The 280,900-nt window shown below is 40.5% G+C and overlaps 16 protein-coding genes and 4 long non-coding RNA genes across 28 annotated transcripts; 10 read left to right on the forward strand and 10 right to left on the reverse strand.

The window, feature by feature from the left end:
• The first annotated feature begins 2,386 nt into the window (after nucleotides 1-2,386).
• Nucleotides 2,387-24,363, forward strand: LOC119719727 (guanine nucleotide-binding protein alpha-2 subunit-like). Its single transcript, XM_038189225.1, has 9 exons — nucleotides 2,387-2,544; nucleotides 10,664-10,964; nucleotides 11,429-11,539; nucleotides 13,621-13,745; nucleotides 16,190-16,351; nucleotides 19,709-19,880; nucleotides 21,583-21,693; nucleotides 22,353-22,477; nucleotides 23,278-24,363. The coding sequence occupies exons 2-9, from the start codon at nucleotides 10,820-10,822 to the stop codon at nucleotides 23,440-23,442; spliced, it is 1,116 nt and encodes a 371-aa protein (XP_038045153.1). The 5' UTR covers nucleotides 2,387-2,544; nucleotides 10,664-10,819; the 3' UTR covers nucleotides 23,443-24,363.
• Nucleotides 24,364-30,179: 5,816 nt separating this feature from the next.
• Nucleotides 30,180-31,196, forward strand: LOC119719728 (adenosine receptor A2b-like). The gene has a single exon (XM_038189226.1). It carries the CDS (start codon nucleotides 30,180-30,182, stop codon nucleotides 31,194-31,196), a length of 1,017 nt encoding a protein of 338 aa, XP_038045154.1.
• A 2,958-nt stretch (nucleotides 31,197-34,154) lies between these two features.
• On the reverse strand, nucleotides 34,155-46,086 carry LOC119719729. The gene is made up of 8 exons (XM_038189227.1): nucleotides 45,634-46,086; nucleotides 44,696-44,836; nucleotides 43,396-44,250; nucleotides 42,847-42,972; nucleotides 37,144-37,299; nucleotides 36,030-36,170; nucleotides 34,723-35,580; nucleotides 34,155-34,314 (listed from the first exon to the last, which is right to left on the reverse strand). Exons 1-8 carry the CDS (start codon nucleotides 45,836-45,838, stop codon nucleotides 34,187-34,189), a joined length of 2,610 nt encoding a protein of 869 aa, XP_038045155.1. The 5' UTR covers nucleotides 45,839-46,086; the 3' UTR covers nucleotides 34,155-34,186.
• A 6,015-nt stretch (nucleotides 46,087-52,101) lies between these two features.
• LOC119719327 lies at nucleotides 52,102-53,571 on the reverse strand. Its single transcript, XR_005269898.1, has 2 exons — nucleotides 53,414-53,571; nucleotides 52,102-52,997 (listed from the first exon to the last, which is right to left on the reverse strand). It is a non-coding gene; the product is annotated as an uncharacterized LOC119719327 (long non-coding RNA).
• Nucleotides 53,572-53,573: 2 nt separating this feature from the next.
• On the reverse strand, nucleotides 53,574-61,613 carry LOC119719730 (monocarboxylate transporter 13-like; the record flags this gene model as incomplete). Its single annotated transcript, XM_038189228.1, has 3 exons — nucleotides 61,164-61,613; nucleotides 60,230-60,370; nucleotides 53,574-54,268 (listed from the first exon to the last, which is right to left on the reverse strand). Coding segments are annotated over exons 1-3 (1,041 nt in total), but the record flags the coding sequence as incomplete, so codon positions are not given.
• On the reverse strand, nucleotides 54,962-58,832 carry LOC119719320. Of its 2 annotated transcripts, none has more exons than XM_038188734.1 (2): nucleotides 58,351-58,832; nucleotides 54,962-56,634 (listed from the first exon to the last, which is right to left on the reverse strand). In XM_038188734.1, exon 2 carries the CDS (start codon nucleotides 56,578-56,580, stop codon nucleotides 55,438-55,440), a length of 1,143 nt encoding a protein of 380 aa, XP_038044662.1. In that variant the 5' UTR covers nucleotides 56,581-56,634; nucleotides 58,351-58,832; the 3' UTR covers nucleotides 54,962-55,437. The 2 variants fall into 2 exon arrangements, with proteins under 2 accessions (XP_038044662.1, XP_038044663.1); XM_038188735.1 differs by having other exon boundaries at nucleotides 58,347-58,832.
• Nucleotides 61,614-65,700: 4,087 nt separating the features above from the next.
• Nucleotides 65,701-114,276, reverse strand: LOC119719319 (serine-enriched protein-like). Of its 3 annotated transcripts, none has more exons than XM_038188733.1 (5): nucleotides 114,218-114,276; nucleotides 89,949-90,174; nucleotides 89,067-89,332; nucleotides 68,182-68,339; nucleotides 65,701-67,881 (listed from the first exon to the last, which is right to left on the reverse strand). In XM_038188733.1, exons 1-5 carry the CDS (start codon nucleotides 114,243-114,245, stop codon nucleotides 66,991-66,993), a joined length of 1,569 nt encoding a protein of 522 aa, XP_038044661.1. In that variant the 5' UTR covers nucleotides 114,246-114,276; the 3' UTR covers nucleotides 65,701-66,990. The 3 variants fall into 3 exon arrangements, with proteins under 3 accessions (XP_038044661.1, XP_038044659.1, XP_038044660.1); XM_038188731.1 differs by lacking the exon at nucleotides 114,218-114,276 and adding an exon at nucleotides 103,750-105,163; XM_038188732.1 differs by lacking the exon at nucleotides 114,218-114,276 and adding an exon at nucleotides 99,426-100,323.
• Nucleotides 71,485-72,660, forward strand: LOC119719323 (melanopsin-like). Its single transcript, XM_038188738.1, has one exon. The coding sequence runs from the start codon at nucleotides 71,495-71,497 to the stop codon at nucleotides 72,506-72,508; it is 1,014 nt and encodes a 337-aa protein (XP_038044666.1). The 5' UTR covers nucleotides 71,485-71,494; the 3' UTR covers nucleotides 72,509-72,660.
• On the forward strand, nucleotides 77,379-79,232 carry LOC119719321 (rhodopsin, GQ-coupled-like). The gene has a single exon (XM_038188736.1). The coding sequence runs from the start codon at nucleotides 78,061-78,063 to the stop codon at nucleotides 79,180-79,182; it is 1,122 nt and encodes a 373-aa protein (XP_038044664.1). The 5' UTR covers nucleotides 77,379-78,060; the 3' UTR covers nucleotides 79,183-79,232.
• On the forward strand, nucleotides 80,876-82,336 carry LOC119719322 (octopamine receptor Oamb-like). The gene has a single exon (XM_038188737.1). The coding sequence runs from the start codon at nucleotides 80,928-80,930 to the stop codon at nucleotides 81,966-81,968; it is 1,041 nt and encodes a 346-aa protein (XP_038044665.1). The 5' UTR covers nucleotides 80,876-80,927; the 3' UTR covers nucleotides 81,969-82,336.
• On the forward strand, nucleotides 89,224-121,709 carry LOC119719326. Its single transcript, XR_005269897.1, has 4 exons — nucleotides 89,224-89,351; nucleotides 95,342-95,438; nucleotides 114,255-114,395; nucleotides 121,616-121,709. It is a non-coding gene; the product is annotated as an uncharacterized LOC119719326 (long non-coding RNA).
• On the reverse strand, nucleotides 115,807-142,038 carry LOC119719318 (integrin alpha-9-like). Of its 2 annotated transcripts, none has more exons than XM_038188729.1 (26): nucleotides 141,543-142,038; nucleotides 139,865-140,339; nucleotides 130,998-131,125; nucleotides 130,379-130,485; nucleotides 129,964-130,123; nucleotides 129,359-129,481; nucleotides 128,684-128,785; nucleotides 128,179-128,321; nucleotides 127,423-127,560; nucleotides 127,154-127,262; nucleotides 126,914-127,008; nucleotides 126,443-126,579; nucleotides 126,180-126,340; nucleotides 125,732-125,895; nucleotides 125,232-125,402; nucleotides 124,731-124,810; nucleotides 124,431-124,575; nucleotides 124,168-124,305; nucleotides 123,783-123,952; nucleotides 123,172-123,349; nucleotides 122,246-122,353; nucleotides 121,716-121,865; nucleotides 121,016-121,132; nucleotides 118,827-118,931; nucleotides 118,392-118,511; nucleotides 115,807-118,130 (listed from the first exon to the last, which is right to left on the reverse strand). In XM_038188729.1, the coding sequence occupies exons 2-26, from the start codon at nucleotides 140,041-140,043 to the stop codon at nucleotides 118,068-118,070; spliced, it is 3,291 nt and encodes a 1,096-aa protein (XP_038044657.1). In that variant the 5' UTR covers nucleotides 140,044-140,339; nucleotides 141,543-142,038; the 3' UTR covers nucleotides 115,807-118,067. The 2 variants fall into 2 exon arrangements, with proteins under 2 accessions (XP_038044657.1, XP_038044656.1); XM_038188728.1 differs by lacking the exon at nucleotides 141,543-142,038 and adding an exon at nucleotides 141,041-141,337.
• On the forward strand, nucleotides 136,728-137,813 carry LOC119719325. The gene is made up of 2 exons (XR_005269896.1): nucleotides 136,728-136,916; nucleotides 137,443-137,813. It is a non-coding gene; the product is annotated as an uncharacterized LOC119719325 (long non-coding RNA).
• A 4,536-nt stretch (nucleotides 142,039-146,574) lies between the features above and the next one.
• LOC119719328 (ceramide kinase-like protein) lies at nucleotides 146,575-167,256 on the reverse strand. Of its 2 annotated transcripts, none has more exons than XM_038188740.1 (12): nucleotides 166,036-167,256; nucleotides 162,896-163,132; nucleotides 153,129-153,260; nucleotides 151,400-151,463; nucleotides 150,950-151,095; nucleotides 150,575-150,649; nucleotides 150,243-150,426; nucleotides 149,895-149,972; nucleotides 149,520-149,716; nucleotides 149,045-149,259; nucleotides 148,408-148,646; nucleotides 146,575-147,905 (listed from the first exon to the last, which is right to left on the reverse strand). In XM_038188740.1, the coding sequence occupies exons 1-12, from the start codon at nucleotides 166,259-166,261 to the stop codon at nucleotides 147,824-147,826; spliced, it is 1,875 nt and encodes a 624-aa protein (XP_038044668.1). In that variant the 5' UTR covers nucleotides 166,262-167,256; the 3' UTR covers nucleotides 146,575-147,823. The 2 variants fall into 2 exon arrangements, with proteins under 2 accessions (XP_038044668.1, XP_038044667.1); XM_038188739.1 differs by having other exon boundaries at nucleotides 162,896-163,135.
• LOC119719329 (sugar transporter SWEET1-like) lies at nucleotides 163,136-182,362 on the forward strand. 2 transcript variants are annotated; one of them, XM_038188742.1, is made up of 7 exons: nucleotides 163,136-163,155; nucleotides 176,472-176,720; nucleotides 177,041-177,118; nucleotides 177,532-177,655; nucleotides 178,768-178,929; nucleotides 181,301-181,420; nucleotides 181,880-182,362. In XM_038188742.1, the coding sequence occupies exons 2-7, from the start codon at nucleotides 176,647-176,649 to the stop codon at nucleotides 181,991-181,993; spliced, it is 672 nt and encodes a 223-aa protein (XP_038044670.1). In that variant the 5' UTR covers nucleotides 163,136-163,155; nucleotides 176,472-176,646; the 3' UTR covers nucleotides 181,994-182,362. The 2 variants fall into 2 exon arrangements, with proteins under 2 accessions (XP_038044670.1, XP_038044669.1); XM_038188741.1 differs by lacking the exon at nucleotides 163,136-163,155 and adding an exon at nucleotides 173,873-174,001.
• Nucleotides 182,363-187,029: 4,667 nt separating this feature from the next.
• On the forward strand, nucleotides 187,030-192,521 carry LOC119719815. Of its 2 annotated transcripts, XR_005270002.1 has the most exons (5): nucleotides 187,030-187,107; nucleotides 188,104-188,311; nucleotides 188,807-189,078; nucleotides 191,192-191,290; nucleotides 191,791-192,521. It is a non-coding gene; the product is annotated as an uncharacterized LOC119719815 (long non-coding RNA). The 2 variants fall into 2 exon arrangements; XR_005270001.1 differs by lacking the exons at nucleotides 187,030-187,107; nucleotides 188,104-188,311; nucleotides 188,807-189,078 and having other exon boundaries at nucleotides 190,659-191,290.
• A 4,053-nt stretch (nucleotides 192,522-196,574) lies between these two features.
• Nucleotides 196,575-252,558, reverse strand: LOC119719618 (integrin alpha-8-like). Of its 2 annotated transcripts, XM_038189116.1 has the most exons (29): nucleotides 251,947-252,558; nucleotides 237,516-237,646; nucleotides 236,030-236,127; nucleotides 235,007-235,142; nucleotides 221,082-221,146; nucleotides 217,554-217,602; nucleotides 214,878-214,964; nucleotides 212,810-212,898; nucleotides 211,881-211,987; nucleotides 210,410-210,512; nucleotides 210,135-210,237; nucleotides 209,635-209,732; nucleotides 209,245-209,338; nucleotides 208,855-208,900; nucleotides 207,374-207,478; nucleotides 206,703-206,758; nucleotides 205,923-206,077; nucleotides 204,939-205,073; nucleotides 204,655-204,719; nucleotides 204,390-204,537; nucleotides 203,895-203,978; nucleotides 203,198-203,277; nucleotides 202,623-202,715; nucleotides 202,209-202,311; nucleotides 201,333-201,494; nucleotides 200,775-200,999; nucleotides 198,692-198,793; nucleotides 198,328-198,447; nucleotides 196,575-197,763 (listed from the first exon to the last, which is right to left on the reverse strand). In XM_038189116.1, exons 1-29 carry the CDS (start codon nucleotides 252,102-252,104, stop codon nucleotides 197,698-197,700), a joined length of 3,063 nt encoding a protein of 1,020 aa, XP_038045044.1. In that variant the 5' UTR covers nucleotides 252,105-252,558; the 3' UTR covers nucleotides 196,575-197,697. The 2 variants fall into 2 exon arrangements, with proteins under 2 accessions (XP_038045044.1, XP_038045045.1); XM_038189117.1 differs by lacking the exons at nucleotides 236,030-236,127; nucleotides 251,947-252,558 and having other exon boundaries at nucleotides 237,516-237,647.
• Nucleotides 252,559-253,268: 710 nt separating this feature from the next.
• Nucleotides 253,269-262,139, forward strand: LOC119719619 (ankyrin repeat and zinc finger domain-containing protein 1-like). Its single transcript, XM_038189118.1, has 15 exons — nucleotides 253,269-253,436; nucleotides 254,545-254,776; nucleotides 254,861-254,937; nucleotides 255,099-255,195; nucleotides 255,458-255,693; nucleotides 255,799-255,914; nucleotides 256,105-256,209; nucleotides 256,822-257,093; nucleotides 258,615-258,746; nucleotides 258,935-259,087; nucleotides 259,319-259,925; nucleotides 260,251-260,362; nucleotides 260,588-260,686; nucleotides 261,281-261,471; nucleotides 261,990-262,139. Exons 2-15 carry the CDS (start codon nucleotides 254,548-254,550, stop codon nucleotides 262,111-262,113), a joined length of 2,550 nt encoding a protein of 849 aa, XP_038045046.1. The 5' UTR covers nucleotides 253,269-253,436; nucleotides 254,545-254,547; the 3' UTR covers nucleotides 262,114-262,139.
• Nucleotides 262,140-262,181: 42 nt separating this feature from the next.
• Nucleotides 262,182-267,261, reverse strand: LOC119719621 (isopentenyl-diphosphate Delta-isomerase 1-like). The gene is made up of 6 exons (XM_038189120.1): nucleotides 266,938-267,261; nucleotides 266,349-266,488; nucleotides 265,584-265,676; nucleotides 264,762-264,892; nucleotides 263,298-263,432; nucleotides 262,182-263,028 (listed from the first exon to the last, which is right to left on the reverse strand). The coding sequence occupies exons 1-6, from the start codon at nucleotides 267,150-267,152 to the stop codon at nucleotides 262,846-262,848; spliced, it is 897 nt and encodes a 298-aa protein (XP_038045048.1). The 5' UTR covers nucleotides 267,153-267,261; the 3' UTR covers nucleotides 262,182-262,845.
• A 324-nt stretch (nucleotides 267,262-267,585) lies between these two features.
• LOC119719620 (vesicle-trafficking protein SEC22a-like) lies at nucleotides 267,586-272,324 on the reverse strand. Its single transcript, XM_038189119.1, has 5 exons — nucleotides 272,024-272,324; nucleotides 271,612-271,775; nucleotides 270,737-270,937; nucleotides 270,106-270,233; nucleotides 267,586-268,941 (listed from the first exon to the last, which is right to left on the reverse strand). The coding sequence occupies exons 1-5, from the start codon at nucleotides 272,197-272,199 to the stop codon at nucleotides 268,666-268,668; spliced, it is 945 nt and encodes a 314-aa protein (XP_038045047.1). The 5' UTR covers nucleotides 272,200-272,324; the 3' UTR covers nucleotides 267,586-268,665.
• Nucleotides 272,325-280,900: the final 8,576 nt, after the last annotated feature.

The raw sequence follows: 280,900 nt of genomic DNA on the forward strand, positions 1-280,900 counted from the left end.
TGTGACCATTTTGGGGTTTTCGCTGTCCAATAAAAGTAATGAATGAACAATTTTAATGTCTGTGTTTACTTTGCATGTCACCAACTTTATTGAAACAAGGCTTTCTTAAAATGGAGCCATGTCAATGGTGTTGGCAGACTGTTGTTGATATCTAACCTTGATTTCATTCCGATTATAAACTCAGAAAAATTGTTCTTTTCTAGGTTGCAGTTTTGTTGAACTTTGGAGAAAAAGTAGTGGCTTTGATGAAAAAGCAGCGTAGTAAATAGTTTCCTTGCTTGAAAAGAAAACATCAGTCAATGATTTGAACTTTTTCGTTCAAGGCTGATAGTTTCAGGACAAAGGGGTGTCCATGTTTTCTTTAAAAATTTGCATAGTGATAAGTAAACATGTCTGTATTAATTTGCATGTGAGAGATACTGTTAATTGTATGATACTATTACATGGTCCGATAACTTTACCAAGAACAACCGTATGTTAATCTTTGTGATATTTACCAATAAAACAAATGCGATAAGGCCACAAAAGAGTGCTTGGGAAACCAGTTGTCCTACATTGAATGTATTTTGTGTGAACTCATTATAGAAATTCTTTCTTTGTTTTCACAACATTGGTATTTGCAGTATGTGTATGTTGACGTATTGATGTGGACATGGTCTGTTTACATGTATTAACAAACCATACACGTGCCTACAGTTATGTAAAGCTGTTCCACTCGCTGTAACCAAACCAGAATATGTGTAGCGTAAGAAGAATAGTGTGATTATGAATCTAACGTATTAGTATTTTGTGAGTTGAATTTGAAGAATGTCTAGCACCCTGTTCAACGTCACTTTAAGAGTTCAAATTGGAGCCTCGCCCCTGACTACAATGCACTGTTGGTATGCACGGGTCACATTTGAACATGAGTCTATGAGTGTGAAAGCACCATAGAGCTATATTAAATTACTAGAGCGCTAACTCCTCATTCTGCGCGCGGAGACGCTTTGAAGCCGTCCTGGGCGCAGACATTTTGAATTCATGTGCGTGTTTGTAGAACATAATGAAATCAGATGGATTGAATTTTGAAAGTGTACTCTACATGCAACGCGCAAGTAGAACATACGCAAACAACTTAAGCGCGTCATTGACGGTTCCAAAAAACGTTATGGCAAAAAGCATCTGCAGCGAATACGCGCACGCGTTGCGCTGTTTGCGTAGAGCAAAATGACACGCTCATTTGCTGATCATACGTTTCGGTTTTGGGCGTATCGGCTTCGATGACGCACCGGTTTGGAATACAAAGGCAGATATGCAAATAGCCGTACAAAAGCCGTACAAAATTTCTAGGTCTCCATAGGTTTGTGCACAAACATGGATGCGCCCAGCAGGCATTACTTTGTACACGAAGTTAGCGCTCTAGTAATTTAAATATAGCTCTGTGGAAAGCACCAATCTTAAAATTCTCCCGATGTGAGCTGTTTTTCAATTTAACTCGTAAAGGATTGTAATGGACTATTAAGCAATTAAGCCAATTTCTGCAAGGTTTTAGGCAGAATTTATCTTTTTGGGTTTTTTGTATGGGTTATAAAAGTGGGGATATGCTAAATTGGAGGAAATAACATTAGTGGCAATTGTACATGCCACTACCAAGAGCATTGTGTAAGAATTGTCTCCATTTGTGTAAATGCAAACAGATTTTCATGACAGTTTCTGTGCTGGGTAAAGTTGGCATTATATGGAGCATTTTTTTCCACAACTCCATGATTTCAGTTATGTCATCAATTTCTCCTTTCCACCGATAAAATGATGAAATTTAGCAGGTCGCAACTGGTGGAATTGTAGATAAAATTTTGGGAGGGGCACAGTTTTACAAAATAATTTCTGTGGTTCAAGGTTTTGATTTCTGTTGTATGGATTTACTACCAAAGTTGGAAGCAAACCATTTTTGGAAGTAAGGAAATAAATGTAGTATTGAATTAATACACAGAAGACCAAATGTTGCTCCCTTTTCTTTCTTTAAAGTCTACAGTAGTTAGTTTACTGTCCAAGGTTTGAAAAGAAAACGAACACTGAGAAGGTTGATTTTAAAAGTTTCATAAAGAACCACATGTCCAGCCCCTTTTTTCTGCTTTTGATTTTGTTCCGTTTGTCTGGGAATGTGGACCCAATAATTTGTTGGAATGAATTGCATCTGAAGAAAAACCTTTAAAAATATTTAGTTTTAGTTTTAAAGAGGGAGAGAGAGATTTTAGGGTAAAATTATCTAGAAAACAAGAAAGGCCCTCAGATTTCCAAAGGAAGTTTTTCATGCAACGATTTCTTTTTATTTGCATATTATGGTCATGCATATGCATAATTTACCGGCACGCGATGCGGATTGGCTAGAAATCGTGATGTCACGCAGTGACGTGTCTCTGAACAATTTTCTTCCTCCACGTTGAAGATTCGATGTTGGCACGGACGGGTGATATTCACACTTTAAAAATTGTGGTTTGTTGGGGTTTTGAATCGGTTTTCTGAGTTTTCATGAAAATTGGAATTGGAGATTAATCTATAGTACAGGTAAGTTTGAATTTTAGGTATTGTAGTGCTTGAAATGATATGTTTTCCTCGCAGAATCCTGGACGGCTTAAACGTCATGAACGTTGTGTGTCAACTCGCCCCAACCTCGTTCATAACGTTTGGCACGTTTGCATTACACAATAACCACAGTGTTCGCCCCCAATTCCCAGTCACTATGGCCCATGGAAGGGAAGCCATGTTTATTGCTTGGCCTTGGGCATGTTGGGGGGGCGGGGGGGGGGGGGGGGGGGGGGGGCGGGCGGGGGCGTGGAGTAATTGCAGAATACCCCGCCACTCGGAAATAAGCCTACACAGTAGGCCTACCCTAGTCCGAGTAACTTGGACCCAACTTATCGCCTTTTTTAACATTTTGGACATGGATGGTCTGGCGATAGTGTAGCCCCACTAGTGTGGCCGTCGGTATGCTGCGCTGAACCTTTGGCCACACACCGTGGTACCGCGCGCTACTGAGGACGAAGTTTTTCATAAAATTCAGGGCAGTTTCTTACATTTTCAGTTTCTTACTTTCTTATGGTTGTATTCTATGATGTCTCCTATCACTTCTGGGATGCTTAGCATGTGCTTAGATCTAATGATGTTCCATTTTCCGAGATATTCTTCAATCTTTCTGGAGCCCATAATGCACTCGTGAAACGTCTGGTGGTGGCAGCCATTTTGAATGTGACAAGAGATGACCTCAAGCTGTGACGTCGCGTTTATGCAAATTGCTTGTCGAGCGCGCGAGGGCGCGAGTTGCAAATGCGACGGCTGTTTCCTGTGCCGTAGATCCTGAATAGAGATCGGTGCACGTGGCCCCCTGACGATAAATGCATGGTACAGGAAACAGCCGTCGCATTTGCAACTCGCGCCCTCGCGCGCTCGACAAGCAATTTGCATACACGCGACGTCACAGCTTGAGGTCATCTCTTGTCCCATTCAAAATGGCTGCCATCACCAGACGTTTCACGAGTGCATATGGACTCCAGAAAGATTGAAGAATATCTCGGAAAATGGAACATCATTAGACCTAAGCACATGCTAAGCATCCCAGAAGTGATAGGAGACATTACAACCATAAGAAAGTAAGAAACTGAAATTGTAAGAAACTGCCCTGAATTTTATGAAAAACTTCGTCCTCAGTAGCGCGCGGTACCACGGTGTGTGGCCAAAGGTTCAGCGCAGCATACCGACGGCCACACTAGTGGGGCTAGCGATAGTGGGGTCCTAGACCCGTGAACGTGGCTTGTAAACTACGCCACGCTGTTGTCTATTTTCGAACCTGGCGAACGTGTCCCTCTGACTCCCTCCGTTACACACACACACTGGACGTTATTTTGCCCATGTAATAAGTAGGCTTACTCACATATGAAGCTGTCTTGAATTCTATTTGTACGTCAAAACTTGCATTTGACGAAAATTGAGGAAAATTCTGGCCCCGGTTCATGAAGTCCGTCCGCTACTGCTAGCTGCCATTTTCTCCCAACTGACGCATGCGCATTGCGTTTTATTTTCGTATGATTCGACGGCTGTTTACTGTCGCAGCTAAAACAGACATCGTTTTAGACAAGTTTCAAGTCCTTTCCTCTCTCACCGCACCGCACGCGGTCGCACGTGCGCCCGCGTGTGTGTGCACTAGGCTTGGGACGGTATTGCATTTACTATACCGCGGTATAGAGTGACAAAAAAACCGCGGTATTCACTAAAACCGCAGTATTATGTCAAGCGGGGTATTAGTTACGTCATTATCAGAAGAAAAAAATAACTAACCACCACACCACGTGCCGAGTTGATAAGCCGCCGGCGCAGCATAAATCACGCAAATGCTTCACGCCGCAAATCTCCTAGTCCTACACTAAAAGTGTCTTGGTTTCAAACTTTCATTATCAGTCCATTTCTTTGTAAAAACAACATATCATTGTAACAGATTATTAAACAGGGGAAGCTTACTTTTTGTGGTTTTGCATTTTTCGAATTTGTAAGTCATTGACTTGACAAGGTCCACTAAAAAATAATGCAGATCGTCGACCGATGCCAGAGGCCGACCACGCGACGATCCCCAGATCCTAGCTAACGTATGCTTTTCAGTTGGTATCCATTGTGAGTGACTTAAAAGGCTCACGCAATTAATGCCGGCCACCAGCGACTCCTTACGTGCTTCGCCGGTGTCATGTGAAAATCGGACTCCTACAAAAAATATCGTACTCCTTCTCACGTGATCGGTCCGTGATTGATAATAGTAAACATCACAATATTACGCATGCGCAATTGTGGACGCTGTAATATGAAGTTGTCGGTGCCGCGACCTTCATAACGAACGGACCAATCATTCCAAAACATGAATGGAAAATGTTTCGAGCGCCGTTTTAGATGGCCAATCAGCTTGATCTACACAGTGCGTGGGAAAAAGCACGTGCAATTGTGCTTGTGGGCCCAGCAGGACGGGCGTAGCTTTACGTGTGATCGTGCGGGCATTACGGGGGGTTTTCCCACGGTGAGAAATCATGGTTCTTGTATTACGCTTTCTTTTGGAGTATTTTCTTTTCCGGATTTTTATCTAGACGACTCGGCATACTCAGGCGAGTCCCTTCCCTTTGAACGTTGGTACCGATGAATAACTAACGGACCAATCGAACCGAAACATGAATGAAAAAAAATGTTCCGAGCGTAGATTTAGGTGGTCAATCAGATTCTTTTAAAAGGGTGTTTGACCATTTTTCATCTCACCATCGTCTCGGTAAAACCTTCCAAAAAAAGGCGAGTGCGGACACAGCTTTAGATCGATAAATGCAATGGGTGGGGAAAAGCACGTGTTCCGACTCTCTCTGTGCGGAACCAGTGTGGGACCACGTGTATGACGTATCATGCACTGGCATATGTACGGCCACGCACCACGCACATGACGCACATAAACACTAAAGTGACCGCTTCCAGATCGTTCAAGAGTTTTTACCCACGTTGAGAAATCATCCGTTGAAGTATTTTTTTCCCTTAATTTTCCCGGATGGTTCACACTCGCTGCCTCGTATATTCAGGCGAGTCCAGATTTGTTTTCCTTTTGCGCGTCGGTGCCGACACTGCCTGATTGTACATTTATTCCCAAGGCCCATGATGAGACATCATGATGGCTTTGATATTGCGCTTTCCTTGAAATATTTGTTTCTCATTTTCCCCGGATCGGACGGCTCAGCATCGCATGTGAATCCAGGCGTCCCTTCCCTTTGCACGTGCATCTCGCACGCATATAGCACTAGACTGAAGCCTGCAAGTTTCGGCGGTCATATAACCAAGATTGACAAGGTTTTTGTTCTTGTTGCTGATATTCTTGGGAACTATGTTGTGGCAAAAATTACGCATGATGATGTAAGATTTCTCTGGAACAACCACGGAGAAACAATTAAGACGACCAGTTTTTGTCACGACCGTCAAAAACTCCATGTGTAAAACATTGTTTGAACTTTCAGCGGAGACACTTTACACACAAAGAAAACCGCAAACACGGCGGCGTTAGCAGAACTTCAAAGGCCTTTGTGGTATTGCAGCTGCCGAAGTATCAGGTTTTCTCGTCGAGCTTGACAATTGTGTTCAATCTGTCAACGGTAGTTGACAATGTAGACATGAAACTGGATGCCTGAAACCACAAAGAATGGAATCAAACATGTCAAAGAGGTTGCTTGTCTTTCTGTTTGAAAGGCTTTTGCGAAGATTCTGAACACAAAGGAAGAATACCACGGTATTGAAATTCTATACCGACTTCACCGGTGTTTCGGTATTCATGAATCATTAGTCGGTGTTAGTCGGTTATTAAAAAAAACCTTGACTATCCGGTAATACCGAAATACCGTCCAAGCCTAGTGTGCACACACGTACTGTACACGAGATGAGCCGAGCAGCCAATCATCTGCGGGTTTTTTTTTTTCGGGGTTGCGACATGAAACAGCCGTCAATCTGTCCAAGCGACTCAGACGCGTCCGGGGTTATTTGTCAGGGTCAGGTTAAAATCTAATTTCTACACGTTCGTATGGGTCTTCACTGATGGGCAAATTTCGTCGAAATTACACAGCCGAAACAATCGGACGGGCAAATTTAGATTTCTAGGTGAGTACTCAACACCCATACGGAATTATGTATGTCGGATCGATTTCGCCAGGTTCGAAATGAAACAAGAACGTGGCGTTGTATACAACGCAACGCCACGTTCACGGGTCTAGTGGGGTCCAAGCTAGTAGTACCGCCGGTCATACTAAAAAGCGTCAACACAGCGTCAACACACTCCAAAGCGTCAACACGGCGTCAACACAGCGTCAACACATCCAAAATGCATTAAAATTGACACAAGCAGTATGTAACCCATACGGTATGGACAGAAACAAGATTTTGGCTTAAAATCAATAGGTTAAACGTCTGAAAATTGCGATTTTCAGTTCAAGAAAATTGGCTCTCCGTGCCGCTCCGAGATCGGCTGCCATGTTGCCTCAGTGGAAGCGCGGACCATACCATTATGCTAAAGGGTGATAGCGTTGTACAATAAACCTCAGTCCCTCACAGATCAGAGTGCACTGGTGTCCCTCTCTGCAGCAAGGCGCCCTCTGTTGTTTATGACAAGATTACCTACACACCCCTACTTTAAATGGTGTAGTCCAAGCTTTGTGCGAAGTCAAAATGGCGGACAACGGCCGTGCAAGTGAAGGGTCATTTTTTCGCGTGAAAATACTATATTTTTAACAACAAAATGTAAACTCAATCCATTGAAAATTCTCTTTTATTCTATGCTTTACAATTATATACCTTTTCTGTCAATTCAGAATGTGTTTTGGATGTGTTGACGGTGTGTTGACGTTTCTGTCATGTGTTGACGCTGTGTTGACGCTTTTTAGTGCGACCAAGTACTGCGACCTGGACAACATCAACCTGTCACTGTCCCAAACCAACATTTTCCAACAAAAAACATCAGATTTCACCTTCAAAACGGCCTCCAAATTACTAGATATGCCACCTGAAGTACAAGTAGACATCGATGATTAAGATGGTTGTACTGAAGTTTACTTACGATCCGGAAAAAAAAGTGAAACTTTCCGTTCATTTCGGAGAGCTCCCCTCGCGATCTTGAACACGTTAAATTTCCGATCGTGTTTAATGTTTGAACGACGCGATTTCTTCTACATGCCCAGCGTACATTCGATGGTCCCCGTATCCCGAGTGCGAATCCGTTACCGAGTGCGCGCGATGCATCGATTATGATAATGAGTCACGTTTGTAAACACATACATTGTGCAAGCCAGTTCAAGCTGGTTCCCGATTCCCTTTTACAGTTCGAAATGCACATGTATGTGTTTACAAACGTGACTCATTATCATAATCGATGCATCGCGCGCGCTCGGTAACGGAATCGCACTCATTAAACACGATCGGAAATTTAACGTGTTCAAGATCGCGAGGGGAGCTCTCCGAAATGAACGGAAAGTTTCACTTTTTTTCCGGATCGTAAGTAAACTTCAGTACAACCATCTTAATCATCGATGTCTACTTGTACCTCAGGTGGCATATCTAGTAATTTGGAGGCCGTTTTGAAGGTGAAATCTGATGTTTTTTGTTGGAAAATGTTGGTTTTTGGGACGGTGTTGTCCAGCTCGCGGTATTAGCTTGGACCTTACTATCGCCAGACCATGTCCAAATGTTAAAAAAAGGCTATAAGTTGGGTCCAAGTTACTCGGACTAGGCCTACCCCTAAAAAAATCTCTGGCTAGTACGACTACGAGCATGATGAGGTTGGAAAAGAGTCACTGGAATTGGAAAAGAAACAATCATGTCTCATCATCCCTCATGACAATTCAAGTCCATTGCCACTGCCACTAGTGCCAGCTATGCGGATAGTGTGGTCCCCTTGAGAACGAAGCAACACTGAATGAATGGGAGTTGCTGAAAAAATGTTTAAGTCCAAACTAGTCCCATAAATCATGTAAATGTGACGTAATAATACTGGACTAGGCCTATCTCCGTATTAATTAAACGTCACAGATCCAGATATGGTATTTGGACGGAGGGTCGGTTGCTAAGGGAGCCGAAAATCCATTCGAAATCACAATTATTTTGTCACTTTATACTCACCCAATGCCGTCTACAACTGCTTAATATCAACAAAACGTTAAATTCGGCACCTCTTCAGAGGTCTAGTTATCTTGTAATTTCGAGTTGAATTCGGACGACTTTTACAGCCATTGTTCACGAAAGCGTCGTGTTGCATTATTCATGGTGTGATAAATCGCGCCCTCCCTAGCTTGCATCAATTTTTGACAATGTGCATTTGTACGGCTGTTGCCTGTCATTCAGTTTTGGTCAAAAGTGCATGTATGCGGGCGCACTTTTGACCAAAACTGAATGACCGAAGCTACAGTTTGAGTTGTAACGTGCACGCGAAGCCTTGTTGGCATGACCTCAGAATAGTCAAAGAGTTTTTTGGTCTGGGAACCGACCACAGACACCGTCTATTTAGTGCATATCAAGGGTGCCGTCAGACGGGCCAATCATGAGGCGCCTGGCCCATCTGATGCACTATAGACGAAGGGAAAGTATTGAAGCCCGGCTTCCCTATGCCAGCAATTGTCTGCAAAAGATACAATTGGCACGATTGCCGTTCGACGTATGAATTTTGTCACTACGAGGCTGCAGTTCGCATGACTTCTGCTGGATCTTCTGTGTCTGATTTTTGTCTACCTGGGATTTAATGTTCTTTTCAAATGAAAACCAAACGTCCATTGGAAAGAAACCCAAGGCAGACACACCAGAGCCAAAAGAAGACACACTCACTGCAGACACAAGGTCAATTGAATCCTATTAAAACCGACTGTTGTTCGTTGAGTATGTTTTAAAGGTTGCATGAAGTTGGTGCATGGTGCTCAACTCGCCTTCAAAAACAGTTATGCTCTACATATTTCCACCAGGACAGACTAGGGCACAGCGTCTGAAGCTTGTTTATTGTATATTGTCACCTGTATGTTGGGCCTGTGCTGTATATTGTACACGTAGCATGGCTTTGGTGTGTAGAAAATAAATCCTCCAATACCACAGAGCTTCATGTATATGTAGATTACTGGGGCGCTAACTCCTCATTCTTGCCCACGAAGATACATTGAAGCGTTCCAGTGCGCAGACATTTTAAATCAGATGGAGTGAATTTTGAAAATGTACTCTAAATGCAACACTCAAGTACAACATACGCAAACAACATAAGTGCTTCATGACGATTAAAAAATGTCATGGCAAAAATCATCTGCAGCAGACACGCGCACGCGTTGCACTGTTTACGCAGAGCAGAATGAAACGCTCATTTACTGATTGTGAGTTTCGGTTTTAGGCGTATCAGCTTCATTAACGCACCTGTATAGAATACAAACGCAGATGTGCAAATAGCAGTACAAAAGCCATCCAGGTTTGTGCACGAACGTGGATGCGCCCAGCAGCCTCCAACTGCCCAATATGGAGGTATCCTGAATCCATCAAAATCCTGCAGTATTGCTAGGCTTACTGTCCTGAATCCATCAAAATCCACCAACTTTTGCAATATGGAGGTATCCTCAATCCACCGAAATCCTCCAACACAGGGGTGTTGATTTTGGGTTAAAGTGTACATGATGATGTGCATTGTATGTCTGACGGTTTGTACGTACAGTACGTGCATGTTTTTGTACGTTTTCCTTCATTGCAACGGACATATTCAACTTTGAATTATGTTTGTTCCCAAGAATGCTAGAATTGTTTTGAACCTAAAAAAAAATGTGTCTGTGTTTTGAAGGGTGAACTGGTGATGTGCCATCAGGGTTGGACAGTGTATTCCGCTGTCTTAATTAATATTCATGAAGTGCCAACTAGAAAGTGCAGAGAAGTGATAAAATTATCCATGTAGAGTCGGACAAGTTTTCTCACCAAAATGTTGCCATGACTGTGTTCAAACACCGCTCAAAACAAAGTGGACATTTTATCCAAGCACTGTACATTTCAAGCTCTCTTGACTCAAACTGAAGTTTTTCACAGTCAACGTAATACCTTTTTCTGATCATCAGTGACGATTGTTTCATAAAAAATGATTGATTTTTTGCATTGCCTTTTTTTTTTCCTTTCAAAGGAAGTCCAAGTGATTGTGAAAGTTGACCAATCAGTCTGGTTCACAGACCTAGTCACCCAACCTACTGTACCTGTGTCGTCCTTGCATGTAAAACTGCTGTGCCAATTGTCACCCACCCGTCCACCTGTCTGTGTTATAAAGACAAGCGCCGTTGCCATGGGAGCATTTGCGAGTTTATTTAAGGGCCTTTTCGGCAAAAAGGAGATGAGGATTCTCATGGTGGGGCTGGACGCCGCCGGAAAGACGACAATTTTGTACAAACTCAAGCTTGGAGAGATTGTCACAACCATTCCAACCATTGGTGAGTAGACGGAGCAATTCCTGAAATCCTTTCAGAATCCTATTTGCATTTGTCCATTCACAGTCGCCTTCGCAGACCTTACAAAAATCCACCAGGCATATTTGAAGGATTTTGCAGGATTGGGGACAGTAGAGCCCAGCCACTGTTATTTTACATGGGACTTGATTGCTGCCTTTGAACTTTAAAGTTCCAAAAATGTGTCAGGATTTATTTGGGGGGGGGTTTGGATTTTGGAGGGTTTAAGAAGGAGCTTACCTAAACAAGAACACTTAGTTGTTTTAAACTTCACTGAAGAGTGATAAGATTTTTTAATTATTGTCATATCCCACATTATCATGTAGCATTGTTCATAACTTCCAGATTGGTTGGATATTGCACAAATAGTTTTTGTAAAAACACTTTTTCAGTTTCTTTTTCATTTTAAGTAAGATTAATGGACAATTTTGTTTGCTTCTCTTTGGCAGGTTTCAACGTAGAGACAGTCGAATACAAGAACATCAGTTTCACAGTATGGGACGTCGGTGGCCAAGACAAAATCAGACCTCTCTGGCGTCACTACTTCCAGAACACACAAGGTGGGTGCGACTGTAGTGTTTAAGAATCATTAAGCCGCTGTACTGATGACGTGACGCTTTGTTTATGTGTGCTCTCTAATGGGAGCCTAGTGGGGACCACGATTTCCTAGCCCCATTGTAAAGTGCACAAGTAAACAAAGCGTGACGTCATCAGTACTGAGGCTCATTCCGCGCCATATTGCTTTAACCCTAACCCCCTAGGCTCTTGCACTAGAAAGGATACCAAACCTAACAAATTTCAACAGCTGCATACAGGTCTGTAAGCACTGGTACCAAAACTGCCAAACTCCAACAGGCCTTGTACGGGGAACAGTACTAAACCTGCCAAACTCCAACTGTTGGAGTTTGATTGACTTGGTATGGATGGGCCTATGCATTGTCGAGTGATTGGATAGGGATGGTACCAAACCTAACAAAATAAAGCAATATATTTGACCAGGAACTGTACTGGGGACCGTGGGTGAGCGTACCCACGAAGAAATGCCTGTGAACTCCCATGTACATGCACATTTGACCACAAACTGTGCTGAGGACCGTGGGTGAGCATACCCACGAAGAAATGCCAGTGAACTCCCTCAAACTCCAACGTGTTCACAAATCTCATGCCCTTCTGCCCCGAACCTCACAAAATTCAACAGGGTCTCCCTGGGCCTTTGGTACCCAGTCAATCAAAGTCCAACACCAGCTGGCCAGTGTTCGGTACCAACCCTGCCAAAATCAAGCAAAACCCGCTGTTGGAGCTTGATGGGCTCAGGGTTGTTAGGGTTAAGCACCCAAAATCTGTCAAAATGCAACAGCTAGACTGCTGTTTCCTAGTTGTTGTTCCTTTAAAATAAATAAGCCCGTAGTTCAGGACTTTGGCAAGGTGACCACGTTGGCTTGATAAGACTTGGTCCAAGCACCGTGACAAATGTACACAAACCAAAAGTGGGCGTAGTCTGAGTATCACCCGTTGTCCAACGGAGCCTTCTCTGTCTCCGGTCCAGTGTCTGATATATCCATGCATGCAAACTTATGCGACCCCATGCACCAGCCAATCGGAGTCGACATGACGTCATTTCATTCCAAAATCTGGACTTAGCTGTTGATTGGTCAATTTGAATGCCATGTTTTTGTAATACAATAACGGGCATAGATATCTAATAAAACCTAGACACGACATTGGCTCTCCAAAACTGTTAGCAAAATACTACGCGTATAGAATGCACAAGCTCTCATCGTGGGCGTGACGTGAACGGGCCCAAAGGGCGTTCGCATTACACGCGTTATTAAAAAAAATGTCATGATCATTCAAAGCCACATGTCGTTGACACATCGCGCAACATATCGTTACAGGCTGTGTGACGCAGCCAAGGTTTGCTAACACAATTCACAACGAAAACACGATAGATGTGTGTCTAGGTCTATGACAACAGGTTATCAAAGACCCGATATAGAAGGCGCCCGCTGAATGGTCAGAATCTGGAGGTCAAGACGCAGTCTTGTTTTGCGTAATTAATTGCCGAATCTGCTGGCATATCATAGACCCTTGCTGTGCAAGGGGATGTTCCATAGATTAACCCTAACCCCCTAGGCCCTTGTTGCTTACAACCATCCTCAATCCTCCAAAATCCTCCAAAATTTTTCAACTCCGCCTAAATTTTTCAAAATTGTCAGACAGTCCTGCCTCAAAATGCATTCATCCTCAATCCTCCAAAATCCTCCTCATCCCAAAACTTTGCACTCGTGTTTAAATGAAGGATAACCAACGCCAAATCCTTCAAAATCATCAGACAGTCCTGCCTCAAAATGCATTCATCCTCAATCCTCCAAAATCCTCTTGTGCTTCATTCACCATTCATCCTCAATCCTCCAAAATCCTCATGTGCTTCAATCACCATTCATCCTCAATCCTCCAGAATCCTCATTTGATTCAATCACCATTCATCCTCAATCCTCTAGAATCCTCCAATACCGCCAGGAGGATTTTGGAGGAGTGAGGTGGGTTAGGGTTAATGTGGGCAGGGTTATGGCCAGATCTGGAACGTTCCATTACTCTAGGAGTTTGGCTTTAATGGTATACATTTTCTTTTCTTTTCCAGGACTGATCTTTGTGGTTGACAGCAACGACAGAGAAAGAGTCGGCGAGGCTAGAGAGGAACTGGCGAGAATGCTGAACGAGGACGAGTTGAAAGACGCACACCTTCTAGTGTTCGCTAACAAACAGGTACAGCACCCATTCCTTAAAGGGAATATACAACATTTGCAAACATCGAAAAATAAAACTACCAAGTTTTTAAGAAATACCTTACTAGGATGTTGGTAAATGAGAGTCTAAAGCATCCTGTAAAATTATGGCACCTGGTGTGAAGTCATTTTCAAGAAAATGGTATTTTTGTATACATTTCCAACGGTGGTCGGCCGACCACCGTTGGAAAAACCTAACTATATTTCAACTACTGCTCCAAATTTACCTTTTTTCAGTCCAAATTTGTTTGGTATTGGTTACATGTTCATGAACGGGTGCAGGCCAGCTAGACTGGTTCCTTTACCTTACAATTTTCTTGCAACTATAAATGGATCCATTTCATCTTTAGTGGAGTCAGGGAACCAGACTACTTGAACAATTTTGTTTTTCTTGGTTTTTCCAGCATTTTCAAACATAAAACTTCAAACATGTCAGTGTAACAATATTTGATATATTATACTTATCCCTCAAATACTCCATTTCTGAAAATTACAGCAAAAGCCAATGATGTACATTCCCTTTAAGCTGTTGCTTCTTTGGACCCAGTTCAATACTGATAAAGAAAAAGTAGGGATATCCTGGTCAAGAGTTTCTGATTCTGTCTTAAAAAGCAGAAGTGTCAGGCAGCAACTAAAAAGCCAATTGACATGTCGCATGAGATGAGAACCAAGGCCATAGTGGTGGAAGGAAAAGGAAAGTGCCACTGCACATCACAAATCCAGCAGTCTTTAAGATTTTCAATAAGGATGGGGTATTAAAATGGATTGCTTTAGACAAAGTTACTGGTGGGGGAGTGCTGCTGTAAAGATGGTGAAATTTAAATTTAGTATTTTCCATGCAGCACATAATTTCCGAGAGAGGTGCACAACTTGTGTAGCGTGGGGCCACATTTCAATTTCTCCGGTCAACATTGGGGCAGCGGCACCCTTAAGTATGTCTTGTGAAACCACTGAAATTACACAGGTGTACTGTATGCACATCCATGCTTAAAGGGAATGTACAACATTTGCTTTTGCTGCAATTTTCAGAAATAAAATGGATTTGGAGGATTAGTATGTTATAGCCAATTTTGTTAAAAAATGACATGTTTCACGTTTTGGGCTTGTAGATAGTGGAAAAACCAAGAAAACCATTCATGTTCTTGTAGTCTGGTTCCCTTGTCACGGTCTCACTTCTCCAGCGTGCCAGCTTCTTTGGTTGGATTTGGCGGATAATGGAGCACGTTACAGTGCACGTTACATGAGCACTATTCATGCTCATGTGTCCGCTGTGCTAACTTTTCCTCGGGCTGTATTGTTGTTGTTGTAGAGTCTACTCGGTCCATACAGACAGTGAGGGACACCCAAGAATGCGTTATGTAACACTTCCTGTGGGTCAAGTCATATTGCAAGCATTCTGAAGTTGTGTTCCCATCGTCATTGCGTGTGCGTTGAGGAAAAAATAAAAAGCGTGTTCCTTGCTCGGTCGTGGTCCATCACATGCATATCCAATTTGCAACCCATTCAACCACAGTTGAAAATAAATGTGCATCCGTCAAGTCTTTTTGGTTATTAGGATGTTTGGAGTTAATTGCGCGCCCCACCATGCCTAGGTCTGGATTCGATGGTACCCTGTGACGTATACATACAAACATCCTAACTTTTTACGTGCACCAGTACAACCCCAAAGAACTCAGCACACACATCAAGTTGGCGAAAGTGAACACTTCTGCGCAATTTTGTGCATGCGTGTTGAAACGAAATTTCCAACTTGGAGAAGCTAGCACGCCAGAGAAGTGAGACCGTGACCATGGGCGTCGCGAGGGGGGGGGCAAGGGGGGCACTTGGCCCCCCCCCCCCCTGGAAAAGAAAAAAAAAAAAAAAAGGAAGAAAAAGAAAAGAAGAAGAAAAAAATAAAAGAGGCACGAAGACAAAGTGGTGTAAATTTAATGAGTTGGGGGGGGGGGCAAAATGTCCCTGCCCCCCTCTAAAACTGATAAATCGAGAATGTGTTGAGAAATACAAGCATTTTTTGGCAAAAACAAAATCTTGCCCCCCTCTAGAAAAAATCCTGGTGACACCCATGACCGTGACACCCTGACCCCACTTAAGATGAAACAGAGAATTTATAGACTTTGGGGAATTGTAAGGTCAGAGGATCAGTCTAGCAGGCTTGTACCCCTAGTTGAGTAATCAATTGAAAAGAAAACGTGGAATAACTAATCATGAAAAATTCGGAGCAGTTTTTGAAAAAGCCAGTCGGCCGACCAGCGTTGGAAAAATACCATTTTTCTTGAAAATGTCAGCACAAGGAGCCACGATTTTACATGATGTTTTAGACTGTCATGTAAGGTATTTCGTGATAATTTGATCATTTCGTTGTGTGATGTTTGCAAATGTTGTATCTTCCCTTTAAACTTTTGCTCATTTTCTCTTCCCGTCCAGGATCTTCCCAATGCAATGAATGCAGCAGAGGTCACAGACAAACTAGGTCTGCACAAGACGCGCAATCGCACTTGGTACATCCAGGCCACGTGCGCCACTAGCGGAGACGGTTTGTACGAAGGTCTAGACTGGTTGTCCAATATACTCAAGAAGAACACCAAATAAAGAACCTCTAACGAGAACCTGGGTGGTTTTACTTGTTTGTACATGTAGATGAATCATTTGGGAGTGCTCAGTTGGGCAGAGGCTCATTGGTGTGTGTTTTTTTTTTTTGAGGGGGGGGGTGGGAGGTGGGCGTCAGGAGGGATATTGGAGGTTCAGGACATTTTTGTAGTTGAGTACATCACAAATCCATCACGAGGCTAGTTTACAGTAAATCACAAGTCCAGTCATGAGTAACAGGATGAACAACGACAAAGGAATACTTTTGTCACAGATCATTTGAGTAGCTTATGACTTGACATGAGACTGGAAGCCTTATGATGGACTTGTGATGGACTTGTGATGGACTTGTGACGATTTGTGATGCAGTTGACTACTACAGGCCTTATTCGCGAGTCGGCCATATTGAATTCAAGTGAGGGAAATCTTAATTTTTGGAGCTTGTGAAGAGAAGTGAAAGCAAGTTAGTGCTTAACTAATTCCAGTCTGCTTCAGTGAATAATATTAAATTTGTAAATAAACATTCTCTTATGTTTAAAGCCAGATTAACCCTCCTATGGAAACATGCATTGTCAGCCTGGTTATTACTTGGGTCAATATTGGTCAAGACCCCCATTGGTTTGTACACAGTAGGCCAGGAGGTGAGATACAAACATTTTGACCATTGGTGACCTCTTAAATAGTAGGAGGGTTAAACAAAAAAACCAGACAGTAAAATAAGGCTGCATTGTGCCTGCATAAATAGTCTGGCGCCATCCCGTTGAACAGTTAACACTTAATGAAATACGTTCAGGGAACTCGACAAAAATGGCCAACTCGTGAATAAGGCCCACACTGGTTTAGGAATTACTGCAGTCGTGTCCGACATGCAAGTTGTTTGGTGTTATCGATCCTTGGATCTATTTTTTTTTTTTCTTAAGATTGAGAGTAAATCATGATGGAATCTCATTCATGGTAAAAGTGCCGAAGCAGCACCCGACTTCCAGCAAATGTCCAAATAAGGAAGAACCAATTTATCATTTAATAAGATCTGCAGGGAAGTGTACCGTCCCTTTTTGTGTGTTCATGTTTGCTCACATCGGCAAAAATACCGGCCCTTTCAATGTTTAAAGGACAAAGTTTCGTCTATTAACCTTCAGGATTTTCATGTAAAAAAAAAATAGTAAATGAAAACAGTACATATTTAATGGTTGTGGGTATTTTTAACAAGTGATTTAGTTGTCCATGTAACTATTTAGAAAGTATAATACTGTTTAGCAGAACCAACCATAGGACACGCTGTTGATACTAAAACGATCATAAATTTACAGCTTTTGGGGTTAATATGATTCAGGAACTTGCTTCATTAGAAATACACATGTAAAAATTATTTTTAAAAACTTTTGTGGAAATTGAAGCCCGACTGCAAACATTTCTAGGAGGGTTGGTGTTTCTCTTTAAAAATTGCAGTTTGCAATTGTGACAAAGTCGTTCAAAGCTTTGAGGTCATGAAACGCGGACTGGTGGTACAGAGTACATGTAGTTTAACATTCCCTAAATTTATTATTTGTTCAAGTATTTGGCAATGAATGCGGACTTTGTACATGGCTTGTTTACCTATTTTGCACTTGTCTTATATTTACCGTACACGTGCCTAAGTATGAAAATGTAGCAGTTTCGTTTTAACCGGAAATCATATAGCCAGTAGTATCTTTTGTGGTAGTTGTTAATTCATTCGAATAACTTATTCTACTGTTAGTCAGTCTTTGCAAAATTGGCAGATATAATTCCCGATCCCACTGAAATTTATGTTTTCCAGACCCGTCACTGGTAAGTTCCTCCTCTTCTTTCCATTTCTTTGTTCTTGCACAGTTTTTAGTAGACTTTTTTGCGTTCATGGTGTTTTTTTTAACTAAAACAACCAAAACCTTTTGCAAAAAGGCCATTACGTTAAAATTCTTTGGACTTGGTAAGCAAGTTCCCCTTCAGTTGAATACAACGAGAGAGTTCGGAGGAACTTTTGAATACATTCCTGCCGTAAGCATGGCACTCCCCCAAGATAGACAAAACGGACGTGGTATTGATATTAAACATGGTGCTTGTACAAGTACATGTATGATGTACCTTAGAACTCCATTGCATCTGTAAATTGCTTTTAAGTTTTTCCAGTGAAAAGCAAAACCAGTTAAAACAAAAACGTCCCAGTGTGTATTTATTATTAGATCGCCTTGTAATGGCATTTTCAGTGAGGATATTAATATATTTTTCTGTGTGTTTTGGGAGGGGGTTACATACATGTACATGTAGATCCCGAATTACCGATTTATTAATGTGTCCTCATAAAATTATTCGGATTGGTAGTTGCGCTTTTTCCTTAGTATTTACAATGTATATTACATAATATTGTGGACGTTATTTCACATCTGATTAGGAACCAAATCATTGTTGAATTTGAAGAGGTTTACTGCAATATTAAGCTAAGCAAAAATTTAGAGTAAAACTGACTACCAGCCAGAAGGCAGTGTGTATTATGTGTGATTTTGGTTGGTAATCAGTAGCGGTAACCAAATACCAGGCTAGTGATCACTTCCGCTTACCACGATAACATGCAGATTAACAAATTGTACAGTTACGGATGAAACATGTGAAATAACGTCCACATAATTTATCTTCTGAAGATTATTATTGGCATTCTGTATTTTGAGTTGTATACATGTATGTTTAGAATAGTAAGGCAAAATCTGTTTTGAGTGAATAAACCTTTAAATTTGTAGACTAAAAAAAAGAGTATTATCTCCAGCTTGTGCTTATTTTCAAATTGAGTTGTCCTGGTTTTGCGCTATGAACTCTATAACCTTTGAAAATTATTTTTCCCCACTCCCAAAAATGTCAGATATGTTTGCAAATTTATCCTTTTTTAAGTGTTGTTATCAAAAGTCCTTTTGTGTTTTCTCTTCCCAACCTGCCTGCTTTAACCAATTCCAGTTTTAAAAAAAATCCAAACTTAGTCTTGTCAACTCCTGCAAAGCTTACTTGATTGAGAGTCAAGATATTTCTTCAACATGAAGGGTGTTTTTTATCACGCACCACACATGTATACCTTTCTCATATTTACAGGGAGTCTGTAAAAAATCCAACTGCTCTCACAATTTCTAATTCAGGTAAAACAAGGTTTTGATATATTGTTGTCTTACCTATAGCTCAATCTAAAAGTTCAGTCTTCCTCGGAAGTTGCAATACTATTTATTTGCTTTTCCTGCCAATAATTTTACAAAATCATGTCCAGTACTTTTGATTTTTCATCTTTGCAGAAGTCACCGTAGGCGTTCAGGATTTGTCTTGTTAACTCCAAAGAGTTTGCATCCCTCTAAATTTTAACAACTCGGCGAGTCAACTCAAGACAAGATGGGAGCGTTCACAAGTTTATTCAAGAACCTGTTCAGCAAGAAGGAGATGCGTATCCTCATGGTCGGGCTGGATGCTGCAGGCAAGACCACCATCTTGTACAAGCTCAAGCTGGGAGAGATCGTCACCACCATACCCACCATCGGTGAGTACCTTACGGTCCAGGCAACATCTTCTCTTGGCTAGGAATACTGCTGAGGCTTTTTGTTTTTGGAAAAACGAAGATGTGGTTCAACTTTGGGGAGTCAGGTTGGCGTAGCGGTACTTTCCTCGCCTTCCACCGCTGTGACCCGGGTTTGAATCCCGCCTGGGCCAATATGTGGATTGGGTTTTCAGTCCCTACCTGATTCCGTGGGTTTTCCTCAGAATATTCTTCTGGGCTTTTCCTCCCACCTCTAAAACTGTAATTTCTTCTCATTGTCTTCTCTCCACAGGTTTCTTCAGGCTTGCGAGCTACAGTGCCTAGGGCGCTTTTGAGGAATCCTTGGTTTCATTACCAAAAATGATTAATAATAATAATAATAAATTGCAGTGTCAATGTTGCCCAACTGACTTGATGTTAAAGGGAATGTACATCATTAGCTTTCACTGTAATTTTCCGGTTAGTATAATAGAACAAAATATTGATACACTGACATGTTTGAAGTTTTGTGTTCGAAAATGTTGAAAAAAACCAAGAAAAACAAAAATGTTCAAGTAGTCTGGTTCCCGACTCCACTAAAGATGGAATGGATCAATTTATAGATGCTGGAAAATTGTACGGTAAGGGAACCAGTCTACCTGGCCTGCACCCATTCATGAACATGTAACCAATAGCAAACACAATGTGGACTGAAACAAATGGTAAATATGGAGCAGAAGTTGAAAAATAGTTAGGTTTTTCCAACGGTGGTCGGCCGACCACCGTTGGAAATGTATACAAAAATACCAATTTCTTGAAAATGACTTCACACCAGGTGCCATAATTTTACAGAATGCTTTAGACTGTCATTTATCAACATCCTAGTAAGGTATTTCGTAAAAACTTGGTATTTTTATTTTTCGATGTTTGCAAATGTTGTATTTTCCCTTTAACTGGTCGTAGTGTTAGGCAATGTAAGATTAAAAAGAAAATGTTCTATCAAGGGATGGAGTCGAGTCCATCACAAATCCACCACAAGTCCAGTCACAAGTAAATCACAATTCCATTCACAAGTCAAGTCACAAGTAACAGTGGATGAACAATAACATAGGAATGCCTATGTCAAAGCTCATTTAAATAGCCTGTGATGGACTGGAGGACTTGCAGGGACTAGACCTCTCCCCTGGTTCTATCTCTTAAAAATTAGGGCAATTCCACGTTACTCACGTTACAAAAGACGCACAAAATCGGTTACTCACGTTACATTTTCGTAACGTGAGTAACCGATTTTGTGCGTCTTGTTTATCATACATAACACATTTTTCTGGATGTCATCTTTGGTGCTTAGGTAAGTCTAGGTCTACTCTATCTACCATGGAGATAACAGTTATTAAACCTTTTCAGTAAGGTACATGTAATTACAGCCCAAGGAAACTCAAAAGTACATCAAAAATGTAACGTGAGTAACCGTGGAATTGCCCATTAGCTTTCTTGTGGACATGTCATAGACTGGAAGTTTCTGATGAAGTTGTGACATGTAGGCTTGCCATGACTTACATAAACTGTGTAATATCATAAAAAAAAATTAAGAAGTCATGTATGAAAAAGCACCTTAACCAGCTGCCAGTGTGCCTTTCAAGACCCCACAACACTTGTGTTCTCCTCAGCATGATGATCCTATAGACGTTCTGACTTTTACAGTCCTCATTTGTTCTTAATCCAACAGGTTTCAACGTAGAGACAGTGGAATACAAGAACATCAGTTTCACAGTATGGGACGTCGGTGGCCAAGACAAAATCAGACCTCTCTGGCGACACTACTTCCAGAACACACAAGGTGGGATACTTGTTGGTCCCTCATGTCAAACTAGTCAGGAAGACCACTTTCCCCTCAATTCAGAGCCTTCTCCCACCCTAACTACATTTTCATGGATTGTGCCAACTAGTTTCATCATGGTCATCGGCCCGCTAACTGGAAAAGACCTCTGCTTAAGACCCTTGCTTACCTGGCTAAAGCAGGTAGCTGATACTGTTCAGTTGCTCCCAAGTGATTGTTGGTCCCTTACTTCTGTTCGGGGAGGTTGGAGGTCACTACAACCCTCTGATAGACTTGTGCAGTACAGGTAGTAGTAGTAGTACCCTTACAAAGAAAGAAGTCCTCCGATGATGGTTTAAAAAAAAAACACATTTTAAATTTCCCCGTCAGGAAAGAAAATCCTGGTAAGACTGCTTTCCCCGCTGATCTTTGTATCCTTTGCACAGAGCCATAGACCCATCCAGGCATGCTATCGATTCCATCACGAAGGCCCCCTTCAATGGCGAAATCATTGCGTTAGCTTTGCACAATAGCTTGCACAATGCTTTCGCCATTGAAGGGGGCCTTGCGGGTGTGCAGTGATCAAATGGCTGGATTCGGCTGTATCAGTACCCTACCTCACTTTGCCCATCAGCTTTTTCTTGACCGTTGATAGCAAGACATTTTGGTTGTCTACACAGGTCTTATCTTTGTCGTGGACAGCAACGACAGGGAGAGAATCGGAGAGGCCCGCGACGAGCTGGCCAGGATGCTGAATGAGGATGAACTGAGAGACGCACATGTTCTGGTCTTTGCTAACAAACAGGTACATTCACTTGCCTGGCGATGCACAAATGGATATTCAGTGCTTAAAAAAATGTCTGCAAGAGGAGAATAACTATCGGGGGAGTTAGGATGGGGAGGATGTATCTTTTACTTCCTTTAGTTTCTTAAAGCTATAGTCCATCATTTGCTGCTATCCAAAAAGTGACTGACGTAATTAGTGTTGAAAAACATACTTGGTTGATAGATAGTAAGGGGACTAAACTCCCTGTGAAATTATTCTTTCTGGCATGCTGTCATTTTGAAGAAATCAAGAAAAGAAGGCCTTTCCAACGGTGCTTCTTAAGACGCACCGTAGGAAATTCAAATGAGTAGTTTGTTTTGTTATTCAGCGAAGCGCGCGCAAGCATTGGCAGGGCGCACACGCGCGCGCGGTTGCTTTAATTTGTCGGATCAGTGCGCGACATCGCGTAGCTGCATTCGGCTCAGTGAGAACGTGTCTCGAACACTGAATTCAGGCCCAATTCAAAACATGATTCAGCAACTTTTGATTTGAAATCGAGATCCTAGAATGCTGTTTTTCTCGGAATATACAGTTGAAGCTGAGCTAAAACGTCATCAGGTTAGTTGTTCAGCACCCTTCTTCAGATTTTGAGTAGTTTGTTGCTTCAAACGAACAAAATGCACAAATTACAAATGATGGACTATACCTTTAAATAGTTATTGTAGTTTGGTATTTGAGCAGGGCAAGACTTTCTTGAACTAGAACGTCTATAACTGTTACTCTCTATCCTCAAAAGATGATTCAATATTCTCTTTTGATTGTCTCTCCTCAAATCTTAGGATCTTCCAAATGCCATGAACGGCCAAGAGATCACTGAAAAGCTAAATCTTCACGGCCTGCGCAGCCGCCATTGGTACATCCAGGCAACGTGTGCTACAAGCGGTGATGGATTGTACGAGGGGCTGGATTGGCTGTCACAATCATTGACAAAGGAAAAAAAATAACTTGTCTTCCAATCGTTACGCTTGTCTCAAATGAGTTTTCCCCAGATAGGTAATTTGATGGCCCTAGTCCTCAAATATAATTATATGCCTATTTTCTTCTCAGATTGTAGCTAGCAAAATAAGACACTTGGTGTACAAATTTTGAATTGAGGTTTTGTTGTGAATTGACTCTGTAAAGACTTAGATTAATTAAGTATGATTGAATTGCAAGGAAATTAGATGAAATTTGATGAAGGTGTGATTATTCTGCTAAATCATGAAACTTGTTTTAGTTTGTGTGCATTGTGCACTAAGGTTAAGACTGTTCTGCAACAGAAAGTTGCGAGGATTTTTTTTGCTGGTGAAGGAAATTCAGGTGAAATCAAATGCAATAAATACAGATGCATGTCCGTTTTTAGCTGTTATATACCTATATCCTTCAAACTTGCATGTTTAGCAGTTAAGTGAGGCTAAGACATTTGTGATAGTGTTGTGAAAAACTGTTTTTATTGAAAACTGTGACAGTAATAGATATGCATTGCCCACTGATTGGACAGTGAAAAGTTGGCTTTCCGACAATTTCTAATTACAAATTGTTGTAATTACAATTGCCAGATGTATCTTGCCTGTTGTATGTTTTAATAATTTGTATTAATTAATGTGGGTTTTTTTCCAAAACTGTGACATCTTTTGTTAACAGGCAGTACTGGTATGGAAAATTGAATTTAGAAAATCATTGTAAAAGTATCTTGCCTGTTGTATGTTTTAATAATTTGTATTAATGTGTTTTTTCTCCAAAACTGTGACGTCTTTTGTTAACAGGCAGTGCTGGTATGGAAATTTGAATTTAGAAAATTGTTGTAGAAGTACATCATTAGCAATGTCGTCAGTGAATATTTAAATGAGTAATGATTTTTTTTTTCATGTAAGTGGCACCAAATGCATGTATGTACATAGAAAATGTGTTTTTCTCCTGGTTTTTTTTTGGGGGGGGGAGGGGTGGGGTGGGGGGGGGGGGGGGAGAGATACATAGTTCAGGGAAATTCGGATGTGTTTCGATCATAGCTAGCTTCATGCACACACATGTTTATGTAATCATAGGTTTGTACAATCACAGTTAAATATACAAGTAGTGGGTCTACTATTTGTACATGTAGCTCATCAGCAAGTTGGAAATATCTGTTGTATATTATACAACAGATATTTTCCCTTAGTTTGCTGAAGTCAGGAAAGTATGGTAGGTATATTCCCATTCACATTTGTGTTTTTGTCTCTGGACCAATAAAACAAAAATAAGATGCAAAGAAATCATTGTACTTTTGACTCCATTTGTTGAAGTTGCTACAGATTTGTCTATCTTTTCTAAGCTAGCCCCATAATGTGGCCAATTTACTGGACTACCTTCATAAATAAAGGCCACACTTCCACCATGTACAAAAACATGTCGAACTTTGTCAAATTTTGATTTTCACATTTAGGCTTAGTTTGTAGTTTATTTTTGCTTTAGAAGCATACTCGCCCTCTTTATAGGCTAATCAGAAAGTGCTGCCTTTTTCAGATGTTTATTTTTCGTGAAATTTCCAGATTCGTTTGCACACGTTTACGTATCCAAATTTGAAATCTCACGGAAATTAGACTTCTGAAAAAGGCAGCACTTTTTGATGAGCCTATAAAGAGGGCGAGTATGCTTCTAAATAAACTACAAACCAAGCCTAAATGTGAAAATCAAAATTTGACAAAGTTCGACATTTTTGTACATGGTGGAAGTGTGGCCTTTATTTACGGAGGTAGTCCAGTAAATTGGCCACATTTTTTTCTAAGCATGCCACCGGAAAAATTGGTGTTTACAGCAAGTCACAGCAGCTACAAATGTATTAAAAAAAAATAATAATAATAATATTTCAATTTTTCAATTTGATATATTCCTGTAATGTAATGGATACCTTTTTTCGTTATTAGTTATACCTTAGGGAGACACCGGACATTAGGGAGACATTTCCTGACGTCACAACTCCCATTTTGAGTCAAATGTTTCTTTCTTTTTTAGTGAACTTGGCCCAGATCTATTAGAACCTATAGCTAGCTACGCGCCCAATAATTTTTCCAGGATGGAATGGACTGGGCGAGTTTATTTCACCTTCTCACATGGGGGCGCTGTTCATGGCAACGGCGCGAAGTCAAAATGAGCCCAAAACATGCTGTGCATGCAAAAGAAACAAGTTTAGTCCTGCATCTAGCTGGAAACACCGGAGACTGAGTTTTGACTTAAGTGATGCAAAAGAAGATGGAATAAAGCCAAGCATGGACTCAGATGCAAGCCAGGCACACAGGGAAAAAGGTAGGCTTTTTGAATGAAATTCGTGGGCAACTTTGAACCTTGCTTTTGTCATGTTTCTCCGGGTCACAAAAAAGTTCAAAGCTTGTAAGTTGTAACGATGTTTGCCGTACACTTTCATTTTTCACCTCTGTTTCACCTCAAATCACACAGTACCTGAAATTTCATCACGTTCTAAATATTCCCGTTCATAAACACTTGAGTTTTCCTCGGCTAGACCTTCCGGTTACAAAGTTAAAAAGAGAGAAGTTTTACTTTGTCTTCGCTTTAGTTTTGCGCGATTTTCAGATTATATTTTGAAGTTCGAAGTGAACCCTTTAAAAATCCCCCCCCCCCCCAAAAAAAAAATAGAAAATAATTTTCGGACTCACACATTGTTGGATATGTGAGTGGAGAAACTAATGGCTTATCAGATTTTTTTTCAAGGATTTCTTAAATGATTTTTTGGTAATTTCTGAGATTTGTTTGATGTGCGCCACGTTTAAGGAACACTCGGCCGATTTCGTGCCCAATTTCCGGACGCCACCATTTTTTTGTTAATTTCGGACTCGATTTCACGACAATAGAATTGTTGACAAGGGTTCAACAGCAAGCATTATTAAGTTTATATACATGTAGTAGGCCTAGTATTTAACAAAATGAATTTTAAGATTGTCAACAACTTGAGTGCGCCAAGCTGCCAAGGGGATTCCACATATAGGCCTATCCGTACTTTGCATATATAGGCTTAATATTAATAATAATAATTTATTGGCACGGGAGTAAGGGACGATTCATCATGCCTTAAAGTTATGATTAATATAGGTTTTCCTAGCTATTTTAAAAGATTTTTCACTCAAATTCACCAACTCTATCATTTCATTGAGTCCACAACAAAATCACACGCTTTTAACAAAACAAATTTAGTCATTAACCTTTCAATTTCAAAGTTTGGTCATCCTCTTTAGTCACCGAGTCGAGAATATTCGTCATTACGGATTAAATTCGTCTAAGCTGTTGACGAATGGCAGCATTCAGAGATCAAATTCGTTTTATAAAAAAAGGTTATATAAATCAATCAGACAAATTTGATTTCTGAATAACACAAGTCGGCGTAGACGAGACAAAATCGATACGCCGGGTCGAAAACGTGTGCTCATTGTTTGACTTCAAGTTTGTTTGGACTAAATTTGAAGTTGTCTGACAAAAAAGGCGAAATTAAACATAATTACGAAGTGCACTAATCGATGTTGCTGAATATTAGAGATCGGTGAATTCGAACGAAAATGTTTTAAAATAGCCCAGAAAACCTATATTACTGACTCCAAACTGTTGTTTCATGTCAAAAGTTTAGCAAGTTGGGCCTGCGTTGTGTTGTGTTGATAAAAATGCCTGTCCTAGCTATAACACTACATGTATGCTATGCCCTAGCCCTATAGGCCCTAACGTTAAGCGTGTACTCATTCAGTAGTGTACGCGGAGTCCATGCGAGCTAGGCTTATATATAGATGTACATGTAAATGTATATGAGTTTGTATATGCTCCACATTTAAAACGCCACAAACATTTATTATGACTATTATACGTGCATGCAGATAATATTTCTCCCAGAAAGCAGTTTGTGGACATCTGCCAATTTGTTAACCTATACTGCAACAGTATAGTGGGCATAGGCTACTATTTCCCGAGGGCTTTATAACTAGCGTATAATATACAACGTTGAACTTGCTCCACAAGGGCGACCTGCACTTAAGCACTGCGCTTAAGAGACAGCTAGTCGGCCACAGATATGTCATTTAGTGAAATCCAAAACAAATGTACCTAATTGCTGTGCTATATTTATGTACAAGGAACTTAACGTTCATTGAGATCTTGTACTTTTTGTACCTCCCGTTGTGGAGGGTATATGGTCAATTTATTAGCCCCTTTTTTATGACACCAGCTTTTAATCTATAACACTCGACTCTTGTCAGTCTGTGGTCAAACATTCGTTGCTCAAGAGATGACGAAGACGTATTTCAATAACATGCCACAGCCGTTGCCTTAATGTGCCAGCGTCCAAGCCGGCAGCCGCAAGCTCGAAACTGCTATTGAAGGATGTATAGGCACAAAGCCAAAGCCTATATTGATAATTGTGGCTCCCATATTAAGCAGGAAAACGACGTCAATAATTATACGGTCGGTTCCGGTTATACATTTTAGTATAGGCCTACAAGGCTACATCTTAACAAATTTAACCGATTCTATATTTGAAATTCCTCCAGCAGATGTACTTTTAGTTTATAATTTTTATTGTCGTCTTTGAGCGTATCATGAATTTGTCAAGAAGTATTCGATTTCGGCTCGTCTGCACCGAACCATATAATTAAAAAAACAAAAAGAATCCTCACGCAAAAAAACGTTGTTTTTTTTGTGTTGATTTCGTCATGCGTACTGCCAACATGTCACCTTCAAAGGTAACATAAACATCTAGGCAAATATGGGAATAACTTTTCATGTTCCGATATTATACGAACGAATTTGTCGATTAGTAGGGCCCGAGGAAAATGCCTATCCTCATAATTATAGACTATAACTAATAACTTAGTAGTATTAAATGTATCGATATAAGACGAATTCTTTTTCTAAATGCTGCATTCAATTCTGTATCATCAGAGGCAAATTCAAACGATTTTGACAGATATGGCTAGTACTTAAAACTGTCGACAAAACTATACAATTTTAACGATTAAAGATGACATCGATTTCAAATGCGTGCCGGTTTTATTTATTCTTCTAATAAGACGAATTTGTTGAATACGAGCTAACCCCTTTGAGACTCTTTATTTATTTATTTATTTATTTATTTATTTATTTATTTATTTATTTATTTATTTATTTATTTATTCGATAACCAACAGCAGAGACCTGCAATTTACAGGTGCCATAAAAAAAATATAGATATACATATATCACGCAGACTGCACTGGAAAGAATTTAAAAACAAAATGTTTTATTGACGCAAAATTCACAATTTTATCTTGCCTATTTCCAGTATTAAGGATGACTGTACATGTATTTCAGCCTTATGAGAAGAGAAAAATTCCTTAATTCCATTTATTTGCTTAGGTTTTTCAGCAACGTTATTTCGGTCGTTTTACTTCATATGATCAGCAAATTTACCAAGAACTTTTTCTTGGTTATCGGCTGATGTTTTTTTGGTTTCCACAATAAATTATTAACTGTCGCACCACTAAGTGGTTCCGGATCCGCGCCAAAGCCCCATACCGCCTCGCACGTAGTAAGAGACTCTTTTCCACAGCTCAAACCTCATTTTGCTATATAAATAAACTGCCATTATAGTGCACATGGAGTCCACCATAATTGAAATAAATTGTTCAAAAGCAAGGTCTAAGGAAAACACAGATCATCCCAAGATGCAGCTCTTTAGATGCGAGGGGAGAAAAGCAGATTGAAAACTCAAATATTTGCTTCCCAAATGGTGTCGTTTAGCCATAACATGTATTGCTACCCACGTAATATGGGCCAGCATCAATCAACAGATCTCACCATCATTGCTTTCAGAAAGTGACTGGATGTGACGTTTTTGTTTCATGAGCAAATCATTTTTCTTGGGAGATTGTTTCAAAGGTGCACGGTTTCCCGGACAATTATTATCTGAGCCCGAGCACTGCTCGTGCCTCTCCGTCATCGGTACGTGCCGGGCAACACTTGACCATCCATTAGCATGAACTTAAGCGGGCGGTCGAAAGGCGGCATCCGCAGGCGAGTGCCTCCTCCACCAAGCGTCTTCTAAGCGACCATTGAATGCTCGCAAATATCGCGTCCGTTAATTAAATACCAGTGATGTGATGCGGCCATATATAGCCTGATATCTGTTGAGCAATAGGCCAATGGGAGTGCGTAGCCTTTAATGTACTCACTTTTTTGACCCGCTAAAATGGATATAAAACGACGACACACCACAAGTTCCCAAACTGATCCGGAGAAATGCTAGAGATTGCGAGTGACTGAAAAGAAAGACTCACGACAGAAATAGTCCTTCTTTTAGTGTCAAAAGCTATAAACTCGTCGCACTTCTCGCTCAGTGAAGTCTGCTTCAGTGTATTCCAGTAACCCACTTGTGCCACGCAGTGATATTCAGTCAGGTGACATTGATACCCTACTGGAAACAGATTTGTGCCAAACGCCCGAGAGAGAACCCACAGTAACCAATGGTGTCACAACGTATGCATTTGGCAGAGGACTAGTAGAATTTGGATTGAGTAGTTTGCAGTCAGACGGACTCTGTCGTGTATTCACAACGGTTCAAGTGACGTAGGCGTACACAATTTGACTTGTAAATGCTGGCATGCCCGTAAACGACACCACACCCTTGCCTTAAAGTATTATCAAGCAATAAAATGGTAGACGTTTTCGATACATTACTGTGAGGTTTGTGACAATGTCATCCCGCAATTGCTCGTTACCAAACCTGTACGACATAGTTGACGAGAATGGCCAGCCAGATACTGTGGCTCAGCAGACAATCCTTGCCGTCACCTTCACCATGGGCATCCTGTCCGTTCTCGGCAACTCTCTCGTTATCGCCACCTGCCTCTTCAACAGCTTCAAGCGCAGGATTCGCCGACGGATAAACATCTTCGTCTGCAACCTGTCCCTGGCCGACCTGTGCATCGGCGTGTGTTTCCCCATCACGCTCCGCCTTGGCTCGTCACGCGTGGACGTGGTCAGCAGCGTCTTCCTGCTCGTGTCGACCGTGTGCGTGACGTCCGTGGCCCTGGAGCGTTTCGTGGCGGTGGTCTTGTCTCCGTTCCGTTACAAAGAGATGTTTACGTACAGACGCTGCATCGTGATAAGTCTTTTCTGCTGGATCATCCCCGTGGTAGTCACCATCCCTCTGTCGTTAAACCTCGAGATATTCTACCGTGTCTTTTTCGTCGTTGCCCCGTGTGTTGTCCTGTTTGAACTTTGCCTCACAGGGGCTCTTTACTCAGCTATTTACTACACCGTCCGTAAACAGCGACGACAGATTACGGTTAACCTTCCCTTAGCACCTGAACTTCATCAGACCCGTCGTCTGTCAACCCTCTTTGCCCTTATTGTTGGCCTGTTTCCGCTGTGTTGGCTTCCTATGGTAGTCATCGTTATGGTACAATCCCTAAGTTTCGGCAAGAAGAACGTTTGTTTCGTTGCTAATGTGCCGTTTTACGCCGGTCTGTGTGTCGGCCTTATCACCTCCGTGGTAAACCCATTCATCTACTGGTGGCGGATGCCAGACTACAAGGATGGAACTAAGGCTCTGTGCGCCTTCCTATTCTGCAAGAAATCGAATGTTGTCGATCCCATTGTCACCGTCTCTTCTGTATCTATGGTCACCGGCTGCCATGCTGATCAACTCCAGGAGCTTTACCGAAGCAGGCAGTTCACCACATCTCAGATGCCTTTAGTCGTCGGGTGATCTATAATAATTTATTTCACCCCATATATAAGTACTAATATGACATTTCAGCACCTGCAAAAAGGGTTCATTAGGTTTCTGGCAACTTAATATGGGGCATTATTATTGTATCACCTATTGACGGCCTTCTAATATAATTAACACAAAACATTTGAAGAAAAAAATTCTCAGTTCGATTTAGGTTGATCTTGATTTTATTGCATGCTTTGTCTACTGTAAAGAGCAAAGTCTATATCGAGTATTTTGGATGTTTGCATTCCAGGGTGCCGTAGCACATGGTCAAGCACAATGTCTTTTTGTCAAAACCACGTCTGTGACGTTGCAAACGAAGATCAATTAGTGCGGATCATCATAACGCCATAAAGGAAGATATCATGATCATAAAAGGCGTCATACGTTTCACAAATGTAGTAGTAGTAACATTTATTTCAATGATGCCATTCATTACAATTAAGAACAATTATGTACAGGGTGGTTCGAAAAAAAGGACACCCACTTTTGACAGCAATTTTTACCTACTTAATGAACTTATTTTAAATATTTTTTTCACATAGTAGTAAAGTAAAGGCCTTTAACTATGCATGGTGAAAAAAAGCTTAGTAAAAGTCGCAAAAATAGTGATATTATGCTAATTTGAATACAAGTCACCAAAATCAGTCTTGTCCATGGGTTATTCTGTGCAAATTTGACGTTTTCGTAGTTCATAAAAATTTAAAAAAACTTTCCCACCAAAATACATTTTGCCATGGTAGCTTTTTTTGAAGCTGTCCAATTCTTCATGTCAGTGTTAAGATCATCTACTCAATGAGCTGTCGGCTTAAGTTCATTGTTGCATAACATTACATAACATAACAATCAAATGCCATGCCCTTTCAAATAAAGCTCCGATAGCTGAGCTCAGTCAAGTGAAGGGAATGTATACCTCCATGGACAAACAGGTTTCGCACATGAAATGTTCAAATTAGCATAGCTCAACGACAAAATGTGCAAATGCAACGATTTTTTTCGTCACATTTGCTTAAAGGCCAGTACTTTAATAGCTACTAATCCACAGTTAAAAATAATTTTTAAAAATAGGTGAAAATTGCTGTCAAATGTGGGTGTCCTTTTTTTTAACCACCCTGTACAATCATGTATAAATTAGAAAAAGTCAGTAGTATAATATTTGTTAGTTATGTACACAGTGATTAATAATAAAGTGGGAAATTAAATGACAACATTAAGCAGATCTGGTTAAGCACAACGCTTTTGTGCCCTTACCTATGGACAAACATACAACCAAAGTACTGTAATAAGGGACAAACAAAACACTACGAGAGACAGACAGGGCAAGTGTGAGACTAAAGGCCTAAATATTAATGCACAAAATAATGACATTTCAATTTATGAATATGATTGGAGAAAGTGAGTTTTTAAATATTTGACAAAGACAGATAGTGAGGGTAACGATTTAAGAGAATCATCTAACTATTCCAGTACAAGATGCCTCCGATGACTAGCTTTGACGTGCTGTTAAATTGGACGAACAAATTTCCCCTAAGCACTACTTCGAGTGTTATACATGTATACATAAACGTTAGATGCCAAGGTAAAACAAGAATTAAAACAGGACGGAAGAAATTATGCATAAATGTATACATTGATTTTCCTATAAAATAAAGGTAATATAAGTCATTACATTGTAATATATTTAATTTAGCAAATAATGGAGCAGAATGATCACAATAGCCAGCATTTGAAATTACACGAACTGCTCGTTTCTGTAAAGTAAGTAATCTGTTACGCGTATATGGCAAACTACCCCAGGTCAAGATTAAGTAATTTAACTATGGTTAAACAAATGAATTATACAATGTCAATAAAATCTAACTCGGAAGGTAATATTTCAAACGATTCATTATTCCAGTGTTCATTATTTTGGTCGCTGCTTCATCAATATGATGTTTCCAAGTGAGATTTTCATCAAAAGTTACACCCAGGAATTTAGTCATCTTAACCTGACTAAGCCTTGAGTTATTCAAAATCAGAGGAATAGTTTGTGTGTATTTGTACTGATTGGCACAAAAAATCATATAATTTCACTTGACGACATTAATACCTAATTTATTTGTGAGAAGCCATGTACTGATCTTTTCAAGTTCCATATTTAGGTTACTAATTGCTTCATCTACGTTATCGTGAGTACAATGTATACAACAAACTTGTATCATCTGCAAATAAACAAAATGTTATAGTGTCTGAGGTGTTACATATATCATTAATATAAAGAAGCAATAGAAAAGGACCCAACACAAAACCCTGAGGTACCCCACACGTAATGAATCGGCTAGTTGAAGTTACAGAGTGAAATGACACATACTGCTTTCTGTTACATAAATAACTTTTCAGTAGATGCAAAGCTGTTCCCCGCACTTCGTAAGTTTCTAATTTACCGATTAGAATATCGTGATTTACAGTATCAAATGCTTTTGATAAGTCCAAGTTAATGCCTATGGAGAAGATAGTTTGATCAATTGCATTACATAATGTATTAATTACATACGATATAGCTAATTCAGTTGAACGATTTTGTCTAAATCCAAATTGAGACTTAGAGAGAATATTGTTTTTAGTGATAAAAGATACCAATCGTTTATAAATAAGCTTTTCAAATAGTTTTGAAAACGTAGATAGGACTGATATGGGTCTATATTTGGTAATGTCATGCTTACAACCTTTTTTTATATACATGTATCGGTGTTACTTGGGCTATTTTTAGATCATCGGGGAAAACTCCAGCTGTCAAACACTTGTTAAAGATGTCTGCCAAAGGCTAAAGAATACCGTTCTTGTTTGATGACAGAAGAACTTAAACCATCAAATCCAGGGGCCTGTGAGTGCAGTATCGGTCTTATTTATCAAATTTAAAAACCATTAAAAACTCAAATGAAATAGTTTGGAGAAGTGGAACTGTGCTTTGTCACAGCAGGATGGACAAGTAAAGACCGACCTTATTCATCCTGTTTACGAACAGATGAAAACCATCGCATCAATCCTATTATGGTTGCCATCAAAACTGCTGTTGCTCCTGTCGCCATGAAGACTATCTCATACGCCTTGCTTATATCATGGACCCAACCTATTAGTAAAATACAAGAGAGATGTAAATAATACTCGGTCAAATTATATAATCTTATTCTACTCTCATAGACAAAGATTGTTCCTCCAAAGTCACTTCGTAATGTAGTATGATTCAGTGATTGCTGATATGGCGTTCTTTTTTTAAATTTAGAGATCCTTAAAATGCTCTGTGTACTATTGTAAGTTGCTAATCAGTATGTCAGGCCTTCCTATGTGAATGTCTTTTTGATTGATGACACTGACCAAATAATTTTGCAAGTCTTCAGCGTAAAGCTTCAAATGTATTAACAGTTTTCAATCAGCAGCGGTGTGACAAATTTGGGATCAGTCATCATTTCCATAGTTCATGTCTCATCTTCCTCGTATAGTCAGGAGAATAGTCAAGAGAATAGTCAAGAGAACTCACCAGCGAAAACTCCGCCTACGAGTGTCCCGGTACCGTGGGACACGAAGAGCCAGCCGTACGCAGACGTCTGCCGGTCGCCTACTAGTACCTCTCTCATCAGCACGTACGTCAAAGGGTAAATGACGCCAATTGCTATACCCGTAATGCTAGCTAGGATTGCCAGAGCCGTGTACGAGGAAACTGCCAGGGGATCTAGAAGATTGGGTACGGCAAAGACTAGGCCAGCCAGGATAAAGAGTGTTGAGGCTTTGATGAGACCGAGATCAACCAAGAGTCCGTGGCTCAGGCGTCCGATCAGGGATCCTATTCCGCCGTAGGTTGCAAGGAAGGCAGAAGGGGAGTCCCCGAAACCAAGCTCAATACCTTGTGGAATGAGAAATAAATGCCACATACTGAAAATCACCCCCTCTAACAAAGTTGCCACTTGGAACATAATGAAAGTCGGCTGGGTCAGTGCCTGGATATCAAGACGCTCGCGTAGAGTCTCAGATACTCTCCTCAGAACGGACATCATTCCTCCAGGATCCGCCTTCGAATCAGAGGAGCCGTTATTAATAGGGTAACCAGGCATTGGGAGTTCAGTTTCCTCATCGGCGTGACTGGGCACCAGACTGTATCGCATGTCGAGTGGTCTGAGTAGTGCTCCACACGCGACGTAATTGAAACAGAGAGCTCCCGTCAGTACCAGAGCATTTCGCCAACCGTACAGGAACACCAGGTAATCCACAAGCGGGGGAAGGACCATCATGCCGATCGTGCCTCCTGCGAGGGTGACACCGTTAGCAAATGCAAAGTCGTCTGGAAAGTAGTCCATGAGAGTCTGTGTCAAGGCAACTTGTATAAAGGTCAGGCCTACACCTGCACATACCAAAAAAGGAGGACAAGAAAGGTCATCAGTAATAAAGACATCGTAATGAATCACTTTTTGTACTCGTATCGAGAGAGAGAAGAACCCTTACACAACTCATCGATTGGATATGTCTTACCCATCTTTATAAGCATTGCTGAGATAGTTTAATAATCCTAACGACGCCTAACGCGTTGATATATAGTACCGGTAACAGTGGCACAAAAATGTGCACAGAAGGCATTATAGCGATGTTCAATTCAACAACGAGAGCTTCTTTAATTACTCCAGTCATTCAAGTGAAGTAGAACATCCCCTCTAAGTGGATTAGGACTTTTCCGAGGTGTAACTTCAGTTGTCGAGTTCTTTGAATTGTTTTCAATGTATTATGCAATTGCAAGCAACGGACGTGGTTATTTTATTTAAAAGGAAACTGACTACAATGTTAAAACTTTCTTACTTGATACTGAGAAGAGCACTCCGAGTTGCACAGTAGATGTTGCAAGTGACCCTGCTATGGTGGCGGTTCCAACCACTGCTCCTCCCACCATTGTTATTGTCCGTGGGGACCAAACCTTCAGCGCAGCACCAGCTAAGGGACCTATGAGAAGCATTGGAATCACAAGATTCCGGCGACATATTATTGTTTTAATGAAATGAAAGCTTTCAACTCTTGAGGTTGTAATCCCCTCGTTTTTATTTTTTCTTTGGAACATGAGGGCCACTTTCTCAGAAAAAAATACCAATTTTGACCCACCCGGACCCGTTTGATTTAGGGGGGTGGTGTGAATAATTGTATTTATTTTTATTTTGGGTGTTGTACTATTTTACTGTAATGATTACTTCTTATATTATTTCTCTTACATAAGGTTGTTTTCATTGTGTCTGTAACTCGGCTTGTGACCGCGAGGGACCATTAATAAACCAATCCCCAATCCCCATCCCCATCCCCATCCCAACACTCCATTACGTGTAACGAAAATGGCCTAAAGGGTGCACCCAAGTAAATAGGCAAAAATCAGTCATCCGAGCTCATGAATAAAAGTTATACACTCCAATTCTTCTATAATTATTAGAGAGTTCAGAGAGCCATATACCATGGTAATACCATGGTATGCATGACCATGGTAACACCATGTAAAAGATGACATGGATCTACTGTAGGCAATTTCCAATGGACTGTTCCATCATGATTTGTCCATGTTTTTTTTTTGTGGTACTTTTTCATAAAGTTTATAAATACTTTAATAAAATTAATATAAAATTCTCGCAACTCGCTCCGATCGAGCTGTTACGCTTAGTGCCACACCATGGAAACCATCATTTAACAATAAAAACCACAGTGAACCCTTGGTAAATCCATAGTTACTTCCGTTTCACCATCATTTTACGGTCAATGACATGGTACAACCATGGTAAAACCAAGGTATTTCTTGGATAACCTTGATTTACATGGTAATATCTTTTCCTTTTTTTCATAAGGGTCGGCCTTTATCGCTTTTGTTTATGGGAATTTATTTGACTGGGTGCACCCTTGATTGGTTGATATAATGTCCACGAATAGAAAAACTCACCGCACACTGTAGACCCAATGCCTGCAGTAGCGCTTGTCACGAACCCTGCGACGGCTGTGCTGGTGGAAAAGCTGACCACGATGTGGGGAAGAAAAAACTCCCATGGCTTTAAATTTACCGAGGGCGATAAACGACCACAAAAAGCGAGAGAATAATATCATCCAACGCCAGGAATTTCGGCGGCTCTTATCCGAGCCGTTAATCATGCTGAGTCCTCCTCAAGTTCAACCGGTGGTCTGATTCGCCTGACGGTCGGTACGTGGCTGTGCTGGTCCGGTGTCACGGTCTCGCTTCTCCGGCGTGCTATACCTCCCTCGGGTGGATTCAATGGAACATTGAGCACGTAATAGCACAGAGCAACCGGGTTATCACATGCTCATGTGTTCGCTGTGCTTACTTTTCACCAGGCTGGGTTCTGAGGAATACAGCTGGTGACACTAACGATTGTGCTCTCCCTGTATCATGTGCAATGACTTAACTGAGTTGACTGGGAGAATTACATAACAGTCTTTTGAGATGCGCAAGAGGCAAACGGGTCTTTATTATGATGGTTTTACAGTCCACTGCGTCTGTTAAAGAGAATGGACGAGGAACTGTAGATTCGTGCTGCACGAATCTACAGTTCCGAGTCTATTCTCTGACCTAACCTATTTCTTGAAACAACAATAGTTTATGCAAATAAGATCTCTGGTTTACCACATTTGTGAATAAGTGAAGATTCGTACAATCTAGTCAACTTTGCCTGGCCCTGTGCTTGCATAATAACAAGATGCTATTGTTAGCCCGTCGGATGGGTGCACATCTTCTGTTCTTCTAATCATATGAACAGAACATGTCCTTATGGAAAGTCACACGCACATGCACCCACCCATGTTTAGTGCGAACACACTGTCTTGCCTTACTCCCAAAGCCAAATGGAGTTCGCGCTTGTAAAGTTGTATTTAGTTACAGTCAGGGGATTATACTGGAAACTAATTTGATGCTGCTTTTACGGGATTGATCTGAGGAGTTTTTACAAACCACAAGAGCAAAAGTTGGCAAGTGTGCATTGTGGAACCACATTGTTCACCTTGATATTGTAACGGATTTACCAAATTACCCCGGACGATTTGTTCCCCCGGTGGTCACCCAGCAGGTGTGGTACCTCCTTCAAGAGACCCAAGACCGGTCGAGTAGGCCCGTTGGGCGGAAATGTACCGCCTAATGCACAGGGCTAACGACTGGACCCTCAGTAAACCTCCTCGGGGACAGACATGACACAGGACAAGAGTTAATGGGACAAGGAAATAATGATGATGTGACCTCCTTTATTTATCACTCAATTACTGCTGCTTGAACCTCCCAGTAATCACCGATTAAATTGTACCCTAAATAATTAACTGGTTGCTGTAATTACAAGTAAATAAATAATTGAATGAGTGCCTCTGATCCGCCTAGCGCTAGCCGTGCCACCTCCCAGCGATTGGCGCGCCTCCTAGTTTGGATCCTCCCGTTGTAGCCTCTCGAGGCTACGAGTGCCTCCCCCTAGGGTTTCCAAAGGTAACTTAACTCCCTTCCCCTAGTACACGGACCAGAAACTAATCCCTAGTTTCCTTATCGGCATCCCACCGCAGTCCCACTCAAGTATTCCTAACAGTGGCCCACGCTCGAATTGAGGTAGCTATGGTGGCTTTAAAGGGACATCGCACATATATATTGACGCAAATATTGACGCCAATATTCACGACATGGCCCCCATGTCGCAAATATTGACGCCAATATTGACGCCAATATTCACGACATGGAGCCAAGTCGCAAATATTGACGCCAATATTGACGCCAATATTCACGACATGGACACAAGTCGCAAATATTGACGCCAATATTCACGACATGGACCCATCAAGTCGCAAATATGGACGCCAATATTGACGCCAATATTCACGACATGGTCTCCAAGTCGCAAATATTGACGCCAATATTCACGCCAATATTCACGACATGAACCCAAGTCGCAAATATTGACGCCAATATTCACGACATGGCCCAAGTCGCAAACCCACTCAGGCGTGAATTTTTTTCACAGCAACTCGGGGTGTCCGTTACCCCCACAGTCTGGCACCAGATAAACCTATCTCTGGCTGAACGTTCGTCGTGAGGCGCAGCGCGAGCCATGGATGTACATGTACATTGGACGCAAGGTGACCGTTTTAGCCGATTTTCGCCTAACTTTGACAGAATTTTTGTAAAAAACGAGAGTTTGACAGAAAATTTGACAGAATGGATTTTTGGGGGGCAGATTTCTGGCACAATTCTGCAAAAATGGTTGTCAATTTGATTTGATGAGAACAGCAAATTTGAACAAAAAATTAACAGCAAATTTGAACGGCAAATTTGAACAAAAAATGGTACATATTTTTGAAAAAGCGTCAATCCTTTCATACAAACCCTGGCGTAATGGGACAGGTTGGCTGGTCTAGGCAAATACTTTTCGCAAAGTTGCGCTTTTTATTTTTGGGACTCGATCAAGTCTTAATTATTAGCCTTCGCTCGAGTCGAGTCGAGTCTTCTGATAAGGGACTCGAGTCGAGTCGAGTCATTTGCTCGCAGTGACTCGAGTCGAGTCGAGTCATTTGCTCGCAGTGACTCGAGTTGAGTCGAGTCATTTACCTTTAGGGACTTGAGTCGAGTAACCAAAAATTGTGACTCGAGTCGGACTCGAGTCGAGTGACCAAAAATTGTGACTCGAGTCGGACTCGAGTCGAGTCATTGACTCGAGTCATTACAACGTTGTAATGACTCGAGTCAATGACTCGACTCGAGTCCGACTCGAGTCACAATTTTTGGTGATTCGACTTGATTCGAGTCCCTAAGGGTAAATGACTCGACTTGACCCGAGTCACTGTGAGCAAATGACTCAAGTCGACTCGAGTCCCTCATCAGAAGACTCGACTCGACTCAAGCGATGACTAATAAGACTCGATCGAGTCCCAAAAATAAAAAGCGCAACTTTGCGAAAAGTATTTGTAATGACGGTGCAGAATTTATGCTCACTTTACTTTGCGAATAGCAGTCATGTACAAATATACGAGTGTCACAGACTCCCACCTAATTTGGTTCTAGAATGCACAAAATACTATCCGGGAACCAGATTTTTAAACACATTTTCTAATTCGCTGTTTCATCGTTGGTTCTGGGCGATTTCTTATAAAGCTTTTGGATTTGAACGCTCGCTAAAGTTAATGGCCTCCTTTTATAAATTTTGGTATACATAGTGTTCAAATACTCGTGACTCGGGCTGACTCGAGCTAAATATTTGACTCGACTCGACTTGACTCGACCTATTGACCTAATGACTCAACTCGATTCGAGTCACTTCTTTAAAATGACTCGACTCGACTCGAGTCACTTCTTTAAAATGACTCGACTCGACTCGAGTCACAAAAATCAGTGACTCGTTACAACTCTGGGTCTAGGTGCTGAAGTTCACTGGAAACGTCGTCGTGGCCGGATCCACGTTTTGCCCGAAATTTACGGGATAATTTTATAACATCTTTATGTGACTATAGATTGTTTATAATGTGAGTTGAACCTTAATTAAGGTAATACTACCAATCTACATGTGATTTTAAGTGTTTATAGTGTATTTCGAGTAATTCTGGGGAATTTGGCAGATTTTTGATAAATCTGACAGATTTTTTGTGTGCATTTAGCACAATTTGGCTCCGACCTTACGGTCACACTGATTGGACGTCCGTGTCCTTACAGCGAAGGAAGTTCGCGCTAACACAAACACAATGTTAAAACGTGTGTGCTGTAGAGTAGGGTGCGCCAGACAAGTTGCTTGAATCGCTACCTAGGTTGCTAAAAAAAAAGAAGAGAATATTCACGCCTGAGTGGGTTTGCGACTTAGGCCATGTCGTGAATATTGGCGTCAATATTGGCGTCAATATTTGCGACATGGAGACCATGACGTGAATATTGGCGTCAATATTGGCGTAAATATTTGCGACATGGAGGCTATGTCGTGAATATTGGCGTCAATATTGGCGTCAATATTTGCGACTTGGGTTCATGTCGAGAATATTGGCGTCAATATTGGCGCAAATATTTGCGACTTGGAGACCATGTCGTGAATATTGGCGTCAATATTGGCGTCAATATTTGCGACTTGGAGACCATGTCGTAAATATTGGCGTCAATATTGGCGTCAATATTTGCGACTTGGGTCCATGTCGTGAATATTGGCGTCAATATTGGCGTCAATATTTGCGACTTGGCTCCATGTCGTGAATATTGGCGTCAATATTGGCGTCAATATTTGCGACATGGGGCCATGTCGTGAATATTGGCGTCAATATTTATGTGCCATATCCCTTTAAAGCCACCATAGGTAGCGCACACTGTAGCCTCCAATACCTGAGCTCAGCACTCCGCAGGTCCGTTCCCGACGATGTCTGTATTATTTAACACGCTTTGCCGCTCGCGCGCCGATTGTGTGCAACTAGCGCAGTAGCGCTCTAGCGCCCTCTGTAGTTAGACTCTGATTTCGCGCTCGCGCTTGCTCGCGCTCGCATCGCATAGCAGATCTCGCTCATTTGCGTTACAATATATTTATGGACTAGGCTACACATCGAAATATGACCATCTCACTCACCACAGGAAATAATTTTGTTAGGAAAATACATTATTTTGGAATACATTCTCAGGCGTATATGATTCGGTAGGTTTCATCCGTTTGTTATTCGTCCAATCTATTTATGATTGTCATTTTGATATTGTATTTTTTGCACAGGCCAGTAATTCAATAACAGACGAAATAATGATAAAACTAAGATAAAGAGGAATATTTTTCACTGCACTTTAGCTTAAAATTTATAATCGCCACCGTATATTAAATTAAAAATATCAGCACGGCAAATTAAAAATCAAACGAGAACATTTTGTGTAAAAAATTAAAGAACTAAAATAGTAGGTTATTTATTAACATCAGGTACACGTCAATTTTTTTCGGGAAAAAACAACAAAATTCGTACATTTTTGAGTACCATTAACATTTTTTTTCTTATCATTATAATGGACTGAAACTTTTACTGAAACCGTATATAAATGGAGTTGTTTGCAGAGGCTATTCACAACAAAAACTATAGATTCCTAAAATTATCTACAGTTAGGTGTAGATTCTTAAAATAATCTACAGTAAAGTGTAGATTCGTGAAAATTATCTACACTTTTAACAATAGTTTGACGTCAAAGAAATAGGTTAAATAACAATAAACGTTTGAGCTCAAGAGGCGGGTGAAACATGTGCTTCACTTTCGTCTTGACTGCCCTACTGAGAAGACGAGCACGGCACAAATATCAAGCGGGGTTTTCTCCTCCGCGCTCCCCACCTGCCAGACGGTTATTCTTTATACAAAGCACGAAAGTCGATTCATAAATATTCCATTGAATTTAAGGCGGAGTAGACCCCTAAAAAAAATACACGAGTAATGACATACTGATAAATCGTTTAACTGGTCTAGAATGAATAAACATTCAATTCTAAGAGAAAGATGGAATGAAGTATTTCAGTCTCGGTCTTATTTATCAAATTTAAAACCATTAAAAACTAAAATGAAATCGTTTTCATGTAAAATATGGGTACATGCCTGCAATTCTTAGTAAACCGAGAAGTGGAACTGTGCTTGGTCACAGCAGGATGGACAAGTAAAGACCGACGTTATTCATCCGGTTTACGAACAGATGAAAACCATCGCATTATTCCTATCATGGTTGCCATCAAAACTGCTGTTGCTCCTGTCACCATGAAGACTATCTCATACGCCTTGCTTATATCATGGACCCAACCTAAGAGTAAAGTACAAGAAAGATATAAATAATACTCAGTAAAATAATGTACATGTATTCTTATTCTGTTCTCATAGACAAAGATTGTTCCTCCAAAGTCACTTCGTAATGTGGTATGATTCAGTGATTGCTGATATGGCGTTCTTTTAAAAAAAAATTTAATTTCCTTAAAATGATCCTTAAAATCCTTAAAATGCTCTGTGTAATTGTCAGTTGCTACTCAGGATGTCAGGCCTTCCTCTGTGAATGTCTTTTTGATTGATGACACTGATCAAATAATTTGGCAACTCTTCAGTGTAAAGCTTTAATTGTATTTACAGTTTTCAATCAGCAGCGGTGTGACAAATTTGGGATCAGTCATTATTTCCATAGTTCATGTCTCATCTTCCTCGTATAGTCAGGAGAATAGTCAAGAGAACTCACCAGCGAAAACTCCGCCTACGAGTGTCCCGGTACCGTGGGACACGAAGAGCCAGCCGTACGCAGACATCTGCCGGTCGCCTACCACCTCTTTCATCAGCACAAACGTCAAAGGGTAAATGACGCCAATTGCTATACCCGTAATGCTAGCTAGGATTGCCAGAGCCGTGTACGAGGAAACTGCCAGAGGATCTAGAAGATTGGGTACGGCAAAGACTAGGCCAGCCAGGATAAAGAGTGTTGAGGCTTTGATGAGACCGAGATCAACCGAGAGTCCATGGCTCAGGCGTCCGATCAGGGATCCTATTCCGCCGTAGGTTGCAAGGAAGGCAGAAGGGGAGTCCCCGAAACCAAGCTCAATACCTTGTGGAATGAGAAATAAATGCCACATACTGTAAACCATCCCCTCTAACAAAATTGCCACTTGGAACATAACGAAAGTCGGCTGGGTCAGTGCCTGGATATCAAGACGCTCGCGTAGAGTCTCAGATACTCTCCTCAGAACGGACGTCATTCCTCCAGGATCCGCCTTCGAATCAGAGGAGCCGTTATTAATGGGGTTACCAGGCATTGGGAGTTCAGTTTCCTCATCGGCGTGACTGGGCACCAGACTGTATCGCATGTCGAGTGGTCTGAGTAGTGCTCCACACGCGACGTAATTGAAACAGAGAGCTCCCGTCAGTACCAGAGCATTTCGCCAACCGTACAGGAACACCAGGTAATCCACAAGCGGGGGAAGGACCATCATGCCGATCGTGCCTCCTGCGAGGGTGACACCGTTAGCAAATGCAAAGTCGTCTGGAAAGTAGTCCATGATAGTTTGTGTCATGGCTACTTGTATAAAGGCCAGGCCAATACCTGCAGATACCACCAAAACATAAGAGAACAAAAAGTCATCAGTAATAAAGAAGTCGTAATGAATCACTTTTTATGTACTCGTATCAAGAGAGAGAGAGAAGAACCCCTAACACAACTCATCGATTGGATTTTCTTACCCGTCTTTATAAGCATTGCTGAGAAAGTTTAATAAACCTATACAGCGACGCTCAACTCGTTAATGGTACCGGTAATACTGGCCCCAAAATCTAGATAACTTTGCACAGATGACATTATAGCGATGTTCAACACAGCGAGAGGAGCTTACTCCAGTCATTTAAGTGAAGTAGCTCCCCGCAAGTGGATTCGGTCTTGTCCGAAGTGTAACTTCAGTTGGTCAAATTCTTTGAATTGTTTTCTAATGTGTTATGCAATCAACAGACGTGGTTATTATTTCACATGAAACTGACCACATGTTAAAACTTACTTGAGACTGAGAAGAGCACTCCGAGTTGTACAGTAGATGTTGCAAGTGACCCTGCTATGGTGGCGGTTCCAACCACTGCTCCTCCCACCATTGTTATTGTCCGTGGGGACCAAACCTTCAGCGCAGCACCAGCTAAGGGACCTATGAGAAGCATTGGAATCACAAGAAACAGGAATAAGGACGTGTAATTTACAACTATGGACCGTTCCTGCTTGGGCTATACTCGCCCTTTGGTCTCAGCAAGCCTCACCGTTGCCGTCTACAGCGAAAGGCGGAGGAAGGCCCCCCTCCCCCCCCCCCCCCCCCCCCCCCTGCGACATATTATTATTTGTTTAAAATGACATGAAAGCTTTCAACAGTTCAGGTTGTAATAATCCCCGCGCTCTTATTTATTCTGTGGAACATTGGAGCCACTTTCTCAGAAGAAAAATATACCAATTTTTCCCCGCCCGGCCCGCACTCTAAACCAGGATTTGCTACTGTCTCTCACCATGGAGCTATAACACAGCACTTGTGACCGAGTTTGACCGAGATCATGGTGATAGCTTATACACCGTACGGCTAGTCATTAGGCCAACAATGCTAATAGCACTCCATACGTGTAACGAAAATGGCCTAATGAAAAGTATCAAGGCCAAAAATTCGTCCGCAGAGCTCATGAATAAAAGTTACACACTCAAATTCAGAGTTCTTAGAGCCATGGAATTGGGGAATTGAAGAGATATGGCAATGCCTCTGGCCTGGACTTGGGGCTTCCAATTCAGAGCATTTTGGATGCAATCGGGCCCGAAAATGGCGCTAGCCATGCTGTGGAGGGATCCTTTTTCAAGATAGCTACGGTGCTTTTCCACTTTGAAAAACATCAATCGTTCAGTTACGAGTGACTTTGATTTTGATTGGGTGCCCATGCATGACAGTGATATGGTAGAATAACTCACCGCACACTGTAGTCCCAATGCCTACACTAGCGCTTGTCACGAACCCTGCGACGGCTGTGCTGGTGGAAAAGCTGACCACGATGTGGGGAAGCAAAACTCCCATGGCTTTAAATTTACCGAGGGCGATAAACGACCACAAAAAGCGAGAGAATAATATCATCCAACGCCAGGAATTTTGGCGGCTCTTATCCGAGCCGTTGATCATGCTGAGGCCTTCTCTGGTTGTGGAATGGACCCTCTGCTAACGGAAATCTTACAATGTCGCCGGTTTGATGCACCTGACGGTACGGTATACGTGCCATAAAGACGAGGCATTGACCCGTTCAGCCATATGGTATTATGCACCCCAAAAACATGGCATTTTTATTATATCAGCCGTGCGAAGCACGCTGGTATACTGTGATCGTCCGATTTCTTTCTTTCTTTCTTTCTTTCTTTCTTTCTTTCTTTCTTTCTTTCTTTCTTTCTCTCTTTCTTTCTTTCTTCGGGCAAACGGTCACGTGACCAATGAAAAAATGGCCATAACTCCTCAAATATTCAGCCGATTTCAAACAAACTTGGTCAAATTAAACCTTGACACATGCCCTAACTAGCCATGTTCGTAAAATCCGGCCAATGGTCATCAATGGTCAGTAGTGGTCATTTAAATAATATTTACAAAATGCTTCTTCTCCCACAGTCTTGACCCAATTAATGTAAAACTTGCTCAGTTGTATCATTGGACCAAGCCTCACAAAAATTGTTCACAGAATTTGGCCAGTGGTCACTTACTGGTCATTAGGGGTCATTTTATGAAAAAAATCAAAAAGCTGTTTTACATTTTAAATCTTTGCAGTCCTGTTGTATTTTTTTATGTTCATAGTAGTTCTCTTACATGCCTTTGCCGATCTCAGCCACATTTAGCAATGGTCACCTTGTGGTCGGTGCGAGTCAGTATTCAGACAAACCGTTAAAACGGCAATTTAGGCTGATATCCGTGCTTCGGGAAGCACACTAGCTCTAGTTAACGTTGTGTTTCTCAGAAAATATGCTTGGTGTGATTGAAATATTGCATTCTAACTGAAAAAGAAATTCTAAACTTCATGTCAGTGAAAAAATCTGCGTGACATGGCGTGGGTCTCAGTATCGACCAATGGAAGACGGCAAAAAGGGTAATATTTGTTAATTAACAACTCGTGAAGGAGGCTTTTATCCCATTGTTTACTGCACATCGTAATGGATAGGAACCTCATTAATATTCGTGAGGCTTCAAAAGATTGATAGATAGTGCGCACGCCAGTGTTACAATTTTCAAAATTGCACGTAGCGAGGCCTATTTTTCCGATTTCAACGAAAAGTAATGAACATATCACAACGACTTTTAGCACATACTTGGATCATTATAGGGGAAATATAAATCCTGCAAGTTGCATGAAGATACGGTCTTCCAACCTGGAGAAATTAATTTTCAAAGATTTCACCCGCCAACGTGACCATGCCTATGTACATGTAATTTCATTCAAAATAAAGTGTTACGTAACCTTTAGAAATCGCCCTTCGCAACCATATGGCTGCGTAAACAAAACAATAAATTTCTTTGTTCGTGTCGCCTTGTCAGTCCTGGTTCACAGCCAACCTAATTAGTCCAGTGGGAAGAAGGGGTTATCGAGCACCCTCGGAAATCAATTTCTAATTGACGGCTTTAGGTCAGACAAAGTTAACTGCGTAGAAAACGATTTGCTATGTTAAAAAAATTCAAAAAAAAATGTCCCACGTATTGTTTTCTGCAAATTAGTGCCGCCATTACTGAAAAATCTATTGTTTGCTATATCTCAGCCAATATTGCAGATAACTGAACGAATAAGGTATCTAAAGCCATGTTTTCAGGGTCAAAGATGACAAAAAACTTTTCTGAAAGTGGCAACATGTGTCCTTCATACTGCAATTGCCTTAAATTATTATTACATATTCATTCTTCAGCGGTTCCTGTCAATTTTCTAGAGTTTCGTGTCAAATACCATGGCAAAAATTACATGAAATGTCATTGCAATACAATGTGTTTTTATCTTGAGTTCCCGTTTTCACAATAACTGTGTTTACATCTCGAATGGCCAGATGTCGAAGCGCGGTGAGCAGTGTTTGTGTAGCGCGCCCTCTTTTGTAAGAAATTGTTGCATGACGATAAAATACGGATTGTCCTTCATACTGCAATTTCCTTCAATTATATTACATTTATTCTTCGGCGGTTCCTGTCAATTTTCTAGACTTTCGTGTCAAATACCATGGCAAAATATTACAGGAAATTTCATTGCAATACAATGTGTTTATCTTGAGTTCCCGTTTTCACAATAACTGTGTTTACATCTCGAACGACCAGACGTCGGAGCGTGGTGAGCAGTGTTTGTGTAGCGCGCCCGCTTTTTGAAAAAAAAATGTTCCATGACGAGAAAATACGGAGAGTCCCTTACAGTGTATTAAAATTCCCATAGACACTAGTGCTAAATACCCATACTTCTGTACTCGGAACTCTCACATGTTTTTAAGCTGCGCAGAGAAATGGCGATCAATATGTCATCTTTTATTTATTTTTTTCAATTGTTGGTGGGTTGACCATTGACCAAAAAAGACGACCCCTATTTTTCCCAAAGCGGAAAAGTAGCCAGCTTGAAAAATGATCCCTCCACAACATGAAAAAATAGCGCCACTTTCGAGCTCAATCGCATCAAAAATGCTCAAAATTGGAATTCCCAAGTCTGGGCCAGAGGTTCATTGCCATATTTTTTTCAATTCCCCAATTTTGTGGCTCTCAGAACTCTCTAATATAGAATATTTTGAGGGTACAACTTTTATTCATGAGCTCGGCGGATGGGCTTAGGCCTATTCACAGGTGTGCACCCCTACACGTCAATTTCCTTCAATATATTACATTCATTCTTTGGCGGTTACTATCAATTTTCAATAACTGTGTTTACATCTCGAATGGCCAGACGTCGGAGCGCGGTGAGCAGTGTTTGTGTAGCGCGCCCTCTTGGCGATTTTAACCGAGGAGGAAGTGGGTGAAATTTTACAAAATAAAAATAAATGCAGTGTTTTGCGTGAATGTTAAAGTTATTAAATGACAAAAATTAACTTTCTATTCTGTCTGTCTCCTTAAATTAAAATAGTGTTTCACTTTATCCAAATACTGCACGCTCAAAAACATGGTGGAATGGACGAATGAAATACCGCAGCTGCCTGATGAATATACATGAGGGATAGTAAAACAAATACAACATGTTTTGCGGGGAAATAGTGAAAACAAATGACCCCTCGGTGTTGGATGATTGGGACTTCGCTTCGCCTCGGGAGATAGTCCCAATCATCCAACACCTCGGGGTCATTAGTTTTATCAGCTTCTGGAGGTCAGTTCTGCCCTCGGAGTATGTATGGCATAACAATTATGAACAGTTATGAGTGCAGTGGTATTTCCATGAGGTCATAGATGGAATGGAACATTCCATTTGTCACCGATAAAAGTGATTCTTTCCATTGCAAGAATGTGAACCATTAATTATTTGTTTGAAAACAACGCCTAATCCTCGTCATCTGATTACTAAAAGTGATTAGTAGTAATATAGTGCGACCTTGCAATTGTTCGTTACCCTGGAATGGACCCTTTTGCGGTGCGACCGGGCCGCGAATTTTTTTCTCCCAAACGACATCCGCATACATGGTTGTTTAGCGCCCTCTACGATACTTTTATGATACGCGCGCAGGTTATTATTTGTTTCCCCAAATGTTGGCGTGTAGTGCGACAGCTCAGTCGATAGAGGATAGGATTCGACCGCGAGGTTGCGGGTTCGCATCTTGGTTTGGCACCCGAATTTTTTCCCTTTTCTAACCTGAGACTTTGGAGGATTTTTTTTAAAAGGGAAATAAAGTCCGAATTTCATAACGTTCAAATTCCTTTTTTTTCTCATTTTTATATGTTCTTCTCATGTTTTTATAAAAGTTAAGTCCAAAACGCCATAGCGTACACCAATATGTGGATGTCGTTTGGGAGAAAAAAATCGCGATCGGGCCGTGGGTTAAGATGAATAATTTTATGGACACGTGTCTCGACCAACCAATCAGATGACGGGGATTTATTCAAGCGTTGTATGATATTTAACAAAGGACAACGAAGGAACATAGCAAAGGCAGTAAATTTCGTCCGGGAAATTATTCTCAGCGTTAAATCGTATAAGAAAGATATAGTCAACACACGACACGTTAGGCTATGCTTTGCATGCAGATTTCCGCCATCGTATTTGTTATAGCGAGCTAAATATCTTCTGCAAATTTAAAGAGTTAAGAAATTTTCACCAAAAACTACAATTAACAATTGCTGTAACAGTTTTGCTTCAATTGTCCGAAAGGTTTGCTAGTTAGATTTGATTTTACTTCGCCATGACCGTTATAAAATCTTACCATGGTCATAAACTCTCCCATTATTGTTTAGGAACAATGACTCTGTTGTGATTTGAACCAAAGAAAAGGCAACAACCGCTTGCGCAATCAAAGACAAAAAATAAGTAGACTATTATTGTTGTTATACAGGGAGAGTTGTTATTTATCTTGGTAGTCTTGTTTACGAGTATTACATGTAATATTTTAATGAATGTATATTAGTTGACATTTAAACGTCTCCTGATAAACCAGCAAGCGATATTTGATACAGCTTTTATCCCCGTTCCAAACATTTATTTGCAAGCGTTGCCTGTGCACTTTGCAACTCACAGTCGACACTGAAATCCATTATTCGCCCTTACCAATATGCACATGATGTAAACATCCAATTCAACAGAAACGAAGCTTTGTGAAAAAAAACATTTTTTACTCACAGTGACGACACCAACTTCTTTCGTGACTTTATGTCATGACCTGTGTGGTTTCGTCGTTCTTTTTTGGTAGTCTCGATGCAAGATGTACTTGTATATATCGTTTATTATCGAAGCATCAGCTATGCATTTAGTGACTGTCAACATGCCCTGAGTTTTTGTAAGCTAGCAAAAGTTGAACCGAGATGAAAGTAGCTTTTTGGTATGTACGTTAATTTTGTGATATTGGAAGTATAATAATATCTTCCTGACGGCATATACCCCAGAATGGCAAACGCGTACACCACTTTCTATAAAATACAAACAACGTTACCGGAAAATACTTCACATTAACAAATTACATTAGTAAATTATGCGTCATGATTGGGTACTGTTCGCAGCCGACATAAATTCCAAAACCATGCTTTAAAGACATACCTGAAGGAAAAAAGTGGCACGTATACACAACTATTAAAGTGACATGTAGACAAACGCTGGGTCGACACCAAAATAGTTCGACACTGGAGAATATCATACCGACAACATCTGAACTGTTATGTCCACCATTTTGATGAAAAATATGAACCATTTCGTTGAGTGAGCCAAGCTTACAAACTTTGTATAGTGCACATGTTGTATGTACAGTTTTAGCCGGAGAGCTTTTGATACCTTAAACACGGCAAAGAGCACTTACGATCATCATGATATTCCTCTAAAACAAGCGGTGCTTTGTCGAGAGATTCGACTAATAATTGAAGGAAACCTTATACTGCATCCGTACATTTTGAAACTAATATAAATGCGGCCATTGTTTGTATGTACACCGCCATGCTAGTTGTTTGTCAAATACTGATATACAAATTGCAAAATATTGTAGCCCAATGTCAGTTCATGCATACAGGACAGTAAATGACACAGCTAGTTCAAGTGCTAACCAATTCCACAGTTAATTTTCCGTTGATCTTACCATAAGTAGTATCAACACAGAATAGAGACATTGTCGCAAGGATGCGATGCACATTAAATTCTGTACACAATATAATAAACGAGAGTAAAACAAAAGTTAGTTTGGAGTGTGGAGACTCCTTCGTGCATCAACGTCTCCATTTTGTTGGCCATAGAGTGACGCGGCAACAGTAATAAGCTTCACGTCGGTTGTTATTCGGTAACTCAGCTTTCCTATAATTATATTATAATGAACGGTCCATGCCCTCAGAAAGGTATACCGGGAATTGGCGATTTGGCTCCTATTGATTGAACCGACATCTTCTGGTCGGCCCTACCAAAGCTCCCGCCCGCACTGCTGCTATCGGTGACGTCAGAACTCGTCGACATAGACATGGAATCGAAATTGCTGAGCGAATTCGCGGTAGAGAGTTCATTGGCCGAGCGAGGGCGCTCCAGATGTGACTTCAAGTGGTAGCTGTGATTGTCTGGGACATATTCAAAGGTGGCGCTTGGTTCATTGTCACAGTGACGGGAGGTAACTGTCCCCGCGTCCCCAAACCCCGACTCTATCATCTGATCGGTTTGATTCCCTCCCTGGCCGTCGTCCGAGTCAACTCGCCACCGTATAATCGCCACCGTATATTAAATTAAAAATATCAGCACGGCAAATTAAAAATCAAACGAGAACATTTTGTGTAAAAAATTAAAGAACTAAAATAGTAGGGTATTTATTAAAATCAGGTACACGTCAATTGTTTTTCGGGAAAAAACAACAAAATTCGTACATTTTTGAGTACCATTAACATTTTTTTTCTTATCATTATAATGGACTGAAACTTTTACTGAAACCGTGTATAAATGGAGTTGTTTGCAGAGGCTATTCACAACAAAAACTATAGATTCCTAAAATTATCTACAGTTAGGTGTAGATTCTTAAAATAATCTACAGTAAAGTGTAGATTCGTGAAAATTATCTACACTTTTAACAATAGTTTGACGTCAAAGAAATAGGTTAAATAACAATAAACGTTTGAGCTCAAGGGGCGGGTGAAACATGTGCTTCACTTTCGTCTTGACTGCCCTACTGAGAAGACGAGCACGGCACAAATATCAAGCGGGGTTTTCTCCTCCGCGCTCCCCACCTGCCAGACGGTTATTCTTTATACAAAGCACGAAAGTCGATTCATAAATATTCCATTGAATTTAAGGCGGAGTAGACCCCTAAAAAAAATACACGAGTAATGACATACTGATAAATCGTTTAACTGGTCTAGAATGAATAAACATTCAATTCTAAGAGAAAGATGGAATGAAGTATTTCAGTCTCGGTCTTATTTATCAAATTTAAAACCATTAAAAACTAAAATGAAATCGTTTTCATGTAAAATATGGGTACATGCCTGCAATTCTTAGTAAACCGAGAAGTGGAACTGTGCTTGGTCACAGCAGGATGGACAAGTAAAGACCGACGTTATTCATCCGGTTTACGAACAGATGAAAACCATCGCATTATTCCTATCATGGTTGCCATCAAAACTGCTGTTGCTCCTGTCGCCATGAAGACTATCTCATACGCCTTGCTTATATCATGGACACAACCTAAGAATAAAGTACAAGAAAGATATAAATAATACTCAGTAAAATAATGTATTCTTATTCTGTTCTCATAGACAAAGATTGTTCCTCCAAAGTCACTTCGTAATGTGGCAGATTCAGTGATTGCTGATATGGCGTTCTTTTTTTTAATTTCTTTATTTCCTTAAAATGATCCTTAAAATCCTTAAAATGCTCTGTGTAATTGTCAGTTGCTACTCAGGATGTCAGGCCTTCCTCTGTGAATGTCTTTTTGATTGATGACACTGATTAAATAATTTGGCAACTCTTCAGTGTAAAGCTTTAATTGTATTTACAGTTTTCAATCAGCAGCGGTGTGACAAATTTGGGATCAGTCATCATTTCCATAGTTCATGTCTCATCTTCCTCGTATAGTCAGGAGAATAGTCAAGAGAACTCACCAGCGAAAACTCCGCCTACGAGTGTCCCGGTACCGTGGGACACGAAGAGCCAGCCGTACGCAGACATCTGCCGGTCGCCTACCACCTCTTTCATCAGCACAAACGTCAAAGGGTAAATGACGCCAATTGCTATACCCGTAATGCTAGCTAGGATTGCCATAGCCGTGTACGAGGAAACTGCCAGAGGATCTAGAAGATTGGGTACGGCAAAGACTAGGCCAGCCAGGATAAAGAGTGTTGAGGCTTTGATGAGACCGAGATCAACCAAGAGTCCGTGGCTCAGGCGTCCGATCAGGGATCCTATTCCAGCGTAGGTTGCAAGGAAGGCAGAAGGGGAGTCCCCGAAACCAAGCTCAATACCTTGTGGAATGAGAAATAAATGCCACATACTGAAAATCATCCCCTCTAACAAAGTTGCCACTTGGAACATAACGAAAGTCGGCTGGGTCAGTGCCTGGATATCAAGACGCTCGCGTAGAGTCTCAGATACTCTCCTCAGAACGGACGTCATTCCTCCAGGATCCGCCTTCGAATCAGAGGAGCCGTTATTAATGGGGTTACCAGGCATTGGGAGTTCAGTTTCCTCATCGGCGTGACTGGGCACCAGACTGTATCGCATGCCGAGTGGTCTGAGTAGTGCTCCACACGCGACGTAATTGAAACAGAGAGCTCCCGTCAGTACCAGAGCATTTCGCCAACCGTACAGGAACACCAGGTAATCCACAAGCGGGGGAAGGACCATCATGCCGATCGTGCCTCCTGCGAGGGTGACACCGTTAGCAAATGCAAAGTCGTCTGGAAAGTAGTCCATGATAGTTTGTGTCATGGCTACTTGTATAAAGGCCAGGCCAATACCTGCAGATACCACCAAAACAAAAGAGAACAAAAAGTCATCAGTAATAAAGAAGTCGTAATGAATCACTTTTTATGTACTCGTATCAAGAGAGAGAGAGAGAGAGAGAAGAATCCCTAACACAACTCATCGATTGAATTTTTCTTACCCGTCTTTATAAGCATTGCTGAGAAAGTTTAATAAACCTATATAACGACGCTCAACTCGTTAATGGTACCGGTAATACTGGCCCCAAAATCTCCCAATTAAACGAGTAAAGTGATGTTTAATTAGGATTCTACCGATACATTACCGTAATGAGGAGTCACGTGAGATTGTATTGTTTAGTAGCTAAAGGTATGCCACAATTGAAAGAAAAGAATGCAATTCCTGCCTGCGTGCCCCTATAAAAGGCCCAACCACAGGCATGCTCACCAGTGATTTAAAGTAATTATAACAAATTACACTGGTCCCGTATACTAGGGCGGGTTGAGCAAAGAGACGGAGTCAAAACTTGTGCTTGGGCACATTGGGTGGGAGTCACGTGACTCCTCATTACGGTAATGTATCGGTAGAATCCTAATTAAACATCACTTTACTCGTTTAATTGGGAGATTCTACCTCACCATTACCTCCATTCCGACTCACGTGAGACTTTAAAGCGGGACAGTGTAATGTTAATCAAGTCCCTTAAAACAAGAAACTGCACAGAGAAATTTTGCAGTACTCCTTATCGGATATATTAGATTTTATTTTTGCATTCTACTTCTAGAGCTTATTCTAGCTCATCATTATTAATAACTTCGAAACAATTTGTCTCTTGACAAAAGTACATGACTTTGCATACAGTATAAATCTCATTATACACACTTTTACGCCAAGACTAAATTGTCTCTTGGCAATACACGGTATAATAAACAAAGTTAAATTCTAGTTTGTCCTCTGACAACCGAACACAGTATAATTCTCATTTTAAACAAAATCAAGACTAATTTGTCTTTTGACTAAAGTAGTATTCACTTCATTATAAACAAATCAAGACTATCTTTGTCTCTTGACGATGTTCAGTATAAATCCATATTTAAACTGGCACTTGTTTCATGAGTCGAATCAGCACTTTACCGTGCTATTTAATGGAATAAAACTTTCCTTGACCCATTTCATTTTTATTACACAACATATGCTCGGCTAATCATTTTTGACTTAAGATTGCCTGAGAAAACTGACTTTGTGCTCCTTCTGAGCATAAAATACTGTCACTTCTGTTATAAAACTTGGCGAAGGTTGTTGAACTTGCCCAACCTGCCGTCTGCAAAATTAAGTTAATTGGTACACCTTTATTGGCGGCTGCCGAGGTTGAGGCAGTTCTAAAACTATGTGCTTTGAACTCGGACACATCTACGCCCGCCTCAGTTAATGACTGTTTTAACCAACGGGAAACAGTGGCAGTGCCTATCTCCTTATGCGGCACTGTATAACTTAAAAATAATTTTGACTTGGAGCCCCTAAAACTTCTTGTCCTTTTCAGATACTCTAAGAGGGTTCGCATAACACATACACTTTTATCATGCGGGTATGCTGACAATATAACTTGTGGTTGAGGTTTGCCCGGTTTAAATGTTTTAATCAAATCAGTTATTTTAATACAAACTTGTTTGTTTCTAACCTTCATGTTAGATATGTCGAATAGGCTCAATGTCTGAGCCCGCTGTGCAGTGGTAAGTGCACATAAGCAAATCAGTTTGTAAGTCAATTGTTTCAATGCAATAGACTGTAATGGTTCCATCTTACTAACATATCGAAGTAAAATACCAACATCCCATGTATGTGAATAACGAGGGTACTGAGGTTTTAAATTAAATAGTCCTCGCATAAAACGAATAACCAAAGGATGGCTACCAAACTGTGTTTTATTGTCAGACGTTGACCAAAGCAGTGACGACAATGCACACCGTGCTGTATTAACAGTGCTGTATTTTGCCCCAGAGTGAACTAACTTGGTGAGAAACTCCATTGCCACGGTTACAGTCGCATGAACTGGATCGACAGCCCGTTTAGTGCAGAAACGTAGCCATTTTTCGATGGATGATGCATATTGCTTCTTGGTACTCGGTCTCCATGATTGGAGGATAATGTCAATAGTTTCCTTCGAAAATCCTCTTGATCGGAGCGACTGCTGGATAAGAGTGAAGCACACATTGTCATTCGGCCCTCTAGTGGATGGCGACTGTGTGGATCGTGTGGTAGTCTCAACAACCCGTATGTCTTTGGTAGTGTTACTGGCGTAGCTATCAACAGGCGCAGCATTCTGGGAAACCAATGTTGGGTTTGCCATAATGGGAATATAAGTATTCCCATGGCTCCGTCTACCTCGATTTTCTGCAATACCCTGTCAATGACAGCAAAAGGAGGAAATGCGTAAAATATTTCGTTCGCCCAAGACATTGTAAACGCATCACATGCAACTGCCTCTGGGTCAGGCAGCCATGACACAAATGGCTTAAATTGATAATTGGCTTTGGACGCAAATAAATCAATACTTGGTGTGACACCCAATGTTGATATGATTTTGTTAAAAATATTGGCATCTAGTTTCCATTCCAGATTATCCTTAAAGGATCGTGACAAGGTGTCTGCACAAGTGTTTTGTACACCAGGTATATGGCGTGCAATCAACCAAATGTCATGTTGGATGCACCAAAACCAAATTTGTCTGGCCAAGTCATTCAGTTCAGCTGAATGACAACCTCCCATGTGGTTTATATATGAAACTCCTGTGACATTGTCCATTGCAATGGACACAGTTCTGTTCTGAATGTCAGTTTGAAATGACTTTAGAGCATAAAAAACCGCAAGGAGTTCTAGATAGTTAATATGAAACCTTACTTCATGCAAATTCCAACGGCCATTAGTTTGAATGTTAGCCTTTGGACAAGAGGCTCCCCAACCCATGAGGGAAGCATCAGTAAACACTTCGATGTCTGTTACACGGGGTAATATTGGTCGAAAATTATATGGTAAATTTTGTATCCACCATTGCAAATCGGACTTACTGCTTGCAGTGAGAGGCATTTTGGCCTTGTAATTTCCATGACATTTTTTCAGAGCGATGTTTTTGCTCACTTCCATGACATTTTTTCAGAGCGATGTTTTTGCTCACTTCCAAACTTCGGTAATATAAAGGCCCAAGTGGGACCGCTGGAAAACATGACACAAGTTTTCCTATGACCTGTGACACCCGATGAATCGTCGGGTTCGACTGTCCTATGAGTTCATGGCATGCCTCAACCGCGGTTGATAATTTGCGAGGCGGTAAACGCACTGTCATTTCTACTGAATTAATGGTGAATCCCAAAAACTCCAATTCTTGGACTGGGGTAAAGTGTGACTTTGATTGATTAATCACAAACCCAAGTTCATTTGTCAGTGCACAACGAGCTGCAATGTTACTGGTGCATTCCTGTAATGTGTCACCAATAAGTAATGAATCATCAATATAATTTGCCGAAATTTGGCCAGCATTACGTAATGTTGATGTGAGTGGTTTCATGACCTTTGTAAAGATACGAGGTGCACTAGCAAGCCCAAAGCATAAGCATTTAAATTGCCACAGTTTATCTCGCCATTGAAACCGTAAGAACTTCTGATGTTCCTGGGCCATGGGTATCGTAAAATATGCATCCTTCAAATCTATTGATGCTAAATAGCAATTTGTCCGAATCAATGTCAGTGCAAATTCAAAGGTCTCCATTTTAAAATGGTGATATTTGACAAATTTGTTTAGAGCTTTTAGATTGATAATGAGTCTCATTGAGCCGTCTTTCTTTGGTCGAAGAAAAATGTTGGACAAAAATTGTCCGTGACAGGGGTTGACCCTGATAATCGCTCCTTTTTCTTGTAATTTTTGAATTTCTTCGTCAATCAGTTGCGCCTCCGGGTCAGAGTATTGAATAAGCTTAGGTTCATGTGCCTGGACCGGAGTGCGATTAAATTCGATATGGCAATGTGCAACTGTATCTAGCACCCATTCATCAGAGGTTATGTTTTCCCAAGCAGGGATAAACTGTTGCAATCTTCCAGCAATAGGTGATGTATACTCACTTACCAACTGTAATGGTGCCGCTAGGTCACCGTTTTCTTGGCTGTCGAGGCCCCGGTGCTGGTGGATTGGCTTGGGGTTTGGTGGTAATTGCCACTGCCATGACCGCTGCTGCCGCCGGAACGGTAATAACCCTGGCCCTGACTCTGTGCTCGACGATAGTAGCCTCGGCCTCTCGGGTAATAAGGTGCCCTCTGGTGGCTGCCGTAATGCTGTTTCGGGAAACCCCGTGAGCGAAAGTCCCCCGCACGGTGGGATGATCCACGGCCTGAAAACTGTCTAGTATTACGACGTTTGGGGTCATTTACAAACATCTGTGAACTTATTTTGTTTGTCTCCACTATAGTTTTGCATGACTGAACTAAGTCATCCCCGAAAAGGAGACTAGTGCACGGGACTTGCGATGAGCACAAGGCCGCATATTTTTGGTTGAGATCAGGTCGGATACTGTCTCTTCTGCGCAAGTTGAGTTGGGCGTTGCCCGAGCCAAGTATAGCAATTGCGTCAACCAGCATTCTAATAAGCTGAGCTGTATCAATAGTCTCATTGTTATTTCTGGCTTTTAGCATTTGATCAGTGGCCATTGCGATGGCTATTGATGCCCGTACAAAAGAGCTTTGCACCTTTTGGAATTTAACATCCCTTGCACGTGTTGTGGGTTTTAGGATTGACCATATCTCAGGGTTCACTCTAGTTAGGCAAAGATTACCGCAGTTGCTTGGTTTGTTGTATTTGCCCAATTTTTCTTCTAGTTTTTCTGGCTTTATCTTGCCTTGAGCAAGTGCATTTACTGTTTTAGCCAATTGGTCATTTAGGGCTGAACTTTCTTTTTCGTCACCCTCAATTAAGGCCGCCATTTCGGTCAGCAAGTCATCCTGGTTGCCAGTATCGCACAACAGGTTATCTAAATCACCTTCAGTGAAAGTGTCTATGCCCTTTTCAGGTACATGTACATAACTATTGCCCAACAATTGCGTTGTCATTGCCCGTTTCCGGTGCAAGGTTTAATGCCACCAAATTATCATCAGGAATTTCACCCTCGCTTAATATTTCCTCAGTTGGAAAGCGGTTAGCGTAATGGCTAGAACCGGAATCGCTGCGGTGCAAAAACGCATTTGTCAAAGTAGCAACTGTTTGCTGCAAGCTAGAAACTGCTTTGTGCAAGTCCGAATCGTCGCTGCTAGTTTTCTTCGCGGCACTAGGCGGCTCGTTCAGCGTACATGAATTTGCTTGATCTATATTCTTACGCTTAGCAGTTCGCTTCTTGGCTTTAGCTGCTGGCGCCGGTGGCGTTGGTTTGCTTAAAGATGAGCATGCAGTCTCCGCTATTGGTAGCTGCGTGAGAAATGACAACTCGTCTTCCAGTTGACCCATGAGGCCCTCGTCTTCCGAGGGGTTAATATGCAATATGGCTTCATCTGCCATTGCTACACTACTGGCCACGCTCGTGGTCCAACTTTCAATGTGACTGGCTAGAGCGCTGCGTGAAAACGCACCGATGTACACGCGATAGCCACTAAAAATACACTGGTGAGCATGCCTGTGGTTGGGCCTTTTATAGGGGCACGCAGGCAGGAATTGCATTCTTTTCTTTCAATTGTGGCATACCTTTAGCTACTAAACAATACAATCTCACGTGAGTCGGAATGGAGGTAATGGTGAGGTAGAATCTAGATAACTTTGCACAGATGACATTATAGCGATGTTCAACGCAGCGAGAGGAGCTTACTCCAGTTTAAGTGAAGTAGCTCCTCGCAAGTGGATTCGGTCTTGTCCGAAGTGTAACTTCAGTTGGTCAAATTCTTTGAATTGTTTTCTAATGTGTTATGCAATCAACAGACGTGGTTATTATTTCACATGAAACTGACTACATGTTAAAACTTACTTGAGACTGAGAAGAGCACTCCGAGTTGTACAGTAGATGTTGCAAGTGACCCTGCTATGGTGGCGGTTCCAACCACTGCTCCTCCCACCATTGTTATTGTCCGTGGGGACCAAACCTTCAGCGCAGCACCAGCTAAGGGACCTATGAGAAGCATTGGAATCACAAGAAACAGGAATAAGGACGTGTAATTTACAACTATGGACCGTTCCTGCTTGGGCTATACTCGCCCTTTGGTCTCAGCAAGCCTCACCGTTGCCGTCTACAGCGAAAGGCGGAGGAAGGCCCCCCTCCCCCCCCCCCCCCCCCCGGCGACATATTATTATTTGTTTAAAATGACATGAAAGCTTTCAACAGTTCAGGTTGTATATAATCCCCGCGCTCTTATTTATTCTGTGGAACATTGGAGCCACTTTCTCAGAAGAAAAATATACCAATTTTTCCCCGCCCGGCCCGCACTCTAAACCAGGATTTGCTACTGTCTCTCACCATGGAGCTATAACACAGCACTTGTGACCGAGTTTGACCGAGATCATGGTGATAGCTTATACACCGTACGGCTAGTCATTAGGCCAACAATGCTAATAGCACTCCATACGTGTAACGAAAATGGCCTAATGAAAAGTATCAAGGCCAAAAATTCGTCCGCAGAGCTCATGAATAAAAGTTACACACTCAAATTCAGAGTTCTTAGAGCCATGGAATTGGGGAATTGAAGAGATATGGCAATGCCTCTGGCCTGGACTTGGGGCTTCCAATTCAGAGCATTTTGGATGCAATCGGGCCCGAAAATGGCGCTAGCCATGCTGTGGAGGGATCCTTTTTCAAGATAGCTACGGTGCTTTTCCACTTTGAAAAACATCAATCGTTCAGTTACGAGTGACTTTGATTTTGATTGGGTGCCCATGCATGACAGTGATATGGTAGAATAACTCACCGCACACTGTAGTCCCAATGCCTACACTAGCGCTTGTCACGAACCCTGCGACGGCTGTGCTGGTGGAAAAGCTGACCACGATGTGGGGAAGCAAAACTCCCATGGCTTTAAATTTACCGAGGGCGATAAACGACCACAAAAAGCGAGAGAATAATATCATCCAACGCCAGGAATTTTGGCGGCTCTTATCCGAGCCGTTGATCATGCTGAGGCCTTCTCTGGTTGTGGAATGGACCCTCTGCTAACGGAAATCTTACAATGTCGCCGGTTTGATGCGCCTGACGGTACGGTATACGTGCCCTAAAGACGAGGCATTGACCCGTTCAGCCATATGGTATTATGCACCCCAAAAACATGGCATTTTTATTATATCAGCCGTGCGAAGCACGCTGGTATACTGTGATCGTCCGATTTCTTTCTTTCTTTCTTTCTTTCTTTCTTTCTTTCTTTCTTTCTTTCTTTCTTTCTTTCTTTCTTTCTTTCTTTCTTTCTTTCTTTCTTTCTTTCTCTCTTTCTTTCTTTCTTCGGGCAAACGGTCACGTGACCAATGAAAAAATGGCCATAACTCCTCAAATATTCAGCCGATTTCAAACAAACTTGGTCAAATTAAACCTTGACACATGCCCTAACTAGCCATGTTCGTAAAATCCGGCCAATGGTCATCCAATGGTCAGTAGTGGTCATTTAAATAATATTTACAAAATGCTTCTTCTCCCACAGTCTTGACCCAATTAATGTAAAACTTGCTCAGTTGTATCATTGGACCAAGCCTCACAAAAATTGTTCACAGAATTTGGCCAGTGGTCACTTACTGGTCATTAGGGGTCATTTTATGAAAAAAATCAAAAAGCTGTTTTACATTTTAAATCTTTGCCGTCCTGTTGTATTTTTTTATGTTCATAGTAGTTCTCTTACATGCCTTTGCCGATCTCAGCCACATTTAGCAATGGTCACCTTGTGGTCGGTGCGAGTCAGTATTCAGACAAACCGTTGAAATGGCAATTTAGGCTGATATCCGTGCTTCGGGAAGCACACTAGCTCTAGTTAACGTTGTGTTTCTCAGAAAATATGCTTGGTGTGATTGAAATGTTGCATTCTAACTGAAAAAGAAATTCTAAACTTCATGTCAGTGAAAAAAATCTGCGTGACATGGCGTGGGTCTCAGTATCGACCAATGGAAGACGGCAAAAAGGGTAATATTTGTTAATTAACAACTCGTGAAGGAGGCTTTTATCCCATTGTTTACTGCACATCGTAATGGATAGGAACCTCATTAATATTCGTGAGGCTTCAAAAGATTGATAGATATTGCGCACGCCAGTGTTACAATTTTCAAAATTGCACGTAGCGAGGCCTATTTTTCCGATTTCAACGAAAAGTAATGAACATATCACAACGACTTTTAGCACATACTTGGATCATTATAGGGGAAATATAAATCCTGCAAGTTGCATGAAGATACGGTCTTCCAACCTGGAGCAATTAATTTTCAAAGATTTCACCCGCCAACGTGACCATGCCTATGTACATGTAATTTCATTCAAAATAAAGTGTTACGTAACCTTTAGAAATCGCCCTTCGCAACCATATGGCTGCGTAAACAAAACAATAAATTTCTTTGTTCGTGTCGCCTTGTCAGTCCTGGTTCACAGCCAACCTAATTAGTCCAGTGGGAAGAAGGGGTAATCGAGCACCCTCGGAAATCAATTTCTAATTGACGGCTTTAGGTCAGACAAAGTTAACTGCGTAGAAAACGATTTGCTATGTTAAAAAAATTCAAAAAAAAATGTCCCACGTATTGTTTTCTGCAAATTAGTGCCGCCATTACTGAAAAATCTATTGTTTGCTATATCTCAGCCAATATTGCAGATAACTGAACGAATAAGGTATCTAAAGCCATGTTTTCAGGGTCAAAGATGACAAAAAACTTTTCTGAAAGTGGCAACATGTGTCCTTCATACTGCAATTGCCTTAAATTATTATTACATATTCATTCTTCAGCGGTTCCTGTCAATTTTCTAGAGTTTCGTGTCAAATACCATGGCAAAAATTACATGAAATGTCATTGCAATACAATGTGTTTTTATCTTGAGTTCCCGTTTTCACAATAACTGTGTTTACATCTCGAACGACCAGACGTCGGAGCGTGGTGAGCAGTGTTTGTGTAGCGCGCCCGCTTTTTGAAAAAAAAATGTTCCATGACGAGAAAATACGGAGAGTCCCTTACAGTGTATTAAAATTCCCATAGACACTAGTGCTAAATACCCATACTTCTGTACTCGGAACTCTCACATGTTTTTAAGCTGCGCAGAGAAATGGCGATCAATATGTCATCTTTTATTTATTTTTTTCAATTGTTGGTGGGTTGACCATTGACCAAAAAAGACGACCCCTATTTTTCCCAAAGCGGAAAAGTAGCCAGCTTGAAAAATGATCCCTCCACAACATGAAAAAATAGCGCCACTTTCGAGCTCAATCGCATCAAAAATGCTCAAAATTGGAATTCCCAAGTCTGGGCCAGAGGTTCATTGCCATATTTTTTTTCAATTCCCCAATTTTGTGGCTCTCAGAACTCTCTAATATAGAATATTTTGAGGGTACGACTTTTATTCATGAGCTCGGCGGATGGGCTTAGGCCTATTCACAGGTGTGCACCCCTACACGTCAATTTCCTTCAATATATTACATTCATTCTTTGGCGGTTACTATCAATTTTCAATAACTGTGTTTACATCTCGAATGGCCAGACGTCGGAGCGCGGTGAGCAGTGTTTGTGTAGCGCGCCCTCTTGGCGATTTTAACCGAGGAGGAAGTGGGTGAAATTTTACAAAATAAAAATAAATGCAGTGTTTTGCGTGAATGTTAAAGTTATTAAATGACACAAAATTAACTTTCTATTCTGTCTGTCTCCTTAAATTAAAATAGTGTTTCACTTTATCCAAATACTGCACGCTCAAAAACATGGTGGAATGGACGAATGAAATACCGCAGCTGCCTGATGAATATACATGAGGGATAGTAAAACAAATACAACATGTTTTGCGGGGAAATAGTGAAAACAAATGACCCCTCGGTGTTGGATGATTGGGACTTCACTTCGCCTCGGGAGATGGTCCCAATCATCCAACACCTCGGGGTCATTAGTTTTATCAGCTTCTGGAGGTCAGTTCTGCCCTCGGAGTATGTATGGCAGTGACGATTATGAACAGTTAAGAGTGCGGTGGTATTTTCATGAGGTCATAGATGGAATGGAACATTCCATTTGTCACCGATAAAAGTGATTCTTTCCATTGCAAGAATGTGAACCATTAATTATTTGTTTGAAAACAACGCCTAATCCTCGTCATCTGATTACTAAAAGTGATTAGTAGTAATATAGTGCGACCTTGCGTTGCAATTGTTCGTTACCCTGGAATGGACCCTTTTGCGGTGCGACCGGGCCGAGAATTTTTTTCTCCTAAACGACATCCGCATACATAGTTGTTTAGCGCCCTCTACGATACTTTTATGATACGCGCGCAGGTTATTATTTGTTTCCCCAAATGTTGGCGTGTAGTGCGACAGCTCAGTCGATAGAGGATAGGATTTGCACCGCGAGGTTGCGGGTTCGCATCTTGGTTTGGCACCCGAATTTTTTCCCTTTTCTAACCTGAGACTTTGGAGGATTTTTTTTAAAAGGGAAATAAAGTCCGAATTTCATTACGTTCCAATTCTTTTTTTCCTCATTTTTATATGTTCTTCTCATGTTTTCATAAAAGTTAAGTCCAAAACGCCATAGCGTACACCCATATGTGGATGTCGTTTGGGAGAAAAAAAAATCGCGATCGGGCCGTGGGTTAAGATGAATAATTTAATGGACACGTGTCTCGACCAACCAATCAGATGACGGGGATTTATTCAAGCGTTGTATGATATTTAACAAAGGACAACGAAGGAACATAGCAAAGGCAGTAAATTTCGTCCGGGAAATTATTCTCAGTGTTAAATCGTATAAGAAAGATATAGTCAACACACGAAACGTTAGGCTATGCTTTGCATGCAGATTTCCGCCATCGTATTTGTAATAGCGAGCTAAATATCTTCTGCAAATTTAAAGAGTTAAGAAATTTTCACCAAAAACAAACAATTAACAATTGCTGTAACATTTTTGCTTCAATTGTCCGAAAGGTTTGCTAGTTAGATTTGATTTTACTTCGCCATGACCGTTATAAAGTCTCACCATGGTCATAAGGTCTCCCATTATTGTTTAGGAACAATGACTCTGTTGTGATTTGAACCAAAGAAAAGGCAACAACCGCTTGAGCAATCAAAGACAAAAAATAAGTAGACTATTATTGTTGTTATACTGGGAGAGTTGTTATTTATCTTGGTAGTCTTGTTTACGAGTATTACATGTAATATTTTAATGAATGTATATTAGTTGACATTTAAACGTCTCCTGATAAACCAGCAAGCGATATTTGATACAGCTTTTATCCCCGTTCCAAACATTTATTTGCAAGCGTTGCCTGTGCACTTTGCAACTCACAGTCGACACTGAAATCCATTCTTCGCCCTTACCAATATGCACATGATGTAAACATCCAATTCAACAGAAACGAAGCTTTGTGAAAAAAAAAACATTTTTTACTCACAGTGACGACACCAACTTCTTTCGTGACTTTATGTCATGACCTGTGTGGTTTCGTCGTTCTTTTTTGGTAGTCTCGATGCAAGATGTACTTGTATATATCGTTTATTATCGAAGCATCAGCTATGCATTTAGTGACTGTCAACATGCCCTGAGTTTTTGTAAGCTAGCAAAAGTTGAACCGAGATGAAAGTAGCTTTTTGGTATGTACGTTAATTTTGTGATATTGGAAGTATAATAATATCTTCCTGACGGCATATACCCCAGAATGGCAAACGCGTACACCACTTTCTATAAAATACAAACAACGTTACCGGAAAATACTTCACATTAACAAATTACATTAGTAAATTATGCGTCATGATTGGGTACTGTTCGCAGCCGACATAAATTCCAAAACCATGCTTTAAAGACATACCTGATTGAAAGGAAAAAAGTGGCACGTATACACAACTATTAAAGTGACATGTAGACAAACGCTGAGTCGACACCAAAATAGTTCGACACTGGAGAATATCATACCGACAACATCTGAACTGTTATGTCCACCATTTGGATGAAAAATATGAACCATTTCGTTGAGTGAGCCAAGCTTACAAACTTTGTATAGTGCACATGTTATATGTACAGTTTTAGCCGGAGAGCTTTTGATACCTTAAACACGGCAAAGAGCTCTTACGATCATCATGATATTCCTCTAAAACAAGCAGTGCTTTGTCGAGAGATTCGACTAATAATTGAAGGAAACTTTATACTGCATCGTACATTTTGAAACTAATATGAATGCGGCCATTGTTTGTATGTACACCTCCATGCTAGTTGTTTGTCAAATTACTGATACACAAATTGCAAAATATTGTAGCCCAATGTCAGTTCATGCATACAGGACAGTAAATGACACAGCTAGTTCAAGTGCTAACCAATCCCACAGTTAATTTACCGCTGATCTTACCATAAGTAGTATCAACACAGAATAAAGACATTGTCGCAAGGATGCGATGCACATTAAATTCTGTACACAATATAATAAACGAGAGCAAAACAAAAGTTAGTTAGGAGTGTGGAGACTCCTTCGTGCATCAACGTCTCCATTTTGTTGGTCAGAGAGAGACGCGGCAACAGTAAAAAGCTTCACGTCGGTTCTTATTCGGTAACTCAGTTTTCCTATAATTATATTATAATGAACGGTCCATGCCCTCAGAAAGGTATGCCGGGAATTGGCGATTTGGCTCCTATTGATTGAACCGACATCTTCTGGTCGGCCCTACCAAAGCTCCCGCCCGCACTGCTGCTATCGGTGACGTCAGAACTCGTCGACATAGACATGGAATCGAAATTGCTGAGCGAATTCGCGGTAGAGAGTTCATCGGCCGAGCGAGGGCGCTCCAGATGTGACTTCAAGTGGTAGCTGTGATTGTCTGGGACATATTCAAAGATGGCGCTTGGTTCATTGTCACAGTGACGGGAGGTAACTGTCCCCGCGTCCCCAAACCCCGACTCTGTCATCTGATCGGTTCGATTCCCTCCCTGACCATCGTCCGAGTCAACTGTGCTGAGTCGCCGGAACTCTGAAGATTTGGTCGGTGAGCCACGGTTGTTGAGATTGTAATCGGAAGCTTCGTCATCCGATAGGTCCGTCCGTTCTGTTTCAGCAGCACTTTGTGTGTCTCCGGCCATTGATGACCGGTCGTCCAGAGTGAGACTCAGCATGGACAGTCGCACCCGGTTCGGGGTAGCTGAGAGGGACCGGGCATCCACGCTGCCCGGGTCGGCCTGGAAGGCCAGGGCAGTCATGATCTTGTGATCGGGCACCACTCCAGAGTCCCGCACCTCCTGCATCAGGTCCGAGGCCGGAATGAGATGGAACGCTATGGTGTCTACGAACGGCGACATGGCACCTTTGATGGAGGTGCCGGGAGTGTTGCGGAAGTGGAGAGTGCTCCAGGCCAGGGCGGCGCGGAATTTCGTCAGCTCATCAGCCTGTAGCTCGTCTCGGGATAGGATGAGACGGACCACGTGCTGTGGGAGTTTCAGGAAGGCTGGGAAACCAAGGACATCTTCACCGTGTTCATCCACGAATTCCAAAGCCTAAACAGAAAAAAAGACAAACACCAAAGCTTTGGTTTAACATCAAAACTGTCTACTGTGGTATTTCAGTTTTACTGACCATCAATTAATCTTGTCAGCCTATGGATAACACCTTTCCGCCATCCAGGAATATCAGGAGTGTCGGTCAAAGCTATACTATATGTATTGACTCTGAGTGCCTCCCTGTAGAGGTGGAACATAGACTTACCCAATAATCTTACGAGGCAACCAATTATGTCACCCTGGCATCATCTTTTGACATGACATAATACTTGTACAGGATCAGGCTGATATACTAACCCTTTGGACAAGTGTCTTGGTGGCCTTGTACTGGATGTATTTCTCAGCGGAGGCAAGCAGCAGGCACACGGTGCTCAGGTCCAGACAGCTGTGCATGTACTCAATGCATGCTCGGCGTAGCTCGTCCAAGCCATAGTAGTCCGCAGCATTCATCAGACCTGCAGAGAAATACGGAGAAAATAAAGATCTCAAGAATATTATATTGTAAAAAAATACAAAGATTAAGTAATAAAAATGGGTATTTATAAAGCGCACGTATCAAACAGGACTGGTGCTCAAGGCGCTACATCATTATTACCCCTGCTCATTGGGCCCATGAAACATTCCAGATACCGTCTCAGCTCCCTGGGAAGTATACAGCTCGATGCAGCCTGTTAGGTGCAAGGAAGCTAATTCAATCACAATGACCATCTCTGCCCTCACATGTACCCATTTACTCCTGGGTGGAGAGAAGCAATCGAGTGACAAAGGGCCTTGCCCAAGGGCACACGCACCATGACCCAAGGCTGGACTCGAACCCACATCCTGCAGCTTTACCCGCAGACCACGAATCCTATGCCCCTAACCACGAGGCCACAACACTTCACTGTGACGATTAATATCTTACCAATATTCAGACTTAGTATCTGTTTTGATTATAGTTTTTATTACAAAGTGACTGTGAGCAGGTGAACTAGTATCTCTTTATATCAAAGCAGTCATACGCCTGCCCAGAATTACGTTAGTACTGCTTGCATCCACCAGTGCCGTTCTTCTGCAACAATGTGTCGACCAGTCAAATATCGTTCATATCAGTCCCCAACTAACGACCTGGCGTTTCCAGTCAGTGCACTTAATGGAAAATGCTGAAAACGCGTTATATCTGTAATCGCCTGCCTGCTGGTATTCTCTTATATTCTGCCTGTCCGATGCACCATACTCCCAACAGCGATTGGCTTCGGCGAATTCGGATACGATTCTTTCTTCGGCACTTGCTTCTGGGTCAATTACAGACAATCCTTGCGCACACATCAGAGCACTTTGGGCGTGGTCTTCTGTTTTTCCGTCCAGTTGATAATCATCTCGATGTGCTACATCTCGATTTGCCGGTACGTTCTCAAGACGTCCCGCCGCAAGGCCCGTCATGACACTCCAACTCTCTCCGGTGTGGTGATTGGAGCTGATGCATCTGGGCGTAAGAGGCTTTGGAAGAGGCATATTGCCTCTCAGCCCACGTTTTCTGCCTCCTTCCATTTTTATTTGCTCTGGCCAGCGGCCCAGAACAATTAAGCCTCGATCTATCGAATCGCGCCCTACGCGCGCTGCATGGACTAACCGTCAACACCAGAATCAAACCCATCTTGTATACCACACACCCCGACTGCCGATTTCAAGGAGTCTTAATTTCTCCTACATGATACGTGGCAACTGCAAATACATTCCACAGACAAGCTGTTAACGTTAGGCCAAATGTTAGCCCTAAGGATAATAAAATACCGATATGATGAAACAATTTAACAATTACATCATTACATAACCTGATTGGGATATCGCCTGAGAACCGTGAAGTCCATTGAATCAGGTGCTGTTATCGGTGTGGGAAATGATGAACGAAAACAGCTGATGTGGAAAAGAAAATACAGTAACAAAGAACCTGACTAGCATACGTAATCTTTCGATCGCCGTCAGTGGTAGCTCAATACCCTTCGATCGGAGCACCCGAATGACAGTTCTCGGCCAAATTCATGTTCTTTGGCTGTTGCATTAACCCAATGATGTGTCACATCTCGTCCGGACTTCAAGGAAGCATTTGCAGTTATTTGTCAACAGATAGCACCAATAGAAACACGTTCTTGAAGTGTTTCAATTCAAGATGTCTCGTGCAATTCCATATTGTGAAGTAGCCGAAAGTACTACTCCTTCGACGTAAATTGCACCGTTACGACGCACCAAGGACAAGAAACTTAATATTCTTTCTCACGTAAATTAATCGAATCAATCAAGAAAATGGAGTGGAAGTCGACATCAGCCAACAAATTACGAGGTACTGAATGAGAAAAAGGCACGTCTTGGACGTAACGTGTAGGCATTTGTTTGCTATCATTTCCACAGTCGTGCCTCCTTCTATGGTGCTGCTCATTTAAATATTGCTCCCGAATTTATCTTTAATGTGTTGAAAGACGGAATAATTTAATTTGATAAAGACAACTCCGCAGGCCAGGGCGGCCCGCCCACGTTTGTAGAAATGTCGTCATAACTTTGTGTAAACGTAACTCTTCTTGAAGACTGATAAATTCTGACGAAGTCTAGCCGTGCTTACTCAAAGACAGTCTTCAGTGGACCATGTGCATAGAGTCAATGCAACCGAAGCTTTTGCTTGTCAACGCCGAGTAAAGGAATTATGTGTTCGACCTGTCTAGTCTGCAAACATGTGTCAAAACTAATAGATGTCCGCTAAATATGAGCCAATTCGGAAGGTCTGTGTTTGTCCGCGCTAATGCGTGGCAGTGTTCGATTTTCCCCAATGAACAGTATGACGGTACGACAAGCGCATAATCGATATATGTATGTGATGGCTGCCTTGAAATCACTAAATGTTCAGCTGTTGCATCTGAAATGCGCACCATGAACTGCAGTTTACTTCTCCGTGTTTTGGGATTCATAACTTGGTCTCCGACTTTAAAGGTCGCAGACGCAGCAGCAATAAGGAACACATTTTCCAATTGTGTCAGGCCAGCTGCATGTACGCATCTTTAAGGCCTCAATTTGTAGGCCTGCCGGGAATATCTTGATGGTGACGTATTATTCTGGCCCATTTACCCAGAGATGCCCGATAGAAAGTTTAATCTGACAAATGGGAACTTAATTGAAGCATCGGCAAAACAGTTTACTGTCAGATATAGATGATGTCACTTATGGAACAGTTTGCTGTTCCTAGGAGACTTCTGCACATCCATCAAAAAAGGTAAGTACTTTCGTTCTTACAGAAATTGTCCATTAAGAAGTGATCTGTCACTGCCACAAAGATCAATGATTGACAGGAATAATGTGCTTGCAGTCAGTCATGCATGATGCGCTTGAACTGTTTGGCAATATCACGTCCAAGTTCTGCAGGTATCGCAGCATCATGCATTTTTAGTCGCTTCGACCGCACGAAGATCACACATGCATACATGCTGCGAATATGTTTGCAGTCTTAGTTCATTTTGAAGCCGCAACATGTCTGCCAATTCAGTGGTGTGTTAGCCTGTATGAGGCGATACTATAATCTGGCTCTTCAATTGCTTGACATAATTAGGATTTCTGTCTTCCATCCCCAGGGTTTGGTCAGTTGATGTCTAGTCCATCTCGAAGTATGGATACGTGGAGGGTTAACACTACGAATGTTGTCTGGACTTCTGAGGAACCGTTCAAAACGTACAGGAATTACTATGAAAGGCAGATTATAGCATCTATGACCATCTTAATATCCATTCTGGGGATTATTGGTAACACCCTGGTCATCACAGCCGTGCCATTGTCCAAGAAACTTCGCACGGTAACCAACGTGTTTGTGCTGAACCTAAGCGTCAGTGACTTGCTCAGTTGCCTCTTTCTACCCTGGGACGCTGTGGCGGTGTTAAGCGAGGATGGCTGGCCACTCCAACAAGCTAATTGGCTTTGCTCTATGACAGCATTCGTCTTGATTACTGGCAACAATTGTACCGTCAACACTCTAGCACTCATAGCTATTAACAGGTGGATTGGTATCACTAAAACTCATGCCACAACACGCCGCATCTATACCCGTCGTAACATCGCCTGTATGCTCGTTGTGGCCTGGTTTTTCCCGCTGTGCTCCGCTTTGGTCCCTGTTTTTACTGACTTTGGTGAGTTCGGTTACGAACCCCGCTACAGCTCCTGCCTGTGGGTAAGGGACAACCCATACACGCATCTCTACGGCCTTATTCTTGGCGTCTGTTTTTTCCCTATTCAGCTCATCATTATCACACTTTGCTACGCTGCAATTTACCGTTACGTGATCAAGACTTCACGTCGCACAGTCGGCCGTGATGTCACTACTGTATCTGGCACTGTCAACGGTATTGGAAGTGGTATACGAAAACAGCTCTGGCAGAGAAAAGTTGCAGTTACCAAGAACTTGGCCTACGTGGTTTTAGCCTACATCATTCTACGTACGCCTTCAGTTGTGGCCCTTATCCCCTTGGGGTTTGATTGGAGCATCCGCATGACGCCATACGCGGCCAAAATCACGTTCTTTGGCTGCTGCATCAACCCAATGATATATGCGACGTCTCACCCGGACTTCAAGGAAGCATTGTCTTTCATGTGTCGTGGATGCAGATAGACAATGTTCTTGTTGACCAAACTAAGAGTTCTCACCATCAAAATGACTCAGAAACTTGAGATCACGGCCCGAAAATCTAGCCCGTCGATCGGAAATTATTCATCTGGTACAAGCACTTGAAGGTACTATTTGTACCATGATTGATTAAGACGTCCATAGTTGTTATTAGAATTGTTTCAGCTAATGATAGTCATTAACTTTGCAAAGTGACATCAAAACGTCAAGTGGAGTTGACCGATTGAGCCATAAAACCGCCGGCGTAAGCGAAGTCGAGTTATGAGATTTACAAAACTTGAATCTAATTGGTTTTGTAAGGATGGTGGTGGGCCACGGGCCAACTGGAATAGAAAAAAGCGTGACTGGGAATGCGTCTTACTTATACTGAAACCTCAATATGTTATACAATAAGTTTAAGGAGTAATCCAACCTCATTTTCAACTGAGGTAATCCATTTGTGCTCGTTATTCCCACCAGCGGATTGTTCCTGTTCACGTTTGTTTTTATAATCCAAAAGTTCACTCCCAAAAAAGTGAAAATGCCCGGCGGAGAATTACCGCAAGATACGAGAAATAACCTGAATTGTTAAGAATGCCTACAACGAAGGAAGTTTTGAAATGAATTGAAAAGATGATTGTTTATTTCTGTGCCTAAGATGTATGAGTTGTAATTTAAAAAAAAAGCGAGATTTCCAATTTGAGATACAGGTAGATTATGTACTATAGAGCAGTAATGGGAAATGCGCATTTTAATATTTAATTAATGAGATTTGCCACAGCGACGCGCAGTGACACAGTCATGTAGGCCACTCTCAATAAAAGTGTATTTGCATTTCATATCGCCAGTATTGCTATACATTAACTCTGTCGATAGCTCCACCAAGCAAAACGGTTGCTGTCGTGAGTGAAGTTGGCTCGCCCGTCCGACAAGCCTACTGGCTCTGCGTGGCCACCAGTGCGGCCATGCTCATCGGTAACGGCTGCAGTATCAATACCCTAGCTCTGATATATAGGATTGAAAAGGTGGATCTGTATCACTAAGTCTAAGGCCCTGACACGCTGTATCTATAATCGCCTGCCTGCTGGTATTCTCTTATATTCTGCCTGTCCGATGCACCATACTCCCAACAGCGATTGGCTTCCGTGAGTTCGGATACGATTCTTTCTTCAGCACTTGCTCCTGGGTCATAGCCAATCCTTACGCAATTCCATATTGTGAAGTAGCCGATCGAAAGTACTGCTCCTTCGACGTAAATTGTACCGTAACGACGGACCAAGGACAAGAAACTTCTTTCTCACGTAAATAAATCGAATAAATCAAGAAGATGGAATGGAAGTCGACATCAACAAACAAATTACGAGGTACTGAATGAGGAGAGGGCACGCCTTGGACGTAACGTGACATTTGTTGCCTATCCTTTCGACAGATATGTACATGACTCTTTCTTTGGTGCTGCCAATTTAAATATTACTTTATCTTTAATGTGTTGGAAGACGGAAGAAGTTAATTTGATTAAGACAACCCCGCGGGGCGGCCATGCCTACATTCGTAGAAATTTCGTCGTAACTTTGTGTAAACGTAACTCTTCTTGAAGACTGATAAATTCTGGCGAAGTCTAGCCGTATTCGTTCAAAGATAGTCTTCAGTGGACCATGTGCTTAAAAGATAGTTTTCAGTTGACCATGTGCTTAGAGTAAATGCAACAGAAGCTTTTGCCTGTCAACGCCGACTAAATGAATTATGTGTTCGACCTGTCTGCAAAACGTGACAAAACTAATAGATGTCCGCTAAATAGAAGCTAATTCGGAGGGTTTGTGTTTGTTTTCCGCGCTAATACGTGGCAGTGTTCGATTTTCCCCGATGTACAGGGTGTCCCCAAAAAAATGCTCCACTCTCCTTTTTTTTACAAATGCAAGCAAACCTGAATGCATAAATTTTCTTATTATGCATGTCAAGCAAACAAGAGAAAACCAACCAACCATGGCATTGTCCATTTATTGGACTTTGACTAAAAATACCTATTTGTAAATCAACCACACGTAACAATTGTGAACAATCAGCCATAGGTGAACAATTGTTACGTGTGGTTGATTTACAAATAGGTATTTTTAGTCAAAGTCCTATAAATGGACAATGCCATGGTTGGTTGGTTTTCTCTTGTATGCTTGATAACGACTGATGACTGGTCTTTCATAATAGATACCAAGTAGAATTTTTGAAAAGCACACTTGACAAAAATCGACATTTTAAAATTGGTGATTTGAGTCCCCAGAGCAGTTGGCAAATGGAGGCGAGTTCATATTTAAGCATTTCTGTCCCTAGTGGATTGATAGTATGATCCGATTTTTTGGGTAGATAACAACCAAGACACATAGCATTCTTACCTTGCATAATAAGAAAATTTATGCATTCAGGTTTGCTTGAATTTGTAAAAAGAGGAGAGTGGAGCATTTTTTGGGACACCCTGTACAGTATGACGGTACGACAAGCGCAAATACGAAGACATCAGGTGATTTATAAACACCCATCGGGCATAATCGATATTAATGTCTTTCTTGGTCATTTCATTCCAAATAAGTAATTTTGAATTACAGCATGACTTTGGGGTTAAGGAGTCCTTTTCATTATAGTGTAATTCTTAAAAATAAACTTTTACTATATTCATCAATTAAAGTTATCACATCTTCTGCTTTAGCTTTTTAATACACAGAATAAATACATCATTTAATCTGATTATTGACCTTCGTTGCTTGTTCAAGTGTCTTTTGTTTACTGCAATCTCGATAGTAAGAACATATCAGATGACCATTTTAATTGGTTAAAGACCTGTTGGCGCTATGCTTTGTCAACTGTCAGCTACTGGATTAATTAACTTTAATCTTTCTAATCTTTCATCTCTAGATCTACTTTGCTGCTTGTTATAAATCTACAACTTCATAACTGCTTTACTCCTACCCCTAGGTGATGCTGATTGTAATAACTTTTTTGTGAGTGGACGGTGGGGTGCCAGTGTAGCGTGAATATCCGACTCCATGAAATGTGGACTCATTGGTAGTACTGCGCACGCGTGAGTACAATACTGTGCTATTTTTAGGATCATTTCGGGAGAGTGACCTGTCACGTGCGAGGGATCAACCAATAATAGGGAAATAGGGGTCCGATTGTCATAGGAGTCGAATTTTCATGTGACACCGGCGGTAAAAATTAGATTCTGTCAAGCACAAAATGGCTTCATATACTGTCTTGTTGCAGGCAAACTACCAATGAAGCTGTGCATGGCTGGATGTACAGGTTTCAGTGCTTTTTCCATTGTACTTATGATTTGCATTTCCATACCTTGTACTGATTGGCATTTGGCTTTCTGTTTTGTTCCCTGTAATTCTTTACGGTGCCAAAACAGTTCACAACTCCTGGGGGTTGTGACGCGCTTAATAGAATGACCAGTCAACCATACATTTAATTAATTGTTTCTTAGGTGCCTTGAAATCACTGCATGTTCCGTTATTGCAACCTGGGGGTTGTGATGTGCGAAATAGAATGACCAGTCAACCATACATTTAATTAAGTGTTTCTTAAGTATGTTGTATGTGATAGGTGCCTTGAAATCACTGCATGTTCCGTTATTGCAACCGAAATACGTACCATTACTTCAGGCATCAAACCTTTCCACGGACTGACCCGCTCATTTCCTCGTGTTTTACTTGAATGCCCTTACAAATTGGAAAAAAAACACTGTACAAAGTCTTGTGTGGTTTGGAATGTCTCCGTTATTTCTCGATTACCAGTTGCATGCCTGATTAACTGCAGATTGCTTCCCCGTGTTTCGGATTCATGAGTTGGTCTCCGACTTTTAACAGTGCACTGGAGTCCACTCGAGGCCAGACGTCTCCAGAGCCGGCTAGGGATGCTTTATAGGATCCGCTTCAACTTGGAAGACATACACTTCAGCTCCTTCCTCTCTGAAGCCACATCGGGCCGTTCACGGTTCCTCGTGCCCCATTGCAGAACACAGGTCTACTCCTCATCATTCGTCACCCACAAAGTTGCAAAGATTGGAACTCCCTGACCTTTGACCCAGCCAGTCTACCCTCCCTCGATGCGTTCAAATCAGCATTGAGGAATGTTACCCACTAGCTTTGAGTTTATTTCTTTTTAACCTGGACTCCAGTACTATACATGAACATAGTTTTTAACACAGTGAGTCAAGCGCATTCATTGTTCTTGGAACACGCCCCCAACCTGCAGTGCGTTGTTCTTCTCATAAAAAGGAAGGAAGGTCGCAGACGCAGCAGCTTCAGAGAACATATTTTTAAAACGTTTCAAAACATATTCTGCTGAATTTAAGTTACTGCACGGCACATTACAGACCGCGTAGGCGTTTAGATAATTGAATTACTTCTGAGACGCCCCGGGAATTCAAACTGTATTAAGGACCTACTTACCATTTAACTAGAAAAGTAGCAAATTGTCTCCCTAAGCATAGGCTGGCGCTATGATGTGTGATAGCACGTGGAAATTGAAGCTGATTTTCAGCACCTTCTTCGCCCCCGTTTAGTTAATTGACCGTGTTGTTAGTTAATTGATTAATCGAAAGACCTCGACGTACACATTAACCAGGTCGCACTCACATTATTTGTCGGTCCCTTACAAATAAAAAAAAAAAAAACTGTACAAAGTCTTGTGTGGTTTGGAATGTCTCCGTATTTATTATATTAGACTGTCGCACGGGTAACCCATGCGACATTCTACTACGCATGCGTATTTACAATGTGCGCGCGTTTGGTAAACAGCAAGAATAACATCTGGCACGTGATGGTGAATTGACCAGTGAGAGTTCGGCTCTCGATCATGAATATGTATGAGGTATAGTAATTCTTTTTAACCTGGACTCCAGTACTACATGAACATAGTTTTTAACACAGTGAGTCAAGCGCATTCATTGTTTTTGGAACACGCCCCCAACCTGCAGTGCGTTGTTCTTCTCATAAAAAGGAGGGAAGGTCGCAGACGCAGCAGCTTCAGAGAACATATTTTACAATTGTGTCAGGCCAGCTGCATGAACGTAGCTTTGTGGCCTCAATTCCCAGGCCTACCGGGATTATCTTGAGGGTGACGTATTATTCTGGCCCATTTACCCAGAGATGTCCGACAGAAAGTTTAATCTGACAAATGGGAACTTAATTGAAGCATCAACTAAGCAGTTTGCCTTCAACGATGATGTCACTTATGGAAACGTTTGCTGTTCTTAGGAGACTTCTGCACAGCCATCAATAAAAGGTACGTACTTTCGCTCTTACGGAACTTATCCATAAGAAAGTGATCTGTCACTGCCACAAAGATCAATGATTGACAGGAATTGTGCTTACAGTGAATGTGTTCACGTCAGTCATGCATGATGCGCTTGAACTGTTTAGCAATATCACGTCCAAGTTCTGCAGGTATCGCAGCATCATTTATCGCAGCCTTTTTAGTCGCTTCGACCTCACGAAGATCACACATGCATACATGCTGCGAATATGTTTGCAGTCTTACTCAGTTCATTTTAAAGCCGCAACATGTCTGCCAATTCAGTGGTGTGTATAGCCTGTATGAGGCGATACTATAATCTGGCTCTTCAATTGCTTGACATAATATTAGGATTTCTGTCTTCCATCCCCAGGGTTTTGATGTCTCCATCCCGAAGTATGGATACGTGGAGGGTTAACACTACGAATGTTGTCTGGACTTCTGATGAACCGTTCAAAACGTACAGGAATTACTATGAAAGGCAGATTATAGCATCTATGACCATCTTGATATCCATTCTGGGGATTATTGGTAACACCCTGGTCATCACAGCCGTGCCATTGTCCAAGAAACTTCGCACGGTAACCAACGTGTTTGTGCTGAACCTAAGCGTCAGTGACTTGCTCAGTTGCCTCTTTCTACCCTGGGACGCTGTGGCGCTGTTAAGCGAGGATGGCTGGCCACTCCAACAAGCTAATTGGCTTTGCTCTATGACAGCATTCGTCTTGATAACTGGCCACAATTGTACCGTCAACACTCTAGCACTCATAGCTATTAACAGGTGGATTGGTCTCACCAAAACTCATGCCACAACACGCCGCATCTATACCCGTCGTAACATCGCCTGTATGCTCGTTGTGGCCTGGTTTGTCCCGCTGTGCTCCGCTTTGGTCCCTGTTTTTACTGACTTTGGTGAGTTCGGTTACGAACCTCGCTACAGCTCCTGCCTGTGGGTAAGGAACAACCCATACACGAATCTCTACGGCCTTATTCTTGGCATCTGCTTTTTCCCTATTCATCTCATCATTATCACACTTTGCTACGCTGCAATTTACCGTTACGTGATCAAGACTTCACGTCGCACAGTCAGCCATGATGTCACTACTGTATCTGGTACTGTTAATGGTATTGCAAGTGGTATACAAAAACGGCTCTGGCAGAGGAAGGTTGCAGTTACCAAGAACTTGGCCTACGTGGTTTTAGCCTACGTCATTCTACGTACGCCTTCAATTGTGGCTCTTATCCCCTTGGGGTTTGATTGGAGCATCCGCATGACGCCATACGCGGCCAAAATCACGTTCTTTGGCTGCTGCATCAACCCAATGATATATGCGACGTCTCACCCGGACTTCAAGGAAGCATTGTCTTTCATGTTTCGTGGATGCAGATAACCAATGTTCTTGTTGCACATAGACAATGTTCTTGAAAACCAAACTAAGAGTTCTCACCCCCAGAATGACTCAGAAAGTTGCGATAATGGCCCGAGAATGAACTACCCCGTTTGTGTTTTATTTCATGCGAGAACGAATTTCGGGGTCCACTTTTGCGACCCCAAAAATTCGGTTTGTTCGTGCTAGTTGTGATTTGTGCCGTGTGTAAATTTATGTGACATACACAACGTGTAGGCCTATCTTACATTGAATGACAAAGACACGAAAAGCATATGCGTACTCCGTCGTGTCCGATGTAAACAACCGGAGTATTTTTCGTCTTTTCTCGGGAACGGTAAGACATGAGGCCTAGGTTGGTTTCCTTTCAATCAGAACTGATGTTTGAATTACGATAAGTAAACAATCCAAAGCATGACATTTTTGGGGATTTCAGGTGGCCGTGCCCCTTTTAATAACTTCCCAAGTTTGTGATATGATTAAATAGCTTTTCGCAGAATTAACGGGCGCTTGCCTTTCAAAACATATTCTGCTGAATTGAAGTTACTGCCCGGCACATTACAGACATCGTAGGCGTTTAGATAATTGAATTACTTCTGAGACGCCCCGGGAATTCAAATTGTATTAAGGACCTACTTACCATTTAACTAGAAAAGTAGCAGATTTTCTCCCTAAGCATAGGCTGGCGCAATGATGTGTGATAGCACGTGGAAATTGAAGTTGATTTTCAGTACCTTCTTCGCCCCCGTTTAGTTAATTGACCGTGTTGTTAGTTACTTAATTAATCGGAAGACCTCGACATACACATTAACCTGGTCGCGCTCACATTATTTGTCGCTCCCCTCAAAGTTTGCATACGTTCAAAATTAGGGCGGAGATTTGTGTGTGTGTTTCTCTTTCTGGCTGCGGCGATGGCGCAGTCACATCAACTACAAACCAACACATTTTATTTTCTGGGGGAAAATGTCCACGTAAATGAATTGTCCCCCGTCCATGTACCGTGCACATAATGTTGGAATACACGACAGCTAGCAGTTCATTTGCATTCCGCTGTGGATGCACGTGGCGACGTGCCGGTGATCCATTGCGTGACGACCATTATACTCACTCAGTTGCTTTCCATTTCTGGAGGACATGTTAGCATTCTGCGCTTACGATTACTCTTAGTGAGACTTTTAACGGTAATGGGACTTTTAACACTTTAATACTCGACCAGCATTTAAAACTGGAACAGACCACAGGTATGTTGATTTTACCTTTTGTTTTTGCAAAAATAAACATATTGGCAGTTGCAACAAAATATTGTGTTCCCTTACGATGTTACGATTGTTAGAATCAAATTAAGCTGTCAAATAGCAGGAGTGGTTTTGAAACTTCGATGGTTAATTAAATGTATACAATCATTGCATTTTTAAATGTTGGAGCTTCATAAAGCCGTGTGATTGTTATAGTAAGTGTTATGGGAATTGATATTAACCTTCACTTTGCATTGGGAAACGGCAAAATAGCATTTCTATATGCATAGGTGTGCTTCTTTGATCGAACTAGGATGAGACGATTATTTCGATCACTTCGATATTTCGATAAGTTCTTATTTGGTTGTTGCTGTTATATTAACTTGATGCGGAAAAGGGTTCAAAGTTTTGCAGAAGTGCTTACGCGTTTTCTGTTTTTCTCTCTTTTTCATTATAGAAGCTTAATTTGCACCTCAGATCGTGCCGGAGAATTCGTCTATCCACAACACTAGTATGGAAAACTCCACAGACGCAATCATGTGGACGACCCCGACGGAAAGAGGGCCGTTTATGGTTTACGAAGAATACTGGGGTAGACAAATCTTCGCAGCTATGTGTCTCACGGTGTCAATAACTGGATTTGTAGGTAACACCCTAGTTGTTACTGCTGTCTCGCTGTCTAAGAAACTCCGCACCGTCACCAACGTCTTTGTGGTAAGCCTCAGCATCAGTGATTTGCTCTCGTGTAGTTTCATGCCTTGGCAGGCGGTTGGTGTCTTGAGCGAGGATGGCTGGCCCCTCCCACAAGCCTACTGGCTCTGCGTGGCCACCATTGCGGCCATGCTCATCGGTAACGGCTGCAGCATCAATACCCTAGCTCTGATCGCAGTCAGAAGGTGGATCGGCATCACCAAATCAAAAGCCCTCGCACGCCGCATCTACACCCACCGTACCGTCGCCTGCATGCTGGTGTTGTCGTATACCCTGCCAGTCTGTTGCACGATACTCCCAGCGGCAATGGGCTTCGGTGAGCTGGGCTACGAACCTTTGTTCGGCACTTGCTCCTGGGTCAAATCCAACCCTTACGCACACATCCAGAACATTTTGGGCGTGGTATTCTATTTTCCCCTCCAGTTGATCATCATCGCGATGTGCTACATCTCTATTTTCCGGTACGTTCTCAAGACGTCCCGCCGCATGGCCCGTCACGACACCCAAAGCGTCTCCGGTTCGGTGAGTGGAGCTGACCGGGCGATGCGTAGGAGGCTTTGGAAGAGGCAGATCGCAGTCACTAAGAACCTTGTCTATATCGTCTTGGCCTACGTTTTCTGCCTCCTTCCATTTTTCATAGTTCTGGCCAGCAGCCCAGGACAAGCCTGGATTTATCGTATGGCGCCCTACGCTGGACTAACCGTCTACGTGAACACCTGTATCAACCCCATCTTGTATGCCACAACTCACCCCGACTTCAAGGAGGCCTTCTCCTACATGATTCGCGGCAAATGGAAAGACATTCCGCAAACAACTTCTCATCAGATGAAAACAAATCGCTAAGGAAAGTGAAACACCAATGTGGTGAGACAACATTGTTTACTGAATAGTGATATTATTACAAAGAATGATTTGGCATTGCCCAGAGCTCATGTAGACATTAATGACTGAATGGTATGTCATAAAGTGGTGAAGTTTTATGAAAAGGGAACGCGATAAGGAAATGGACGTGGTATAGAATCAAAGTACCACCACGCCCACCTACACCTGCCCGGCGGACATTCGGCACAGTGATAACGGAGCTCAACAATTAAGGTACTATCAAACAAATTGCACATTATCTACGAATTTAGTTCTAGATGCTGTGGGAATTGAATTTATGGCGGGACATTACTTTCCCCGAATTTGGTAACTGTTAAAGGAAATGTACATCATTGGCTTTTGCTGTAATTTTCAGAATGAACTATTTGTGGGGTTAGTATAATAGACCAAATATTGTTAAACTGACATGTTTGAAGTTTTGTGTTCGAAAATGCTGGAAAAAACATAAAAAACAAAAATGTTCAAGTAGTCTGGTTCTCTGACTCCACTTAAGATGAAATGGATTTTAAAAAATGCCGGAAAATTGTAAGGTAAAGGAACCAGTCTTTCTGGCCTGCACCCGTTCATGAACATGGAACCAATAGCAAACAAATATTTGGACTGAAAAAATAGTGAATTTGGAGCAGTAGTTTAAAAAAAAAGGTAGGTTTTTCCAACGGTGGTCGGTTGGAAATGCATACAAAAGTACCATTTTTCTTGAAAATGACTTCACACCAGGTGCCCTCATTTTACATGATGCTTTAGACTGTCGTTTACCAACATCCTAATAAGGTATTTCGTAACAACTTGGTAGTTTTATTTTTCGATGTTTGCAAATGTTGTATTTTCCCTTTAATGCAAAGCTATAGACAGCGTTAAATTGTCTGTGGTTGTCGTTTCGTAATATTGTATAACCGGCTATACCGAAATACTTGGATGACTTCATTACAAGGTTCTTGCTGGGTAAATGATGTTCGATCGCATGGACTTTTCGGAGTTGCAAGGACCTGGTAAATAAAATGAGACATCGCTTCCCCTTTATAGGTGCCCATTAATGTTCTGCGGGTACCATTCATTTATGCCAGCAATACATGTAGATGGAGATTGAAACGTACGATCGTCCAATTTCCTTTAAAATATCGCCAACGTACGTACTCCAAATTAGAAAATAAAATCCAAAGTATGCTCCTATTTTTTTCAAAGCCCACGCCTGACAGGTAGCTTGACAGGTAATTTTATACATGTTTCTGTGCCATGTTGATCGATATTCCTTGACTAATACAAACGTCAGCTGTCTTTGCGAAGTCAAAACGTATTTCTTTTGACAGCGCTATATACTTTCATTATACATTTGGCCTGTGCTTTCATACGATTAATGATAAGCACAGGCCAAATTTATCGATTATGCAAAGAAAATCAATTTCACCAGACGCCAAAAGAAACCCCAATTTAACTCCGTGCATAATGCAATGACGCCCACAGCAGTTATACAAAATAATGTAAGATCATTACTGTAATTTTAGTGTGATTTTAATGCAATTTAATATAGCTCTATGTGAAGTAAGCAACTGTTTTTCCCCTGAGGTAAGCGTGCCTTTTGCTGTGCTTACTGCTTACAGTGTGTGTGTTAGCAGCGCCATGAAATTAGGCCATGATTTAGTTTCGGTTCATATGATTTCCAGCCGAAAACACATTAGCGTAATGGAATCATGATGAAATTGTGCCTCCCAAAAAGAACCGTTACGTAGTACTGTATGTGTAGTAGTCTACACTTCATTCCCTCAAGGCTAAGACCGGTTGATTACATGGCCTGGTCACGTTTGCCGTGTCTATATCTAACGGTTAAATGCTTGTTGAATCGCCAATTTTCAATTAGAGTGACTACAGACTGCAGCGAGGCTAACAAGTCTAATTCCAGCATCACGTCCAAAAGGCAAGGTCGCTTTTTAATTCTTTTTCACACCAATTACAGTTGAATAGTTCTCGGTTGGTCACATTACTGGAAATGATGACAAGAAAATTGGCTGAATAAGGTGGTCCGTGCGCTTGGTTGGCACGAAATATTGAACCGCCTCGAGTTATTATCGCACCGATCAGCTTCCTCGATTGTTTCTCAAAGGCACGCATTGGTAACTTCGTCGGAAATTGCGCTTTGACGGAGGACACACGTTTCTTCAATACATACAAAAGGTCTCGTCGTATTAAAGGAAAAAGCGGTTGGTTTTAACTCATGCCGAGGAGCTGCGTATAAAGCGAATAATACGGTAACGCATTCCTGAGTTTCGCTTTTTCGTTCCGCACACGCAACAAGGAAGCTTCCAGCTGGGGCCATCCTCTTCTTTAACAGCTGTTTGAATCCAATCAAACGCCACATCTCATCCTGATTTCCAGGAAGCATTTAGCTTCATAGTTCGTTGTCGATTCAATGCTATACCCCAAAGTCGCGTCCAAACAATGAAGGGCAAAATGCACAGTCTAAGAAAAGTGAGTACTAAGTAGAACACGATACGCCAAAGTTGTGAAACTTTGTTCTGGAAAGTTTGTCGGATTAAGGTATATCTCTTTATTTATTACTTTTTAGAAGTCATGCGCTCACGTAGCCTCAACTATAATACATGCAATCGGTAATTACTTTCTTTTAATCTAAAATCTGATTTCTGCACCTAACCCAATTTCGAGGCCATATTAAGGCAAGGTCATGACTTTTCTAGTGTAATGTGGTGTCCTGGCGCAGTTTTGTAAAGGTTTATTGTATTATTCGTGCACAATGCTTAAAGGTATGGCGAATGATAGCTTGAAACTTTATATTTTGACGACCACTTAGCGGGATTTTGTACAAAGTGGCACTCTGCACGACTGGTATCCATTTGAAACCAGAATTTATTATGAAAGTTTGTTATGTTGAGAAATTTGCTAGTGAATTGTAAATTTTGACAATAAGACCTGCTGGTTTTTAGCTTTTACAAATGGGGAAATATTTCCTTGTTTATCCGTTTGTTTATGGTGGATGTATACACAAGCATATTGTGTCTGGTGCTGACTCGCACTTTAATGTGTAGGTCACGTCATATTGTGTATAGACAATTCTAGTCTGAATGGAGTTCAAACCAGTTGAGTTTGTGTTGTATTATTCGTGCACAATGCTTAAAGGTATGGCGAATGATAGCTTGAAACTTTATATTTTGACGACCACTTAGCGGGATTTTGTACAAAGTGGCACTCTGCACGACTGGTATCCATTTGAAACCAGAATTTATTAATTATGAAAGTTTGTTATGTTGAGAAATATGCTAGTGAATTGTAAATTGTGAATGGTGATTGTTAAATCTTTTTAATGCCATTTTGACAATAAGACCTGCTGGTTTTTAGCTTTTACAAATGGGTAAATATTTCCTTGTTTATCCGTTTGTTTATGATGGATGTATACAAACGCACATTGTGTCTGGTGCTGACTCGCACTTAAAGGGAACATGAAATAAAATTTTGATTGCATTTTTTTTGCTTATATCAATAAAGGATGATGTTCTTAACAATATTTTGTGTATGGCGGTGTTTATTTTCTAAGATAAATGGGGGAAAATAATTTGTGAACATGTTTGGTCAAACTACTCCGCCCCACAAAGGGAAGCTTCATTAACATAAAACTTCGCGAGGGGTATGACGCAAGCGGAGGCAGAGACTTGCCGCGCTGCGGGTGCACCGGCATTGCGGCGTGCATCATAATACATGTACATATACATTGCGGCACTGAAAGTTTTTCTGGTGTTTCGTTCGGAATCGAGGAGAAATAACACCCGATTTTCGGCCATGCCGACAAGGTGTGTGGCTGCTGGGTGTAGCAAAACTACCAAGGATGGAGTAAGCCTTCATTTGTTTCCAGTAAATCCGAAATATCGGAGCATTTGGAGAGCCAAAGTGAAGGTAAATACCAGAGCAAAGTGGTCCGGGCCCAGTGAGTTCGCTGCCCTCTGCGCTGCACTTGAGCCGTCGTGCTTTGATGCTGGTCTGTACAGCAACTTGGGCATGCCCCTAAAAAAACATCGAGTCAGTGTACGTGTCTGAATCATTAGAACTCTGATTCGAATCGGACGAATCTGTACCATTTTCATTGGATTCGCTAAGGAAAGAAGAGGACGGTCTTCGGAACTTTTACGGTCATGACGGTCGTCGTTGTGTTCATTCGACAACGGTGGCACCGTGGCACGTCCACGTGTACTGTACATATCCCATGTAGACACATTCGTACGTGTGCATATAATGCCACGTACGGGTACGCGGCGGCTGCACATACACACAGCACAGTAGCTTCGCTAATCCGTCTCGTACCCAGACGTCATTTACGGGCCCTGGATTTCTCTGCCTTTGTTTATGTCATGAACAGCGCCCTCATTTGGAGTTGCCGCGAAAATCAAAAAGGGGGGGTTCAATTTTGGACGGCAAATTACCACACTAAACGTACACCAGAACCAGTTCTGCTTTTAATTCACATTTAATACACATAAATGAATGTATATATAAAATAAAATACGTTATGAAAATTTTGGACTGCATGTTTCCTTTAAATGTGCAGGTCACGTCCTATTGTGTTTTGAAAATTCGAGTCTGAATGGAGTTCAAACCAATTAAGGGTTTTTCCTCTGGAGATCTAGATAAGTGTGACGCGTAACGCGGAATGCGTTATGTCACCTGCGTATAATTATGTTATTGGCCTGGTGGGCGTGGCATTGGGAAATGTCCCACATGGCGTTCTTGCGCATGTGCCTGTAAAACTCGGCTAAAAAATCAATCACGTCAGTTTCACATCTCACGTGATGGTTTGGCGCAACCAGCGAGCAATTATGGTCGCATCACGATACAATGCCTTGCTCGTCAACAGTCCATTTAATTTCATTCCACGACAGAGATATTTTTTACAATTTAAAAAGACACACCGTTCGATATGCATATCAGAAATATGAAATTCACCCAGGTGTACAAGGTCCCACATCTGTGTCTACAAATTGCGATGTTACAGCTCGAATGCTTCGTGCAATGAAATGTTTGTGGATGTTTGCGCACGTGCCTAGCCTGCAAAACCCTGCCAGAATCACAATCATAAGTCAGTGTCATATCTCACGTGATTGTCTGACGGCAACCAGCGAGCAATTCATCTCGCATAGCACGATCCAGTGCCTTGCTCGTTATCAAACCGTCCATTTGATTTCATTTCACAACAGAGCTGTTTTACAGTTTAAAAAGAAATAGTTTTTTTGCAGTCCGATGCAATGCGCCGTCATTCCAATCATAAATCACAAAATTATTGTAGCAAGGTCCACCATCGCTGTCTAAACAATTGGTACGAAAGTAGACACGATGTTCCTGCTTGATCAAGCTTCGTTTAATGGCGGGGAGGAAGTTGACTTTTGAGAAAAAGTTACTTCTTGTTTTCTTGCATTGCATATTCATGTAGTCTGATTAGTGTTTCCGTGTATTCGTACACGCACCAATAACGGGCCCATCTTTTGGGGTATCCGCATTATTTTCAATCTAACGTGTTACAACCATTTGGTGTCTATACAATGTAACTTTTTTTGGTTTCAATTATAAAATCGTTCTCATTCGCTGCACAAATTTATGTAATTATTTCAGAAGTAACCAACATTTTTAGATATTATGGTTAAGGCCGCAGGGTATCTTTCACGTGTTTGTAACTGAACTATTTGGTAATAATAATGTAAAAGCGCTTTGATCTTAGTCAAAAGTGCGACATAAAACCCCGTTATATATAAAAAATTAATTAATACAAACATTTATTGTGAATGTAATTGTCAGTGGCAACCAAAAGTTTATTGGACGTCTTACTGAGCATTTGTAATGTGAAGGTGTATAGAATGTGTGATGAACAAAAGGATCCATTTTAATCACTAAGAAGTATTTATTTGTTTAATTAAAATTATTTATAAAAACAAAGCGGTGTGGTTTATGTACTTAAATATACAAATTGCGACTGTTACATTCAAACAGACATTTTTAGTAATGTGATAAAGTCTTATTAACATTTATCATGTTAACTGAGTTTCATTAAGTGGACTTCAGACGTAAATCAACTAATTAAAGTAGCCTGATATTTTAGCCTTAGCAAGGCCTTCGTCAGAGGCAAATGCCTTAAGATGTAAATATATTTGTCATGTTTATTGGTACCAGTACATGACTGTTATTCCTAACTTACACAAAATACTATTCATTAATTAAGTAAAATGTAGTAATATTCACTTAAAACGTATTATGACTGTACCTTGCACATAATTATGCACAAAATGTCTTTCGGTTGTGTACACATTTTTGGAATTTGTTTTTACTTGATTGTGTACGCATCTGTGACTTTGGTGTTCGGCTAAGTTTTTCTTCATTCCCCAATGTTTCAACGTCATGCCTCAATGTAACTCGTTGGCTTGTATTGTTTGATCTCACACGGATACCTTCTGTAATTGGTTTCTAGTTTAAAAGCTGTGTGAGTAAATGATAGGAAATTGAAAACTATAGGCCTAGGCAAACCTTCACTTTTGAAAAATGTCTAACGTCCAACGATTTTTCCCCCCACTTTTTGCACGATAAATAAAAAATGCACAAAATGCACCCAAACTTCTGTTCGAAAATAGACTGTGTTTCTTTTACAGTGTTTCACCGAGTAAAAAAATATTGCGTGCGTGTGCGAAGCCAACACAAGAAGACAATACTTGAAGAGGTAGCCTACACTGACGTATTCCGTGCACCAAATATGATCCAGTTCCTCCCCTACCAACGTTAACAACGCATCCCGAACTCATCCATCCCCATTCGCCATTTCCCAATTGCCAGGACTAATAATTTCTGTAGACAGACCGATAAAAATATGCCTTGAGACTGCCAGTAAAAAAAATGCAACATTTACCGTCTCATACCAAATGTATGCTCGGCCGTTCGTCATTTCGACAAAACTGAAATCATCGAAACGCGCTGATACATTTTCACTCCGCTAATCTCATTCACATTTCCTCGCATTGAAAAAAAAATTCAATTATCTTAGCTGAAATGAGTCCCCAAATAATGACAAGTTCTTACCTAAGACGGTTTCCGCATTGAGAATCACACAGCCCGTGTGGCAGTAGTCCACCAACTTCAAAAACACGGCGGGATCGAACTCCTCGATGAGCACCGTCCGCGGACCCTTGGTGGCGCTGTTGCCGCCGTCCGGGTCGCCATTGCTCTTGGAGCGCGTGAGGAAGGAGACGGTTTTGCGAGCGAAGCGGCTCTCCATGCTGTTGGCGCGCCGCCGCGGACTGCTGGACGGGGTGACGGTACCGGAGTATAGAAGCTTGTGGAAGACCCTGGACAGTTTAGGAGAAGGTAGGAAGAAGACCTTTCCTTGAAAATAGTTGGGGTTTTTTTTAAAACGATGTACGCACTAAAGCCACAACGATGAGCGTACGTGTGGAGTTTGGCCATTGTCACGTTGCAGCATTCCAACGGTTTGAGGAAAACGCGCACTAATTGTCTGCAGAATTTGGCGCGAAGAATACAACATAGGGTCCAAATTGCACACGTGGAGCATATTAGTATACTTTATCAGCAAAGGACAAGAATGAAAGTGTGTGTATTTGCACACGAGGAGCATATTAATATACTTTATCAGCAAAGGACAAGAATGAAAGTGTGTGTATCTTTCTTCCTGGATACAATAGTGTATTTGTAGGTACTAGGTGTTGGCTAGGGCGATGCTTAAATAGGATTAGGCTACTTAGGTAATTTCAAGCTGTATAAAATATGCTCAAGGTGCGGTGCCCCGTCATGTCAGTAGAAACCCATCAGTGGACCTATAGATATATATAAATATAGGCCAATTTAGTGTAGGGCCTGGAAAAGTATAGGAAAATATTATAGCTACAGACGTTCAGCTTATTTTGCGTGCTTTGTCTGTGCAGACACATTGCGTAGGCCACATACCTGCTCCGTGCCGCCAATATTGCCCGGACTGCACAGACTGGTTCCCGCCTCTCCCCAACCAGGAAAGTTACGTCGCACAGCTCGGGCATGCGGGAAATGAACTTGAGATCGTCGGCCAGACCAATCTTGTTCTCGTAGAAGTTGCGCGTTGCCATCCTGCCCATCGGACCAATGGGGGCGCTCTTCACGTTCGTTAGGTCCGGGCTCTCCTCTTGCACACTGTACACTGATGAGAGAAACAGAGAATAAAATCAATGATTACATCTTGGACAGAACGTATGCGATTCTATTTCAGTAGGGTACATATATTGATGAACAATGAATACATTAATAGCATATGTTTAAGAATTAAAAAAAAAGGTAGTATTAAGGCCAAAAAGAAAAAAGTCTCCGGTTTCTGGTATGGAGCTTGCCCAAAAAGTGGTGCGGCGACGCGGCTTTTTTTTTTTTTTTACCTGTTTTTTTTTTTTTTTTGCTTCAAATGTCGGCTGATGACTGCAAATGGTGCCCGACTAAACTTAGTGCAAATATATGGGAGTCCAGAGAGGCCACATAAAGCTTATTCTCGATCATAACCCCATCTAAAAACATGTTAAAATTGTGCAGCAGCAGGATTCCAGTCAAACCAGTGAGTTTGGCGGTTTTGAGACATCATCTTGTATTGAAAAAAAAACTTTTTCATTTTGCCGACGCGCATGGCTACGGCGACGCGCGCGCATACCAGAAACCGGAGACTTTTTTTTTGGCCTAATAGGAAGTGACGGCCGAAGTTGTCTACTCTCCTCTAAAAAAAAACAGTATTTTAGCATGCCGTCCTGGTAAAGGCCTTCGTCTGTCGGTCTGCCGCCCTCTTGTGAAACGTATTTGCAAAAAAAGAATTTCTCTGTACTTCTTCAGATGATCTGAACGAAGTCGTGTCGTAAATTTAATTCAACTTAAAACACCCAACAATATTGAGTGATTGTGTACCCCAACTTTTGCCTCTGTTGACAAAAGGGAAAGACTTTTGTGGTATTAACTAATAACTCAGCTCACACCCGGGAAAATAATTCCAGTTCAACTGAACATGAACACCAATGTAGGGCTCGCGTGGGCGGCTTACCCTCAAAGCCCGACAGACATTACCAAGGCTCATCCTCAAAATTAACATCCAATCCCCAGCCTTTCCCGAGGGGGGATACAGCCCCGACAAACACGCTCGCTTCCTCCCAGTCGAATTCCAATGACGGAAGACAGCAAAAATATATGAGCAAACAGACAGAAATCGGTCAAGTGTAGTGATAAGGGACAATAAGGGGCGCCATTGAAGGCTGAATGCCCCCGTGGGGTGAGACGTGTTTGCATTTAATATACAACCTGGAAATTGGAGACGAATCTAAGACACACGTCGGGTATCACTTGACGTGTGCAGCTGAAGCGTATAGTACTGTTTTGCCTTTTTCTTAGATGACATTTCTCACAAACTAGCACAATTTAATAGAAAATAGTTCAGGTTGATCCTAGTCCTGTACAGACAAAATACGCATTTAAGACAAAATTACAAGATTTGATTATCTGGTAGGTGTAGCATGGCACATATCAAAGCTATTGTCAGCTGGACTTTTTGTTCTCAATAATTTTATTTATTTTTGTTTGCTAAAGTGTGACCCCACAGTGATACTCACATCAGAGGCTCACGTCAACTTTATTTTAAACATAAGCCTAAACCCTGGAGATACGTAGCTTGCATGCACGACACTGAGAGTTTTAGAGGTACCGTATTAATTTTTGTTACGATAGAATGAATGTAAGCATTCCTTGTTGACCTTAAGACTTTCTTTATTGATTTAGCTTTGCCTTAAACCTGGGCAGATATTTACGAGACAGGCTCTCGATGACACATTACTTGGAAGTGTATTTTTATTGTACAAAATTAGTTGAACTACTCTTTCTCGTAGAAATCTGTCCATCCATAGGCCTTCAAATTAAACGTGTGCCAGCTGAGTTTCTGACTGACATATTTGAAATTGGTTTGATTAATGCCATGCTCGTGAATTTCTGTTTAATTAGTCCAATCATTGGCATGGCGGCAAGAATAGCAAAGCACAATTATTAATCAGAACTCAAGCACTGCAGATCGCCGTTCTTCTTTTTTCTTCAAACTATACACGAGGCGTCGACACACTACCAGCTCAAATATATCACGCTCGACTTCAGTACCCTAACATACTCGCTCCCAAGTAATTTTTCATTCAGTCAGCGTCGCCAGGGCAACGGCATGAAGCCCTCTCCGCAACCATGACAACAAAGGAACAACCTCTCTCTATTTAATATCTACCATTCTTGTGTATAGCGCTGTGTATGTACGTACCACACCGGAACAAACTAAGCTCGATCGTGGCACTCAGCAGAGAGAAAAAAAGTATTCCCTAAATCCTCCCAATGGCTCTGTGCACCTGACTTCCTGTAAGAGTGCACCACAATGCAGTGACTGCGTCAGTTTCAAACCAAGTGCATTGGTTAATTGCCCAAGGAAGGTAAAAATGAAGAAGAAAGACTCGGAGTAAACTGCACCCTGGATAACCAACGAGGTATGATGCCTGCAGTGATCATCGAGGGTTGTTGTAATGAACATTACTACAGTGGACTCACGTCGCGCGCAGAATTAAAATGCCCGTGCACTGTACCTTTAGGCACCTGAAATGCAACTTAATTGTTCAAGCATGCTTCTGTGCAAGAACGTTGAGACATATATGCTGGCTCATTTTTGTCATATCACATTATGATCAATTTAAGGCCGAACAGTGCCCCCGGCGTGACTGTCGTGCAAGGCTCCTGAATCATGGTATTGTCTTGTGATTACAATGGTGTACTAGCAGCCTGTCGTCAAGGCCTGAGCGATTGAAATTCACATTTTAAATTATTTCAATTGATTGACTCATAGGAATTTTGTAAGGGAGAACACCTGAGCTGTGTATGTTGTGGTGAGGCTGAAGAGCATACGTTTAATGTCGCTATGCTTACAGGGATTATGTGGAGCTATTAAACGTTGTAGGCCTATGCTATGTGAAATATGAATTTTGCCAGCAACATCTGTACATACCTCATTTCATATTTTTTTTCGGGCCTTATATTTTTGACCTTGTCATCACATCTTTTGTTATTTACAAGATTTCCATTGTAAGTGTACTCGTAAAGCCAGCTAGCGTACTACACCCAAACGGAACTAGCCATATTCATGTGAAATGTACCGTATATAATCGTATAAATCAAGGAGATTACATTTAGGCCTACAGCAATTGCCCATGCACGAAGCAATTGCAATTATTGCGTGTGCCTCTGACTTCGGATTATAGTTAAAGGAGCTGTTCGCCTTAGAAAACTTACAAAAGGAAGCGTTTTGAAGATGATCTTACATTGGCATGATATTTGATGCTGAGACGACATTAATACAAACGACCGTAGGCGAGTGTGAAAATTGAAAGTGTCAATCAAAATCACTTAAGCACCTGCTGAAATGTTTCACGGTTATCGATTAAAGTCATCCACAGGAAAACATAGATCTGACAACAATGTGCCACCTGCCGAATTTATATAAACGCCGTTCAAAATGGTAAACTCATTGTTCAAATCGACCAGTCATTACGTCACAAGAGGACCTTTTTACACCCTCTCCAGAAAGTCGATCACTGAGGCCCTAGGTGAAGGCAAACCCTTAATTGACAAAATAACCGACATCAACGACAAGTAGGTCGGTGCTTTCCCACAGCGAAATCAAGCTAAAGGAGATCACTATAATAGCCCATGAGTCTTCATCCGAACTTAATGCGATTCGATGTAACGCCAAATACAATAGAACATACAACGCGAGTTATTTGATCTAAAAATGTTTATACGAACTCCTTTATCAACAGGCAAATTCAAATGCCAATTGTGGCTCTGCTTGCTTTGCTTTTAGTACCCCCAAGTTGCACTGTCAATTCTTCCCCAATGATTCAATACTTAATTGGAACAGCTTAGCCCCATTACGTTCGGTTAGTTTTTTTGAAAAGAAATACAGACATTTTGGATTAAATTCAGTCGAAGTGACACTTTGACTGGTGATGTAGGACATTAACATCTGGTATACTTTAGCCACTGGTTTCTTTTGCCCCTACCCCGAGAAAAAAAGGTTCCTTTTTTAATCCCTACAGTCAGTCTGTCTCTTATTCCACTTTTCTTAATCTCCCACTTCTGTCTGTCTTTGTGGTCTTTGCTCTTATGCAATTGCCTCATTTCATCATATTCGCTCCATCTTCTTGCCTCCCCATATTGTTTAGCTGTCTGTTTGTCAGGCGAGTTGTGTGTCTGTTTATCAGCATGTGTGACTGTGACTACACTATAGGAAGGGCCCTTTAATTTTCCAATCTCCTGTCCCTATCTACCGTGAGGGTATGTGCGCCCACTTTACAACGTAATAATCCCTGAGACTTCCCAATCCTTTCCGTTCTTTCCATTTCAAACACACTGCTTGGAATTGCATACTGAAAACAAAGTTCTTAATGCATTTTGGACAACAACATTATGGGTTGTCTATGGTATACAATAAACATGACGTGTAATTTGCAGGTGAGACTAAATATACTGTGCATTTTAATATAGTTAAATATATTAGGTGATGTATTTATTATGGTATCACCTTCCCCTTTATGGTGACCCACGTGTGAATCAAGACGCATCACGTGGATTTGGGATGTCACTTTTTCATTCAACAGTTCCTCTCTGAAGTTGTAAAGTGATCTCATCCTAGTTAAAGCGAAAATACAACATTTGCAAACATCTAAAAACGAAATGATCAAATTATCACGAAATAGTGATACCTTACTCAATTGTTAGGGAATGACGGTCTAGCATCCTTTAAAATCGTGGCTCCTGGTGTGCTGACATTTTCAAGAAAAACTGTATTTTTCCAACGCTGGTCGGCCGACCAGCGTTGGAGAAAACTGGGTTTTTTCAAAAACTGTTCTTAATTTTTCATATTTAGTTATTCTGACTTTTCTTTGCAATTGATCACACACCTGTGAAGGGGTACAAGCCTGCTAGACTGATTCTCTGACCTTACAATTCCCCAAAGTGTATTAATTGCTTCGTTTCATCATAAGTGGGGTCAGGGAACCAGACTACAAGAACATGATATGTTTTCTTGGTTTTCCAGCATCTACAAGCCCAAAACATGAAACAAGTCAGTTTAACAATATTTTATATAACATACTAATCCTCCAAATCCATTTATTTCATGAAAATTGCAGCAAAAGCAAATGTTGTACATTCCCTTTAATCATCGATGGGTTTTACTAAAGGTTCACGGCCCATCGCTGTGAAGATATCGCACAAGCTGAGTCGTTACATTTCCGCTGTAATGTTTTTATTTCCAGTTCACGGAACTTTTTGCATCTCAATGAAATGTACTGAGAAAGCTATCTTGGCGAATACATGCACGCTATCTGAGGACTTCCAAGGCAATCAACCCAGGTATGTACGACTATAGATATTATTTGTGCAAACTAAAAATGTAACAAATTTGATCTTCACAGTTTCACGATTTTATCCTCGTTATTTATTTCTACGGTGTTTCAAGACTGATAATAATCTTAGAAATTGTTGTTCGCACAGCAAACCCTTCATGCATTTGCGATAGCACCAATCAGGAAGACTGCGTATACGAACGCTTTGATTATGTAGTAGTTTAATAGATAAGGAGTTCCGATATGAAAACTTTTAGAGAGTCATATGATAAATTTGAAAGATTTGTTATCGCAACGTACTAGACCGACGTGCGCGTCTTGTTCGTTTGCAATGCATATATAGCCCGTTGGGTGATGCACTATCTTTCGATTCCGACGACTTGAGTTCGATGTGTAAACAGGAGATTGGCTTGGTAAATCCATAGATCACTCAGATCTCGCGGAAATCACCCAATGTTGATATTCCATTATCGTCTCGTTAAGCGCGGAACTCGTCAGGATCACGCGCAATTTCACGTTGATCTTACCAATCGTTCATACAGATTACCGCGATCATTGTGCTGTGCCGATGTCCAGTCATGTTCAAGAATGACACTCTTCCATTCTTCACCCCATCCCAAACCCCAGGTAGAGTTTCTTCTCTTTTAGAATATATTTAATCCTGAAAGGTTCCTAAACTTTCTATCAATCGCCGACAGCGAGCAACTTTCAATTTTGAAGTCAAAAGGTCATATTATCATGTTCTCATTATTATTGCTCGCAGTGTTCAATAAGGTTATCATAATTTAGCGTGGTACTATGTAGAAGGTCAGGTGTAATGGAAGATTCTTTTGCGACGGTTTTGGGTCGTCTGGTATGACACCTGTTTTTATCTCTTTTTTTCTTCTTTTTTCTGTAATTCTCTCTGACCTGATTGACGCAAGTTAACTTCTGAAAGTCATTCGCCCAAGGGTCCGGTCAAGTGAGCATTCCGCGTCATTCCAAATGTCCCATTTCTACGGCCGGAATTATTTCTGCCTCTTCAAGAAAAAAACCGGAGTCGATCCAAAAAACATCCAACTCTCCAGCGTGAAGCTCTTCATCCTGTCGAGCCCGATCTAATGCGCTGCAAGTGCTCATTTATGGATCGCACAGGCAAAAGTCGCAGGTGATCTCCATATTTTTGTTGTTGGAAAGAAGGCAAACAACTCGCGGGGGAAGATCTGGTGAGGGGGAGGCAGGGATCGCTACCTCTTTGGACGTGGCAGAATGGGAAGGAAGATGATCATTCTAGAAGATGGATCCCAGGGGTGAGCTGCTACGAAAAATAAAGCAATCAAGACAGAATGCGCGACAGGTGAACAGCAATCAATGGAAGGGGTTGGGACATGTTTTGATTGCTCAAGAGACGCTCTCGATCTTGCCTGGTACTAGCTCCGGACCCCACAGGGAAAACCCCCGCCGCTGATGTTCTTTCCTCTCGCCTGGCATCACGGTGGCGAGGTGCAATGTTTGTCCGGCAAAAATAAAAGTTCGTGGGTTAAAACATTCTCCCAACGGCAGTGTTAAATGCGGAGTATGTTCGAGAAAACTGTCAACAAGGAAATGTCATGTTGTCGAGGGCATAATATGCCCTCGACAACATGACATTTCCTTGTTGACTTGGTCTGGCTTTTCGTCCAGTAGCGCAATTAAGGTTCTTCTGAAGTAGGCGAATCACAGTAGATTCTCCCTGCTACGTTAGCTCTTGTCAAACTACGACATTTCAAGCTGCCAATTCTTTGTGTTCACTTAATTAACTTTATAGTAAAGCATGCTAGCAATGTTGTTTCACACTGTATATTCATATGTATAGTTGTAATAATTTTACAATATTTAAAATAGTTGCTTCACAATTTATGCATTAATCCCTTGGTATTTATTTTATTGTATTGTATTTTTACATGTGTGTAGTCATTTGTGACTACATACCAGTGGCGTAACCACCGGGGGGGGGCGTGGGGGGCGACCGCCCCCCCCCCATAAAACCTTGTCGCACCCCACCCCCCCCCCAGTCGCCCCCCCCCCCCCCACCCCCACTGAGATTTTGAGTTTCTAAAAAAATTATCATTGATCTAAATCTAAATAGTCGCGAATGATCCACATGATGACCACTGAGAAACGACCCTTCGGCCGGAAACCGCGGACAAGTAAGCTGACAACCGGCGTGAGATAGCGCATAATGATACTATAAAATGCGTATTAACACCCACAGCACTGCTCGCTCACACCACGGGACACGTATTATAGACAGGGTGGTCCGTGGGTCACACAGTTTCAGTCAGCGATATGCACGCGAATCGGCTACGCACAAACTTTTTCCTCCATTCATATAAGCTAAATAATAATAATAATAGACCAATTAAAATTCCTTGAAATCAGTGGGGTAGCCACGCCCCCCCCATGAAACCTTGTCGCCCCCCCCCCCCCACTGAGATTTTAAGTTTCTAAAAAAATTATCATTGATCTACATGACGCCATGGGCGTCAATCCTGGGGGACAGGGGGACTGGTCCCCCCCCCCCCCCCACTTTTTGAAGGGTGGGGACACAATATCAAATGTCCCCCCCCCCCCCAGATTTTTGAACTCGTGTCTCATTTACAGGGCCCTATTATGTACTACAATGTATCTTTTGCTTAGAAAATATTGGTTAAAGTGGTCAGAAATTGCCTCAGATAGCACCACAGAGCATTTAGAATCCAACATTTTTCGGGGCCCTTTAGCGGGCCCCGAACCCCACGCCTATAGCTCAGAATTCTGGTAGCTGATTCAATGACTCCAACCTCGAAAACAATGTTCAAAAATATTTCTTACGCCTTTAGCTGAGAAAACCTCGAAAATTATGTTTAAATTATTATCTTTTGTGCTAAGAAGTAAGATAATTATTGGTTAAAGTGGTAAGAAATTGCCTCAGATCACACCACAGAGCATCGAGAATCCAATTTTTTCGGGGCCCTTAAGCGGGCCCCGAACCCCACGCCTATAGCTCAGAATACCGATAGCTGATTCAATGACTCCAACCTCGAAAACGATGTTCAAATAATTATCTTTTTTTTTAAAGAAAATATTAGTTAAAGCATGGAGGAAAGTGGTAAGAAATTGCTTCAGATCACACCACAGAACATCTAGAATCCAATTTTTTTCGGGGCCCTTAAGCGGGCCCCGAACCCCCACGCCGTAAGGGCTTCGCGCTTCGCGCTCGCATCAGTTCTGATCAAGGTATGTCCCCCCCCCCACTTTTGAGAAGCGATTGACGCCCCTACATAACGCCCCCCATGAAATGTTCCAGCCCCCCCCCCCCCCCCCCCCACCCACTGAAAAAATCCTGGCTACGCCACTGCTACATACCCTGGGTAAAGAAATGTAATAAATAAATAAATACATGTTCCAAGTAGAATAATTTGATGAAAGGATATTTCAGAATGTCCAACTTAATGCCTAGGTAGATTTCAAAAAAAATCCTAAGAAATATCTTAAGACATATTGACAACCTTTGACCCGGAAGCTTTGACGACAGAGCTGTCTAGAATAGATTCGAGCATGTTCAGACTTTATAAAGGAAACTTCTTTATTCTTGAGATACAGTAAAGTAATAGAGCTGAAGGGAGAAGACATTTTAGTGGAATTTCCAATGTTATTGTGAGCTTCTTTTACGGAATATTCCAGTGGGGCAAGTGTATTTTCTTCAGGAGGATATTTTGACCGTGATATTCCGACCGTGATATTCCAGTCAGCTTCTGAAGCTCGAAGCCGCAGGACAAAATCTGGAAGAGAACCCACACCGCGCGAATTAACGAGTTTCGTTTTGCAACCCAAACATGTTTAACCTGCGATCGAATTCACCTGTGGTCAGTAACAGAGCTGCATTTAGAATGGTCTTCTTGAAATCCATTAGCTCTTTAGGTAATTTTTTTTTTGCCGCTTTCACGAGGCAAGTGCCTTGGAGTTGTGAAATAGAGGCGTTTACTTAACCTACCTGCGCTGGACGCGCCAGCCCAGCGGCTCCTGGTGTACACAAGGTGGTTCGGGCACGTAGGCTGTACGTGCCGGCGTGCCATCTCGATGCCCAGGATCTTCCACCGTTCCCTTAACCAAGCAAGGGAGGAAAGAAAAAATATCCAATGCAAAGTGTTGTCTCTGGCGAGTGGCGAGCTGGGCTAGTCAAACCTGCGTCACGTAGATTACCACTCCTTCATCGCCTGTTCGATGGATGTACGGAAGATCCAGGCTGGTTAGATGAGGCTAAATCTAATAAGACAGTGAAGACATGACGTTTAGGATTCACAGTAGCCTTCCGTTCTCTCAGAGGTAGATGCTATGAAGCAATACAGAGATATCCTTCCACACTTTGATGAAGTCATGGACAAGATCGAAGTAACATAGTATTCCTTGAGTAGCTTCCATCGACATGAAGTTATATTTCTCTTCACAAACCTGATGCAGGATTGACTGGGTTGTTCTGACAAGCATACGCAGGACTATGACAAAAATGCACACCACTGAATCCCCCAGTGTATCAACTGACTACTATAATCACAAATAATCCTCTCGCTCGCAGGATGTGTCCATAAATGAACTCCAGTGTTCCCGCCTGGCTTTCTGCTTTCTCGCAGTTTCGCAAACTCATGCAAACTGCTGAGCTTTCAATAATACACGTCTCTCTAAAAACAACTCCTTTTCATCGATCATGTTTGCGAAAGTGCTAAACCGCGCGTCATTCAGTCCCGGACCTGACCCCACAGGTAACACACTTGTAAGGTTACCCCTGCCCCAGAGACCTAGATCAGACCACAGGATTCTAATTAAAAAACAGCACAATCAATACTCGACACGCCGAGCAGCTATAAACAAAGTTTATGGTTTCCAAGCTCACCGGTGTATTTCCATAGCTCCCCGGTGTATTTCCATAACTCCATGGTATTTTCAAGCCCGACTATTGGTTACCAGTTCAGATCCAGTATCATCTTGGGACAGGAGCGGCACCTGTATGCATAACCCGATATATCCCAAGCAGTGGCATTACAGGTTCCTCGTAAACACATACAGTACTGAGTTTTCATCTTAATTTTATAAGCTCCTGCATGCGTCACAAGGGCAGTTTACACTCGCAGCCATTGTTTAATCTTTCCTGCTCGCACAGTCGGTACTGAGAAACAATGAATTCATTATGAGAGACGCAGCACCTGAACGGAGTTTTGTTTCGGTTTAGCCTCGCCTGGCCGAACACTGCCTAACCCTACACCATTAGTGCGGTTTGTTGCCAGCATTTTACGAAGTCACCGGTAACCCATCTCGTGGTTCATCAGTGATGCGTACCGCGTTGCCATGGAGTCAGTCTAAGATGGCGCGATTGAACGGATATTTACACCCATTGATGACTTGGCGGATGAGGAAGCTGGGAGTTCCTTCCGTCTCCGGCTTGACAAACACTTCAACTCTCCATCATGACACACCATTAGTGAATTTGTTTTCCAGGAGACGCGAGCGCGTTCCATCAGATCATTGGAAGAGAGGAAGAGGGTTTTAGATTTCATGCAGAGAACGCTCTGAATGGTGCATGTGCCAAATGGGGGCATTCGGTGGAAATCGCATATGACACCTGCGTCAGTGTGGGAATTCGATTGCAAGAATTTCTGTCTGTGATTTCATGCTTAAATCAACAATTCTCCGACATTTGTCTTTTCTTTCCAATGAGATCGTTGTGCTTTGCTTGAAACAAGCTGCAGATTTAAAGTTATTCGTGCAGTGATATCCCAAGTGTCGCAATCATTTCAAATGTCAAATTCTAGATAGTATATCCTGTTAAATGCCAATGAACTGGTTCGTCTTGTACTCAACCCCGTAATTATAACTAGTGCTATATACTTAACTGTGTTCTGAAATGTCCAATAAATGAACGAAAAATATAAGTGTGTAATTGAAGATAGTGGCGCTCAGGAACAAGATGGAATGATACTTAAGTGTTCGAGGTTGTGTCGCATTGAGACCGTATCGTATTTGCTCGATACCTGCTTCATTAATAACAGTGCAGTGGCACTATGATTAACCACACGGACAGTAGCTGAGATCAGATAGGTAGAGTTCAGCAGTTGGCCATAGTGGGTCCTTGCTCTATGATGCTGACTATTTTTACCATTTGGCGAACTCAGATTTATCCTTCGGCCTAAAGTTAGTGTGCAACATAACACACGTCATGTATTCTTCGTGTTTTCACTTTTCACTTGTTGGCTTTCCTTTCTTCCAAAAGGGAGCTGTACAAACGTTCTAAATTGAGACAATCGCTGGAGTAAACTGTTTTTGACGCACGACAGCCAAAACAGACTTTTGGTTTCTCTTTGCTCAAATTATTAGCAGACGTGTCACGTCATAATACATGTTCACAGAGCGTCGCTGTATGCTCCGGAACTGCCAATCCGCCACTTGAATTCGCAGCTTAAGCTCTTGGTTAAACCATGAAGAAAGGACTCTGTAACGGGAAAACCTTCTCGATAACACGAGTGCAAAAAGGCTCTGATTGCCCCCTGCATTACCGTGTTGTACCTAGGTGTATAATGTATGTCAACAGGGTATTGAAGAGCCAGTGTAAAGCTCTCTCAAGTATGTATCGGTCACAGATAGGAACGAAGTTGCTGGCTGAAATCCTATCGAGAGGCACTTTGGGTACAACAGGTGTGCGTTAGGTGCAGGTGCAGCGTCTGTATTGTAGACTTTTAAATGATATTTTCGTGTGTAACCGAGTCAATGGCTACATCTTCGGGAGCATTTCTGGGAAAATCCCCCTTCAGCAGTCAACTGTGTCCCTTAAAAATCGCTTCTATCAATGCCTAGGGTTCCACTCCACAAAATACAGTCTCATAAAAAAAACCTCAAAATTGGATAGAAAAATCCCCGCCAGGAGCAAGGCGCCAATGTGTGTTTCACTGGAAATCAAAGATCACGACCTCTACGACAATTCTATTTAATTATACCAGAGAAAGCCCCGTCATCCCCCCCCCCCAAAAAAAGCACCCCTAAAGTGGTTGCCAATCTATGGGCCCAGGTCTAAATGTAGCCCCCGCCTATATGCGAAACAGGCCAACAAGTTGAGGGTTTTTGTGAACGAAGCCCACGAGTTTGAAGCCACAATTCCAAGTCACAAATGTTTGACCTCCAGAAATTCTACATTACCTGTGGGATCACAAAATATTAGTGAGCTCGCGCGCAGTAATTTACAGCTTTTGTTGTTGGTTCGCACCCTAGACCTATTCGCAATTAAAATCCTCCCAAGTCGTCTGGCCTAACAAAACTGGCGACGGATCCGCGAAATAGAAATAGTAATATTATGGACAAATACCTATTAACTACGGAATGTCATTTCTTATAATGAACAAATGCAAAATGGCAAATAAGCCAACTCAATCAACCGCCTGAACCCAGAATCATGCTAACTCAGCTTCTTCTCGTCACCCATATTCCATGAATAGCCTCAGGGTTAAAAGTTCAGACTGTTAATATCAACGATGAAAATATCATTCCGCTTGGTCCGCCACATAAATCTCTCATTTTTGGGGGAGCATGATATTCGAATCCCAGCGGCTGAATGATCAGAATTGAGATTTGTAGTCATAATTCAATTCGCGGAGCGATAATGATGTCAACGTGTTCACGTGCTAATAATCATCTGTGTGTCATTGATCGGTCGACCGCGGTCCCTTGTATTCACCTTCTGATAGGCCTAAGGGACCAGCATGTTGCGGTGCTCCAGCAATATTTCATTTTTATCATGACTTGTTTGACAAAAGCTGTGGATATTTTGAAAAGAGATATGTACATACTGCGTTTTGCCTGGTTGAATAATAGCTTTACTCGGTACTTATTGACTTACTTGTAATCGTCATTTTTCTCCTTTTTTGTGTGTAAAGTAAGGGTATACAAAGACAAAACATACATCGAATATAAACATTCAACGTGTAGATACATGTAGACAAAGGCCAAGTATCAAATTACCAGCATTTTTTTTTAGTTTGGTCAGCATTATAGACTGCGTGTCTCAGCCACTGAACAAGAAGTATTCTCTTCCCTACGTATATTTCCCTCATGTATTATAGGTACAGTATGTATGTGTCAATCGCTATAATCAAATGTATTAAACTTTAATGACGAAACTGCTTTGTTTTATTTCATGGTATTTTGCCAATTGCTTCATATGCTTTCAATACACTTGTTTTCAAAGAACATGCCAAGATAAAACTTGCAATTCCTAGATACTTGTTCTCATCTCAGACACTAGCAGGTGGTTTTCTGTAGGACATATCGATTACCTTGGAAGTACGGAGTGCTCCATCTCCTAGCCGTGCCAGCTTCTCTGTTGACCGTCAACCGGTCGTCCTCCCTGGCTGAGTATTCCGTATCCTCGGAGGTTCTCTCATTCGAATCCCTCAGAGATAGTATAGCCTCCTTGAACACAGGGTCTGTCGCATAGGCCTGTGAATCCGAGTGCCGCCTGGGTCTGGATGGTGGGTGACCTAGAAGCGATCTTGACCCCTCATCAACCGGATGGCTGAACCCCTGCTCTCTCCTTGGGGAAAAACTGGCTTGTTTTGGACTTGTTATGACGTCATCCGTTACGTCATCAGACCTGGGAGACTGGGTGCACATGGACGCGTCTTCGTCCCCGCTGCTTCCGGAGGAAAAGGCTCGATTGTCTCTTCTTTTAAGAGTGCTGTGGTCAAGAAACTGACCACTAGGATCACTCCTCCCATCTCCCTGGCCATCATCCGAAGGGATGATGTGAATTTTGGGCGTCGACATGGCTACTTGGCAATGTTATAGTCGTTTTCTTTCAAATTCACAAGTTGAAGTATCCGAGAGTTCGTTTTTAAGACGTCTGCGCTGGAATGATGAACTGGCTAGTGAGGACGACACTCACGATAGCGCTCTTATCACCGTGCGTGGAGACATTGACAAGATAACATGATTACATCTTGTACTTTCTCCTTATCACCGAGAGCAAGTAGGAGTGGATGGAAAACATTTCCGGGAAGAAGACTTGCGTATCAGCTTGCGTGGTTGCGATGGATGGCCCGTAAACCTGCGAGGGACTAGAGCCTCGTGGGCTGACCACTTAACTCGATAATAATGAACGGGGGTAAGGCTAGCAAAGCCCCAAGCCGTTCAATTACCAGACGGCGAATTGGAAGTTACTTCGAGTCTGATTAAACTGTCCTGGATGGAGCTGAGCCTGCGCTACCTGTGTTGAGTGATGCTGGCTTTATCGCTGCTGTAGTCGCTTCGCCGAATCAATCAAGCATTACAGCTAAGCGATCGAGAGTTCGTGCGTAAGATGGTGTGTAGAAGTCAGACGGCATGTAATTGCTTTCCCAACGTTAAAGGCGACACTCCTTCAATTCCTAAACATCAAAATCTTGTCTCCGCCTACCAATTCCCTGTTTTGACATTGTTTATTAATGTAGTTCCAAAGCTGAACGGCTATTTCGACAGTCGTAAACCTCCAAGGCATTGATTTCGTGCTAATAGTATTCAGCTGAGAAAATACTACATGGTGCACCGTCACTCTTGAATGTTACTCTGATACTCATGAGACCGCTTACGACCAACATAAACATCTTGATGGTAACTACAAACTGTGACCATGAAGTTGGATCTTTTAATAACTTCAAGCTGCTCTGACCTCCCTTGTCACAACGGCTCGATAAGCGGCGCCGGCCTTATGAATGTCGCTACCCAGCACATTTGTTTTTGTTAATTTCTCCTTGACTATGATGATGATGTGGCTCGCGTTGACAAGCTCGTGGGACAATCGCTTTGAATTTCAGGCAGTCCTTGATGATTACTTTCCCCATTTGCGACGAGCTTTCACCGGCGTTTCATCAGATCTTCTAAACCAAATTTCATGTTGGAGTGTTGTATAAAACGAAATGAATTGACAACCTTGATCCGCTTTTAAGAAGGGTACACCTTTTTTGTCAGTAAACTAGGGCATGGAGGAAGTTCCTTTCTCCATGACTAGGGTAATGGATTCCCGGGTATACCTGATCAGATTAAAGTCTTACTCATCGGTGGAGAGCTCTCGTTATTTTTTTATATAGTTTACATAGAAGCGAAGGACACATGCCAATAAAGACATCCATTTCGTCTCGGCACAATGTCGACTTCAGGTTATTTTTAGAGAAGGGGCGGTATTATTAATCTGCCTTCATTGAATGTAATGAATCATGAGGCATCGAATTTTGCGTGGCGTCGACAAAATGTTATTCTAGTAACGGGAAGTGTTTTGTTTCACAAGAGACTTTTCGCCCAGCTACCGGCATGCACAAGGCAAACAAATTTGCAATTCGTCCACACACTACAATAAAAAAAACCAGTATTTCTTAATTTAATGTTTGAGATGTGAAGCCCCTGAAGATGTACCTGTAGTTCCAGCAGATGAAGAATGTTTGACAACACGATGGAGATTATGAGGATAAATCTGGGATTACGGGCCTAAGCGGATTACAGCCTGCACCGCTAGAGGTTCTAATCCTCATACCTGTGGATTAGACTTCGTGATTGGATGCAGCGCCTCAAGAGACATGTTCATAATGATGTTTCATGTCTAGCGTTTTAGGATGCCCATGATCAGACCTCTGCATTTATTGTTAATGAATTAACAAAACAAAACACACATGAAAGATGTCTGCTGATGATGCGATCATCCTGTACTGAATTTAGTTTTTTGTCTGATTAGACCATGGGGCAAGAGAGATAGTCGAGATGAAGGACTAGAGACAATTTATAATTACTCAAGTGATAGGCCTACAATAATTGAATAATCATACTGATTATAGGCGCACTACGGAGACAAATCACCATATTATTCAAATCAGACTACAACTTAGTATACTAATTATAATATTTACATGGTATCCTATTTACTTTGTATTTCATTTACATATTTCGACAACTTACAACAGCGCAAGCGCAAGCACATGATGGATAAGACTTGGTATAAGATGTGGAAGGCAAACACAGTTTTAGTGGTGGGAGGAAAACCCCAGAATGATATTCTAGGGAAAACCCACGGAATCAGGCAGGGACTGAAAGCCCAATCCACATAATGGCCCAGGTGGGATTCGAACCCGAGTCACACGGTGGGAGGTGTCTCATGAGAGGGGGTTGCTACTGACTTCTCATAACACATCACAATATATTTCTGATGCATCCCTCGCGAGCTGTCACATTTGTAGAGAATGTTCAGGGGTGTGAATTTTCAGCTTTAAAGCTGATTTCAGCTGTTATGTGTGTTGGATTTCAGCTATTTTTCTAGCTTTTTCCCCCACTTGCTGTGTACAAAAGTATAGGAGATTTCCGAAACTCGGTTTTTTCCACATTTTCCAGCTGTTTTCAGCTATTTTTATCAGTGGTCACTCACACCCCTGGATGTTACTATACAGATACTGTGCTGAATAGACGAAAAACATCTATCGTCCACGTATCTCGTATATCACTCCTCGGACAGCCTGTTACCAGATACTTAACTGATGAAATGCGCAGACAGTGTTTTACTTCGAGGGAGGATGGCAGATAATCTAATTGAAATCTCGCGTGCGCCTCGTCAGTTTGCAAGGATATAGGATTTCTGTTATACATTGAGCGTTGAAATCGGCCACCAAGAGGATGCAATTTCGACGAGAATTGCTCGGCAAACGCTAGTCTCTAGTTACGGGAAATTAGTCAAAAATCGACTCGGGATTTATTATCTGCACCGTTTGAATATCGACACTCGAATTTCGAATGGCTCAAGGTATCGAATTGTGTTTATGAAATATCGACTTGACAAATATAGACTGAGTCACAATATCGAATATTGTGATCTGAATCGGTGAGTCACAGATTCAGACTTTTGAACATCAGAATCGAAAGGTAACAATATGATTCGGTATCATAACAGCAGCATATAGTATGGGAATAAAAATCACCAAAAGAGTTCATTATTTTTAAAACCCTTTTGTTGTTGTTTTTTCTTCAAAATTTTAAATTATTATATCTGTGTACATGTAGGCCCTAATCATACGACTATAAAGAAAAATATTTGAACGCAATAATGTAAAAAAGTGGAGTGATCAATTACAAGTACCTTTTTAATCAACTGAAGAAAATGTAACATCATTTATATTCCTTCACCAAAAACACACCCGCTCATCTGTCTCAAATTTACTGGAGGTAAATTGATAGTTTTGTTCCGAAACGGCCCCACTTCACCATGGCAACGGATGCAAGGTGTCCCCGTTTCCCTTTTGTCACTTGGCTTTGTGCGTGTGTGTGTGGCACAGCTCCTAAGGGAGTCCTCGGTCCTCCAGTGATGCGGAATGGGATGAGGCGATCGATTGCTTGCTCCTTGCCTCAACCATGCCACAACCTGCTGCATCATCAACCGCGAATACACTTTATATTCGTTCAAGTTATTTTTTTGTTCTTCCCTTTTTCCCCTCATGCTGGCAGATAGCGCTGCGTCTTTGACCTGATATTGAACAATCGTAGCCGGCGCTCCCGTCGTTTCTCCTTGACAATTACTGCCCTTCCATTAACCTCGATTTTCGGGCAAGGTTGGAGAACGAGTAAATAAATGTCCTTCCTCCTGTGCATAAAGATGTGTCTTCAATTATATATTATTGGTTTGTTTAGTCATATTTAGCTTAAACATTCAGCGTTCTTGTTACAGACGGATACATTATTTAACAGATGAATCATTGGGAGGAAGTATAGTTTATACAACCAGTATGTATAATCTGTCAATCCAAAATAGCGTGTCTCTACTAAATCGGGCTGTCGCAGAGTTGACCAAATGCTGTTACCCTTTCCTTCAGTACGGCTCGGTATACGCTCAACCCAAGCGATTGGACGGGGCCTACGTGCCGTCGTACGCCTCAGAAAAGTTAGACGACCGTCAACAAAAGTTTCCACTCGACATCAGACCAAGCAGCCATCAACAAATTCAGTCCAATTCCGACTCCCCAGACGGAAATCAAGCGTCGACCGCACCGTCACCTCGCGGTTCATTAAGCAGTAAATTGCGTCAGTAATGGGCCAAATTCGACACGTGACGCGTACGTTCCTTTTGGCCAAAAACACAAAATTAAAACCACGGCCGGCTGAAATTTCGCTGTTTTTCCCCTGCCTTTCTGAAATCGCACGTACGCACCACCTGTGATGTCGTTGCCCCGGGCTTCACATTTTAGTGCCAGGTTCATTTTTTTCCTTGGTTTCCCTGCTGTAATCAGTAAATGGGTGTTTTTTGTCATGATTTTGCAAAGTTAGAGGAAAGCGCCCTGTGCTCTGATAACATTACATCACTGGTTTTGTAGTGTCTCGCACAGGCAACACGACAAATCACCGTGAACTGCGGTCACTGTGCTCGGGCAAACTCACCGAAGCAATAAAGCCGGATTCAAGGAACAATTAACCTACATCTTCGGTTCATAACCATCTATGGTTTCCCATCGGAGGTTTCTCACGTTGCGTCAACAGCTCCCCGGGGAGCAAAATCGAATAATAAAAATGAAACAGTCGTCGGGGTTTAGTAAAGCTGGTGAGTGTCAGCGAATAATTTCCAGAAGAGAAATAAGAAGAGATTCTATAACTATAGTGAACGTCCGAGGTGACACCATTTGTGACAATAAATATTTTTTTTGAGTTATGAGGAACATGTGTGAAGTCAACGTTTCGAGTACTGTGCCCCGTTCATTGTCAGATGTGTTCCAGCTAGTTGGAGTATGTAAGTGTTGACGTATGAAGGTGTGAACACTTGTGAGTCAGGGGACGAAGCTTGGAGGATAGGCCAACATGGTAGAGTTGTGGCTGTGCACTCATATGCAATGAGATGCGCACTTTCACAAAAATACTGACCTCAGTGAATATGATATGCAGACTTTCAAATGTTATCTAACTGGACAGGTAGTGTCAGTGACCAGCCACCGTAGCTCTCAAACACCTGTGCATCTGAGCATTGTAACCTCATCTGTTCATTAATAGTTTAAAGTGCAAGACTGCCCGATAAGATCATAATCCTTCAGCCCATAGCTGCTACTTAAAATGCAAAACGTGTACCATACAGCTGGTGGTTTGCTCCTTTAAGCGAACGGTCCGTTTAATAACGCGACACGATTATTAAATCAAGCGTGCTTATAGAACCATCTCTTTAACATTCAATAACTGGATCACAGCCCATCGTGTGGTGCCCTTACATTTGTACTATTGAGAATTGCAGGCCAAGAGCGTGTTAAAACCACCGAGCCCCGGGCTCCCCTGACTTAATGTCACCGTAGAGGCAGTTCATACATTCGTGCTTTCCGAAGAACGAGTTTTCAAATCGCTCGTGAAGAAATTGGTCACGAATCATCCGACATTTTACTGTAGGTTATAGATGGTATAGAGTGATAAGGTGGTCGTCTTTACTCCATCATGGTGGAAGGGTGAAGTAAGTTCCGGTGGGCGTGGTTTGAATTGGAGGCGGATATATCATGTTATATAATCGCCGAATTCTAGGAAATTAACGCAATTTGAAAGGTAAATTTACGCTTAGATTTTTGATAATGGTTTTGTTTGTTTATTGTTCCATTTCCAGGTGTTGGTGTGCCCTTTAAGCAGGAGTTCCATGTGTATATCAACGCAAATATATTCATGATGAAATAGTTTAATCCTCCGGCGCTGCCTAAAACTCAACAAATTCATCTCCGCTCCGCGATGGCCTAGCAAGATAACGTCATGAACGGCAGGAATAATTCGAAAGTGGATTAAACTTCCTGAAGCAGGGACAAAAAAAATATCACCGCAGGGGAGCAATTTAAACCGCCGTCACGAAAAAAAAGTAGTCCTTGACAACAATTACCCGAGGATTGAATAAAATTTGTTTTTCATGAATCCCTAAACGGAATCGACGAAGTATAGCGATTATTCACAATGGAACAGTTTAGGAGCGCGAGGCGAATTGACCGTTCATCCGCAAGGCTTGAACTTTCTTACCCCATTATGCCGTGCGCGTGGCCCGTGACAGGCACGGCAGGTACGCCGTTGCTATAAACTGAAAAATAATAATCATTATTTCAGACGCATTGAAATCTTTATGCACCATTGCACGACACGAACTGAATAAACAGAAACCTTTCCTTGTACCTTGTGCTTTTTTTAATTGTGTTATGTCAGGCTTAAAACGAACAAAATCGGAGACCGTTATTAGTATAGAATCAACGACTGAAACCTATATTGGTACCAGTAATTTGAACCTATCCTTTTGGAATCATATCACCAAAGGGGAAGTTAGTGGAATTAATGACTGGGGAAAATAATCGTTGTCAACCCGTCTGGAGTTGTTAACTCGACATGGACATTTCTAAATAATCTTGTTCTTGTACTTTGTCATTGTTCTGGTGTTGATATCGCACATCGTGTACAAAACATTCATGTAGGCCTACTATTATTAGTTTGGTAGTATAGTTCTATTGGCCTAGTATTTTTTATTCAAGAGAAAGAAAATAACCACATGGCATTGATCGTATTCTGAAAAACACATTTTCTGGAACACTAAATGAATTCATGCTGCAAAAGTGCCAATTTGAAAGGGTATTTTCGTCTTCGTCAGGATAGCTGTTCAACAACCTGGTTATAGATTGACAGCGAAGTCCCACTTTCAATATCTTTGAAAAAATGTTATTTTTATCCCGTGAACCGAAGGCACTTGTTATCCCGTGATGGTCTTCTTTAAGTGAGAAGCCCTGCACAAGAGGCAAAAACCTTTCATAGAAGCCCGGAAAGATTCGTCCATTTTAATGGATCGAGACGCCTCTATCTCGGTCTCGATCTACAGAAGGAATCCCACACGCTGCAACGCGATCGGAGCGGAGTTTAGAATTACCTCTTTCTCCCAAACCAACACCTCAAGGCAACTCACAACAGCGAGAGTGTCGCACAAAAACAAAACCCATCACCAACCTGTTGCGCGGAGGTCTTCTCAAAACAATCTCTCATCCTCTCCCGGAAAAGAAACAACGAAAGAAAGAGACTTCCCACCATCCGTGTCTACATTGGATGATTTGCCAGTTCTTTTTTTTGGGGGGGGGGGGTGGAACTTGGCGAGTAGCGTCTAGCCCCAGATCACCCATGTCTCGTATTGTCGACAAGCATTTGGCACGGAGGTGCGAAATCAACTGAAGAATAAGACAATCTTCTCAGAGACAACTTTGGAAATCACTTTCTTTAATTGATTCTTGCAGATCTTGACTACTGTTTATAGATGCCGAAACAGGTTTTGTTGTCTTTATACAGGAGCTTCATCAAAACTGAAGCTTTGGGCTAGTCCATCACAAAACAGATTTACACCTTCACCTTCCGTTCAAACACGACTGTAGAAACTTCAATTTCAGAGAGTAAATTTATTCTCCCCAAGCAAATTCTTGTTTTAAATCCTCTTTAAAAACAAGTGCTCTTCTAAATTAAAAACCAAAAACAGCACCTTTACAATTTGCGTTTCGTATTGACTAGTTTTTAGTAATTTACTTTCATAGCCTTATCGTAGTTTTCTTTGGAATCATTTTCTTTGCGTGCAAAACAAGCGAGATAATTCTTGCTGTGTGGCGTAATGCATGTAGTTCCAAGGTTATCCATGGGAAAAGGATTCTTTTGAAGCCACTGGGGCGGATAATATTCTACTGTTTCCGTTCATCCCGGAAAGGCTATAGTTGTAGGTTTTGGAGGGAGATAATTTGTACGTGACAAAAAAAGACTTGCAGAACAACGTCCTTTATTTTGTTTTTTATATATTTTTTAACATCACAATCCCAGTGTAGAAAAAAAAAATCTTTCGTTTAGAAATATGTGTACGAAATCCATGACTCTTTCGGGAGATGAACAACAATAAGAAAAAGCAACGAAGAAAAATATGTTTTTATGTTCAGGAAGTCTCCGGAAAATCCAGAACTCATTGACCCAAAGAAACAGACACGTCATCGAAAGTTCCCTTGAATGTCATTTGTTCCGTCATACTCATGCGAGATTCGCACGTTCGATAACAAGCTTGTCTCCAATTTCACTGTAACTCTAGATCGGCAAGTTCAATTCCAAGAAGCAAATAAAAAGACGCACTTGATCTGAAGTTATTCGCGAGAGGAAGCTTTCCTCCTCCAAATTTCCTCAGAAACCCTCAGGCACGGAAGGGTTCGAGTCTCTGCAAATTCCCTCTCTTCTAAATCCACTCCACCACCACGACACTAAAACCAACCGTTGCTTCGATTAGACAAACAAACTTGAACAAAAAATTCCTCCGCCCCCAGGCAAGCATTATCTTAGTCCGTGTAAGTTTACAAGAAAATCAATAGGTCGGTATGCTTGGCTCAATAAATCCGCATACCCGAGTCTTGTAATGAGATTAGCTCGTCTGGCCTTGTTTTCTCTTCTTTGATTTCACATTTTACGTAGGCGGATCTGCTGCTAAATTCCGGGTAAAAACACATGTTTTCACGACTCCACTTGCATAATATCTCGTATAAGAGTACAGAGTAACGAAGATTCTGAGTGTACAATCGGTGTAGATGACATCAATTATGAAGGTAGAGTTTCCCAAGTCCATTAAGGTGTCGATTTAGAGTGTTTTGATTACAGAATGCTCAGCTGTATCAACACCTAAAAGTGCATTTGCCTGGCATTACTGGAAAATTGTTCTACTCGCCGACTTGTGAATGTGTCATTTTTGAATATAAAATTGTGCATTTTAACAATTTGCAAATATTTTGTAACAAAATGAAGATTGTAACAAGATATAAAGATTAAGAACCCGGTTTTTTTTTAGCATAGCAACTCGTGATTTCTCGAATTGTAGCAACCTCTGTCGTATAAACATAATTGATTGTTTGAAGTCATGCGTGAGCTTATGTGCATAATCAAGGGCTATTGTGTGGAGGAGGCGCTCACAGCTTGTCCGCACGCTACATGCGTTCATCTCTTTCAAGTGAAAACACTTAAAGAATACCGTCCTCCCGTGTGCATCCAAGGTCTTCCCCCATATCAAATCATCGTGCAGGTGCTGCGATGATAATTTCGTATGAATTTTTTAACAAAATGCAGCTTCCATTAACGTCGCCGGGCCGTAAACGGTTCATCAACCGAAAAACGCAGCTGAGACCCGGCGCTTACAAAAATTGACTTGCGCCAACTAAAAACATAACCTCAGTTGGTAATTAGGGGAACGTGAACACAACCTTCAAAAATATAACACTTTTCAGGTCCTTAAATTGTTCGTTCACAATGACATCTCGGGAGATTGGGTCTTTCGAAAGCCTTACACTTTAGAAAAGTGATAAACGGTATTTTATTATTTTTCCTCCCTTATAATGTTACGAGGAGTATTAACTGCAATTATAAATAAGTGAACTCATTAACAAACTATTTCGACAAAGTAATCTAATAAAGTAAAATAAATCGTGTCACATGTAAATTGACTACCTTTGCCGATTTCCACACAGCTAACGTAATTACGAGTAAAATTATGACAGCAGAGCAGGCATTTGTTGGCCTGTACACTGCAAAAACAGTGTTAATTTAACACCATTCGGTATCTATATAGGACAACGCCAGTAAAATTTAACACCAGATGGTCCTATATAGATACCAATGGTGTAGATTTAACACTCCAGTTTTTGCAGTGTATGTGTGTTTAATATATTCCCCATATTCACGAATGCAAATACAAGGAACTTCCATTAAATTAAAACTTGGACTCTGATCCGTATCTGTACTTACCATCTCCGCTACTTGCACTTCTGTTCATCTTTGGCAGGAGAAGACGAACTCTTGGCGATTGCTCAGTCTCGGCAATTATAAAAACGGAGATTGCTTTTGCAGATAATGGCGTATAGTTCTATTACTGGTGGCCTCCGCAGTTGGAATTGGTAGGACATCAACCAGCAGTGGTAATCAGGTAGGCGTACTTTGTCCTTTCAAACGTCATTGCTTTCCATCATTTGGAAATTGGCTCGATATCTAATTTTGAAAGATGAAATCTGTTGCTGAGGGGTTCTTGACGTGTGTACGGTCCTTGCAAGTTCTAACAAGCAGTTTTATTATTCCTTGATATATCTGAAGCCAAAAAATCGAGAAAAAAACTGTGAATGTTACGTTCACAGCATATCACCAGATCGTGCGAGAAAAAAATATAAGGAAAATGGATTGATTATTTTCCTCGTTGCTCGAGCCCCATGGTACGGGTAATGAGGAGAAACATAAGGAACATCATTGTTCGATTCACCGGTTAATTCACCTTGAACTGCGTGTCGCGACCGGCTGGCTGCGCCGTCTCGACCTCACCAACTCCCCGTCAGCGCTCGCTCCGTCGACTCGCAGCTGGCCCCTTCACGGAGAATTTCACTCGTATTAACAAAAAAAGACTCCAGCAAGTCATTCGCATCGGTTGAACTTCACGTGTGCGCTCATCGCACCCCGACACGCTTTAATAATTATTCATCTCATGAGTAGACGATTCCACTGCGAAATCCCTACTATCTTCCAGAATAAGATTGGAAGTGGAAAGTTTTGCCGACCCCTTTTTTATAACGCGGTCTTCGCAGGAAATCCAACTGCCGTGGTATATATTTTTTAGCTTCCTGCTATTATTCCCACGGGGATTCTATATAGCCATCAGTATATTACGAACTCAATGTATCATCTATATAATTATTACAAACCCCCTGTCGCCGTATTATGATGCCGGCTCGTGCAGTCAATAGACAGGTAGTGACCCGTGCATAGGTGCGCCACTTACCTCAGGTGTGCGGATCCCTCACCCGCCAACCAACACTATTTGAACACCCCGGGTGTCCTTGATGAACTGTTCCTACGTATTCAAACCGCGTTACGCCGGACGCTTCCATTCCGCAACCCAGGGGTGATCGCCCCACGCTCATGATATCAATATAACTGTATCAAATACATGTAGTCAGTATAGCCCCGGGCCAGTATTAGTTACAAAACGTGACTGCGCCAGCTCGTGCCTTAATTAAAAGCAAACAATTTTTGTTCATCCTCGTCAGTTTCTCATGATGAGAGGAGCAAAGCTTAGTATTATTGACATTGTGCATTGACGTTTCTTCCTGTTTCGTCTCTGTCTCTGTTTGCATAAACCGATTCCTAGTACACGTGCGTGAGCTCCGGATTTGCTTATATATTTTTGTATTAAAAAAAAATGTTTTTGTCCACCACAATAAATTGCACGCTACGCTCTTGAGTATACATTTGTCTTAAAAATATTTACAAAATACTTACATCGATATCGAAGCTTAAAAGGGATGAGAAATTGTCTCTGCAAATATCAAAATGTTTTAATTGCAAAGTGGTTACTTTTATTTATTATGTGCAGTCACACAGCACCATGCAAGCCGTATTTGACACTTTATTATACTCGTCTTACGCTGTTAACCTTTTAAGACGAACATAACACACAACAGTATCCCAAAAAAAATTAAAATGCAAGACCCAAACGAGATAGTTACGTATTAACTATCTTACTTATTAATCACCAGCAACTGCAACATATACCACAAATACATTAATGACTCCTCATAATGTCATTGCATAATGACATGTAATAATAAAGTTCGATTCAGAAATTGTTAATGTCCAATTAAGCCAATATGTTTGCATGAGGCACAGTGATCTGGTATTAACTGGCTTACCTCCAGCTTCAATTCTAACGTTTTCATAATACAAGCGCAGATGTTAAACTGAAGACTGCCACAGAATGCTCGATTGACACTCCGGACACGAACACGTAATAGCTACAGCATAGAGCAGCTCATTTGAATTATTAATAAGAAAAACAACATATCATTTTCGGCTTCTGTCACAGCGAGCTTCATTTGCTACTTAATGTGTCGCCTCGACACCTAACTTAATGACGGAAACTATGAGTGTGTCGGCGTTACCGCCTGGCGGGGCGCCAGCCAATTGCGATCACATTGAACACATGAACTGGGAACAATAACGACATTATTTAATGTTCCAATTTCGATGGAAATTGACATGTCATTTCCTGCGTAATTGTCGTTAAGAGCTGCATCTCGCCGGCGCCGAGAACATTTACGGATGCGTCGGATGGTGATTTAAGAAAAGAAACTAATCCCGTCAGCACACATGAATTTAAACATGCATAGTTCTTTATGTGACTTTGTCCATTATGTCATATAAAAAGTATTAGTTCAAAGGAGAGTTCTGACTAAATATTCCTTATGCATGGCATATAGACATTGCACAAAATAACATAATATGCTGTCCGTAGTCTTCCTTTAATAAACCCAAAAGCTATCAATTTTACTGCTTGGATTGTGTATCGTATACTGCAAACCGAATTAAGAGCGGTTGAGGTCAAAGGTCAGGTCAATACATTATTTTGTTAATTCTGCTTATATTGGCTTGCATTAATATAAATTACAAAACAGTATTTTTTTGCTTTGCTCCACATGATTATAAAATATTTACACACGGAACATCACTTCTAGCTTTGGCCAACACTGAAAATCTACCTTCATTATTTTGCAAGACTTAAGAAGGCTTCACATTAAATCAATGCTACAATTTTTAGAAAAAAAAAGATTCAAATGAAGCAAATGTACAGTCCTTAAGAAATTGTTATCAAGCCTTAGAAAGCAGAGTTGTCATAGGGGAAATTGGTTGATTTCACCCCATGCTTTTAAACATCTTAACCATCTTATAATAAACACTTATACAAAATGCCTTATGTACATACAGAATTTGTCTGTTGAAATTAGCAAGTTATCTCAAAAATAAATTTCATTAAATTTTAGGAAATGCTCCCAGTTACCAGTTCAGCTTTTGATTTAATAATCACTTACATATAAATCATTAATGTGCATAATCATAACATATAAATATTGTGGCAACATTAGTACATGTACATACAAAATAACAAAAGTAGATAGCTATACTCTAGGTATATACATACCTTTATATATACCAGTACTATGGCTAAGCGATGCAAAAATATAACCATAACCAAACCCATGCAAAACTATTTTAATGATTCAATATTGATCATTAGATTTCACACATATGAAACATTGTAAAACCTTATTTTTAAATTTACTAGAAAGACACTTAAAAAAAAACTATACGGCTTATACACAGCAGCAGATTTTTACAACTGTACTGGCTCAGTGTTAGCAATTTTGTATTTTACAACGCATGCGTACTGATTACGTTTAATCAATTTCTTGTAATTATATACCTAAGGTTTCAAAATGCCTTACAATTATAATTATCCCTGTTCATCAGGAATGATACCATTTGTTTTGCAGCAGCTCGAGATCAGCGCAACTAGGTCTCTACCATCACAGGTACCAATTTATACTCCTGGGTATAGAGAGAGGCAATTGTAGTAAAGTGTCTTGCCCAAGGACACACGCACGTCAGGGTTCGAACCCACGTACCACACAGCACGAGTCAACACCGTAACCATTAGACCATATCGCCCCACTTAACAGGCTTATTAAAAAGAGCAAAAACCAACCAAACGCAGACAACACGCACACGTTAACCTACGATTGGGGTCAAAGGTCATCTGGGATCAAAGGTCGACTGATCAGAGTCCGTTCTCCATGGCCTGTTCCAGTTTGTCCTTTTCACGTCTTTTGAAGAATCCGAGCTGGCGCAGACAAAAACAAAAGGATACAAAACAAAATGAGTCCCTCAAAGGAATTTCATAAAGGTGTTGTCCCAATTTATATGTTTGGGTAAATGCAAAATCATTTAGGTAAATGCAAAATAAAAGTCAAATGCAAAATCAGTCTTACGGCGCACAGAAATTAACGTTTGATGTGCCAATGAATGTCACATGGATTGTGTAAATAGCGCCCTCAGCGGGTCAAGCACCAGTGTAATACCACCAGTGTTTTATCATACGTACCTTCCACAAGGCGAGAATCAAGATGATCAGTCCCAGTATTCCTCCCAGGGTGCTGACCGCGATGATCCAGGGCTCCACCGGCTTCTGGGGCACTTCCTCCGTGAAGACCATCGTCTTCAACTACGAAATGAAGAAAAACACATGCAACTTAAAAATTGAGGTTCATTGTTAAGTATCCAGGGTTATCGATGTTTGATCATCAATAATCGTAATATGTCTCGTTAAGACGAAATGTTCCATAGCATTGGTTTCATAATTCTCATGAGCTAATATAGCCAAATTGGTTCGTTCCCAAAGGCAAATTTAAATCGGATATTAAATAGTCACAAAACTATGTAGCAGGCCTTAGGCACATAATGTTCATATATTTGCTGTCACTTCACGTTATGTCCACGCAACCAGGAAATTACCTTTTTTGACAATGTTATGAATTACCTGAATGGTATCCGGCATTCCTCCATCCGGTTGCGTGTGCGGTTGGTTGGTATCCTGCAGCGCAACTGTTGCTGTTGAAATAAGGTCGACGCTTCCAAACGAACTCTAAAATTGCGGGGGGAAAAGTTTGCAAAATGAGGGAAATTTTTACTGGCAGTCCCTGTGGCTCTCATTTCTCAGCCAGCGTGAGCACATTGGGCAGTGTGATGTTTTCTTGAATCTGTTAATTCTCTTACTTGCAATACCTATCGCTATATTAAAAGTTTTGAGTACTTCAAGCTTACAGAATATTTCTTTATTATTTGCTGCTTTAATATTCAACCCCCTTGCTTTATCACACGGTTGTCGGATTATCCAAAGAGTGGGGGGGGGGGGGAAGGTAGCTCGAGAAATGTCACCTTTAATTTGTGACCACCAGAAAGAGACTTTCGTCACTGATGAGTGAAAAACGAGATTACAGATATAATTCTTCGGACTTGTAAGGTGAGAAGTGAAAGCAAATGTACTTTTTACAGCCATGTTTTCCATGTCTTAAAGCACATAATCATAAAACAAGCACTAAAACAAAAACATGTGATTAAACACTGTCCATAGCAGTCTAGCCAGGTGATTAATAGCCCCATTCACACAATTTATCATCGGCAAGCACTTAGTATGCACCCGTGTGTAGATATGTTTTCTTGGTTAATGGACAGCAAACACTGGAGAGTTGGGCTTCGCTTAGCGGAGGATGCTGGCAGCGAAGGATGCTGGCCAACTTGCTCTGACTGCACTTAAGGGGCACTGATATACACATATGTGTCGTGAGGATGCCGGGAATGCGAATTTGAGAGAACACTTGAGATGCACTGAGAGATCCAAGAGTTTTGGCTGCGCCTCTAGGGGTGCAATTCATGGGTTGTTGACATTACATTTGGATTGAATCAATAACGAAATCCCAACAGATTCTACATCGACTCATTCATAATTATAAAGGAGAATGTAAATATTAGATTTTTCTGAACATTATGCTTGCAGCATGCAATTGAAAATAAGGTATAGTTGACAGTAGGTGTAATCAATTTTAATTGTATAAAGTTTAATTTTGGCTAGGACCTACAGACAAAGTAATATTCAAAAATACTGTTTTGTTTTACGGGCGTATAACTACATGTATATCAAAACTTCGGTTCAGAATAAAAAACCTTTCTTTTACTTAAAACATCTCCAATCCCAAAAAATTGCCCCAATTTTTCACAGCAACAGAATTTTGAAGTCCTAAAAACTGATCCATAAAAAGTCAATCGCTGACGTTGCCACTGCCAATTTCTTTATAGGATAAAACTAATGTTGCATTATCACGCCTCATAAATCACCAGATGTGATTCTGTTTTATGACTTTCATTATCTTGGCCGCGTTTTTCTGAGTCATGCCTTATTGCACGGAATGCAAGAGACAAGTTGACGCGTCTGTCACCTCCGGACAAAACGCCTCATTACTGCAATCGTAATTATCTCCCTGGGTGCCCATTTCCGGACACGTGATCTCCGGCTGACGCATGTTTGGCGTTTGTCTCTAACAAACAAACAAATGATTTCACCATTTTTTTTGTTTCTGATAATTGCAAACGACGCCAATTTGTCTGCGCTTTGACATTTTCGGCTGATGCTGTTTTAGCCTCGGGTACAGTGTTGAAATCGTGTCTCGTAGCAAACACGGTCATGTGAAACTGTTAACTTTCAAGAAACGATACCAACTGCTAACTCGTTCATGGATCAGTATACATGATATTGGAGACTAAAACACAATCAAAATAACTTTGTAAAATGCCAAACGTGTTCGTTCCCTCTATGATTGGTTTTTGGTTGTTTTTTTCTGGCATTGTTTTGAAATGAATGCCACAAATTTGAATGCATTCATTGCTTTACAGTGTAAGCATCGGATGTAAGCATAAAATGTTGTTGTTGATGTCCCTTTGCAGGACACTTTATCGGAGTTAAGTATTGCGTTTTTGCGGTACTGTGTACGAACCCTTACTTTGAGTACCACTCAAAGTCCAGAAGCCAGGGCTAAGACTTAGAAAAAGAATCCATCTACCACTGCGATGCTGAATGTCCCAGCGTCTTGTAGTAATAAATGTTAAAATGTACTTTTATCCAATAAGGCAAAGCCAACAAGATAAGTGCCGATGTCTAAATCCTGTACTCACATCAATTAGAGTGCGTTGCCACAGCACGGCATTCACGCTGACGACGGCTCCTTGCCCTCCGGTTAATGGCGCCTTGATCACACACGTGATAGTCACGCACTTGGCATTATTACATCCCTAAGGAAATAAAAGTAAAAAACAAAATATTTTTTTACCAAATCCTACGACAATGAGACGCATTTAAAGCAGCACAGGGGAAATATTCGAGACTGTTAACCGCGTAAACATATCAGAGGTATTTGCTTTCAAACGACACGTTTGTTACTTTAGAAGTTGTTTTGCTGTTTCGTCAAATTTCATAAATCTATAATTGTCAAAAACTACAGTGGCCGTTTTATGTAGATTCGTGAACAACATGTATAGTTGAAAAGACCTGAAAATTGCACATTGCGTTGGATGTTTTTCCGTCCAAACATGTTTGTTACGCCAATGCTTAATTGTTTTGATGTCTAAATCAGACGTGTTTTCTGTTTACACTGACTGTTGGGGATTTTTGTATCCATGTCAGATTTCAGAAGGGGAGAAGAATATTGAAATCCACAATGTATGCACTTGGGATTATTTCCAATTACGATTTTCCTTTTTTGTTTCCCCTTTCAGACATAAATGCGTCTTTTGGTCCCATGCGTCCAGGTGCTTAATGTCAAGATCCAGAAGCAATCCTAGCTGCCGTAGGCGTGTTGTCAGAGCCCATACTCACGATTTCTGGGCTGCCTGACCCATCCCCGCCGGCCGGCATCTCTTTAGGCGAGTACGTCAGGGTGCCAGACTGAGTGACGTAGTGGTCTGTCATTCGAGTCTTTTGGTTTTCCAAGATACTGTTGCCATCACACGAACCTTCCCCATTCAACTGAGGAAAAAACGACGTAAAAGGAAATTTAAACGACATGAATGTTACAAATCAAGTCATTTTTCTCAGGTGTTGGGCAAACGGCACATTTTTTGTTTACACGCAATTTAATCTGTTCGTTTCGTGAAGTTCTACAAAACGTCTTTTGTACGATCACCTTACGTATCTTGTAGTCTTTAGTGCAATTTCTTACAAATGCTGCAAAGATTTCAGAATTTGTTTTTCCCAATTACAATATGGTTTCTGTCCCATTTACTTTAAGAAAGTTTTAGTGTAAGTGATTGTCAAAACTGAGTACTTTTGAAAACTTCGGCTAGTTAATTTTGTTGGCTATATTTCGGAGGAAAGTAAGAAAGGAATAAGCTTTTGCAATGACGTACTTGGACACCGCGGATGAAAATCAACCAATCACCGTTGGCTGCTCTCCATGGCAACTGAATAGTAATGACGGAGTCGAAGGGCAGACGACCCGGGCCTTGGTTACCAACCTAAAAATTATTTCCAAAGGAAAAAAATTAATAGGAAACATAATTATATAAAAAATATCATTTGGGATTTATTTAGAATATGTGAACTACTGAGGCAAAATGAGGAATGTCCGCCAAAACCTTGTTTTGAGTAATCAACGCCTTAAGTTGCATACACTAGAAAAATGATGTCAAAATCGATATTGATTGTTTTGTATTTTTGAGTAGCCAAGGTATCCCAGATTCACACTATGCATTTTTGTTGAGGAAAAAATACCAACAAAAGTGGAAAAAACTGAAGAACATTTGTCACAGCCGTTGGTGGCGCAATGCGTGTCTTTTTATGAGGTTAGCGAAACTTGGCAGGACACTGTTGAAGTTTCTGCGTCATATATTTGGAATAAATTAAGCTACAGTAATAAATTTGGTATTATTGGAAAGCCAATGATTTGCGCTGTAAGATGATGTACATATCGTGAGAAGTCAAAGGTGGGGGTTATTCCTCGTTATGCTATGGAAGGTCACATATTTGTATTTTGTAAGGTCCAGTGATGTATGTGTTTGGGTTGGCAAAAAGAAAATCACATTTTGTTTACTGTTGTTCTCTGGAGTGAAAAGAAAATAGCGGGAAAACAGGAGCAATTATGTATGAAAAAGGAGACTCGTAGCAGCATCAAGTAGTAACATCAGTTGCTCAAATTTTTGTTTTCAGAAACGACTTTATTGCTCGACATGACACAGACATAGAGCGTCCCATTGATAATGCAGACACGCACAGATTCTTCAAATCAGAACTCCCCAAGTTTGACAATTCTTCAAAAATGTTGTTATTATCATACCTCATAAACGTGTGTGAAGGTCGGGCCAATAGCCTCTCTGTCTGTAGATCCACTACCCTCGCCGTTCAGTATTCCCGCCCTTTCTAAAGCTGTCCGCAAGAGGTCGTCCTTGCCCACGGCCTCGCCGTCAATGGTCTCGTTGTCGGGGAAGTAGAAAAGCTGCTCTGGTTGCATCACACTGTCATTAAATAATTGTATTGATAACAATGAACACAACAAGTTGATATTAAAGTAATGTGACATTTAAATTATTGTTATCATTATGTATACTACACCCGAAGATATTTATCTCTTTTGAAAGTTCCAACTTAGGTTGTGCTACAATATGAGCAATTTAATTGGAAATATTATTTCTTTAGTGGTGCCATCCTTATTATGCAGTATTAAGGATCGCCATCCAGAATATTTGAAATATTTTAAGATTCAGGAAGACGAACTTCAAGATATGCATGATCTCGTGGATTTGCAAAGTGTTTGAAAACAGGGTAAAAAAAATAGTACCTGTTAAAGACATGCTCTCACTAAATGTTATATCTTTCAACGACTGGCAGGTATCCCTGACCTTTTCTACAGTAAGGACTTTTACATAATTTTGAATAGAATAGCTTTACCCTCGCACTCCTAAATCAGCCACAACTATGACTGGCAGGCTGGCTATGGCTGTGTTGTCATTCAGTGTGCTATTCTGCTCGATACTCCGGGTTGTTGCTTTGGCTATGAACTCAACGATTCGTCGGCCGTAAGCCATGCCACCAACGTCAAACCGCATTCGCAGGATATTCTGAAAATAATTAAAAAGATAACTTCATTACACCATCACCAACATAACAATCATGCATTACTCTCATTATTTTACACTGTTTAAAGTGTTGCCAAAATATGAATCAAGTATTGTTAGTAGAGTGCCTAACCTTCTAATAATGTTATTTTGTCGTAAAGGCTAGTAAAAAGGATTCACAAAAACTTAAATAGTTCAGCACGAAAATTTTGACTCACAATTGTACGAGATCTCATTGGGTTACCAAGGGAACAGAAGACCTCGGCTGTGTCATTCATAGCTTCCCTAGGTTCGCACGTTACAACGTTGTCTGGACTGCAGGTACCAGACCCCGACCGCTCCATTATGCATTCCACCTTTAAAAGAAAGAAAACCACGAAAATTCAGTGATTTTTCAATTTTCAAAGCTCTTTTCATAAAAGCAATGTTACTGAATAGTGAAGCCAATTTCAGAGGGGAGCTCCCCGGTAACTTTACTCACCGTAGTTGACTCTAGTGACTCGAACACCACATCCCGTGAATGGCGAATAAGCAGTTCTGATTGGTGAGCTTCCTCCCCCAGGTTTTGAACCTGTATCAGGAGGTACACCACTCCATCGCCTCCAAAAGTAATAAAAGGGTTGCCACTTGGGGAGAAAAGATACGAAGATTTTACCTAAATGATACCAATTTTCATCATAAAATAATGTCTTAGGAATTCAGTGCTATATAAAGTTTGTTGTAAATCCGACGTTCCGAGTATATTCGTATCGTCTTTAGGAAACATTTCTGGATGATTTACCTTGATACAATGAGGTCTGTGATGACCTTAAGATCAGTCTGACAGATGGAATCATCACCACAATCTCGGATGAACAGCACCTTCAATTACAAAAACATGCATCATAATAATACTTTGATTCCTTACCAAAAAAATTTAACATTCCAATACTTTCCACTAGCACGAATTATTCATTGCAGCTTGTATTTTAAAACCTGTTTTCAACGGCTCATTCAAGGCATAAGATAGGGAAAAGGGCTGATATTGGAGTTTCAAACCACAAGAGTTTTCAAGCTTGTTTGGGGACGATTGCCTTTTTCATTGGCTGTGGAATATTCGCATTTAACTCATTTTTTTTTTGGGGGGGGGGATTCGAACTCGGGACTGAGATCAAAGTTGCGGCTTCGAACTAAAGCCAAGGTTCCATCTTGGAACTTTCAGGTAAGGTTCCATCTGGGAACTTCGGTAAGGTTCTAGCTTCAAATTGCAGGAACAAACGACACTAAATCTGTTTCTTCTCACCGTTTTCTCAGCAGTTCCGTTGGAGCAAGCCGAGTCATCCAGCACGGGGGCCAGGCCACCGGGAAACGGCGAGTCCACCTCATCACCACGCCTCGGAGGCTCGTCCGGGTAAGCGAAGATGTTGTAGTTGAGTAAGAACCGCAGCGGGGTCAGAAAATCACGAGCCTCGCTCTGTTTTTCAAGATATAAATTAAATGATTGCTAGTTTATGTAATTTCCCGTATGAGGTCTTATGCTCGTTCATATTGTAGTTTGACAAGAACAGGGTTGAAACTGTTCTTCTTTACTTTGTTGTAATGCAACACCGAAGGACATTTCTTGAAAATGTCTATTCCTTTATAGAAACCACAAAGGGTGTATCTTAAAGTTACAAACAAATTCGAAATCTGTGTTCCCGTATATATGATGACTGACATCGAAGCAACAGTAGTTTATCATCTGGACTGTCGAACAGCCGAAATGCAGAACTACTTTGTAAATTACAAACAAAAAGTTCGAACCTTTAAATAAACGAATCGCGGAAAGCACTGGGGCCTAGATTTAGTCAGTTCCACAGTATCTGGCACAGAATTGGTCGGAGACCCTGACTCATCCTGGAAGAAGAACCTGGGCTTGGCCGACAGGTCTGTCTTGATCACGTCCGCTTCAAGATTGTAGTCGAATACTTCAAAAGAGATTGGGAAAACATTACCAATTTCATAATATTATAATACTCCATTGATGTATTGTGTGAATAAATGAACAGGCTGTCAAGAATGATGTCCAGTCAAAACGAGAACATTTTGGTCGAATAAACTTCACAGGTACCTAATTTTGGGTGGGGCTAAGTAATTATTGTTGAAAAGTGTCTTGCTAAAGGACACAAGCATCCAATCCCTGGCTTTACCTTTAGCTATTTATCATTGTTTCAGAGTAGTGACTCAGTATTCCATGCTTTATTATACTTACGGATCTTGTCAGGCAGACCGAACTCATCCGTGTAGTCGAAACACGCGCTGACGGTCAAACACGTGATCTTGCGGCCCCCTAACTCGCAATTATTAAAGTCAGGGTCAAGGGTCTCGGGCGCCACCTCAATCCACACGCGCAGCTTCACAACAGGTAGGGTTCTGAAATTTGAAAATAACCAGCAGCATAAAGGGGACGGTCATACCAAAGAGACATTTCTACTGTCAACCCAAAGGGACATTTCTACCAAACAAGAAACTTACTTGAACATAAAGACCTTGTCACTGGCGTAAGAACCGACCAGTAGATCAGGGTAATAATTGTAGTCAATATCCAATCCTCCGGCAATGGAAGAGCCAAAACTCAGGACACCCGGGAGGAGATCTCTGGCAGCTAGGCGCTGGTACAAATAATGGGGAAGATACGGGGAAGAACATTGGTTTAAAATGTATCTGTAAGACTGAGCATAGTTCTAATTTGTCTGTCGATCACAGGTTACTCCCAAGTTAATAAAGTAACCCGTTTGTAGTTCTTGGAAGAGAGAGTTTATCAAAATAAATCATGTAAAATGGCTTGCCCAAGGACACAACACATGAGGCATACAACTGGATTCGAACGCCTGACCCATGATTACTGATGAGTCAGAAAGCCTTACCCCTAAGGCACACTATCTGGATGTCCTCCTTGAAAACTAATACATGTTGATAAATAATTTTCTCTTCCTTTGGCCCTACCTGCGAGTACATTCTTCGTATGCCGTTCCTGCTTCCTCTGTAGATATACACTGCACCAGTATTGTCATCCTCATATGGTGCTGCAATGGCCACATCTGCATATTGAGACACGGACACATCACATCATGTTGTTCTTTAATGACAGTACAGGCATAACATAGGTCAAACTTTAGTGCTCTCAATCAAAAACAAATTCGTAGAGAGAATTGGCCCAAGGGGGCGGTAGATCGCTCTAGTTACCATTGAATCCGTCCAGATTAACATCCTTGATATAAGCCATGGTTGTGCCAAACCGACCACCGACAGCGTTAGAACCTTCCAATTTGAAGTCAGCAGGCTCCATCTTAGCCTGAGAGAAACAAAGGAAGAAAACCAAAAACATATCAAACATTAATATAACAGCCTTCATTGGATGGTTGTGGAAGACTTTTTTTGCATAAGTCGAATGAAGTCTTTCAAGTGTAGTATTTCTAGGTTGTTAAAGCTGAACTATGTGAAATCAACCTTACCTCTCCCTTGTTCATGTACACGTAGACTCGGCCCTCGTCCATGGCGTCAGAGTACAAGGGCGCCCCCACGAGTAGATCAGATAACCCGTCACTGTTGAGGTCAACACCCAGCACGGAGCTACCGTAGTATGTGGCCATCTGCATGACAAGTTTTGCCAGGAAACAAATGGTAAGTTAATACCGAGTTTCTCGTATCTTCTTATCTGCTATGGATGCTGCAATGAATCTTGGAAATTGTAGATCTTTATAGATACTTTTTACCGAAAATGATACCTTGGGGAGACATTCTAATGACCAGTGGAGAAACAAAAACCTTCCCATTTAAAAATAATACCCCCTCCCCAAACTTGTGAATTGTACTAATCTTGACCTAAGGTGTCGTTTGAAGCATCAATTTGTTTAGAAATGGTAGTCAAACATAAGAAAGACACTAAAATGTCTCTCTATGGACCAGTGTCTCACTACAAAAGTAGTGTCTTTCTCCGGTACCATTTGTTGTTATAAAACTCCTGCCTCAAGGAATTGTTTCATGAGCCTGCACAGTTTGAGTTGAAAGCGAGACTGGATGGCTTCTGGAATTGATTCTTACGTAAAAGCTTAGCAACCTACACAATAGTCTTTGCTTTGCAATTGAAGCCTCGTTTTGATCTCAAAATGGATGCCTTGTAAAGAGCAAGTGGAAAAGCCAATGAAAACCGGATTCAGTTCATAATTTTCAAGGGGGTGCACTACAGTAGACAGTCAAGTGTACTTTACCATTTCGCCCAGGAACTCTCTGTACACTTGAAAGGTTTCCAAGTCGTAAATGACGACCTTCCCGATTTCTTTCGACCTGGGCGCCCCCGTGACGCCCTGCTCGGAGGCGATGGATAGGAAGTTGCCAGTCGATACTGAATATCCTGGAAAACAAATTTAAAGAACATTTCAATTTCAAAGGGACATCTTGTACAATGAATTTGTAGTGAATTCCCTGCAAAATTTGAGTAGCTGGGTAGTTTATGGAACAGTTTATCCAATGAGAATTCATGTCCCGTGATACTGGTCTCATAATACTCTTAAGTTCCTTTTTTTTTCAATAAATAAACGCCCTTCGTTGTTAAATGTTCATCAGTTGATTTGAACATGAACTAAGATTACCAAAATCCAAATTTTAACATTGCAATCAAAGTGCATTGAAACTTTCATCACGAACGTCACATTGTTTGGTCTCGATGTCTTTTTCAAACTTGAACAATCTCCTTTCAATATTTTGCAACCTTACCTAGATATTCGGTGTCTCTCTTAGCTCCCGACCCCCAGTCGCTCAGCTGGCCGTAGGTATACGTGAAGCCATTCCCCTCCTTTCTTCCATCAATCGTTGTACCTGGATATCAAACACGTGCGAGTGCACAATAAGCTCTGGCCTTGTTGCAAGAAGTCTTGCATGAAAGTCTTGCATGAAATCGATCAAAATGACCCCTGCCAGAGCTGAAAAATGCGACGCCGAAAAATGCGACGCCGATGGCCCATATGGAACACCATACTCTTGGTCAATTTTTGGGGACAGACAGACAGACCCACCGACCACCAAGTGCTCTCAAGAATGACCAAGCTCCTGCCAGAGCTTAAAAACAAACCAATCGATTTAAAGTTTCTGCTCAGTTTCTCTTGCAATGGGGATAAAACAAATTCCATGACAGTTGTATTTAAAGTCATTGTTTGCGTCAGTTACAGTTTCTTTCTACTTAACACTAAATTTGTATTGCATTTGCTATGAAATATTCGTCATTGTTATTATGAAAATCCATAGATCTGTTTTCTATACAATCTACATCATTGTTCATTCTCAGTTTCACCGACTCAGGAAGAACGATTCTCAAGTTCAAATCAGGAAGCTGATTAACTGAATTGCCAAATCAACTGAAATGAGAGTATATTGTGATTATTGCCCACATACCATTCCATTCGTAGGATCCCACAGCTCCCAGAATGAGCCTGCGACCATTCTTGTTGTAGGTGGCGCTAATACCCGCCTGACAGTGGCTCTGGTAGTGATAAGTGCCATTCACCACCTGAAACTCTGCCACAAAAAATAGTTTAGAATCCGGTTACTTGTGTCGTGGTTATGCATTTCTAGTTCTCTAGGGACAGTCGCACAGTTTTAGGTGGAACAACCCGACACTTGTAACATCGGCATCGAATAACCGAATCTATTTCAAAGATGACTGTTTTTCTCTATTTCAAGCAGAACTCCATGAGTTTCCAGCCATATAGACACGTGTATTTCTTTATAATGGCTAGTGCTCAAATATATTTTTGTCGAAGAGGTTCAAAGCTTGGTCCGATTTCATGGTTTACAAGCAAAAAATAACCGCTTAAGGCAGCATGAAATTGCGTTCGCGTGGAAAACCGTATTTCACGATTCCCGAGTAAACAAGGAATAGGAATATGAGTTTGTGAACAAGTGTACACGAGCACAGGATTCTGTGCTTTCAAAAAAGTTTTTTTATACATTTGTTTTTCGTGGGTAAGTAAATAAATGGAATTCTGCCGGAGACTTACCATCATGACAGGGGCGCATCTTGACGACTGATCCAACATCGAGTTCTGCGTCGATAGTGTAGCAGATCCCGTTGACATATCTGTCGATTTCTTCAGCGGTGGCATCAGGGGATACGGGCCGCTGGTAATAGTGATCGTTCGCTGACAAGTGGCCACAGACCTGAAATAATTATGTATTGACAAATGAAAAAGAAACCAAAAAAACAACACTGTTAGGAAGATGATAGACATGGACATTTTCTACACAGCGTTAGTATTGTAATTATAAATTATATATTCTCAGTACACAAACACGTAAACGATTTACAAAAAACCTTTCGCTGTTTGTGGTGATCACGAGGCTCCGCTGGAAAGGACAAAACAATGTGTTCTCAAATAATCTTGAAACGAGGCTTTTAATTGGTTGTTCAAGTACCGTAACCAAGGCATATCGGTCGTCAGTGGGCTGTCTGGTAAGAGACACGCCAAGCCATTGGTTGTCCTTAACCTCAAGGATCTTATCTGCAGGCGAGTCCACGTTTCCTTCAGGGAAATAAAACCAAAGGACAACACTGTTAAAATATTTGGATTCATAATTTCAACTGAATTGTAAAAATGCTGTACAAAAGCAACTGTCATCCAGTTAATTGTATATAGTGATTGACATAGGCAGCAAAACAAATATTCTCGATTTCAATAAATATAGGGAAAACGAAAGCAATGTGTATTGTTAAAGTAAAACCAGCTTATGAAACTGGAAGCTTATAGAAAAAAAATAATGTGTATTGGTTTCTCTGTCTCTTTATTTTCATTTTTGATTACTGCATGTTTAAGTATTCTTAACTCTAGCCTTGGCATTATGATGTTGCTGGAGTCACGAACATGGGACAATAATTTAGCCTGATTTAATCTCCGACAGCCAAAGCTGGGCAAGTCCTCCTGGTTAGGTCTTGACCAATACAACTACGTGAGAACACGCTGGCAAAAGTCGCGACCGTAACCCTTTACGTTCATTTTTCACAGCCTCAAACTTGCCAAGCCTGATCCCAACTCACCATCGAACTCGTCCAGTATCACCTCTTCGCAACTATAAGGCAGCACCGTCAGGCATTTATAGAGGGCGCCAGGCCGCTGTAAGGACGGCTGACTTCTGCTTTGGCCGCGTGGTGCTCCTATCAAAGCCCTTTAAAATTACAAAATGATCAAGATAAAGAAATGATAAATGCAAGTAGGCCGACTGCAGAATGAACATTTTACCACTTCATACTTAATTCACACTTCACGGATTTGTTTATCCCCCTGGCTTTTGCCATTAAAGGGAAAATACAACATTTGCAAACATCAAAAAATAAAACTACCAAATCATTTTGAAATACCTTGCTGGACTGTTAGTGAATGACAGTGTGAAGCATCCTGTAAAATCATGGCACCTGGTATACTGTCATTTTCAAGAAAAGTGCTATTTTTGTATCAATTTCCAACGCTGATCGGCCGATCAGCGTTGGAAAAACTGGCTTTTTTCAAATACTGGCCCCAATTGACCATCGCACTTGTTTGCAATCGATTACACACCTATGAACGGGTGACAAGCCAGCTAGACTGGTTCCCTGACCTTACAATTCCCCATGTATGTAAACTAAACTGCTCTGTTTCTTCTTATATGGAGTCAGGGAACCAGACTACAGGAAAATGATTGTTTTTCTTGGTTTCTATAGTATTTTCGAACCCAAAACCTCAAAAAAGTCAGTGTAACTATATTTGCTATGTATTTCCAACCCCCCAATTCCATCCATTTCTGAAAATTACAGCAAAAGCAAATGATGTATATTCCCTTTATTGCGATATGGTACTCCATCTGTGTGTCTTGGTGTCGGTGTGTTCCATTTTGGTTAGGGTAACTGTTTAGTGCTGTCATTTAAAAAGTCAGACTTCACTCTCAACCAAACTTGGTGACAATCATCTTTGGGTAGGGGGACTTAAGATGACATGAGACATTTGAGGTCAAAGGTCCTCTAGGGGTCAAATGAGGTCATTGTTTTGGTTAGGTCAACTAAAATAAGCTGTCATATGAAAAGTCAGACTTCACTCTCAACCAAACTTGGTAACAATCATCTTTGGGTAGGGGGACTTAAGATGACATGAGACATTTGAGGTCAAAGGTCCTCTAGGGGTCAAATGAGGTCATTGTTTTGGTTAGGTCAACTAAAATGTGCTGTCATAGGAAAAGTCAGACTTCACTCTCAACCAAACTTGGTGGCAATAATCTTTGGGTAGGGGGACTTAAGATGACACTTCAGGTCCAAGGTCATCTAGGGTTCAAAATGAGGTCATTGTTGATTTTGGTTAGGTACTGAGAAGTGTGCTTACTCCATGACTGTATAAATGCTGCCAGCATGCCAGGGGATCGCGCAAGTTTAACTTGCAGTATTTTATTTATTGTAAAACTAGACGGTTGATTTGAACCGACCTTGTACTGGAAAAAAACAAAAGCCGACCAAAGCCTTGAGGGTAATAGTTTTGTCAAGTAGTGCGTTCTACTGTGGCTTCCGTTAAAGACAAGGAAAGAAAAATGATTCACACAAGATAATTCCCGCGCATAATGAAAGGAAACCACAAGTTGTGGTGATCCATGTCCTAGAAATATTTAAATCCCTCTGCTTCCTGCTAATGTTTGTGGTTACTTCTTGTGCAGTAAAGGGAAATAAAGGGAAAACATAAATATTATTCAACAACATCAAAATCCGTTGTGCATGTCCATATATATGGACAGTCTCTACCAAAATGTAATAACCAGCACATTATGACATATTTTGTTGATTTTACAACCCGCGTACTCTATTGCATTCTGGAACTTTGAACCCGTCTATACTAGAGCACACAATAACCATGCAATAACTAGCATCATCGTGTGCTGCCCTTGTGAATAATTCATTATGCAGGTTGATATGTTTGAATGCACATCTATCCATATTGCCCACCTGTTGCATACAGTGATAAGACAGTGCAGCAATAGGTCTACCATCTATACTACAATCACGAAAATGATTCGGGGGCGCTGCCATTTTTCCGACCGGTCTCCTGTCCCCATCGCGCCCGTTGGCTGCGAGAGATGCGGAACGGGGCCCGGCTATTTCCACCCTATTTTCCCAGAATTCCCTTCCCCATTGAGCCGGCCGCCATCTTGCGTACGGGCCGGATAATTGACGTGCCACGTCGTATACGTTCGTTTATGAGCATGCAGCGTACGGGCCGGCCGGATAATTGACGTGCCACGTATACATGTACGTTCGTTGTGAGCATGCAGCGCATGCAACAGCACAGCATTGTTGACATGGTTGATGTATCTGTTCCTTCTTGCTCCAGTTTTCTCTTTGAACGGTAAGTCTCATTTATGATATGTATTTTTGTTTGAGAAAAGTGGTATTCTTTCGAACGCCACTGGCATTGAGAAGCATTGTTGTTTGTGAAAAGTGTGAGTGTCCAATGATGGCGTAGTCTGGTGGTAGTACGGGGAGGGTTGTATGGGGAGGGTTGTACTGGGGGAGGCCTCGGCCCGAGTTTGGCCGTGTGTTTACTTAGCTAGGCTTAATGTGGCCAATTTACTGCATGCTGCATGACCTCCGCAACTACGGGCCTCACTTGGAACATGTACCCGAACATGTTTGTAGAACTTTGTAAACTTTTGATTTCACAATTGGGCTTTGTTGGTAATTTATTTTTGGATTTTGCTTCAGTTTGTTTTAGTCCTAAGCCTAGGTCTACTACTACTACTCAGTACTAGCTACAAAAACTGCTGCATTTGTATATAGGCCATGAATGTACATTCATTCCATACAAATGATGCAAACTAAATCTTTGTGGTAATATTAGAACACGGCAAATCATACTAAAAATTTCCTTTAAAGAAATGGCTTTCATACTCATAGGCAAAACAAAATTAATTTACTGCAAATCAAAGACCAATAACCAACTTAATAAAGAAACCCTCAAATCAAAATTAAAGACGTGATCAAGTTCATACCTCAGGCCAAACACCAAAAAATACAGGCAAAGACTAAAACCTGAAACCAACACAGTTAGAATAGTGGATCTAAGAGAATACACTCTGGCAGAAATCACATGACTCGACAACAGACATGAACCCAAGCAGGATAAAGAGGAAACTAATACATTGATGACTGTTCAGTGTCATCGCTGTTCTGCTGAGATAAAATCATATGCGGGGGGGGGGGGGGGTTCACAAAAATACAACATATAAGACATGTTTCGTTGTTTGGCATGTTTGGTTAGTACTTCAGTAGTGCATTCCGCATAAATGGGGTATTGCAAGTTTTCTTCACCTTAATCGTTATTCTTTTCTTTCTAACTCCTTTACACAGGACTCCCGATGACACCCACATCACATGACCAGCTCCAACCATGCTCCAAGCATGCTCCAGTGCATGCTTCAACCAGTTCCTAAAGCAATAATCTCAACTCAAGACGAAGACACCTATTCTTTCCAGTTCAACTGCAAGATTCTTGCTTTTTCTCTTTACCCATTCAAAACACATTTTCCTTCTAGCCATAATTTTATTTTTAGAAGTCATGAAATAGTGCCAACAAAATCACTATTTTCTGCTGTTTGATGTCCATCCTTTTTTTAAATTATATCCTTGGCTTAGTTGTACCCAAGAATAATGATGGAATGATTACCCGATAATTACTGGCCAAGCAGACTGTGTCGATCCTGGCAAACTTATTTGATAACAAAACAATGTCTTTGATTATCAAATTACATAATCACTCTTAAAATTTCACAACAAAATATTCATGATCGCATACCCCTCCGTTTCTCATGAGTTTTCACCAACACTCATTAAAAAAATGTTGTCCTGTAACTTACAATGCCACTGTCATTATTTATGATTACAGCTTTTAACACAAAAAAACTGCAATTGCACAATAACCTTTGGCCGTCTTGCTTGAAAGTCTTTCATGGAATGTTTGTGCCTATGGTAAACAAGCCTGTACCGACGTCCCTTGCGAACATTGCTCCGAAAACTGACTACAATTATATCCCCTATGTTTTGTCGAAGTACTACCCTGTACAGTAATGAATGCAAATACATTATTACTAAAAAAAATTGTGTATACCTGATTTCATTTTCACAGTTTTGTAATAAATGCATTTAACATGTGGTGCTTGACATAATTATGAAGTGCTCCAATATGTCCTTTCTTTTAGTTTTACTCTCTTCTGCAAATAAACGTGTTACGATAGTTTGCTGTACAACCCCATCACCATAATAAAAACACCAACTGCTATAATGACATTAACTTCTACTTAATACATAAGAAACACCCCCTTCACCATAACAAATATAAATTGTTGCCCACTTCCCCGGAAATATAAGTGACCATTCACAGGTGTAACATAAATAGGCATGGGCGGAAAAGCAAAAAAAAAAAAAAAAGAGGCGCGAAGTCATAGTGGTATAAATTTAATGGGTTGGGGGGGGAGCAAAATGTCCCTGCCCCCCTCTAACCCTCTAAAACTGATAAATCGAGAATGTGTTAAGAAAAACAGGCATTTTGTGGGCAAAAATATGTTTTGCCCCCCTCTACAAAAAATCCTGGCGACGCCCACACAATATCCAACCCCCACCCCCACTGGCTGCCCCCTCCTCTCCTCTGTAGTGAGAACGATGGATACGACGTTGTATAGGCCAAGATCAAACTGCGTTTCATCTAAATTACCTAATTGTACAGTTGGTGTATACGTCCTTAATGGTTTGGCACCTTGAAAATTCAATGTTCAAATTGACTGGACAATATTCCAGCACACCATTATTTAAGAGCTTTATATAATAAGACACCGCATGAGACAATCGGTCGGCAATGAATACTTAATTTCATTCAACTGTTGACAGCAAGACCTTCCTAATCGGCGCGCAATTTAAAACATTTAAACGGTATGAATCCCAGCACAAACATAAACCTCCACAATATCAGCGATTCCAATATCACCATCTCCCCTCTATAACAAAACCATTTCTCCCCATCCCTGGAAATGTTTTTCCCGATCCCCGGAAATATTGGTGACATGGTCGACGGGTTTTACGGAAATTGGACGTTCCCTTTAGCACCCTTCACCCTAGCTAGCCCCTTCCCCTATATTGACAATATGTCCTGGACCCTCGCACAATCTCCGCAGGAAACGTTATGTACGCGCACGTTGAACGCAAATACAAATTAGGCGAGACTGATGGCGAGTCCAAATAGGCTCGCGCCTCGCGTGCAGCAGAGGATATGATTCTTTATTTGACTTAACAGTTGTTTGGAGTTATTAGAGTTTAAATTATCGAGATTTCATTGTATACAGTAGTTATTACGAAACAGTCAACTCTACCCATCTAGCGGGTGCCGCGCGAAGCGCGGCATCCCGCTAGTCTATACTACAATCACGAAAATAGTTGGAGGGCGCTGCCATTTTCCCGACCGGTCTCCCGTCCCGCACGCGCCCGTTGGCCGCGGGGGATGCGGAACGGGGCCCGGCTATTTCCACCCTATATTTCCCATAATTCCCTTCCCCATTGGGCCGCGCCGGCCATCTTGCGTATGGGCCGGTGTCACATAAAAATTCGACTCCTATGAAAATCGGACCGCTATTTCCCTATTATTGGTTGATCCCTCGCACGTGACAGGTCACTCTCCCGAAATGATCCTAAAAATAGCGCAGTATCGTACTCACGCGTGCGCAGTACTACCAATGAGTCCACATTTCATGGAGTCGGATATTCACGCTACACCTGTCGTGCCACGTGTACGTATACGTTCGTATAGAGGAGCATGCGCTGCAGCGCATGCAACGGTATTCCATGCAACATGCAAAGCTAGCTAAAGGCATGCTTGCCCCACATTTTCTCAGCACTACCAGCTTCGTTTGATGGTCGTTTGATGCATTGATTATGCTACAATTTTCTCTTTCAATGGTAAGTCCGATTTGTGCTATGACACATTATAGATTATAGTTAGTAGTAATTCTTTCGAACACCTCTGGCAAAGGATTATAAGTATTCTTTCGAACACCACTGCTGGCAATGACAATTGTTGTTTGTGAAAAGTGTGACCCAATCGCGTGGGCCTCGGACATGGCGATCGTGTAGTATTTAGTATGTAGTAGTAGGGCCCGGTTCCTATAAGGGAACAAAATCCACTTTAAAAAAGCCCGACCAAAATAGTTGGAGACATTCTCAATAAACAGGTATGTCATAGATAGAGGGCCGGGTTTTGATTTTTTTTAGAGAAATTTTTTTTTGGGGGGGGGGGGAAATTACGATGACAGCGCACCGAAAACACGCAACCCGAAAATAAAGATGGCGATTACTGCGCGATGTGCTGTGAGCACGCACGGCGCGCAGAATCGTAAGGCACAAACCGCGCAGGAACAATTTATTTGTAGCTATTGTTAGCCGATGTATTTTTTTTACAAGTTTTCTTTGTTACTCCTTTACACAGGACTCCCGATGACACCCACATCACATGACCAGCTCCAACCATGCTCCAAGCATGCTCCAGTGCATGCTTCAACCAGTTCCCAAGGCAAGAATCTCGACTCAAGACGAAAACGTGACACTATTCTTTCCAGTTCATCTGCAAGATTCCTGCTTTTTCTCTTTACCCATTCAAAACACATTTTTCTTCTAGCCATAATTTTATTATTTAGAAGTCATGAAAATGAAATAGTGCAAATATAATCACTCTTTTCTGCTGTTTTATGTCCATCCTTTTGTAAAGTTATATCCTTGGCTTAGTTGTACCCAAGAATAATTATGGAATGATTACCCGTCTTGCTTGAAAGTCTTTCATGGAATGTTTTTGCCTATGCTGACCGACGTCCCTTGCGAAAATCGCTCCGAAAATTTACTACAATTATATCCCCTGAGTTTTGTCGAAGTACTACCCTGTAATGAATGCAAATACATTATTACTAACAAATCGTGTGTGTATTGTACCTGATTTCATTTTCACAGTTTTGTAATAAATACATTTAACATGTGGTGCTTGACATAATTATGAAGTGCTCCAATATGTCCTTTCTTATAGTTTTACTCTCTTCTGCAAATAAACGTGTTACAATACTTTGCTCTACAACCCCATCACCATAATAAAAACACCAACTGTTATAATGACATTAACTACTACTTAATACATAAGAAACACCCCCTTCACCATAACGAATATAAATTGTTGCCCACTTCCCCGGAAATATAAGTGACCATTCACAGGTGTAACATAAGTAGGCATGGGCGTCGCAAGGGGGGGGGGGGGGGGGGGGCAAGGGGGGCACTTGCCCCCCCCCCCCAGAGAAAACCAAAAAAAGAAGGGAAAAAATGAGTTTAATTTTAAATTTAATGAGTTGGGGGGGGGCTAAATGTCCCTGCCTCCCTCTAAAACTGATACATGTAAATGGAGAATGTGTTGAGAAAAACAGGCATTTTTTTGGCAAAAATATGTTTTGCCCCCTCTAGAAAACAAATCCTGGCGACGCCCATGTAAATAGGCCACACAATATCCAACCCCCACCCCCACTGGCTTCCCCCTCCTCTCCTCTGTAGTGAGAACGATGAATACGACGTTGTAAAGGCCAAGATCAAACCGCGTTTCATCTAAATTACCTAATTGTACAGTTGGTGTATACGTCATTCATGGTTTGGCACCTTGAAAAATCAATGTTCAATTTGACTGGACAATATTCCAGCACAACATTAGTTATGAGCTTTATATACATGTAATGAGACATCGCATGAGACAATCGGTCGGCAATAAATACTTAATTTCATTCAACTGTTGACAGCAAGACCTTCCTAATCGGTGCGCAATTTAAAACAACATTTAAACGGTATGAATCCCAGCACAAACATAAACCTCCACAATATCAGCGATTTCAATATCACCATCTCCCCTCTATAACAAAAACCATTTCTCCCCGTCCCTGGAAATATTTCTCCCCATCCCCGGAAATATTTGTGACATGGTTGACGGGTTGTACGGAAATTGGGCGTATATATATATTGACAATATGTCCTGGACCCTCGCACAATCTCCGCAGGAAATGTTATGTGCGCGCACGTTGCTAAACGCAAATACAACTTAGGTGAGACTGATGGCGAGTCCAAATAGGCTCGCGTGCAGCAGAGGGTCTGATTCTTTATTTGACTTAACAGTTGTTTGGAGTTATTGGAGTTTAAATTATCGAGATTTCACTGTGTACAGTAATTATTACGAAACAGTCAACTCCACCCATCTAGCGGGTGCCGCGCGAAGCGCGGCATCCCGCTAGTCATAATTAAACGAACCGCATGTATCTCTGTATCTGTATGGTTACGTTGCAGAAACCTATTCAGGCATCATCGCAACGGAGTATATACTCAAGGCACTGGAAGTTATGTCTATTATTAGATGAAGGAAGTACATGAGAAATATGAGACCCATTATGTAGCACCTTATAAGGGTTTACGAGGTGCTGCGGCCAATATATTACTTATAATATGTAATATATTACTTTCTGCTCATAATTTGTCAACAAACACTGGTCTCTTTATAAATGAAGCACAGTGTTCTGTGTCGTTACTTGTGATAAAACCACATCATCTAAAGTAACCTGCAACACAATCCTGACTATCTTAAAATGTCCAATATTTTAAGTAGATATTCTCGCTGGTAGGTTTTCATGTTGCCACACTTATAAATTCCTTACTAGTAGGTTTGATTCCCTCATAATATTTTGTCAGTATGTGACCAGAAGTAAATTTGTTTTTCTATTCACCCTACCGCATTGAGTGGCCAGCATGGTTATCGATCATATCCATTAACAAGCTTTATATGTGTCCCATTCTGCGATTGTGTCCATGATTAGACAACAAACAGCTATACTCACCATGTTTGAAAGATATTTCTGTGTTGCAGCACGGTATATCCAAAATAACTGCCCGGCTCATTGTTGGTGAAAGTGACGATCTTATCCGGGTTATCGTCCACATTGCATGCAGTGGCACAGTGATGTACTACCACCGCCAACACGAACACCACAACCGGAGAATACACCCAAGTTCCCATGGCTGATGCAAGGGGAGTTAATATTATCCACAATTCCCGGTATAGGTTCTCGTGTTGCTGTGTCAACACCAGTTATTGTGTACTAATTGCACTTCTACATGTAGTGTGTTAATAGCTCCGGGTATAACGTTCAGTACGCTGTGGGAGTATCGAGTTTATCTCTCATGGTCTGTCAGGGAAGGTAGCGGAGGAATTGTTGATCTGAAGTTCAAGCTTTTCAACTGGTATAACTTGGTGGTGGGTTACAATAGTGCACGCTCGCAATCAACATGAGGCACTTTCAGTTTCAGCCGGATCTGTGCAGAAAGTACAAAATATATAAAATTGATGGTGATACATTACAGTTACAAGAGCTTATAACCTTTGCTCTGTAAATGTAGTGACCCCCATCTGTGACCATGGACACTGTCTGCGACCGTGAAGCGATTGTCCACGACCCTGGTATTATTTAAAGTGTAGTGTTCAGGACATTCTGAGTTTCTGACATCTCTATATTACATATATATAGTTCTGTTAAACCATGGCATATAGAGAATAAACTCCGTAATGCCTGGTATTCTCAAAGATCGACCGAAGTGATGTACTCCATGAGCTAAGAAATGAAGACAATAAATAGTAGTGCCCGCCAGCCTTACTCAAGTGAGCTGGCACAAGTGATCATTCCCAACTCTATATGGTACTACAAATGGTATTCGTTTATGTCTAGTACGGTCAAACGTTTACCCTGATTTGAAGGGTATTATACCTACTCCCTGCTGTGTGTACTGTTGTCAGTCATCTTACACAATTGGTCATCACATGGACGTAGAATTAGATTAGATGGTCATCATAATACCACCATCATGGAAGACCACTCCGCATTCCAGAGTAGAGTACACTCGCTGGACAAAATTGACTTGTTGCTGGTAATGCTGGATAACACAACCATGACATAGTATTATCATGGTGTCAGTGTCAGACTGTTCATCATAAAGGTGTACAAAGTACACGTACTCACCTTCACGAGTTCAACACAAACCATGTCAGTTATACGAAGGCAGGCCCCGCCATGGTCAAATCCAGCATACTCACAAAGCAATAAAGTTGATGGTTGTGTATCCCATATCCTATAATATCCACGGGTGGTGGTTAAGGTATTCGGCTGTCTTTGCAAAGTGACCCGGTAGTGGTGTATCCCCATATTATAAGTATACATGTACATCCTTTTCCTTTACCCATGTCCCCTTCCGGGTTAAAACCACACGGGTCTTACACGGGGGTGCCCATGTATGACTCGTCAACAGTGCAACTTGCCACGCCTGAGTGCCACTGAAAAGGACGGCCCTTGTGTCTACCGTCAGTCTACGGAATGTAGTCCATCGATTTTAACTTGTTGACTGACGGAAGATGGCACCATATTGTGACTATATCCCAATTGTAGCGATTATATTCTTTTGTCAAAGTTTCTCTAAAAAAAAAAAAGGAGAGTGAACTAAATTGCTCCGTAAATTATGGTTTACCTTTCGACACAGCCACCAGCGACATCCCGGAAGAGTCGAGAATCACAAACCAAAAGCAGCAGCTATACAACAAAAGTTGGAGCGATATTCACACGGGAGCCAGAATATAACAATGCAGTCAAATATTGCAGTCAAATATTGTACTATTCCACGTACGTGCAGTTGTGTGTAGCATGCATTATACCACTGTCTATTGGTCTATTCATGCTCTATTGTAATACATCACAATTGTCATATCAGCCTGCCAGTGCCAGCGTACGTGCACGTCAACTATCTGACCTCGAGTCAATCCACACGCAAGATAAACCTTACTATTTCTCGTGCACTACCACATGTGCAAAGATAGACGGGGTTTTACACTCCCCGTGTTTGGCAAGTCTATTGTGACGTCACCTGAACTTGTCAACATTCCTTTCCACTTCGTCCGTTGGTCCGTGGTCCGTCTATGGACGATGGCTCAGCTGTACGTCCTGTTTTCAAGTGGACCCAAATCTTGTGGTATGATCAGTGGCCTGTCCACCCACATTTCTATACTCAAAATGTGTCACAGGTAGAGAATTCGCCAGGGGCAAGATCAACACCCGGTCGTAAAACCATATACAATGACCAGTCAATTCCCTGCTGTTTTTCTAAAGTCATAACATATTGAGGATGGCCTGTGGGTTATTGATGTTGTGTGGTTGACCTATGCTCCGTGGTTTAGTTATGCATCATTTTTTTAAAATAAATATTATAACTTCAACTGAGTACTGCCCCCCGTACAAATTGTGACTGCCATGGAGCTCCTAGCTCAAGAGAGGGCGTTGTTATTAATTTATGCCAAGCAGGAGTGTTTGAGGCAACCAATTAATGAGCAACTGAATAGGCACATTGTTCAGTGGCCATCCCCTTTTAACGACATCTATGCAGTCACACATTCACATGAGCTAATGTAAAATCCACACACATGTCTTCGATGTTTACACATGGTGCGCTTTATCTCCAATCGCAGAATGGGATTATGATAACAGAAAGTTAATTATTAAAACTAACATTTTGCTTACGGGTTTTTTGATTTGACATATGTTTATTTCTTTCATTTTCTGTTTAGTAGCATATGACAACTTTTCATCTGTTTCAATATGGAAACAAATGCATTGAGGTCAACTCGATTTGAACATATTTTTCCGGCTCAATGATGATTTTTGAGTCAGTGTTCCTTATCATTTGTGGTTTTTCTGTGAACAGCGATAGCAGCATCCATTACTCATAGTAGAAGTCACACCGCGACCCGTCGGCCTTATTTCCCCCGCAGATGCTCATTTTTTCACCGCCAGGCGGTGTCTCCCCTCCCCCGGTCAAAGGCCTACATCAGCGCTTCTCGCACCATTTTAATTCTACGAACTTGTGGAGAAAAAATTGATACATTTCTGTTTTGGTTTCTGATTCACAATTGTTTATATATCCTGCAATATTTTTTTCCAAGTTTGCTTTATGCCTTGCCCACATGTAGCAGTTTCTTTTTTTCTGTCTATTTTCTTGAGGCCAGGCCTCATATGTAAATGTAGTTTTATTGTCACCACTTCATTAGTGATTTGCGTTTACTTCATGACTGTTAGTGCCTGCGGACGAATTCCCTTCTGTTTGAAAAATGAAGGATAAAAAGGGACTCCATTTTGCTTTCTATAATCATACTAACGTGAACCATGGAGGATGCGTGAACTTCCTAAATTCAAAATCCTTGAAATTCATATATGTTAATTGTCTTGTATTTTCCCTGAGAACTTAAATTATCTAATAAACAAATAAATAAATAAAACAAATGACATTCCTGATGGTGACGTCAAAATAAACACCTGGCTTTAAAAAAAAAATTGCAGCTGGAAGTATGACGTACACAAAAGCTTTGATTGTTTCGTTTCCGCAAGTTATTTGATACCTCCATTGAAATTGTACACCTACACGTGCCATAGCGAGGTGTCATATTCGGTCTGCTACGGAAACATGCAAGTACACGACAATACATGAACCACTATATACAATATTAGTCATAAATCGGTCATGCAGAAGTTTACCGCAATAACTTTGAAAGCAATTGGATTATAGCCCGATTCATTGTGCACTAATAATCATGTATCCGGGCCATTGTACAAATATTTGCATTTCTAAAAAAAAAATCTATATGCAAGTCATTTTGAGAAAATGCCTATTGTAAGCTGCAGTGACTTGACATTTCTGAATTGTTGAATAGCATGTGTCAAAGTTAACTTAAAGTGCGTATATTGAAATTTATGAACATGACTACTAGTACTACAATCGGTTTGGATCTTACTTTACCACAGATTTCTTTGTTTTGGTACTTTAACTTAAGGCGTTATATCTCTATGAGGGTTATTTTTTTCACTTATTATTTTTTTACTACCTGTGTGTAACTCACCTGTATGTCAAACTGTCATGTCCTCCATCCATTTGAAATCATACTTTTCGATAACAATCTTCTTAACTTTCACCGATTCCGAAACGTTTACATACATGTACAGTAGGTGCCGGTGCCCACACGATTTTTTTTTTTAAATTTTCGTGCATGTTGTTTGGCACGCGCTCTGTCTGGACCACCTCAGTTCAAGTTGTAGGTCGTTTCCGATATTTGTTTACTACCGAAATCTACACCGAACCACGACGCGAGTCTAGTGTGCGGTTCCAAAACACCAGGTAAGACAACTCTACACCGCATCATGCCCGTCACCGCCAGAGAGAGTCGAGCCCACAGCGCAAATACAAATGTATTTAGCCGAGCGGTCTCCCATCTCTAGGTTTTAAATAAAAGTCAAAGAAAAGGTCCCCTTGTTGTACCATTAATAACGCCATGTTTTCGCTAATTACATAATCATCGCAAACACTATAACACACAAACCCCTGTGGGTATTTTCCTTGGAGATGCCCCACATCAGAATACAAATCACTGAAATCCATGAATATCTTAGAGTGTTTAACTTTCGTTGTGGGACACAGCGTGCTCAAAGCAGGATCCAGAACACAATTTTTTGGCCTCCCAAAATGTGTTGGGAGGCCAAAAAATTGTGTTTCCCATAAAAGTGGGTCCAAAAAGATTCAATCCCAAGTTTTTTGAAAAGCAAGGGGGGCAATGTATTGCCTTTGTTGAGTTTTATGGGTGGTGTACGCAGTGGCTGCCCTTTTTGCGACGTAATTAAAAAAGAAAATGGGTTCATCTTGGGGGGTCATGGCCCCCGTTGCTCCCCCCCCCCCGGATCCGCTGTTGAGTGTGTGCGAATTCTTTGACTAGCCCATCAGGGGACACGCCCTTCGCGCTTCCCGTCTCATCACATTGCTATGGCATACCTTAATGTAGTTGTTATTCACCTTAATTTAACTTTTTAAGAAATATGTCTCTGTTTGTATGAGTCACACCCAAACGTAACTGTTCACATAAAACGTTTCAGTTGCATTCTAGGAATCTATCAAGCTTTGTCGTTTGTGGCCTATGTTTATCAATAATTCAACGCTATAAAGAGAACCACTGCCAAAAAGGGGCTTGCCGGGTCCTGCACGGCAAAAACATTTCCGAGAACCGTTGCGAAAAGCCGCCGTGGGACGTGACAGATCCAGTTTTCAAGTCTCAAATTTAATGGGTCATTGAAAATGTTGTGATGCGCCGCGTGGCCTAGCGACTCACGAACCTACGAGCACAGATTGCATATTTCATAATGCGTCGGATAATTTCCTTTAAACGACAAGGCAATAACAAACGGATGCTGACGTCCCAAGTAGTATTTCCTGTCATTGTCTAAAAAAAAACCCACATCGCTGCAGTCCTGTTTGTCTATTTCCCTAACTTAAAGCGCATCACAAAATATTCGAGTTTAAATTGCTCCGCCACCAGCTTTAAAGTGTAATGTGACTATAACATTATTTGCAACTAAGTTGTACTCTACGTATGTGTCTTAAATTAGGCTAATGGTTAAATTGTCCAAAGAAAAACCTGCAAATGATTATATAGCCGTTCACTAGGCATCTGCAATTCATACATTTCGGCCACCTCCTCTTTTGTCGCCACGCCCCTTTGTACAGACTCGACATTCTGATTCGCTGTTTGGAATATCTGTCCGACATAAATAACTTTTGTTCTGAACCATGGCTCTCTGAAAAATAGAGCCGGATCCCCATTCACATCGCTTTGAATGGCGCCCCCAAACTTGTACGAGACAATTTATGTTTTTTTTTTCTATCAGCGTCGTGGGAGGGCGCACTCTCATCTTTGCTTTGTACTCGGTTCTCTCGCTCGAACGTACCCCCGCCCTGCAAACAGGGCGCTGGGAAGGGCAGATGAGCTTCACAGAATCTTGTGAAGGAAGTGGGATGGCATTCTAGGTAATTTATCATGACCTACGTATAAAGCATCTGGCTGCAGCTGTAGACTGTGGTTAAATATACGTTAGCCAATGCGCGCAAAAACTATCCGAAAAGTTTGCCATAGAAACGCATGCACACCATACCGGATGTGATTTCTTTTTCATTGCAGGCCATGTGGGCAAATTTTGAGCGTCGAATGATATGCATTTCGACCCTTCGTGAATTCGAAACGAAGCCTGAGCAACTGACGGGAGTTGAAAACTTACAAAACAGTTTTACAGATTTTCCTACAAAGCTTTTCATACAAAAAAGGGCGCCGCATTTATGAATGGGAATAAAAGAGTCATGAATGACTCTGTCTTTACCTCCGTTTCTAACCTGGCAAGGTCGTGGTCGTGATGCCTTGCAGGTCAAAGGTCACGCATTATCCGTCCAATCAGAGTGTTAATTCGTCAGCCCTTCCCAGCGTCCTGTTTGCAGGGCGGGGGAGGGGGGGCGGTACGAGCGAAGGTACTCTGCAACTCGGGAAGGAATCCTAGAAGGCGTCCTATACTTTTGTATCGAGGGCGTACCGTTACATGGCCGAGTTGTCGCAGGTATTTGTATTTCTTCTTAATTATAAATTACTAATTATGACCACAACTCGACAACAGTCAGATTCATTTTGTTTTCTATCCGGAGAACTTTATTTCAGTTTATAGTAAATTCTGTCAATGCAGTTTTAGGATCATAACTTTAAAACGTGTTTCCACATTTCTCCTCAGTTTCATTCAATCATCTATGCGGAATCTTGGGGACGTTAATAAGAACAGAACTATCAAAAGTTTGGAAGCGCGAATTTTAACAATTAGAAAGTACAGAAAATCCCGTTTGATTTTATCATCAGGGAAGCAATGAGCAACAATTGTTAATTCATAAATACCTGAGACAGTTTACCCATTTCTATTGGTCGAGAGCCCGTCACGTGGCCGGTTTTAAACCACCGGTAAAATGCCGCTGCGTTCTACACCACATAGCGCAGTACGTGCCGAACGCGCTCCAATCTTGAAAAAAAGGAAATATTTAACATCAAGCGCGCGAGGCACATGCCATAAACATGGCCCGAGGAGTTTTTTTTCACCAAAATGGAGTAAAGTCGTTGGAAATTTGTAAAAAGAAATTTCTTGTTTTAACCTCTTGACCGAATGGTATTTATGAATGAGTATGCAAAGGCTTGTCCGGTATTAAACAAGTACATTTAAAACCCTAGCCTTCATCCACGTCTAGGCCCCTATCCGGCTTTAGGCAAAATTGTCTTGTTTTAAACCGGTCGAGCACATAATATTTATTCCCCTAATTATGCAAAGGTGCTTTAACAATCTCTCATTTAACTCGTTATACTCGTCAACTTAGCCACTGTTTCCATCATCAACCGTTGTCTAAATGTCTGATACACATTGCTTTGCTGGTCCCAGAGAGTCGGGCAGTGCTATTGCACAGTACTCCGTTAGGGGTTCAGCATGGAAACAGCTTCCAGTGAATAGCAACTATGAATCGATTGAATAGAAATGTGTCCGCAGTTCAATCAGCCATGCTAGGTTTTCCTCATCTTGTTTTATGAAGATGTGACTGCATAAATCTTGTACTTTAAAATAGAAAGACATCAGGTGACTGAACATCCCTTTAGGACGAGAACATCTTAAGGACATTCACCTGGGAAAATTAATATCGTCGTGGACAGCTTACGAGAGGAGACTTTTATTTCCTTATTACAGCACCCGTGCGTCTGTCTTGTTATCTTGTCAACCTCGCAAAGGTTGTTAAAAGTAAATTGGCGGCAATTGCCGCACTCATCATGCTTCTGCGGCACTAATGAGTCTGTTCATGTCTTGTTTGAAGAGGTACATGAATCCTTTGTTCTTCACGGTTGTCATGGTGACTGGCTGATGACGTCAGAGGCACGCGCAGCTCCGATGTGCCTGGCCAGTGTCCCGGATGCCGGAGGCGAAGACAGTCAGAAGCTGTTTATGTACCCTGCGAAAAGAAACGGCAAACAAATCAAGAAATTAGTCGGAGTTAATGGACAATGTACGTTTTTTTAAGCATGTTTGAAGAAAGCTTCTGGCAATTACTTGATGTTCTATTCCAGAGGAGATCATTGTTGCGAAGATGTTTTGTCTACTCCTGTATGTTTTGAATTGTCGGAGTCTTTCTGATTCACAACACAAAAACCTCACGTTGGAGGCGCAAATCTAATTAAACCCGCAGTGCATCATGGGAAAAAAATCGACATCATACACAGGCTTTGTCAAATGGAAGTCATTTTGCACTTGCGATACTAGATGTTACTTTCATAATACGCAAGTTGGAAGTTAGGTTATATACTGTGAATGACGGGTATTTTGTTAACAATAGTTACCAGGTAAGCAGCACGTAGGAGGCCGACCGTGATTAAAATTGGTATTTTCGGACGGACGCTTGATGGTGCACTAACTACACTCCATTGTGAATACACAGAAAACAATTTGTATCTCACCTGATTTCTAAGGCAACCGGTGCCATCAGCTCCATGTCCACATTCCACATGGAGAACTCTTTGCCCGTAGAAGGTAAGGCGCCCCCGTCGTCGGTTTCGAGAGAGGCCTCCTCTTGACAGGTCGTGTCCCCTTCGCTGTGGCTCTCGTCGAACGGCGACGTGCACGGTTTGTCGTTTGCCCCAAGGGGATGGACCCTGACTGCCCTTGCAGGATGCACGGAGACGAATGGAAAGTCGAACTTTACAACAAAAGAAGACAAACAAACCAAGACATAATCTAATTTGTTAGGTCAGTGCATAACGTAACAACATTTTCTATGAAAGTACTCATCATTTCAAGACAACTGTCACTGCCCGTCATGATTTCTGGTGGTAAAGTGGTATGGCCTGATATTTTGTTTGTGAAGCCCCAAATGTACACTTTTACAATTAAAGAATCTTGAAAATTCGCTTTTCTGAAGGGAAAAGCAGGAGAAAACAGCTTAAATTACCGGAACGGTTCAGTGGACGAGTGACATTTGTCCTTCAAGTTTGCTTCACCGTTAAAACAGGGATTACAATACAGATTATCATGTTATAACTTTCTGCGAACTGAACATTTTTATTTGGTGTTAAAGTTTGGTATAAAATTGTGTACCTGATCTTTTGCGTTAGCGTGCCGCCTGAGGTGATGCACAAATTCCCCTCTCGTTGTGCTGCGCACTAGCACCAGATCGAGGCTGCCGTCGGCGAGATGGGTCAGAGGTGAAATGCCAGCCGGACACCAGGAGCAAAGGTTAGGCAGGGTCATTGCGCCGACGCTGACCAAGTCGTCTTTGCTGCTTATCCAGTCCTGTGACTCGCTGGTTTCATCTGAGGACGAAAACAATCAAGAGCTTAAACTGCAGCCTTACTAAAGCTTAGCTGTGGCTTTTCACCTTCTGCATGAACTACTGAGGACGGTATATACACGTTTTGAAGAAGACATGTTTTGCTGTCCATAAAGTTGTATGACAACTCATGCCTTTAAACAATGAACATGTGCCTTAATGGTAAACTCATTTTAGTAACTTTGTTTTCACATTGTTGCGTTTCTATTTGTTTTTCTTACAAAAAAAAAATCCGGAACCTACCTTCAGTTCTATGTGGAAGTGTCTCGATATCTTGGCAACCTCTGTTGAGTCTGCCATTTCTGTCATGACCCGTGTCGGTGTCATAGCAACTGCCTACGTCATCAACATCAGCACCATGTTTTGCCTCCGTACATTTTAATGAGTCTCCCCTTTCTGTATCTTCATTGGTCGATTGTTCCGCCTTGCACCTGTTGCACCTGTGACTCGATCAATTAAAACGCAGTATTTTAGTAAAGTGGATACAGTGGATGTTCAAGAGGCATGCTTCACGAAGTTTACGACAAATCCAATCTGTGTCTAATTGGTACCATTTAATCTTCATATTACTTACTCCAAAGATCCCCTTAAGACGCCAATTGTTCCCTTCTTCCTTACCCCGTTCTGCAGGGTGACCTCTCGCTGATAATCTCCTGAGATTCACACGGAAGATATTCCACCGCACAGCGGTACGTTCTGTCGGCAAAAAAAGACTATCAACGTTTAATGTCCAAATTCTCCAGACCATCTTTCACTGTGTCACTTAACACCAATGTCTGCAGATTCGTAAGTGTTTGTAACTCTCTCCGAGTGTTTTTTTCTCAGAGTTTTTGACCAATAATTATTCCTGTTCCAGTTGCGATAGCACTGACAGTTGCCAAATTCGAAGGGCTCAGATTCAGATCCACACTAAAAGCTTGAACAAAACTCAGCCCTCAACCCCCAATAAAAAGCCTATACATGTACCTTACTTTGAAGATCGATTTGGCCACAGCATACTCCACCCCTCTGGCACTGATCACGCCCCCCTTGGCCCTTTGCTCCGCCCTCCGGAGGCAGTCCCCGCCAAACCCGTACATCATCGAGAAGCCAAAACGGATGAAGGCCTCGTTATGGAAGATCGCTGAAACGTCTAACGGATGGCGGTGACCTGTACGAATCAAGGGATGTAACAGAATAATATCCAATTCCCATACTAAATGCCCTGGATAATATATTTGTAATGACCCCTATTAAGTCCAACAATATATGTTCAGATTACATGCACAGTTAAAGTTCCTAATAAAGTGTCAGTTTACCAAGAATTATGTGCACTGCCGCCGTGAAGGGGTCGCTGGTCCCCTGGGAAGAATGGGCAACGAGGTTGAACAATCCTGTAGAAAAGAAACACTTGAAAAGTTGATAACATTTTCAAAAGGCTTGTTAACAGATAATAATTACCATTGGTAACTCTTTCTTAACACCAACAGCCAACATCACGTCAGGTATAAACTATGGCTGAAAAGTGAACTTACTAAAAAAAAGAAATATGGATCCAACGCCACATAAAGATTAATGTCATTTTCTGATTACGAAACAACAATTTCAACGTGACAGATTTAATCATTTGTTAATGCATAGATACCGTCCTTGTAATTAACATAACAAGCACCCTCCTCTAAGAGGTAACTCACCGACAGGAATAATTCCCAGCGGAATGTTACACTTGGTAAGCTTGGTATCAGGGGTGATTTCTACCAGGTCCGCATCCAGCTGCGTCCTCTCTAACAGACCATGCACCACTTCCCTCGTTGTATCCTCTCCACCAACGCACATCAACCTGATAACAATTGAGCATTGATTAGGCACAGTTTTGATATCTCTGTGCGAACCCAACATGAGCCTGAAGATACAATATTTTGCTATTGTTGTGTGGATGGATACCATAATGGTCTTGTACTATAACATTTCTTACTAACACTATGAGGGCCCCACACAGCCGTATGTATAAGTATAGTATTGCGAACAACTTTATATCTGTGGACCCCACTTTAATAAGACGATGGCAGTGCTATGTTTAAAAACCACGTGTTAACATATCAGTTATGAATTTCAATACATTTTGATTGAATTTGACTGTTTACCCGTCGTAACCGTCAAAGTCGAGTTTCTGTAGTATCTGATGGGCGCTCCCTTCTCTGGTCGTCACTAAAGGAAAACAAATATGACAGTCACGTTAGTATAACTCGAATGTTCGCCTTCAATTGCAATATGATGTATGAATTTTGTATTCACCGTCCGTAGCCTTGTCGAGAACAATTGTTAGAAAAAAGTCAGCAATCCAATGCTTGGGTTTATTTAAACGACGGGTGTATCTGTTACAAAATGCGCGTTGGTGAAAGCAAGAGGTTTTACAAAGAGCAAACAAAACATATAGTCCGTACGATCTTTCATTACACATGCCGAAACACTGACGTGCAAATTATCATTTTGAACCGCTGAGTTCAATACAGCGTTCCTAAAACCCTTGTTGTTGGTTCACTTCAGTGTCATTATACTACAACATTGGCTGTCCATCACGCAAGTCAACGCAGCTCCTTCTTCTAATCACATAACTACTTAAGAATAGCGCTCGGTTGTAAATTAGATTAATGTAACGGCGTGCCGGTCCCGATTTGAACAAAGATATTTTTATCAAGTATATATAAATATTTCCCCGTAGCCTTGAGAAAAAGTCTCTGACAGTTTGAAATAAATTATGCAAAGCAGGCATTATTAGATGACACCGTACGTTGAATCTTAGAATAGGCATATTCTCGTCTCATTGTTTTCTTTAAAAAAAAAACCAGAGCATTAAGCTTCCATAGTGGAAAGAATATTCCGTCATTAATTCTGTAATATAGCAAAACTGTAATGTTCAAATGGTAAACCGAACTGATCACTCACAATGTGATATGAACACACTCGGTTCAGACATGACAAATGCTTTGTAGGTTCAGTTTATGCATGAACATTCGATCCATTTGCTGACATTTTCAATCTAAAGATCAGAAGTCTTTGGATTCCTATTGGAAACACCAGTACAGCCTGCTTAGTGCGGTATCTCTATTGACCTTTTAAACCTTAAACGCCCTATAGGCATTTTCGTTAGCAACTTCAATCCTGCAAAATCCTCCAACTGCCTCCATGTAAAATGTGCATACAACCTCAATCCTCCAAAATCGGCCGTTATTTCTTCAATGTGGTCCTTGGAGGGGTGACCACACTCCCTTAATCCTGCAAAATCATCCAGCAATTATCAATATGGTGAGGTATCCTGGAGCAATGCGGAGGATTTCAAGTATAATTTTGGCCTAAATTTATTCATGGCTGAGCAGAAACAACACAAGCTTGACACAGTGCAACCCTCAAATTCAGCCATATAGCCTCGCTCCTGCACATTTTGCAAAGTGGATTTTGGAGGATTTGGGAAGATTAGGGTTCATCTGCCATCGACTATATTTTGCGAACAAAGTTAAGATTAAATCCTGTAATTTTACACATGCACGCACTCATGGCATTTGCAAAAATGCATTGCCTTCGGAAGGTGTGATATGTGAAAGCAGTGGACCAAACATTTCCGCTTAATTGCGTTTTGTAGGATTTCAGTTGATTAATCGGTGTATTGCACCATACAAATTTAAGACAGTTTCCAATAATGTCCGAGGCGGATACGGACATTTTGCTTACGCGTGTATACCACCGCTTTCATAATCGGCTGAACTTCCAACCCAAGATAGGGAAAAAACACTTTAAGGGGGAAATGTCTACATTCAATATTTCGGTTCATTAAGTGTAGGCATGGGAGTCAGTTATCTCCACGGCTATAATTACCAATCACATCAAGTCTGGTTCCCGCCGCCTGGAAGACCGGAACCACCTTGGAGTAGAAGACACGCGTCGCCTCACCATCGTTCACCCAGTCGTTCACGAAGGCGCGAAGTTTGCATGGGCGATTACCAATGCCTAATTAATAAATAAAAACAATACTGATTTGATGAATGGGAATTGTTAACTTTTCCCGCGGATACCTTTAAAACTGTGAATGGAGACTTTGGAGACGCGAGGTGGCGGCAAACACACCTTTTTTTTCTATTTTTGTCTCATTTTGAGCATGCGTACATGTATACTGAACATGACGCAAGCACTTGAAACGGACCAATGTCTAAGATGCCACCAAGAGCCTCAAAGCTAATTTGTAAGCTCATTATATTTGAAAATGTGTTCAAACAGAGAGGCGACACTGCAACACCCTCTATTTGTCCAGGTAATGTTTATCTGTGCATGTCTAGCCAAAACAAAATATTTTTTTTAAAAAAGGTCCTTCTGTTTTTGTACAGAACATCCTGGCAAGACGAATCCATCTGTGCGTCTTTCTATTTTTTGACCATCCACAAAAAAATAAAGAACGGCAGATTCTCCTTTAAAGCTTGCTAAATAAACCATAAAACTCCCAAGGCTTATTGGATAAAAAAAGGTCTTCTTAAGCAATATTAGACGGGCAAGTTGTTGGAAACGTCGAAGTCAAGGCTGGTTTGAACATTTCTTTTATTGCGCGGATGCTATCTACAGATTGGTGTTTGTTAAGTCGGGCTCAAAAAAGGCCTATCGATCGCAGAAAATGGCTTTTAGTTTACCCTTACAGATGCGAGATTGAAACAGAATCTTGTTCAAACATCGTATTACTGCCGCTGCCTTAATCAAGAGCGCGGGACTGGGGAGTATATCGCGATTCAATCTGTCATTTGGACTCGACTGACTGAGTCCAATTTAACCGACTGGGCCGTGTCATCTCACGCGTATGTGGCGCTTGCCTCAGGAGTGTGGCAGTGAAGGAACGGTGGCCATTCACCTGGACGTGATGCAAGACCTTTGAAAGTTTCCGAGGTTTTTTATGATATTCAGACCGGGGTATTTTTTTTTAAGAAGAACTGTATTCTTTTGAATTGGTAGGAGAAATTCCTCCCATCTAGCTTTGGTGTGTGTTCTTGCTTGGTGAGATGATTTCAAAAAGGGCTTTTAAATTGAAAGTAAAAATAGGAAAAGAGAGAGAGGGGCCAAAGGCACCACCAAGCGGTAGTGTGAAACTAATGCATAGCCATATTCACATCACACACTCAGCGCCATGAATTGCTGCTCACCCGGCTGGAACTGCATCTAGCTGATGAAACACAGAGATAAATCACGATTATTGACTCAAGAAAGATCGGAATTGCAAAGTTGGAAAAGTCTGTATCCCAGCCTGTATCACTCGCGCAATAAGTCATGACATTGACAAAAGTAAACTCACTACTTCAATATCTTAATGCATCCTCGACCTTACGTTTTGGTGGGAATTTCAATGCCGTTTTATCGAAATCAAATTACGAGTGTGACGCGTATAGAAGCAGTGTGGGGGTCTTCACGTCACGTGACTCCAAAATGGACCCGAGATCAAAGGAGTTCTCGCTGCATTCGAGTTGACAAAATCGAAATTAAGATCTTCGTAAGACCGAGAATAATTGTTTCGTCGGAGCACTAATGCATTCGCATTCAACATGCCAACCGAACGAATTATTGCAAAGATCTACCCTTGGTATTTTCCCCGTATGGTTGATTTATACGGATTTACCGCCGCATTATTAGATACAATGGCGGTATGTGCTTCAATACGTTTCATTCTTGGTATGGGGATAGTCAGGATACGAGGACGTTTTGATTTGGCAGTAAAACTAAATTACAGTGGATCGCCGAGAAATGTGTTCACAGATTCACTCAATCTTTGCCAAGGCACATTTGGTTTGCCTTTATGTGCTTAGATCGTGCACATGCGCATGGAGCACAAGGGTAATCTGGGCATTGGGTAAATTAAGCGAGTGATACGCCTGGTTACCAAGGCCTTTGTATTCATCATCCCTAAGATGTGGAAATAATTCGGGGGAAATACTCGGCTCTCCGAGAGTCCTTCACCAACCCAACCGAAAAATTACAATATACCTCCAGCTTCTTTGCGCGTATAACTCAAATCCGTTTGTTTCCGTGGTAACGTATTAGCTCAAAAGCTCCGGCCCGGTCAACCGTGTAATGCGTGCAGTTAAATTAACGCTCAGTGGTGATGACGAAGAAATGTTGCTGCGAAGTATCAGAACAATGCCCCTTATCCCCGTTTAGTGTCATATGCATGGAAGTCCATATGAAAACCTAATCAATGTTCTTTGTGTTAAAAAAAATATGATGATTATTGTTGATATATTCTTGCAACGAATATTCGTGCAATTGAAATGAAATGTCAGATACTTGTCAAAATCAATGATAATGTAGATGCTATTAAGTGCCCATACGAACAGTCGTCGCAATCATTTATGATCACTTCAATTAACATGACAGATAATTAATATGGATGAGCTTTGGAGATACTCCAGTCTTGGTTAACCACAAAGTGGGAATATTCGAAATATATACGATGAAAAGTACCAAATTAACGCCTGGGGTTTTTAAGGCACATTACGCCGATTGCTTACGTCACCAGCAGTAATAGTTGTTCGTCAGGAATGCGAGTACCAAATGAAATCGGTGTCACACACTCGCATACACGTCCGCACTCGTACTCATCAGCACACAACCTGCCTCCGTCCGCGTCACGTCCCGGGCGCAAGGTTTAGATCGCATACCAAACTCTCTTGGAATTGAATTAAAGAGCGCCGTATCTCTCGTTGATGAGCGACGGACGCGGTGATCAAACCACCGGCGATACCGCCAATGATTGCGCCCTGGCACCACTGATCTCTATATAAAGACTGGATAGCTAATAAAGAGCCGCACAATGTACGAATTTGACGCCATATTGGTGAGACCGGCTGGTGATCTACAAAGGACAAGTTGCCGTCTTTATAGACAGCTTGATTTCTTTTGTAACGTCGCGGCTCACTTGACTTATATTTTGGCCACCACCACTGACCAACTGACCAAGGTTTACTACAATTTTTCTAACGTAGTGGTTACTTTTATAATGCCGCAAATCACTTTTTCGGCGTTTTTGAAATAATAATCACTACGGAAATGTGTTCCTTTTAGAACATCATAATATGTGTACGTGACCAAAATGCGCGTCAACTGTTGATACAACGCGCGCGTATTTACGCATAGAACGTTCGTATTATACGCGGCCATCTTCGTGAGACCGGGGGCGAATTGGTCAATATGCAAAGTCTACTGTGTGAATGTTGTATGCATATCCGCTATCCAGTCTTTATATAGAGATCAGTGCCTGGCACCTGCGGTGCGTACGCGTGGTGTGATCAAATTAAGAGTTACGCGGTACTCACTCACGTAACTAAGTCTTAAAGTGTGGGCGTGTTGCGCCGCTAACGACACGTCAAGAGACAAGATAAGATTAGTTTGATGCTGGACAACAAGAGATGTGACTATATTGAATTTACGACAATCTTGAGTTGGTTTGCCACGCTAAAGTGTTGGCTGTGGAGGTTTTTTTTTTTTATGTACTCGACGCTTCGAATTCTGTTACAAATTAAAAGGAAAAGCGTGGGGAAAATGCTTTACTAATAGAGCGCACGAACTCATCAATATTGTGATAAATTGGTTTAGAAATCGAATCAGTGTCAGGATGGCCGATCAGAACATATGCTTGTTCTGTGTTGACTCATCCCTTATATCTATTTTAAAAATACGTGTTAGCATCGCAGCCGTACCTCCAATTGGTTAAAGAGTTTTCTGCATACACTAAACTGAAACTTTTTAAGAGTTATCCCACTTCTGACACCATTTTGACGCAACTGCTACTGCAGCACATTTTGAGTAGTGCAATTTAAAAGCCTCAGTCCTTAGTCCCATTTTTTTCGTGAGGTATGTGTACAATAAAGTGAATCACCTCTTGGTATTTTCTATTTCTTAGTTCTATCGCAATAAAGACGCAAAATCAATAGGCTATAGTCCAATGCATACACAGCCCTTGGCCCAATTCACAAAATGAATAGAAAACATGTACTGTATTAAAAGGGGAAAACTTGTTCATTTCCCACGTTAACTAGGGCTTGGTATAAAAATTTGACATTACAAAGTAATAAACAGGTCATGGTTTCAGTATGAAAGACCTAATAGAGACCTGTGATTCCGTGACTTTAATAATGCCGCCATGCCAAGCATCTTCATGACACGTGGTCATAGCACGTCACATGGAACCTTGGTATTGTCCGAGTGACATTTATAGCGTAGTGAACTAGGTAGGGAATAATAGGGAGACGTGCTTTTTGTCAGAAATACTGTGGGTGAACCATGGAGGAAAAATTTGTTGTTCCTCCATGGATGAACCAAAGCTGAGGTATCACGCAAGCGGAACTCGTTCGTATCTCTCGGGGAGGTTTTCCTTCTTAAGGGCCGATGTTCCAACCTCAATTAAAGTCATTTCCCTGCGTGCCATTGTAAGCGCGGCATCCGCCGAGGGGGTTTGTGTCTTATGCCTCAAGGTTTGAGGCAAGTTGGTCGAGCGTAATTCTTGGATCTGCGCGTCAGAATAGAGCAGATTTTACGCACTATGAAGCCAAAAACAAAAATTAGCCTTTCGCTGCATGTACGGTGATTGGGTACGGCAAAATTATGTCGTGTTTCTGGAAGGTAGTCTAAATGTACATAGCTAAACGCTCCAGTGTTTATAATCAACAGCTTTTTAAAAAAAAATGTCCTAAATTCGTTAGTGGGTAGACGACATTTCATTGAGAGGTCTCGTTACATGTTACAATTTCAATTACAATCAGTGTGAATGCCTCAGGTGGTGGATCTCTTTCCCGACTGAAATAACGCACAGAAGCCTGTATTTTAGTTCGCTTCAAATAGAATACGACTCCATTGTGGAGGTATCTACTTTTTTAATAATAGATAGTGGCTCAGCGTGTCGCAGTTAATAGGACGCGATGCCCGAGCGGTGATCGAAATAGTACGCATCGCCGTGCGGTCGACCTTGGATGCGTGCGGGCAGTATTTGCCACCTCGTTAAAAGCGGAGAAATAATTAATACACGGGCCACGCGCTTTGCTAAAAAAACACATTGAATGTTGTGTTTGGATGGAAAACTGTCTGGTTCTCTGAACGTTCCCGCGTTATTAATTTATACGGTACCGATACGAGCGAGTACAGCTTGAATATCAAATAATGAAAGGTTTGCGGAAACACCATGTGCAAATAATTTTTTCAACTAAGAGAATGGTTCTGAAAAGAACCAGAGGTATAAACTCGACGTTCCGGTCAGTATGCTCTGACCGTCTTCTCCTAGACGGTCAGAGCATACTGATCGGAACGTCGAGTTTATACCTCTGGTTCTTTTCAGAACCATTCTCTTAGTTGAGAAATTATTCGCACATGGTACGTTTCCGCAAACCTTTCATTATTTAGTATCTCCACCATGCAAAGCCTCAAATCTTACTTAGCTTGTATATCCCTTATCCACAACACAACCCATTGAGTTCTGCGGAAATATTCACCAAGAAATAATTGATGTTGGCTAAGGTAGAATCACAATCGATTCAATAGACACCTACGATAATTTTTTGGTAAGATATTTTCCTCGCTACAAATCTCGCAAGCAGGCCTTTTAGAATATGGACCACCCACTTCACACTGTTGAAGGGTATATTCGCACCTGGCGGGATAGTCACACATCTTAATTTTAACATAAAGTCGTATGGATTTTTCCCTTTCGATTGAGAGAGACAGCGTTCTCCGCCAAGGGACAGAAAATTGACAGAAATACGCGACACGACACAAGAAATTTGGAGTAAGTGGTCAAAATGTATTAGATGTATCATTGTATAAGAATTTCACATAGCAGGCCCAATTAAGTTATCAGATGTTGCCGGACTATATTTCCAAAATCTATTTCATTTCAGACCAACTCAAGTTAACGGGAGTGCATACGACGCTTGCGTAACAACTTTGGTTCAAGTCTCTCGTCTCGAATTTGTTAAAGTCTATCGGATTCGTTTTAAGAGAGTCAGACCGCGTCACTTCAGACAGACAATCAAGATAGTTCTGGAACCAATCACGGTAAGTAAAATACACAGCCATAGCCATATGGGGCCGTATCGTACGTCCGACACCTCATACGTCCGACGCCTCTGAAAAGTCCGAAATGTCGGAATTATGAGGCGTCGATTTATGAGGCATTGGACTTAAGGATTCGACCTCATAGCTTCGACGCCTCATAAGACCGACGCCTCATAATTCCGACAACGGGCAAACGATGTTTCGGACGGTTATGAGGCGTCGGACTTATGAGGCGTCGGACTTAAGGAGCGTCGGACCCATGGAGCGTCGGACCTATGGGGCGTCGGACCTATGGGGCGTCGGACTTATGGGGCGTCGGACTTATGGGCCTTTATTTGGTTGGGGTGCGATTTTGTTCAGACTTAATATGAGGCGTCGGACCTATGAGGCGTCAGACTTATGCGCGGACATCGGCCATATTTGGTATGCAGGCATTAGCAGAATTCCATTTTAAATAAAAAAAAAATCCACTCTAAATAGATAAAGTCTGGCCATGAATGTATAGTTTCAAATGGCTCATGCAATGTGATTTTTTTTAATTCCTGAAAATGCACCTTTGTGTCCCATTTAACTTTATATTTAATTTTCGTTTTGCCATTTTCAAGGGTAATTTGATGCCTTTTTTTTGTTTTTATACTAATGCGAGTTTCCATATTCATGAGCAAATGTGTGATGTCATTTCAGGCAGAAACCCTCAATGTCACAGCTTTTTCAACACCAACGGTTGCCAGAGTTTGGGATATTTTGCCGTCGTTAATTTTCTTTTCTTTGGTTGTTCGTTGTTGTGTCAGTACATGGCAGTAAGCCAATGAGCAAACTTTTCTCACAAATGTTTTCGATGAGCAAAATTGTCGGTTCACAAATTGAACAAAAAACCCAGTGTCTTTCTGTAATGACATCCAGCAACAGCGCCCCAGCTGTCCGAACAAATTATGGAATATTTAAAATGTTCAAAGCAGTGCACTTTTCATTAAAATTACCAAAAAGGGATGTCAAATAGTTTTTATACATTTAGAGAAGTAGAAAGTTGCACAAAATGTGTTCCTAAGAAAATTCATCCAATGGACGATATCAAACCTTTTTTCCTTCTTTTTTTGGTATAATAGAACAGTACTTTAAAAAAAGACTGTACCAAATCCAATATGGACGTAATTGAGTTCAAAAGCTCTTCCGCGTCAATATTTACTTCCTGACAAGGTCGCACTCTTCAATAATTGTGCAGGTTGATGGATTTTGCGCTCGAAGCTAACAGATGTGTTATCGAATAAAACCTTAGAATTGTCAATACTCTCGTCTCACTCAATTAATGTGCGTTCCAGAAGAATTAGACCACGAGAAATTAGAACAGCGTGCAACTTTTGTTTACTGTCTTGTGCCCTCAGCCAAGGTCAATCGAATTCTTTTTGTTGCCGTGGTATGAATTATAAATAACAATACAGGAAAACCCAGCTAGAAGGCTCCGGTTCTTTTGCCAGAATGGTTTTTACGAACGAAGCTTTGGTTACGGTTTCATCAACGCACGACCCAAATGGAGATTCGTTTTCTTCAATCTTATATCTAGATCACTGCGAAACAAAAGTTTCAAAAATCACAAAGATATTCGGTTATATTGGGCAGGAAATTAGTGTTTCGTGTTACAGTAAAAACTATGATTGAAGACGTCGGTGTTTTAAGTAGGCCTACCCTGAATAAAAAAAACTATTTTAATATTTACACACTTTTTCTCGTGACACGGTTTCTCGCCCCAATATCAAATGAATAACTATGTCTCTGAATATTTTATTGATGTATTTAATCATTATTACTTCATATAAAACGTTTTCAATTATTTTAATCGTGACTCCAGGGACTAGTGGTGGGTTTTTTAAATTAAGTTTGAATATCTTTTTAAATATAGCCTACACTCCCAATTGGATCGGTGGTGTAAACAGTCATTATGGAGTCGCAAACTTGCTTTTCCAGTTTTGCATTTGGCTTAGAAATCCAAATACCTCGTTGAAATTGGGGTGAAAATGGATGTCGACGGTAAAAATCGTTAAAATGTCATTGTTTTTTGCTCTGGCCTGAAACGCAGACAACGTCTGCGTATAACGACCAAGTAAAGGGTCCGTTTATTGCATGTGTGTAGCGTGGTGAGTCCGAAGACCGAACGAAAGGCCGCCATCTGCGACGCTAATCAAACAAAAGATAGAACATTAATTTCTAACCTAGAACCCATCTGGCTAGATATGCTGTCAGTTTGAATGAGGCAGTTAATCAGTCAGGGTAGCGAGAAATGGAGGGTCATGGTATAACAACGGTCATTTTAGTTAAGTTACAAAGGAAGAGATATAAATAGCTCGTTTGACTTGTACCATAGTGAATTGCCATGGACACAAAATGGCCTTCATTCATTGTCAAGCAATGCATTAATGACAGGATAAGGATATACACGTGTATATAATATCATTGCAAGTGCCCCGATTTCTTTGGAAGGGCACCGGGGCCACAACTGTGTCATATCACGCGTCATAATGCAAAAAAAATTATCACATTGGTCGGACTTATATTGTTTTCCTACTTAACACTGCACAGTATACAGGAGTCGCAGTCGAGAATGCAATAATGTAAAAGCATCGACCTGTTTGTAATGAACACGTTCCATAATATGTGTGTCATGCCGCCAACTACCTTGAGAAATGCCTGTGTTAACGAGCGGTCAGGCAATATATTGGCAAGGGTATAATTGAAAATGGTTAGCATAATGCGTATTATTGTGTACAAGGTCCGAGTACGTGTTAGAAACCAATAATAATTGTAGGCTATCGTAACATTCTTTCATGCGTGGTTTATATTATCTATAGTCTCTGGAGGGGTTCAATAAAAACAAATAATATCTCCCTCACTGCGCTGCTACTATATTTGACGTGCAATAATACGCAGTGATCATGTAGCTATGTGTAATCTACACAACCCACGCAAAAGGTCCATTAAACTGTAAGAAAGGTAGTTCATTTACGGAAAATTGAGATACAACCTTGGACATCATCTAGTTTGGTTTTGGAGTAACAAAAGTCCGACGTGACAATTCCACCGGTCGGCACTGGTTTGGTCGCTGAAAATTTAAAAGGGTTATGAATGGCTGCGGTAAACAGGCTTTTAGCGTCGATCTTCGCATTGACTAATTGACACATTTGAACTCGTTATCTATTGTTCGTTGGAAAATAATAAAAACTTAAGTAAAGGGACAAGTCTTCTTCACTTACATTTGTGGCTTTGTAAGGACGAAATTCATAAGGTCAGGGGCATAAGCATTGTTTCCCTTTCATTTTTTGTTCTTGCTATAACGGTACCTTCACAATAAATACTTCGGTCATGAGTTACCGAATAAGATTTGCCAAATTGAAACATGAAACTTGGTAGGGTTGTAGATGATCTTCCTTTCAATCAATCATTTCACCCGCTGACGTCCGAAGGGTTAATATCAAATAGTTGAATAGTAAATTTTTAACTCGCAATCAAGTGGATTTCCACTATATTGTATTTTTTTTTTTACGTAAGTAGCAATAAATCAATCAATCAATGACCTTTTAGTGCCGAGTCTATGGCGCCCCTCCACTTCTGACAGTTGTCCTCATTGGTGGAGCGCAGCGTGATCCGTTCATCCGTCAGCACGTTGGGGTCCTTCTTGCTGGGCGTGGCCACGTGCAGGGTCACGCCCTCCGGGTACCCGCGATTCTTTCCTGGTTTCTGGACTCTCTTGATGCTGACGGCGTACACGTCGTGCAGGGAGACTGTCGACTCGTGTATACTGCGCCTACTGCCTGCTGGAAACCATTTGAAATAGGTAAGTTTGCATGTCATAATTTTGTCCATATCAAGCCATTTTAACCTTTGACTTTTTCTTAACAATTGACCGCCACTTTGGATGGGCGGCTATCGGTAGTTAAAGGGATAATAGGGAGGTTTCGCAAGCGAACGGATACGCTTACACTTACGCTTAGCTATCCGTATCCGTTTTTTACTTACGTGTAGCGAGCGAGATATGCGTGTCGTCTGCACGTTTAGCGGATAGTGAGTGGCGTATGACGTCATACGTGCAGACGACACGCATATCTCGCTCGCTACACGTAAGTAAAAAACGGATACGGACAGCTAAACGTAAGTGTAAGCGTATCCGTTCGCTTGCGAAACCTCCCTATCATGTCCTGAATGCGCCCAATTGGGCTACAAAATGCATTTTAAACGAAATGATGTTAATTGAGAGAAGTAGAATATAAACGTTGGGTGCTAGTCGTGAATCCTGCCGCACGTTTCACATTTATGTATTGGTGCTGTGTGTAGTGTGGGTCACACACACAACGTGCATGTACAGTACATTGAATGGACACGGCTGGAAATGCGTATGCATATGCCGCACAATGTCCGCCGTGTCAGAAGTTTCTTTGCTCAGGAACAGTGCGTCATTAGGTTAGTTTCCTTTCAACCAGACCTTTGAAATACAGGATATAAGTAAACGATTCAAAGCATAAACTATCAAGGATTTATTCAGCCTTGTTTTAAAGAGCAAGTATCTTCATTTGTGCTAGTGATATTTAATTACAGTATAGGCCTACAACTAATGGTCATTGGTGTTGTTTGTTAGGTTTTGCGTGTTTCTTTTTTTGGGGGGGGGGATACTGTACATTATTTAGTTTTAGAGAGATGGCTGTTCAGCCCCTGACATATGAATTGCCGTGAAATTGTGCATGGTGCGGCAATTCTACCGTGGATCTGGGATTAATCCCTCACGGTCCGTGTTTGAAGTCTTTCACTCGACAAGCCACCAAGTCTTATCAAATCCTCTTTGACGCACGCATCTCATTGTCACTGCTGCAATTAGTAGATTGAAAATAACTTTGTCCTTGAAGACGAAAATACACTTGGATGAGAGAAAGAATGGATTTCAGAAGAATGTATTTGCTTATTCTGGATTGACATTTTTTAAAGATTACTTTCATTTCTTTCGTCACGGGTCGCTTAAGTGTCCACTTAATTAAAATAATCTTTTGCGTCTTACTTCAAACCAATTCATTCACTTTTGCAGAAGGTCTGATAAAGTGCGTTGACAAAGTCATTTCGTTTGAATTAAATATTAAAAGCTCCGTTTTGAATTTTGGTACCAAGTATTCCCGGTTAGGCCCTACCTAAAAGTTCCTTGCCAATTTCAGGAACAAGTTTGCTCTTTCTGTGCGAATCTGAAACATGTTGGTAGATACTGAAGATTTAATGGCACAAATAGAAGATGCAATCCTTTACATCAAACAGTAAAATTTATATTGTGGTCACTTCATTCGTTATTCACTTTTATATTGAACCTTGCGTTACACAAACATCACATAAATTAAATAGCTACCTGACGACCTGTGTCTAAACACACACACACACCAAAACCTGGTAGCCACGAGAGGCTAATTAAAAAATAATCGGAGGTCAAACATTACGAAAATCCATAAAGCTAACAGTACAGTGGGACTATACAGACGACAATATTGCTTTGAACAAGGGCGAGCATATTACACGGCTCTGCTGCGCTGTTGACTCATACGCGCGTTTATTTACCGGTCAACTAATAAATGTTTCACAGACGGAATCGAAACCCGGTCCAAGGGTCGATCCTGGGACGATTGTTATTATCCATTGCCGTGGAAACCATTACTCCAATCGGTTGATGAAGATAAAGATAAAGCTAGTGTTAGGCGACAGCTAGTGTTTTGCGGTACAGATGTAGATATTTGTCATCTATTTTGATGTTTCGTTGATAGCATTTTTTTGAGGGTATTTAATGTTGTCAGTTTGTCTATATTTCATTTTCATATTGTCTGCAGGACATTTGCATGGGGCGCGCCCAGACACGACAACAAAACACTGGTTATCATTTATAGTATGGGATGTAATCCACGAATACGTTCGTGATATTATTTAAGCATAATTATAGGCTATAATTCGTCATAAGTAAATTATAGCTATCTTAGTGAGATGAAGTAGATTAAGGACACATTTCAATGTCTCCCTAATATCACAATTCCTATTTAGAGGCGAAATTGTAATGTCGCAACTAGGCTAGATCGATTGTTCGTGGTCCAAAACTTAATGTACCAAATTCGTGTGGGAAGGACAAGGTAATATGGGGGTCAGGGGTCATGAAGCTTTGAAATTCCTGTGCACAACCCTATGGGAATGTCTCCCGAAGGTACCATTTTCGGTAATATATATTTAGATATGTTCAAAATACTACACTGTTGCCAACTGAATACCAACTGAACCTAAAAGATGTGCTAAAGTTTAAGGAAAGCCTGGAAATAGATCCTAAAATACTTCCACGGGTTGTTTGTATATTAGTATATCGGTTGGTGCTGCTTACATTACAATGCACATGCCACCATTGGGCCCTACGGTGGTTATTCGCCGGGCACAGCTTCAATTCCCGGCACGGGCGTCATGTAGATTGTAGGCAATGCCCACCTACAATCTTAATTTACCCACGGGCTCCCAAAAGTCCCCATAAATGATATATTTGTCTGTTCCTCCCACATTTCTGTCCTTGTCTCCTCAAGAAAACTTTAGCTGTGTGAATATTACGATACTGTAGCCTGGCTGTGGACAAATCTATTTTTTTCCTCTTAACTGTTGCACAATAATTGTCACCAAATTATCACCCAGATTCTACTCTCTGCTCATTACTTACCACTTTGTCTCGTCGGTAAGATAAGACTCCAGCCGATGCGATCCTTCTCCAGCACCACGTCGTAGTGTTTCCTCTTGATGTCGAAGATCCCTCTCAGTGGGAGTGTCGGAGGGGTAGCATCATCCCCCGAAGGACTAAGGTGAACTCTGTCACCGTGCGCGCCTCTCAAGTTCACGGGGGATGCCGAGGCGATATCATGGTTGGCCGTCCACGCCGACTTCGCCATCGTCCCGGAAATAAAATCTTGGAGCTTCGTTCAAAACCCACTACTTATACTTGGATTGCACTCCCCATACACGCTGCGAACACCAAGAAAAGCTTATCACAAAGCAATTTATTGAGACAAGCCAATCACATCGAAGTCTCTGAAAGCCTTGAAGTCAAGTGCGACTTTGAATACTGAAAGACCTTGTTGACAAGATTTTGGTAAACCCAAATGCAGATTACCCGCAGACTTGCTTCTCACAAGCATTTACCAATACAATTTAACCAGCCGGCCATTAAACGGTTAACTAGTCCGGGAAAATATTCGTCAGAGCGATGAGATGGAAAATTATCACCCGTAGATACTCCGACCGAGAGTGTTTCTAATCGCGGTGGATCGCTTCGTTCACGGCGCTAGATACACACACGGGCACAGACAGTCCTACATCCTGTATGCGATCGGGCGAACACTTTGAGCGTCGTGCTCGCATCACATCCGCTCTTCCCATCATCCCTGCGGCATTTTGCCATTTATCCGTAATCACACTGTGCTTCCCCATCAAAGTGTTTTTAAAAGAAAACGCGTAGCTGATGATTGACTTGAGTGAGATGAGGTCTCGTAAATTGCCCGCGTTCTCCTTACGAAATGCAGACGATGCGAAATACTCGTCGAGAATAAATCATTCTCGGTGTTGGGCTACGCGGATTTTCACAAGCCGCCTCGTAATAGAAATGCTGCCATCGTTTTGCTGCCACTGATGTATACTGCAACAATAATCTGTGGATGGTTTCGCAATCTATAAAGCGAGCGCGCAAACCACGTGCGCATCACCACCAGAGAACTCGCCCCATCTACCGCGTCGCAACCTCGTCAGCTCGCGGGCAAATCAGTGGGCGCGCGATGGATAATTTTCCGAGACTGGAGAGGACCAAATCTGGCTTGAACAGCATCGCGGCAGGTCCCTAGAGTAGAGGCAGTTGGACGGCCGGATTCAATAACTATCCGCGTCACTTGCATATAATCTGATCACAGTGAAGGTCCTCATGTTGGGAGAGGACTGATCTAACCATGGTCTAACGACAGGCTTCTGGCTGAACGCTCAGCGAGCGAGACGAGATTTGAATTTCCCTCTCGGAAAAAATATATTAAAGGGACGGCAGGGTATAGAATTCAGATACCATGGTTAGATGGCCTTTTAAAGAGATTTAAAGGTATTTTCTAGTGGAGTTATCTGGCGGTCAGAACGAGGTATACGAGATTTGAATTTCCTCTCGAAAATATAACACTATCATTGCGATACACTGCAAACCGACTATTAAAATGTGTCCTGTTTTTCGCCTCATGTTTTGTAACAGCCTGGTTTCCGCGACTAACTATTAGCCGAAGCTGAGAGCATAAAACCTTTCAACGGCTTTCTGATCCATGAAAATGAAAGTTAGTAGCGCATCTAGAGGAGGGGGTTGACCTCCCCCCCCCCCCCCCCGTTCGGCCGTTAAACTAATTTTATGAAACTAGCAAAATGGAGCCCAAAATAATAAATATAATGCTAAAGTTCCTAAATTTATTCTTGAATTGTCTTATAATGCAAGAGAAATCATCGTACATTTAAATTATCGGGGGGGGGAGATGCCCCCGGACCCCCCCCCCCCCCCGGCCCATGCCTTCAGACCCCCCCCCCCCCCTCCCCCAGCAGGCCCCTGAAAGGCAACAACTCCCCAGCTCGCGGAGAAAGCGAAGGGCAACGACGGTAGAAGACCTACCATGACCGGGGAGAAGGGACGTCAGAGACGGTGTGCAACCGAAGGGCAGGCCGTCACATTCCGAATGCCCCTCGGGCTGGCTAATTACAGCACGCCGTACTTCACCTCAGGTGTCTGTGATGAGACAGTAATTAGACAACTCGCTGTGATATTGTCTCAACATCGCAGACTTTCATTAATTCCGTCGGATTGTTAATGTCCTACTGAGCAGGACATTAACAACCTGTCATTCAGAGACAGCGAGGTCTCAGCACGGCCAAAAGAAGGCCTTCGCTTGCACTTGAAGAGTTTATTTCGTCGAAATTGAACGCTGCGAAACCTATGCGGACAATGACATCTTGAGTACATTTTAGTGACCATGTCACCGTGATGTAACACCTGCTGTCGTCAAACAGGCAAAACGACCATCCAAAGTATCTTTCTCATGGTACCTCCCCACATTGTATAATTAAAATTAGCATAACTAGTTTTAAAATACCTATAATTTTGATTGATATCGATGGAATTCAGATTAGATAAATTTACTGTCATTGAGTCGGCATCCCATTAAATTTGTAAGATAATGGTCCAGGCAGTCTTATTGTATATGAGATTTAAAAAAAAATGTTGACAATGACTCTTGTATTTTTACAACTGCTGAAACTGTCATTTCTGTGAGGAATTTTTAAAGGATGTTCAAAACCATCTGGTATCATCTTCTCTGCTGTGAACTGAACTTCATAACGCATCCAGCATCGTGGTTGATTAGGGAGCCAAAGCAATTATGATAATGCTAACGGAGGGCGCCCAGGATTCCTGCTCGCGTTTTAATCAATTGGAACATTGGAACAGTTTCCCAGGAAAGACCCATTCCCGAGTTGATAATGTTGCCGGGGAAAATAAACCACGAGAACCTCTCATGTAATGACGCTGCCGCGATCTGCTAATGCTGTCATTTAAATTCATACCACGACGCGGCAATTTAGGCAGAGTGTGTCTCACGCTCGCCAATCGGCATTCACTCGGACGTTTTAAAGCGGGATCTTGCTCCTATATAAAGCCGAGTCGTGATTCTACTGAGCTACCTTCGAGTGTTGTTATCATGTTGACATGAGCAACAATCATCATATTTTTTGTGGGTGACGCCAATGGCGATGTCCCCTCCCCAAATAATTTTTCCCAGTACACTGGTATTATATATCTAAGATGTTGCATTCTGTTACCTTTTTACGTTCATTCAACAGTATACTGCGGGAGTGTAAAATGCGCACATGCACGTGTATATTATGCATACATGTTTGAACAGCGCCCCCAAGAGTGAGATCCACCCCAACCCCGGTTTTCGACTTTTGCAAACTGCTGTTTGTAATCCCCCCGCCCCCGCCCCCCAATATTGGCAAGAAATTGCCGTTCCTGGTTGTTGACATGCTGCCCTAACAGTCCAACAAAAATTGTTGCATAACTTACACCACAAGATATATCTAACTTCTTATCCAACATGTCAGTAGATACCAATGATTGAAATGGCACTACTGGCGTCAAATATATCGGTTTTGCAGTGTACACTTATTGTACAGTCGCATTTTGCCACTAGAAAACGGCAAAACGTGCACATTGTCACGTACAGCACATATACCAATATTACCTTTTGTCAACTGTCTATCCTACTCTGTTCTCCTCTAAATAAAGTAGGTACATGTACTTCGATTAAATGGCGGTGGGATTTTCAAGCGGCTCCACCATTTGGTTTACGGCATGTACAGCACGTCAACGGCTCACATTATGCAACCATGTGCACGCACGCTTAAAATAAAATCATCAAAATAAATGGGAGATTGTGATCGGTTTGAGCGTGTGGGAACACGCGAGAGATGAGTCTGTCTGACAAGATGGGGATGAGCGGCTTTAGTCTGCGCCGTGTCGTTGCCATAGCAACGCATCATCCAGACAACACAAGCACTCCCACTAGACACATAGGGTTGTTGTCTATGATGTCATAACTGCTTAATGGTTCTCTTGAAGCGATGTGATGGTGTGCACGCGCGTGGGCAACATTCAAAGTGCAACAGCAAGTCAACCATGTTTAAGGCTAGTCTCGAGTTCAAGGCGGCTGGATGAGTGGTACATTGGATTATGTGGCAAAGCGTAGGTGTGGTTTACATAAAGCTTGCGAGTTTAGCCTGATAGTCTTGACTCTCTGGGCTGTTACATAGGTACAAAGTAGAGAGATTGTGCTGAATGGTATTCACTCCCATATTGTTTACATGGGCTCTACATAGTGATCGCAAATTGTGACTAACACGGTGACTTACATTCAGACATTGAATAACATGAATGAAATACAAACCGAAAAAGTGCAACATTGTCTGCATAGTCATAAAATTGAATTTGCTTTATAAGATACATCTGTAAAGGGAAAAACCCTTTATTGAATTATGTGAATTGACGCAGGGGAAGTGAATATTCATAAACTCCTAAGTTGTCAACTGTGCCGTTATATGCACGCTCTTCACTCGTTCATCCAAACAAGAGTGGTTTAGAGAAACCTAATTAAGTTTGCAGAGAGCTGTCAAACAAGACTTGACAACGTGATATGCCCGTTGGGTACCCTGAGGCATTTTCAGTGGCTCGTGTCACGCCATCAAAGGAGACCCGACTCGATAATACCCGCTAACGCATGGGGTTTAGGAATAAAGAGGCCAGTAGGTCACTCAATATCCAGAAAGCGGGTCGTGATATTACTGCACGGCTCCGCAGCAATATCCGTTGATTTGTGCCAAGAGAAAAACAGACTTCAATTTGGAACTGGTGAATTTAGAAATTCCCTGAGTTGGCGTTGCGGTTTTCGCTTATATTGGTTCGATAGACCTAAAGGAGCAGTGCTGTTACTGCGAGGAAGTCTACTGTGGTACAATGAGATTATCAGTAAATTTTTTATCCAGCATAAAATTTGGGCATTTTTAAGAAATCGTTTTAATGGACCTTTGATGTATTAGCTTAAGAGACTGTTAGTTGTACGTGTACGCCAAATTCAAACGTCTATCACCTTTGTTAATGCATATCGACGATTAACGATCCCCATTTTAAGTAAGATTTGAGGCTTTGCATGGTGGAGATACTAAATAATGAAAGGTTTGCGCAAACACCATGTGCGAATAATTTCTCAACTAAGAGAATGGTTCTGAAAAGAACCAGAGGTATAAACTCGACGTTCCGGTCAGTATGCTCTGACCGTCTTCAGGAGAGTGAAGACGGTCAGAGCATACTGACCGGAACGTCGAGTTTATACCTCTGGTTCTTTTCAGAACCATTCTCTTAGTTGAGAAATTATTCGCACATGGTGTTTCCGCAAACCTTTCATTATTTGATCCCCATTTTATCATAGTCCAGACCACCTTTTACAAATTAAAGGAGTAAATATCGAATCCATTAAAAGGAGTAAATATCGAATCCATTAACTCAAAAGTGATTTGGCGACAATATCATCAAACCAACAGAAGGCTTCTAGCGTATTCAATGAGCTCAGATATCTTGTTATTGAACCTGGACTTTGGTTTCAGACGCAATAACACGAGAAAGTGGGACACTGTGTAATGAATCATGACTCAGTTGAAGTGACGCGATCTTTATGGTCTCTGGATAATGGCCTGAGCTGAAATCAAAGACGTACAAAATCAGTTCGTGCCATTTTTCTCATCTGTCTCTTTTTCTTTTCTTTTTTACTATAGCAACAAGACCTCAACGTTTGAACTCCACACATTAGGTTTTTTTTATGATGATTGACTTTCATGTTTGCTTGATGGCGGGCTATTAAATCAAAGCTCCATAGTTTTGTCATTTTTGGGTCATAGCTTTGATACTGGATCATAATGCCTCATTGCATTTCTGAGGTTACATTTTTTTTCTACGTAGTGATGACGTCATTTTCTGCTCCCTTTGGAAATATTGAGACTGCATGACTTGTGACAGTAATGTTCTTGTCCCTTGCATCGCCTTTTGACTTTAAAAAGTAGTGCCTTTGGCATGGATTGTTCGGGTACCAAATGTTACCACTTTCATTTTAAAGGGAATGTACATCATTGGCTAGTGCCGTAATTTTCAGAATGAACTATTTGAGGGGTTAGTATAATAGATCAGATATTGTTACACTGACATGTTTGAAGTTTGTGTTCGAAAATGCTGGAAAAACCAAGAAAAACAAAAATGTTCAAGTAGTCTGGCTCCCTGACTCCACTAAAGATGAAATGGATCAATTTATAGATGCCGGAAAATTGTAAGGTAAGGGAACCAGTCTAGCTGGCCTGCACCCGTTCATGAACATGTAACCAATAGCAAACACAATTTGGACTGGGAAAAAATGGTAAATTTGGAGCAGTATATAGTTGAAAAATAGTTAGGTTTTTCCAACGGTGGTCGGTCGACCACCGTTGGAAATTTAAACAAAAATACCACTTTTCTTGAAAATGACTTCACACCAGGTGCCATAATTTTACAGGATGATTTAGACTGTCATTTACCAACATTCTAGTAACGTCTTTCGTAAAAATTTGTTAGTTTTGTTTTTCGATGTTTGGGAATGTTGTATATTCTCTTCAATTTGTTTCAGACTCCATATGTTGCAATACGGGATCAGTTGGAAAGCTACGCGATTTGAACGCTGCAAAGAAATAGAAAATAAATTGACAATGTTTCAAACAATTTTTTGTTGGCAGGGGTTTGGCTTCTCAAGTTGAGGAAATGGAGTTTTTGTAGATTGCATAGTCGAAGAGTGTTTGGGGTACTGGGCCGGTCAATGAATTACTGTGGGGAGGGGGGGGGGTTGAGTATGCCACGCTCCCTGTGGCTCCCCTAGCTCCATGATGTATAGACTCAACTGCAGTTGTACGTCACAACAGATGGACGATGTTGATGCGGCTTCTCAAAGTCTCAATCAACATAAACACAATTCCCGAATGAAAAATAAAATCGCTTCACGGAATGATTGCAGTACAAACACTCGACTCCAACGCCAACTGGCGCACCATCCCGGCCACACGCATCAAATCAAAGTGTTTACACTTACGGCTGGGAGAGAAACAAATTACCATAGCGGCCAAGTGCCGAAATGATTCCCTTCTCGTAAATCATGCGGTTTGATGGGAAACCGCCAAGTGCCGAGGATTTGGCAGACTTTCTGTCTTTCTGTTTGTCATTTTGCCGCGCCGTGATGCTGGCTAATTATTTGCTCATAGTTGAAGTGTCTGGTGGAAATTTATTACAGCTTGACTGCGTCAGTGGCGGTCGACTTGATATTTTCAAGTTGATTTGAAGATGTTTTGAATTTTGATAAACATTTAGAGTGTTTTTTTACCGTTTACTTTTGATTAATGATGTAAATGGCGTAAATGCAGAAGGAAAACAAATTTGGCTTAATATTAAAAAAAAAACTTGGCGAAACAAAATTTTAGAATAGCTCTTTTTCATATCAAAGATTACTCGGTTGTACTCGGTTAGTCAAAGAATGAGATGCAAGAAGCTGAGTTTAAATCCCGGAAGAGCATGATAATTAAGTCACCAAAGAGCGTCTTAATTATCACCTGTCTTTTTTTTTGCACGTTCTGTGTGAGAAGTCAATTAAGGGACACCGCAGTTATTGCTCCAGCAAACATGATCAATTGACTATGATCCCTTCTTTATATTTATAGAGCGTATATATATCACTAGATCCGCTTTTATTACCTAGTTATAGTTTCTGTCTTTCTTTCTTTTTTCTTTTTTTTTGGAGGGATATGATTTTTTATGGTGTCAGGGACGGTAATGGTAATCGATTATTCACCTTCATTTCCCGCGGGTAACTTTATTATAGCGCCACCAAGCAGCTCCAGTGAGCGGCTAGCTATGTTTAACTCCAGAAATCGTGTCTATTGAGGGCGCCCTGGTTTTGTCACGTCGATTTGACTCAAATTACATTCACAAATCACAATACCAGAATACGCATGCAAACTCATGCAGTTTTTGCTTACGTGTTCAATCCTGCATACTGGTAGGTTGTAATTTGTCAGTGTATTGAAATTCATTTGCGGTAATTTTGAAGTACAGAAGTTCTGAAACTCTTGAGAATTTCCCCTGCCTCCGAGACAGTCGAACAGTGCAGTGTCAATCACTCAATGTCATGACTGTCAACATGGAGCAAGGAAAACGGATGTGCTGTGCATGCAGCATATGTCGGGGCCTCAGGCATGTCAGGTGTATGTGCAGCTGTGTCACAATGACAATTACAATCGCTGCTTGTCAAATAACGGTCATGACGATTCGTAACGAGTACAACATGGTAGTGTCTGTGGCTAGCTGTAGTGTAGGCCAATGATATAGCCCCATATAATATAAATGTGGCCAATTTACTGGACTACCTTCGTAAATAAAGGCCACACTTGAAGTTGAAACATGCACCCTAAAAATTAGAACTAATTAATAGAAGTAGAGTTTTGTCCAATTTTGATTTTCACATTTGGACTATTAATTATTTGTATTTTATTTTCGCTTTAAAAAGCATGCTCACAGTCACACTCTTTATAGCCATAGAAAAGAAATCCGGTATTTTTCAGATGTCTGTTTTTTTCGTGTAATTTCGTGTTGGAATTTAGATATGCAAACATGTGCAGATGAACCTGGAAATTACACGAAAAATAGACGTCTGAAAAATGCAGGACTACTTTTCTATGGCTATAAAGAGGGTGAGTATGCTTTTTAGTTCTTAGCGTAAATAAAATACAAATAAAGTCCAAATGTGAAAATCAAAATTTGACAAAATTCTATATTTTCACGTGCGTGTTCCAAATGTGGCCTTTATTTGCAGAGGTAGTCCAGTAAGTTTGCTATATGGGCTAGGCCTACGACTACGCGTAAAGGGCCTATACAAATGTGCACTGTAGTCAGGTCTTGATTGCAAATATGAGTGATTGAAAGGTTGTTGATATTACACACAAACATGACAAACCTATGCATCAGTTAATCTGGGCATATGTTCAGTAGGTTCGGAAATTTGTAAGTTTAAACCATGAATTTTAGCAATTTGGGAAGTTGGGAAAACATGCAATAGATCGGGGTGGACTGACATTAGGTTGCAACATTCATTCCGTTACCATTTCAGCACTCCAGCAATTTTAATCGGTTGCTATGTTACCATTTGGCACTCGAGACTCGCATGACTCAAGAACCATTGAGTTTCAAGAACATACATTGTGGATCTGGCTAGATCTGTGAACGTGGCCATACACATAGCCACGCTCCGTGTACATCTCTGGAATTTTCAAAAGATTTCTACAGAAGATGTTAGTATGGGCTCCATTTTTCCCTCGAATTTCTTTGGAATGATAGATCATATGGCCACTGGAAGTTCGTGGATGTAAGTACTGAACATGCAGTGCCCGTTAAATTTCGAGACTGTTAAAGGGAAGATACAACATTTACAAACATCAAACAACGAAATGATCAATTCTCACAAAATACCTTACTGAAATGTTAGGGATTGACAGTCTTAAAGCATCCTGTAAAATTGTGGCTACTGGTGTGCTGACAAGTTCAAGAAAAACTATATTTTTCCAACGCTGGTCGGTCGACCAGCGTTGGAGAAAATTGGCTTTTTTTAAATTGCTCCTAATTTTTCATATTTAGTTATTCCGCATTTTCTTTGCAATTGATTACACACCTGTGAAGAGGTACAAGCCTGCTAGACTGATTCGTTGACCTTGCAATTCCCCAAAGTCTTTACATTTCTCCATTTTATCTTAAGTGGGGTCAGGGAACTAGACTACAAGAACATGTTTAATTTTCTTGGTTTTTCCAGCATGTACAAGCCCAAAACATGAAACAAGTCAGTTTGAAAAAATATTTGCTATAACATACTAATCCTCCAAATCCATATATTTCTGAAAATTACAGCAAAGCAAATGTTGTATATTCCCTTTAAGTGGAAGGTCTCCAACCGGGATTTCGAACACGTCGAAAGTCCAGAGAATATAAACAAGCCGTGGCTATGTACATTTGTACGTAGCCACGTTCATGGGTCTAGGGTCTGGCATGTCTGGGATCTAGATAAGCCAATGTAAAAATTCCCTATGTCTGCGCCCACGTATAGAACTAAATGAAATGTGTCAGTTTTTGCAAAAGTAAACGGTGGCAATGCAAACAATTAAAAAATTCAAGTTTAGACTCATCACCTTTCTAGTGCAGTGTATGAACTTTGGAAGACTGTCTATGGACAAATGCTTGACTGACCCATTTTTGTGTGTCTATGTGTTTGTATTGATTGCTTTGTTATTGTGCAATTTATTGTCTCACTATTAAGTCATAAATATGAGGAAAAATGTGCTTGATGATTTCTGATGTGATTTTTTTTTGCACATACACTATGGAAAAACAACGTTGCAATTGAAGCATTCATGTTCAGTGTACATGTGCGTGCAAAAATTATTACTAAATCGTCTGAAATTAACTAATCTTTTGCACCGTAGACACTTTTTTCGACTGCTTCCTTGGATAAACTAAGACGATGTCATCTGGATTGTGACATCACATCTGAAGATTGTGTTTTTGAATAACATCAACATGCATCGCCAATTCATCTTGTAACATCGACCTATCCAATTGTTCGAAGTGAACCACTGTTAGCAGTCAATACATGTAACTATGGCCCTCGAGGCAAAAGATGCTATGTCCGTCGTGGCAACGTTGTCTACTATTGCACTCCTCCTAACGGGAATGTAAGTACTTTACAACTTTTCAAAGTTTCTCAAAAGTTCTTTTGAAAAATTCTTAACACAGATCATACACTCTTGTTTTACCATACTCCCAAGGACAATGCTTTGTGTTTTCTTTCGTCCCTGTAATAGAACACTCTCCAATAGATTAAGCACACAACCCTACCACAGAGGACCGTTTTGAACAAAAGACCCAACTCCCGAGGACTGAAAGGATCTGTTGTTCTCCCTTTGTGTGTCTGTCCTCAGGGGTTATGTAGAACAAGTACACAAAGCTTTGAATGTGTGACAGTCGCAATATTTTTTCTGTCTTTTCTTTCCAGACAAATTTGTATGAAGGTTCGGAGGCAAGGGAACACCAACAACGTCTCCATGTTTCCATTTCTGGCTTCAGACGTTAGGTAAAACATCTCTCACGATTTCTTGGATTCCCCTCTTCCTCAGACCCCCTCCGTCTCCCAGCCCCTCCCCTCCCCCTCCCCTCCCCCTCCCCCCCCCCCCCCCCCCGACCCCTTTCAATCACCACCCCACCCATGCCCAGTATTCAAAAAGAAGTATACAGTCGAGTCTCGTTAATACAAACTCGTTCGGACCTAGCCAAATTGTTTGTTATATCAGAATTTTGTATTAAGAGGAACATCAGTCCCATTCATTGTGCACATAAATGCACAGTCGGGACTAAGGCTTTATGTTTGTTATAACCAGAATTTTGTATAAACAGAGTTTGTACTAACAAGATTCAACTGTATTTGAGTTGGGACCTTCGATGATGTTTTACAAAAGTACCTTTTTGTGGTTTTTTTTTATGTTGCAGTTGTATTATATGGCTGAAGTACGGCATTCTCAAAGAGGACAACGCGCTGATTATCGTCAACACCGCTGGAGTCATTCTTCAGTCAATTTATATTTTTATCTACTATCTCCATGAATTTGAAAAAGTGAGTCACAAATTCTAGAGCTCCCGTCCAAATCCTGCACAATGCAACAGCCGTGTGGACAATCTTGCAGATCTGGACAGAGAGTAGGGAAACCAGTCACCTTTTTGTTTTGTTTCTGAATGAAGTTCTTAATGCCGTCTGAAGGCTTTGCATGTCTGTTTGGTAATTTACCTAGATGCAGATAGATATAGCAGATTGCATTTGGGACACTCCAAGTGTTTTGGCGTTGAGATAGATGTTGCCAATTTTGTTCCTCTATTTTGTCCATCCTAACTTCATAAGAAATTGTTGCGTGGATCTATTTTAATTGTGCCCAAAATATGCTGTCAAATTGACAAGCCAAGGCTCACAATGCAAAGTCACTGTTTCACACGGAGGACCTTTTCCTGTTTAAAGATATAGTCCATCATTTGTAATTTGTGCATTCTGTTCGTTTGAAGCAACAAAAGTGTTCAAAATCTAATGAAGGATACTAAACAACTAACCTGATGAAGTTTCAGCTAAGCTTCAGCTGTATATTCCAAGAAAAAGCAGCATTCTAGGATCTCAATTTCAAACAAAAGTTACTGAATCATGTTTTGAATTGTTCTGAATTGCAGCTGTACGCGACGTCGCGCACTGATCCGACGAATTATAGCAACCGCGCGCACGTGTGCGTCGTGCCAATGCTTGCGCGCTGCGCCGAATAACAAAACGAACTATTAATTTAAAATTTCCTACAGTGCGTCTTAAGACGCACCGTTGGAAAGGCCTTCTTTTGTTGATTACTTCAAAATGATAGCTTGCCAGAAAGATTAATTTCACAGGGAGTTTAGTCCACTTACTATCTTTCAACCAAGTATGTTTTTCAACAATAATACGCCAGTTACTTTTTGGATGGCTGCAAATGATGGACTATAGTTTTAATCTTTACAACACAAAATAGAAGCACTGAGGACCTCATTGGTGCGAATTAGAAACTGTTTAACTAAAAAAAGAGACTTCAAGCCACGAAGTTAATTCTGTTATCCACATCTGTTGTTTTACTAAATTGAGCAACAAGGATACCTTCAACATAATTCAGTTGACTCCAAACTTGCAATATCTACATTTGTATTTCTCTATGTCCACAGGTTTCAATACACAAAAAGCTGTTGTACGCCGGTGTATTTATTTTCCCTGTCCTGTCCTACGTCAAGTTCTACGTGGATGACGTGGGAACGGCCCTGGGCCAGCTAGGTCTAATTGGCTGTTTCTGCTCCGTCATCATGTATGGATCTCCTCTTAGCACATTGGTGAGTTCGCCAGGAAATTTCTGACATCATTTGTGATCTTAGTAAGAAAAAAGAAGAGGAAATATTGAAATGGAATATTATACTAAGTTAAGGAGAATGCACGAGAAAGTATGGATCGTAATTTAAGAATTCACGAGGCGCTTTCGTGCCAAGTGAATTCGTAAATTAGGAATCCACACTTGCGAGTGTATTCTTCGACTTAAACCATTGCGTCAAAAGAAGTATTGTCATTAACATTAACAGTCCAGTGAGTGGAGATGAAAAGACTTGCATATCTCGTGTCGAGTTGTGGCCATTAATTAGGTTAATTTGCAAGGGAGTTTTTCGAGGCTCTATACGTAATCAAGCATTGTGGTGTGTTTAGCATGTGTATCGCCACACCCGTACAACCAAGTCATTTTGTGTGTAGGTTCCTTACGTCAACATGGATAGTTCAGACGACGATTTCTTTCTGACTCAAAGTAGTTTTTGCAGTGACAGCGGAGAATCTGACAGTGAAGATGCATTGGTAATTTTCGGAAAGCAAATTTTCACACAGACGGTCCTATTTAGGCTCATTATGGAGAACAATTGTCAGACAACATGTTCAAAGTGTGGATTCGTAATTCCAAATCCACACTTTACTAAAGATTCGTCGTTCCGAATCCACACTTTGTGACCAGTGCAACAGATTTGTAGTTCCGAATCCACACTTTTAACGATAGTGTGACGTCATAGCAATGGTTTAAAGACCTAAGGAGACAAGTAAATCAGAGCATTTCAAATCAAATTAGGTTTTGCCCTTCAGAGCATTTCACTTCAATCCTAACTACTAAATCAATAAAAAAGAATACTTCAATGACACCTTTTCAAAATTTCCCTTGCTTTTCTAAGCCTTCCACTTTGGTACGGAACTGTTCTGTCTACGTGTTGCATGTAATCCTTATTTCATTGATTTATTGATTGGTCAATGATTATCCGTGGCAGCGCGTGCAATTCCGAGCGAACCTGTTGTAAGGGGACCATATAAACATGAGAGTTTCTTTGTGATTCATATTTAATTTTCAATGGCTAAATATTGATAAAATGTCTAATCTTGGAAATTTGACATCATGTGACTTAAGTCCTCGCCATTATGAAAAGGGAAACTTAAAGGGAATGTACAACATTTGCTTTGCTGCAATTTTCAGAAATAAATGGATTTGGAGGATTAGTATGTTATAGAAAATATTGTTAAACTGACTAGCTTCACGTTTTGGGCTTGTAGATACTGGAAAAACCAAGAAAACCTATCGTGTTCTTGTAGTCTGGTTCCCTGACCCCACTTAAGATGAAACAGAGCAATTAATACACTTTGGGGAATTGTAAGGTCGGAGAATCAGTCTAGCAGGCTTGTACCCCTTCACAGGTTTGTAATCAATTGCAAAGAAAAGTCAAAATGACTAAATAGGAAAAATTAGGAACAGTTTTTGAAAAATGCCAGTTTTCTCCAACGCTGGTCAGCCGACCAGCGTTGGAAAAATACACTTTTTCTTGCAAATGTCAGCACACCAGGAGCCACAATTTTAAAGGATGTTTTAGACTTTCAGTCCGTCCCTAACAATTCAGTTGGGTATTTCGTGATGATTTGATCATTTTGTTTTTTGATGTTTGCAGATGTTGTATCTTCCCTTTAAGAACTATGAATATTTGTTAATGTTCCCTATAAGATCTCAGTCAAAAAAGGGTGTTTTTTTTTCAGCCGAGAGCACTAGAAAAGATTTATTAAAATTCTGTCTCAAGTTTTGATCAGTGACTGAAAAAGAAAAACCCAGTATTTCATGTATACTTACTTTTGTTCCAGAACCTTCTTTAGATTTGTCTTTTTTTCCATTTTGGTAAACCTTTCACCATAGAGTTTCTGGAAAGCAGCTGTTCTGTCTTGAAAGTTTTTGGATCAAAAGTAATTTCATTTTCAGGGGATAACACAAAGTTAGTTAGGCCAAAAAAAAAAAGTCTCCGGTTTCTGGTATGGAGCTTGCCCCAAAATTGGTGCGGCGACGCGGCTTTTTTTTTTTTTTTTACCTGATTTTTTTGCTTCAAATGTCGGCTGATGACTGCAAATGGTGCCGGACTAAACTTAGTACAAATAGGCCTATATGGGATTGGGAGTCCAGAGAGGCCACATAAAGCTTATTCTCGACCATAACCCCACCTAAAAACACGTTAAAATTGTGCAGCAGCAGAATTCCAGTCAAACCAGTGAGTTTGGCGGTTTTGAGACATCATCTTTCATTGAAAAAAAACTTTTTCATTTTGCCGACGCGCATGGCTACGGCGACGCGCGCGCATACCAGAAACCGGAGACTTTTGTTTTTTGGCCTTATCAATCTTTTTTCCGCTATCATTTCAGGCGGACGTAATCCGAACCCAAAGCACAGCCTCCATGGCCTTCCCGTTATGCCTAGCCAACTTCCTGGTGGCTGCTGAGTGGGCTGTCTACGGTCACATCATCATGGATAATTTTGTCAAGGTGAGTTGACCAGAATGATTCAATTTTTTGGAAAAAATGTTGCAACCTGATGCCACTTCAGCGGTTGTGTACAAAGTCTACGAAGAGTCGAGAAAATTGTCTAAGTATTTCCTAACAAAATTGGAAATGTTTCTCAGTCCCAGATTCATGTCTGATCATCATTTTTGCAATGACTGACCTTCATTGAAATGATATATGAAGAAAAAAGTGGCATCAGGTTGCAACATTTTTTCCTTTTTTTGTTCCCCTCTGTTTTTGCATAAGAAAATTGTTTTTTCAATTAAACACATTCCAAGTTCCATGAAAGCCAAAAAAATGTTGAGAGGAAGTCAGAATACTTTTTTTTTTAATGCAGAAATCTCGTTATTCCCACAACTTCAATATCAATGCCAATTGGCGATATTTTTGTTGTCTTTATTTCCTCCATAGTTAACATTCCCTTGTTTGTTTTTTTCACAGGTGCCCAACATCATTGGTGCCCTGCTCGGTTTCATCCAGCTAATGTTATTCTATTGCTACTCAGGCTCACCAGGTGCAGGGAACCAGGCGGCGGGACAGGTCAGAAATGTATGACAAAACCAGAGACGAAAATCACTGGTAACCGAACTATTATATCTGTGGAGAGTTTTGTCAATTTCTTACAAGGTTCAGACTTGACCATAGACATTTTAACATACAAACTATGTTGTTCTATATTTGTTAAACTCTGACGTACATGTACGTCATATTCATTGTACTGATATTTTTCTTTATATTTTTCTGACTATAGTAGCATTAGTCTAAAGACACTACCTGTTATTTTGCTGAAAATATATTTTACCAGAACTGCAAAATCACAATAATTGAAATTATGAATATGGAGTTTTTCGGATGATTGATTTGTAGTCTTTGAGAATTAATATTTGAACAAGAAATCAGTGCAGTTATATGAAAATTACCTGATTACGAGAGGAAACCCACAACATTCCACCAAGTCTCTCAAGAACAGTTTTTAATTTAATTTTATTTTCTAGTCCCAAGTTTTGTTTGAAGTAAAAGAAACACCCCTTGTTTTCAGCTTTTGGTCATCATGATGTCATTTTGTAACTGAAATTTGGCAGGTCACATTAAACTTTTGTAAATAATCATAGTTTTTAAGCAAAATGCAGTTTATTGTACAGTCTGAAAATATAACTATTAGCCAAAAATATATCTTGGAAGTCTACATATTTTGCAACAGACTGAAAGATCTTGTTTGAGTTAGTATTTCTGCCTGTCAATTGAACAGTGCACATTGACCAATTAAATCATGACTTTTTGTCAGGTGACCACGATAAACCAATCAAAATTAGTCACAAACCAAAGGTGGGCGGGGCTTATGGCCGAATCAAGAATGGTCCAAAGAAGGATTTTGTGTCAGAAACTCGAGTATTCATGCATTTAAATTGTGTACAAGGGTCACAGTTCAAAAGGTCAATGCAGGGGGGGGGGGTGCCTTGGATTAAGCCCCTCTCTTCCCCAAACCATTCCTAGCAAGGAATTCCGATGCAAAACAGGCAGAGTTTCTGTTGGTTATTTATGCAATATTCTGGTGCTATATAACGTTTGCCTCGTTCGATGTAATAATTTCATGAACAGGAGCCTCAAAACTTGTCATATTTTTGTTTGACTTTTCTACTGTGAACACCTGTTTATAAGGTACAGTACATCATTTGCAGTTATCCAAAAAATAACTGACTGAATTACTGTTGAAGATTACTTGGTTTGAAGATAGAAATGGTACTGAACTAAAATCCCTGTGAAAGTATTCCTTCTGGCATGCTGTCATTTTGAGAAAAACAGTAAAACAGTGTCATTTCCAAATTTCTTTTTGGAATTTCAATTTTCCGTTAGTGTAGTTGCTATAATTCGTTGGGTCAGTGCGTGACATCGCATACCTGCAATCGGCTGAATAAGAACTTGTTCCAAATGAATTGGCAACTTTTGAATTGAAATTGAGATCCTGGAATTTTTTCTTGAAATTTACAGCATTCACTGAGCTAAAGTTTCATCAGGTTAGTTATTAAGCATCCGCCTTTAGATTTTGAGCACTTTGTTTGCTTCAAACGAACATAATGCGCAAATTAACAATGATGTACTCCACCTTTAAATGTTCCCGTCGTAACAAGTTAGCATTGTGCTTATGTATCTTCATTTATCTCTATTAAGTACCCTGCTGAAATTCTAAACTCATAGATCATACTAAGGTTAATATATTACATGCAAGATATTTTTAAAAAGAAATACATATGGGCAATTCCACGGTTACTCATGTTACATTTTTGATGTACTTCTGAGTTTCCTTGGACTGTAATTACCTTACTGAGAAGGTTTAATAACTGTTATCCCCATGGTAGATAGAGTAGACCTAGACCTACCTAAGCACCAAAGATGACATCCAGAAATATATGTTATGTATGATAAACAAGACGCACAAAATCGGTTACTCACGTTACATTTTCGTACATGAGTAACTGATTTTGTGCGTCTCGTTTATCATACATAACACATTTTTCTGGATGTCATCTTTGGTGCTTAGGTTGGTCTAGGTCTACTCTATCTACCATAGGGATAACAGTTATTACACCTTTTCAGTAAGGTAATTACAGCCCAAGGAAACTCAAAAGTACATCAAAAATGTAACGTGAGTAACCTCGGAATTGCCCATATACTGACACATGTATGTATACATGGGTGTAGGGAATTTTTTTGTGGGGGGGGGGGTTTTGTTAGCTGTTTTTTTATCAGTTACAATAAGTATATTTGTTCAAAAAGTTCAATTTCTGAATCCTACATTTCACAGTATTTCCTCTTTGTTTTGTCGACTAAAACATATGTTGGTCCGTTTGATTGCATTGCACAAACTATAGCGTATTGAATCTAATATTTATTTGGTTATTTGTAACATATGTTTCGCATTTGGACTTTCAACTGTAAAGAGATTTTACGCTCAGCCTATTCTTTGGATTTCGCATTCTGTTTTTGTTGAGTTGGTGTACTGTATTGTATATTTTAATTGATTACTAATTTAATGTCTGAGTGTACAGTGCATATTTGCTCACAGAACACCACACTCTCCACTGCACAAGCCTAGATTTTACTTAAAGGGAAGATACAACATTTGCAAACATCAAAAAACGAAACGATGAAATTATAACAAAATATCTTACTGGATTGTTAGGGGATGACAATCTAAAGCATCCTGTAAAATCTTGGCTCCTCGTGTGCTAACACTTTCAAGAAAACTTGTATTTTTCCAACGCTGGTCAGCCGACCATCATTGGAGAAAACTGGCTTTTTTTTTAAAAACTGTTCATATTTAGTCATTCCGCATTTTCTTTGCAATTGATTACACATCTGTGAAGGGGTACAAGCCTGCTAGACTGATAACTCTTACCTTACAATCCCCAAAGTCTATAAATTGCAACGTCTCATCTTAAGTGGGCTCAGGGAACCAGACTTCAAGAACATGGTTGTTTTCTTAGATTTTCCAGCATCTCCGAACCCAAAACGTGAAACAAGCTACTTAAAACACTGACTCCAATCCTCCAATCCATTTATTGCTGAAAATTGCAGCAAAAGCAAATGTTGTATATTCCCTTTAAGTCAAGGCTCATTGATTTTTTTTTTTTGGGGGGGGGGGTGTTTTTTGGTGAAGATGCGTTCCAGCTGTTACATATTGCTGCCTTATAAACTCAATGACATCAGTCTGTTAAATATAAACACTTTGACGTTGATAATTTTTGTGTTTGCAGAAGTGTGCAATGCAAACAATGAAAACAAAAAACATTTGGACAAACATCTATAATATATGTTTATATTTGTGAACTAAACTCAACTTCAAGCTTTTTTTTGGGGGGGGGGGAGTAGAGTGGAGGAATGGGTGAAATTTACTCACAAATTTATCATGTTAAAATATCAGTACCTAATGTAAACAAGATGTGTATATATTACTTCACATTTGTGAATATAGAAATAATATTAACATTTAACATTTCTTACAGGGTGGTTATATGTATTATGTGTATTGATCATGAATCAAGGCTAAATCTTGACTATGAAGACAATTTAGAATTGTGTGGTTTGAGGCAGCAACATTTTTAATGTATCTTTAAAAATGTCACTGCCTCAAACTACACAATTCTATTATCCAGTCACACAACATAGTGAACAACTGTGTTTATTTTGCGTTCAGGCGTTTGAGAACATTTACCTCACAATTTTCAAAGTTTTTTTTTCTTTCCCAATAAATATAGATTTGTTTACCATCAGTGTTAACAAATTTATAGTACTGATGTCGAATAATTAACTGAAGAATGTCTGTTTCGTGTAATTTTTGTTTGTAAAGCTCCTTTAATATCAGTAGCTGTTTCATGTCTTAAACTTTATGCACGTAATTGCATGTGGCTGTTTCATGTTGAAATTCTATTAATAGGTGATATTTCTTTAAAATACGTAATAATTGCAGGTTACTGTTTCATGCACTATGTGTTATAATTGTATGTGACTGTTTCATGTCTGATCTGTAAACGTTGTTGTGTATAACTCTGATGGTTGATTGTCTTGCCATAGTTTGTCGAGTTTTATATAACAGTTTAGGTCTTAGTTCAGTTGATAGGCTTAACACATCAAAACCACTGTTCGCCATGGTACATGTTCATCAATGTAACAAATCAACTGAGTTGTATGTATTATTAATAATGATTGTAAATCATCTTTGAAAATTGTTTCATTTCACCGACAAAATGTTTCTGATTGCTAGCTTGCTATATGCAATCCTTTTCAATACAAAATTTTGATCAAAATTAAGGCTTTTACTTCCTACCATTTGTTTCCGAATTAATTTTGGCTGAAAAAAATATCTAACATAAAATGGAAGCACTAATAGATGTCAACATTTCTGCTAAAAATGTATTTTTATAGGAATTTAAGAAATTCCTATAAAAGGAATTTAGGAAATGTTAGATTTTGACCAAATGTTAATAAATGTGCATCGTTAAATGCAATCAGTTTAATCCGTTTTTGAGTCGTTTATTTCTTGAGTGGTTATGATGTGTTTGTTTGTGAAAGTTCACCCATTTAGGCCAGTCTTTAAAACAATGTTCACACACATATCTTCCGGCATTGCCGGCAACCACGAATTATGTAACGTGTTTTATTCTGGGGGAAAAAAGTGGTCATTTTAAAGATTGTCCACATATGTTGTTTTGTCCCAGCTTAGCATTAAAACGTAAAAAAAAGGCTTTCGTAATTGCCAAAAGAAAAGGCTAGGCCTCGGCTGTAAATCTTGCATATTAAATCCAATAGTTTCACTACTATTTTGTATTTACTTAAATTTGCCCAATTTAAAAATGCTAATAGGCTTGGGCCTGCGGTAGGGGAACTAAGGACCTTTTCTCCGTTTTTGTGGGGATTTTTTTTGGGGGGGGGGGGGGCGTGGGTCTTCTTTTTTGTAATAAAAAGAGTTGGAGCCCCATGGATTTCTACCAGCCAAAACATATTAACTGTACGAACTGGTTCCATCCCGTATACAAGATGTAATTTTGCCACGATGATAATGGGGCGCCGGGAACCAGTTATATTTGCCTCGACGTGACTCGACACGTGGTCTGTAGCGTCATTCATGTATTCGCGGGCGGAGGAAAAGCTAACGACTGGCGAAAGAAGAAGTAAGTTTTAATCTTCTTTTTCTAAGGGTTGTTTTTAGGCATCCAAAGACGTAACGGAGGTCCATTTATCGTGCAGCATTTATTTTGATTAATTGTTTAAAAAAATTCAATGAAAACCACAAAAAAATGACGTTCCAATTTTATACTCCAAAAAATATGCCGCCGCCAATGCGGCGATGCTGCAGTTTCGGACCCTTATTTAGGTTTGATCAAATTTGAGTCAAGGGTGTCTTTTATCACTCCAAAATTACGTTCAAACCCAACGCAGACTTCACTCAACTCTAATGACACACTTTTTTGTAATTGTGAAAAGTTTCTTGGGGTAGAAATTAGGGCGCGGTTTACGGGTGGTGCCCTGCGCGCGAGTCAGTGCGCCTTGCACCTTCACGGTACACCGCGGTGATCGCCATCTTTATTTTCGTGTTGCGTTTTGTCGTTGTCATCGTCATTTTACCCCCAAATTCAGTTCCCTCAAAAATTCAAAAACCTGCCCTCTATCTATGACAAACCTACATGCTCTTAAATGTCGCCAACTAGTTTGATCAGTTGAATAAATTAAAAATGGATTTTGTTTCTCTTTGGGGAACCAGGCCCGCGACTGCACGATCACCAATATTGCAGGGAACCAACTGAGCACGAATTTTTGTGTGTGTAAACTCTTCGACTCTGCAGCAAAAGCAGACTTTCATGTTCAAGCCTGAAGATTTTTTTATTGTGTGAAAATAAATGCATCATGCATTTGTTGCCATTTAACTAGCTGTAGTGGTCACAAAATGCAAATTTGTGGGGTGGAAAAATAAAAGTTGCTCATTCATGCATGTCATGAGCAGTTATATAATTCAGTTCTATTCAATTCAATTATTTATGGTTAAACAAAAAAAATAACCAAATAATGTGACCGAGATATGAGCTGAATTAAATCAAATTGTTTTTCATTTATTCCTGTAAATTAAGTCTCTAAATTTGGGATTTTTCTTGTTTGTTTTGTTTCTGCAGTTTAAGGACATAATATACAGCACAAGTATAGAAGCCGGGGGACAAGACGACATGTTCACAGGGTCAAGTAACCAAAGTTTTTTGCAGCAGTGTGATCCTGCTCCACCAGAACACGAGAAACAGATGTCTTTGGAACAAGTACTCTTTCTTGGAAGAAGTTGAGATGGTGCAAGTAGAGGCCGGGGGACAAGACTGCATGTTCACTAAGGTGAGGTAACCAGTTTTTTTACAGCTATAAAACAAGTTTTGTTGTTGTTTGTTTTGTTTCTGTAGCTTAATTAATGACAGGCAGCACGAGGATAGAGGCCAGGGAACAAGACTTTATGTTCACAAGGTGAGGTAACCATTTTTTACAGCTGTGGCTATGCACGAAAACCCCAGAGGACAGAAGGCGTTGGAACAGGAACTGATCAATGAAGTGTAACAGAACAAGTCTTTCTTGGAAGAAGTGCAGACGGCGCAAGTATAGAGGCCGGGGGACAAGACTGCATGTTCACTAAGGTGAGGTAACCATTTTGTTGCAGCTGTGGACATGCTCAAGACCCCGGATTGCAGAAGTCTTCGGAACAGGAACTGATCAAGGGAGTGTAGCTGAGCGACTTTTTCTTGGAAGAAGTGCAGACGGCGCAAGTAGAGGCCGGGGGGACAAGACTGCATGTTCACTATTAAATGTTAGGTAACAATTGGTTTTTGTTTTTTACAGCTTTGGACATGCGCATGACCCCCGGATTTCAGTCTTTGGAACAGGAACTGATCAAGCTAAAGGCGTGTGACAGAGCGACTTTTTCTTGGAAGAAGTGCAGACAGCGCAAGTAGAGGCCAGGGGACAAGACTGCATGTTCACTAAGGTGAGGTAACCATTTTGTTGCAGCTGTGGACATGCTCAAGACCCCCGGATCGCAAGAATCGTTGGACCTCATGAACTCCAGACCCAAGTACAGTTTGCAAGCGGAGTCGTTCGATGGATTGTGCAGAGTGAGTCATAGCCAATGGCTTGAATTTTCTTATTTAGTTTTGAACCACTCTGGAAAAATGTGCCAAAAAGTTTCCAATTTTGACATGTACTTGGATTTTTGTTATATTTTTGGCCAGTCACTTAGGCCTTATTGCAAAATGCAAGCATTTTGCCTGATGCACGAAACAAATGGAACAAAATATTTATTACTGCACATCTTACTTTGATTTTCAAACAACTTAAGCTTGAAATGTGGTGGTAGTGGTTTTTTGACGTTTTTTTGGTTTTTAGTTTTACTCAATTAATTTCCTTGCCAACATTCAATTTTGAATGTTTGGGGGCCAAAAAAAGAATATTTAATTTTATTTTCATAAACCACTGACTATTTTCTTCTGAAAAGCTCCAAAAGTAATTGAAATTTTCCCAGAGTTGGTTCAGAACATCAGATATAGTGTTTGTGATTGTGGGGTTTGGTGGTGGTATGTGTTTGTGATTGTGGGGTTTGGTGGTGGTATGTGTTTGTGTGGGGTGGTGGTTTCTCTACAGGTCGTCAGCTCAAATTGAGCATATGTCATCGGCTCAAATTGAGCACAGCAAGATTTACTACAGGACTATGGGATCACCTATATCCCGATGTCCTCCAGGATCAAGATGGGATGTGGGATCTGCTTTATCCCTTCATCCTACAATGCAAGACCAGCAGGACTATGGGATCTTCTATATCCCTACGTCCATCCAGGGGCGGATCTTGGGTGGCAATCAGCTCCCTGGGGAGCAAAATGTTAACTTTCATATTAGAAACATATTCAAAGTGTCATTTACTCCTTGATGGAGAGAAGCAAAAAGAGTTAGCAAGGATAGAAACCAATGTATTGAAGAAAACAAGTCAGTTGCTGATCTTTGCACCACCTATCACCTCTTGAGGAAACATTCATATTTCAAATATTTAGATTTTGGGATCTTCAAACCAAACATTGGGAAATTTGTTGGCCAAGTGAAGTATTTCTGTCAAGTAAGGTTAAGGAACTTGCTCCCTGATCCGTCCCTGCTGCAAGGCTCCACTAATTTAATTTATCTTGTGCACCGCCTTTAGGGCATAAACACGTACTTCCACAGGGACAATCTTTTTTGATAAATGTTCATCATCCATTAGTGAAATGCACAAATTTCACTAAATAAATAGGGTTTTTTTCTTAGTTCAGGGGATCTCCTATATCCCTCTGAGAACTCAAGGCTATGGGATCTCCTATATCCCTATGCCGTTAGGGCTTAGGTGGGTGCGGCGGTTTCGATTACTAATTGGAGTCTGACTGGGTGCTCCAATTGAAGTGCGGCGAAAATCCAGCACAGATTCAAGGGGCGAGTTGCGTCCGCGTGGCAGGTCCGCCTTCCACGTGGGGCGTGGGTCCTACGCAGCGGCCTGGAAACCCTAGGATGCCGTGCCATAAAGGAGCAGGTAGTGCGTCCCTCTTTATAGGGGCGTGGCCCTGTATTCACAGCCGGCAAACGCTGCTACTTCCTATCAGACCGCATGAACCCGTAAGGGGGATGGACTTAGGGGGGCGTGCATATAGGTTAGGGTGCTTTCCTGGTCCTTTGGGGCTGGGCGGGCGGACCGGACAGTCGATAACTGTGTCTGGCCCTCCGGGGCCTACCTTTTATCCAGCAATGGGCCTGACGATACTGAAAGCGCGTTGGGGCTGGTATCCTGGGACCTTCTCGTGGTAGCCCTGTTTAAACTGACCTTACCAGGATATTTGACCTGCTCTCAGAAATTGAGTCTAGTTGCCCAAGTGTCACACATTAGGGTTTTTTTGGTCAAATCAAACATGCATCAATGAAATCTTTGCAGAACTCAGTCCGTTTGATAAATTTCTACAATTTTGGACCACAGTGTGAAACTAAAACTTTGCCCAGAGGGAAAAATTCAAACCCCCATTTCATTCTAAATCATTTTTTTTTTCATTCAGGTCCGTTCAAAACATGCCTAAAACTGGAGATGGAATATAATTGTGAAGTAATTTTTTTGTTTTTAGAAATCTGACTGGTTTTCTCAGAGCAGGTCACATCAGTTCGGTTGAGATGTGCACGGACCAAGGACTAATCCTTCTCTTTCTTTGTTATTTGTTGCAGATAATTGATCTGGTCACCTCGCGCTGGGGACACACTGACAGACATCCAACAAACTGTCTCAGAAGAATCCTGCTGCAGCAACGCAACATTTGATCAAAGGTGAGTTGATCAGCTCGGCAAAATTTGATTGTCACAGAATTCTGTGCTTGAAGCTTGTAGCTTGTATGCTTTTCCCTGTGAATCAGAATTCATAGGATAAAAATAAATGGATGCTGGAAAATCCCTCACGACTAATGAAAATATGCTAATGTGAGGGCAGACTTTTATGCTATACAAATTGGAAGTACCAAAAAAAAAAAACCAACAGTCGACTTGGATAATTGATAAGATGTCTAAAAGTTAGCTCAGTGCAAGCAAAGAATCCTGGTTTCCGCAGCCTCTTACTGAGTTATATCAAGTCATGCTTTGTACGATTGTACATTGTGATATTCACAAGTTGGGAATTTCTAAAGCAGTTTTATTTGGAAGAAACTGCTGCTGGCCCAAAACACCCATTTAATTTGCCCTTAATTTGATCTTAAATTGAACCTTAATTTTGAAGTTGTTAACCTGTGTTAAAAAACCCTAAAATTTGTTTTTCTTTTCTTTTCTTCCTGAAGGCTCATGGTCCGTGTAGTGCTGACGATGACATTCAAGGATCGTCGGCCATGTGACGTTAGCTGAGTGACTGAAACACACTCCGCTTAATTGCATTTATTGCATTTTATGAAAAAAAAACACTGTTTAAACTTGTATGCAGTAATTTCATAGACATGTGTTTTGATATAATCTCAATTTCATCTTTTAATGCATTTTCACTTATTTTTGATGTTTACTTTTAAATTGAAATGTATTCACTCCTTAAACTCTCACAAGAAACAATACAAATGTATCTTCCAAAAAAACAAATATTTTAGTGACTTGTGACAGTTGCATCACAAATCCTAAGTCCATTGACTTTAACCATAACTCAGTCACCTAATTTGCCAGTTTATGAAACTGCACAGACCTGCATACTAGTTGCTGTTATTTAACGGGGAATGGTCGTCTTATCAAAGTTTTAAGCATTGAAGCAAGTTGAGTCTTGAATTATTCAAACTTCCCTAATTTTGAAGTCATTTTCGTTGCAATTTTTTTTTCCTGTTTATTTTTTTGCATGAGTATATTTGTAGTGAAAAGTATTAATTTTGTTATCGACATAAGTATATGTCGCAAACACTGCAAGTTTTGTTCGTTTTTCGGATTTGCTTCCTGGATGGTCAGAAATGTATTGTTAATTTAGGGAAGTATGTGTACGATAATGTCTGAAGTAAAATCTGTTTTAAAGTACAAATAAATGAGTTTGACAGCATATCTTGTGTTAAATTGCATTTATTCTGTCGGTTTCTTTTTTTTTTTATCCAAAACTTTAAAAACCAAGATCCTTGCAGTGAGTGCTTTTAAATTAATTTTTGATAAAAAACGGATTTTTGAAAAAAATCCGGAAAATACTCAAGCAAATGCCTAACAACCATTGCAATAACTTTATCTTGCATTATAAACACTTTGAGGTTATTTTTGAAATTTTTTTTTTGACTTATTTAAAAGCAAGGTAAACCCCTTATCGTTTTTTCAAATTTTGGCTAAAAAAGAATTTTCTTTTTAAGACACAAATATTCAAAATAAGTCCTTAAAAACTGTTGAAATGAGTTCATCATGCATCAAAAGTGAAATTTTTCTTGTTTTCGAAAAATTTAATTTTCTGCCGAATTCTATTAAAAAAGCAAGGTTAACCCCTTACCATTTTTTTTATTTTGGCTCAAATGGATTTTCATAGTTATTCACCAAATCTCCAGAATAAGGGCTTGAAAACTATTGAAATGTGTTATTTTTGCATCAAAACTGATTTTGGGGTTGTTTGAGAAAAAGTGATTTTTGACACAATTTTATTGACAAATGCAAGGTTAACCCCTTACCATTTTTTCAATTTTGAACTTTGTTAGAAAATCCAGAAAATGTTCAAGTAAGAGGCGTAGCAAACATTGCAATATGTTTCTGTTGCATTATAAGCACTTTGGGGTTTTTTCATGAAAGTTAATTTGCGGATATATTTTTTTTAATTTAAAAATGCAAGGTTAACCCCTTACCAATATTTTTTCTTTCAATATTTGGCGAAGAATGAATTTTTTAACAAATGTCATAAATTTTCGAATAGAGTATAACAACTAATTCGGTAGGTTTATCTCGCATCAGAAGCATTTTCAGGATTGTTGGGGAAAAGTTAGTTTTTTTTTAAAATGCAAGTTTAACCCCTTACCATCTAAAAAAAACTGCCTCAAATTAATTTTCCTAGATATTTTAATGAGAGCCTAACAACAATTGCTATTAGCTTATCTTACATCACAAGCAACATTGGGTTGGTTTGTTTTGGGAAAAAAAGGTAATTTTTGACCCATTTCGATTAAAAATGCATGTTTAACCTATTAAGTTGGATAGATCCTTTTAAAATCTTAATTAAACCTGATCAGTTTTAATAACTTTAGTATAAAAATTGTTTTATAGAAAGACATATTACAATGCATTGCATTAGTTTATATTTATGCTTACAAAAATCTAACATTTCTCTACTAAAATACTCTAATTTTTACGGATAGCTTTTGTTTTAGACTTTTCTATTTTGAGTCACAAGGGCTAATTACAAAGATTTGCAGTTCTACAAATTCAATGCAAAAAAAAGATGTTTCAAAAAAGGAAAAAAAAACCTGGACATAAAAATAAACCTTAATGGCTCAAAGTCAATATGAGATTTTAAAAAGTGGCAAAGAATTGAATTTTTTGACTGAACATCAATTTTAAGAAAGAGAATATGATCTACAATGGACAAAATAATTACCATCAGGTCTAGACCTAATTTCTCATTGATAGACTTCTAAGACCACTTTTCCCAAACAGCCGACAAACCATGTAACTTAGCTGTGAACGCCAAGAAAAAGGTTGAACACATTAAACCCTTCTTGTAGACAAATTTCAAGACGGCACTGAAACAAAGAATCTTAGAGTTGTCTTAATGGAGAGAATGGTTTTTTAAAATGGGAAAATGAACGGGGAAAAAAGAAGTCCTGATGACATAAAATGGCCTAGCACTGCAATCTCTGCTTAGAATCTTGTCTGAAATTCTAACAACACTTTCCAACAAACTGCACCAGACCATGTCACAAATCGTGGCTGAAATGTGCATGGTGTAAAAGAAATGGAGTCTAGGTACCAGATATTATTGTTCACACAGTTTGCGGAAGTAGGGCAGTTTATACAGTTTCAGCACTGTACTTTTTGGTAGCACTTTTCTTTTCCTCATCAGCTTCGTTTGAGGAACAAATTCACCACTAATTTATATTTTTCCCAACTACAAAACTAAAAACTAAAAAATTAAGGCTTTTAAAAGAATCTCTGGCAACTGAATGACCTGGTAATTGAGTTTGTTAGCAACAATAACAAAACATATCTACACAATAAAAAAATCAGAATATTAAGTAATTTATATCTATGCCCTACATGATAAAACACCCAAAAATTACATTACAACATACATTCGTATCTATAAATATAAAATATGAAAATCACAAAAATTAGTCCTCTTGATTTGCCCTTTCTTCATAAACACAAATGCACATTATCATTCAAACTAACACTTAAGATTTATCAGAAGTACATTTTTTTAATGAATAAAGTAGGTTATACTGCACTTAAATAGTCTGATTTGCAGGCTATTTCGATCATTGATTCGTCTATAAACTGCACCATGATATCCTGGAAACCATACCATTAGGGCGAATCAAATAGGTAGTTTCCAGTCGCGTGACCATAAATGGGAAAACAAATCAGCTAAAAGTTAATTTTAGGGCACCGCTAATCGCAAAAATTCCTGCTAGCGAAAACTATTTCCGCTTCACGGAGACCATAACTACGCACAGCAGAGAGAATGTTACTTCAGAAGCAGAATTCTGCTCAAAGATTCCACAACCGATATCTTCATGCACGAGCAAGCTTTAGCACAGCTTAATATGCTTAACCCTCCTTTTGTTTGATCAGTCACAGACAGTCAAAAATTCAATCATGTTTCCTGCCATGCCTTCTACACAGGCTAGTCACCAACAGTCGGATCATATTTTCTTGTAGGCACTGTGACCGTCAAATTCCATCAACAGACAAAAGTAGGTGACTGGTAGGCACAGCTGGCTTATCAATCTCCTACAGTCTACGCATAGCTGTATCAGGTTTCATAACAATCACAACCAGTCAATCCTGCTTTATGAAGGCAGGGAGCACTCAACTGCTAAAAACAGTAACCTGATTTGTTTTTGACTGCTGGGCTGGCCTTGTTGAAATAGCCAGCCAGAGAGGGAGGGTTTTAATTACGGTTGGTCATTTCACCTGCTCTATTCAGTGTACGTTATCTAGTAACCATTAAATCAAAATCGACTCCTTTACAAGTTCACTTCAAACGTCTAGATCATATCCCTTTGCTTCTTCAGTATTGCTTTGTTTTTTTTATATAAAAAAAGACTCTACTCTAAAATATACCTCTTCGTGATTTTACAAGTCGTAAGCCTCCAGAGTTTATCTGCAATATTTAAACTCAAAATGTTCTAGGTGCAGAAAAATATACATGTACACAACCACAGAAATGAGCTTAGTGTGGAAAATATTAGCTTAGCAAAAATACAGGGCACCAGCTAAAATGCCATGTAATGGGTAGTCCCTGTGACTGGTGCCCGAGCAGATTTTTGCTTACGAGCAGCTTTGGAGTGTGGACACTGTACAGGCCGAGTGATACTGAGCATGATCCAAATGATTAGTTTAAAGGGAATATACATCATTTGCTTTTGCTGTAATTTTCAGAAATGGATGGAATTGGGGGGTTGGAAATATATAGCAAATATAGTTACACTGATTTTTTTGAGGTTTTGGGTTCGAAAATGCTATAAAAACCAAGAAAAACAATCATTTTCCTGTAGTCTGGTTCCCTGACTCCATATAAGAAGAAACAGAGCAGTTTACATACATTGGGGAATTGTAAGGTCAGGGAACCAGTCTAGCTGGCCTGTACCCGTTCATAGGTGTGTAATCGACTGCAAACAAGTGCGATGGTCAATTGGGGCCAGTATTTGAAAAAAAGCCAGTTTTTTCCAACGCTGATCGGCCGATCAGCGTTGGAAATTGATACAAAAATACCACTTTTCTTGAAAATGACAGTATACCAGGTGCCATGATTTTACAGGATGCTTTACACTGTCATTCACCAACAGTCCAGCAAGGTATTTCAAAATGATTTGGTAGTTTTATTTTTTGATGTTTGCAAATGTTGTATTTTCCCTTTAAGAAATCAAAATCTGGTCCAAAAAGCAATTTGCTTCATGCTGCAAGATTATCTACAGAACCTCAGGTCAAAGCGATCATATTTTAATTTTTTGTTTTCTCAACTAAAACACATCCAGTTTCCCTTCAAAGGTTCTGCTGAAACTTTACCATAAAAAAGATGTAAAAACATGGAAGTATAACACACACATTTCAACAAAAAAATAGGTAAAATTTTACTACCAAAGAAAACCCGGCTAAAACTGAAGCTCTTTTAAAAAGTTTGGGTGGAATTATTTGGTATAAAAATGACCAACTACGGTATGTTTTCCTATTTATTTCTGAACATGCTGCAGCAGCTGTATGCTTGAAAAATTGCTGGTGGATGAAATATACAAAATTCAGTCATGTTGTCTTTAGCATTAGTAAATCTATTCTCGCTTTGTCCGTCACTCAGTTTGTTCCCGCACTCACAAACACATAAAACTCTGAACTTCACGGAATTATTTCTCTCAAAACATTCAAACCAAACACTTAAACAAATGAATACAGCATGTGGAAATAAGGTCAACAATTTCAACCTGCAAAAATTCAGCCGCGTAGTACACACAAATCTAAAAAAAAATATGTTCTTCTAAATACAAGTTCAAACAACTTCAAGACACGCTGCTCAACAAGAAAAACAAAAATTACAGTACTGACTAGGAAGTAAACAGTTATAGTGGAAGACTTTTTTCGAGAAGGCAAATACATCAAAAACAGACGGATTTCAAAAACCTCTTAGAATTTGGTGTGATACACAGAACCGAAAGAAACCGTGACATTCAAAAGATGACGAAATCTCAAATGAAGTTTTCCCGAGGGGTCGCCTGTTTCACGTTAACAACTTTGGATGACACCCCTTCACGAAAAATTGTTTTTGAGTTTACCATTTGAGAGAGATGCCTTACATTACAAAACCACTGCTCCTTCATGTTGCAAAAGACAAATTACTTTCAAGAAAACATGGTTTTTAGAAATGAGTGAAAGTTTCAAAAACACATTTTACAAATGCATGCATTTGAACAATAATGGTAAAAACGAGTGCTTTTTTTTTGGAAGGCATGCGTGCATACGTGTACTTTTTAGTAAAAAATGCGTCAGTATTTGGTAATAGAGTTGTCTAAGTCTTTTGGTGGTCCGTTTCAGCCTCATCATAAATCTGCTCTCTTCTCGTCCGATGCGATGGGTGAGTATTTCTTTCTTTTGAAGAAACCACACTAGGAGAGATAAAGAAAGGACAGAAGACACAAGTCAGTTTTATGTACTGGAACCGAATGGAAGTTGGTCATTTTGCAGGATTGAGGCTATATGGCAAAAATGTGTGGCTGTTTTTGGAGGATGCACTGTGTCAAGGTCTTGGGCCGGACCTTGCGCTGTTTATGCTCAAACGTACATAAATGTAGGCCTATGTTATACTTGAAATCCTCTGTACTGCTCCAGGATGTCACTGGCTCTGCCTCGACATATTGACAGTGATTGCTGGAGGATTTTGCAGGATTGAGGCAGACGTTACTTCTCCAAGGACCACATTCAAGAAATAATGCAGGATTTTGCAGGATTTGAGGCTGTATGCTATTTTTTCATGGAGGCAGTTGGAGGATTTTGCAGGATTGAGGTTACATCCTAGCAAAACTGCCTGGGGAGTTAAGGTTAAATTTGCAGGTTTTTTGTTTACCTTTCAATCAACTTTTGAAGGAAAGTATGAATCAAGCGTTTGACATGCCTGTACCTTTTTAAAAAAAACCCACCGAAGTCGTGATTTACCCACGATTGGACCTTACCTTCCACAGCACTAGGATGACAATTAGTAGAAGCAGCAGGCCTCCTATCACGGCAACAATTATTATCCAAATAGGAACCCTCTTTACAACAGGTTCATCTGGGCTTGCTATCGTTGAAACCTGTACAAGACAAAAATACCACTTTGCTTTAGCTAAGCTTAGAAAATTTGGCTAAGTATAATACAAAAAGGTTACCAGCCAACATTTCATGTGGGGTATACTGTATATGGCTGGTACTCAGTATAATTTTAGCTTGGTACCGTATGTACACCTGCTTACCAACAGTTGAAATTATAATTAATTGATTGATTGATAATACTTAAACGATAACGATAAGCCCAGTCTTTCTGATAAGTTTCCCTACCTCCATCATGACTTGAGGTAATTCCGGCGGGTCTATCGTGTATGGAAGGTTGATCACCCTAGCAACACCTCGGGAGGAAATCACTAACCGGTCAAAGGTCGTCTAAATATAGACAATGAGAAAACAAAATTGACATGATTATGATCAATTGGATTTAGCCAAGATTTAGAAAATTTGACATTAACTTCAGACATTGATTTTGAAAGGTAACAATAAGGCCATTTTAAATCTCTTGCCAACAGCTATCATGGCTATGGGCTCAGTGCACAAGTACCCCCTCTAGAGTTAGAAAAAGACAGTTGGGGGAGATCGCTGGGATGGGCATTCCGTTGTCTGCCAGGGGCTGACATGAAGACGCTACAGATTGGTGCTCATATGGATTACAATTACTTGTGTGTATTTCGCGTAGCGTGCGCGCAAACCAGTGGTCGAACTATCTTCCTATCATGCAGAGAATCCATAGACTGTTCCGTTAAGCCCCGCCCCCATGATGTATTGACCAATCACAGACATATGTATGACTCCACGACCAAATTGTCCAGGTTCTTGACAATAACAACTATATGGGAAGTAACCAAAATAGTAAAGTAAAGTCTGTCCCTAGCCAATGTGGCTCATCAGGCCGGCATTTATCTCCGGTTTCAGTAGAATGAAACGACTGAGAATACAGTCAAACACCTTTATAACAAGGTCCTTTGGACTTAACGAATTACCGTGTTATAACAAGTGCGTTGTACAGTAAACTCCGGCTAAGACGGCACTCTCGGGACCAGAGAATTTGTGACGACTTACGCGAATGTCGGCTTCTGCTGCCGACTTACACAAATACACAAATTGAATCACGGAGTGAAAAATATAGATTGAATTAATGGCCTATGCGCATCTGTATCTGGATCATTCGAACAAGATTCATGGCTAAAATTCAAAGGCTTTGATTTACCCTGGTTTATTTCTACATCCATGGTTGATTCCAGCAAATATATCCTCAATGTTTATCATCACAAACAGCTGTGGTATTGATCACAGAAAGTCATGCATGTACATCTGTACGTACCAAGCAAGGACGGCGCAGCTGGCTAGCGTTAACAGTTGTAGGATATACATGTACAGATCGCTTGCATACTGTACGTCCATGTACATGTAGTGTACATTGTGCAGGTACGTACGTGAACAGTCACGAATTAAATGTGTGCATGGTACTGGTACAATAAGGGGACCCCCAAAATGAACAGAGCGCATGCGTGCAGTCGAGAGGGGGTACTGGTATTGATGTGCTATCGGGAAAACCCCTTTTTGATCGTGCACGTGTAAGCGAACGATGCACACAATGTACAGATTGTTCATAAAACAGTGTACACGTGCGATTAGTGTACACGTATGTACGTGCTGGCCGATGCATCAATCACGGGCAGTGCCATTGATAAACAGATGTCAGTTAGCAGCGTGTGGGACTTGTCACTCGACACTTCTTGCAAACCGCAGAGCACGATGCCAACTTATACAGAGGATTGAGAGGAATTTTTGTGGTTTTGAGGAAATGGGACTGAAAGTAACACGCCGACATAGGCGAAATGGCAGCTTACAAAGGCCGACTTAGAAATGAAAATGTCAATGGAAATACATTAGAGACAATCGGGACTTTCGTCAGACGGCCGATTTAAGCGATATGACAGTTTATACGATGTCGGTTTAGCCGGAGTTTACTGTATTAACATTATTGGAAAACAAAGGGAAAAAAAAGACTTGGGACCTAAATTTTTGCTTGTTATAAGCAGGACCTTGTATTAACAGTGCTCTTCTTATCAGGGTTCGACTGTATATCTATTCCCCCCTGGAGGGATGCTAGTCCAGGTTACTCCCCAGCTAATGCCAGTACCCATTTATACTCCTGGGTGGAGAGAGGCAAGTGGGGATTAAGTGGCTTGCCCAAGGACACAGTATATGACCAGCAGCTGGATTCGAACCCCTGACCCTGTGATCATGAGTCACGACCATAACCACTTGGCCACACTCCTCCGCAAATATGTGAAAACAAGCTGACAATCACAGCAATAGCTCTACAACGTGTGTCTCAGACACTGACCTCAACCAGAGTGTTGTTCCAGAGCCGGGCCAAGAACCTAATGACTTCGCTCTGTCCACCTTTCAGATGCTGGATGGTGCAGCTGATGGTCAGGCAGTTGCCCGTGGAGCAGTCTGCTGTGTGGACCTGCTGCTCTGGCTGGTCAGCCTGCCGTCGCTGACGTTGTACCTCCACGCTGGCATTGTTGGGGCCGCTCACGTTGTTGGCTTGGTTATTTTCTTCAAGCTGCATTTGTATTTTCAAAGAAATAAAACTTGATTTAGAAAAAGGGGTGCAGTTTTATTAGTTTACTCCATCAAAAAAGGTTGGATTTTAATACAGAATGGGGTTAGTTCAATTATTATTTCTATTTTAAACCTGACAGCTGTTTCGTGCATAGGCTAAGTGCAGAAACTTGCTAATTGCAAAAATGACTTGTTTAAAAAAAGTTTACCAGTCCATGTTGTTCATTGAAAATGGTTGAAAATGGAAAATTAAAAGCCGAATTTCAACCAAAATTTAGTAAAAGATGGAGTAAAATTGCCGTGACAAATAAAAATGGCGTGATTTCTTTGTTACCGTGAGATTCAGAGGGTTGACTTCACCGGAGACTCTGCATTGACTGCCGGAGCTGGGCTCCACCTTGATGAGATACAGCAAGAACTTCTTGTCAGCATCCAGCATGGGCCAGGAGACGTCAAAGGTGATCAGGCCGGCGTCACTGGGCCCAGCGTTGCTTACCTGATGAAGGCGACAAAAAAGCCACAATACCAGACATTTGTTTTGAAGGATTTAGTCGATTCTCGATGATTGAGTATGGGGACAACAAGTCCACGACGGAGATTAAGTTCCCACAAATTTTATCAAGCACCCCCTCCCCACACACTCCGAATACAATAACTTGAGAAACAATTTGAAAATCAAATTGTTCACTCTTTTTTTCTGGTTTAATTAACAATTGTGATATCAATACTAGAATCTGTTCTCAAAGTTCAGTTATTATTACATCCAAACCTCTAACTCAAAAATGTACAACTCCACAATCCAGTGTCCCATTAAAATAAAATGAGACCAAATAACTACCCGTAGCCCATTACTCATATCTTTGTTTAATGCTTCGAAATATCATTCTTTTTTTCTATTTTTCTGTAATAGTTTGTTTGTTTTGTGTAATGGCATGCCTGATACAAGCTATGCTTTCAAGGTTTTGCCACCTCTACATATCTCAACTAATAGTTGTACATTTGTATTCTTCATTTTTGCCATTAAGAGGGAATAAATGTGTGTGATCTGATCAATGTAAGTGTATGTAGTTCCTTCAAATTTCACCCCAAAAAAACCCCACTTTTTCACTTTAAAGTTTTGAAAGGTTTTCTATGAATTTCATTCAATTTTTGAAAAATCCAGTCTCAAAGTAACTTTTTTGTTTGGTCTAGAACCTAGACTTCATCGTACCTCGTAGACATGAACGACTTGGGGTCCTGCCTCACTTTCCTTGATGATCTCGGGGTTGTCGATTCCTTCCGGCGAGTAAGCTACCTGGGCCGGTATCGATCGCCTGAAATCAATATTGAAATTGATCACTGATAAAATTGATGCAAGATTCAAGATGTCCAAGGAAAGAAAATACAAATTGTAAGTCTGGAACCCAATGTCCTGTCATTAATAAAAGCATACAAGGACTGGAGCCAAATTTGAAAAAGGCTGTTACCAGACTTTTTAGACAGGTTCTTTTTACACGTTGTGCACACACTCTAAATTACTATGAACAGCACTGTGTTACCAATAGTACTGTTACATCTTCAAATAATTTCACAGTGATCAAGAATTTTGTAACTAATAAGTTGAATGTTCTCTTGAGTAACTTACCCCAGCAGCACAAGGTCAACCTCGGCCTTGACTCCCACTGTGATGTTTACAAAGTTGTCAGCCAACTTGTCTGTGGAGGCCTCGACATTTTCACTGAAATGAACCCAAAAAACACCAAACATGCTTAGTTAATAAACTTCACTTCCCATCATCCTCCTAGTGTATGTAATAGACCCTGGCTCTGGTCAAGCCGACCATGGTCTATTATATGCAAACAGATTCGGCGAATTATGTACCTAGACTGCATATGACCTCGAGAAACCGACCAATCAGCAGGCGCCTTCTATACGTGTGTAATTCGAGCTCCCCGCATGCATAAAAATCACGCCCACTGGTAGCATTTTTGTACAGGTTGTTGTAATACAAAAACGCGGCATCGAAATTGACCAATCACAATCTTAGTCCTGATTTCAGGATGAAATGATGTCACGCATGCTTAGGTATATCAGACGTTATACAGGAGACTTGGCTCCATGGGTAACGGGTGATACTCGGACTACCATCCCCCACCCCATCAAAAAACATATTTCCCATTATCATTTTTTGTTTTCAAATTAAAAGGTAGATTCTTTCACCTCATTGCAGACATGGCAAATACCACCGACGACTTGTCGCCGCTTAGCTGGAAACTGGAGAACTTTAAACCAAAATCCACCTATAGAATAAGAAATATTGGAAAAAAAGTGATAAAATCGCACAGGTCTGAGGGTGCTCTTCTTGAATCATCTGCACACTTGCGCATCAAATGATGAGCAGTAAACGTTTGTATTTAGAGTCAACACCATGTAAAAGAAGTTTTCTGTTGTTGGTAATTGTGAGATCGAAAGTAAGAGGAACTCTTGAAAATGTGTGAATTGAGAAGAAACAAAAACCCTTGAAGATACTTGTGATACAATTTCTTATAAATAATAGAGAACTGATTTTGTCAAACAGAGAAGTTACTTCAGCTGATTGATTTAATCTTTCATCAGAAATTTAATACGATTTTGGAGAAAATATATCTCTTGTGAATGTGTACGTATGATAGTTTGTAAATAAATTGTAAATTTTGTAATATAATAAAGAAACCTTTTCATTTTGACAATTTTGCCCGGTATTGACAATTTAGAGTTTACACCGTGTCCTGTTAATTTGTGAACATTTCAGACCATTTTCCCCAAAATAGCTAAACCTGCCAACATTTGACCGAGAATTGTCCAAAATTTGTCCCAAAATATTTCCCAAATTATGGCGTCATAAAACAAAAGGAAAAGATCTTCTAAAATCTCTCACCTGGTTTTTACCTCCGAGAGGGTTTCCGATGTCACAGATGATGGTATTCACTTCCGTGTCATCGCTACAGGTCAAGGAATAATCCTGTTTAACGAAAATCAGAAAAAATATTTTAAAAGAGAAAATCTTCTTTTAGACAGAAATCGAAACTAAAAATGGTTATAAATGCTTTGAAAGAATGATGGATACATAATGTATACACGCTTTGAAGAAATTTTGCGTTTTGAAGAAATTTTGCGTTTTAATAAACTATCGAGAATTTTGACTAACTATATTCTTCACAAACGGTTGTGGATCTATAGTAGCACATGCCAGCTAACCCTCTCCCTAAAGCTACACTCCCTCACACCCCCTCTCCCCCCCCCCCCCACAAAAAAACCCAAAACTTGATCCGCCTCTGCTTCATTGTTTCGAAGCCATTTACTCCTGGAGCTTTTTTAGCTAAAACAAGGTTTCAAGCTGAACGTGAGCAAAGCTTTCTGACAATGGGCTTACTTCTTGCTTTCGCTCCACGCGCACAAACTGCACGCCCGTCGGCACGACAACCCTCAGTGTTGCTAAGAAGGCATCCTCCCCCTTGTTCAGCACTATGGTGTTCAGCAAGATAGAATCACCACTGCCAATCACCAGCTCACTGGTAGACCTGCGTGTACAGAATCAAGGGGAAAATATACAGTCACCGGCTAAAAATCAGCGTTCCTTTTATGAGCAGTTTAGGTAAGTTTTTTTTTTTTTTTTATTGTTTATCTACATTACTCACGTCGTTGCTTTCACTTCTAGATCTGGGATGCAGACGTTGTCTGCGCAGTTGTTGTTGATGTACACCTGAAAAAAAGTGAACAAATTTATATAAAAAAAACAGGTTTTTAAACTTCAATTTGGGAAGTGGGAAGGGTTGAGACAATGCCATTTCATGATAGTATTTTTCAAAAGAAAATGTATTCAGGTAATTTACTCAGGTACATTTCATGTTGCGTAAAGTGTTAAGGGTGGCGAAAATTTCATCCCTAACCACGGGTGAATTTTGAGAGCTTCCTTTAATACCTGCTTCATCGTGACGGAGGAGGATTCCGAGCTCAGGAACGGTTGGAGCTCATAATCTTGATATACGGCATCCTCGGTGTTCAAACCGTACTCCAAGTTGACCGAGATCGGTCGCAGTTTGTCACGAATGCTCGGCTGGAACAGCAAACAAGTTTTTTTAAAAAAAACACCATCAAAAATCAATCGGAAATCAGATTGCAAAATGGAACTTCAAGGAAAAGTTAACTTTTTTGCCTGTGGTTTTAAAATGTTGGGACTAGTAACAATCTGTATTCAAACACACCAACCTAGTGTATTAGTGGATTGGTAATTGTGACAAAGCATGTTGCCCAAGGACACAAACCCAACAATTCCCCTTGTTGGGTTGAAACTAATGTACCGGGAACTGTACTGGAACGATGTAGGCACTGAACCAAAACTAAGAGCTTTTTGGAAAATTATTTTCTGATCTGCCAAGCTGCTGATGGAGGTAAAGAGTCCAGCTCAAGGACAACAGACAATTATCATGTTGCAGCCATTTGATTTTTTTCCCATTCAGATCCTGGAACCAAAGCGAGGCTGGAAGGAAAAATAGTCTGGTTCCTTTTTGCACAAAAACATTATCATTCAGTACTGTTATTGGATACAGGGAACATGACTAAAATGATGGAAGCATGATAAATGTCTATTGGGATTGTGACACGTCCTTAACGGTGAAATTTGGAAAATATTAAGGGCAATCCGGTTCGTTATACACGCGTGCACACCACGGATTACTAGCGCCCATTGGATAAACGCTCGAGGTGCGTTAACTTCCAATTCCATTCGTGCTATGCTATACCGTGTGAAGTACGCATTGAGATGACGTCACACTAACGAACAAGATTGCCCACACTGGGATAAATTACTCAAACTAAATTACTAAAAAACATGCAATTTGCTCTTCACACAATCTCGCGTAAATTTTCACACAGCGCCCTCTACTGTCCAGTTCTGGATACCCACCTTGACGTAAGCCATACTGACGCGGCAATATTCACTTTCCTTGGTCAGCTCCATTTTGGTCTTGTCTTGGTTGGTACCCGGCGCTGAGCCCGCGGCGAACAGCGCCCTCGGGCTGACCATCTGGAGAGTGTCCAGAGACAGCGTGTACTGTATCACTGCAGACGGGTCAAAAGCAACCATAGAAAAACCAAGATACTTAAATAAAACTGGGAAGTGTGGCCTAGGGCCTAGGGTTTGTGACTCATGATCAGAGGGTCAGGGGTTCGAATCCAGCCGCTGGTCCTTGGGCAAGCCACTTCACCCCAACTTGCCTCTCTCCACCCAGGAGTACAAATGGGTATCGGCATTAGCTGGGGAGTAACCTGCGATGGACTAGCATCCCATTCAAAGGGAATAGAAATATTCTCTGTTGTTTCATGCGACTGAAACTGGAGATAAACGCCGGCCTGATGGGCCACATTGGTTTGTGACGACTTTACTACAAATACAACTCAAATAATGAGATATTTCTGAAACTGATCAAATATAAATGATAGGAACCATCCGTAATCCTAGAATATCAACCATTATGCAGAAAACCAATGACACATTCTTTGTGCTATAATTTGAATGTGAAATCCATGTGAAATAACAGTGGCTGGGCTCCAGCGTTCTAAATCTTTCAAAATCATCCAAAACTGCCTGGTCATTTGGAAGGATCTTGAATAAGTTTGAAGGTTTAGGGTGGATGCTGGAGTTTGGTTAGGGTTGGGAAGGGGGGCATAAGGGGTAAGTACTTACGTGCAGTGTCTGGGAGATGTTTCCCTTTGTATGTAAAACAGGAAGTGATTTCAAAACTGGAAAGGGAAGAAAAAAGAAGGGACTATATACACAGGAAACATTGTACAATGATAAGGTAAACACACAGCTTCCAGAAGGTACAAGGACTGAGATAAAGCAAAGCCGAAAGTGAAAACAACACAAAAGTGAAAACCAAGAAAACAAAACATAAACATGATAAATTACTTGGAAATTTGGCCAAAACCTTTTTCGGTGTAGTGCATCAAAGTTTTGAATTTGTGCAATTTGCCGTACTTCAAACTTGCTTGTTCAAACTTCCCGGTATTAGTTTTAACAAAAGCAACAAGTTGTGTTGTAACTTTTCCAATGGAAAGAATTTTGTTTTCTTTGATTAATGAATTGTAAGGCTGTGCCTATGGCTGTTCACCATGGCACACCAATGGCTGACAAGCCACAGCCATACAATATCTAAAATCCAAAGGGACTTTCCATTCTAGTAAGAAAAACCTCACCTCAGTTTACCTACATTTGCATATCAGCGCGCAAGCGCACAAACCTCGCTGAATAAACAGGCGCCCAAGCCCAAGCCACACCCTCCGCCATAAAATATCATATTTGGGAAAATGCCTTAATTTTACAATATTTTGTTTTGTGTTTTTCTTTTACTGTACCTTGTGACTGGAGTGCCATCTTGAAGAATTAAGCTTTTGTTGTCTAAGTTGATTCCTTCTGGGCTGATAGATAGGACAGCTGCTATGGAAATGACTGGCCGAGCCCTGGGAAGAAAGGGAAAAAGGAGGGGGGAAAACACATCAGAACAAATTATAGAGAAATAACAATTACATCAATATTCAACCAATGGATGGTGACCAATTATTACAGTGGCACAGATGGGGGAAATATTTGGGGGAAATGTGTCTTCGATGATACAACAGGGTTCGAAATTAGCAGTAGCCCGCTAGCCAAATGCTAGTCAAAACAGCGGCGGGCTAGTCAAACTATTCCTTAACTAGCCCGGCTGGCGAGTCAAAAATTATTGGGATACGGCAAAGATGAACGTACAGGAAGAAATACATCATTAAATTCAGAAAGAAAACCCCATCAATTTGTGTCTAATTTTATCAACTGTTTTAAAGGGTTAAATTATTAGATCTGTTAATCAAAAACACTGACAAAATTGCCTCAGAATTGAGCCTGAAAATACGCCATTTTGTATTTGAGATAAGAAAAAAAAAATGCGGGCTAGTGAAAATGCCCGCGGGATAGTTAAAGAGTCCGTTTCAGTAGCCCGGCTGGCTAGTGAACAAAAAAGTTAAGGTCGAACCCTGTACAAGCATGCAATTTGGCACACAGTCGGTGCATGTCATGAGAAAGATATTTGGCTATAGGGCCATCGCAACATTGCTGTCATTGCTTGTTATTCTATGTACATGTATGTGTTTTCAAAGGACAAGTCTGCGATGGCCCTACGGCCAAATATCTTCTTAAGACATACTCTGACTGTGTGCCAAATGCCATGCTTGTATCATCAAAGGCACAATCCCATCGCCTATCTGCCGTACTATTAGTCTCCATACAGGATAAGGCACAACTTTCAAACAGTTTTTTTTCTGTCAATAATTACAAAACTATTGACAAATCTTTTTTGTTTTTGTTTCTTACATGGACGTCAGTCCTGGGAAGGAAGGGGGGACATCCCCCACCCACTTTTTGAAGGATGGGGGACACAATATCAAATGTTCCCCCCCCCCCCTCCAGATTTTTGAACTCGTGTCTCATTTACAGGGCCCTTTTATGTACTACACAAATCTTTTGCTAAGAAAATATCAGTTAAAGTGGTCAGAAATTGCATCAGATCACACCACAGAGCATCTAGAATCCATTTTTTTTCGGGGCCCTTAAGCGGGCCCCGAACCCCACGCCGTAAGGGCTTTGTGCTTGCATCAGTTCTGATCAAGGTATGTCCCCCCCCCCCTCCCCACTTTTGAGAAGCGAGTGACGCCCCTAGTTTTTATGACACATTTCTCAAAATTAAGTTTCCATTTTTGAAACTATGGGATGAATGATGCAGCTCTCAATTAATTTCAAAAATAATAATTTTAAAAAAAAATACATAATGAAGCTTTTAAAAAAAATTGTGGTCAAGGCTTACCGTACTAGTACTGCTAAATCTGAGTTTTCAGCTCCAATTAAAAGATCTGTCCAAAAAAAAAACGGGGAAAAGGGTGAAAATGATAAGAAAATTTATGAAAATGTGTAATAAAGCGCCCTCGGTTGTCTAGAACAGCTTGGACATTTACTATATTTTAATGTTTTAAAGAAGTGCACTTTTCAATAAAATTAACCAAAAAGGGATGTCAAACAGTTTTCATACATTTAAGACGAGTAGAAAGTTACACAAAATATGTTCCTGAGAAAAATTCATTTCAAGGATCCTTCAATTGTCTTTATTCTCTAGGGTTCTTCAAGCTTGCAAGCTTGAAAAAGTTCCCCTGGCAATATTGAGGAATATAACGAATCCATTTCATCTTTTCTGGTGTACCTGGGTAGTTATTCTCGTCCATATCCAGCCCTCCAGTCAATGAGAAGCCAAACGTTGTAATATTCTTAAGGTTGAAATCTGCGGGCGTCAAAACCTGATTTGGGAGAAGGAAAAAAATCGAAATTAAAGAGCAATTATGTGCCATTTTGTTCTTGAACATTGGAGGATTTTGGAGAATTCAGGGAGTTTCGTAACAGAAAGATATATTTTTAGGGTCATAATTAAAGACTTGCAAATATGCTGTGAGTTTAAGGTAGAACAAAAGTTAGTCCGGGGATATCTCGTAAAGTTGGTCGAGCACAATTTCAGATTTCTGGTGGATGCGGGTTCAAATCCCTCTGTAATAAATAATGTTGATCTCACAGAAGGCAAGCAAATGGTGTGGCTTACCTGTGAGCTTCGGAGCCGCAGACCGTCTGGTGTCCCGTAGTAGATGTACACAACGCCTGCCTGATTCTCACCTTGGTATGGTGCCCCGATGGCTATGTCTGACATATTGAAAGAAAATTATGGATGGTGACTTTGGCGAGAAAGACAATTGAGGTACAAAAATAAGACGAGGTTGGGGATTTGGCAGAACAAACAGAAAGGTAAAAAGCAGGCAAACAACAAAAAGAAAAAATGAAAAACAAAGCAAAGCAAAGAAAGTCAGAAAAACACAGTTAAAGACACAGAGGGCAATGTACTGTTTGAGAACACAACTACATCGGATCTGAATCTGAACTACAGCAAGGACACATGAATAAGGTAGTCTGGGAACCAGACTGGGAATTTCTGTTAGCCACCGAAAACAATACGCAGCTAAGTGAGATTAGAATAAACTTTTGAACGATGAAATTTAAATCTGAGCTCATTAATATTCATAAGGTGAAATCCCAGCCAATCATTACCATTGTAGCCGTCCTGATTGACGTCTCCTAGCGACGCAATGGATGACCCCAGCCGTGACCTAATCATCTCCCCGGTGATAGTACTGGGTTCGGAAAAACTATGCTGTTAGGGTAAAAAATAAAAAAAAATTTAAAAAAAAATTATGTTAAAAATAAAGGTATAAACAATTAAAAATATCCCCAGGAAAGGCCCATGTCCCCAGAAAAGGAATTTAATTTTTTTAATTTTTGAGTTTTCAGGATGTTATTTGACAAATCAAGATTTGAGGACTCACATCTGCATTTTGGTAGTAGATGTACACCTTTCCCGCCTCCCATTTCTCCACCGTGGTCCTCCTGTCAGAGTACAAAGGAGCTCCAACAACGACGTCATCCAATCTGCACGGAGCCACAAATCAAATCACGAAAACAAGTCAAAGAAATATCTCAAATTCTTATGTTTTTTTTTTATTCTAATTCAATGCAGTCTAGCGTTAACTGATAATTTTTTTGGTTGCTGAGGTCACAGATAATATCATGTTGCCACAGTAACAACAGCTCGTTGCCAAGGTTAGAGCAAGACCGAGCGGTTGTCATGGCAACATGTGTGCATGACGACCACTTATTAAGTCTGATTTGAACACAATGATGTGTTAACGAAGGAAATTGTTTTCATAAACAGTTGCCAGTAATATTGGAATTTTGTTCTTATCGGGTTGCTATGGCAAATGCATCCCACTGATGTTTTATTTGTGAGAAAAAAATTCAGTCAGGCAGAACTTGAACTGATGGCATCTTGATTTTTTTTTATCAGTATCTAAAAACAACTTTTCCTTTTTGATGATAAAATTGTGACAGGGCAGTTTCTACAGAATGTGTACAGTAAAAACAGAGGTGAGTTTGCAAAAACAAATAAAAGACGTACATGTAAGTAAAGGCAAACAGTACTACAAAATGATAGAGCGTGAAACCGGTGCCTGATAGTGTCAATACTAACAGTAACGACAAGGTAAACTTGGAAACAGCCCCCAAAAAATAACAAATACTTCAAAAAGCGCCAAGTTTCAACAAGACTTGTAACTGCCGAGTGCTTAACTAACACATTTGGGGCCTCTCCAAAGACAACTTGAAATGTCTGGGATGCCTGTATCCACTCCGCAAATGTGTGTCGGTCGATTTCCCCTCTGGTTATTTGGGGATGTTTAAGACGAAATATTGACTGAGACAACACACGCCTTTAAAATCAGACCATCAGGAAGCTACGCCTTGAATACTGAAAAGCAGCTTTTAGAAGAGACTATAATTCCCCTTTTGGTGAAATTTGTGGAGTACGGAACAAATACATGGGAACATTTCCCTGTAAATTTGAGTACAAGTGCATGGAAAATGCTCCTATGAGTAAGGGTTTGATTTACCGCATAAAGAAGGCAAAAACTTTATTTGTAATCAGTTTGTTTCTTCATGGTGAAGGGCCTATGACTTTAAAATTATTTGAACATTGTACTGCCATACAACATTGTCATGTGGAAAGCATGAAGGAAAGGACAGTCATTGTCAACTGCAAAAAAGCAACAGCGCCCTCTTGCGGTCACGCGCAAGCGCAATCTCCTTTATCGCCATCTATGCTCTCCAACCGCCTCAATGGCAAAAAAAGCATGGTCGAAGAATGAATCCAATCTAAGAAAGCGCAAAGGAAACGTCAGTGTCAATGTCAAATGCATGAAGTGCAATAGCGCCCTCTTTGGGTCACGCGTAAGGGTCGCTTACCCGTCTCCGTTGAGGTCTTCGGCGACCACGGTGTTGCCAAAGTAGGAGAAGGTCTGTTCCCCTCTCAGTTCCGTCAGCTGGTTCAATTCCGTGTCAAAGATAGTGACCTGAACGGTAGGGTAATAATTGGCACTTGGATTTAGGGAGCTATGGATATTCAGTGAAATCTTGATAAAGTCAAACCTCAAGGGAACAGGTTCAAAATTTGACTGAGGCAGAGTTATGAGTTAAGCAGGGTTGTATATCATTGTTATACTACTGAAGGCAATGGATTCTTTGTTTGACTTAACAGTTGCTTTGAGTTATCAGAGTTTGACTGAAATCAAGATTTCACTGTATGAATATTCTAGGAAAAACTTGGCGAACAAAATACACAAGAAAGCAGGAGGTCGTGGGTTCGAGTCCCACCAGAGTGATTTTTTCCAACTTTCACTCGGAGGTAACACACTGAGTATACAGTGTTCAAACGTCGGTGAAGGGCAAAACCTAATTGGATTGATATCACCCCGACGCAAAATTCCATCTTATAATAAATACACAAAAGTCACTTTCTTATCCCCATACAACAGAATTTCATACAAATTTTTTTATCAGGGAATAGTGAAAAAGCAGCAAGAATGTTTCCAATCTTTCAAAAACTTTGAAAAACACTTTGAATCAATCAAGCATATAATGAAGTTAAATTTGAAATCAAACACCTCTTTTTCTTGGTATCAAGAGTATCATTTCCTTCATGAATCAAGGAAAAACTGGGGTAAAATGGAAAGTGTTAAATGTGTTCAAATAAAATTACAGAGATTGCAAGACAGGTGTCATCCGGAATTGCCATCAAAACAAAATACCAGGAAATGAAACCTGTTATTCTTGGGGGAAAAAGTGGCCACTTTTGCTTTCAAACACTGTCCAGCTGTCTGGTTAAAGTCACTCACTTTGCCAGCGAGATAATTTCCCCGTGGAGCTCCCACGACATACTCCGGCTGACTGTCACCGGTGAAATCGCCTAATGCCACATCAAAACCTGAAACGAAAACACAAAACAAAAACGAAAATAATTTCTGACTTTTTCCTTTTTGGGCCATCCCTGATGTATTTACATGTACATGCAGCCACTGGCGTCAATCCTGGAGGGGGATATCATTTTTTGGTCAACGTCAACACTAAAATTCATAACAGTAATCATAAAAACTTCCCCCCCCCCCTTCTTTAAGAGTCAATTATACCACACATACGTCAAAGGAAATTTACAACATTTGCAGACATAAAAAGACATAAGTACTTAATTATTATGAAATACCTTACTATGTGCTGTCGTATTCAAGAAAAGTAGAATTTTTGTAACAATTTCCAATGCTGATCTGCCAACCATCATTGGAAAACCTTTTTTTTTCAAATACTGCCCCAAATTAACCAAATTTAGTCAGTCCACATTTTGTTTGCCAAAAATCCGTTACAAATCTGTGAACGGGTGCAAGCCAGCTAGTCTGGTTGCCCGATCTCACAATTCCCCAACGTCTATAAATTGCTCTGTTTCGTCTGAACTAGGCTCAGGTAAGCAGGCTACAAAAACAACATTTTTTTTCTTGTTTTTTTCCCAGCATCTATGAACAGAAAACCTTAAACAGGCCAGTGTAGCAATATTTGCTATAAATACTAACCCCAAATCCATACATTTCTGATTATTAATTATTAAATTACAGCAAAAGCACATGTTGTATATTACCAAGTACATGTATATGTACATACATGTTCATGTATTTGGAATTAAAGTTCAGAAGTGCATTGATATTGAATAATATTTGATTGATACATGTACCTACATATAGAAGATAAATTTCATTACATTCTAGGAAAGAAAGCCATCTCCTGTATTTCACAATCATCCTCAATCTCAAGGCCATATCTCCATTTAAGTTTACATCAATTATTTATAATTACAAAAGAGAGACGCGAAAAGGTCAGGCTTTACAGTTAAATAGATGCAAGGTTTGTAAGGGGTATTACGTACTCCGAAGTAAACAGATTATTATGCACAATGAATTATTCATTCTCCAATAAAGCAATCAACATCCTCTGTTGCAACGCTGCACCGGTGACCAGCTGAGGCACCTGTGACTTCTTTGAGAGCAGGGCACCGGTGATCAATCATCCAGGGCTTTTGAAAAAAAGCCGGGTGCTTATATTTTGTGCATAAGAATTGTGTTGATGGTCATACCACTGTCTTGACAGGAGACTGCTACATGTACTTATCCAAGGTGACCAATAAATTGATTGCCTTTATAACGACACCTGTCCAGGTTATGTCAATGTTCTCACAGTGGTGGAAGATGACCGGTCAGTCTATGGTCAGTCAGACATGTGGTCACTCTACCATTGACCACCTTATGAACTAGTGACCTTGAATTGAATGGACATGTTTTACGGCTTGTTTTTCATGGCTGCCCACCACTTTTTGCCTCCAATATGTGACATGATAGACAATACAAGTGTCAGGATTATTTAGACATGTACAGACAACATTCCAAACATTCTGCCAAACAAGTGCTGCTTAGTGTGTCCATGGAGCTATACAGAGTATATGGTGTGTCATACATGAACTGTGCACATATGATTTTTGTGTATGTGTGCAGTGTTGTATACTTATTTCTGTTTACTGTGTGCTTGACCGTGAACTCTCTGGAACACCAAATAAACAATCTTATAAAAGTGCTGGTATCTAGAAAAATGTTCAATGTGCTAAATTGAAGGTAACGGGACAAACAAAGACAGGAAAAATGCTAGAAACATCTTAACGATGAATATGTAACGTGTAAGATTTATTTTTATACAAACATTGGAGTTTATGTAGTTTGTGTTGCTGTATTTCATCGAGACTTGGGACAGGACAGACACGCAAACGTATAACACTGGAATTTCGACCATTTTTTTTTTTCACTTTTTTTTCTTCACTTTGAACTCCTGTGGAAAGAAAATGTACACCTGAAAAGGAACAACTCTCACCGCTATAACTGTCGTCAAATGTTGGCGGCAACTCTGGAGTAGCTATCGGTGCGGCATTCGACACAAGATTCTGGACGTAAATTTGACCTATAAATGAGAAATAAGTTAGAAAAGAAACCAAAAAGCAGGTCATGCACATTTATGTCACACTTACTAAGGATGTAACATTTTGCGGTGGCCCCAATGTGTTCACAGGCCACAGGGGCGGAAATTGGCATTTTTTTTTAACCCTTATTAAATTTCCCACCATTTGCGCGTGATTACGTGCAAAGGTAATGGGGGGGGGGGGTGTATTTAGACGATGACACATGAATGTCGATCATTAGAAGTTTGTTCAGTGAGGTTAACTGTTTTGCTGATGATCCCTCCTGTTTTGGGGGTGGGGCTGGAGAGGTCAGAAAGGGTCAAAGTCGGGTCGGGGGCCCTACCTTTTTCTTTTCAAAGGCTTTGGGGCTTTGTTTTCTAGCAAGCATTTTGAACTCTGTGTCATATGCATGTTGACTGTGAAAACAGGGGGCTTTTAAACTTTACCAAAACAAGTAGCTCAAAGCATACATACAAGAACATACATTTTTAAATAAAAATATCGCGGTACCTTGTAGTTGTACATGTATACTGTGGGTACATCTGTACTTAAGGCAGTTTTAAAAAGACAAGAGAAGTTTATAGTGTCACATATTTCCCTCTACACTCGAATATCGCTTCCCCTTTACAAAATGTAACTGCTAATACTAGCAGGTGGCCCACTCAGGTTTGACCCTGACTGACCTTTGACCTTTTCAGGTCATTTATTATCGACATCCAGCAACAGACACTAGACTATAAGGTGGTTTTTCCCACCTGTGGGTATCTGTCAGTCAACACAAAGGCCACAATGTCAACCACATATTTAAACACTGGCTCACTTTTTAGGTGTGGGGTTACCGCATAATGGGTCTGGGCTTGAACCAGGGGTGGGACAGTGGGTTAAATGAAGGGGGTAGGGTTGGTGTTAGGGCAGGAAGTGGGACAGGGGCTGGGTAGGTACCATATAGGCACTGTGGGAACCTTAAAACTTAGAATGACAGAAAGATTTGAGGATAAAAACTGGCACCACAGAAAACTGGATGACAATAATAATAATAATAATAATAATAGCATTTATATAGCGCCATATATCCAAATCAATTTTGCTCATAGGCGCAGTACAATCGAGTTAAAAAACAAATTAAAATTAAACATTAAACATTTGACAGAATTACAAAAACAACTAATAAGGTTAAACTTTAATAATAAGAGTTCAAAACATTCAGGGATCTCACAAAAATTACACAGATTTACAGGAACAGTGACTAAAAAGAGACAGACCGACCACCACAACATCAAACCAACCAAACGACTGTCCGACGACCAACAAACCAACAAACGAGAAAACCAACCAACTGACTGACGGACCAGCAGTCAATAAAGTAAAGTTCAAAGTTACTAAGCACATCAGTAAAAGGTTACTTGTATGGATACAAGAGGCCAAGAGCATTAGTACATGATAAAAAAAAAGTCAGTTTAGTTTGTGTAGGGGAAGTGTTACTGAAAAAGAAATGCAAATAGAGATTTGTATTGTTTGAATATATTGAGTGACCTCTCCTCCAGAAAATGAGCTGCACCCTTTCCCAGATCCCCACCCCCATCCCCAACCCCATCCTCACCCCCCCCCCCCCCAAGTGAGCCCCTTCAGTTATGCTAGGGGATAGGTATATAGAGGGGTGTGGCTCCACATGACAGAGCTGTAATACATTCCTACTGTGCCAGCTGAGCTGACACATACAATCAACCCAGAGGAAATGTTATCAATCATCTAATAATCCTCAGCTGTGGTGATCCATCAGTTCCCAGTTTACGAGGGAGGGGGGGGGGGGAGAAACCACCCTCAAGCTATACTTATCAGAGGCAATGTGTGAAGGCAGTTGGGGTAGGGCGTGGTGATACCATGGAGGAATAAAAACATGGCGAGTCCAGACACAAAGGAACATTCATTGACATAGCAATCCTTCCCAGAAACAGGTTATGAATGTTTACGTTGTGCAGATAGGTTTTCCAATAAAATGGTTCATTGAGGACATGAAAGTGATACTGTGAATTGTGTGCTTTTGACAAGATACATTTTGACAAATGCAAATGTTCTTGGCTCTGGAAAAACAGTCTTATTTTTTTTTGGGGGGGGGGCATCGACGTTCAACTCAAAAGCAAGTTTTGGTGGTCAATGGTCATCAGAGAGTAAAAAAGATAATTAAGGCCAAGAAAAAAAATAAATCGGTCTCTGGTCAGCGCGCGCGTTGATTTTAATCATGCGCGTCAATCTTTTTTTTTCCCAAAATGTTCCGCGGTAGCTCCAACAGCGCCCTCTATTGCCGCACCTCCTCAATTGTTTTTATCAAAGAGCACCAAGGCAAATGATCGAAAGCACCAAGGCAAATTATGGAGGACACCAATGTACATGAGGACACCAAAAAAGCAAAATAGTACCCACCTTGTCTGTACAATACAAGCTTGAAGAAAGAAAAAAGAATGCCGCGTGGCCGCGTCAATTCCAAAACTTTGGTCTGACCAGAGACCGAATATTTTTTTTTTTTTGGCCTAAGCTTCCTTCTTTGTTGCCAACAATATTGGAAGTAAATTTACAAACAGAGTTGTTCTTACCCTGCAAATAGAAGCTTCCAGCTGCTCCCATGACTAGCAGATTACTATCCTGAAATGGGGAAAACAAAAAATGTACAATTGTAAATACTTCTTTAGATTTGTTTTGTTAAATTTAAAGGGAAGATACAACATTTGCAGACATCAGAAAACGAAATGATCAAATTATCACGAAATACCTTACTGGATTGTTAGGGAATGACAGTCTAAAGCATCCTGTAAAATCGTGGCTCCTGGTGTGCTTACATTTTCAAGAAAAATGGTATTTTTCCAATGCTGGTCGGCTGACCAGCATTGGAGAAAACTGGCTTTTTTTCAAAAACTGCTCCTAATTTTTCCTAATTAGTTATTCCGCATTTTCTTTGCAATTGATTACACACATGTGAAGGGGTACAAGCCTTCTAGACGGATTCTCTGACCTTACAATTCCCCAAAGTCTATAAATTGCTCCGATTCATCTTAAGTGGGGTCAAGGAACCAGACTACAAGAACATGATTGGTTTTCTTGGTTTTTCCAGCATCTACAAGCCCAAAACGTGAAACTAGTCATTTTAACAATATTTGCTATAACATACTGATCCTCCAAATTCATTTATTTCTGAAAATTGCAGCAAAAGCAAATGTTGTACATTCCCTTTAAGAAACTTCTGTATGCAACAAAATCCAATGCTGTGTAGTACAAGGTGATAAAAAAAGGCGGAACCTAAGCGCCAAAAATTATATTTCATATTTAAAAATATATGTAGCAACAACAATAATAATGACTGGCAAGCCAATTTCTTAAGCTACTTTTAGATGAAAAAAATTACTGAAATTACTCAATCCGCTCAAAGAATATCACCATTTAAACACAATGACCTTAAAACCTGTCTCGTCCAAAAAATGCGATTTCCAAAATCGTCGTCACAATTGTCTTCAAGCATCACCAGCGATAAAAACTCAGTTTAAACGATATTAGCAATATGCAACAAAGTCCTTTTGAAGGCCCGTCTTATAAAAAAAGTAGATTTTACCGGTATAAATCATATTATTTGCCTAACCAGGGTTGTTAATCAAGATATTGTGTACTACAGTTGGTGACAGTTGTTGAAACAAGTATTCGGTGTCATTTTCTTTGGACATTGGTCGAAACAGTCAAAACACACAATAAAAAGCTTCTTTTCTTTGGACGAGACAGGTTTTAGGGTCATTGCGTTTAAATGGTAATATTTTTTGAACGGATTGACCAATTTCAGAATTTTTTCCATCTAAAAGTAGGTCATGAAATTGGCTTTCCAGTCATTATTATATATGGTGCTACAATTTTTTTTAAATATGAAATATATATTTGGGGGTTTGGGTTCCGCTTTTTTTGACTCACCCTGTATTAGGGGCAATGGCATTTTCTGTTCTTTTTTTCACTAGAATGTTGAAACACAATGTTCAGTAAAGTCCCATTGTACTATCACAAAGTAAAGAAGGCAACTTGATATTTCCATCTTTTTCCCCCTTCAGCCAGAAGAGCGATTCTTCAAGAAACTCAAGTATCTGCCCTTGTAACTTAATCACCTACATGTAATTTGGGTCATTCCAAGTTGACAAGCAGTTTTGCAGAGGCCTGCAAATGTTTCTTACTTAAAATATCATGCATGCTTGCATAAATGTCACATGCTATATATAACAGATGTTTTCTTCGAATTATGATAAAACCAGCTTATTTTTTTTACTGCAGGGAGCTTCATCAATAAAAGTATGGACCTACGTGTATCTATCCAAAACTAAGTTCCTAATCAATTCCAGAGGGTTTGGCGTCGAACCAATGACACTAACGATCCCACACGCATCACATCAAGTTTTTCATATTGCATCAGGTGACGGACATCCAATCGTGATTGCGCCGTCGCGGGGGGAAAAAAAATAACCCAAAAATGTCAGAGGTTCTTCCGTCTGGCTCACAGCGGTTGCAGATGGGACTCTTCTTAATGCCTGGGCTAATCCGATGTAAAGTCATAAATCTTGGAAGGAGTCGGCTGAAAGGAATTATAGAGGAGGGGGGTGGATTTGCTGATGCAAAAACAGCTTTCCATGAAAAATTTGTGAGTGGATGTGGAAGATATGTATGGGTACCCGGTAGATTTGATCAGACATATGTAGTAGCCTGCATAATTATAGGTTACAATTTATCATTCTATTTTTTTTTTTACAACCTGCGAGTACAACGTATCAATTCAAAAATTAATCATGATGTTCCTTGTAACAGTTTATAATGTGACCCCCTTTTGGTTGTAAAAAATACATGTATGGATTTTTGTCTTTCTTATTTGTTCCTTTCTCACTCTCAGGTATTACAAATTAAAGACTTCCCCTCTCCTTGTTTTCCTAACGACAGACTTGAGAAAAAAAACTGTTTTCTACTAAAAGATCCCATGAAAAATTGTCTTAAACTGGTAACGATTTGCAACATCGCGTACACAAGTAAATATCTACATGATATAGAAGCCCAGGAACCCGATGCCTCCGTAAATAATTTTTCCGTTCAAAAATTTATCCTCGAGTTGCAAATGTCAGATGTACATGTAAACTGATTTTCATCTTAGATGAGACAAGGCTAAAGCCTTAGCAAAGACTGACATTTGTAGAGCGTTGCCATAGCAACACCCGTGATTTCTCCAACAATGCCCCGTTTTTCAATGGCATGCCTGGATAAAAGCAAGAGGATTAAAAGCAAGACAAAAAAAACGCAGGGCTAGTCAGAATAGCAACACGACGACGTCAGAATATTCACAATGGGCCGCGATAGCATTTCAAAGCAAAGGGCCCCATCTGCCTTTTGCTGCCGAGTCGTTGCGCCTGACAAGTGACGCAAAGCATCATTGAGGGGGGGGGGGGGGAGAAGTGTTCCCGAGGTGTCGATGGCCGTTTGCGCTGCACGGGGAAGCATAAACCCGAAGTGTAAACCCGTCGTACAATCGTCATCTTTTATTCAAGTGACCGGGGTTTTTGTTTTCCTTGACCGCCTGAGCGCAGGTGGTGTAATAAACACAGATCTCGGAGGGAAGGAGAGTGTGAAGTAACAGTTCAACCAAAGGTTGTTGGGAGACTAGTATCGGTATTTTTAAATAAACATACGGATCAAAACAATTTTTGTCACAGTAAACAATCCTGCCCAGGAACAACAACCAAACAAAATGTCTGAGTTGAGTTCTTGATCTCTGTTGTGAAATCTCAGTGCAAGTTTCTTCTCTACATTTCGCTCCAAAAATCTGTCCAAATGTACGTAAGGTTTGAGATGTGAGTAGCATTGGGCAAGGGTTGAAGGTAGGGTTGGAGGTAGAGTAGGGGTGGGGATGGGGTCAGTATGGGGGGCGAGGATGGGGTGAGGGAGTTAATACAAAATTTGCTTTATATCCAAAAGCCATAATTTTTATCATTCCAAAAAACTGAATTAGACAATTTGAGAACAGCATTTTAAGGTTTTACACAGAAAAAAGGAATAAATAAAGGTGTCAATTTTCCAAATTTGAAACACCGTTATCAGAGATTGTTACTTACTTTGGTAATTTCGGCACTGAAGCCTGCTTGACAGTGAGTAATACCTTTGAAGCCCCAGAGCTTGACTGGAAAGAAAAGAAACACATGAGGATGAGTCCAAAAGAAACTGGCTAGGATCCTTCAGCAAATTGTCAAAACACTTTACAGGTTTACATTTCACGAGATAACCAGAGGAAACACTACGCTCAACAATTCACTGTTGAACACTTGAAATTTCTTGCCAGTAAAAGATAAAAAAAAAAGGAGGCAAGTCTATTAAAAGCGGTCAGAGGGCACAATATGTAATATGTAATCTATTTATTGGTACACCTATATGATGGTACTGCCCGGCTCACAAGTGACAGTGTGTCGGTCAGTCAGTCAGTCAGTCAAACGATGAGATAGGTGCGAATAGGACTCTAGAACTCAGAGACAAGCAAAAAATACTATGGTTTGTTTCAGCACTGATATTAGTATTGTGAACAGGGACAGGGTTGGTTGGTTGGATTGTCACAAGGAATTTAGCACAGGATTGTGGGATTGAGAAATAATGACACATGATAGGGGAGAGTGGGGTAAAATGGACCGTCTGGGGTAAAACGGACCGTCGGGGTAAAACGGACCGTCGGGGTAAAACAGACCGTCGGGGTAAAACGGACCGTCGGGGTAAAACGGACCGTCGGGGTGAAACAGACCGTCAGGGTAAAACGGCACTGCCGTCCAGCTTGGACTATAAACATGGTGGTGTGTAAAAAAGAGATGATGCCACAACCACTATTGACTGGACCGCGCTTGTTTCAACATTCAAAATAATCCCTGGTAAGGTTTTTGGACCCTTGTGATCTTAGGTTACGTATTACTCGGTTGCTAAGGGTTCTTTGAAAAACGGTTATAGAAACTTATGTTATGTTTTTTGTTTAAGTGTTACTGTTATTACAGCCGTTTATATGGATTGAAGCGGATACATTCGGTTTGTCATGTTCTAAGACTTGTTATTTACCTGGGAATCACTGGGGTAAAAAGGACCACATAACAGTGTTAATTAAGTGGATGGTATTACGCTTTACCCCGCCTATTAACATGAACCAGTGCAAACTGTATATATTCTAATCTCAGTTTAAGTGTTCAATTTAACTTTCCCACTTTATCACCATTTGGTCAAATTCAAACTACCTGTTTGCCCGAATGAAGGAAAACGTGACTGCATGGTGTTTGTGATGACCAAATGGGAAAAAAATATTGAAAAGGAGGGAAAATTTGCATTTTTTTTCTTAGAAAATAAATAAGACACCCTATGAGGTTGATAGAGGGTTTGGATTAGATTTTATAACAGAATTTTTCTGACAAAAATAACATCAGGCAAAATAGCCTATGTACTTAGCTGATGGAAAGACGGTGCATTGTACACATGTAGGGCTTCATATTCATATTTTGGCTTGATATCATAAAGGGTCCGTTTCAACCCATAATATGGGGTTAAACGGTCCAGTAATAGAAATGTGTTTAATTTCCCCGTAACCATGGCAACAAAGATTTACATGTACAATACAGCAATAAGTGTTAAATACATCTTTACACCTAACATGGAGTCCGGCCCTTTTTTGGACAATTAATTGGGTTAATATTGGCCTGAGAAGTGTGTCAAATTATTTTCAAAACAAAACTAATTTTTTGGAAACACCAGGGGCAACTTGCAGGGAACTGCCATAGCACAGAAAACATGGTTACCAGCCAAAATGTCATGCAATGTAAATTGCTCGTGACTGGTACTCGGATCGTTTTTGCTTTTAGAGCATAAATTTGCAAACCAACATTTTTTACTCGAGTATCAGCAGCTGAAATTTGAACCAGATCGGGTTTTTTTTCTCAGCTTCAGTTTTCAACCCTTATAAAGCTAGGTCTGGCATGATGTTCCATGTAATTTGGACGGTGGGGATTCGATGAGACATTGCTGCATTCAACGGAACATTAAACGTGGAAAGGCCATCTGCGAAACATTGAACGCACGACTGGCTCTGCAGACGAGCCACTGAAAAATAAAGATGGGTCGTTTTGCAAAACTGGGGCCATTTGGCAAATGTGCATGTGGCTATTATCATTTGCCCTACGACGGTGAAACGATTATGGCATTTAAGAAAGTAGGCCTACGCTTAATTCAGCAGGACTGTTAAATTTTCAGGGCACTATGGCTTTAACATGTATGCCCGTTAGGTATGCATTCTGATAGAATACAGGATTATAAGATAATAATTTAGATAATAAAAGACTGTTTTCGTTCTGTTAATGAGTATATAATTCAGCAAAATATTCAATTTGTCCAAATATTTTCGAACATCTGAAAGACAAATTGCCTGGAAATCTAAAATCTGATGCGTGATTTTCCCTCCAAAATGTACTGAATTTTCCTCCGAATGTATTTAATTTTTCCTCAAAAAATGAGAGAAAAAAATGGCTTGACTATATTAGGTTCAGGCTGAACAAATGGTTGAAAAACAGGCCAACACCACACCACCCTGGCAAAACATATTAAGGATACATTTCATTTGCCTGACAGCGTTGGGGCTTATTTGGAAAGTCAGGTGCACTTCTTCAGGATGTTGTTCCTTTGCATAACCCCATTTGATCTGGGATCAACACACTGAGCAACGACGTGCACATACTCCGTTACTTCCCCTTCCCCCCCCCCCCCCCAAACCCTCCCCACAGGTACACCGAACAGACACTTCAGCCGTGACTGATGTTACGCTTTGTCCACGCACGGAAAGCAATCCCCATTCATTCCCGAGCCCCTTGCAATCCTACCGGAAGATTTTGACACTGAACCTCCCTTTCAAACCCCCCCCCCCCCTTCCTACCCCTTTCCACCCTAAAGCTACCATTCTTCCCTCGCCAAAACCTCATTCCGGTCCATTAGATGTTCAGCACGTCGCGCGTGCACATCCGCGGCGGTAGTATAGCCAGCACCCCTCCCACCCCCTTCTCTGGCTGAGCCGGAGCTGAGTGGCTACGCCTCGGGGGCAAATCAAGCGCCCGCTTCCGTCCCTCTGCGCTGGGGTATTGATTGGGCACGGGATCCATAAACTAAAAACTGCCGGGCGAGTTTATTCCCGCATTGATTGGGCGGTCGTGAATCTACCTCCTGCTCCGCCGTTGTTTGTTTGTCAAAGACGGCTGATTCTGTTGTTTTTGTTTCCCTGCTGCCTGTCACACGGACAATTCATTTGTTTTTGTTGAGCCCCTGGACGCTCATGTACTGTGCAAATTCACTGCCAGAGAAACACATGTAGGTCAACATGTACATGCGATGAATGCACGAAGCATAGTGGTATGCTGAATTTATTACTTATGAACCTTACGTCTTTATGACTTCAATTCATATCGCTTAAAATGTGCTCCTAATATCACAAACAGATGTACATGTAAGCACCTGCCGAAAGAAAGTTCTGTTTAAACTGTTCATTCTAATGATTTCTTTTCAATTTGTCATATTTTACATCAAGTGTTTTTAAATCTGCTGTGTAGACCAGACATTTTGCTGACACTTATAAAAGCTGAAATTCTGTTTTGACTCGAGCATCCAATAATTAAACAGCCAAAACGTGGACTTGTTCATGTATCGGAAGATAAATTTCTGAGACAGAACCCCTGTAGGAAGTTATGAAGCAGAACTGTTGTTTAAGTCTTACAATAAATTCGGAATTGGCATCAACCATTACAAAATTACAGTCACAAAAAAAAATATGGCAGACGGTTGAAATTTAAAATTCACTTTTTACAAAATGATCCTGTTCAAATCTGAATTGTTGTAACAGAATGTTGGCCAAAACAGTTGCTAGTTTTTCTGTTACCAAGTTTAAAAAGATCCCACTTTAGGCACCCCCCCCCAAAAAAAATTCCAGCCAAGAACCTCATCATTCTGATACCATCTGACATTTATGCGGCGGTATTTTAACATGCCCCACTACATGCAAATGTCACATGTTTCAACATTTATGCACAAATTGCACATGACAAGACACAGTGCAACTTCAGCAGCTCATGACATGTTCCAAAACCGCAAAGCAGATGTCTACGGTCATTACTTTAAACTCAACAAAGTGCAATTTCTCCGATTTTTAAACACATGTACATTTTTTCGTAGAGAAAAGACAGCATTATCTAACACTCCTTGGTGATTACAGAAAGATCACAAACCTGACTGCGAAGTTGAATAATAAAGTAAGAACACCGCTGGACAGACTTTTGTTTTCTTTGTTTAAAATCAAATAAATTTTATCTAAATAAAGCGTGGACAGGGCTTGCTCTGCATCAGAAAGAAATAAATTGCATTTGGAGACTTTCCCCGGGCATCTCTCAAAGCCTTTACCGGTCTTAAAATTGCATTTAGCATCTCCGACTCTCTCTCTCTAAGGAGTGTTTCTGCGCTTGACGTCACAATGCAATAGGGAATTTCTGCGAGGTCGATGACAGCGTGCATAAAAACCAACCGTGGCAGGGTGTGCAAGATTACAGGTTTTTTTACAGTTTGTTTACAGGGGTGGTGACTGCTGGCTTAATGCATTCAAATTGCTGAGGCGGACGTGGAGAAGGGTCCTCGAGGGGGTGGGGCCCCCCTAATGGGAAGGGGGAGGGGGAGGGCGGTACAGCAGGGGTACTTGGGGTTTGTTTGTAGTGAAATAAAAAATTAGATCTTGAAGTAAGTTATGTAAAAACTAATTTCCATTATTTTTTTACCAACTTAGGGAGTGTGATCATTTGCACCCCTGTATTAGACTTTTCTAAATCTCGGCATTCCTCCCAGCTCCGGCATTGGCTCCAGGCTCCCCTTAATGATTTTTCACCCTGGCAAAAACATAGACTGTGGGTCCTTTTTCTCCTTCAGGGGTATGTAAAAATCATGCAATACTAGGCCGCAAGATTGTCGTCTTTCCATTTAGTTCAAAAATTTAAAAAGCAACACCTGATCCTGGAACGAAACATGTGACTGAAACAAGCCTGAGATTCTGGGGCTGAAGATGTAGCCACGGCTTGAAATGAACCAAGTTTTGGAAAATGTCATGCTCATAATATCTTCCGACATAAGCCCTTTATCTTCTTGGCTAACTAACACCCAAACGTCTCCCCGTGAACACTGACATTATCACCCCCCCCCCCCCCCCCCCCCCCCCCGCAAGTCTTAAACCTCAAAACCTTTTTTAATTTATCCTCTGAACATTTTTTTCTTCTTAAAAATCCTTTCTATTCCGTTGTGTGGTAAACTTAGACTGCACTCTACACACAGTATTTGGCCCTTTGGACACCAGCAAGTCAGCTCTTCATTACACATTTATTGGCCCTCTGAATCCCTTCAGATGAAGGATTTTTGTAAAAGGCTCAGCCCGAGAACTGGGCTTAGTGGAAGAGGGTAAAAGTAGCTGCAAGCCATTTTGCCATTAACGGCATCTGTTCTCGTGAGGTGAGGTGAACAGATTCATTCCCAAACTCCCACGTCCATTTCTGGATCCCTGCCTTAATGCACTCGACTCCCTGGATAAAATATATCCAGCCTGCAGGATGAAGTCCATGTAATTACCTTCAAATAATTTGTCAACTAGTAACACTTTATCACAGAGTGACAAACATAAAAGGGAAGTAATTCTCTCTGTATGTACAGTTTTGAAGCAAACACTGATTCAAAGGGATCTTTCCCTACCAATTTCACACAATTCCAAAAGATTTCACAGATTTGACGTAAGTTTTCTAAAGTCTGAAAAAGGATAAAAAACATTTTTAAAAGGTATTCAAAATGTTCCAATACTCGAGAAATGACTTCACAAGGTAAGTTTAGGGCATAAACAGAGAGAGGGGGGGGGGGGGATATAGACACAGGACGAAACAACCAGAGGACACCGAGGATGCAGTTTATTTGTCACGGTGTTTGGAGAAAAACACGCAAGGTGGATGAATTCTAATGCGTAAAGCAAACACGTGTCAGGAGGGTGTCAAACACTTCACAGAGACAGCCACTCTCGCATCAAGGATGCGTTCTCTTCCGGCGGCCGACGAGGCTTCAGCTCGAAGTCTGGCGAATGTCCGATGTGGTACTCGTGTCCGATGTGACAGGACACTCGCTGAAATTGCCGATCTCGACGATCCGACGAAAGCTCCGTACATGCACGAGAGAATCAACTACACTTTGCAATTCCTGATGTACCATGATTCTGTGATACCCCTCTTCTTTTTTTTCTTTTTTTTTTTCGCCAACGACCCGTCGGCAATTTTTCAATCTTGGAAGAGATTGGCAACTGGACATGAGGAGACAATCCCCTGAGGGGCACCGGCGGGGTACCGGTGAAGGTGTCCAATTACGCATCATCTCTATCACTCCGCCAGTGACTGCTACATGCTTCGATTGCAAAGTGATATCACTCATATTTCTCTCCACTAGCTGCGCTGCAACTTTAAAGGCAAGAGGCCAGATTTTTTTTCCCCTCCACACTTAATTGTAGTTTAATATCCCCCCTACTCTCAAATTGAATTTTAGCTGTGAAGTAGGGATTCGCCCGGCGGCAATGAACATGAAGAATCATTAGAATAATATGATCTGTGATTTTCGGAGGACTAAATGCAGACATTATTTATACAATGTTCCATTATCTGTCAAGGTGACTTTGCCCGCTATTTCTACAATTTCATCTCCAGGCAAATTTGATTCCTTATGTGGTAATGCAGAATTTTATTAATGATTTTTTTTTCTTTGGCGGGGGGGGGGGGGGCTGGCTTGGTTTTTGGTTAACATTTCTTTCTATTGAAGTAACCCCAAAGATATGTGATGATAATTTTCCTAAATGGCCACAAAAATGTCTAGATCTGTCTAAAGTTAGGTATTTGTAATTTGCAAACCAAAAATATGTTCATTTTGTTAAAAAAAAAGTTATTTTCTAGCCATGATTAGGTTTCAGTCTTAGTAAAAAAAAGTGGAGTTTTTTTCTTTTCAGAGAAACGTAACAACTGACCAGTTCTAATCAAACTTCACATTTTGTTGTAAGGTTTTTTTTGTTTCTTGCATACATGTACATACCGGTCTGTGTGACAATCATATACCACAGATTCCTACTGCTATGGCGCAGTCTTCACGAACATTGTCTACAGAATCCGAGAAACATGGCATTTCACGCAAGACCTTTTCAGGCTATGCACTCGTGACGTTATTGGCCTTTAAGGAAAAGACAGGGGGAAAAAACAAAAACAACAACGCACGAGAGGGAGCAGATGATCCCCCCCCCCCTTCCCTTGAGTATTTTCTCAAGGAAGTAACGGCCTAACGAGCATCTTCGCACACTCGATCGGCCAAGCGGTCAAGGATACGCCGTGATGCGTTGGGAGTTGGGGGTAGGAAGATGGGGGGGGGGGGTTACAGAAGGTCTTCTTAAGACCTCAACCGATCTGTGCCGACACAAACCACATGGTTTGCCGCTTGCAAAGACTAATAATATCAAGTCCGATTCATGAAATGAAGGGAAACGAAATGCGCTGACGCGGAGCGTTATTACTTGAGGTAAATATGAATACTGCGGCTTTGTAAGGAGGAAGCTTTCATTACTCCGGCTCGGAGTGATCGACTGTTGAGCACTTTCCACGTATCATGCCTGGAATGTATAATGAGAAACACGCTCATGCAAAAAAAAAAAAAAAAAAAGGACACCGTTCATAAAACAACATATTTCTGTCCTCATTTTGCATTCAGTTCATGGCACTTTGTCGACTTCACAGGGCACTTGCAGACACACGTAGAAAAACAAGTGGCGTCAAATTCTTGTAAAAATAAAGCTTTCAGCAGATTCAAAAGAGGTCAACTTGGTGCAGTGATGTGTTTAAATCACTGCTGAAAACTGTTTTTAGTTTGAGGAGTTTTCACTGAAATCAATCAAAGATGTCAAATGAGTAATTTCACGATGTGTATTGGATATTGTTATTTGCATGGTGTACATTGTCTCCTGTGCTTAAAAAGCTCTCAGGAAAAAAAAAGAAAAAACATGAAACCAAAACAGAAACATAGATATAGTTCTGCCTAATTGAGCTGGTCACGTTCATGTTCATGGTATGGTTGATTAACCCTATACATGTAAACCATCCAAATCCTCCAAAATCATCTTTGCAAAACGGAGGAACTTGCAGGATTGAGGCTATATGGCAAAAATGTGTGGCTGAGCATGGAGGATGCACTGTGTCAAGGTCTCGGGGCCAGACCTTGTGTTTTTTATTCTCAGCTGTGCATAAATTTAGGTACTTGAAATCCTCCGCACTGCTCCAGGATGTCACTGGCTCTGCCTCAACATATTGACAGTGATTTCTGGAGGATTTTGCAGCATTGAGGCAATGGTCACCCCTCCAAGGACCATAGATTCAAGAAATAAAAAAGGCTTTTGCAGCATTCAGGCTGGATGCAATTTTTACATGGAGGCAGTTGGAGGATTTTGCAGGATTGAGGTTACATCCTAGCAAAAATGCCTGGGGAGTTAGGGTTGTAAAGATGTGTACTGATATTGTTATTTGCATGGCATACATTGTATCCTGTGTTTAAAAAGTTCTCAGGGGGAAAAAAACATGAAACCAAAACAGAAACATAGATATTGTTCTACCTTGTCCAGCTGCTCACATTCATGGTCACGGTATGGTTGATTAATCCATTTATTGTACTGCCCTGTCTATTACTCCTTATACCGCCCCAAACTGCCTCAGCTCTCAATAGTTTTATGGATACAGAGACAATAAATACAATGTAATACAATTTAATACAAAGGCTAAAGGGCCAGAAATGTGCAATAAAAATGGACAGCATTCACAGTCAGTTCAGGATATCAATTTTATTACGAAAAATCTACATAAAGTTTTACGGTTGTCCCAATCCCAATGAAAGCATGTAATTTTCTGCACATCAACAGAGAAAGAAACCCTACAGTAAACTTCGCTGCGTATGATTCAAAGTTTGGCATGCAATGCACACACACGCACCGGTAGCCACAGCCGCCACAGCTAACCGCAAACCGGACACTTTATCCCACCTGACAGCTATCCAAGTGTCTTGTTTTCCAATTTTAATCATTCATGAAGAAGTTCGAATTCAGGTTCCCCGAACCACAGAAGAAAAAAGAAGGGAAAAAAAAACACAGTGCAGGGAAAACTATACTCTCTCCTTAAAATAGCTACATGATGGCTTGCATTTTTATCGCAGCGAAAACATGACCACTGTGGCCCACTTGTTTTGGAGCACACTAGAGCCGGGTGTCGGCTAGAAGTGGCACTCAACAATGTTTTATACATCACATTATTATTGATGAGCATGTAAACAGCATGCAACACATTTCCTTTCTTTCAGTATCTGCGCCAGGGTAGTGAAACCTTGAATGTTACAAACAGTGATCCTTCAAAACTGGAAAAATACCTGACCATCTGACATCTTTTCCTAATCTCTTGTGCAACTTTCTGTGCAGATTTTTTAAACAAAAATTTCACTTCAAAATACAACTATTTTACTGAAAAATTTACAAGGCACAGTAAACTGTAAAGCAGGTTTATCATTTTTTTTCTTGGAAATTTACCAACTTTTCTCAACTTTTTACCAGTTTTTTAGCAAAACAGTTTTAAATTTTTGTTGAATGTTTTAACAAATTTCAAAATATGTGCTGAACAGTTCCTCCTCAAATTCAGTTCAAGATCGTGCCTATCAAAATTGCTAAATTTGTCACAGAGAATTTATCTGCAGTATGTTTGACCTTTTTTACTTAAAAAATAAAATTTAAACTTTTTCACGGGAAGGACTAAACGTAAGTACGTAACTTTAAGAAGACAAAAAAAGTACTTGGGAAGAAAAAGATGCTGAAATTTTGTAACAGGACAGAAATGATGCAAACGAGTAGACTTCATCTTTCGACGAGAATATCTCAATTCCACTGAGGAACCAATAAGCATGCAGTATCATCAGTTCCAAATAAGGGTGGACGTATTACAGCTCCCCCAAAATTCCTGCTAAAGTCTCGGGCCTCGTTGTGTTTTCGCAATTATCCTTTGGTGACGCATAGAGCATGCTTCGGTGACAAGTGAAGACATTGAAGACAGATGACGTTAAGCTATCTAACTGATGTGGGTTTTTTCTTCAGCTGGAGGCAGCCATTTTGGTTGCTAGGGACCATCTCTTGCAAAAAAAAATTTTTTTTGAATTCAAATGTCCCTTTTTGTTTCGTTGTTCAGTCAGATTTCTGACTTAACATTTTTGAATTTGTGCATTTTTTGCTCTGGCAAAAGAATTCAGAGTCTAGTAATTAATGCATTTTATGAATAAATTATTTTCACATATACTGATGTTGATATTATGCTTGTAGTAACGGAGTTATACATTTTCAATAGCTTCTGTATTGAACGCTTACATTTCACACAACCATGGAAAAAGCTACATGTACATGTATCTGCAATTTCAATGTGAATATAATATAATCCATTCCCCCCCCCCCCCCGCCCCCCGCACAAAAATAAAAACAGCAAAAATGAAAAAGGATTACAAAAAAACCTGATGAGACTGCCTCGTGACTACATTGCTTCTCTACAACAAGCTTTTTATGATGTGTAAAACTAAATGTAAATTTAGGAAAAAAAAGTCCATATCTCCGGGATGAAAATATAAACATCATAAATTTGCGACACGCATCGACGGATTGTGTGAGGCGTTGCAGGCTGATGAATGTCTGGGCCTGAAAAAGCCATTAGACGGATCGGCATGACAAGAGGGATAATCAGTCCATATGAGGCACTGCAGCTGGCAAACCGCTCGCATTTCAGAAATGCGAGAATGTATGGTTTCCCTGACATAATTTCCTTGGCCTGTTCAGATTATTATACTTCTGTACGCAGTACCGTGCTGAAATAGAGTGTTCAATAAATTTGTGGGTCAATTGGAATTTCTTTGTGGAATTTCTACGGGTCAAGAAAAGGGTTTTAAGCAAACGCCATCCCACTTTTTCGCCTTCGTGGATCCCCTTCCACCCCTCCCCCCCCCCAAACTTGGTAAGAACAAAGCAATCTTCTGTTCTACAATCTGGAGAACTTTGAAGGGTGACTCATACAGAAAATTAATTAGAATTTTAATCCGGCCACGCTGCGCTGCGCCGATGCTACGTGACACCGAGTGATGAAAAACGGGTGCAGCGTTGATCTAAAACGTCGTCTGGTGATTTAAAAGTCTTAAATTGCAAAACCATCTTTTTTTTCTCCTTTTTCTGAAGAGTCTCAGATCCGGAAGAAAAACTGTTGAAAGAAATGCTGGTCTCCAAGGCGCCACACTGTTCCTCAGAGTCGTATTTCATGGAGGGAAAGTCGTGCTTTAGTCTGTTACTGTAGAAAGCACCGCACGGTTTAGCCTCTTCTCTTGTCAGCTCACAACTACATGTACGTCAAATAAAATGCATTTTTATCTCAATCTAAAACCCACTTTAATACTGCACTTAATAAATCAATAAATTGGGGATATATTTTGGGGGTAAGCTCCAGGATCTAGGCCGCACAGGAACCAAGTTACAATTTGACAAATAAATTTTGGACTGATTTCTATCTAGCTTGCCCGTTGTGGCAAGCATGATCACGTACACGGGCAGGTTGGTTTATAGTATTGTTCCGACATGTACACATGTACATAGTTCGTCTCGCTAGCTGCACCGTAAATTGAAAAAATCAATTAAGCCAGGTCTCGACCCCCCGCGGGCATCACTGTCAGATACCGGGCAATGTCAGTTTCATCAAGTAATTACCGGCTTATACGCGGGACGTTTCGATAATCAGGCGGGATGCCCGTGATGGTCATAAACATAAACAAAAGCGCTCGCAGTCAATCTTCCCAGTGTGCCGCGCGCGCTGCGTTTATTGTAAGAATCGCAGATGAAATATGCTTGGAGACGGGTGGTGAGAGGAACAAGTAAATAACCGCAAGGGACAGAAAGACGGGGGAAAAAAACAAAACTTGAGATGTAAGAATCCTGACGGTAAATTAGCTCGTTAATCACGACCGTGTCGGAAAGAAACTTTCAGGTTTAAGGTTTCAGCACATGATTACGATAGTACGTGTAGATTATTTGTACAGTTGTAGGGATGAGCTCGGTATATTGTCATTTGTTTTTCCGATTTTTTGTGTACATGCTCAAGTTTTTTGTCACTTTGCAACTGATGTATCTAACAAGTCATTGCATGAGGCCATTTTTGTTTATATTTTTAATCCTTGTGTCCAGTTTCTTTCTCAGTTGCTTTGTATTTAAATAAGAGAAGTCAAATGTTATAGGTTTCTCTTTCTGTTCAGTACTTCAAGACAAACTAGATGTGGTTGTAACTGAACAACCACAGAGCTGTTCCCAATTTGTTTTTATTGTCTTTTGGATAGTAGAAAATAATGTAAATATTTTTTCAAAAATCTCTTACTTTTAAAATTGAAATTATTATCTTACATAATTGCACTTCTGGTAAAAACCTGGAAGTAATGGTCACATGACCTTGACATACACATTTTCATTTATAACACTTCCCTGTCTATAAACAATTTATAGTCACATAAATATGTCATGAAATTGCATAAAACGTGGTTGTGTCGCGATGAATTAAGTCCCAGTTCTAAGAGCTAAGCACTATCTGTTCCATTATGCTAGTGTTTGTTTGAAAAGATTAAAGTTTTCTAAACATATGTAGCTGGAGTTACCCAGCCCTAAATTTTATCATTGGGTTGTCATTTAGGGCTGGAGGACATTTTTCACGCGAACCAGCAGAGTTGGCAGGTCCAAAAAAAAAGGGAAAAAAAAACTTTTATAACGAAAACAACAGCTGTTCCCAATTGAAATTGGGAACAGCTTAAAAAAAAGAAAAAAGAAAAAAAAAAAGGATTTTTTAAACGAAAACAAGAGCTGTTCCCAATTGAAATTGGGAACAGCTAAAAACAGATCTTACATCAATGCTACTCACCAATGGACAGATCTGTGACATTTACAACTAAACAGGGAAAAAGAGGCAAGAAGAACACCCTCTAGTATCAATTTTCTTGTTTTTATTACTGCAAACTGTGAATTTCCGGCCGGGTTTAAACTTCCCTGTAACAAAATCTACATACACGGTATCATGAGACTATACGACAGTTAACATGCCTAACAGGGCCCTTTTCTGCTTAGAAAAACTTGTGAAATCTTCAGCCTTTGGACTTAACACGAATCACACCGCATTCTCCTGTGTTTCACAACTTGCTAACACCTTCCAGCTTTCGTTGGAGGCATAATGGAGGATTTCCAAAGGGAATTCCCGCAGTGAGTTCACGGAAATGTAAACAAATTACAAGTAAGGCTCAGGACCACTGGGACAACAACATTTACCAGGTAAAAAGAACTTTTCGTTCAGCTGAGCCACATCAGAAAGTTCAGTATGACAATGGTGAGAACTTCATGGATTTTTAAAGCCAGTTTGATCAGCGATTTAAAGCGATTTTGCTATGTTTTAAATTTAAAACATGGCAAAAACAGGAAGAACATAAAAATATCAAACAATGCTACATGTAGATGCCGCTTACATGAAAACAAAAGGCATCTTTTGCATACACAGTAGAATGTCACTATAACGAACATGATGGTCTGTAAACAATTGTTCCTTAGAGAGTGGTCGTCCATTATAGTGATTGTGCATTAAAATAGATTTTAATATTTCGGGAGCAAAAGGGGATGTTCGTCATAGCCAAATGTTCGTTTTAGCGGCGTGTCAGGTACTTGTTCACATTTCAATTCGCTGAAGTCGATGTTTTGCATTTTTTTCTTCAAAGTTTTAAAAAATAGATCTTTTTAATATTCAGGGAGCGTAAAACCAAAGGAAACTGTGCTGGACTTTCCGAAACAACAATTAAATTGATACAAAGGAAAACCAATATCGGTAAACATGAAGGTTATACTTACTATCGGTTGTCCTGCAGGGCGCGTACTCGTCAAACTCTGAAAAGTTGTTTTCGCTGACGTAGCAGTGACCCACTGGTTCCCTCTGTTCGTCCTTCATTTCTGCTGTGAAGAACCACGTGTACCGGGGAGCGCAGGCCTGATGTATAGGTTGTTGATATCGAAGGGGATGGTCGGGGGGAGAAAGATGAGGTCGGGGGGGGGGGGGGTTCAAAATGGAATCAAAATTGGTTAATAATCCCAGTTGATGGCAAAGAAAGGAGAAAAAAAGGGAGAATTATAAACTATTCTATGGCCTCTGTGCGCTAACAAGAGAGGGCGCTTTTGTACCAATTTCAAGAGCCCAATGGACGAAGCACACCACAAGCACGTACTAGTTCGCACTCGTGTAGCGCAAACTCAGCAGGACCAATTTTATTCTGAATGTGCACAAAGCCATATAGCGTCTTCGCGTCAGCGTCAGGCGTCGTCAGCAATGCGTTCAAATGTCTCTCCTAGTGGTCTCCCCCAACTCTCCCATTCTTACCGTTGAGGGGGTACTTGTGCGCAGAGCCCATAGACCCCAGCTTATAAAAAGCGCACTCACTGAGGACGTCTGTGTTCCTCTGTGATACGTACGAGTACACACTTTGAACCTTCGTTGTCATTGAATTTGAATAACAAAACATATTCTCAGTGACGGCTCTCGGCCCAGGGGGTTTATAAACTGCGGGAGTACAAGCCTCAAGACAACTGGGCCCAATTTCACGGCGCTGCTAAGCACACAAATTTGCTTCTAAAGCACAAAAAAAGTTTGGCTTATAAAAGCAGGTTACCAGCCAAGACTCCAAGTGATTTTCATGCTAAGCAAACTACAGCTTAATACTAATCACGAGCAATATACATCACATGGAGTTTTGGCTGGTAACCTGCTTTTATAAGCCAGACTTTTTTGGTGCTAAGCAAATTTTTGTGCTTAGCAGCGCCGTGAAATTTGCCCCAGGTCTTTCACAGACTCGAGTAGGATTATACTAAAAGAATACTCACCACCACACGGCCATCTGGACCGGCGCTTTTCAGCGACGCGCCAAACCACTGGTGTGATTTGTCAGCGACTTGATCTCCCCTCGCATCGACCGTGTGACCTACAAACAAACAGACACCCTTCAACTTGACGTTCGTGTTTAAGTGTGCTTATAACTTGGGCTGTCCACTGGGGAAAAATGACGGTCCAATTGTTTATTTATAATAGTTTTACAAGGTGTTCACATATATCTGTCCACGTTCACATAGAACCGCGGTGTAAAATGGTAGTGTGAGAAGAAGTAAAAATGAATGTAAATTTTGAAGTAATTTTATGAGCAAATTGTTCTGTCCAAAACCTTGTGAGAACAACATTCAGACACTGCCAAGTACGCATAAAATTATGTCATAAAAGGACAAAACCTCACTCTAATATTAAAAAGTTATTTACCTAATAGTCTATTTGTACACATCATTACAGCATAGCTACCGGTATAACAATATTTATAAGACTGATCAAATGTGGGATGGGATTTTCCCCGACGTCCTGCATTGTCAAAACCACCAAATTCCCCCAGGATTTTTATGAGGGAAATTTTCTCATTTGTAACTAGACAATAAATCCTAAAATATTTTTTGTTTGTTTTTAAATGGCAGAAACTTAAAGCCACGACTACAGATTTCCATCCGCAACCAAGCACAATCCCACCCACGCATGGACCGGTTAGTCAATTTCATCACAGTTCATAATTCTGTTTTTAGCAAAGACAGCCAACGCCAATGTTTTTTCAGGGAACCAACCTCGCCAAGAGCGTGTTGTTTTTTTTGTATGACCCATTTAGTTCGAAGAATTGAATGGCTTTCTTCCATAAAAAAACTGCTTGTGTACACAAGGACTTGACAATTGTGGAGTCAGGGCGAAGAAAAAGAGGAAAAGACAAATGAAGAAAAGAAATATATAGCTCAAGGTCAACAAAGGTCACACAATTTGCTTGTCTGGAATTCAGATTTATAAATAGGAATTCAATTCCATTGAGTTGCCATAAAAAGAAAATATGTGGCAAGGTTTCAGTGTAACCAGATGTACATGTAGAGTGGAACGAATCCAACAAAAATTAAATTCCATTGAAAAAAAAAAAGGAATTTAATATTTACATACGCTTCTTTAAAATACACAGTTTTCTCTCATTTTTTAAAATAAATATATATATGTATTTTTTCAGCTGCCTGTATCAAAAATAAACAATTCTTGATGAAAGGGAAATGGCATGGGACCAAAAAAAAAAAAAAAAAAAGGGGAGAATTCCTACTTTTTTTTTTCCTACTCAGTTTTTCAAGTCAACTTGTTTCGGTTTTGGCTGAATTGTACAAAAGTTTGAAAGATATACATCTCTTTGGGATACTTTTTTAGGGGGAGGGAAAAATGGCGCTTGGTGTGTTTGTTTTTGGAGGGGAGGGGGTTGGATTACAGGGGTGGGGCTTTAAGGAGAGATATTTACAGTGGTCTTACCTGTTAAATCAAAGGGTATCTGTTCGCAGTCTCCTGGGCTGTTGAGGGGTGCAACGGGGCATTTGTATACAGCACCCCCTTGGACGACATCAGGCTGTGGGGTCTGAGCTTTAGGAGCACCCACCAGTAACCTGAGGAAAAAAAGACCGACAAGTAAGAAGAACTTCTGGGAAAACTTTTTCAACGAAACTGTCTTAATAACAGAAATATTGAAGGTTTGTGACTCTGCCCCTTGAGTAAAAACCCTGACATTTTGGGAGGCCACTCTGTTGGTAGAACTCTGGTGCACAGCTTTAAAGGTCTCAGGTTCATATTCTGTTCCAGTCAGTTTCTTTGCTCCACCCAATTTGAAGGGAAAAAATAGTACAAAATTGGAATGGGCTGGTACAATTTAAAAGTTTTTTTTTCAATAAATATAGTATAGGCTTGTTTGAAGTTAAAATCACAATAAACACTGTAAGTTGTAAATTAGCTGAAGCTTATTATGAAGAACCATTTTTTTATCTGTTAACTCCGTATCCCTTTCCATGTTGAAAAATCTGCCAATGTAAAAGAAGTTTCCGATACGTACACATTCATGTACCTGCAATTTTAAGTCTTATCTATTCCGGCAACTATACAAATACAAGGAGACAAGGAGACAAATATTGCAAGAAAATTTATTTTTAGTCCCAAGGACACTTTTCTTTCTTTTTTTTAAACCATCTACATGTACATTGTTAAAATGTAGATGGGGAAAATATATGGGGAAAATTGGTGTCATAAAAGGTGTCATAAAAAGTTGCAAGGAAATTATTGCTGCATTTTATGCAACTCAAAAATCTCATTGCTTTTAAAGGCGGCCCTGAAGACAACACCAATTTGGTTATGGACTACCCCTCTCAAAATCCCGCCTACACAAAGTCAACAATATCGGGGCCGGACAGTATCAGAATGTGATGAACGGATGTGACCCAATATTTTGACATGGAATTCGGTTACCGGTTAAAATATTTGCACAGTGGGTGCTGTTATCAGATTTCTGCCTACACGACCACCAGTTATAGTGGGAGCCACCTACTCGCTTACTAAGTACTACAAAAATGTAACGTGAAAATTGACTGTGGTTTACGGTACGATAGATACCAAAGTAAGAATGGCCACCAATGCAATATATGCACTCGCAGGATATGTTATGCACAAACATCAAGTTCATACAAAACATGTGTATACTTTAATTGTTATTTGAGGGTAGTATTAATTTCTGTTTATTATTTGGTTTGGGGTTGTTTCATGATGTGTCACTCTTTGTTTCCAAAGCAGGTATTGTGATGATCAACAATGGTGTTCTAAAACGGAAGGTCGGGTGTATAAAAACAGGAATGTGGCTTCTTGAACTCAAGGTTAATATAACACTACTGGGCAAATTTTGTACCACTACATGTACATGATGTACACGATGTGTACATATATTCTGTGTCTGTATTTTGAGTTATAACAATAGTACAGTACAGATTATAACACCTCACCCACAGATTCTGTATCGGCCGAGAGCGAGTCACTTGACATTCGCTATTTTTGCAATCTTGCTGTGGCCAAAAGTACTACACCCGCCGCAACCACTACGCATAAAAACTGGTACTGTGTGCAAATGTATACAGCAGGGGTGTGCCAGTTGCCAGTTGTATTGTTCCCAAGCGCTAGGGCTACAGAGCTGGGTTCAAACATTTTGTGAAGAGGTAGTTTGGAGAAGTGTAAATAAATTTTCAACTAATTTTGTATTCAAATACACTTTAATCGTATTTATTATTAAAAGTTAAATTAATCATAAGATGGAATTTTTGCGTCGGGGTGATATAAATCAAATTAGGTTTTGCCCTTCACCGACGTTTTTAAACACTGTATACTCAGTGTGTTACCTCCCGAGTGCAAGTTGGAAAAATCACTCTAAATTAATCAGCTATCACTTAAACTCAAGCAGAATATGTGGGAGGGGTGTTATAAAACAAATATTGACTGCTTTATCTCGTGGTGTAGTAAAACTAGTCTCCCTCGATGATCCATGGAGCATTATATAAAAATAGAATGCTTCATTGATCACCTCGGGAGGCTAGTTTTACTACACTACTCGAAGCAGTCAATATTTGTATAATATACCATGACAGTACATGTATAACTATACATGTCTCTCCATCAAAGTAAGAATTAAATACATGTACCACAGCCATGAATACTTTTTCATGATATGGTCAAGTATCTTCAGCCCAGTGAAAGGTACTGTACTACAAGGAAAGTGAACCACCTCACGCTAATCAGCAAGAAACTTTCCTGTATTCTTCAAAATCCACTGCTATGCAGAACTGTACAGTGGCTCATTTCATGTACATGTACTGAAACTACATGTCCGTGCGCAAACAACAGAGGGCGCTGTTTTACCACTCTCATGAGCCCAGTGGACGGAACACACTGTGTGCGCGTACTGGTTCACATGCGTACAGTGCGAAGTGTACACATGATTCTGATTGTGCACAACCCGATGCGTCGCGCGTGAACATCAGGCATTTGAAAGTCTCTCCCTGTGGTCCCCCAACTCTCCATTCTAATACCGTTGAGGGGGTACTTGTGCACGGAGCCCATGCATATAGTGACTTGGTCCTTCCTTTCTATAATCCTTTAAAAAATCCCCCAAAATCCTCTAATGGAGTTGGATTTCAGATGCATGTATCCTGCAGACCTTCAGCTTGTTTGGGAGGCATATTAAGCCAGTCAATACACAGACCCTGATTTAGCTGCACAGTCCCCCACTAAGGTCTGCTTGCCATGTTCCGTGGGATTGATCGGAGTCCCATTGATCTGTGCACATTGATCCGCGAGTTCACAAGTATTTGTGACTGCATAGTAGAAATATACACGTACATGTACATGTACATGCATCTACATTGTACATGTATGTGACATGCAAAAATGCACAGGCGTAGACATTGTACATTGTACGTACATGTATACCATGTGCTACAAATTACAAATTTCTCCTCAACTTACACTTATCTAATGTTTTTAATTTTAATTTTATTGTAATCTTTAATTGAGGATATAGTCCTGTCCAATACATTTACAAAAAATTGTTCACACCTGTTTTCTGCTCAGCCAATGCTGTCGCTGAATAGGCCTAATGCATTGAAGATTTTTTTAATTACCAACAAATGTTGTAAAAAGTTTCGATAGAAAGAAATCAAAACTTCGAAGTACAAGTGAATACAAAAATGTTCTCGTGAAGGTACAATCCTTGTATTTTGCATAAAAACCTTATTTCCTAAATGTAAATATAACCCTACATTGTCAGTAAGTTAGATGCTTTTTCCATTACCACTGCTAAAGGAGATATTCTTACTCCATGCGTCCAGGAATAAGAATGATTTATTCCTCCGTGCTTCGTTTATCGGCCTCATTATTTTTACAGATGACTGCCCCTATAGAACTTTCACGCATACATGAACTTTCCCACATTACCGTACTCTGTAGTTAGTGCCATTCCACTGCATTTACACATGTTCATGTATACAATGGACCTGTAGACAAAATTAACTTTTTTTTTTTTTGAACTTTCAATGAAACAGATGAATTCAAAAACCACAACAAATTCCTTAATTGTTAATTCATTACTCATAGTACATCAAATGAGGTCGACACAACAAAACACTCATTGTGCACGCGCTCAAACTAATGGTTTGTTGGAAATCACTGACAGGAAGTTGTTGATCAATACTGAAGGGTTTTATTTCATTTGGCCCATTCTCCCTCGAGACTGAAAATTTCACTCAATTCCTCTGGTTTACCACTGAAACTGGACAAAAACATTTTTTTCAAGCAACGGACTGCTTGACAAAGTGCTTGTGTTTATGAGGGATGATGTCAAGTTGCTGGAGGGTGATTATGAGTAGTTGAGGGGCGGTATTGAGGCTGTTTATCAGTAAGTATGAGTGTGCAGACCGCAGAGTTCTCAACTTACATGTACACTTCTGGTCTGGAGTTCAGGCACATACATCATGAACCCTGTAAATGCTCCGCGCATATGTGGCCTATGAGTGTACAATAAGGTGTTCATACTACATAATGTCTACAGGGATGTACCGGTATAGTATGAGTTTGTCTTCATAGTGACCGTTTTAGCCCATTTTAGGCTAACTTTGACAGATTTTTAATTAAAAAAACGAGTTTGACAGAAAATTTGACAGAATGGATATTTTTGGCAGATTTCTGGCAGAATTCTGCAAAAATGGTTATTTGACAGAAAAACGGCAAATTTGCACACAAAAAATGGTACATTTGTTTACAAAAGCTTCAATCTTTTCAAACAAACCCTTGCAAAATAGGACAGGTTGCCCGGTCTACATGTAGGTGTTGAGGTTCCACTGGGAACCGGATTTCGTTGTGACGCAACCGCATTTTGCCTGAAATTTACGCAATTTCATATTATCCTTGTGTGGCTATAGATTGTTTATGATGTAATTTGAACATTAATTAAGGCAATTTTACAACATCTGCATGTGATTTAAAGTGTCTATAGTGTGTTTCGAGTAATTCGGGGGAATTTGGCAGGTTTTTGATACATGTAAATCTGACAGATTTTTGAAGTGCATTTAGCAGAATTTAGTCATGACCTTATGGTCACCCTGTTTGTCTTACAGTCACTATGTGGACATGTGAACAAAAGATGTCCACATAATGCAGGTTGTGTTGACGTTATGTGGACTAAGCCCTGTCCACATAACGATTCGCCCTCTCCGGAAAACAGGTTTAGAGACATTTTCCGGTTAGAGTTAAGAGAAACATTCCAGGAAATCAAAAAACAACTTTGGGGTTGAAAGAGTTTTCCGGTACTGAGTTGTCTTAACTACACAAAAACAAAGGAATGTCCATAAAACAAACATGTGTGTGTTTGTGCATGTTAGATCCAAAGTGTATATAAGCTTTTCCAAACAGGTCTTTCAAAGGGTTATCGCACAGTGGAAATCCAGGATTTTTGTGAAAGGGCTGACTGGGATGTTGAAGGCCAGATTTTTGGTTTTTCTGGCTTCACTGGAAATTAAAGCCTTTTAAAATGTCATTTTGGGGGTGGGGAGGGGGGTAGGGAGGGGTGTGGGGGAGGGGTTGGCGTTCGGGAAGTGGCAAAGGTGTACAAGTCAATACAAACTGAGACCAAAATAAATGATCCAGATTTGCAAATTTACTGTACGACATTATTACAGTATTAAAAAGGAAATGTGGGGTTTTCCAATATTATGGACATGTATGTAAATATCTGACAGATAACTGTGGCGTAATTAACTCATCTCAACAAACTCCCAAAATCCAACTTAATTTTCCAATAACTTTCTGACAAGTTCCTATAAAATGCCAGGACAATTGTATTATGTCTTATCGGAGAGTTCATTTCACTCGCAGTGTATTTGATTATCTCAAAGGTTTCGTGTGAAAATTGCCTAAATGCGACACGGCCCTAAGGACGCCTACCCCCATACAGAATTTGTACAAACTTGTCTCAACACGTTGGCTTATACCCTGTCACACGTTGGGTTGTCGCACTCTTCTTTCGTAATCAATGCAAATTGTATAACGTCCTCTCTACTTGACCAACCACCCGCCTCCTCATACTCCCCCAAGGAATAAAGAGGGCCAAGCACAGGTGGTGGAGAGGCCTAGCCAGGAACCGGGGCACTGGGCGGTTTAATCAAAATGCTTGGACAATGCTGCTCGCTACAGGTATTGATGTGCATGTACTCATGTGCATGTAGATCATGGTTACATGCAGTCTCAGACTCTATCCATGTCAATATCAATTTATTTGAATATTCTAACAATGCAAGCTTATACATGCACAATGCAAATTGTCTACAGTACAGTACAGCACATATAGATTTGCAATCTGCACGAGGATGCATCCATTCTTGTGTATTAATTTGCCCATATTCTTTTATTTATTTATTTATTTATTATCCACATCCAACAGCAGAAAAAAAACGCCAATTACAGGACTGGTTACGTACGGTACAATGGCCAGAAAGCTTCAAAAAAGTTCAAGCACATGCTTAAAACCATGGAATGTAAGTTTCTAAAATTAGAAAGTACAGCCGCTTTATTTCAAGAAAAGGTCTACAAAATAATTTTTGAGGAGAAACACCATTTGAGGACCCGATTTTTTAAGAAAACAAATTATTTCCGGTTTATCTCCTCCCCCCCCCCCAAATCAGATTTTGCTTATAAATATTTTCTTTAAAAAAAAGGGAACAACATACATTTTCATTTTTATACATTTGGAAAGAGGGACTTTTTTTTGGGGGGGGCAACAGCCTTCACAGATCCTTTATTAAAGAACCAGTTTTTATATTTTTGAATGCAGATCAGACTAAAAATACTTCAAGTTCATGAAGCGTGATAACAACAATTTATGATAAATTGCGAGGCAAGATTTCATTCGCATCACGTCTGTCCTTCAATCTCCTCTCGACTCTTTCACCACAAAGCTTCTATTTCAGGAAAAAAGGCCAAGGAGGATCTGTTTTCTGCGTCCAAGCCAGTCACAGCAGGTCAACAATTTCAGGTTTTTTTTATGACAACACATATTCTCCATGGTACAGTGAAGAAGAGTTCTTTAATTTGATTTTCAATTTGCCTTATTCAACTCGAAAAAATTGATTAAAAGTGAACGCAGTCAGTTTTCCCTTGTGAGTTTGCTTGATAATTGGTTAGTGAAAATCCTCTGTGAACGATCTCCAGCATTGAGATCGTGAACGGTCGGGATTGAGAGCCACATAACATTTAACAGTGTGCAGGTTTCATGAAAATAAAGAAAAGGCATTGACAAATTAGGAGACTGCCAACTTCGCCTCAATCCTCCAAAATCAAGTGGCAGTTTTCAAGGATTCTGGAGGATTGAGGATGAATGTTTGAGAAACATGAGGATTTTGGAGGATTGAGGATGAATGGTGTTGAAGCACATGAGGATTTTGGAGGATCGAGGAGGAATGGTGTTTGGGAGGCAGGACTAGCCGACGATTTTGAAGGATGAGGCACTAGGTATCCTTCATTTGAACACAAGCGCAAAATTTTGTAGGATTTTGGAGGATTGAGGATGGTTCCTAGGAGGTTAGGGTTGGTACTGGTGGCTCAGTTGGTAGAGAACTGGTGCGATGTTCTAGAACTCACAGGTTCACATCCAACTCACGTTAATTTTTCTCTGTACAGGGGCATAATAAATAATGTGAAAGCTTTGAAATGAACATACCGTTATTTACATGTACATGTATGTCACTAATTAAAGACGTGTTCAATGTCCATATTGTTCCCATGATATTCCTACATGTCCTAGATCTTACACAATGTATTCGTGTGGTTAACTTCTTATTTTAATATCTTCGTTTATGAATTTAACTTTATTGTATATTTTTATATTCATACTGTGTTTTTAATTCATGTAAATTGTAATATTTTTATTGAAATGTGAACAGAAACACAATCCAGCCCCCAGCTGAGAGTTAATCTTTTTTTACATTGATATGAAATAAACTATTAATAATAATAATCCATTAATTAAAGGGAATATACATCATTTGCTTTTGCTGTAATTTTCAGAAATGGATGGAATTGGGGGGTTGGAAATATATAGCAAATATCGTTACACTGAATTTTTGAGGTTTTGGGTTCGAAAATGCTATAAAAACCAAGAAAAACGATCATTTTCCTGTAGTCTGGTTCCCTGACTCCATATAAGAAGAAACAGAGCAGTTTACATACATTGGGGAATTGTAAGGTCAGGGAACCAGTCTAGCTGGCTTGTACCCGTTCATAGGTTTGTAATCGATTGTAAACAAGTGCGATGGTCAATTGGGGCCAGTATTTGAAAAAAAGCCAGTTGTTTCCAACGCTGATCGGCCGATCAGCGTTGGAAATTGATACAAAAATACCACTATTCTTGAAAATGACAGTATACCAGATGCCATGATTTTACAGGATGCTTTACACTGTCATTCACTAACAGTCCAGCAAGGTATTTCAAAACGATTTGGTAGTTTTATTTTTTAATGTTTGCAAATGTTGTATTTTCCCTTTAAAAATCAATCAGTGCAATATGTACTCTACTGGCACCAGATCCTACAATGAAGAATTGTGATGGCAGAGCTACATGTACGTCATGTACAATACGTGTACATGTAGGACTTGTACAGTAGGACCATGGAGCTATATGGTAGGACTATGCATCACCCTGCACCAGCAACGCAGAACAAAAAGTTCTTCTGTTCACTGGAGGTAACCTTCAATCGCCCAAATTTTAATCCAAACAGAGCTGGCTGCCTTGGGCACTGTGGTGAGTTTACCACTGCAAGGTGCTAAAATACTGGGGAAGCTTCAAAATACTGATCATTCAACCATACAGGGTGCTGGTCATTTCAAAGCCCAAATCTTGTTTTGAAGTATTTTTGACTGACTTGGCGTAGCTCAGATCATGGAGCTACCGGGTAGGAACTATGCCCAGATACTGTTATTTTGCTTGAATCGTGATGTTCTAATTTGTCGGAGTCTTATACCAAGAATGGTTTACTGCAAAACAAGGGAAATCACCGGATCAGCGCTTCAGTTTTAATCCTATCACTTTCACTTTACCACTTGGAAATATAAAAAAGGAAACAGCGTTATCAAAACAGGACCAAACAACAGAGTGTTTCTAAATTGTTTTTCTTTCAATTTATAAAAAAGGAAACGGCGTTATCAAAACAGGACCAAAAAACAGAGTGTTTATAAATAGTTTTTCTTTCAATTTACACATGCCCACATAGGGTTTCTAAAGACAAAGCCTATTTACTTAATGTAAATACCGGTACATTGTATTGAAAGTCACAACTTGTGTTTATTTAGAGGGAATGTACATCATTGGCTTTTGCTGTATTTTTCAGAAATGAATTATTTGAGGGGTTAGTATAATAGATCAAATATTGTTACACTGACATGTTTGAAATTTTGTGTTCGATAATGCTGGAAAAACCAAGAAACACAAAAACGTTCAAGTAGTCTGGTTCCCTGACTCCACTAAAGATAAAAAGGATCAATTTATAGATGCCGGAAATTTGTAAGTAGGGAAGCAATCTAGCTGCCCTGCACCCGTTCATGAACATGTAACCAATAGCAAACAAAATTTGGACTGAAAAAAAAAAATTGGTAAATTTGGAGCAGTAGTTAAAAAATAGTTAGGTTTTTCCAACGGTGGTTGGCCGACCACCGTTGGAAATGTATACCAAAATACCATTTTCTTGAAAATGACTTCACACCAGGTGCCATAAATTTACAGGATGCTTTAGACTGTCATTTACCAACATCCTAGTAAGGCATTTCGTAAAAACTTGGTAGTTTTATTTTTCGATGTTTGCAAATGTTGTAAAATATATTCCCTTTAAGTTTTGCCACACTTTTAACGATGGAAGACAAACAGAATGTTCCGACTGCGATCATGCATGAAAGGTTTTTATCTTAAACAAAAAGGCAAATTTATCAATACTTTTATTTCCAAAATAGGACAATTTCCATCCCAAACCTTTGTGCCTTGTGTATTTTAAATTTTACACATTTGTGTTTTACATCAAACAAGTAAAAGTAACCAAATTGTTAAAACTGAATCTTATAAATCCTTAATTAACACACTTGTTTTCTTCAGTAAAATGGGATGACAACCTTTTCAAATGTACAAAATTAATATTAACAAAACAATGAAGAATCTACATTTTACAAAATTTTATAAAAAAAAAAAACCGACCAAAAGATATGTTGAAAATTGGAAAAATCTTGCATTTAGCCATAGACCTATACTCAAATTCAATTCCTTACTCACAGTCACACAGATCTGTGTATTAACTATACCTGCATGTAATTATTTTTTGTATTTTTTTTTCCATCGTCAAGATAAAAATGATTTTTTACTCCCGGCAGAATGTAAGAGTTCCTGAAGGTACATGTACCGGTACCTGCTGCAGTGTTTAATATCCCATACTCAGGAAATCCCCACGGATTTCTTCGCCTCACCGCCACTTCGCCAGAAACATTGTATTTCACTTAATGACTGCCCAAGGCTTTCGACAGAGACGGGTTTTTTTTAACCCATCGAAGTCCAATTAGCGACAACCTGGGGAGATGGCGTGGAAACGCTCGCCGGGCACTAAAGAACATACTGTGCACGTCAGAGTTATGGGCTCATCACGGCGATCACAGCTGGCCAAATTGGAAAATATGTTAGCTAAATTGGAAAATATGTTGGCCATTTGGCATGGCAGGCAATTTGGGGAGACAATCATCCCATTGAGTTAATTGCAGGAAGCACTCTCAGCTGTTCAGATTATGTAGGCACTTCACTTCTATGGCCACTTGTGTCACAGACTCTGTTTTGATATTGTACACGGAAATTATGATTTACATTGTATTCAAGTAACAGCATAAATGATTCAACTAAACCACCCACAAAAATTATACATTCATTTGACAAAAAGAGGGTAAGGTTTCCTATGCATCATTATCTAGTAAATTCTAACCATTGAATAGGAAGCAAAACTATCTTCAAAATTCAAATAAGGTTGAATGTAAGAAATTGATATGCGCTGGACTTTGACCTGTGAGTGCTGGAACACTATACATGGGTTCCAGTGGTAGCAGCTTCGAATCCCGCTCCAGTTAATTTTCTTTAAAACTGAAAAAATGCTCTGACAATTTAAAAATAAAAGACCCACAAGCAAAATGACCTTCCAAAGGTACGTGTTCATATGTAAACTTCTGCAGTGTGAATTTAAACCCTCCTATGCAAACATGTATTTCTGTGCCAAGTAGTCATATCACTATCAGTCAAAATCAATCAAGTGACTGTTTTCAACAGTTAAAAAAATTCCCAGCCTACGTGAGATTGACTGCCCGTGACTGTTTAAATGTAGCTCGATATAGCTTTTGCTTTGGCTGTGGGTGATTGATAAGCCAGCTGTGCCCACAACTTGCCTGCTTTGTCTGTTCATGGTCTGTTGGCTGAGTTTGACTATTCAAAGTGCTTGCTTGACATTATTTGACTGTCAAAAAGTATAGCAGGGGAAGTAGTTAGAAGTTTTGACTGTCTGTGACTGTTTAAATAGCAGGAAGGTTAATAATAATATAAGTCAAGTATAACCCCTTGCTTATAAAATCACACGGCCAACATTTCACACACCTTTTTGAAAGTTCATTCACACCCAAGGGACTATAAATTAGGCATTCAACATGTCATACCATGGTACCAAGTTAGAAACCTCCCCCACACTAAGGTTCATCATGAAAACATCGATAGCTGTGGATGGCCCCTTGCACCAAAGGTGTAATACGTGCACAGGTTTACCATCCAGGGAAAAGCTTTTTTCTGCTTTAAATTTCAGTAAACAAAATTTAAAAAACTATGAGTAGTTTTATTTTGTCCATAAATGTCTCTTTTTTTTTATACAAAATGAACTAAATCAAATCTGAATCTAACCATTTCTCTAGAATATTTTTCGAATAGAAAAACATACATAGCTAGAGCACAAAGTTAACTTCAGTAAAATGAAATTTTTCACACATTTTACAACAGTCTCTGACTGAGTTACGTGGCTATTGAGTTTAACATTGAAGTTTCATTTAAATACCATGCAAAATTGTCTATCATTTTATCTGATATACACTTGAAACCAATCTTCCCTCATATCAGGGGTAAATCTGTTTTTCATGGCAATATTCTCCGAGGCAATGCCCAGTTAATCCCCTGTTCATTTTTTTTAAAAGCCGATCAGTCCGATATTTACATTGACCTGGAGCATAGAGGAAATAATCCAGCGATACTTGACAAACAATCTACACCCGCGAGCTACTTCCTTTAGCAAAAGAATCTCCTGCTTTCTCTCTGGAATTTTGATATAGTCGGCTTACTTGGTCAAATGATCTTCCCGGATGCCCGCAGGCAGGGGGGAAAAAAAAGAGAAGGGATGTGTATGCGTTTGAACTAAATCCACAAAATCGATGATTCGGTATGAGACGGACGTTTGGACTGCGCGCGTGCGTCAGTGCTTTGGATGTTTGTGCAGGTATTATTGACGTTTTTTCTTCACTTCAAGTTTATTATGTTTCAGAGGTTACTTCTGGCCATTGCCTTTTTCTTTTTACTTTTTTTTTAACAGTGTATAGTATTTTGTTACACTGGCAAAGATAACGTCATCGCTCTGTGCACGTGAAGCTCGTCTTTCTTGTCAAAACTTGACGCACTTGTTTGTGTAGGGGAATGGCAATGCTTCGTTTTTGGTTTTCCTTTTTTCTTCAGAGAAATTTTTTGGTGAAGGAATATGTAAGTTATTAAAAGGTCCAGTCTTTTACTTTTTAATTTTGGAAGAGGATAAAGTTGCCTGCCCCCCCCCCACCCCACCCCCCCCCCCCGGCCCCTCCCCTGTCAAATTTTGTTTTTATATATCTAGCTAGATGGCTTACACAAGTATGTATTTAAGTGGCAACTCTTTCAATACTATGAAACTATACTGCCTCAAAGTTTTGTAGTACACAAATATTGAATGCTTCGAGTGGTGTAGTAAAACTAGCCTCCAGAGGTGATCCATGGACATTCTAATTTCCCGAGGCGAAGCCGAGGGAAAATAGTATGCTCCATAGTACATGTACTTTGGTTGCTACGGGTATAGTACTTTTGGCCGTGCACAGAAAGATAGCAAAATTAGAAAGTAACATGTGTCACATGTTACTTTCTGTGACTCGCTCTCGGCCAATCAAGACACAGAATCTGTGGGTGAGGTGTTAGTTTTGGTTTTGGTTTAATTGTGCTTCAGCAGTTATAAAAACACCAATTCAGTGCTGGGCCTCGCTGCTTTATCAGTCGCAGTGAAGTGCAATGACCCTTTGAACCTTTTAAAGTGAGTGACAATGCTCCAGAAGAATGCAGACGATGAAGTATTCAGATATGCTACTTTAGATGGAAAATCCCAGCCCTAATGCTTATGATAATGCATTAGGCCTAGCTAGCCAGAGACTTCCCAAGCTATAGCATGAATTAAATATTGTCCTCAGAATTTTTTTTTTAATGTTAACATACTGGGCCTATGTACTTTTTCAAAGACTGAAATGTTTTCATACATACATGTATCTGTGTAGCCGGCAACAGGGTAGTTGGTTTGGACTTAAAATTTGTTCAGCAAGTCCCATTCCTTTTGTGTTGCTTCGTTCTCATTATTGCATTATCAAGGGGACTCCCACTCCGTAGCCATGTAGCCGGCAACAGAGTAGTTGGTTTGGACTTTGAATTCTTTTAAGCAACCCCATTCCTTTTGTGTTGCTTCATTCTCAAGGGGACCCCCACTCAGTATCCGCGTAGCTGGCAATGGACTTGAATTGTTTCTTTCCCAGTGATTCCAACCACGTAGGGTGTAATTCCGAGTGGCGGGGTATCCTGCAATTACTCCAGGGCATGCACAAGCAACTGGAGATTTTTATTACGTCACTGATTTTTCCTTCAGGCCAGGGTTATTGCTTTTGCTATGAAATAGACGGAGGCATGGGCGTCGCCAGGATTTTTTCTAGAGGGGGGCAAAACAAAAATTTTTGCCAAAAATGCTTGCATTTCTCAACATATTCTCAATTTATCAGTTATAGTGGGGGGCAGGGACATGTTGCCCCCTCCCCCTCCCCCCCCCCCCCCCCAACTCATTAAATTTACACCACTTTGTCTTCCCGCATCTGTTTCTTTTCTTTTTTCTCTTTTTTTTTCTTCTTCTTCTTTTTTTTTTTTTGCTTTTTCAGGGGGGGCAAGTGCCCCCCCTTGCCCCCTCCTCGCTACGCCCATGGACGGAGTCTCTGTTACTAGCACAAAATCAGCTGTTCATGAAATTGGGCCCAGATGGCAGATTTACACTGGTAGGACCAACCCCAAGTAATTCGGTGTCGACATTTTTACAAAGTTATAAATCACATGACAGTATGTTAATAAAATAAGGGAAAGATTCCCATATCTGGCCATCACTAATTTTTCCCTTCAGTGGCCTATCAGCCATCAGAAAGTGATACATATGTCCTAAAAAGTCAAATTTAGCAGGGAAAATATTGAAGCATTTACTGACAAAACACTTCAAAATTTTCAGACCAGTCTCGTAGGGTTTGTGCACAGGGTGACAAGTGATGGCCAGATATGGGAATCTCTCCAAAATAAGTAAATAACTTGACAGCAAAAATAATCCAAAAAGGACCAACATTCAAAAATGTAGGCCTACAAGTTACTCTGAAAAAATCTAATCAGACAGCCAAGAATGAAATACAAAGCAAATTTTATAAACTGAACAGAATAAGATTAAGAGATTGAGCGATTTCTTCTTAAAATAGAAACTAAATTGAAAGGTAGGCCCCCAAGATAAGTGTCTATACTTACCAATTCGTGCTACCCTCCCTGTGCAACGCCACCGAGTAGCCAAACATGCTCCCCGCCGGCCCAGAATGCTTGACCGGCCACTGGGTGTCCAAATTCTGCCCCCACGCCAGCGCCAGAACAGCGGCCAGCTGCGGGAGACACCACGCCAAACTCCCCATAGTCCGCTAGACGTGTGATCCTCGTGCGTGGGACACCGCGAAACACTTCAATATCTTTTGAAGTTCACACGGGAAATTGAACCAAACAAGATGCTTCCTCCGCAGGTAGTGCAGCCAGAAAATCCAAATGGGAGACTCTGGGAGGCCAGAACACGAACTACAAATCCAATTCCAACCAAGCACTTCAACAACTCGTGGAATCGTGGAACATTAACAAAACTACGACTTAGTGCTGCGAAGTACGAGTCATTGGTTCATGGTGTTAAGGTCCAATCATTTAGCAAGGAACAGATGAGTCCAATGTAAACTTTCTGGTGTGTACTTTTGGAGTACAGTTATTACGTGTCTAGTCTGCGCGCGTGAGGCGCCACCTGCCTGCATACACCTGTGCACCGTTTTCCCCTATTTATATTCAAATTACCGACCGCACGAGGAATGTCTCAAATGTCAATGAAATACACCGTCAGCTTTGTACCATCGCTAGTGCAATAATATAATAGAGAGTCAATCAAGCGTGAAGTTGAACAGTTGAGCGTGAAGAAGAGGCAATTCTTGGTGGCGCTTGTTCGATTTTTGGTGTGACTTTTTCGGAAAGTTTAAAATTTCATCCTGGTTTGTTTTTTTACCAAAGTCCAAATACTAGACGACAGAGTACAGCATGCATTCGAGAAAGAGGGCGCTGTTCATAAAAATTGGTGCATCTTTTTCTTTTTCCAAAATTTGTGTGTGTGTGACTCACTGACTGTGAGTAATCGAATGCTTTCATGTGAGAAATTAATAACATGAAAATGATAATTGCATTTCATTTGAAAAGAACTAAATTCCGGAGAAAAATTAGTTGTTCTATTTTTAAAACGTTTCAATTTCCTTTTTGTGTAACAATTCATATTTCAAAAAGAACAGACTGACAAACCGACCGACTGACAGACCATGGAGGAATAAGAACACACCATAGACTGACCAATCAAATTCGGTCAAAGGTCACAACTAAAGGCATCTTCGTTCTCATAGCTGCACGCACATCTCACTGTCCGTATTCCAGCCGTGGGGAACTACGGCTGGGACGAGTGGAATCGTTCCCAGGGGTACTAAATCATACGCCCCGGCTTATGTTGTCTATAACCTGGACGTCTTTGCGTGTAAATTTAATGATTCATTTTTAGGGAAGCAGACGAAATAGATTCTCTTGCACAATCACGATGGAAATCATGTAATGTCAGCCTCCAGCTGTTGTTGTGCATGCAAAAATCCACAAGTGATAACAGTTATTACACATGTAACACAACATAACCACTTGCTTAGAATCTCGATTTAGAATCTCGACCTGCGAAGGTAGGACATCAACTTCATTAATTTGGAATGCCCTGTTGATTTATTTTTGCATTTTAACAAAACATGTTTAAAATCAGTTGTAATTCAATGCACTTCCTGATGATTGATCATTTGATGATGATCATCATCATCATGATGTCGTTGTTTGTTGAATTGCCATTTGTACTTGTGTAGATGAAATCACATTGTATTTTTGAAATGTTATTCCTCATAGAAATTATTTACTCGGAAAAATTCTGCCAACCGGACTCCACTTACCTGCCGCCAAACATCCAAATTTTCACCTCACCTTGTGATTTCAACCAAGAGGAATCCAGGAAAGAGTGGACATGCGAAAAAATTTTTGTAAAAATGTGTTTTTGGAGCACATTTTGCATGCACATGTAGTGCAGATCTGAGTTGAAGCAGCCGGTCAAAACTGATTGAAGTGTCTGGAACAGCGGTACGTTGTACGCATGACATCGATAACCATGACGTCGCATGAGACGTCGCATGAGTCGGCCAATGATAGTGCAATACGTCATTATGAATATTTATTTTCTCATGAATATTTAGTTTATTTCAATGAATACTTCAAATACGTCCAAAGATTGATCATTGCAACAGCGATCGTGCGCGGCCTAGCGGTTAAGAGACTCGTGTATCAAGCAAGCGTTCGAGGTTCGAATCTCGAAGAAGTGAGCGACTGATTGATAAATAGAAATTAAGGAAAGGAGGGGGTAAGAGTAGAGGAGGGAAAGTGGAGGGAATAACCATAAAAGAGGTAACTTTTGGCGCTAGAAAATTTATTGAAAAAAGTGGTGTCCGGTTGGCAGAATTTTTCCCAACTACTTTGTGGCCGGCATTTGACAATAATAACTTCATCAGACCAGCTGCACTTCCAAAAATGGGTTTTTTTAATTAAGTATTGAATGTTAATCTTTAAAAAATGAGGCAATGGATATTGCCCCACGGGTTGTTTAAAATTCTAGTTTGCCAGAGGAATTATCTCCGGCAAGCTGCCATGATGGCTTAAAGAAAGCTGGCACCACCCAAAGAGCCACTGCCTACAAATAATAAATAAGTTGTTTATATTTATGTAAGTTTTCCATTAATGATTTGGTTGCAGACAATGGCTGAAGCAGATGTAGAATCACAAAAGGCTGCGATGTCAACCAATCCAGACGAAACAAACCTCAGCAGCCAGGATGAAACAAAGAAAAAGGTCGCAACCTTTCACCTCTACGACCCTGACATATCGACCTCGCTCCTGAAGGGAATCATGCTGTCATCGTGCCAGCTCAATACAGAAATTGACGAGGTTGTTGAAGAGTCAAACGACGGTCCAGTCAAAAGACCAGGTTGGTGTTTCCCACCGTAGATTGCCTTAATCGTTAATCCTGCTAAATCTGTTTTCTAATAAAGGTAATCTCTTTTTCCCCAAGAAACTGAAGTTTATGCCATCGCAACTAAGAAGACATGTTTACTGTGCAGTTGTAACTTCACCTCAAGACAACAACAGGTAAACAAATATCAAATTGTAAATATTTATCTGGATTTAGTTACTTTGAACACAATCCAAAAATAAAGTGATGTTATTAATGTGTATAATAAAAACCGACCTGAAATAATTATTGTAAACTTTGTAATCGTTTATTTCTTCTTCTTTTTTTTGGTCAACAGATAGACCACTACAAACTGGACTGGCACCGGTTCAACTTGAAGCAAAGGATGATTGGAGCTCCTGCTGTAACCGAAGAACAATTCGAAAATATTTCTGGTTGGTGTTTAATTTGGAAAAATGATCTTTGATTTAAATACAATAGCTCATGATTCTTTTCCAAATTTGATATGTGGAGGCAATTTAACAAATGTATTGGAAATCATGAATTATGTCAAAAGAAAAACGAATAAGTAACAAAACTTATTCGTTTCAAACTGTTACTATCATATGTCATAAAAGTAAATTTCATCATTTTAGGATATGAATATGACAAAAATTTACAGGTTTCTTTGTGATATTTCTCCTGCTTTGTGTGCAGGTGATGTGTCCAGTATTTCTGGGAGTGATTCCTCTACAGATGATGACAGCGATAATGACAGTGATCGCTCCCCATACTTTAACTCTGGTTCCCGCACCCCTGACTCACCAAATCTCTCAGCAAAGAGACGGGAGCCAGACCATCATGTCAAAGGTCGTAGGCATCCCAAAGTGTTCTTCAGGAATAGCGATGGACAGCTTTTGTCAGTCCAGCGATGCGTATTGCATGGAAAAAGGGTACCTTTTCCCCTGAACTAAATTGAAATAACAATTGCCATTTTACTTTCATGTTGGCTGATAAATTTTACCAATTTTAAATAATCATTTCCGCTTTTACTTTAGGACATGCCAACCACTCAGCAAGAACTTGTTGCTATGGCAACTCAGCTTCCAATAAGGATGAGATGGCTTGTTCTCATGATTGGTGGCGGCCATTTTGCTGGTGCCATTTTTGATGGGTGAGTCAAGTTTGATCACGGTCTTAACAACAAAAGTTCCTCATTTTCTTTCTTTCTTTTTCTTCTTCTTCTTCTTCTTCTGCTTCCAAGTTCTGCGCCAACTTCATAATGTTGAAGACTAAGGCACATTGTTGGGTGCACAACATAAGATATGTAAGATCTGATTTTGATTCATTTGATTTGATTTCAGGAAGGAGGTTCCTGCCCACAAAACCTTCCACCGCTACACGGTCCGAGCCAAGCGCGGCACTGCGCAGGGTATGCGAGATTCGCAACAGGGCGGGAACCAACCGAAGTGAGTACCAACCAGAAAGCACTGTTGGACAGCCATTCGTTGACTCATGATGGACATGTGATGCACTTGTGATTGACATGTGATAGACTCGTGATCGACTTCTGATGGACTTGTGATTGACATGTGATGGACTTGTGATGGACATGTGATGGACTGTGATGGACTTGTAATTGACATGTGATGGACTTGTGATGGACTTGTGATTGACATGTGATGGACTTGTGATGGACATGTCATTGACATGTGATGGACTGTGATGGACATGTGATTGACATGTGATGGACTTGTAATTGACATGTGATGGAAATGTGATTGACTCATGATGGACTTGTGATTGACATGTGATGGACTTGTGATGGACATGTGATTGCCATGTGATGGACTGTGATGGACTCATAATTGACATGTGATGGACTTGTGATTGACTTGTGATTGACATGTGATGGACTTGTGATGGACTTGTGATTGACATGTGATTGACATGTGATGGACTGTGATGGACTTGTAATTGACATGTGATGGAAATGTGATTGACTCATGATGGACTTGTGATTGCAATGTGATGGACTTGTTAACCTGCCTTTTTTCTTCTTCCTTTTTTGAAAATTCCAGGTCTGCAGGAGCCTCCTTGAGACGTTATAATGAAGCTGCCCTGGTAGAAGACATCCACGCCCTCCTTGCGTGCTGGGACGACCAGATCCGAGACTGTCATCGCATCTTCCTGAGGGCGCCCAGCTACAACAAGAATGCGTTCTTTGGCGGGAAGAACCCTCCACTTGATCGGCGTGACGAGAGAATCGTGACCATACCTTTCGCAACGAGGCGGCCGACGTTCAAAGAGATCCAACGTGTTCATGGGTTACTGTCGACTGTGGATTGTTATGGTATGCACTAACAATCTCTTGAGGTATCCAAAAATGGATTGATGGCTATTTCTTTGAACTCCTGTGTTGTCTGTCCATAGTGAGCAAATTGGAATGTACGGAATAGTAGTTGAGTCCTGACAAGTCCATCCCAAGTCAGTTAGTCTCAACTCAAGTCAGAAGCTATTCAAGTGAACCTTGAGAAAGACATTCCTTTGTGCACCCCAGTTCTGTGTCTCGACTCATGATTGACTTGTGATTACTTTGACTATAGCTTTCAAAATAATGAGGCTGTTTTGGTTTTTTTTTTTACATATTAGGCCCAAAAAGAAAATAAGTCGGTCTCTGGTCAGTGCGCGCGTCGATTTTAATCATGCGCGTCGACCTTTTTTTTTTCCCAAAATGTTCCGCGGTAGCTCCAACAGCGCCCTCTATTTCCGCACCTCCTCAATTTTTTTTACCAAAGAGCACCAAGGAATGGGAAATTGCACCAAGGCAAATGATCGAAAGCACCAAGGCAAATTATGGAGGACACCAATGAACATGAGGACACCAATGAACATGAGGACACCAAAAAAGCAAAATAGTACCCCACCTTGTCTGTACAATCCAAGCTAGAAGAAAAAAAAAAAAAGCAAAAAAAAAAAAAAAAATCGTGTGGCCGCGTCAATTCCAGAACTTTGGTCTGACCAGAGACCGAATATTTTTTTTTGGCCTTATGCAGAGTACGCAGGCGCGGTTCTACTGGGGGGCTAGGGGGGGCTGTAGCCCCCCCAAAATTTTGTCTAGCCCCCCCAAAATAAATTCCGTAAAAAAAAATTTGCATTAGCAAAAAGAAGGATTGCATGTGATGTACATGTGAACGGTCTCCCCCTAAAGAAGAAATAGCCGTGACAAGGGTGCATTAGTTAATATAGTGCAAGGGCGGATCCAGGAGGGGGGGGGGGCAAAGGGGGCCATGCCCCCCCCCCCCAAAAAACGAAACCAATTATCTTTTTTTTAATGTGACATCGCAATTAAGGCAGGCAATGAGTACACCACCATCTTTTCCTCAAAAACAATTGGTTAAAGTGGTCAGAAATTGCCTCAGATCGCACCACAGAGCATCTAGAATCCAAAAATTGTTCAGGGCCCTTCAGCGGGCCCCGAACCCCACGCCGTAATTTTTTGGACCCACTTTTTGGGGGGACCAAAATTTGTTTTGGCCCCCACAAAAAAATTGTGTTCTGGATCCGCCCTTGCTATAGTGTGAATGATTTTAGGATTTTATTGGCGCTCCCCATTGAAAATATGGCATGAGCCCCCCCCCCCCCCCCCCCCCACCACCTATTGATTTTCGGAGGCCTAAGTGTCTGGAAAAAATAACCGGTCAACATTTCAGCACGCTTCCCTGAAAAAAACATTCTGGATTCACCGTGCTAGCCCCCCAAAATATTGGCTCTAGAACCGCGCCTGAGAGTACGTGCAACTAATTTTCAAAAGAACGCACACAAACAGTTACATTTTTCACAGTCTGTTCATACAATTGTTTTTCTTTTAAAGGAAATGCAGTTGAGGCAGAGAGGCGCATAATGGAAGCCCACTCGCCAAAGATTAGCCAACCAAAGAAAACTACAAAGATGAAACAGGATGAAAATACACAGAAAACTACAGAAGAAGTGGAAAATAGCAAAGGTATGATACAATCAACACAAGTTTCTTCTTATTTCTTTTTTCAGCTTCATCTACAGAGAAATGGAAACAGTAAAAGCTTGTTCTACAAGCTCAAGTTTGTGATTCTTAAACAAGATTCACATAGACTTAGATTTGCTTCACAATTTTGTCTTGAGCATTCAAATTTTGCTGTTTTCCATTTTCTGTAGGGAAAAGATCTGAGAGCGAAGGTGAAGTTGATTTAGTGATGGTTGAAGAAGAGATATCGACACTAGATCTCCAGGAGTTTGAGACGAATGTCGGGAAACACAAACGACCCAAGAAAAAGAGGAAACCGAGGAAGAAACAAGAAAACAAAGATGGTGAGAACAAAAGATCTTGGTTTGGTTTAAGAACCATGAACAAAATGGTGAATTGAGTTTCAAAAACAAAAATTCAAGAGTGCAGCAGGCTAGAATGTTGAAACACCTAGATAATTTGGGTCTAGAACCATGCTTGGTTAGATTAAATGTCAAAAAAATCAATTGTTAGTCAATTCATTTGGCTTTGCATGTTAATGACTTTGTTGATATTTCATTGCTTTGCTTGAACAGACCAAGACAAATCCAACAACAAAATGGACGCCCTGTGCGAAGCCTGCAGGAAGGGAGATTGGGACCAGCTAAAAGCTATGCTGACAAGACCTGCAAATGAAGAGGGTACCAACAATGCTGCTCCAACAATGGAGGGAAAGACGGATGTTGAGGAAACGAGTCAAATTTTGGAAACGAAAGATTGCGATTTACCACGAACAGAGCAAAACATTCAACATAAGGGCATTGAAAATAGTATTACCGAGAACGAAACTGCACTCAAACATGCGGCGGAAGAACATGGAAACAAGGTTCACGCTTTCGGGAAGGAGGACTCCAATACAGAAGATTTAGCTTTGGAATCTGATGACAAAAGTTTAGCAAATGAGATACAACAAGGGAAACACTGTCAAAATTCTGAGGTGAAGGACTGTCCATTGTTGCCAGGCAATGAGGAGGGCATGCTGGGTAATCAGCAAGGCATGATGGGTAACGGAGGGGATCTGGCAGATGTGGTGAACCGTCCTGTTGATGAGTTGGGTAACACTCTGTTGCACGTAGCGGTCCAGGCAGAAAGGGCGACGATTTTGTGGAATTTGATGGAATGTGGAGCAGATCCTGCCATAAAGTAAGTTCTGAACCCAACAAAGCCCAACAGTGGAAAAGTTCTACTAGATCTTGTTTTTGTTTCTATGCTCTAGCTGTTGGTTTCTGATTGATTCGTCTCACTTTGCTGTTGCGTTCTGTAAAACTTTGGCAAAGTAACCCTAAATCTCCATACTTAGTAGATATCCCGCGGTTTGCCAAGTGTGTGACAAGTATGTTTTTTGGAGTTTCATGAAATCATAAGAATTCAAAGTCTGTATAGGTGAATGAAGTGAATGGGCCAGAAGACATTGTAAATCCAGCCTGCACATGTTACTCTTCAGGAATTTGTGCATTTTTATTTTCAGAAACAGGAAGGGCCAAGTCCCGTACGTCCTGTGCAACAACAAGGAGTTGAGGAAAGAGTTCCGAAGGTTCATGGCTGCACATCCAGGAAAATATAACTACGAGCAAGCACAGGTACAATCAGCTCAATCAAAGTCTTGAAGATTTGAATAAACCACGTTTCAACGTTCCGGTCAGTAAGATGTGATCATCTCCAGAGGAAAGTTTCTACTAAAACCTAGTCCACATAGTGAGCCCAGTAGCAATCAAACCGGGGTCACTAGAAAAAAACTACTGTACCAACCGGACTTTCACATCATCACAGTCCAATCTTTATGGCCGTTTTTTTGTTGCACACAGATCCCGAGTCCTTTGACGTCCGACAAGGAAGAAATGCGAGCAGCTAAAGCAGCGGAGAAGAAGAGAATTCAGAAGAAAAACAAGAGGATCAGAGAACAGGTGTTTATCTTCCCTTAATTCCTGGCCAATTTTTGAGAGGGACTTTTCTGGAATCTTCCAAAGTTCTCCACTAAAAACTGTCCGCTGTTCTCCAACGAAACATTCTTTGTACTTTTACCTTTCAAGGGCACCAAACCCATGTCAAGTAAAAGTGGTAGCGTTATATCTTTCTCAATCTTGCAAAATTCTCTAAAACATCGTGGTAGATTTTGACAAATGTTGGGGGGGGGGTGCAAGGCTCAATCCATGTTGTGTTTCCATTTCAAAACTCCCATGTGGATGTGGATAACCTGGATTTACTGCAATTTAATTCATTGTGGGGAGTGTGGCCTAGTGGTTGGCATTCGTGACGCATGATCGGAGGGGTTTGAATCCAGCTGTTGGCCACATGTGTCCTTAGGCAAGCCACTTTACCCTGACTCTCTCCACCAGGGAGTGTAAATGGGTACCAGCATTACCTGGGGAGTAACCTGCGATGGACTTGCATCCCATCCAGGGGGAATAGAAATATTTTCAGTCCTTTCATGAAAACAGAGATAAATGCCCGTCTCTTGGGCCATTTACTTTACTAACTCTGCAAATTGTATTGAACAGGAGCAAAAGGAAGAGCAGAAGAGACAAGAAGAGGAGCGGAGGAAGCGAGAGGCAGAGGAAGAGGAGAAACGAAAGTTTGCATCGCTAAGCGACCGAGAGAAGAGAGCCCTAGCAGCAGAGCGACGATTCCAGGCACAGCTGGCAGTTCAGGGCGCTACGGCAACAGAAACAACCCAACTAAGCAATACCAAGTAAGATTTGTTTAAGATGTGAGGTTTAAGGAAAAAGTGAAAACAACTTGGCAAATAATGCTCGCAAAGGGCTAAAGTACCATTAAATTGTGGGTTTTGTAGGATTCGAACTGTAGACAACCAGAGATGAATTTTACAAGTTTCAATATGGCAGTTTCATTGTGTTTAGAGAATTTCGACGTGGTAGTCGTTCAAAGGGGGTTTCAAACCAGGGACAATATAAAATAAAAATTATGGGTTCGAGCAGGATTCGAACCACAGACAACTGACATAAATGTTGAAAATTCCACCTCAGCATCTTGGTCCTGGAGGAATTTGAACCACAGACATTCTGCCAAGAAAACTTGAACATTCTAAAATAGTTCTAATAATTGCAGTCAAATGACCCTGGTGGGATTCTAACCCCAAGTTTAACTACTTCCTGCAGACTGTGAACATGTGCCAACAATTGTTTCCAAATGGTCATAAATATTGCTTCAAATATTCACTGGTTCCCACTCTGTTCTCCCATTCTGCAGGCGTTGTTGGTTGTGTGGGACCAGTCTAGTTGGCAAGGTGCCCTTTGAGTACTTGGACTACAAGTTCTGCACCATCCAGTGTGTTAAACAACACAAACAGCAACAGAAGACATCAACTACGTGATGGCAAAAGAAACATCAAATACATGACAAAAATATAATGGCCACATTGAATTTATGAGTACGAACAAGTACATGGATACTATTAATTTATTTCCATCAAGTAAATTCGTGAAAAAGTATTATTTTCTTTGACATATCCACTTTAAAATTATTTATTTATGATGATATATAAATGAATACTACCCCAAAAACGAAGCAGGTTTTATATTTTTGTGTTAACAATGCATATAATTAAAGTCAAAAACTCATTAGTACATAGAAAATATGTTTTACTTCAAAAGAAAATGTGTTTATTATTTTACAAATGTCCTAATTTGAAATATTAAGGCCAATTACATCATTTTATGATATGCCAACTGAATTGCAAATCAAAACCACAATTTGGATGCTAATAATGTGATCTATTTTGAGCGGAAATGCCAAATTAATCATTTTTACAACATCTGCATGTGCTTGTTAATAAGTGCACAGTCTATATTGGTAGTTTTGACGGGTGGATTCAATGTGTAATAAAATTATTTTGTGAAGACCACTTGCCACGCATAACTGAATTGGTATTTCATAATTCTTCAATTACCCACAATCCCTTGCAAAAGATGTCCTTTGACATGTCCCAGAACACTTGCAACATCCTCTCCAGAATATCGGTGTATTTTACAGTTTACTAACGCTTTGCCATTTATCCAGCTGCTCCCTGCCAAAACGTCTTGTATTGGCTATCCCATCATGCTCTTCACATCCTGTGTATTGTCCCATGATCCTCTAGGCTCTTGACATTGTCCAAATGTTTCCACCAATCAGGGAGCAGCGTCTGGGCGATGAGTCTGAACCAGGGACTGATCTTGGTTCCGTTAGTCTCCGAGCTTTTCAGAAATCCCTCCAACTCATTTGGGCTGATGTAACGGACATTTTGAACCTAGAACAATGGCGTAAACCTTATGCATCAACAAGTGAAGATCTGTTGTTTTTGGATTTGGTATATAATTATTTTTATTTTCAGACTTTTTTGGGTGGGGGGGGCATTTCCCTATGAGCCATCTTCAAAACTCTTTTCTTATTGGTAACAATTATAACATTTCCTGAATGCTTCAAGCTTAATAAAATCCTAAGATACTTTTACTTTTACAATATTTGATACTTTTACTTTGAAACATGACACACTGAATAAATAGGCAACTTTCTTACCTCATTTGGTTCCGGTTTAACGTCTACTTCCTTCTGGATGAAGAGGATGTGGTCGATTTCGTGCTCTCCCCACTTCTCATCCGACGTGGCTTGGTACTGGATGCGGGTCAGATAATGGAAATCATCCAACGGCACCTTAGATATTAAAAAAACGAGCAATTGGGAAAAACAAATGAACCAGAAAGTACTAGTAGTAGTAACTAGTATGGGAAAAAAAACAATGTTTTTTTTGCTGCCCTCTACTGCCCAATACCAGCCACGAACAAAACAAACCGCCCTCTGTAGGGCATTGTCAACCAGTGCAAACATTGGCGGTAGTTAATGCTGCCCTCTAGTGGGCAAAAATACGCAAGCCATTTTATTGTATCAAGAAATACTGCCCTCTTTTGGGCAAAAACTGCAAACCTTGCAAACTTTTATATACAAATACTGCCCTCTATTGGGCAAAAATAAACAACTTCATGAACTTGGAAAAAATATATGCTGCCCTCGTTGGGACAAATCTGCCAGTGTTGAGATATTATTTGAATAACACTGCCCTCTATTGAGCAAAATGAACCATCGCATACAATATGAAAACTATTTGCTGCCCTCTTTGGGGCAAAAATTGCCAGTGTGTTATAAGATAATTTGAATGAATACTGCCCTCTATTGGGAAAAATTAATCATTTTGCTTAAAAAAAACCTGCATACTGCCCTCAAGTGGCCAATTCATGCCAATACCATAACTTGAAGTGACTACCCACCGCCCAAACAGTGCGCTTGGAAGGGCTTTTCTTTCACAAAATATTGTGAAGGAAGCACAGGGGCGCAAAATATTGTTAGGACCAAAGTGCCGCAACCAATGGACGTACAAGCCGTACGTGTCGTGTGCAGGTAAAAAGCTTGACCCGTGTTATTGATAAGCAAATTCTATACAATGAGGGCTCGAAAAAATTACGTCTTTCAGCCAGAAGAAATTAGACATTTTTCAGTACCCTGTTTGGGCGGTGGGTATGAGGCAACTGACTCAAATTCATGCTGCCCTCTACTGGGCAAAATAAACCAGTGTTTTCACAGATGTAAGTAAATGCTGCCCTCTGTTGTCAGAGTCAATAAAATGAGTGAAATTGCAAAGAAAATACTGAATCAGGTTTATGTATAATGAAATTTTGTTTCGTTTTTAGATTTCTTAAAAATTTTAATGCAGAAAGTAAGTTGAGGACATGAGGTTTTTATCACATCTAGAAATAAAAAATAGCAACCAAAACATGCTTTTTTAGCATAATGAAAGTTTGAAAAGTGCAATTCAATTCACAAACTACCAGTAACTTCTGAAGCATGTTGTTACAACCAGTAACTTTTCTGTTACAACATAATACCAGCAAGTATTCAATACACAAATATGTCCGGTTGCAATACAAAATGGAAGAATAATGGTAGATCCGCATAAATTCTCTCTAAATCTAAAGACTTATTGTTTACCTGTTGGGCCTCAATGCCCAGTTCATGTTTGAGTTTCCGCTGCGCCGCTCGGCGCACGCCGAGGTTGTCCGATTCTTCAAGTTCTTCAGGGAAGCTGAGTGGGTGACTGCAGCAAGTATTGGCCCAATATCCTGGACATTAATTAGTAAAAAAATAAATCACAGAAAAAAAACAGGATTTCAGCTTAAAAAAAAAAGAATCACAATATTTTAAAAAGCACATAAAACTGTCTTCTGATTAACAATAACATTAATTTGTTCCCAAAATGTTTTGTTCCCCCGTTCAAAGAAAATCTAATATCATAGTATTGTAGGACTTCGAAATATTTTCAAGATTGAAAATTTCAAAATTCATGAAAAACCAGAGACTCACTTTTATTTTACTGTTCCATTTTTTTTAAAGGTTTTACAGTTTTCTTAGGTTATTGTGAATTCCGTGAACTTTGCTCATTCAACTTTTAGATTGATATTATTAGATTTAAGTTAGACTTGAGTCATTTTTCATTCAGGTCATGTATAAAAATAACTTTTGTTGTTGACCCAAGTCTAAATTTGGTGCACAGTTGATGACCCTGTTATCTGTCGTTGACACTGGAAAAAAAAAAAAAGCAAACAACGTTCTTGGCTACACTAAAAACTGGTGCAGTCTATATAAAGAGAGATTATTCCATAACTAAACATGATATTCACAACTTCACACAAGGATTATAAAAAAAGTTACGATTTACCCTTTGAGATTTTTTTTCGAGGTGTTAATGAAACAACTAAAAATAGAGTTTGAAGAATCTTTAAACTCGGTGCAAAAAAAGAATAAGAAATTTACCCGGAAATGTGATTTTGGCGTCCGATCTCTGCTGGAGTAGCAACTGTCCCTTTTCATTGAACAGGAACACACTGAACGCTCGATGCAATAACCCTGCACAACAAGATTTTGAAAATGCAAAGTTATTTAAGATAAATCTTCATTAGTCTTCCGAAGTTCACAACCTTTCAAGTTCTGCAAAACCACTTTTGCTCATAGATTTAGCACCCACACTTCAAATTCCTTTGAGGTAGTCTTCTGTGGAGTATGGATAACACTTCAAATCCCTGCACAATTCTTTTGCGTGGTTAAGCTCAGGGCAAGCAGTTAGATTCAGTCACGCTTCACTGCTCTCCACAGTGCTGTGTTTCGTGCAGTGACTCTCTGTGTGACACAGTTTAAGAAAAGATTCCCATATCTGGCCATCACTAATTTTTCCCTTCAGTGACATATCAGCCATCAGAAAGTGATAATATGTCCTAAAAAGTCAAATTTTGAAGGGAAAATATTGAAGTATGTACTGAGAAAACACTTAGAAATGTTCAGACCAGTCTCACACTGTTTGTGCACAGCGTGACAAGTGATGGCCAGATATGGGAATCTTTCCGTCATATTGAAGCTACAATTGTTGATGTCATAAAATTCCTTCGCTTTCACTTGAATTAACCTACATGTACTTTTAGCCTTTAGGATTTCAGGGTAACTTTATATTTAGCAGGTTCAGTTATGATAGACCTATTTTGGTTTAAACAAACTCTTTCGCAAATGACACGTCCCGTTCGTTACCTTTGTCAATATTCTCGTTCAGATGACAGTCTTTCTTGGAGGCCGATCCGATGACTTTGTCGTCCCGGTCCACCACGATGCACTCCTCAGCCAACAGTTTGACTTGCGTCTCATCAAGGCTGTCAATGCTCGCCATACCTCTGCAAAAAGAGAATCATATCAACATTGTCTTCATGTTCAAAATCAACTATTTCTTAATAATTTAAAGATGAGACAGAAAATAAGAGAGATATATGTGGAAAACAAACAGAAACAGCATGAAGTGATGAACAGCACTGCCAGCAGGCCTTACATAATTTAACCAGAATAAAAATTGATTATGGAAATAAACTAGTGAATATTATACCTAAAATGTCACAAATGTCTGAACTTTTAGAAAATAGAAAATTCATAACAACTTTAGAAAAAAATCTACAATTTACAAAGAAAGTGCAACACCCCCCCCCCCCCCCAACATGCCCAACTTCCCGCCCCAAAAATTAGGTAAAAAATATTTTTGAAATTATGCCGGCAGGTTAAAGTTAAACATGTTCAAATTCAACCATTTCATGGAGTACCTTTGTTAACAATGAACGATTGATTTACGCACCTTATCCGTGTTGCTTTTGTTCCTAGATCTAGACTGCAGTTATGCAGATCGCTAAATTTCTTTTCAGAAAATTGGGAATGGGAGGTACAAATCCGTGGACCCTTCGTCGAAATTCGGGCGGTGTGATTTGGAAGTAATGAACACTTCAAACAGATGGTAGTTTTCAGCGATCTGCTGGCTTGTCGAGTCACTGTGGAAAAGGCTTGTACCAGCATTATCACAAGAATCACTCTGTAACAAAATGCGCTATTTATGCATCACTGACCGAGTTAAGATTAGACTTTAATCACCACTGATCCACAGCATGCAGTCGACAAAAAAAACACGCATCTGGCGATCATGTTTTTGATCGAGCGCCCCCTATTGGAGAAATAAGTCTAGCTATATTAGACTCGTTTAAGTCCTTTTGGTGTCGATTTGTCCATCTTTCAAAAATAAATGTACTCGGTACCTTCGTTCTGAAATAATTTCCAAGAAAAACACAGCCCTTTGTCTGATGCGCGAATAAAGCATGAAGATCAAGAAATTTCAAGTTCGAAAATGCACTGACATAATGTTACACTATTCAAACGACAAGTCTATATGGCAAAGACAAGTTGAAAGTAAACAGCCACAAACACACAAAAAGGTCAACAAACAAACAAGAAATCTTTTAGTCTTACATAAAGACAAAAATATATCTGTAAATTTAATCCTTACTCAATAAATACAATAAAACTAACATTTCTGCTTGAATTAAGATGAGTTTCAGATTTTTGATAAAACTTTTCCAAAACTGGAATAAATGATTAATTAGCCTAGAGAATGTTGTTTTATTTTCATTAGTCATTACCCTAGTTTAGTTACATATTAAGAACTTGTTATACAGCATACTACTGTAGACCTTACAATACTGCCAGGACGTTTGTCAATTTTACAAAATCTGTATTTATACTATTTTAAAAAGGTTTAGCACCATTCGTAATAGTACATAACTTTTCAATTAGTAAAGTATCATTATTTTACCCTTTCGTAGAGTTTTACCTGGTTTTAGCACACCAAGCTCCAGACAACAAGTGTTTATTTTAAGAGGATGGGTTAGGTTGGTAAACATGTACATGTATACAAATATAAGAATTAACAGGTACAATAAAGTGTTAAAAAAGGTTTACATTTCTTGCTGTGAAATCTTAATAAGGTGGTCCAATTAAAGTTGCCTATTTACAATTTGTGCTTAATGGTCAATACTTCTATATGTATACAAATATGTGACACAGTAACTGGAAAAATGGATTGGCCAATGGAGTATATATCCCCCTTCCAAAAACAATTAACTTTCCTTTGAAGACAAAGTAAAGTTCATTGGTTTTAACATCCAATGGATCTTATTGGCTGCTGTTCACCATGGTTACAAAACATTGCTTAGTTACCAGGCAACCGACCAAGGACAGTTTTACTCAATGTCGGGCATCAACAATGCAACAATGACTTAATGCCTGTCAGTAACTGCCAAAAGAAGGTGCAAAACCTCAAGCCAACTATTTTCTTTGGGGGGGGGGGGACGTATAAAACCTCAGCTTTTGCTTTCTACTTCATACCTCTACAATCTTGCATTTGAGCATTTTACTGAAAACTTTGTCAATTTGCACAGGAATGACGAGTATATCTGCTGCAGCACAGTAGAGTTTGTTGAAAAATTCACGCTGAGTTGTTCTCAAATGTTTGTGTGATGTTTGCGCGAGCACCTCATCAAACAGTATAGTCTGGTAACTTGGGCGGCACGGTCCGCGTATGGATCCTCCATGCAGCTAGCACAGCGGCCAGGACGGTGAAGATGGATGTCAGACCGTAGCGGTAAGCGTGAAGAAAGAGGTATCCCTCCACGGATGCTAGGCAGAGTAGGGCCAGGAGGTTCTTTGAGGTCCTCCAAGAGGTTCGGTAGACAAGAAGGAAACATTGGAGGAGTCCTAGAAGACTGGAGGCAAGGAAGAGACCCGCTGATGTGGCTGTGTAGTGGATAGCATCCTGAGGGGGGAGGGAATTGATAAAGTGAAGATTGATTTTTGGGGTAAATTTTTTGAAAACTATAAAAAAAACACACAAAAAACAACATTCGAAATCTGGCAAAGCTCACTTTGAACCAATATTCTGGGAAATTTGATTAAAATGAACCGGAACAGGGTTTGAACCTGTAACTTTTGGGACTCTGTACTGGGGCTCTACCCACTGGGGTGGTACAGGGAGTAACAGGCAGGGTGGTTTGGGGTGGTACAGGGAGTAACAGGCAGGGTGGTTTTGGGTGGTACAGGAAGTAACAGGCAGGGTGGTTTGGGCAGTACAGGGAGTAACAGGCAGGGTGGTTTGGGGTGGTACAGGGAGTAATAAGCAGGATGGTTTGGGGTGGTCCAGGGAGTAACAGGTAGGGTGGTTTAGGGCAGTACAGGGAGTAACAGGCAGGGTGGTTTTGAGCAGTACAGGGAGTAACAAGCAGGGTGGTTTGGGGTGGTCCAGGGAGTAACAAGCAGGGTGGTTTGGGGTGGTCCAGAGAGTAACAGGTAGGGTGGTTTGGGGTGGTACAGGGAGTAACAGGCAGTACTGGGGCTCTACCCACTGGGGTGGTACAGGGAGTAACAGGCAGGGTGGTTTGGGGTGGTACAGGGAGTATCAGGCAGGGCGGTTTAGGGCAGTACAGGGAGGAACAGGCAGGGTGGTTTGGGGTGGTACAGGGAGTATCAGGCAGGGCGGTTTAGGGCAGTACAGGGAGTAACAGGCAGGGTGGTTTGGGGTGGTACAGGGAGTATCAGGCAGGGCGGTTTAGGGCAGTACATGGAGTAACAGGCAGGGTGGTTTGTGGTGGTACAGGGAGTATCAGGCAGGGTGGTTTGGGCAGTACAGGGAGTAACAGGCAGGGTGGTTTTGGGTGGTCCAGGGAGTAACAGGCAGGGTGGTTTGGGATGGTACAGGGAGTAACAAGCAGGGTGGTTTGGGGCAGTACAGGGAGTAACAGGCAGGGCAGTTTGGGGCGGCACAGGGAGTAACATGCAGGGCAGTGAAGGGGGGGGGGGGGTTAAAGGGAGTAACAGGTGGGGCGGGTTGGGGGGGGGTACAGGGAGTAACAAGCAGGATGGTTTGCGGTGGCACAGGGACTAATGGGATGAAGCTAAAATTTAGTTGGGCTTGTTTACTTACGTCTAGTATCATGGGTCCAGCGTTTATAATTCTCCCGATTCGTATCAAGTTGAGAACACAGCAGAGAAGACACAGAGACAAGGCCAGCTTGCCGAGCCAATTCAAGGGGATAAACTGCTCATGGTTGGCTGTGATGAAACAGAAACATCCATCAAAATCCATCAAAATTAATCAAAATCAATCAAAATCATTCAAAACAGGCATTGGACTTTGATAGGGTTCGGGGTTAGGATCAATGACTATCCAGCTGGACAAATTTAAACAATTTATGCGAGTATGATTATCCATCCCAGGCTTTGTCTAAATCTGGAATTTGTTTTGGCTACGGCTTCATTGATGCACAACTACAATGAAACTATGAAAGCCATGGACATAATTCCCAAATAAGACTGATCAGCCTTACCAGCAATGATGAGCTATACAACAAAAAGACTATAAGGTTAATAAAACGGCCTTCCTTAAGAGGTCATAACACTAAGAGGGTTTTTGAAACTGAGGCTATGCCTCCAGCTTCAGATTCAGGAGACGAACTGCCCCCGACAATAAAAGGTTTACAAATGATTCTGAAGCCACAGACAAAGCCAAACCTGGAAATGAACCCAAGGCTTCGAAAATGCCTTGAATAACTCACCGGCGGGAGGGCGATACACATGAGCCCCTACCCCGTTCCGTTCTTGCGCATGATTATCGCCGGGTAACGGGCCGAGTTCCTCGATGGTGATGCGATGTGGGGGGCGGAGCTTAACCTCCTGCGACATGTTGGTCAGGTTGATCTTGGTCTGTAGCGTCCGTGTGTTGTTAAAACGTTGCTTGGTTTTCTTGATTACGGTATCTGAAGAATTGTAGAGGTACAAAAAATAGAAATTGTTCTTCTCGAAATGCTGGTATCATTTTTGTTTATCACAGTAAAATTTTGTTTTTGTTGATCACATTAATATTTTGTGGTTGGAATTCTGAATACTTAAAACGTCACTCTGGAATGGGGTGAAATGTGATCATCCCAAAACATGGGATTATTAAGCACTTTTTTTCGCTATTTCCAGGGATTTCTGCAGTGTTTGAGTTTTGATATACACAATGTTTAACCCATTATAGGCTGCACTGCCCAAATTGTCCAGGCAATGTATACTTGTACAGTATTACGGATTCATAACGGAATAAATACAGTCGACTCTCGTTAGTACAAACTCTGTTAATACAAAATTCTGGTTATAACAAACATAAAGCCTTGGTCCCGACTGTGCATCTATGTGCACAATGAATGGGACTGATGTTCCTCTTAATACAAAATTCTGATATAACAAACAGTTTGGCTAGGTCTGAACGGGTTTGTTATAACGAGACTGGATTGTACAATGTAATACAATGTTATACAATGTAATACAATGTAATACAATGTAATACAATGTAATACAATGTAATACAATGTAATGCAATGTAATGCAATGTAATACAATGTAATACAATGTAGTAATGGGTTAAAGGGAGAAAGCTAACTGCATTTACCGAATTCAATGAGGGCGTAAGGTCGTCGGCAGTTTGCCACTCGTTTGCCGTCGTACGTCGAAATGAAGCTTCGCTGAATCTCATCCAAGAAACAGAATGCCAAGACTGTAGGGTAGTTCTCCTCGCACATCATGATGAAACAGACGCCCAGAGATGAAATAAGGCTAGTTGGAAAAAACAAAATCTCAGTTAAAAAAGAGTTAAGTTGAAATGTAATGATGCAGTACTTTGAAATGAAGGCAAAAGTTGAACTGAGGAAAATTGATTAGGGTCTGAAAATGTGAAAAGAAAATGAGTATTGGACACAAAGCAATAAAACTCCGATCACTGAATGCCTGTAAATTGAAAGCATTTGTTTTGGGATAGAAAAATTTGAATAAATGAGGATGGTTAAAAAACTAGAGGTACTAACTGTAGCCAGTGGCTGCCTGTGAATAATGAGCATCGGTCGGGAAAACGGGAAGCTCTCTTGGAAATGAGCTTGGCATATTTCTTGCTTGTTAGAACTGCCTCGCTCGGCTCGTGGTCGGTGGTGGCTGATAACGGGAGACCGTCCTTCAGACGCGTGATCATGGCAAACTGAACCATGGTGGAGACGCGGGTTTGTTGAAGGATGGGTGCGTAAGAAGGGGCGTGGCAAGACCTGGCTTAGTGGGCACTTTGGAGTAGATGCTGAGGTCAGCTAACTTGGCTTGCTGGTCGATGAGAACATCCTATTTAGAACAGTTTTTAAAAAGGAAAAATAAATTCACTCCCTGTCGTTATAATCATTGCATTACGGCACAGACTTTCGGCCATAACCATGTCGGCAGTTCGGCCCAAATAAATGTTAATGTTAGAATAGACAAATGAAAAAAAATACAAAGGGCAAATTTAAACACAATTACAAATACAAGTTTACATCACTCAGATGCAGTATCAAAATCATGGAATAGAGATTGTTTCCTTTACTCCACAAAACACACACAAAAAAAACAAAATGACATAAAAGAGCGCCCTCTTGTGGTGAGTATCGACATGATCGATCGAGTCTTGACGTACATGTAGGCCTAGGTCCTAAATCATGAATGTACAGACTCAGAAGATGTGCAAATCGGTACTTTTTTTTACTTGCCTCAAAATGACCACAACGATGTCCAGATTTTCAACTCTAAAAACTTACAGGTTTCACACTTTCAATACTATTACACAAAAGAGAGCAGAAAACTGAGAGAAGTTAGCACCCGTATGGAAAGTTTAACTTGTTTAGCCAGGACGCGACACGTCATAGGCCTACACGTTTTGTGTTGGTGGCGTTTTTTCTACCAGAGTGAACCTGGCCGCGTATTCGGCCAGATACCACAGCCGCGTATTCAGCCGTGTATTCAGCCGCGTATTCATAAAGTACGGAGGCCAATAAACAACATTATTGATGTGATAATTTTTTATATATTTAATGCGGATTTCATCGAGGAGTGTACCGAAAATGAAGGATGTCAGTATTATGTTTGATGGTCAGTTATTTAGGTCTCGTGGCTTCCTATAAATTATTTTGGTTTCAGATCTAGGGCAACTATGAATCACGTGATACTCGTCCTGAGAAAAGTCGTACTAAAATAGCATTTTGCGGTTGAACAACATTAAACTTAAACTTCGAGACAAAGTGTACCAAACAGTGTAGAAGAAAAAGTCAAATTGCCGATGTCATCTTATAAAGTGGTGTCCTGCCTACACTCTATTTTGGTTTCAGGTGTATGGGTTGTATCTGTCACGTGACAATGGCATAACAAAATCTGCTTTCACCGCCAATTTACTTTTGTTATTTTTATATTTAATGCGGATTTCAGGAAAAAGTGTACCGAAAATGCAACATGTCCGGATTATGTTTGATGGTCAGTTATTGAGGACTAGATGCTTCCTATAAATTATTTTGGTTTCAGATATAGGGCAGCTATGAATCACGTGATACTCGTCCTGAGAAAAATCGTACTAAATAGCATTTTGCGGTAACGTTGTACATTTAAGTTAAACTTCGAGACAAAGTGTACCAAACAGTGTAGAAGAAAAAGTCAAATCGCCGATGTCATCTTAAAGAGTGGTGTCCCGCCTACACTTTATTTTGGTTTCAGGTGTATGGGGTGTGTCTGTCACGTGACAGTGGCATAACATAATTGGCTTTCACCGCCAAATTTACTTTTTTTATATATATTTAATGCGGATTTCAGGAAAAAGTGTACCGAAAATGCAACATGTCCGAATTATGTTTGATGGTCAGTTATTGAGGACTAGAGGCTTCCTATAAATTATTTTGGTTTCAGATCTAGGGCAGCTATGAATCACGTGATACTCGTCCTGAGGAAAATCGTACCTTAATAGCATTTTGCGGTTGTACAACATTAAACCTATAAAGTTAAACTTCGAGACAAAGTGTACCAAACAGTGGAGGAGAAAAAGTCAAATCGCCGATGACATCTTATAGAGTGGTGTCCCGCCTACACTCTATTTTGGTTTCAGGTGTATGGGGTGTATTTTGTCACGTGACAGTGGCATAACATAATGCGTTTTCACCGCCAAATTTACTTCTTCTTTTTTATATTTAATGCGGATTTCAGGAAAAAGTGTACCGAAAATGCAACATGTCCGAATCATGTTTGATGGTCAGTTATTGAGGACTAGAGGCTTCCTATAAATTATTTTGGTTTCAGATCTAGGGCAGCTATGAATCACGTGATACTCGCCCTGAGGAAAATCGTACTTTAATAGCATTTTGCGGTTGTACAACATTAAACTTAAAGTTAAACTTCGAGACAAAGTGTACCAAACAGTGTAGGAGAAAAAGTCAAATCGTCGATGACATCTTATGGAGTGGTGGCCCGCCTACACTCTATTTTGGTTTCAGGTGTGTGGGGTGTATCTGTCACGTGACAAAGGCATAACAAAATGGGCTTTCAACGCCAAATTTACTTTAATTATTTTATATATTTAATGCGGATTTCAGGAAAAAGTGTACCGAAAATGCAACATGTCCGGATTATGTTTGAAGGTCAGGTATTGAGGACTAGAGGCTTCCAATAAATTATTTTGGTTTCAGATATAGGGCAGCTATGAATCACGTGATACTCGTCCTGAGAAAAATCGTACTAAATAGCATTTTGCGGTAACGTTGTACATTTAACTTTTAAGTTAAACTTCGAGACAAAGTGTACCAAACAGTGTAGAAGAAAAAGTCAAATCGCCGATGACATCTTAAAGAGTGGTGGCCCGCCTACACTCTATTTTGGTTTCAGGTGTATGGGGTGTATCTGTCACGTGACAATGGCATAACAAAATGTGCTTTCACCGCCAAATTTACTATATTTAGTGCGGATTTCAGGAAAAAGTGTACCGAAAATGCAACATGTCCGAATTATGTTTGATGGTCAGTTATTGAGGACTAGAGGCTTCCTTTGAACTATTTTGGTTTCAGATCTAGGGCAGTTTGAATCACGTGATACTCGTTCTGAGAAAAATCGTACCAAAATAGCATTTTGCGGTTGTACAACCTTAAACTTAAAGTTAAACTTCGAGACAAAGAGTACCAAACAGTGTAGGAGAAAAAGTCAAATCGTCGATGACATCTTTAATATGGAGTGGTGGCCCGCCTACACTCTATTTTGGTTTCAGGTGTGTGGGGTGTATCTGTCACGTGACAAAGGCATAACAAAATGGGCTTTCACCGCCAAATTTACTTTAATTATTTTATATATTTAATGCGGATTTCAGGAAAAAGTGTACCGAAAATGCAACATGTCCGGATTTTGTTTGAAGGTCAGTTATTGAGGACTAGATGCTTCCTATAAATTATTTTGGTTTCAGATATAGGGCAGCTATGAATTACGTGATACTCGTCCTGAGAAAAATCGTACTAAATAGCATTTTGCGGTAACGTTGTACATTTAACTTTTAAGTTAAACTTTGAGACAAAGTGTACCAAACAGTGTATAAGAAAAAGTCAAATCGCCGATGACATCTTAAAGAGTGGTGGCCCGCCTACACTCTATTTTGGTTTCAGGTGTATGGGGTGTATCTGTCACGTGACAATGGCATAACAAAATGTGCCTTCACCGCCAAATTTACTTAAATTTATCTAATATAATTATATTTAATGCGGATTTCAGGAAAAAGTGTACCGAAAATGCAACATGTCCGAATTATGTTTGATGGTCAGTTATTGAGGACTAGAGGCTTCCTATAAATTATTTGGTTTCAGATCTAGGGCAGCTATGAGTCACGTGATACTCGTCCTGGGAAAATTCGTACAAAAAAATATCAGTTTGCGGTTAAAAAACATTATGCCCAACTTTGAGACAAAGTGTACCAAATAGTACCTGGCTCAAGGTAACCGCGGATTAGCCGCGTATTCAACCGCGTATTCAGCCGCGCATTCACCAAAAAGTAAAAAAATCTATAATACATGCTGCAAAAGGTGATCTGTTTTCCAGATAGATAATTTATTTTATTCAACGAATTTTTCAAAATAAACGACAAATATCAATATTTTTCTACGCTGTATCAGAGTTCACAATATGGACAACCATGTCGTCAACGAGTTTTGAAAATTTGATGCAATAATTATATAAATTAACTGCTTAATGGGAATCATCACATTTAACGTAATTTTCGAACGCTTTTAGAGATGTTGAAAAGTAAATGCATCATTTTAAACAAAGTGTACATCACATGTTGTCAAAAACTCATAATTTTATTGCATAATCTACGAGATCATGTGACTGGGCACGCTTTATTTTGGTATTGGCTTCAGCCGAGCACTAATTAGTGCCTAATTAGCCTCTTATAAAAGTGACCCCATTTTCCAGGCACTATGAGAATGCATTCTTTTCAACTGCGTATATCACTGCTCCTTTAAAACAAAGTGTACCTCACAAATTGTCAAAAACTCATAATTTTATTGCTTAATCTACGAGATCGTGTGACCGGGCACACTTCATTTTGGTATTGGATTGAGCCAAAACCTAATTAGTGCCTAAGTAGCCCGTTTAAAGCGACGCTATTTTACTGCACTATTGTAATGCGTTCGTTTCTGCTGCGTATTTCACTGCTCCTTTAAAACAAAGTGTACCTCACATGTTGTCAAACACTCATAATGTTATTGCATAATCTACGAGATCATTTGACTGGGCACACTTAATTTTGGTATTGGCTTCATCCAAGTACTAATTAGTGTCACTTTAAGGGGCCGATTAGTCTCTAATTAGTACTTGGATGAAGCCAATACCAAAATTAAGTGTGCCCGGTCACATGATCTCGTAGATTATGCAATAAAATTATGAGTTTTTGACAACATGTGAGGTACACTTTGTTTTAAAGGACAGTGATGTATGCAGTTGAAAAGAATGCATGCTGATAGTGCCTTGAAAATTGGGTCAATTTAAGGGGCTAATTAGGCACCAATTAGTCCTTGGATGAAGTCAATACCAAAATTAAGTGTGTCCAGTGATAATGATCTCGTAGATTATGAAATAAAACTGCAAGTTTTTGGCAACATATGAGGTACACTTTGTTTTAAAGAAGTAGTGATATACGCAGTTGAAAAGAATGCATTCTGATAGTGCCGGGAAAATTGGGTCACTTTAAGGGGCCGGGCCGATTAGTCACTAATTAGTACTAATTTGAAGCCAGTACCAAAATAAAGTGTGCCCGGTCACATGATCTCGTAGGTTAAGCAATACAATTATGAGTTTTTGACATGTGAAGTACACTTTGTTTTAAAGGAGCAGTGATATACGCAGTTGAAAAGAATGCATTCTCATAGTGCCTGGAAAATGGGGTCACTTTAAGAGGCTAATTAGGCACTAATTAGTGCTCGGCTGAAGCCAATACCAAAATAAAGCGTGCCCAGTGACATGACCTCGTAGATTATTCAATAAAATTATGAGTTTTTGACAACATGTGAGGTACACTTTGTTTTAAATGATGCATTTATTTTTCAACATCTCTAAACGCGTTCGAAAATTACGTTAAATGTAATGATTCGCATTAGGCAGTTAATTTCTAAGTAATTATTGCATCAAATTTTCAAAACGCGTTGACGACATGGTTGCTTATATTGTGAACTCTGATACAGCATAGAAAAATATTGATATTTGTCGTTTATTTTGAAAAATTCGTTGAATAAAATAAATTATCTATCTGGAAAACAGATCACCTTTTGCAGCATGTATAACATTAATAGGACGCCTCTAGTCCTCAATAACTAAACATCAAACATAATTCGGACATGTTGCATGTTCGGTACACTTTTTCCTGAAATCCGCATTAAATATATAAAATAAATGTAAATTTGGCGGTGAAAGCCCATTTTGTTATGACATTGTCACGTGACAGATACACCCCACACACCTGGAACCAAAATAGAGTGTAGGCGGGACACCACTCTTTAAGATGACATCGGCGATTCGACTTTTTCTCCTCCACTGTTTGGTACACTTTCTCTCGAAGTTTAAATTAAGTTTAATGTTGTACAACCGCAAAATGCTATTTTAGTACGACTTTTCTCAGGACGAGTATCACGTGATTCATAGCTGCCCTAGATCTGAAACCACAATAATTTATAGGAAGCCTCTAGTCCTCAATAACTGACCATCGAACATAATTCGGACATGTTGCATTTTCGGTACACTTTTTCCTGAAATCCACATTAAATAATTATAATAAAACACAGTAAATTTGGCGGTGAAAGCCCATTATGTTATGCCATTGTCACGTGACAGATACACCCCATACACCTGAAACCAAAATAGAGTGTAGGCGGGACACCACTCTTTAAGATGACATCGGCGATTCGACTTTTTCTCCTCCACTGTTTGGTACACTTTGTCTCGAAGTTTAAATTAAGTTTAATGTTGAAAAACAGCAAAATGCTATTTTTAGTACGAATTAACCAAGGACGAGTATCACGTGATTCATAGCTGCCCTAGATCTGAAACCAAAATAATTTACAGGAAGCCTCTAGTCCTCATCAATAACTGACCATCAAACATAACTTGAACATGTTGCATTTTCGGTACACTTTTTCCTGAAATCCGCATTAAATATATAAATAATTAAAGTAAATTTGGCGGTGAAAACGCATTATGTTATGCCATTGTCACGTGACAAAATACACCCCATACACCTGAAACCAAAATAGAGTGTAGGCGGGACACCACTCTATATAGATGTCATCGGCGATTTGACTTTTTCTCCTCCACTGTTTGGTACACTTTGTCTCGAAGTTTAAATTATTAAAGTTTAATGTTGTACAACCGCAAAATGCTATTTTAGTACGACTTTTCTCAGGACGAGTATCACGTGATTCATATCTGCCCTAGATCTGAAACCAAAATAATTTACAGGAAGCCTCTAGTCCTCAATAACTGACAATCAAACATAATTTGGACATGTTGCATTTTCGGTACACTTTTTCCTGAAATCCGCATTAAATATATATAAAAAAAAGTAAATTTGGCGGTGAAAGCCAATTATGTTATGCCACTGTCACGTGACAGACACACCCCATACACCTGAAACCAAAATAAAGTGTAGGCGGGACACCACTCTTAAAGATGACATCGGCGATTTGACTTTTTCTTCTTCACTGTTTGGTACACTTTGTCTCGAAGTTTAACTTAGGTTTAATGTTGTACAACCGCAAAATGCTATTAAAGTACGATTTTCCTCAGGACGAGTATCACGTGATTCATAGCTGCCCTAGATCTGAAACCAAAATAATTTATAGGAAGCCTCTAGTCCTCAATAACTGACCATCAAACATAATTCGGACATGTTGCATTTTCGGTACACTTTTTCCTGAAATCCGCATTAAATATATATATATAAAAAAAAGTAAATTTGGCGGTGAAAGCCAATTATGTTATGCCACTGTCACGTGACAGACACACCCCATACACCTGAAACCAAAATAAAGTGTAGGCGGGACACCACTCTTTAAGATGACATCGGCGATTTGACTTTTTCTTCTTCACTGTTTGGTACACTTTGTCTCGAAGTTTAACTTAAGTTTAATGTTGTACAACCGCAAAATGCTATTTTGGTACGATTTTCCTCAGGACGAGTATCACGTGATTCATAGCTGCCCTAGATCTGAAACCAAAATAATTTACAGGAAGCCTCTAGTCCTCAACAACTGACCATCAAACATAATTTGAACATGTTGCATTTTCGGTACACTTTTTCCTGAAATCCGCATTAAATATATAAATAAAGTAAATTTGGCGGTGAAAACGCATTATGTTATGCCATTGTCACGTGACAAAATACACCCCATACACCTGAAACCAAAGTAGAGTGTAGGCGGGACACCACTCTATAAGATGACATCGGCGATTTGACTTTTTCTTCTTCACTGTTTGGTACACTTTGTCTCGAACTTTAACTTAAAGTTTAATGTTGTTGTACAACCGCAAAATGCTATTAAAGTACGATTTTCCTCAGGACGAGTATCACGTGATTCATAGCTGCCCTAGATCTGAAATCAAAATAATTTATAGGAAGCCTCTAGTCCTCAATAACTGACCATCAAACATAATTCGGACATGTTGCATTTTCGGTACACTTTTTCCTGAAATCCGCATTAAATATATAAAAAAAAGTAAATTTGGCGGTGAAAGCCCACTATGTTATGCCACTGTCACGTGACAGACACATCCCATACACCTGAAACCAAAATAGAGTGTAGGCGGGACACCACTTTATAGATGACATCGGCGATTTGACTTTTTCTTCTTCACTGTTTGGTACACTTTGTCTCGAAGTTTAAATAGGTTTAATGTGTACAACCGCAAAATGCTATTTTAGTACGGCTTTTCTCAGGACGAGTATCACGTGATTCATAGCTGCCCTAGATCTGAAACCAAAATAATTTATAGGAAGCCTCTAGTCCTCAATAACTGACCATCAAACATAATTCGGACATGTTGCATTTTCGGTACACTTTTTCCTGAAATCCGCATTAAATATATAAATAATTAAAGTAAATTTGGCGGTGAAAACGCATTATGTTATGCCATTGTCACGTGACAAAATACACCCCATACACCTGAAACCAAAATAGAGTGTAGGCGGGACACCACTTTATAACATGACATCGGCGATTTGACTTTTTCTTCTTCACTGTTTGGTACACTTTGTCTCGAAGTTTAACTTAAGTTTAATGTTGTACAACCGCAAAATGCTATTTTGGTACGATTTTCATCAGGACGAGTATCACGTGATTCATAGTTGCCCTAGATCTGAAACCAAAATAATTGAT

This window comes from Patiria miniata, unplaced genomic scaffold, assembly GCF_015706575.1.
Source record: "Patiria miniata isolate m_02_andy unplaced genomic scaffold, ASM1570657v1 HiC_scaffold_8, whole genome shotgun sequence".
Lineage (NCBI taxonomy): Eukaryota > Metazoa > Echinodermata > Asteroidea > Valvatida > Asterinidae > Patiria > Patiria miniata.

Bases quoted from the DNA above. Each gene is read 5' to 3' on its own strand.
- LOC119719320 (XM_038188734.1), bottom strand. From the start codon at position 56,580: ATGGCAAACCCAACATTGGTTTCCCAGAATGCTGCGCCTGTTGATAGC.
- LOC119719618 (XM_038189116.1), bottom strand. From the start codon at position 252,104: ATGGGGAGTTTGGCGTGGTGTCTCCCGCAGCTGGCCGCTGTTCTGGCG. The intron at 237,647-251,946 runs GTAAGTATAGAC...TTTTTTCCTCAG, and splicing joins AGGGAGGGTAGCACGAATTG to GTTACTGGTGGGTGCTCCTA. The intron at 203,278-203,894 runs GTGAGAGATTTT...CTTATTCTATAG, and splicing joins CTCTCGGAGGTAAAAACCAG to GTGGATTTTGGTTTAAAGTT.
- LOC119719621 (XM_038189120.1), bottom strand. From the start codon at position 267,152: ATGCTGGTACAAGCCTTTTCCACAGTGACTCGACAAGCCAGCAGATCG. The intron at 265,677-266,348 runs GTAACGAACGGG...CTTGTTGTGCAG, and splicing joins GAACGAGAATATTGACAAAG to GGTTATTGCATCGAGCGTTC. The intron at 263,029-263,297 runs GTAAGAAAGTTG...CCATTGTTCTAG, and splicing joins TTAAACCGGAACCAAATGAG to GTTCAAAATGTCCGTTACAT.
- LOC119719319 (XM_038188731.1), bottom strand. From the start codon at position 104,239: ATGTCGACGCCCAAAATTCACATCATCCCTTCGGATGATGGCCAGGGA. The intron at 90,175-103,749 runs GTAATCGATATG...TTCTCTCATCAG, and splicing joins GAGCACTCCGTACTTCCAAG to TGTACAGTGTGCAAGAGGAG. The intron at 67,882-68,181 runs GTTAGTATATCA...TTTTCTGTTTAG, and splicing joins CCAAGACACTTGTCCAAAGG to GCTTTGGAATTCGTGGATGA.
- LOC119719321 (XM_038188736.1), top strand. From the start codon at position 78,061: ATGTCTGCCAATTCAGTGGTGTGTATAGCCTGTATGAGGCGATACTAT.
- LOC119719729 (XM_038189227.1), bottom strand. From the start codon at position 45,838: ATGATCAACGGCTCGGATAAGAGCCGCCAAAATTCCTGGCGTTGGATG. The intron at 44,837-45,633 runs GTGAGTTATTCT...TGCTTCTCATAG, and splicing joins CATTGGGACTACAGTGTGCG to GTCCCTTAGCTGGTGCTGCG. The intron at 36,171-37,143 runs GTGAGTTTTTCT...TGCTTCTCATAG, and splicing joins CATTGGGTCTACAGTGTGCG to GTCCCTTAGCTGGTGCTGCG.
- LOC119719322 (XM_038188737.1), top strand. From the start codon at position 80,928: ATGGAAAACTCCACAGACGCAATCATGTGGACGACCCCGACGGAAAGA.
- LOC119719619 (XM_038189118.1), top strand. From the start codon at position 254,548: ATGGCTGAAGCAGATGTAGAATCACAAAAGGCTGCGATGTCAACCAAT. The intron at 255,694-255,798 runs GTACCTTTTCCC...CTTTTACTTTAG, and splicing joins GCGTATTGCATGGAAAAAGG to GACATGCCAACCACTCAGCA. The intron at 258,747-258,934 runs GTATGATACAAT...CATTTTCTGTAG, and splicing joins AGAAGTGGAAAATAGCAAAG to GGAAAAGATCTGAGAGCGAA.
- LOC119719323 (XM_038188738.1), top strand. From the start codon at position 71,495: ATGTCTAGTCCATCTCGAAGTATGGATACGTGGAGGGTTAACACTACG.
- LOC119719329 (XM_038188742.1), top strand. From the start codon at position 176,647: ATGGCCCTCGAGGCAAAAGATGCTATGTCCGTCGTGGCAACGTTGTCT. The intron at 176,721-177,040 runs GTAAGTACTTTA...TTTTCTTTCCAG, and splicing joins GCACTCCTCCTAACGGGAAT to ACAAATTTGTATGAAGGTTC. The intron at 177,656-178,767 runs GTGAGTCACAAA...CTATGTCCACAG, and splicing joins ATCTCCATGAATTTGAAAAA to GTTTCAATACACAAAAAGCT.
- LOC119719318 (XM_038188729.1), bottom strand. From the start codon at position 140,043: ATGGGAACTTGGGTGTATTCTCCGGTTGTGGTGTTCGTGTTGGCGGTG. The intron at 126,341-126,442 runs GTAAGTTTCTTG...TTCAAATTTCAG, and splicing joins GACAAGGTCTTTATGTTCAA to AACCCTACCTGTTGTGAAGC. The intron at 118,131-118,391 runs GTACGTATGATA...TGTCTGCGCCAG, and splicing joins TGATTCTCGCCTTGTGGAAG to CTCGGATTCTTCAAAAGACG.
- LOC119719620 (XM_038189119.1), bottom strand. From the start codon at position 272,199: ATGGTTCAGTTTGCCATGATCACGCGTCTGAAGGACGGTCTCCCGTTA. The intron at 270,938-271,611 runs GTAAATGCAGTT...ACAATTCTTCAG, and splicing joins TTACGCCCTCATTGAATTCG to ATACCGTAATCAAGAAAACC. The intron at 270,234-270,736 runs GTGAGTTATTCA...GTTTCATCACAG, and splicing joins TGTGTATCGCCCTCCCGCCG to CCAACCATGAGCAGTTTATC.
- LOC119719727 (XM_038189225.1), top strand. From the start codon at position 10,820: ATGGGAGCATTTGCGAGTTTATTTAAGGGCCTTTTCGGCAAAAAGGAG. The intron at 21,694-22,352 runs GTGGGATACTTG...TTGTCTACACAG, and splicing joins CTACTTCCAGAACACACAAG to GTCTTATCTTTGTCGTGGAC. The intron at 22,478-23,277 runs GTACATTCACTT...CTCAAATCTTAG, and splicing joins TGGTCTTTGCTAACAAACAG to GATCTTCCAAATGCCATGAA.
- LOC119719728 (XM_038189226.1), top strand. From the start codon at position 30,180: ATGTCATCCCGCAATTGCTCGTTACCAAACCTGTACGACATAGTTGAC.
- LOC119719328 (XM_038188739.1), bottom strand. From the start codon at position 166,261: ATGGCGAAGTCGGCGTGGACGGCCAACCATGATATCGCCTCGGCATCC. The intron at 151,464-153,128 runs GTAATTATAGCC...GTTTTCCTTTAG, and splicing joins AACCAGACTTGATGTGATTG to TGACGACCAGAGAAGGGAGC. The intron at 147,906-148,407 runs GTGAGATACAAA...TTCTTTTCGCAG, and splicing joins CCGGTTGCCTTAGAAATCAG to GGTACATAAACAGCTTCTGA.